This window comes from Castor canadensis, chromosome 1 (genome assembly GCF_047511655.1).
Source record: "Castor canadensis chromosome 1, mCasCan1.hap1v2, whole genome shotgun sequence".
NCBI classification, from domain to species: Eukaryota; Metazoa; Chordata; class Mammalia; order Rodentia; family Castoridae; genus Castor; species Castor canadensis.
Genome location: NC_133386.1, coordinates 65,734,652 through 66,023,009, shown reverse-complemented (window position 1 = coordinate 66,023,009; position 288,358 = coordinate 65,734,652). Strand labels below are relative to the sequence as shown.

At 34.2% G+C, this 288,358-nt stretch overlaps 1 protein-coding gene across 30 annotated transcripts; it reads left to right on the top strand.

Annotated features, from left to right (window-relative positions):
* The first annotated feature begins 49,306 nt into the window (after positions 1-49,306).
* Positions 49,307-270,223, top strand: Fut9 (fucosyltransferase 9). 30 transcript variants are annotated; one of them, XM_074077933.1, is made up of 12 exons: positions 78,329-78,942; positions 81,540-81,600; positions 93,613-95,039; positions 95,724-95,989; positions 97,336-98,862; positions 100,782-100,908; positions 115,966-116,083; positions 124,248-124,337; positions 151,265-151,401; positions 152,158-152,246; positions 195,925-196,010; positions 256,763-270,223. In XM_074077933.1, the coding sequence occupies exons 11-12, from the start codon at positions 195,977-195,979 to the stop codon at positions 257,848-257,850; spliced, it is 1,122 nt and encodes a 373-aa protein (XP_073934034.1). In that variant the 5' UTR covers positions 78,329-78,942; positions 81,540-81,600; positions 93,613-95,039; positions 95,724-95,989; positions 97,336-98,862; positions 100,782-100,908; positions 115,966-116,083; positions 124,248-124,337; positions 151,265-151,401; positions 152,158-152,246; positions 195,925-195,976; the 3' UTR covers positions 257,851-270,223. The 30 variants fall into 30 exon arrangements, 29 of the variants coding, with proteins under 29 accessions (XP_073934073.1, XP_073934066.1, XP_073934051.1 ...); XM_074077918.1 differs by having other exon boundaries at positions 93,613-95,376; XM_074077913.1 differs by lacking the exons at positions 78,329-78,942; positions 81,540-81,600; positions 93,613-95,039 and adding an exon at positions 195,110-195,191 and having other exon boundaries at positions 95,550-95,989.
* Positions 270,224-288,358: the final 18,135 nt, after the last annotated feature.

The window sequence follows — 288,358 nt, the reverse complement described above, 5'->3', positions numbered from 1 at the left end:
CACAAAAATAATAATAAACACATAAACATAGTCTAAATGCTGTCTACTACTTTCAATCTCATATTTTTTTAAATGATCCTTTTTGTCACATTTGTTTCAAATAAATTTTGGCTATAGTTTGCCAATTTTTGTAAATATTACTATTTTTTTTCTCTGTTGGAGAGGACAATGTGTATCCAGAAGATTAGTTTTATGTAGATTGGTGGTTTTCAGTAATAAGACCCTGTCTTCTTATGAAAGTTTGAATAGATTCTAATGTATCAATTCTTTCTCTCATCTCTATTTCTCCTCCAACTCATTCTGTCTTTCTGTGTAGCTCAGGCCTGCCTGAAACCCACTTTATATATGTAGCCCAGGCTAGCCTAAAACTAGTGATCTTCATGCCCCAGCCTCCCAGGTGCTGCAACTGCAAGCCTGTGCCACCACACCTGGCTTAATATGTCTGTAGTTTAAGGTTGAATGCACTGTGATCAAAGCCCATCCTGACTACCAATCAATAACTCCCAAGTTTGTGAGGACAATGTCTTGAATATTTCTACTCTGGAATAATTTTTTTCTTTTCAGGTCATCTCTCATTACATGGATGCTTGTTTTAGTGAGCAGTAATGGAGTTGCTATGTCTTATTATCTGAAAGGAACTTGCCATTTAGTGTACTTCATAAGAAAAACATCTCCAGACAATATGGCAGTAATTGTAATTTTATGAAAGAAAGCAATAAATGACCACCATGCCCATCTGTTCAAAGGAAGCATTTTACTAACAAGGCATAACAGATTAATGTGCACCATATGAAAGAATTTTTGTTTAACTAAATTCAGTAAAACCTGTTTGTGTGGATACATGCAGTAACATATGGTTAGGTGAGATGATATAATTATATACACAGCACTATTATAGATATACTAAATATATTTTAGAAAATACACTACTGGACTTTGTGGTCTAGCAGTGCTGTTAGTGATTTTCTTCTTGATTTAATGCAAACACTCCAAAAATCCAGTCAGCCTTCTGTATTTTTATACTTAATGGCATCATTTCTGTTGAGCTAAAAATGTGGTTCACTAGTTATTGTCATAAACATAGTCTGCTGAGTACAAGGAATTAAAATAATAGGTTGCATTTTTCTATTGTTATACTTTGTGCAACCAAGTGACACTATGAACTTGCATCTAAAATACAAGTTATTGTACATGACAGGCCAAAACATAGGCCGGTTCTGGAGTCTGAGCAAATAGTGTAGACATGGGATAACAGTGGATGGTTCTCTGGATTCCAATGAATGAGGCAACTTTCCAGTACATCTGAGAGAAACTTAGTCCAATTTTATAACAGCAATGTCCTCATCCATCTGTGAGGGTTAGTAGCTTTAAATGAGCGCATTGCAGAGACTGGGGCTTGTTACCCAGTTACTGAATGTCACACACTGCTTTGCCTGTGATAATAAAAGACACCACAGATGGGACTATTGTTTTAGGAGGGATATCAGAGGGGGTATCCTGATGAATTATGTCATAAAAATTTACAATGTCACAGGAAAAAAATGGTTGACTTTCAACAAAGAGCTACTTTGTTGAGGCATTTTGGGTACTTTGAGCCATTTGGGAAGAAAAGAATAAATACGAATTATTCATTAAGGATAGTCTCTAATATGAAATGTAATTACTAGATGGATCATTATATGTATGTGATTCATGAGATCACATACATTTTACTATGTACAGAATAAACTCAATAGTCGTTAGTTGAACAATAAGCAATAATTACAAAATTTGAACTTGGAGTCCTTTCTATTCCTGGAAATCTTCAAACATATTTTCTACTCAAACCTAAAAAAACCCCTGCTATTTGTTTATATCCCCATCTAACATTTAACTTAAAATCAGTCTTAGAAATGAAGAAACTTACCCAATAGCATAACTAACAATTTTGAGCAGAATTCAAATTCAGTCTGTCTAATTTCTAAGCCTTTAGCCAAACTATGAGATTGCAGATATCTCATTGTAAGTGCAATTATTTCCCCCACAATCCAACCTTTCTTAATTCATTCATTTTGAAAATTTATTAACATAGATGTGGAAAAAGTGTTGTGTTAATTTGCAACAAAAATTACCATTTTGACAAAAAGAAGCAAACTACATGGTATTCAACTTCCTTATGTTCTGATTCTCACATTCCTCTCATCCTATATAGACAACCACTATTATGAGCTTGGTATGTTTTTCCTCACCCATAAGAATGTCATTTGTAGAAAAATCAATGGAACTGGAGGTCACCATGTTAAGCAAAATAGTCCAGACTGAAAGAGAAAAGTATTGCATGTTCTGTCTCATATGTAGAATCTAGACCTACAAAGACAAATGATAGGAATATAAAATGGGTAATTTTTGGAAGTAGGAGCCAGTGGGAGTTGGGGTAAGTGAAAAAGGTGGGTTAAGGGAGGGTGAATATTATAGAAATACTTTATAAGCATGTGTGAAAACTTGCAATAATGAAATCTGTTAATACTGTTTTTAAAAGGGGATGAGGATAAGACAGAGTGAGAAAGAGGCAAATTATATGAAAGTGTGGAAATATCAGAATGAAACCCCTTTGCACTGTTAATATATGCAATAAAATACAGTTTTCATTTTAGAAGGAAAATGTCAGAAATTTAAGGCAAATCTACAATTATAGCTGTTGATATATTCATAATTTAGAAAAACAATGACTAATTCCTATAACACATACCTTAAATTTCTGAATAAAATCAAAATGCTAAAGTTCTGTCTTTTATTTTACCTAGGCACAACATGGGTGACCATAATACATTAATACAAACTTGATGTATTATAAAGAAAATGTACTTAACACCAAAGTATTTTAATTTATTATATTTAGTGAGGCTACTTATATACTACAAACAAGGATTTTAGAAAAGCAATCAATTATTTCACATATTCAAGAAGGGTCACTTTTAAATTCGTAAATAATTCAAATCACTAAAACCTCTTAATACTTTTGTTTTGAAACTGTTCAATTTTAAATTGAGAATTAAAATCAGATATACATTGTTCTCATTAATCCAAAAGTTGAACAAATTTTTCTACTTGAGATATGTGAAGTACAAATGTTTACAGAAAACATCTGATGCTCCAGTTGAAAATTTAATAACTTTATATCACACAATAAAAGATAAGATGTAAGATTTAAAATAAATGATCAAATAATTTTCTTCCTTTGAGTTTCTCAAAATATGCGACAGGACTTTAAATAAGATCGGTCAAGCAAAAAATTAAAGATAAAAACAAGCTTCTTAAATTCTAATTCTTCTTCTGCCATGTTGCCTACAGATCTAAAATAAATATCACTAGTAGATTAATTCTCCTTTTAATCTTTCACTTCTCATTTTTAACATCTATAAGTTCATCAACATAAAATTCACATTTCAGTAAAAAGTCAGACATATCATTGAAAGGATTAAAATTTTAGCTAAAATGCTCTCACTTACTACTGTTTTATAAAGTCAAATGATACTGAAATTCTCTCTATCCAAATCTCTTTGTTAAAATTAATTAATTAACCTCTTTGCTTAAAATTAATACATACATTTCAAATAAAGATTAAAAAATGATAAATAATTATAAGGAATTATTATTTTTTTGTAAATCTGGGAAAAAACTAAAAGCAAGAAAAGTGCGTTGGAGCATAGGGTTGTCCTAGTATAAGCCAAAGAAAGTACTGTGTGAGATTAGAACATCTAGCCTGCAAGAAATCAAGTATCCTTCAAAATTAATGAAGCAACATTAATCAACATGCATACCTGTGTAAGAAACTTTCACTTACTTAAGCTGAGACAAGTTGATCACCAAAATATTAACAGCTGTAATGGAATAAAATAATCTTTCAAAATACAGGTCTTCCAGAAGAAATCTTGCAAGCCAAGTATGAGTGGTAAGATATTCAAAGTACTGAAAAGAGATCTGCCAACCAAAAATACTATACTTAGTAGAGCTCTGCCTCAGAAATGTAGGTGAGATAACGACTTCCTGAGATAAATACAAGTTGTAGGAGTTCATCTATATCTACATCTAGAACCCCCAAAAAATGCTTAATGCAATTCTTCAAGTTAAAAGGAAAGGACACTAACTAACTGTATGAAATCATACAGAATTATAAAACTCACTCTAAGGTAAGAATAAATAGTCAAATTCAGAAAAGATTAATAATGTAAAAGTGGAACACAAATCATTTTTAGCAATAGTATAAAAATGAAAAGACAAAAGTATTAAGATAGTTATAGCTACAATAATTTGTCACTGGATACACAATACATAAAAGATGTAAATTATAACTTCAAAATATGAGGAAATTGCATGCAGTTTTTCTATGTAGGCAAACACAACTTGCTATCAGCTTAAAATAGAATATGATAACAAAGTTTTATGTAAGCCTTATGGTAGCATAAAAAATTATAGTATATATGCACAAGATATTAAGAAAAGAATCACTACCAAAATTCATTACATCTCAATGGAAGACACAAGAGAAGAAGAAACAAAGGAACTACAAAACCAAAAACTATAAACAAAATGGCAATACTGAGTTTATACCTATCTATAATTACTTTAAATGAAAATGGATTAAATTCTCCAGTCAAGACAAAGAGTGGATGAATGGATTTTAAAAATAAGCTCGAAATTCATGCTTCAAGCTACTTACCTCAGCTTTAAAGACAAACATAGCTGAAATTGAAAGAATGGAAAAGATATCCCATTCAAGATGGTTACAACAGTAAACATGTGAAGTTGTGTTGATATCAGACAGAACAGCATTTAAGTAAAAACATGTGACACAAAGAAGTCATTATATATTGATAAGAGGGTAAATTAATCAATAAGATATGTCAGTTAAAAATATATATGCACCCAGCACTGGAGCATGTAAATATACAACTATTATAGAACCCCTTGGGGAAAAGATATCAGCTGTAAGATATTGCTGAGGAACATCAGTACTCCACTTTCAACAATGACTATGTGAGTCAGTCAAAAACTGGAAGCAGTGGACTTGAAGAACATTATAAACAAAATGGATTTCGCCAACACATGTATAGCATTCTGCCAAACTTCAGGAGAATATACATTATATTCACGTACACACAATCATATGTCATACCTCAAAACAAACCTTAACAAAACAAATTTAAGAAGAGCAGAATCATATCTGTGTATTCTCAAGTTACAATGGTATGAAACTGGAATGAATAACAGGAAGAAACTTTAAAATTTACAACTGTGTGGAAACTGCAACCAATGGGTCAAAAAAGAAATCAAAAGGTAAATTTTCTTTTTAAATGAAAGCAATCAGAAATGGAAACATAACATACCAAAACTTAAAGGATGCAAAAAATCAGGTCCACTAGAGAGGGGTTTTGGTGATAAGCATTCACATTAATTAAAAAGAAAGATCTCATATAATCAACCTACTTTTACACCTGGCCTGAACAGACTGATAATGAAAAGCAGATTGAGCAGTAATCAATATTATTGTTTATACTCTTTCTTCAACAAAATTAGAGATAAGGGCAAAATAGTTTCTGCCTGGTAGCGAAGGGGTAGAGGAGAGAGGGAGGGGACAGGGGGGCAAAAGAGGGGGAAAGGGGGAAAATGACCCAAACATTGTATGCACATATGAATAAAAGGAAAAAAATTTAAAATAAATGAATAAAAATAGTTATAATAATAAAAAAAATGTCCAGGACCAGATGACTTCACTGGTGAATGAATACTCCCAAGCATTTAAAGAAGAATTAATGCCACTCTTCCCCAAACTCATCCACACACTTCAAAATTCATTTTATAATACCAATCACCCTACTATCAGAGCCGGTTAAAGACAATACAGGAAAAGAAAATCCAGGCTAATATTCCTTATGAAATGAATCTAGATACAAATATTCTAAAAAAATCTGGAAAACCAACTTCAGCAGCATATACAAAGAATCATATACTGTGACTATGATCAAGTAGAATCTATCTCTGGAATACAAACTAAATATATGCAACAGGTAAAAGATGTTCCACCACATTAGCAGAATGAAAAATAAAAATCATAAGACTATCTCAAAAGAGGTAGGAAAAGTATTTGACAATATTTAATATAGTTTCTTGATTTAAAAAAGAAATTTTCAATAAGTTAGGTATAGAAGAAATATAGCTCAACATTTCAAACTCTGTATATGACAGGCCCACAGCTAAGAAACTCAAAAGTGAAAAAGTAAAAGATTTTCTGCTGACATCAAGAAAAATACATGAGTGCTCACTTCCACAATTTCTATGTACCATAGTATTGAAATAACCTAGCCAAAGTAATTAGGTAAGAGAAAGAAAAAAAGGCATCCAAATCATAAAGCATCAAGTAAAATGATCACTGCCTTCAGAAAACATGATCTTAAATATATAAAATCCTACAGACTCTATGGAGAAACCAAGAACTAGTAAGTTGATCAAATTTACAAGATTCAAACATACACAGCACTTTTAAACATTAGTTATGAATAATCTGAAAAAGAAATCAATAAAAAAAATCCTATTTACAATAGCATAAAAAAAATTAAATACTTGGCCAGGTGCCACTGGCTCACACCTGTCATCCTAACTACTTGGGATGCTGAGAACAGGATGATTGTGCTTCCAGGCCAGTAAGTTTGTGAGATCCCTTCTCACTAAGAAACTCTGGGATGGTGAGACACACCTGTCATTCCAACAATGGCAAGAAGCATAAAATAGGAGGATTGCGGTCAAGACAAATCTAGGCAAAAAGCAAGACACTATCTCAAATGTAGCCAGAAAAAAATAGCTGGAGGCTTGGCTCAAGCAGTAGAGCCCCTGCCTAGCAAGTGCAAGGCACTGAATTAAAATGCCAGTACCACCAAAACATTTAAATATTTAGCAATAAATTTAAGCAGGGGTGAAAAATTTCTACAGAAAAAAATATAAAACTAATAAAAGAAACTGAAATAGATATAAATAAATGAAAGATATCCCATGTTCATGGACTAGAAGAATTAATATTGTTAAAATGTCCACACTACAAAGTGATCGAAATGCAATGCAGTCCTTATCAAAAATTCCCTGCATTTTTACAGAAAATTAAAATACTATAAAATTTGCATTGAACCACAGAAGAGCCAAACCAATCATGAGCAAAAGTAACAAAGCAGGAGGCATAACATTATCTGCCTACAAAATACACTACAAGTTGGGTGTGATGAAAAAAGCCCTTAGTTTCAGCACTTGGGAGACTGAGGCAGGATTGTGAGTTCAAGGCCAGGCAAGGATACATAGACTCTTCCTCAAACAAGCAAACAAAAATATCTATTTATGTATATTACAATGTTATAGTAATCAAAACAGTATGGTACTGGCAGAATGGTACATGGAATGGAACAGAATACAGACTTCCCATAATTCCAAATTCAATAAAGGTGCTGAAAACACACAATGTGGAAAAGACAGTTTCTTCAATTCATGTTGTTGGGTATCCAGACGTTGAAGAATAAAACTGGACCTTTAACTCACACCACATTAAAAAATCAATTCAAAATACATTAGAACTCTAGATGGAAGACATGAAACTATAAAACAAGCAGAAGAAAACATAGATACAAGATTTCTTTTTTTTTTTAAACTTTTAAGCATTTAATGAAAATTACAGATTTAATAAAATATCATTTATCTTTTCATATAAAATCATTGTCATACAGAGCACATCTTTATATGTCATATCTTACACAGTTATCTTTTAAGCTATATATTTATATATACCTATGTGTTTATCATTTCTACTTTTGAAAGACATGAGGTATCCTCTGGTCTCAGATTGCTTTTTTTTTTCTTCCCAGTCTGAAGACTTCCTCTAAAATTCTTTGTAAGGCTAACATTCTAGTAGCACATCCTTGTCCTAGCTTACCTGGCAGTGTCTTTAATTTACCTTCATTATCGAAGAATGATTTTGATGTATATAGAATTTACTTTTTAAGTTCTGGAGTTGGAACTTAGGGCCTCATGTTTGCTAGGAAGTTCCTCTACCAATTGATCCACACCTAGAATTTTTAGTTGTCACTTTACCTGTCAGAATTTTGAATGCTTTATCTCTCTGCCCATTTCTAAAAAGTAGTTCGCTGTCAATCTTACTAAGTTCTCTCTCGTACATACTGAGTTGTTTTTTTTCTTGGTCCTTTATCTTTCGGCTGGCCATGGTGGGTGTAAGTTTGGATTCCTTTGAGTATATCCTACTTGCACTCTATCCAGCTTTGTGGAGGTGTAGGATTTTGTTTTTATCAAATTTTGGAGGTTTTCAGCCATTATTTAAAAATTTTTTTCTGCCCTTTTCCTTCTTTTGGGACTCCAATTACATCTATGTTGATACAAGTAATGGTGTCTCACGTGGACTCTGCTGCTGGGTCTACCTAGTGAATATGTATTTTATTTGCTCTCTTTTTCAACTCTAGAATTTGTATTTGGTTTGTTTTTATAATATCACTATTGATAATTCTCTATTTGATGAATCATTATTCTAATTTTCTTTAATTCTCTAAACATGGCTTCCTTTGGTTCTTTGACTATTTTTATAATAATGGATTTAAATACCAGTATTTGTTAAACCAAGTCTGACATGGGTCCTCTGGGAGACAGTTTCTACTGAATCCTTTTTTCTTCCTATGAAGGGCCTGCCATTTCCTGTTCCTGTGTATATCACTTTTTGTTGAGAAGGGTACATGTTAAGTGAGATAATGGGGCAACTCTGGAAACATCTCTCTAGTGCTTATTGCTGATACAGTGTAGCATCTGTGAATTCTTTATAAGTATCGCGCTAACCGATTGCGTCACTGGAGCATGCTTTGCAACTATGAATTCTGATTCTTACTCCTCACTGATGGTGGTTTCTGGTTTTATTTTTTGTTGAGTGATTTTCCTGGACTAATCTGTAGAGAGTCTTCCCTGTAGTGTGCAGCCACTGAAGTCTTTGCCTACCCCTAGTATCCCCCTACCCCTGCTTTTTACTTTTGATCTTGGTTCTGATACAAGATTTCTTGATATGGGTCTCGGAAGAGATTTACTGAACATGACCCTGAAAGTATAGACAACAAAAGGAAGAAAACTAAATTACATTGCAGTAACTAAAAAACTTCTACACAGAAAAAGAGGGAAAAAAAAAAACAGAATCAAGAAATAACCTAAGAAATGAGATATATATGTAAACCATTCACCTTAGAAGGGGTCAACACCAAAAATGTCTAAGGAGATTATACAACCACATAACAGAATAGCAAGAAAATAAATCACTCAGTTTATTTTTTAATTAGATAAGGCTGAGTTCTTTTTATGATATTATTATTATTATTATTCACAGTACTGGTGTTTGAACACAAGGCCTACACCTTGAGCCAATTCATCAGCTCTTTTTTATAATTTTTTTTATTGTTTTGCTGGATAGGGGTACATTGTAGCATTTACAAAGGTTCTTACAATGTATCAAAAGTATCACACTTGAATTCACCCCCTCCACTGCTCTCCTTCATCCCCCCTCCCCTGATTCCTGAAACAGTTTCAACGGGTATCATTTTTGCTTTTACTTACCTGTGTATAAATTATTTGCACCATATTCTTCCTCCTGCCCCCAAAAGATAATAAGGGAAACATGGCGTTTTTGCTACTTTGAGATAAATATAGCTACATAGGAAGATCCTTGTTTTGTTTCCATGCATGTATGTATTAGAACCCCAACTGGGTCATCTCTACCAGTCCTCATAACTCCTCCCTAGTCTCCTTCCCATGGTGGCTTCAGCCACTTAACAGTTCTATATTCATTCCACATTCAAGTTTTTGGTTTTCTTCCCTTGCCCTATCCTTCCCATGCACAGCCTCCCTTTAGTGTGACCCATGTCCCATAATATTGCTGCATTTGTTTTAGGTCTATAATCCACATATGAGGGAGAACATGTGGCTTTTGGCCTCTTGAGCCTACTAACTTCACTTAGGATGATGTTCTCCAGTTCCATCCATTTACCTGTGAATGACAAAATTTTATTCTTCCTTGTGGCTGAGTAAAATTCCATTGTGTATAAATACCACATTTCTTAATCCATTCATCAGTAGTGGCACATCTTGGCTGTTTTCATAACTTGGCTATTGTGAATAGTGCCTTTGTAGTAACCTGACTCACATTCCTTCAGATACAGCCCTAGGAGTGGTATTGCTGGATCATATATCTATTTTTAGTTTTAAAGGAGTCTCCATATTTTTTCCACAGTGGTTGTACTAACTTACATTCTACCAGAAGTGTATGAGGGTTCCTTTTTCCCCACATCTTCAGCAACATTTGTTGTTGGTGGTGTTCTTGATTGTAGCTATTTTAATAGGAATACTGTGGAATCTTAGTGTGGTTTTGATTTGCATTTCTTTTATGCCCAGGAATGGTGACAATCACTTCATGTGTTTTTTATCCATTTGGACTTCTTCCTTTGAAAAAGTCCTGTTCAGTTCAGTTGCCCATTTCTTTACTGGGTCACTGAGTTTTGGGAGTTTAGTTTTTTGAGTTCCCTGTATATTCTGGTTATCAGTCCCTTGTCTAATGTATAGCTAGCAAGGATTTTCTCCCATTCTGTCAGTGATCTCTTCAATTTAGAGATCAACTTTGTTGTTATTGTTGTGAATAAGCTTTTTAATTTCATATAGTCCCATTTGTCAATCTTTTCTCTTAGTTGCTGAGCCACTGGAGTTCTAAAGTCCTTGCCTATGCCAGTTGCTTCCAGTGTATTCCTGGTTTTTCCTATATTAGCTTCAAGGTTTCAGGTCTGATATTAAGGCCCTTAATGCACTTTGAGTTGACCAGCATGGATCTAGTTTCAGTTTTCCACGGGCAGAGATCCAGTTTTCCCAGCAACATTTGTTGAAGAGGCTGTCTTTTCTCTAGGTAAGTTTTTGGCATCTCTGTCAAAAATTAGGTGAGCGTAGCTGCCATAGATTCATATAAGGTATTCTAGTCTGTTCCACGGGACTACATATCTGTTTTTGTGCCGGTACCATGCTGTTTTCATTGCTATGGCTGTGTAGTATTGTTTGAAGACAGGCATTGTGATACCTCCAGCATTGTTTTTTTTGCTCAGTATTGTCTTGGTTATTAGTGGTCATCTGAGTTTCCAAATGAACTTCTGTACTGATTTTTCAATCTCCATGATGAATATCATTGGGATTTTCATGGGAATTGCATTAAACATATAGATTGCTTATAGTAGTATAGCCATTTTTACTATCTTGATTCTGTCAATTCATGAACATGGGAGATCTTTCCACCTTCTGTAGTCTTCTTTGATTTCATTATTCAATGGTTTGCAGTTCTCCTTGTAGAGGTCATTTACATCTTTTTTTAAGTTTATTACTACGTATTTGATAATTTTTTAGGCTATTGTAAATGGAATTGGTTTTCTACATTCTTTTGTAATCTGTTCATTGTTGGTGTATAGAAAAGCTACTGAATTTTGTAAATTGATTTTTTTATCTTGCTACTTTACTGAAGCTGTCTATGGTATCAAGGAGTTTTGGATGGAGATTTTCAGGTCTTTTAGGTATAAATTTATATCATTTATGAAAAGGGATATTTTGACTACTTCTCTTTTATTTCTTCTTCCTGCCTTATTGCTCTGGCTAGGAATTCTAATGCTATAGTGAATAGGAGTAGAGAGTGAGGGCACCCTTGTCTCATTACTGACTTTAGGGGAAATGGTTCCAGTTTTTCCCCATTAAGCATGATGTTGTATATAGGTTTGTCATATATAGCCTTTATTATATTGATGTAAATTATTTCTGTCCCTAGTTTTATCAGAGCTTTTATCATGAAATGATATTGAGTCTTATTGAAGGCTTTTGCTCATAGTAATTCAGTTTAAAATGGATGAAGAACCTGAATTTCTCCAAAGAATTACTTTGAATGACTAATGGGAATTGAAAAAAAAATGCTCAACATCACTAATTTTCAGGAAGATTCAAGTTAAAAATCACAGTGAGAAATCAACTCACACCTGTCAAAATTACTATTGTTAAAAAGACAAAGGATAAATACTTGGCAAAACATATGGAAAAAAGAGAAGCCCTTGTACATTATTGATGGAAACATAAGTTAGTACAGCTATTAGGGGAAACAATATGGAAGTTACTCCAAATATCCAAAGCAGACTGCCACCTTATCTAGCAGTCCCTTGCCTGGGTATATTTCCAAAAGAAATAAAATCACTAAGTCAAAAGAGATATCTTTGCTTCTATGGTCATAGCTACATTATTCAAATACCCAAGTTGTGGTATCAACCTAATCATCCATAAAAGATGAATGGGTTAAAAATTGTTATCTCTCTCTCATTTTCTATCATTTATAATTATAAATACCCAAAGCAATCATGAGCAAAACATATACCTCCATTATACACACAATATAATTTAGCTTTAAAAAAGGAATTTGTCATTTGTGACAACAGTATCAAACCTGAAAGACATTATGCTAAGTGAAGTGCACAGAGAGACAGATATTGTATGAGCTCACTTACATGTGGAATCTAGAAAAGGTGAACTCACTGGAATTGAGAGTAAAATGGTATGTTGCCAGGGACTGTGGACTTGGGGGAAAAGAGTGATTGCTAAAGAATAGAAACTTTTATTCACAAAGAATGAATAAGTTCTGGAGATCTAATGTACATTATAGTGAACACAGTTAATGGAATTATATTGCATTCTTGAAATTTGCCAATAGAGTAGATCTTAAATATTCTCAACACACACACACACACACACACACACACACACACACACACACACATGATTTAATGGATGAGTTAATTTGTGGTAATCATTACACAGTGTAAACAAATATCAAAACATCACATTGTATACCATAAATATGCACATTTTTAATTGTCGGTTATATGTCAACAAAATTTGAAAAATTAAGTTAATGAATGCTGAAAATGGAATATAAAATGTGGGTAAGATTTAAAAAGTTTGTTTATAAAGGAGACCCTAGAGACAGGAAAGTGAAGTTGAAGAGCATAAGAGAAAAACTGAGATTACAAGAAAAGACAGGAGTTGCAGAGCATATTTTTTTATTCTTGAGAATAGATTCTTAGATAGGGGCATTAGTGATTAAGGAAAATGAAAGGAATCTGTAAAAGAAGCTGAGAACAATAGGGAACAGGGGAAAAAAAGGAACTTTCACTCTTTAAAAGAAGTAAAGAAACTTCTTTCAAGGTAAATGGAGAAGAGGCAGAAGATATAGGTCCTGATGCAAGAAGTTTGGTTTAGAGCAAAAGAACCAGAAAGTTACTGCTTGATTGCTTCATTTCTTACTGGTTATTCTCTGAGAGTTGAGAAGTGATTGACTTGGGGCTTTCAGAAATAATATGTTATGAAGTTTTTACCTTAGGAACATTCACTGAGATAATTGTGAGGCAATATTCAGTGCCAAGTGGAAAGCTAGTTAGCCTGGGAAAACCAGTTAATCTGGCTTTGTAATTTGCTAGTTGACATTCCAGGTTATCAACATTTATACTAACAGATGTAAAATCTTGCCAAGATTAAATATCAATACCTGTGCCAATCTGATATGTGTTTTTTTAACTCCTTTTATTCTTAATTACTGGACAAAGTTAACATGTTTATTGTGCTACTATTGTTATATAAATTGGAACAGGGCAAGACTAGAGACAAGGGCATTTGGAAGATTGTTGCTATTGTATCAGTGAATACAGTGATGGTCTTGAAAAAAATTGACTATTAGTATGTTTGTATATATGACTTTTAAGACAGCCTCTCATCAGATTAGGTCATTTGAATCATAACAGTCTGAACCATTTTTCAAGGTTGTTAGATATAGGCACTATGATTAAAAAATAAAAATCAGTGTCACTGAAGTTGTTTTAATATTCCAAAGTGAAGAATCAGAAAAGCATATATAGTTCAGTCAATGAAAAATATGTTTAGAAAAATGTCCAAAACACGTGATGAAGATACAATAATATGACCTCATTCAGGTTTTGAATAAGTATTTGATATAAATTTCCTTACATAAGTTTTTATAAAAGTCAAATTCTGGGAATATATCATAAGAATATAATAATACACAAATATTTAGTGACAAGGATTTGCTACTTTTTATTAACCCAAATGTTTTGAGTAAAATATTCTATACACAAATAAAAGCACAAAAAATGAATCACTACAATTGTTTAAGTCAAGATTTAGGGAAATTTAATAACATGGAAAGATATTTAAAAGTGAAATGAAATAAGTGACATTGAATACATCAAAAATTTAGTATATTTAGTGTGTTCTCACCATGTGAATCAGGAAGACAAAACCAAGAATGACTAACCTTGAGGATGCTAAGATTGAGGGTGATTTTTATTTTATTCATTTATATTTCTAAGGTTTTTTTTTAAGCTTTTATTATTTCATTAGTTTTATATTTGTGGAGATAAGTGTGATAATTTGACATATGTATACATTATATAATGATCAAAATCAGGGTAGTTAACATTTGCATTTCCTTAAACATTGTCTTCAATTTTTGATTTACACAATTATTCAGAGTATAATATTTATACATGTGTATAATGGGTACTGATCAAGGCAGAGTATTAAGCATTTCCTTTGTCTTTTCATTGCTTTGGGTTTTAGTCTTGTAGCTTCTCTCTTTCAGTTGTTCATAAAGCATTTAATAAGCAATTGTGAACTATAGTAATGCACTATTGTGCTGTAGAACATCAGAACTTATTTCAATCTGTGTTTTGATTTCTGTTTTCCAAACTTCCTTTACCCCTACTTCTTCCCACACTTTCCAAATTCTAATAATCACTATTGCATATTCAGATTGACTTTTTCAAAAGAGAGGACATGTATTGTTTGTCTTTCTGGTCTGACTTATTTCATTTAGCATGTATTATTTTCATTTTTTATGGTTGCTTTTTAAAGCCATATGTTAACATAACTACAAATAAAACCAAGCTTTTAATGTTTTGCTTTATTTGGTCTATATCAATGGTTTAGGATAAAGTTAATATAGTAAGAATTATCATTAGCCTTAAAGAAGGACAACTGAAACTTTTGATTCTAAATATATTGTAAGTTCAGATACATTTAACACACACACACACAGGCATATACACACAAACATGAAATTTCTATTATAGGTGCTTGAAAGTTCACTAAGTTGTTTAAGGTATACACACCTAGCATATTCTGCACAGCTTGACTCAGAACTATCATTTTACATCTTAAAAGTTTAAGATAACAATGGAAAATTTTCACAAAGTCTGAGTTATATGCTGTGGGTATCAAATACAATTTTTTTTTGACATCCATTCTTCTTCCAGTTAATCTTTCTTTGGTGCATCCACTCTCTACTGCAGACTGAACAAATTTAAAATTTATTGGTTTGGTGCTTTACTTGAAAGTAAGTGAAATTCAAAATACAGGAAAGAACTTACACCTGTTAATCAGTCTCTTTGACAAAATATAGGTGTGGCATGATTTAAAATACTATTTATTTGATACATAAAAAGATGCTTAATAATAGTATAACTAAAATAGAATTTCAACCCTTTAAAGGGCTTCAAATTATAATATTATTGTTTTAAAATATTGGTAAAATAGCAATTGACAAGATAATTTTTATTGCATATAACATTTTAAGATAATAATTATGAGTTTGTCAGAATAAAAATTAAGACATGTTGGGCATGGTGGTGGGTGCATGCCTGTAATCCTAAGGAAGTTAAATAAGAGGATCATGAGTTAGGGACACCCTGTACCAGGTGAGTTCCAGGCCAAAGTAAACTATATAATAAGATCCCGTGTCTAAACCAACAACAAAATGAAGTTACTCCTGCTAGCCCTTCCAAAGCCAGAGATTTTTAAAAAATGGGTCTGAATGTGTGTGTATTTGGGATAGCAAACTCAATTACAGGTTTCATTCTTAGCAATTAAATCTATTTCCTCATGATGCATCAATTATTAATTATTTTGGTTTTATATTTACAAGGGGTAAAAACATTAAATCTAATGCTGGAGACTAATAAAACTTTGTTCTCAGTTCTTTATTGGAATCTCAATGTAATATGTGAGACTCAAAACTTGTTTAAGGCCCTTTTCAAACTACAGTATGCAGATGATCTTAAATTCTTGGGATCTGCAGAGTACTTGGCTCTTCCACAAAAAGGCATAGATCTCTCAACTAAAGGTAAATTATCTAGCCACATTGTAACTCTGGGGAACTAACTCTTGCCCCTAAGAGGGTGGATCTTCTCAAAATTGGGGCCACTGCTATGATGGTCCCCCATCAAAATTATTTCCCTCTGACCACGGGAAAGCAAATGCAATTTGTTACAGGATAGAGGGCACTCAGGACTGTGGAAACATTCCTCTTACCCCTGAAAGCCTGCAAGTTTATCACAGCTGTAAGATAGAAAAATTGTTTAGGGGAGCCCTAGTTCAAGGAACATCATTTGTTTCCAGTAAAGATAGATGTTTCTTTATATTTGATCATGAGGCTAGTACTGTAACTTTTTACAATAAAACTTTTGCTTATGGACATATTATAACTGTGGTAGGCACTATAAATTACTTTACATTTGCAGGGGAATACTGAGTGACCCCACTGGTAACTAAGTATGACTTGGGGTGTAACATAAATTACTCAATCTGGAGCCCCCTAGCAAAAAATTGTATTAAGATTTTTTTCTAACAACCTACCTCTTAGTAGCATTTACTTAACAGAAAAAACACTGTTCATAGAGAGAACCTGTGATTTGACCATTATCATCTAAAATAGACATTCTAAGATGGCTGTAGAAGCTTTCAATGTACTATACTCTTTCTTTGGATGACAGGTAATTTCACTATGTTAAAATCTATAGACTTTATACATTTCATTAATGTTTTTGTGGTTCTTAAAAAATCCCATAAGCTTTATCCACATAAAATGCATTGTTTTACTTCAAAATGCATTGTTTTCACTAATTTCTCTTTTAGTAAACCAATAATTTGATGTCTCTTGGTCCTGATCCTAACAACCACTCAACTAAATTTTCTTCCAAGTAAATTTCTCTTGTCACCTCCTCAATTTAAGATAGAAAAATGACTTTTTGGTTCCCTTTCTAGATAGGGCCAGCACTCAAACTCAGAGGAAGCAGCTATAGAAGATTGGACTGTTGCTCTACTGTACTCCTTTTAAGATTAAACAGGACTGAAGTGATTTGGAAGGAAATGAGGCAGGAGAGATGAGAAGACAGTGAAATTATATTAGCTTAATAAATATTTAAAGGGCCAGACACTGGCATTAGAATAAGGAAGTAAAGGCTGAAGAGCAAGAGCAGCTAGTCCCCTCTCATCTCCTTTTGGGATGCTAAGTTATAGGAACAGGGACACATAAAGGAGCTACCTGCTTCTGTTTTCCTCTTTGAGGTGTTAACTTACAAGGACCCTTGGATGGATGGAGAATAATCATGTCTAGCAAAGGGAAGTTCTATAGCACATCTATTGTCTCTGTGTTTTGTGTGGGCCAGAATGAACCCTCCCTGTTTTAACAGACATCTCAGTCATCCAGATGCATTATCTTTGAACATATGTATTCCCCCCAGCACTTCAGTATATGACTAAGAGATGAGGGCCATCATTTCCTGCATGGGGAGCAGGAAGTGTTTCTCTGTCGTTTTCTCTTCCCTCCCCCATCTATACTTTATCCTATTGTATTAAAATAAATCCTTGCTAATACTTAAAATAAAAACCTTAATCATTAAGACATTTTTAATGTAAAACAGAAGAGTAACCCTGATATGTGTAAATCAGATATTTCCAAAAAATCATGTTTGAAATTTTCACTTTCTTGAAGTAAATAAATAAATTACATCAGTTTTTGCAATGGAATGGGAATGACTGATGCAAGAACACAATTTTAACTTATTATTAATGGCATATGCAAAATGATCTATTTTTCAAAATGTTTGTGCATACAGGAGGATGTACAGAGACAGGTAGTTATCATATCATCATAAGTAATAGCATCAGTGGTAGCTTTTTTCCTTAGCAATGTACTTTTTAAAAATTATTATTAAAATTCTGTATTCATTTATTCATATGTCCATACATTGTTTGGGTCACTTCTCCCCCCTGCCCCTTGCCCCCTGCCCCCTGTCCTCTCTCTTTCCTCCTCATCCCCCTCACTTCCAAGCAAAACCTGTTCTGCCCTCTTCTCCAATTTTGTTGAAGAGAAGACATAAACAATAAAAAGAAAGATATAGCATTTTTGCTAGCTTGACATAAGGATAGATATACAGAGAGAGATTCCTAGCATTGCTTCTATGCACATGTGTATTACAACCCTAATTGATTCATCTCTACCAGACCTCTTCACTACTTCCTGGTCACCTTCCCATATTGACCTTTGTAGTTTTAAGGTTACTATATGTCAGGATATATTCGTTATATGGGGGATTCACAGTGACAATTCATAGTGACAATATAATGCACTTATATTGTGCATTATTTTCATTGCCTCCATTGTCTCTCCCTCTCAGCACTGCCCCACCCCCACATAAAGCAATTGCAAGAGGTTTTTTTAGTTCTCTTTCATGTAAGTATATGAAGTCCATCAACCATATACCATAATCTGATCTCTTTCCTTCATCTTCCCCCTCCTCCCACTGGTACCCCCCCACACACACTGTGATTATTTTACAGTCCTGGTTTTCATTATTAATATTTGAATTGACATTCAAAGGGGTGTCTCAATGTGTACCCACTATGTGTGTGCTTTACTTTGGTCTGTTTGATCCCTTCAAACACTCTCCCATACCCCTTTATCTCTCACCCCTCATTTTTTAATAGTTGCCAGTATACAACCTTATATCCTCTACCTTCACATCTTCTGGTATGCAATTTTACTGATCCTCTATCATTCTCTTTTCTTTTCACTGTTTCCCCAAGTTCCATAGAGTAGTTCCACTATCACAATCATATTGTATATCTGAGTTTGTATATGATCATGCTTGTTTTTGCATATATGGTTATCTTTGGATCTATCTTCCAAGTATGAGAGAAAACATGTCTTTTTTGTTTCTGATTCTGACTAACTTCAGTTAACATTATGCCCTCCAATTGCATACATTTACCTTCAAACCCCATGTCATTACTCCTTGTAGCTGAGTAATACTCCACTGTGTATATGTACCACAATTTCATGATCCACTCATCAGTTGTAGGGCATCTGGGTTGTTTCCAGAGCCTGGCTATTGTGAATAGTGCTGTGATGAGCATTGCTGTAGAGGCACCTCTACTATATCCTATCTTAATGTTCATTTGTATATATGCCCAGGAGCAGTATCACTGGATCATATGGAAGTTCTATCTCTAGGTTTTTGAGGAATCTCCATACTGATCCCATAGTGGTTATATGTGTGAAGGGGTCCTGTTTTGCCACATCCTCACCAGCATTTGTTGTCATTATTACCCTTGATTATGGCCATTCTAATTGGGGTGAGATGAAATTTAAGTGTTGCTTTAATTTGCATCTCTTTTATAACCAGGGAAGTTGAACACTTTTTCATGTGTTTACTGGCCATTTGTACCTCTTTGGAGAATTCCCTGTTTAATTCATGTGCTCATTTCTTCTTTGAGGTGTTGAGTTCTTTGAGTTCCCTGTAGATTCTGGATATTAGTCCCTTATCAGATGAGTAGATGGCAAAGATTTTCTCCCATTCTGTGAGTGTCTCTTGAGTTTGGTGACTGTTTCCTTTGTTGTGCAGAAACTCTTTAGGTTGATGCAGAAATATTTGTTCATTGTTTCTCTTATATGCTGAGCCTTTTGAATTCTATTTAGGAAGTTTTCCCTACACCTATCTGTTCAGGATAGGTTTCCTGGAGTTGCTTCAATGTTTCAGGCCTTATAATAAGGTCTTTGATCAAGTTTGAGTTGATTTTGGTACAGGGTGAAAGGAAGCTAGTTTCAGTTTTTTACATGTGGATATCCAGTTGCATTTGTTGAACAGGCTGGCTTTTCTCCATTGTGTGTTTTGGGCTCCTTTGTCAAAGACCAGTTGGCTATAGATGTGTGGGTTTCTCTGGATCTTCTATTCTGATCCATTGGTTTCCCTGTCTGTTTTTGTGCCAATACTATGCTGTTTTTATTGTTATGGCTCTGTAGTATAGTTTGAAGTTGGGTATTATGATGCCTCCATCATTGGACTTTTTGTTCAGAATTGGTTGGCTAGTTGAGGTCTTTTGTGTTCCCATATGTATTTCACAATTGTTTTTTTTTTCTATTTTTGTGCAGAATGTCATTGGAATTTTCATAGGAATTGCATTGAACATGTAGATTGCTTTTGGTAGTATGGCCATTTTTGCAATGTTGATTCTACCAATTCACAAGCATGGTAGATCTTTCCATCTTCTGATGTATTCTTTAATCTTTCTATAGTGATTTATAGTTTTCCTTAAAAAGGTCTTTGGTTTCTTTCATTAAATTTATTCCAAAACACTTTATTGGTTTTGAGGCTATTGTAAATGGGATTGTTTCCCTGATTTCTTTCTCAGTCTGTGTGTTGTTGGTATATAGAAAAGCTACTCATTTCTATATCTTAATTTTGTATCCTGCTACTTTGCCAAAAGGGTTCACAATTTCTAGTTGTTTTTTGTAGAGTTTATGGAATCTTTTAGGTATAGGATCATGTCATCTGCAAATAGGGATAGTTTAACTTCTTCCTTCCCTATTTAAATCCCTTTTATTTATTGTTCTTGTCTTATTGCCATAGCTAGGAATTCCAAAACTATATTGAGTAGGAGTGGAGAAAGTGGACTGTCCTGTCTCATTCCTGACTTTAAGGAGAATGGTTTCAGTTGTTCTCCATTTAGAATAATGTTGGCTATAGGTTTGCCATATATAATCTTTATTATGTTGAGGAACATTCCTTCTATTCCTAGTTTCTTCAGAGCTTTTATCATAGAGGGGGTGTTGGATTTTGTCAAAGGCTTTATCTGCATTTATTGAGAGGATCATGTGGTTTTTGTCCTTGCTTCTGTTTATATGCTGTATTATATTTATGGATTTATGGATGTTGTGCCATCCTTCCATCCCTGGAATGAAACTGACTTGGTCATGGTGTATGATCTTTTTGATATGTTGTTGAATTATGTTTTTCAATATATTGTTAAGAATCTTTGTATCTATATTTATTAAAGATATTGGTCTATAATTCTCTTTTTTAATTACATCTTTACTGGGTTTCAGAATGAGTGTAATGCTGGCTTCATAGAATGAGTTTGGTAGCGTTCCTTCCCTTTCTATTTTCTGGAAAAGTTTGAGGAGTATTGGTGTTAGTTCTTATAAGGTTTGGTTTAAAAAAAGGTTTGGTAAAATTAGTCTGTGAATCCATCATGTCCTGGGCTTTGCTTCATAGGGAGACCCTTTATTACTGCTTCAATTTCATTGTGTGTAATAGGACTATTTACAGGTTTAATATCTTCTTAGTTCAAGTTTGTTTGTTTATATGTGTCTAGGAATTCATCCATTTCATTTGGACTTTCCAGTTTAAATATACATGTTTTCAAAGTACTTTATGGATTTTCATTGGTATTTGTGATTATATCCCCTTTTTAATCTCTGATTTTATTAATTTGGGTCTTTTCCCTCCTCCATTTTGTCATGCTTGCTACGGGTTTGTTGATCTTGTTAAACTTTTCAATGAATCAACTTTTTGTTTTATTGATTCTTTGTATTGTTTGTTTGGTTTTGATCTCATTGACCTCAGCTCTGATCTTTATTATTTCTCTCCATCTGCTGGTTTTGGGTTTGGTTTGTTCTAGATTTTCTAGGTGCTTAAGGTACATGATTAGATTGTTCATTTGAGAGGTCTCAGTTTTTTTAATATAGACACTCATAGCTATAAACTTTTCCCTTTGCATGGCCTTTGCTGTGTCCCACAGATTCTGGTAGATTGTATTTTCATTTTTGTTAGATTCTAGGAACATTTTTATTTCTTCCCTTATTACTTCAGTCACCCATTGTTTTTTTTTAGCAGTATGTTGTTCAGTCTCTGTGTGTTTGAATATCTTCTGGTGTTTATTTTGTAGTTGAGGTCTAGTTTTATTCCCTTGTGATCTGATATGATACAGGGAGCTCTTTCAGTTTTCTTGAATTTCTTGAGACTTGCTTTGTGCCCTGTGGTATGATCTATTTTGGAGAAAGTTTTGAGAGCTGCAGAAAAGAATGTGCATTGCCTAGTTGTTGGGTAAAATACTCTGTAGCTATCAACCGTATCTATTTGGTCTAATGTGTAGAGTAGATCTGAAGTTTCTTTGTTGATTTTTTGCATAGATGACCTATCTTTTGGTGACAGTGCAGTATTCAGGTCTTGGACTATCAGTGTTAGCATCTATCTGTGCTCATAGGACCATTAGAGGTTTTTTTTTTTAATTTAAATGGGTGCCCTTGTGTTTAGGACATATATATTAAGGATTGATACTTCTTCTTAATGAATTGTTCCTTTCATTAATATGAAGTAACCTTCATTGTCTCTTCTGATTGATTTTAGTCTGAAGTCAACTTTGTCAGATATGACTATAGCTAAACCTGCCTGTTTATGGGGTCCATTTGCTTGGAAAACTTTTTTCCATCCTTTGACTCTGAGGCAGTGTTTATTTTTTTCAGTGAGATGAGTCTCTGTAAGCAACATATGGTTGGGTTGGGTCTTGTTTAATAACACATTTTGCTATTTTATATCTTTTGATTGGGGCATTGAAGCCATTTACATTCAGTTGCAATATTAAGAGGTGCCTGTTGTTTCCAGTCATTTTTGTTCCCCTGTTGTTTAATTTTACCTATTCCTTGTTCACTGGTCTGCTTTCTCAAAAAGATTTATTCTTTCTTGAGTCTTTCTGTCTCACTCTAGTTTCTTCTTGTACATGTAACAGTCCTTTAAGTATCTTCTGTAGTGCTGGCTTGGAGGTTGCAAATGCCTCTAAAATTTTTCCTTGTTGTGAAAGGTTTTAATTTCTCCTTCAATTATGAAGGTAGTTTTGCTGTTTAGGTTAACAGTTGCTTTATTTCAGGGCCTGAATTATGACCTTCTTACATTTAGCTTGAGTTGAGATATCTACTGTTATTCTAATGGGTTTGCCTTTATATGTGATTTGAGTTTTCCCTTTTGCAGCTTTCAGAATTCTTTCTTTGTTCTGTGTGCTGAGTATTTTGAATATGATATGTCTGGATGTGTGTCTTTTATGGTCCTGATAGTTTGGTGTTCTGTCATTAATCTGTTTGTTTGTATTCCTTTGAGTTCATTTAATTGTTTATTCATATCCTCTTTGAGGTCAAATACTAACTTTTGTGTTTCTTCTTTGGAGGTCATTAATCATTTTTATTATTGTTTTTTGGGAAATCCTTATGTGATAGCTCTTCTTTTATGCAGGTGTTTGGATCCTTAGTGGTGGAACTGGCTTTTGATGGAGAGCAGTTGTCTTGCTGTTTCATTCTGTGTTGAAATTTATGCATCTGGAGTTGTTTTGGATTAGGGTTTTAATCCCCTGTGCCCGTATAGTTGGGGTTTTGAGGGTTTTTTTTCTCCAGCAGTGTTCCTTAGAGAAGGGTATGCTGGATATGTTACCCTTGCAGGATTCTGGTTGTGATGCCAATTCCCTTTCTTTCCCTCAGTGGGGGGTCTGGAATTCCCGCTCTTTGATGGGGGCACAAGGGCTCTCCTGCAGTTATAGTTGGGAGCACTGGGTCTCTGTGCATTGTGGGGTGCAGGCCTCCTAGCACCAGCAGAGTAGTAGATTGCCACTCAGTGAAGGAGCTGTGATTCCAACTCTTGGACAAGAGTCATGTGACTCTACTGCAGGGAAGTGCAGTGTGAAGCACTGGGCTTCTGTACACCTTGGGTGAATAGGGCTCTGGTGCCACCTGCAGAGTAGCAGGTTATAGCTTTCCTCCCCTCATTGGAGAATCTGGCACTCTTGCACTTTGACTGAGGAACAAGGGCTCTCTTACTGTCAGGGACAGTGGGGAGTGCTGGGCCTCCATGTTCAGCAAGAGGGAGGGAAGCCTCTCGGTGCCAGCAAAATAGCAAAACCTAGAGCCTGGGGTTCACTTAGGCATGTGGTGGCAGGCTCCTGCCACTGAGTAGCAAGTTGAGGGTACCTATGGGACAGAAGAGTCAGCAGGCCTGAATCATCTCATCCCCACAAGGCAACAGAGGTCATGGGATCTGCTTGCATTGGGGCATGGGTTTTCAGGAGCCATGGCAGCTGCTGTAGATGTGGCAGAACCAATCCTTTGTGCAGAGGAAGTTCTGAGGCTGGCCTGCTTCCCAACCATGGGCTCCAGAAGAGTAGTGCAGTAGTGCTGCACAGTGAAATGAAGTCTTCTGGTAGCCAGACACCTGTGGTCAATTTCTTGCACAGGCTTCAGGAAGCATAGTTCTGTGGTGCTGCTGCTGGCTCAGGAGAACCAAGCCTTTTGGCTTGTACCTTCTGTTACCTGAGGAGCAGTGGGAGCCCTGGTTCCTGCTTACACAGGGGCAACGGTTTCCCTGGCACTTGAGGGTAAAGGTCATTTTGTAGGGGGGAGCATGGAGCTCTGAGTCCTTGTGTGTGCCGTGAAGTAGAACTTAATTCTGAGCACCAAGTAATGGAGCGTGGTGCTGCCTGGCAACTTCAGGGATGGGTGATCAGGAGTGTCGAGCTGCAAGTTGTGCTTCCCATTCTTCCTGTGGTTAGTGGTTTCTCTATTTGAGGATTCAGAGAGGGCTTTGCTTCTCGCTGGTTATGGGACCCTGTGGGTGCATTGTGGGGTACTCTGATCTTCCTTTTTCAAGGTAGTTAGTCACCACTGAGCTATAAGGATGTCAACAATCCGGTATCTTACCCTCCCTCTATTAGCAATTTACTTTTGAATTATCTTTATATAAACAAATATTATTTTTCCATAAGTTAGTCTCAGAACATGGCAATATCTTCCAGAATACTAGTGTAACTGGATATTTCTTGCAAGCACCATAAAGATTAACTCCCTAAGCAAATAGGATCAAGAGATTTACAACCGGGCTGGAGGTGTGGCTCAAGTGGTAGAGTGCCTGCCTTGCAAGTACGAAGCTGTGAGTTCAAACCCCAGTTCCACCAAAAAAAAAAAAAAAAAAAAAAAAAAAAAAAAGAGAGATTTACAACCAACAATGTTTTATTATTGTCAAATATCTACTTAAAATAAGTTTTATGACTACAGGGGTCATCAAGCATTTATCTTTTTTATTTAGAAAGTCCCTGAAAGAAGCATATATTATTTAGTGTTACTTTGATAAAATAGTCTATGCAATAAGCAAAGAAATGAAAAGTGGCATAAATATTAGAAAGGAAGAGATAAATATCATTACTGCACACATGATTATCTATTTGAAAAGCATTCAAAAAGAAACTGGAAAACTCTTGAAACTAAAAGAGTTCATTTGATGACTAGCTAAAAAAATGGCAATAACTTTTTAAATTAATAGTAAGAAACAAATAGTTGAAATGAATGTCATTGGAAACTATTTTAAATTTACTCACTCAACTCTTTTTCAACAACTCCCAATTTTCCTACCTGTGTGCTACAAAGGTTTAAAATTAATTCTGAAATTCTATGTTCTTATTTAAGATTATGTTATGTGATGTCATTTTCAAAATTCATATGCCTATGCAAGATTTGGATGCAAAGTGAATTCTGTGAGATGCTTCCAACATGAGGGGAGTTCCTATATTCTGGCAAGCATAGAGAAAAAGGCATCTGGTTCTTCTGGAGGAACTAGAGTGCAACTTAGCAATAAGTCTTCCCACCATGTCTGGTGTGGAGAAAGTAGTGCTGATTGAAGGAATGTTTCTAAGAGAACATTCTCAAGTTATGATTGGTCAGTTTTCCTGAGCAGGTAACATCAGAATCTGGTATTCTAGCACTCCCAGAGTCTTAGGCAAATAATGCCTCTCTTGGAGACTATCTAGATTGCAGTTCTTAGGTACCCTTGTAATTGGGTGTAGACCTATTATTTTAATAAGTGCACTGTAAAAATCTTGCATACTTTGTCCAAGATTGGCCCCAAGAAACTGCTGTAAAAAATCATCTGTTCTGTCAAATCCCCACTGGCTAATGGTAATACCCTTGGCTACCTTGGTAACACATGTTGACAAAAGCAAAGTTACATTAGTCTGCCCTGAATGTCTATAGAGAGAAAGCTCAGCTATCAGTCCAAATAGCAGTGATGATTATTAAATGAGAAAGACATAAACTAGTTTTCTCATGTTACTGGAATTTTGGCCTATTACTTCAACGTTAATACAGTGTCCACTTTTCTCATCATTTATTGTGTTCTCTTCTCATCACCTTTTCAAATTAGGATTACTTGTGATGCTATTTGATGCTTTTTACTTACTTTCCAAAAGTCTGCCTTCCTTTAGAGTCTGGAGACAGTTTGTTAAGAGTATCATCTGCAATATAGCTCACAGAAACTATTCACACTTTATAGAGTAATGGTGATAAGTCTGGCTTCAACTCCGATCAGATTTCTAAAAATTATTACTTTTATGTGGATATTCCTATTATTTAATGAGAGAAGACTGAATATTTATTCTTATATTGAAATATTTCACTGATATTTTGATTTGGAATGATTTCTCTTTTCCCATGAATATTCTTTAATTTTTACTGATAAATTAATGTGATTAAAAAAAACCCAAAAGCTTTACTACAGATATCAAAGTCATAATAGATATTTATGCTACCATTCACTTACAATTTTGCATCCAATTAAATCCAATTCAGGCACGGGCAGATATCTTTCATTACCTATTTGGCTTTCATCACTCAGTGAAGTGTGGTCACAGGCTTGTCATGGTCACAAACACAGGTAAAGACAACATGCAACGTGTGGTGGTTAATCTTGTCAACTTGATTCAAGTGAGAAAAGCCTAGAAAATCAGTTAATCACTCCTCTGGATATATATGTGAGGATGGCTCCAACCTAATAAATGGCTTAGTTCACTGATGGATTCAAAATTTGGCCAACAGAAAGTGGTGGAACTGTGCAAGGTGAGGCCTGGTTGGAGGAAGTATGTCACTGGGGAATGTTCATGAGGACCCTAGGTTTCCCTGGTTCACTCTTGTTACTGCTCTACTCTCCTTCCTGTCTTCTCTAACATCCCTGTCCATCATGCCCCCTCCACCACCATGGACTAAAACCTCTCAAACTAAGAGCAAAATAAATCCTTTTTCTCTTAGGGGTTTTTCTGTCAGGAATTTGGTCATGGTGATGAGAATAGCTAAGTAACACATACAGGATGCTCTCCCTTTCTAATGTTCATCTTCAGTTCCCTAGCATACTCCAGAATTAGAAACAGGAGAGCTGCTGCCATACTCCAAAAATTCTTATACATGATACTGAAATAGTGTTCCTTCACACGGAATCCAAATTCACAGCTTTTTTCCCCCACAAGTCTCTATATCATCCAACGTCCATCCCTACAATAGCAGAGATGAATGAGTGTTCTATACGTCCTCAAACAGATGTACTCAACACCCACATTCAGTATTTTAACAACTTGTGCTTTCTAAGCCAGATTTTTCTATCAACAGAAACATAATCTCTTCTGTACTCCTTAAACTGCAAGATCTGTGAAGTTGTTATTTGTTTCTACATTCTCTATTTCTCTTAGCATAGTGGAAGGGTATATAAATCATGTGTGCTTTATTTAGATTAATGTCCAACTTTAGTTAATGTTTATGCGTCTGACTTGCCACTAAAACCCCGTTTCCATGACAATCCCATGTGATAAGTGCCCTTGCTCCACAAACTAAAAGTCGGATGTTGGTGACATAAAATGCTAGAATCTTGAAGGGAATTCAGTAATAGAGTACTTTTTGAAAAAAAATGGGAACATTATTTTGCTCACAAAAATCAAGAGTTTTTAGAGTTAACTATATATCTAACAACAAGATTGACAGGAAATCTAAATAATCTTTCAAATATTATGTCATTGGGAAATACATTCCAAGCTTTAAGCATTTGACTAAGACAATGTTTTTTTTCAGAATAAAAGACATTCTTATAGTAAAAATAACTGACACTTAAATACAATACACTATCAATTCTCTAGAAGTGTATTTCCTGTGTTTCTCTCAATTTACTTGGTATACTGAGACATAAACAATGATAAATCTTTTAAAATTTTTATGAGCCATCTTGTGTAGAAGGTTTTGTATTGTTGTCAGGTATGAATTACATATATGCCACAAATATTTATCTTGTCATAGAAAACTTAAACTTAGGGAGGAGGTTTATAACTTTTCTTGTTTCATGTATTCTCACTGAATTACTGTTTTATGTCTCAAAAGAAACAGTATACAGAGAAGGCAGAGCAACATTAAAATTTCTGTCACAATTCAGAAATGGAGCTAGCAGAGTGGCTCAAGTGGTTGAACACCTGCTTAGCAAGTGTGAGGCCCTGACTTTAAACCCCAGTACCACCAAAATAAAAGTCCAGAAATGGTATTGCATTTCTGGATTTTGTTATCCTATAATTTCTTCTATAGAGTTAAAAGGGGGAGAAAACATTAAAATAAAATATTTTTATTATTTGTCACTAACTTTCACTACAACAGAGGATATAATGTGTACACATTATATGGAAAATTATTATAATCCTCAGTCATGTTAATCTCTGGACATACATTTTGGTCATCTAACCAGATTTACAAGAACCTAATCCTATATTTCTCTTAGGAAAAATGTTTTAGCATTTGCCAAGTAGGTGTTCATGATGACTTTGAAGAACATAAGTACCATGAATAAAAGAATCTATTATACCCATAATTCTATAGGTAACCACCTGTGTGTATATTAAACTACACATGTCCTTAATGATACCTCTAAATCTAAACTATACTTGTGTGTGGATCATTCTGGCCTTGTTCCTTTGTTTTCTATAACTCCCATTTCAACAATTACAAGTCACCACCCTACAGTCATGTTAATTGTTTAATTCTTTTATTATGTTTAGCCATGACATAATTGTTCATTGATACCCCCATAAGAAAAAAACTTTACACAGTACAGTGTTCATCTATAGCTCCTTTTATCTGTGACTAAATACTTCACTCACTTCTAAAGTTATATAGATCTGGACTTTTTCATGTCATCCCCTTCAGCAAGGTTATTTTATACATTTGTAGTACAGTTAGAATTCTCTTGTCATAGTTTGCATTCTTTCTGACAAATATTGGCCTCCTTGGTGAGTTTTTAGTTTACATAAATTAAGGTTCATTCTTTGTCCTATAAAATTCTGTGTATTCTGAAAAATGTAAAATATTATGGACTCCCTGTTATCATATTATTTGAAACAATTTCATCTCCCTAAACCTCCCATACATCAGTCAGTCAGCTCTCACCCACAAACCTCAGGCTACCATTGATTTTTTTTTACTCTATAAGTTTGTCTTTTGCATAATATTATATAATTAGAACCATATCATGAAAATTGGTTTCTTTTACACAGAAATATACATAATTAACTTTCTTCTGTCTTTTTGTGGCTTAATAACTCATGTTTTTTTATCATTGAATATAATCCTTTGTATAAATATAATACTAGTTATCTATTTACTAATAAAGAATATCTTGGTGGCTTCTAGTTTTACCATTTATAAATAGTACTGTTACAAACTATTATATGTAAGGTTTTGTGTGCATGTATTCTTTTAAGTTAATTGGGTAAATACCTAAAAGTTCAATTATTCGATTGTGTGATAAAAGTTTGCTTCATTTTTGTAACTAAATTTTTCTCACTTCTTAAACATGATGTTGTTGATTACCTGTATCAGGCAAAATTTCTTCAATGGGAATTAAGACTACTACATTGACTTTAATCACCTATTTCCAAGGTTACAGAACTTTTGAAAATAATTTTTATTAAAGATATCTGGTAAAATATAACTGATGAACCAGACATGGTGGCATACACCTGTAATACCAGCTACTCAAAGGGTTGCGATCAGGAAGATCATGGGTTGAGTTCAGCCTGAGTAAAAAAGTTACAAAGATCCCCCATCTCAACAAATAAGCTGGAAATAGTGGTACACACCTGTGTTCCCAGCTGTGTGGGAGGCTTTAGGAGAAGAATTACAGTCCAGGCCAGTCTGGCCCAAAACACAAGATCCTACTTAAAAAATAACTAAAAAACAAAAAGGGCTGGGAGAGTGGCTCAAGTGATAGTTTGCCTAGAAAACATGAGACTCTGAGTTCAAACCCCAATAACACCAAAAACCAAATACGGTTAATAAATGCCATGATGATTTTATCCTTGAACCAAAGAAAATTCCACCAAAGTGAACACATAAAGAAAATATGTGTCTACAAAACAACTAGGAAACTGTGAAAAGTTAAAAAGAATACATGTAGGCTAGGGGTGTAGTTTAGTAGTAGAGTGCTTCCCTAGCATGAATAAGGCTCTGAGTTTGATCCTCATCACTGGTTTAAAAAAAAGCTTGCTCTGAAAGCTATTTGTTAAAGACAATACAGTTTAAACCAAATTGTTAAAGAAAAACAAGAGGGTTTACAGACTCATCAAGCTTTTTGACGAATAAAGATTATCTCAATTCAAATTGCAGAGACCTAGAGTTCCAAATAATGATACTTCTTTTAAACAGGGAAGAATAATAAGGGAATACACAAGCATTTGCAAAGACAAAAAAATGTATTTGCATGCCATTTATACCCTACAAAGCTACTATGTTTAAATGAATATACCTGGAAAGAGACATAAGAAGGTTAAGATGGCAAAAACACAGCACCAGGAATGGAAATGCCAAAGGAGCTCAGAAATATGGAAACCAAGGCAGAGCTAATGTAGTAGAAAAAATATTTAAAGAACAAACGAAATATAAAAAGACTGAAATTATTAGTAAAAATGGAACAGTTTCAGAAAAAAGTCATGATAAAATTACTGAACATCAAATATGGGCCTCAGGAGGAGAAGCTAATGAATTTGTTTACAGTTAAGAATGACAACAGTCTAACTGGAAAATGCTTTTATACAAAATAATCAGGTTTCAAATATAGTGATGATGTGACTTCATTGGGAAAATATATATTTCATATAGACATTAAACCAACCTAGACATTAAGAACTCTTTAATGGAGAATTATTTTTATAATGGTTTTAGGGAAAAAGGTATTGATAAATACTAATATTAGAAAGATCACAAACTGATGTGTAACATGTACTAATGTAGGCGTATTTCAGAAATTAGAATCAGTGGATAGTAAGGCGATTTTTTAACAGTACTGGGATTTAAACTCAGGGCCTCACACTTGCTAGGTAGGTGCTCTACCACTTTAGCCACTCTGCCATCCACTTTCTTATAATGTGTTTTTCTAGACAAGAGTCTCCCAAACTATTTGCCTGGGACTTTCTTCAAGCTATGATCCTCCTGATCTCTGCCTCTCAAGTCACTGGAGTTATAGGCATAAGCCAACAACACTGGCAACTTTTTTGCATTTATTTAGACAGTACTCGGGATTAAACCCAGGGCCTCATGTTTCGTAAACAAGCACTCTATCACTTGAGCCACACAGCAGTGCTTTGACTTTTAGTTTGTTTTTCAGATAGGGTCTAGAGCTTTTCTCCAGGCAACCTTCATATCTCTGCTTTCCCTGGTAGCTGAGATTGTAGACATACACCACTGCACCCAATCCTACATTTAAAATATTTTTATTATTCTATAGTAACTGTACAAAGCAATATGTTTCATTATGACATTTTTATACATACATATAATGTACTTTGATCATATTCATCCTATTAGCGTCTTTTCCCTTTCCTCCTCCTTCTCCTTTCCACATTCCACATTCCCAACAGTTCCCCTTTCCTTTTATGTCCTTTTTTTCCTAAATTTGACATTTTTAGAGAAAATATGCAATACCTATCTACGTATTTGTTTAGAAAATAAAAAATATACAAAAAAATACAGACTCAGTAAAAGTATATAAAATAAGCAGTATTAAAAGGAAATAAAGCATAAAATTGCATAGTACATTTTAGGAACTTTTTTGGGGGCAGTACTGTGACTTGAACTCTGGATCTCAAACTTGCTAGGCAGGTACTCTATCATTTGAGCCACTCTGTGAATCCTGCATAATAGATTTGAAACAACACTTACATGCAAAACAAATACATTTATTTGTTATAAATGCCCCCAACAAAAGAAAAGAGATTGCAATACTGTACTTTTAAGTATTCCCAGTGTTATTTAATTTTTAATACAAAAGACTTAACCTAAATGAACATTAATAGGGAACAGATTTAATTTTTTAAAATAATCTGTGGAATTCTGTGCAGCCTTAAAAAATAATATGGACCTGCATTTACTAATCTAACAGATACAGAACGGATGCATAGAACAAACAAGAACATTGTATATAACGTAATCTCGTTTATGAAAGAAGTCAGAGAATGATTTTATGCTCTTCACATAAAACACTGCCTGGGTAGCCTGGACTCCAATTACTTGTTTTATACAAAAACACAGACTTAAAAATGTTTGGAATGCTTACTTTGTTGTGGAAGAAGATAGGTTGCAATGTTAGAATACTGCTTATTGTGCTTAGAATCAGACAGAAATTAGATAAATGATATAAAGCAATGATGCCCTCAGCTTATGATAGTTCAGTACACTGGAAACCCCCTTATCTTCTATTTTGGACATTTGTAGAGACAAAAATTTTGTGCAAAGTCCCCCAAAACACAGCATAGTAGAGCTAGGTGGGAATGGGTTTCAAAGATGTCAGTCATTGCAGCCCCAGGTGTTACCATCACTGTGAGCAAATAGCATTCCATGTTCTGACATGACATAACCTAAACATTTGATGCCTGATATAAGTACTTCTCCAGCCCTTCCCATTCTCAAGACCATTCTCACAATAGACCATAAAATGTTAGAGGAAGTGGGTGGCAGGGCTTCTTTTCCTGGAGCACAATATCTCCCAATTTCCTATTGTACTTTCCCCCTGCTTGCTTTTCACAGGGATCTTATTGTCCTTCTGAATATAGATTTCCTCAGTCATGTCTGTTTACATTTGTTTGTTTTGCTTTTGCTTAGTTAAACCAAGAGTCATCATGACCTACCTCTCTGTGGGAGTAGATAGCAAACAAGTTCATACTTCTGTTCTTTTAAATATATTTATACCTCATTTAAACACCACATAACAAGTTACATATTCACTAGTAACATTTAAGTTTTCTTTATAAGAACTCAGAAAACCAAATTCTCATCAATAATACATCTAATTATATTTCAGAACATTACTTCAAAGTTAATAGTTTCAAATTTTATTGACTCTAATTGCAATTTAAAAGGGTATGATTTTCTAACATTAACACTAATATCTGGGGGTATGCCAAGTGTAGCCCTCAATCCCTCATATACTATATGGGAAACTCATAAATAATCTACCATTGACAATCTGTGGTATAAAATTTCTAATCCCAACAAATTGAGAAAGAATATATGGAAAAAATTCTATTTACATTAGCCTCAAAAAAAAAAATCAAATACCTAGGTGTGGTATTTATACACAATGGAATTTTACTCAGCCATGAAGAAGAATGAAATCTTATCATTCTCAAGCAAATGGATGGAACTGGAGTACATCATTCTAAGTGAGGTTAGCCAGGCTCAGAAAACCAAAAATTGTATGCTCTCTCTCATATGCGCACTTTAGATCTAGGGCAAATGCAGCAATGTTATTTCACTTGGGTCACACACTAAGTGGAGAACACATACAGGAGGAATAGGGACAGGTAGGAAAGCCAAAACTTGAAAGTGTTTGATGTCCCCACTGCAGAGGCGCTAATTCAGTAACCTTAAAGCAACAGAGGTCAATATGGGAAGGTGACCAGGAAGTAGTGAAGAGGTCAGGTAGAAATGAATCGGTTTGGTTTGTAATACACTTGTGCATGGAAGCAAGGCTAGGAATCTCTCTGTATAGCTATCCTTATCTCAACTAGCAAAAACGCTTTGTCTTTCTCATTATTGCTTATGTCTTCTCTTCAACAAAATTGGAGAAAAGGGCAGAATAGATTCTGCCTGGAAGCCAAGGGAGTGGGGGGGCAGGGAAGGAAGTGGGGCGGGGGATGGGGGAGAAATGACCTAAACAATGTATGTACATATGAATATATGAATAAAGAGGAAAAAAAGATTCCTTATCTTGAGAAAAGGTAGAAATATGCATGTTGCAAAATATTATTATTTAAATATTAGTAGAAGTGTAATATAATGCCTAAGTTTTGAATTACATTGATTGCAATAAATAATCACTATATAGGACAGTGTACTTCAACTAAGTACCATTTCATTTAAAGACACCAGGCATTAACTTATTCAAGCAAAACTGAAGCTTATTATGCTTGCTCACCTAAAAAACTTAGGTGCTATCCTCATGAGGTCATGCAGGAAGGTAAAGTCATCTACTGTGTTCCTTTGCCATGATTTTGCCTACATTATCTCACCCCCACAACTTCAGTGCTGTCATCTGAGTTATGGGTAGAAATTAAAAATTTGTGGTGTCATAGTCTTCCCAGGTTACCATAACAGAATTCTCCAGATTGGACAGCAGAAACAATAGAAATTAGTTTTCTTACAGTTCTGAAGACTGGCAGCCTGAGATCAGAGTGTAAACAGGATTGGATTCTGGTAAGGGTTCTGTAGCTGGTTCACAGATAACATCCCTTTAGATGTATTTTCATATGGTGAAGGGAGAGAGAAGTGGGGGAGAGAGCCATTACTCTGGCATCTTTTCTTTTTTTATGATAAATGTGTATTTAACTCCATATATATTATATAATTACATATATAGTGAAAGCATAGAAAACAGAAAAGATATATTTTAACATCACGTTAATGGGATGAGAAAGAATGGGGCTGCCATTTCCTAATGTATACATTTGTTTATTCGAATTTGTTACAATAAATATTTATAACAATTTAAAAGAACTTGTCAGTTTCCTTTTTGCAGTGTTCCTTTATTCACCCCCCAAACTGACATCTCTTCTTATAAGAACATAAATCCAGTCATGAGGGCTCTACTTTCATGACCTCATCTAAAACTGTCTCCTAAGAACTCTTTCTTCAAACAACATCACATTGAGCTTGGAGATTCAATATAACACTTTTCAGTCCATAACATTCTACCAAGTGGCCTCCAAAAGTCCTATCTTTCTTGCGTGCAGAACACATTCATTCCACCCTACTAGTCTCCAAAGTGTGACTCTTTTCAGAATTGACTCCAATCCTAAAACTGAAGTCCAAAAATCGCATTTCAATATCATCTAAATCAGATATGTGTGAGACTCAAGTTATGATTAATAATGAGGCAAACATCTCTCTAGCTGTAAGTCTAGACAAGTTACATGCTTCTAAGGCATAATGATGGGACAGACATAGAATAGACATTCCTAATGAAAAAGGGAAAAGTAAGAATGAGTATCAGGATGATGAATCCCAAGCAAGTTCAAAACCTAGCAAGGGACATGCCACAATATCTTCGGGTATGAGAATAATCCACTTTCTTTGATTCTCTTCCCTCCAGGCTCACTGGGTCCATCCTGCCTTCAAGACCTACTGAGGTTCTGATTTCTAGAGCTCCACTGGAAGGCTGAAGTTATACTTAACAGGTTTTAAAACCTTGGCTCCATCACACCACAGGACAGTCCCACTTCTATGCTATGCAGGGAAATCCTGCCTACCAGGATCTGTTTTCCATGATTTTGTGAGGGTATACATTCCTGGGTTTTCTTTTACCTCATCAAGATTTTTTCTTAACTGTTCTTTTATTTCTTTCCTTTTCTTCTTGTTTGTTTGTTTGTCTTCTTCTCTTCCAGATTTCTAAACATTGGAGTACATATATTCTCTGTTTACTGTCCTCCTAGATGGCCCCTCTCTTAACTTTTATTATCATTCCTGTGTTGATGACTCCTAAATTATATTTCTGTCTCTGACCATTTCTCTGAACTCCAGACTCGTATGATTAGCTGTCAGCATGATATATCCACTTGACCACATACTAGGCATTTCAAAATTATCAAAAATTAAATTTTGACCCACTGCCAATTTCCTATGCCAGTACTTCTCACACTCCATACCTCTATAAATGGTACCTTCATACACTTAGGTTTTATAGTTTGCTCACTTTTTCAATAATTCTACTAATATTTCTAGTAATGGTTCATCATTGCACCCTGTTTAATATATACAAAAAATATTTCAGGTATTATATATAATATATATAATTTATAAATATATAATTATATATAATATAATTTATGAATATATAATTATATATAATATAATTTATGAATATATATAATTATATATTATATAAACATATATATGTTTGGATATATATACGTATATATTTTTTGGATACCTGAATGGTGCCCCTTCTTACCCTCCACTGCTACAGTGCTACATATGCTACATGAAGCTGTGATTGCTATTCACAAGGACTACTCTAACTGGTATTTCTATTTTCATCCTCCTTCCTAAAAGTCTGTTTTCCATATAGCATCTAAAATGAATATAAATCACATTGCATCATCATTCTTCCTTAAATTCTGCTTTGGCATCTCCCATATCAACTAAGATAAAATATAACTATTTATCATGACTTAAAAGACACTCCATGTTTTGGCACTAGTCCAACTCTTCAACCTTATTTTCTACCAAACTGCCTTATATTCATACTGAGCACTCAAACCTACTGTTTATGATCAAGAAGCTCTATTCTGTTTTCTTTTTTGTGTGACTTTAATTTAGCTTTCAAATGAAAATAATTATAAATACTTATGAGGTATAATGTACTGTTTCAATGATGCATAAATTATTTAGTAATAAATGAACATACATAACACATATTTATCATTCAAAATCCTCTCTTCTAGCTATTTTCAAATATTCAGTAACATATTGTTAGCCAGAGTCACCCATTGTGCAAAAGAATACCAGAGCTTATTCTTCCTATCTAACTACAGTTTTGTACCTTTGACCAGTCTTTCTCTATCTCTGCCTTTCCCCTACCTTTCCACTCTTTGGTTACCACATTGTACTTCCTATTTCTGTGAGATCATCTTGTTTAGATTACACACGAGAGCATGTGGCCTTAGTTGAAAATTGTAGTGACCCTATTTTAAACCCTCTCACAGATGCTCCCCCATGATATTTTAACTTTCTAGTTATCCTCTGCCTTGGTTTGTAGTGTTTACCATCTAGCAACAAGGGAGGCATGTTTTCTGGTTTGCTTCTCATAACTGTCATCATTATAGGATTCCACTGTAATTTAAATTCTTTTTAACAAAGGAGTCAAGCTTACGTGCCAATATGGTATAGAAGGGAAGGATAGTAAATTGAGGTGTATTGTAATGAACTCAATCTCTTATACCTCAAAGGCAGAACAAAGCCTCAGTGTATACACAGTGGAAGCTTTTCCACTCTAATATGCTCTTTAGTACAAATGGAAAACAGAAGAATTGCTCCATAATAATTGGTGTCACATAAATGTCACATGGCTTTATTATTTTATTTTATTTTTTGTTTTTACCTTACAGTACTATCTTTAGCAGCATTAAAAAATTAACATATAATAGTTGTACAGGGGGAATACATTGTGATTTACATATGAGTTTACAATACATCTTAATTAGATTCATCCCCTCCATCATTCTCCCTTACTCCTCTGCCTCCTTTCTTAGAACAATTTCAACAGGTTTCATTTTCTATTTTCATACCTGAATATCAAATACATCTGCTATATTTGCCTTCCTTATGCTCTTCTCTCTCCCACTGGTACCTGCTCCAGAAAGGACCTATTTTACCTTTCTGTCCTTCATTTTTGTAAAGTGTATATTAATAGCACACAGGGGTTTGCTTTGGTATTTCAGACATGAACATATCATGCTTTAATCAAACCCCCTCCCCATTACTTACTTTTTCTCTATCACCTCACTCCCATACTATTCAACAGGTTACAGTGCATTGTGCTATATTATCTTCATTGTTTTGTTATTTTATAAATTTTAAAATGCATTTTGAGTCCCATTTATCAAAATTGCTTTTCTCAATTTGGTGCTCTTTCTCACTCTCTTGACTCTTGATTTCACACATGCAAGACCCTCAAAAATGGAAAAGAGATGTTACCTCCAATTGTGCTAAGAAAGAGATAACTCCTTACTTCAACCTTTGAAATAATTTACCTGTAGCCCAGAATCTTCTTTGTGCATTCTAGAAATGTGTGGACTCCAGGTTGAACAAAAAACATCCAATATTTTCTCCCAATAATTTCTTTTACCTTGGGAGGCAATAAGCAATGGTTAGTCGTACGCAGTTTGGAATCAGACAGGAATCCACAGGGCTCAAATCCTGCTGCTCTGCAATTTACTGGCTGTATGAACTTAGTCAAATTATTTAACCTTTCTTTACCTTAGTCCCCTCACCTAAGACGGGCATAATAATAGCACTCACCTCAAGACTTTAATGAAGATTTTGATCAGATAAATAAAATACTTAACAAATTACTAAATTACTAATCTGCACAAAGTACTCAGCTCAGTAAATGTTAGTTTCTGTATTGTAAGGGTTGTATCTTTAAAACAGACCAGGGAACTTCCACCATCACTCCTTTTCCCCATCCCTAGAAAAAAGGAGCCTAACTCCCTGGTTAGGTAGAAGGAAGGGTAGAAAGTACATTACCATGTGTGTAATATTTTTGGTAGAGAGAACAGACACTAGATTTGTACTAAATTACACTAATAAGCCTTTTTTTATTAATGAACCATTTATCTCCTCCCTTTATTTCAATAATTTTGATTACTGCCTTCACTTCCAATTTTGTTCTCACCATCCAAAATATCTGTCCCCTCCCTCAAGTCAGACAGCTATTTCCCCTCCCTAAGGAATATGACAACTCCAATGTTTTCTTAAAAGTCCTGAGCCCTTTTCAGATGACACCTGCACTGCTTCTAGAGACTGTGAACAGCAAGGAGACAGGCAGCTGAATTTCCCTGAGGTCAAATATGGAAGGACTGAGGGATGCAAACCCAATGAAGTTTCTCTTCAGTCACTCGGAAGGGATGTAGGTGGAAATTTTCTAAATTATCTCAATGCAAGTATGACTCAACACTGAGTTTTGTTATATTTCTTAAAAACTAGCCAACCATTCAACACAGGGTACATGTAATTCTTCCTACTACAAACAAAGGGCCCACCAAATTAACCGAACAACTTGCATATTCATTGTCTGGACAAATGATCCCATGAGTCTTTTTCTAATCTGGCCATTTTTTAAAATAATAGCTACAGGTACAATAATTTTATGACAACACACTCTGAAAAATGGCAATTTATCAAATGCAACTTCATTGCACACTGGTAAGGTCTAAAGATGATAGCAAGTAAGGCTTAGTGAAGCACTGATAATAAGAAAGAACATCAGTAAATGGTGAGTTGTTGTTACTGTGTTTTGTTTTTTGGGTCCAACAAATCTGAAGTTGACCAAAGCATTTGTACCAATATGCACCAGGTCGATTACATCCCTACTATGAGAAATCCAACTCTGACAATCAGCCTAAACCATTTTATATCCCCCCCCCCAATCTACTGGGCTCATCTAACTTTGAAGACATTTTTAAATTTGTCAATTTCTGACCTTAGAGGAATATAAAATTCATTCTAGCAGCATCCCACTTTCCCATATCCTATAAATTTTACCTACTCAAAAATTCTCTACTAAGTACAGATTTAAGTTCAACATATCCTTCATTTAATATAGGAGAACTAAAGTACATATTCATGATTTACAAGGTTCTTTGGTGATAATCCAATTTAATTCTATTACACATTACTCAATTTGCACATACTTTTATTTTGTGGTGAGAATATTTCTCTGACTCTGGAGATAAATATTTGTTTAAAATGTCTTTTCTCTGTGAATTTGTCATTTACCTTATCTAAAAAACCAAGTACACGTTTTGGATATAAATTCAAAATTACAGCTAACATGAGGTCATCATCATTACCATCTGCTGCCTCAATCTTCACTTTCACAAATAACATCCTTACAAATAACAATGATAATTTTCTGCAGAATTTCATTCATTCTTGTAAAAAAAGGTAGGTTATTCATAACAAGAAAATTATTTAAGCACAATTTTCATAACCTTAAATGATCTCTAGTCTATAAATTGTTAATTTTTTGCAAAGAATTGTTAAATTAGCTTTATTAATTACACATGTATTCATTGTTCCATTCTACAAATATTTCAAGAACATCTTTCTGTTATTTGTTAATGATGGAGATAATAAAATATGGCAAACAATTGGCTTTTCCTCTGGAGTTCTCACAATCTCATAAAGGAAGCCATTTATTTATAATACAAGAAAGGCAGTGATTAGTAGTAAAATGGAGCTGTGAACAAAGTAATATGGGAACCTAGGGGACTAGGTAACATATAGAGATGCCATTACAGTTGGGAATTTAATTGCTATTATTCACTGTCTTCTTTTAGCGTGTGCACATATTTGAACACACATGTATGATATTATTAGTTGGAAAAAATACATCACTGTTTGTTTGCATACTAAGTACTCCTCTCAAGTGTGAATAAGTACACTCTTTTCTCATTCTCTGTATATCCCATTCTATATAATATCAGACAAGATTCAGGCTTTGATATTTTTATGATGATGTAAGATATGCACAATAGGCAAGAGGTATGTTTCAAGTGATAGAACACCTGTTTTGCAAGCATGAAGCCCTGAGTTCAAACCCTAGTCCTACCAAAAAAGATATGCACAATAAGTAACCAAATGGAATTATAACAATATACTATAACAGATCATTTTAATGCTTGTTATCTAATTTTAATATTTATAACTACAAACATAAAATACTAATAAAGTAGAAATATTTTATGGCTTTTGGTTAGAAACTAAATTTTTTTTCTGATTAGAAGCATGTTATTCCTAAACAAATTTGACTTCAAGAGACAATTACATTGATAGAAATCAGCATATATAATTCACAATATATTAGTATCAATTCATGTTCAAGTAATGTATAATACACTATAGTTGGTAATATTCATTAGAGCCATTCAACAATACATCCCATTCTCGTAGGAAATGGTAGAATTGAACCTTTTTGTGCCCTTAACATTAGGTGTAACCATGTGATTTGGAATATAAAAGTGACCTATGTTACAGCCAGTTTTGGTTACACATGGCTAAACACATGACACTGATGCTAATGCCACTGAAACCTAACAGTGAAAGCACAAATCTCCTCCTCTATTCCTTCCCTACTTTGGTAAAAATGTGGCAAAATAATGAAACCCATAAAGTGATAATGTAAGAATTTTGTATATTACTTTAGAGAACAATTTGACTCTTTTAATAGAAAAATTTATTCCAATAATTCCACATGCAAAAACATATTCCAGAGGGCCTTGTGCTAATACATGCATAAGAAAATACATAACTGTTGCCTAATCAGTTTTAATAATGGCTTATTATAAAGTCTAAATATAGGGACTTTATAGTCTAAATATAGGCATATAGGATGTAGTCTAAATACAGGTAAGGGAGAGTAACAAAGAGTGTTAAACAGACCAAAGTGAAGTGTATTCACAGCTGGGATTCATCGAGAAACCCCTTTGAACATTGACTTTGGAATTTAAAATGAAGGACAGGACTGTAAAATAGTACAGTGTAGAGGGGTACTTGTGGAAAGGGAGGGTTAGATGAAGGAAATGAAGGTGAGAGAATGTGATGAGAGAATATGGCTTCATATACATATATGAAATAGAATGATGAAATCTTTTCCAATTATTTTAAGTGGGCTGGGGAGGGAGTTGCAGGCAGGGGGACAGTGGGAGTAACTAACCAATGTACAATGCAAGGCTATTCAGAATTGATAAATGGCCCCCACCCTGTACAATATACATATGCTAATAAAAATGAAGAAAGAAATCCAAATCAAAAAAAGAATATGGCCAAATGAAATGATTCATATGATAAAAGATTACACATCCATGGGAAGAAATGAAATTTAGATCTGTACAGATCTTTGAGCAAAAACAGTATAGAATTGTGTGTCTAGCACTCTATTATTTATGTAAACTACTCCACATGTAAGAGTGCACTTCATGCTACATATGTCACACACATACAACTGAACTTTATCAGGCATTTTTACATATGAAGAACTGAAGAGGTGAAGAAGTAGGAAGTGCTAGCAACAGCTAATTGAGCTGTATTTTTATACTATACTAAAGAGAGAATAAAAAGAAGACTCAATACTGTGAGGGTATTAGGTCTGCCCAACTTGATCAATAGATTCAATGCAATCCTATTCAAAATAAAAAATAGTTATTGTATAGGGTTGGGAATATAGCTCAGGAGTACAGCCCTTGCTTAGTATGCATGATGTCCTGGGTTTGATGCCCCATAAAAGGCTCAAATATCCAACACAGTATTGAATAAGAACAAAATTACCCAAATTCAAGACTTTTGTGAAACTACAATAGTAAACCCCATGTGGTATTGGTAGGAGGACAGACGAACAACAGATCAATACAACAGAACCGAGTGCCCAGAAATAGAGTAACACAAATGTAATCAACTGATCTTTGACAAAAGGGCAAAGTCAATACAATGGAGAAAAGACTGTTGAACTTTTCAAAAAATTTTGCTTGGACCAAACATTCACATGTGAAAAAAAATGAATCTAGACACAAACCTTATACTCTTCACAAAAAAATAGCTCAAAATGGATTAATAGACCTAAAGGTAAAATGGGAAGTTCTAATAATTGGAGAAGATAGCAAAAGAGAAAATCCAGACAACACTGGGTCTCTTTAATACAACAATGGCATGATCCATGACAGAAATAATTGTTATAATAGACTTCATTAAAATTTGAAACTTCTGCTCTGTCAAAGACAATGTGAAGAGAATTATGAGACAAGTCACAGACTGGCAGTAATATACAGAAAGGACATATCTAACAAAGTACTGTCATCCAAAATACATAAAGAACACTTGAAACTCAACAATAAGAAAATGAAATATTGGATTAGAAAAACCGGGGAAAACCCTACAAATACACTTCACCAAAGGGGATACATATATGACAAATAAGTATATGTGAAGATGCTAAGCATCTTATGTCATTAGAAACTACAAATTAAAACAATAATGAGATACTTCAACCCAACTCTCAGAATGGCCAAAATCCAAAACAGTCACAAAAATGAATGTTGGTGTGGATGTAGAGCAATAACTCTCTCACTGGTGGGACTGCAAAATCATATAGCGAGTTTGAAAGACTTCTTGGCAGTTTTTGCAAAACTAAGCATATTCTTACCATATGATCCAGCAATCACACTCCTTGATATTTACTCAAAGCATAAGTTGAAAACAAACTGCACACAGATGTTTACACCAGCTTTATTCAGAATTGCCAAAACTTGGAAGCAACCTCAATGTCCTACAATAGGTGACTGGCTAATTAAAATATACTCTGTACAGATAATGGAATAACTTTTGGTGCTAAATACAGACAGAGATTCAATTCATTAAAAGACATGGCAGAAACTTAAATGCATATGACTAAGGGAAAGATGTCAATCTGAAAAAGCTCCATACTGTACATACTGTGCAATTCCAACTATAAAACATTTTGGGAAAGACAAAACTATAGACAGTAAAAATATCAAGGTTTGAGAGTTCATTGGGGAAGAGAGAGATAAAAGGATGAAGCACAGAATTTTAGAACAGTGGACCTATTCTGTATAGCACAACAGTAATGGATATATATTATAAATTTTAAAAACCCATAGAAAGTACAACTTAAGTAGTCAACCAGAAGATGAACTATAGACATGAGATGATAGCAATGTGTCATTGTGAGTTCATAGATGACAACAAATGCACCACTCTGGTGGGAGATGTTGATAGTGGATGAAGACAATTGTGCATGTGTGAGGGAGGAGGTATGCAGGAACTATACCTTCTACTCAAATTTGCTATAAACCTAAAACTGCTCAAAAAACAGTCTATTTTAAAAACAGAATGCATTCATTGACATATTCTTCTTATAATTTGAAATTGTTTTTAAATAGGAGGTTGGTTTCAAGTATTCTATCTATTTGCAAATTGATTTTAATTTTTAGCATGATATTAATTAATGTAAATAATAAAAATAACCAAAGACCTAAAATTACAATAATGAAAATAAGCTACAATAGATGAGAATACAATCATAAAAAATTGACACAAGAACTTTATTATTCATGAAAATGAAAATAAGTTTAATTTTATTACCATAAACACAGACATTTTTTAATATCAAATGAATGCTGACAAACACAACAAATAACACGTAAGATGAGCTTGCTTTCTCCAAGAATGCCAGAAATTTCTACAAGGTTTGGTAGGTAATAACTCTTGTAATGGTTGCTTTAAAAATCCCAGAAGGAGGCAACCAATATTTTATTTCCATTTCATAGATAAGAGAAGTGATGAAGTATGCTAATAGACTTTCTGATTTATAAATGTCCTCACATTCTTTATTTTAAAAAGTATATGTTTTGTGATTCCTTAGTAATGTGCAGATAGTAGTGTTCACTTATTACTAATTTAAGTAGAATCTTTGTATCAATGCATGGAAGTGACATTGATATGAAAAGAATATGCAATATTTAATCTCCAGTATCTGTACTTATTTTCTGTTTATGTAGACACTTGTGGATTAAAAGTATTAAGACTCTTACTAACAATGCTGCCTCCTTGAATATTTATAGTTTCTGATTTAGGAATGTTAGTGTTATATAGTCTGGTATATGACTATTCATAATTGTTTTGTCCTTAATAGGAAAATATCTATTACATTTATAATCATAAAATATCTTCTTGTTTAACATGTTTTGTTTTTTTTGCTATCGTGTCTCTAAGATTACAATACTTGATTACATGCTCAAAAGATTCTTTCTTATGCTTAAATCCTGATTACTGGACTAGAATAATCTTGGCTTTGATTCTAGGGCAATTTTCTCTGGTAATCACTGTTTTTTCTTTCAAACTGAAATTTAAAATCTTTCATTTCAAGAATGCTTCTTTCTTTAATAATATAATTAAATACTTCTTATTTGTATGACTTTTTTATTTAGGGTCTCCTATTATGTATCTTTTGAATTGCTTTTGTCTACTTTCTCTGTCTGACATATTCACATCCTGTTTATCTATTTCTTTAATTTCATTTCATTATGCTAGGCTTTCTCATTTATATTCAGTCTTAATTTATGATTATGCTACTTTTTCTTCCACATCTTTCTGATTTTTGCCAATGACATGTCACCATCTCCTATTATCTCATCACCCAAGGTCTTGCATTTATTGCTTGTAGTTTTCATTCTTACAGGAAATTCCTTTGTTTTGCCTTTATGAAAATTTATGCAAAATATTAAGATAATGCTTTCAGTTTCTCCATGGCAACATTGTTATAATATAATTTTTCAACAAATTGTTCACTTCACTGCTTCTCTGCAAATCTTTTTCTTAATTTTTAAAAATTGATAATGTATCCATTTTTTCCAATTACTCAAAATTAGCTGAGATACATTTTTTTTATCATCAAAGAGAGAAAGCAAAGTCTTCTAGAATTTACAAAGTTCTCCACTTTACTGAAGCAATAGGAATAGGTCGCTTTTGCAAATATTCTTCCTCTATCTAACCTTTGTGTATAAGCTTCTGTCATCAGACCTACTCACTCCAATTCCTACACGATTGCTGCAAACAATAAATATAGGCTTCACAAGCCAAGTTGAGCAATTCACTGTTAGCACCTACGTTTTGTGAAATTAACTACAAACAATTCTTCTCCATGCTTGCTTTTTTTTCTTTCCTTGTCTTTTTACAACCATAGCTCAGTTGCAGAACCTGAATCCATTGTGGCTAAGGAAAATAAGTTTTGCACTTCCAAGTGAAATTATTACTTTTTTCAGAAGGGCATTTTTATTGGTATATTCTAACACAAGATATCATGGAGCACAATCTCAGCTCTTGATCCTGCTTTTTCTTGTGAGACTGAGGTTTGATCTCAGTACATTTGCCATCCCATACGTAAGTTTTGAAAACTGCAGATTTTCTATCTCCTGATTTTTCTGAAAAGAGAAATGGCAGGGTATGTTCTCTATTTCTCATTGTTGTTTCGATATATTCGTCAGGAAGCAAAAGGAAACCTCCTAATTTTTGCCAACATCTTCATACTCTCTTTGTCACCACATGTACTCTCTTTTTCACCATGAAGAAGAGCAGACAAAATTTTTCACTGGCCTAGAAAATATCCATTTTTTTCTTATCCTGCAACAAATTTGACTTCTTTTTGTGTGCAAGATGCTTTTGTTAGTGTATATTGAGTATACAAAGGAGTTCCTTGTGATAATTCCATACATGAATATAAGATACTTTGATCAAATTCATTCCTTCAACTGCTCTTTATTGTCCCTCTTAAAGCACTTTTAAGAGTTGTCATTATTCTATTTTTATAGAATGTATATAAATACTTTGATCATAATTATCCCCCCATCATCCTGCCCTTCCCTTCCCACTGTTCCTCTCCTCAAATTGTACCCATTTTACATTCACAGTTTTTTTATTCATTTATTCACATGTGCATACATTGTTTATTAACAACTCTTTTTCCTTTTCTCTTCAATAGCTCACATAGGAGTGGGCTACAGCAGTGGCTATAATCTGTCTTCCTATATCCTTAATCTTTTAATGCCTATAATTGAATTTTTAGGTATTTTCTCTTTGGGGCTGAACTTAATCATCATTACATAGCATTCCTTTTAGTAAAAAATTACTTTTATTGGATCATTGGGCTGTATGCCTTACAAGGACACAGTTAGCAGTTTTCTTCCACTATGGTTTTCCTGGAGCCTAACATGGTACTTGATCATAAGAAGTGCTCAGTAAATGTGTGTTCATTAAAAAGAGGAATGATTTTCCTACACTAACTGCTATCTAGCTCCAGTGCAATATTTGTTCTAAGACCGATTTTGAATCTTTTGATTTCAGAGAATTTCTAAGTGAGATTTTGTTTATACCTAAGTAAATTCAAAGTGTCAGGTTTATGATGAAGATTTTATTTTAAACTTATTTATTTTTCGCTCCCCATGTTGTAATGCATAAAATATACTGTAACACTTACAGAGATGCAAAAAGGGAAAGGAGTCTGAAAGGAGAAAATACTGTAGTAGAGGTGGCAGAAAAGTTTTCATCCAGCTTGAGAATCTAAATTGAAATCCAAATCCACCAGAAGGAGAATTGGAATGCCATTTTAACTTTTATCATCCTGTTCTTGTCTCTGTTGGGACAGATGCTTGTGGAGGTAAACTGGAGTTTGGGGTTAAAATTTTGTGGGTTTTGTTTTGTTTTGTTTTTTGTTTTTGTGCTCTAAATGTCAGCCTTTTTCTTTGCTTGACTCTAAAGTATTAGCTTGTGTTCTTCTCTTTAACATCTCACAGCAATAAAATGAGACTATTCAGACACTGCTATTACAATTTCATAATCAAGTGCAAGAGGAAAATGCTAAAATTTTTCAAAAACAAATTACCTTACTGAGAAAATATCTTAATCCAGTATGAGAAAGTTAGAGATTTAATTAATTCTTATTAACCACTTCCTGACTAAGCAGTTACTGGGCTTTTGTAAAATTTTCTACTAACTCGTAATAAAGACTTAAGAGCACTGAATGAACTGTAGGTCTTCATCAATCATTTTCTTTCTATGGTGTTTGAAAGACCAGCAGTCAATGAATTTGCACGGTGCAACTCTGGACATGTGGAGACGGCAACATATGTCTTTCACATTTGAGGTGAATCAGAAGAGTTAATGACTATTGTTCCCTTAATTAGGAAATGTTTTTACCATTTGGATCATTGGAAGATATGGAATGAAATATTTTCACTAGTGTATATATATATAACTGATATATATATATATATATATATATATATATATATATAACTAATATATATATATATTTAACAGGAAAGGTTCTAGATGGGAATATCCAGACCATCAAATAATACCTTATCACCAAGATTTAACTTTTTGTTTTCTCATGTAGAGGTATATATGAATATCTAGGTTTCTTTAACATTTGGGTAAGGCTTATTGGATTAAAAATGTTTTCCCACACTGCATTTATAATTGAGAGTGCATTTATTTTAATATGCATACACTTGTTACATAAGGCACACTTATGTAAAATAAAATGCCTAAATTATTTCCTCAAGAAACTAAGATTCTTTGGGCTTTTCTAACATTGACTCTTCAGCAACTGAAAGATGACTTCATTTTTAAAAAGCAACACAGACACACAACCAAACCCTCTTTCCATCCAGTGCTCTGAAAAGGAGTAAACTGATCACTTTATGTATTATTTGAGGAGAGTTTTAACAGACTTCTTTTTGCAGTCATATCTTTTTCACACTTAATCTACTTGCTCCCTTCCTATCCCCAACTACCATGTGAAGATTATGAAACAAAATTATGTTTCATGGAAATCAGTCAATCATACCCCAATTGTTTTTATGTTTACTGAATGTGTGGATTCACTCCCTGGATCTTGTGAGTGTATGAGGCACTAAATAGAGTTTCTATTTCCATTAGAAGCTTTGTAGTTTGCGAACCCAGGATTGATTTACAGTCAAATAGAGCAAACAAAAATCCACAATAAGAAACTCGGGCCAACCTCAGGAAAATGCGCGCGTTTGTGTGTGAGTGTGTGTGTGTGTGTGTGTAACTCTGCAATAAAGAAATCGAGAAATATTTCTATTAACCTTGCTACGTAGTATCTGATTTATTTATTATTATTATTATTATTATTTTAGGATATTGGATAGAGGGAGGATTACCAAATTAGAGATAATGGACTGTATGTAGATCTGTTCTTCTCACGTACAACCTTCCTCGATCACCAAGAGTGTTGTCCTTGATTATCTGGTCCAATTATTATTATTATTATTTTCCTTGTTAGCTGGTCAACCCTGGCAGCAAACATCTCCATCCCTGCCCAGGCAGCAGCACCAAGGGGCAAGGGAAGGTTGCCTGCACTGAGCACCCTGCTGGCGCCTTCTGGTCGGACAGCCTCTGCCAAAAAGCGCCCAAGGAAACCAACAGCAACGGGGAGCTACACAGATGTCATGGATGCACATGTATGATCGCAATCTAACCCGAAAGGCTAGAGAGGAAACTGACAGCCTGCGGGTCTCGGTCTGCAAACCACTGCAATGGAGCGGGCGGTGTTGTGTGCGCGCACAGGTGCCACAGGCCGGTGGCCTGGAGAGCTGTCGCGGCTGCCTCCGGAGTTCAGCATTCTCACCAACAAGCTGAAGCCGCAGCTGCGGCCGAGCTTGGGTAACCCCCATCCTGAGCCACATGAGGAAGAGCCCAAGGAAAGGGCGCGAAGGGGGAAGCAGGGTAGGTGGGGGCGGGGAATATCGCATCATCCTTGATTTCTCCTCCCCGAGCTCATCTGGTGGGAACCTTTGCTGGGCTCCTATGCCCCTCCCTGCGTCCTCCCAACTCTGGGTGATCATCTCCCCCTCTCCCCTCGCTCATCTCCTCCCTCCTTTCTTTTCCCTCCCTCCCTACCGCGTGCCTCTTCCCCTCCCCCTCGCCTCCCTGCTTTCCAGCGGCTGTAGCCGTAGCCGCTTCAGCCCAGACGGAGATGGGCAGAGAGCGCGCGAGGAGCAGCAGCTCCAGATCCACCGCTCTCCCCGCCCTCAGCTCCCTGCGCCCCTGCCACCTCTGTAGCCGCCTTGGTGTCCCCCGACTCCAGTCCCGCTGCTAGGACAGCGCCGCCACCGCCACCCGGCCCTGCCTGCCGCCTGCGCCGCGCAGCCCTCGCGCGCGCCTCGGATGGCGCTTTCGCTCTAGGATCGGTGAGTAGCCAGGAGAGCGCAGGGTGTCACGCATCAAAGCTTGCCGCGGAGAGAACATTTAGATGTGAAAGACAGCTCAAAGCACCTGCTGTGATTCTCCAGCGTTCAGACAGAGGGTCTCGGGAGGGTGCAGCTTCGTGGTCCCCTAGGGGATGTTTGGTTTCAACTCCACCTGCTGGCAACCTGAACACTCTCTCTCCCAGTAACCGCTGCCTGCAGCTCCAGGTCCCGCCTCACCTTCAGTCTCTCGGGCTCCCACAATAACAGTAGCGGTGGATGGTCCCGAACCTCACCTCACTCTAAATAGGGTCATCCCTGCTTCGCCGTCCCGGTACCTCCTGCTTTCTGAATTCCCCTCCTGTCATCACGCAATCGCCCCCATGTACCACCCCCACGCGTTCTCGCGCCCACAGGGCTTTCTCCACAAAGTCCTCCCTTAACCCACCTTTCCTCTTTTGCCAAAGCCTGGCTCCAGAGCCCACTGTCCCACCGCCGTATTCCTTCCCGGAACGAATAGTTCTCCCAGTGAATTTTGACCTCATTGCCTCGACACCATGCGTCTTTCTCCAGCTTTTCTGACAGTCACTTCGGGAGATTGACACTGACACGCGGTGATATTGGCTTCTGAATAGTGTGTCTCTCTGCACCTGGGGTATTTAGGGAATGAGCAAGCATGAAAAAAGAAAGACAAAAATAACAAACCTTTTGGGACTAAACTTTTTGTTATTTTGCTTTAAGACACACAGCTATTTACACGGCTTAGATTCCTTGTACTCATTTACAAGGGTCTTAAGGAACGCCCCTATTTTACCTGTTCCTTCTTCCTTTCTGGTTGAGAACCTAAGCACCTGACTGGGCGGCGAAGCTCCTTCAGCAACCGCACTATTAAAAAGCTAAGCAACTCTTAAGGATAAGAAGCTTTTTCTGGAAAAAGAGGGTGACACCAAACTTATACTTTAAAATCTTTGAAATTGCAATAAGCTAAAGCCCTGGTTTTCTTTAGGTTTAGTGGTCAAGGGAAGGATATAGGATTAGAAAACCTTGTACCAGGAAGCTCCTATACTATCTGGGAGTGCTTCCAGTGTTGTTGCACCATCTTATCATCCCCACAGTATTTTTGTAGAAGTTTTCTTTGGGCATAGCCCGTGTTTTCTAAAGCCTGGCTTGGCTTACCGTTTTAGTATTTCTAGTTGGTCTGAAAGAAAATAGGCAGTTGTGTGCAGTGAATAACAGACAAAGGGGGATGAGGGTATCAGTGTGCAAGAGAGGAGACTATATAAATACTGCAATTTGTATTACCCATTCTTCCTGTACTTCAACCTTAAAAACAAAGCAATCCCCTCAACTTATTTTTAAAGAAGTTATGAAAAGATTAATTTCAACATGGTATTTTACTGTATAGAGAGCACTTAGTCATAGGGGTTATGTTCCAAGAATACAGACAAGAGTATTCAGAAATGAATGTGAAAAAATTTAAAAGGTGTCCCTAATTAATTATGTAGTGTGTGAATATAAATTTCTTGGTATTATAAACAATTTCAAGGGATAGGAATTAAATTGCCAATCTTGCTCTTTCAATTGGTGGAGAGAGAACATGTATACTTCCTTATCCTAAATGAGTAAGTCTGCCCGTGTAAGAAATAAGAAGGGAAAGTTGAGCCGTTATGCAAAGAATTTGTGTAGTGAAATTTGCCCTAAAATCTCACTTTTTCCAATGTTGGGAATTTTTATTTTGTTTTGTTTTAACTCAGACATAGCCAAGGTTTTATTTCTCTTTCCTTGTGTAGACATAGGCAGAAATGCAGTGACAAGCAGTGGTTTTAAGTAAATGGGGACAGCTGCATGGAAAGTCTTGGGACAAAGAAGAATGACTTTATTGTTGCTTTTCTCACTTTGGAAATTTTGGTTAATTACATTTAGTGTTTGATTAAGAAGAACATTCAAAACTACCTAATTAAACTTGCAATTTCTACAAATGTTTGCATGTAAGCAAGCCATGTGAGCAGTAAATATGTTAGGAGCTGAATAAAAAGATCATTTTTCCCATAAATATATATACCCTTTAGATAGCATTGTATGTATGTATACTAGGTATACCATGTCTAACAAAGTCTATACTGAAGAAGATACACCCCAGGTGAACAAAAGGAAAGCAAGGAGTAATGCTGACTGATCTATTATTGCACGTAATTGTGTTGATAAGTTCAAATGTATTCTGAACTAATTCTAATTGATGTCAAAATAGTGAAGTGGTCTCAGAATTATCTATGAAAATGCAAATTGATCTGCCAAAAAGTGTAGCAGAAATTTCTGTTAAGAATTCTTGGGGAGCTGGAGCTCAAGATCTCCCTAGATTTAATGTCATTGTCATTAGTAAGGAAACAATTAAGTACAGCACATGGTGAGACAGGTATATCAATATTGGAATGGCACATCTTTAAGTATCATTAAGCTATATGATATAATGTTCATAATTATATACTACCTAGAGGATAGGTCTAAATGAAATGTTTGTCTTGGTAAAGAGAAATTAAAAATTATGGAAAAGATATAAATTATTCCATCAACAAGTTGCCATTAGTTGAATGTTCCCTGTGAAATAATTTTGCCATTGGTGTGTGGTGAAGAGAGAGAGAGAGAGAGAGAGAGAGAGAGTACAAAAAGCTGAGGAAGAAAAAGTGTCAAAAAGGGAGAGATAGAAGGAGAGTATAAAAACATATGAATATTTGGTTAAATTCTTTAATTGAATGAAATTAACTAAATACAAATTCTGTTATCTTGGTATTTGGAATAACAGGTCTTTTCCAACTTGAATTTTAAGAAATAACTCCTTAATTACAGTAATAAAAATGCAATTTTTTTCTTCTAAAGTGGTTCATTGATTTCATTCAGTAAAAATCTGAAAATCAGACAAACTCATAATCTAATTCCCAAATGAAACTCAATATAATTCTAGATATTTAAAAATAAAACTTTAAAAATACAGCATATATACTAATACCTAAAATTATGATAATAAACAGCCAAATATTTTATTGGGTCAAAGAATAAACACATAAAATATTTTAATTGCCTAATGTATACTTCTCATATTACCTTATTTACCTTGGTGGATCTTTATTGAATTTTAAGAATATTTGCATTTTTATTTACAAATTCATTTATAATAATAAAATGCAAACTTTATTAATTGAAAAAGTCCCCAAATTGCACTGGTTAGTATCAAATCATTGCATGAATGCCCATAATGTTTTTCTTTCTATTTTCATTCTATAAAGGAATACTTAGCAAGAGCATTCTCAGAAAACAAGTATTTAAGTTGAATATTTCAAAACTAACAAAATGATTCAACACAAGTTTTACAATAATTCTATCAAAGTGATACTCTCATGAGTCAATCTTAATGTACCATTAAAATTCTTAGAGAAAGAAATATTTAAATTCTGTGATTTTACATGTGACTTACTGCAAAGTACACCTTTATTCATGTAGCTATAAGTGAAATGCTTGACTTTTTTTTTTTTTTACAGCACTGGAGTTTGAAAGGGCCTACACCTTGAGCTACTCCACCAGCCCCTCTTTTTGTGAAGGTTTTTTATCAAGATAGGGTCTTGTGAACTAGGTTGGCTTGGACCTGTGATCCTCCTGATCTCTGCCTTCTGAGTAGCTAGGATGACAGGCGTGAGCCACCCACAGCTTAACATTCTTAATAGAAGGAATCATAGAGGTTAGATATTGATTAGAGAATATGGAGAGCATTTCACTTCTATTATTTTATAATGACTTGCCCAAGGTTCCTGAGCAGTTAATAGAAACAGGATTAGAATCCAGATCTAATCTGGATTCACATTCTATCTTCACATAAAATAAAAACCAGCCCAACTTTATTTTACTTTAGGAAGATAATGGATAAATCACTTTCAGCATTAAAGAAAATGAAAAATGAAACAAACAAAAAGGTCAGCTCTTCTTCAGGGACAATCTCAATGCTTAGCCTGTAATTACCATCATTGAAGTTAACCAGTCTTTCTGCCCATTTGCCCTCCATTTCTAGTAAAAGCTTGGGAAGTATTTTAAAACTTATACCGCAACCAGTCCACCTAAAATGTTTTAATATTTTAAATAACTTTCATTATGCATTGTTCACTAATACAGTATAAGTTTCTTTCATAATAATAAAATTCTGTGGACCCTTTTATTTTAACTTTGTAGTTGATTAAAAAATATTCCTAAAAATGGATGCTGGTTTCAATAAGCAATAGTGGAAGTGAACTTACAGTTTCTATAGTTTCATCTGCATGCTTACCTAATCCTTAGGTCACCACAGAGAAAGTTTATGCATCCCTGTGTTTATTTATTTATTTATATTTTTGTCTCCCATAGTCTATGAATATCTCAGGTAGTCAGGGAAGATAAATTTGTTTCACAAGGTTCCAAGTGTACAGTTGAAAATCCTGGTACTTTTAGGTTTCTCTTCCCTGATGCTAGAGAGATCAATGAAAGTGTGTGACTAAATCAATGAGGAACCTTCATAATTACTGGGTAAAAAGCAAACTTGCTTGCATTCTTGGTGAAGGTAGCTCACCAGTGTCATCTCATGCAGGAAAATTAACATTGTTATGTAGATAGATAACTCCATTCCATTATTGGGACCCATACTGACTTACCTAAATGTGGCTGGGTTGAGGGAAGTTAGAGGAATCTGTGATCTTGGACTACTTGGTGGCTGGCTGAAAAGATGAGGAGAAACCTTCTCTTTAGATTTCCTTTTTGAAGGAATTGGCCTTCTTTCAACCCATTAAGATGCAGATTTGTCTGAAAAGAGAACTACATCTCTAAGGCTTCCATGACCTAATTTCTTTGGAATGCAATTCAGCTTCCATTTGTTGAGGTCTTACTATATGGCAAGAACTGAAGCAATGATTATAGACACATGAATGAATATGATAAAGACTCTAAGCCCAGGGGGCTCATAATTCAACTGGAAAGACACATAACAAATGACAAGGAGCAATGGGACACCTCCTGCCCTTAAACCAGGACAGCCACCATGGTACTGAACAATGGTGTCCTGAGAAAAATTAAAAAGAACACCATGTAGTCAAATCTATCTTTTGTGAAATGGATAGCAGTATGCTATGACTAAGTCTTGACACTAAAATGATCTGTTTCCCCAAAATCATATGTTTCTATCTTCAACAAAGTTTTTTTTGAAAATGTAGAAGCTTACTAATATATGTTTCTACATTCACAATATTTATGTACATTATATATATTATATATTTATTATAGATGATATGTATGCATACTGGTGAACTCAATAGATGATTAAGTCATAATATACTTTATTTTAAAGGAAATGTAACTAATTAAGTACTTTCAACAGAGGTTTGAAATGCCAATTGTCTTTTAAGACAAAATTTTTAAAAAGCATTCCCAGGAGTTTACAGAAAGGGGGAGTCTATAAATAATGTAATTACACTTTCAATAGTTAGACATTTACAAACTACTTAAAATAGATTTAAGCTTTAAAAGGTAATTTAAAACCTCTGTACTTTATTTAATGCAATAATGAAAATTTATTGAATAGTTCCAACTGAATGATAGAAAAGAAATTAAAATAAATATTCATGAAGTAATTTGAATAGATGCGTAAAGCCGCATAACAATGATAAGTATTACATGTGTTCTGAGAACATGATCTGGACCATTATTTTTATAGTCATGAAAAATTTAAAACATCCTAGTTATTAAAAAAAAAAAAAGGCCTATAACAGCTTCTCAAGATGGCTGAATAACGTTACAGGGAAGGCTTATCTTATACATATGAAAAATCTGGTTTATTAATTTTGTTTACCAAGAGAAAGAAAAGGTATTTGATTGTTATATGAGTGAGGAAAATATACATAATTCCTAAGATGTTGACCTTGTTTTATGACTTCTTTGCTATAATCTTTGTATCAAGAAAGTGGCTGAGTTAGATGAACTGATACAATTTGATAGCATCAAGGAATAACAGGGAAAACTTTGATACCAGATGAGACAGGAGATATAGGGCTGGTAGTGATAATGATTTTTTACTACCATGATCTGTATCAAGACTACTGAGCTATTTCAGTACCCAATTCCTGTTGACTTTCAAGAACCATGAAGAGTCTGGGATTTAACTCACCAATATGAATAGGTGATTCTAGTCTTATTTTGAAGGGTTGTATGAAAGTTGCCAATCTTACTTGTCTCATTTGCCCACACCAATAGCCTGGTGGCATGTGTCTATCTCCACTGAAGAGCTAAGCACTAGTTATAGAAATGGGAGTGTAAAAGGTGTTGGAAGGTATTTCACATGAAAAATGAAGAAGCTGGGGCCATCCCCCACTATTTCTAGTAGATTTCTTGCTGAGGTATAGATCAAAGCATGGGTAGAGTTTTTTAGTAAAAAGTGGAAGATCTGGCACAGAGTTAAACATAAACCCTTTGCAACAGTTTAAGAAAGTCACTTTTTCCTATAAAGCTGACATGCCTCTGGACAGCCAGGTGAGTTGCAAGTTTGAACACACTGTGTTCAATTACTAAGTGATGTTTATAGAACCTTTCCTCACCTTGTTGGTTGGTCACTGAGACTGACTTGTCTCACCCCAGAATGAAATAGCTACAAGTTGCAAGGCCATGCATCAAGAGATCAATTTTGACAGGCCCAGTAGCAAAGTACCAGCTGCAACAGAGGTACACCTGGTGGGAATGTTAGGGAGGTGACCTACTCAAATCTTTTTTCTTTTGTGATTTTATTAGTATATAATAGTTGCATAGGAGGATACGTTGTGATATTTACATATGTGCTTATAATATATCTTAGTTAGATTTACCCCCTCCATCATTCTCCCTCTTCCCCTCTCTCCCCCTTCTTAGAACGATTTTGACAGGTTTCATTCTTCTATTTTCATATATGAATACAAAACACTTCCACCTATTTAAATCTTAAAGAGCATCTGTAAGTGAAGGCTGTTCACCTTTTTCAGAGATTCCCATCAGCAACATCATTGATCATAGAGACATAAATCTCACAGGTTGATTAGTTATATGGGGTCTCCGATGTACAGAGAAGGTCACAAATTAATGAGCAGTTTAAAATATAGTATGTTTGTGCCTCACTCAAAGGATACTGACTTTCTGGGTTAGCCAATGTAAAGGTTCAAGTAGAATTTCCAGTTGAGACATATAGCATCTCCAACAGCAAAACATTCCTATAAGGCATTGAGCATCTTTGTTAGTTGATTATAAGAAGAAATTTGTTCATCAGTTTATCAGCCATCCCAGTTGCTAGAAGTATGATAACACCACAGTGCATGTGGATGCTATTGCAATGGAAGTTTCTGACTTGCCCATCAGTACAACATCATCTATATAGTTAAAAGCTCTGTGAAATAATGGAAGGTAAAGGGCTCATACAAACCCCCTACTATTAAAGGCAAATGGTGAAAGAATTTAGAGAAGCATAGGATAACCTGCAAAAATAACTTGGGATATTTATTACAAAATGTATATTGGTGGCCATGAATGTGAGTTGGTCTTTGTTCTTGGGAGTCAGTTACATAGATAAAATGGCAATGGCACAGTCCAAAGTGGCATTCTAGGAGTTTAATCTGCACAATGGATTCAGCTACATGGACAGCTGGGATTATGGAACCAGCAGCTGGATTCATTTGGTGATAACTTATACTAAGCTAATAATTTTCATTCACCTTTTCACTAACCACATGTGGTTGTTGTTCTAAGATATTGCATCTCTTTCTAATCATGTTCTCTTTAAGGCTGTGTAATTAAACCCCATGATTCTCTTTTATCCTCTTGGGATTTTAAATAATTTTTTTTGGACCATCTGGGAAGAAAAAAGGTGAAAGCCTTGGAAGTGATTTGCATGTCCCTTTAGCACTTCTCTACATGTAGCTTTTCCCAAATGTGATATTCTTCTTAGGCAGTTAATGGATAATAAAGAGTAACCATACAGTATGTTAATTTCTACTATGCAACTGATAGAGAAACAGTAATAGCACATTAAATTGACCTGAAGGACTTCATTCACAAGATGATGTTAGCTTTGTTTTCTCACTGTGAACCCTGCTTAAACCCCATTAGCCAAATGTGAGGGTCTTTTTATATAGATAACAGGTGAAAATGTGACCTGGGTGTCAGTATCCAACATGTCCTAAAAGTTCAATTCCTTCACATCTCTGAAATTCTTGAGCATATTTGAATGGGCACATATGTGTTTTGATACCCATGAGAGACAAGTATACCTTGGTCTCTAGTCATGTCTCTCTTTACATCAGTTGAAGTCCCTGTAGAGGGACAGAGAGGAATCAGAGAACAAGGAAGGAGAGAGCTTTCATATGCACTTTCAGTTTCAAGAAATGGGGCAGTGGCTCATGCATAACCAAATTAACTTAAAATATTTTTGGGCCAAGACTCTGGTGTCTGACACCATTATTTTATCCTTGTCAACTCCTTGACTCAAAAACCATATCCCTGTTGCTATGTTTTGCTAGGTTGTAGGATTTGCCACCTTTGACTGATGCAGTCTTGGCTCCCTCAGTGGAGACTTTCTTAAAAGAATCCACCTTCATTGGTAGCATTAGTTTCTTCACTGTCTAGTAATATCTCTTACATTCTCACTGGTTTCAACATCAGTGATGGGAAAGAATTTCGGCACTGTGCTGGTGACATCAATTATTTGCCTAGATTTCTTCAATCTCTATATCATTCTCTGGTGGGTCAACTTCATCAGAATTCTAACTCATTTCAGGGCAGTAAGAGCTCAAATACTAGTCAATGCCTTATTCAAGACTTCCTATAGGAGTTTTCCTATCTATCACAAAAACAAAACAAAAATGTCTGAGTTTTATTGTCACTTCTTAGTTGATTTAAGGCTGCCAACATAGGTGAAATGAGTGAACCAGCCATAAGACAATCTACCACTTGCCATTTTTCTCAATAAGCCATAAATTCCATAAACCTTCTTTTCTCTATTGAACCAGTCAAGATTCTAGTGATTTAGTGGTAAGTTACCATTTCACCCTGTATGGATGTGAAAATCTCTAATTATTATCTGAAAAGGACAGAATCTTCTGTCTACCCAGTACAAACCTTAGCACTAGTTGTTACACTGCTGCAAATCTGAGACTTGGCCTTCAGCTTGGCAAGGAAGTCCTTCCATTTATAGGAGAATTAGCAACAACCAGGGCAACCTTCTAGCATCTGTATTGTCCATATTTCTTATTCACTAACCTAAAATAACATCCTTGATTCTTTGCCACTAACAAGCAAAAACAATATGGAGAGCCCAGTTGCCCATATAATTTGGCTAACATGTTTTATCACTGGTTCCTGTAGACTTCTCTCAAATCCCATGAAAGCACCAGGAAGACCTTCATGCTTCCTATTCCAGAAAGAGATGTCTCTGTAAGCACTTCATCCTCATAACCAATATTTTCAAAATCTCTGAAAGGTCTGTGATGACTCCCTCCTAACAAGTTACCATGAAAATCTTCCACAGTTGAATGAATGCTGATAGAAGACTTTAGAGTCCTAGGTCAAAGAAGAAGAACAACTTATTATTCACAGCAGTAGTGTTTGTAAGGGAATCAGCACTTTGTCCTAGTTCTGTGAGCTCCAGTTTCCAGAGGATATGTATACATTACAAGGAAGGCATCCCAATATAAAAAAGGCAAATCTTTTCTCATGGGCAGTAAGCATGCTTCTCTTTGCTCCAGAAGGAAATGTTATTCCTATCTTCCTAGGTTGTTTGCATTACAAACATCTTTTTTAAAATAGTTAAAAACAAAAGTACTCAAAGAGTCATAAGATGTGCAGAAATGTGAAAAAACACATGGGAAATTGGGTCCCAATGAAGTCAAAAGACTTCAGTAAGTGTTTATATTAGCAGGCTGTTTATCTATGGCTTGCTGTGTTCATCCCTGGCACTTCCTAATGATAAAATGCTTTTATCATGTGATACCTGAGAATGGTGAATCCCCCATTTAGATAGAAGCCAAAAAGGGAAACTTTTAGAACAAATATATTTAAAGTGCAATATCACAGTCTTAGTTATTCCTGCTATATATGCTATAGCATAAAATAGATTAAGTAATTGAGAATTTCTATGTCAGTATGTAAAAAAATTGAACCTAAACCACAGAATAGAAGAAATGCATATTTTGTGTAATTATACTGGATTGTAAATGAAAATCATAAAGCAAAACTAGGTGCTTCCTCCTGTCCTTAATGTTTCCCCAGTACTTTAAATACTTGACATGGTGTCTAAAGTTTTCCAAATAATCAAAGGGAATATGTTCAATGTTGTTTTACCTTGCTTAAGTTTAGACTCTATCTTTGAGATTTATCATAGCTGTCAACCTTCCTAATAAGCATCTCCTGTGCTCTAGGGTAGACATAATGTATCACATTGTGATCTCACAACATCACATTGGCCTTGTATATGTGTTACACACACTCGATTACTCTGATACTGAACCTGGTTGCTTATTATTCTTCATATTCTTAGTGCCTAGCTTTCCAATTGAAGCCTTATAAGTATTCAATAACCCACAAAGATGAAAAGGTGGTAACAATGTCCATTAGTACTAAGCTTACTTTCAGAAAATTATGTCCCATTCAGAATAACTAAATGAAAGATGTTTAGGATAACAAAGCTGGAATAACATGCTAGAGTTTGTAATAACCATTGGTTTAGTTATAATAGTCACTGAAATTTCTAAATTCTGATGCTCATTTGTAGTTTTGTGACACACTCACAGTGATATTTTCAGGTTTTATATTGCTTATATGCTTTTAGAAATTGAGAAAAAAGTCACAAAATTAAATGTAAGACTTTGTCTAATCATCAAAGGATTAGAAGTCAATGATTTATATTATTCAGGATTGACTTTTATTTTCTATCTGAACCCCAAGTTGGAAATTCCAAAGCTTCTGACTGTTCCTTTCTATCAAAGAGAGAAATTGAAGATAAGTCTTACTTCTCTTTTATCTTTTGCCCTGAGACACAGGTTTTTCTTTCTTCATTTCTTTGTCATGGTGGTTTTTTTTTTTCTCTTATGCTTAAATGTCTGGTGTTTATCCCTGACTTTGTAGTTTATCACAACCCCACCTCAGTCATTATCCTTGTCATGAATGCTGCCAACCCTGAAGTCTGGTGCATTTCTTTTTTCCTAGGAAAGCTCATATTTATTTATTTTCTTTTATTCATATGTGCATACAATGTTTGGGTCATTTTTCCCCCTCTACTCTCACCCCTTTTCTTTCCCCCTGTTCCCTCCAGGTCCCTCCCTACTCCACCACCCCACTACCAGGCAGAAACTATTTTGCTCTTATCTCTAATTTTGTTGAAGAGAGAGTATAAGCAATAATAAGAAGGACCAAAGGTTTTTGCTAGTTGAGATAAGGATAGCTATACAGGGAGTCTACTCACATCACTTTCCTGTACATATGTGTTACATTCTAAATTAATTCTTCTCTAACTTTTTCTCTAGTTCCTGGTCCCCTTCTCCTATTGTCATCTGTCACTTTAAAGTTTCTGCATTAGTTCCTTTGCATACAGGACATCAAATGTTATCTTGTTTTTTGGGGGTTCTTGCCTATCCTTGTAGTTCCTTGTGTGCTCTCACCTCATCATGTGATCAAAGTCCAATCTCCTTGTTGTGTTTGCCCTTGACCTAAAATCCGCATATGAAGGAGAGCATACAATTTTTGGTCTTCTGGGCCTGGCTAACCTCACTCAGGATGATGTTCTCCAGTTCCATCCATTTACCTGCAAGTGATAAGATTTCATTCTTCTTCATGGCTGCACAAAATTCCATTGTGTATAAATACCACATTTTCTTGATCCATTCGTCAGTAGTGGGACATCTTGCTGTTTCCATAACTTGGCAATTGTGAATAATGTTGCAATAAACATGGGTGTGCAGGTGCCTCTGGAGGAACCTGTGTCACATTCATTTGGGAATATCCCCAGGAGTGGGATTGCTGGATCATACGGCAGATCTATGTTTAGATTTCTAAGAAGCCTCCAAATATTTTTCCAGAGTGGTTGTACTAGTTTGCATTTCCACCAGCAGTGTAAGAGGGTTCCTATTTCCCCACATCCTTGCCAACACCTGTTGTTTGTGGTGTTGCTAATGATGGCTGTTCTAACAGGGGTGAGGTGGAATCTTAGTGTGGTTTTAATTTGCATTTCCTTTATTGCTGCTAGAGATGGTGAGCATTTTTTCATGTGTTTTTTGGCCACTTGAATTTCTTCTTTTGAGAATGTTCTGTTTAGTTCACTTGTCCCTTTCTTTATTGGTTCATTAATTTTGGGAGAGTTTAGTTTTTTGAGTTCCCTATATATTCTGGTTATCAGTCCTTTGTCTGATGTGTAGCTGGCAAATATTTTCTCCCACTCTGTGGGTGGTCTCTTTAGTTTAGAGACCATTTCTTTTGTTGAGCAGAAGCTTTTTAGTGTTATGAAGTCCCATTTATCTATGCTATCTCTTAGTTGTTGAGATGCTGGGGTTCCATTGAGAAAGTCCTTGACTACACCTATTAGTTCCAAAGTATTTCCTACTCTTTCCCGTACTCTTTAGAGTTTGGGGTTTGATATTAAGGGCCTTGATCCATTTTGAGTTAAAATTGGTATACAGTGATAAACATGGATCTAGTTTCAGTTTTTTGCAGACTACTAACCAGTTTTCCCAGCAGTTTTTGTTAAAGAGGCTATCTTTTCTCCATCAAATATTTTTAGCACCTTTGTCAAAGACAAGTTGGTTATAGTTTTGTGGCTTCATATCTGGGTCCTCTGTTCTGTTCCACTGGTCTTCATGTCTGTTTTTGTGCCAGTACCATGCTGTTTTTATCGCTATTGCTTTGTAATATAGCTTGAAGTCGGGTATTGTGATACCTCCAGCATTGTTCTTTTTGCTGAGTATTTCCATGGCTATTCATGGTCTCTTGTGTTTCCAAATAAATTTAATGGTAGATTTTTCAATCTTTGATGAATGTCATTGGAGTTTTGATGGGAACTGCATTAAACATGTAGATTTCTTTTGGGAGTATAGCCATTTTAACTATATTGATTTTACCAATGCATGAGCATGGGAGATCTCTCCACTTTCTATAGTCTTCCTCAATCTCTTTATTCAGGAGTTTATAGTTTTCCTTGTAGAGGTCATTCACATCCTTTGTTAAGTTTACTCCTAGGTATTTGATTTTTTTAAGGCTATTGTAAATGGAATTATTTTCATATATTCTTTCTCAGTTTGTGCATTATTAGTGTATAGAAATGCTAATGATTTTTCTATGTTGATTTTATATCCTGCTACCTTGCTATAGTTGTTCATGGTGTCTAGGATCTTTTGAGTAGAGTTTTTTGGGTCTTTAAGGTATAGGATCATATCTTCTGCAATAGGGATATTTTGACAGTTTCTTTTCTTATTTATATTCCTTTTATTCCTTCTTCTTGCATAATTGCTCTGGCTAGAAATTCCAGTACTATGTTGAATAGGAGTGGGGATAGTGGGCATCCTTGTCTCATTCCTGATTTTAGAGGGAATGGTTTCACTTTTTCACTATTAAGTACAATGCTGGCTGTAGGTTTGTCATATATAGCTTTTATAATGTTGAGGTACTGTCCTTCTATTCCTAGTTTTCTTAGAGCTTTTATCATAAAATAGTGTTGGATCTTATGAAAGGCTTTCTCTGCATCTATTGAGATGATTAAGTGGTTTTTGTCTTTGTTTCTGTTAATGTGGTGTATTACATTTATTGATTTGAGTATGTTGAACCACCCATGCATTCCTGAAATGAAGCCTACTTGGTTGTGGTGAATGATCTTTTTGATGTGTGGTTGAATTCAGTTTGCCATTATTTTATTGAGGATTTTTGCATCAATGTTCATTAAGGAGATTGGCCTATAGTTCTCCTTTTGGGAGGTGTCTTTGCCTGGTTTTGGGATAAGTGTAATACTGCCTTCATAAAATATTTTAGACAGTTTTCCTTCCCTTTCTATTTCATGGAACAGTTCTTGCGTTTTCTTTTCACAGGTCTTGAGTTGTTTAACTACTACTTTTTCAGTTTTTCCCTTAATTACTATTTCATCTTTGAGTTCTGAGATTCTGTCTTCTGCTTATTCTAGTCTGCTGGATTGGCCTTCCATTTTGTTTTGCATTTCTGGTTTGTTCTTTTTTCTGAGGTTCTGTAACCTGAGTCACTTCCTCTTTAATATTGTCTATTTTTGTCCTGAGTTCATTTATCTCTTTATTTATGGTGTTCTTTGTTTCACTTTCGTGTTTATACAGTGTTTCTATAGTTTCTTTTACTTGCTCTTGTGCTTTCTCAAATTCTCTATTTTTGTTCTCTTGGAATTTCTTGAGTTTCTCCTGTGTATTTTGGTTGACCATTTCCAGTATCATCTCTACAAAATTCTCATTGATTACTTGCAGGATTTCTTCTTTCAGAGGGTTCTTGCGGGCTTCATGGGGTTTTTTTTGGCATAGTTTATCTTCATTTTGTTGGAGTCTGGATCTGGGCATTTGTTTTCTTCATTTCCCTATGTTCCTGTACTGATTTATTATTGGGAAGAAAATGGCTTCCTTATTTTTTCCATCTTCCCATCATTGCCCTTACTACTGTTACTGTCTCTGTGCTGTGTGTAATTCGGTATTGTCTAGCTTGTGATAGTAACAATAATGATATCTAGAATGGAAGGGTGAAAGGAAAGGGAAGCAAAGAAGGTAAAGAAAAGGGAACAACAAAAAAAAAAACAGAGCCAAAGAAATAAACTGGGAGAAATAGTGTACTAATCAACAGTGTGCTAAACAGGCATTAGAGAGACAGAGAGAAGATAAAAAAACATCCCCAAGTTCAAATGCAATAAAGTTTCAGTTTTGGTGTTAGTCCTTCTTCATCCTGTCTTTGTGTTGGTGTTTAAGTAGTAGTTCTGTCATTGTCTTATCAAAGGGAAAAAAAAAAGAGTCTGGAGACAGCTTTGTGGATATCTCTCTGAGGATGCAGCCCACCTGCCAGCTACTGTCAGCCAGCTGCTGCTTCAGGCTTTATTTATTGCAGATCTCAGGAATGAGCTTTACAGTCACCTAGACCTGCAGGCTTTGTTTATTTAGCGTTCTCCTGGATGCATGCCCCTTTTGTTTTCTCCAGTATACAGCCCTACTCACCTGTTGCAATTGCAGTCCTTTTTTTATTTAGAGTTCATGTGGGAAAGTGCTCCTACCCTACTCTCCAGTGGAGAGTGCCACACTTTAGCCATTGTTGGACGCCTTCTCCTCTCCAAGCACACTGGGGGAAGTGGCGCTACACCCACCCACCTTCTCCAGTCAGCTTGTTTATTTACAGTTCATGTGGAGAAGTGTCCCACCCCCCCACCCCCCCACTCCCCCACCCCCCACCCCGCCACCCCCCCACCCCCCACCCCCCAGCTCATGGCAGCCTGCCCTCTCTACTACATGTCTTTTTTCTTTTTCAGATGTTTGTTTATTATTCAGTTTGTTTTTTTCTTTTTTCCCTGGGCCGGGGTCAGTCTGTCCAGGGGGCTATGCAGATTTGTCCCAGGATGTGCCACTTATTTGCTCACCTGGTGATCTCCCAAGGAGGGTAGGAGCTGGCATCTGGCGACACAGGAGCCTTCCTGGTTTTTCTGTTTAACATGGAGTGGGGATGCTTTGCGTGGGTTGGGGGTATGGAGGTGTCAGAGCTTTGCCTGTTCTTGGTGGGTTTTCCTGTCAGGCATATCTCCAGGGTCTCTCTAAGATTTTACTTTAGGAAGCATGCATGCTGCTTTCTCCCTCTAGTTGCCATCTTGGAATCTCCTCTGGTGCATTTCTTCCTTTCTGTTATGTAACTTTCTAATTTCTTCCGTCTCTTATATTACTTGCTCACATTCTAAAAATAATGGAAATGTAAAGAAAAAGCTTGCCTCTATGGGACACACCTTCCTTCTGTGCAGTGAACTTGAAGGGTCAGATGAAATGGTGGACTCTTTGGCTCTTGTTCTCATTTCTTTACTTCAATTCAAAAACTACATTTTTCTGCTTTTGTTCCAGAGCCACTTTGGAAAGTTAAGAATTCCAAATTCTTGGGTACTGATGTTAAAACATTTTTTGCTATTTTTCTTTTAATAAACAGGTCTTTGGTAATTGTTTTGCCTCTACATTGCCTTGTAACAAGTAAATACTTTAGAACTGATGAAACACACACATACATATATACATACATGTATACAAATAGTATTTAGGAAAATAAAAAAGTTGGAGTGAGTCAGTAGAATACAGATAAGTTGTATTGGAATCATGAAAGGTCAGGAAATGACTGGCTTGTTTGGAGTATCATGGTGAGAGTCTCACACAAACAGATGAAAATATGAAGATATTGAACAGTGAGAAAATGTGCAAATTCTGTATAGGATAGAGAAGTCAAATACAGAAGGATGAAAACAAATGTTTACCTCTGTTCTAATAGGACTCCACAGAAACAGTACATTATATAGGGGGGAAAACATAGAACTGTAATCAGATACAGTTGGATTCAAATTCTCACATATATATTTTCTAGCTGAGAAGTCAAATATTTTAGTATCAAGACAGTTATTCCAATTATGCAAAAATTTTGATTTCTACATTCAAAAAGTAGAAATATTATTCTATAAATGCCATGCTTTCTCCATACTTAATAAATTTAAAAGTTATAGTCATTTCATCTTGTAATAAATAAAATGAGTCTGTTTGTGATTAGAAACTTAGCAAGTAATAATGAGACAACTCAGTTAGGTAATTAACAACTCCTAGGCCACTAAGAAAATTTGAACTTTTGGCATTATTATATAGTAATGTGGGAAGAAGCATATAATGAGTACTGAAACTATAATTAGAATAACATTTCCAATGATAAAATTAAGTAGATATTTAGAAAAGTTTTTTATTTTAATTATTATTAGGTCCGTGTGGTATAAAATTTTTCCATAAGCATTAAAATTCATCAATGGGTTTGATGAACAATTTTTGATGAACAAAGATGGGAAGAGTATAAATCCACCCCAAACAAAAATAAAATGCCAAATAAACTGTAACAAACACATAACTTTTATTGAACCCATTAGAAAGCTGAGTTCACAGCATTTACAAAATGTCCTGAATTATGGGAAGGTGTTAAAGCCCTCCATGTAGATGGGGATCCTGTCATATGTGTAAGAGAATAGAGTAGGACTTAGCCATCATACAAGTGATGATTAAAAAAAATTATCATCTAAGTTGTATAGAAAGAAATTAGCTAAAATTTTAACAAATTGCTGAAGTTTGCATATGGGATAGAGTGACAATATAAGACCTTTGGCAACCCCTAACAGAAGAGGAAATTGAACTCACTCACCAGTGTTTTTTTTGTTTGTTTGTTTTTTGGTTTTGTGTGTGTGTGTGTGTGTGTCTGTGTGTGTGTCTGTGTGTGTACTTCTACAAGGTGCTCATAAGAAGTATTAAAAGCAAAGTAAGAGACAGAGGAAGTTTCCCTCAGTAATAAGAGGCAAAGTAGAGGATTTGGTTACAACTGAAAGTAATGCTTGAAATCTCATTTCTCCAAGCTCTCATCCTAAGCACAAGGCAATACTAGAGAAATCTGAGGTTATCAGTAATTGAAAGGTCAACTCCTGGCTAGATTAACACAATGCAGAAAACTAAGGGCCTTAACTAGAAAAGGTTTACCCTATTTCTAGGCATAAGTAATCAACTTAAATCTCAACTATTTTGTACTGGTAAATGTCATTTAGTTAAAACAGTCACAAAGCATACAAAATTTCAAGGAAAAAGCCCAATTGTTAAGTCTAAGAAATAAACCCAGACTCAGAGATGACCTACAAGTTAAGGTTATTAGATAGATTGTTACAACCATGACTAATGCATCAAAGGACCAAACAGAAAGGTGGACAGTATAGGTGAACAAATGGAGAATTTCACCAGGAAAATAGACACAGCAGGAACAATGAAATGAAGAAAACACATGTAAAATGAAATGTTATCACTGATCACAAACTCTCTCAATGTACTTATCAGCAAACCCAACATCTCTGAGAAAAAATAATCAGATTATGGATTTCTTACTATGTTCTATTTATTTCCATTTCTCCTTTTTTCTTCCTTTATGGATTTTGAATTACTTTTGGATTGAATATATTCTAATTCTATTTTAAATCTTACTTCTTTTTTCTAATAGTTGCTTTCTCATTATATTTACAAAACTCTTGATTTGTGATAAATAGGATATTAAAAATAAGCTGCAGCTAGTTTGGGAACTATGCAGATCCTTTGTGCATTCAAACTAATTAACTAAAAAAATAAGAAAAATGTAATAGATCTCTACAAATTTAGGCCTATAGTTTTCCAATTTACAATTCTTTCTTTAGATTATTCTAAATTTCAGATGCCTTTACTAGGACTTCCTGGTTCTAACCTTTTTCAGAACTGATTTCATTGATCTATGCTTTGCCATTATGTTTTCAGTCCATATTGCACCCTCTGGAACATATTGTCCCATTTTCAATGAAGATATTATGAAAATGCAGGTCTCTACAGTATCTGTTTATGACAATTGTCAGGAGAAATTTTTCTGATACTTTGATTTCCAGAGAAATCATACTTACTTCTATACTGATCATATCAAATAGCTAATTTTCCTTTTAATGCCTGATAAGAAGCTCAAAGTCAAAGTTTTGTCCTTAATAATTATAGAGAATCTATGGCATGCATTTTTAAAATTATTTGGGCTAATTTGAAATTCTCTTTCTTAGTTGCATATTTACAATGGTATTGGTCAGTAGTTTTTTTTTTTTTCTCATAATGCAGTTTAAAATTTTAACAAAGCAAGGACACTAGAAAGAAACATGATAGGCAGTAAGGAAGAAAGGAAAAATGGAAGAAAAACACATAACTCAAATACACTTATATATCACATATTAAAATCTGAGTAAGTCTAGAGTAGATATCTTATTTAAATCATACTATTTTAGTCTCATGGAAAGAGTCCTTGAAAAATATAAATTTGGAAATTTTAATATTAAAAGTAAATGTAGTAAGGGAAAATTTAATATAATTGTCTACACATGAAAGGCAGTGTAATTTACCCAGGACTTTTATATTCAGAACTTATTATTATTAACCAGGTTATGAGCACTGGGGTCACTACATTATTATCTCTGTGTACACGTAGTCTCACAATGGTTTGGGTTTCTGCTTTTAGCGAGGCCCTGTCTGTAGGCAGGCTGTGTAACCAGTGAGATAACAGCATCCTACTGGGATAATATGCTTTTATTCCTAATGGCAACCTGAGGAGTAGATGAACAGTATATATTATTAGAGCAATTGTGGAAAAACTTCAGGCCAGATTTGCATCCTGTTCAACTCGGCATGACAATTTTTTGATACCAGAAAGAAGCTTCTATGGTACTAGCCAGGAAAAGAACCCAACCTATTAAGAACAATTACACGTGGTTTTCAGCTCTCTACAATGAGAGTTGAAAATCTGTGTAATTAATTATACCTTATACAGGAGAAAAGAAAAGAAGTTTAAAAGCAAACCACTCTGCTAGTAAAAGTAAGAAAAATATTGAAGACTATTATGTTTTCAGATCCATAACCACTGCTAGGCTTTCTTCTAAGATTTTGAATATATTATGTTGCATTTAACTGAAGAAAAAGTAGTTGCAATACTTCTTAGCTTATGTGACCTTGTGCCTAAGTTTTACCGAGAACTTTTTGATCACTACTTAAAGCTGCTGAACAGTGAATATCTATTGAATAGGAACATTTTTCTGACTGGTGAAACAGAGACTCCTCTAATATGGGGTATAGCAATTCATAGATAGAATAAGTTTACTTTTAAAGGTAAATCACTTCTCATTTAATTGAAAGAGCAGGGACCACCAAACATACTAGTCACAATCAATTCTGCTGCCTGAAAATTGTTCAAACCCACAAAAACTGTTCAAGGTAAATTTTACTTTATCCCAAAATTATTCTCCTGAAGTCCACAAAAAGTTTGCTGATATAAGCCAAATACATAAATAGCATATAGTATATTAAAAAGTTTATTTTTAAATGAAATCATTAAACAGACAAGTTACCTACTTTTTAAAATTTGTCTTTTGATACATCAAAATATAAGCACACATATACACTCAAATATATGCAAGCATATTCATACTATGTACACATAAACAATACATTCCAAATGTAGAACATATCTAAGTATACATACATGCAAATACACAACTACATATGTATATATACATATCTATATAGTTACAATGCACACATCAAAAATATATACAAATAATGGACATGCTTAAGCACCCAACTAACTTATTTAAATGCTGTAAATTTAGAAAAATAACTCATACTTTTACCATAAATTCAAATGTAAAGGTTTTCAACTTAGGAAGGGAAACTATAAGGAGATAGAAAAGATGCACTGAGATGTATAGAGTTAGATATGCAGGGCAATCTGACTTCCATCTATAGCACTTATCTAGTGTTTTCTTCTTATTTCCATTTTCATTCTTGATCCTTATGGATTCTTCTTGACTTTTGGCTTCTTCCTCTAGCATATTATGCCTCTGCATGAAGCTGGGCATGCTCTTACCAACTTGACAAAAAGTAGAAAGAACTACATTAAAATTATAAGAAGTAGAGGAATACAATATCATTATATCTGTTCTTAAAAGATAATTGCATGTGGCATTATGGTTAGGCAATATAAGACCTTACTCACTTAGTCCCTCCCTTACCTAAGAAATGAGATCCGATATCCAATCAAACCTATAGAGAAAAATGACAGAAATAATAAATAAATAATCATCTAAATGGGCTAGAAAGTATAGTTCAGGTAAGGAATAATGCATTTTTCTCACATTATTTTCTTGAATTATGATCTTTATTCAATAAATTTCTTTTAATCTAGTATGTGAACATTTCCATATAAAATAAATGATCTACAAGGGCAAACACAACAAGGGGATTGGACTATGAGCACATGATAAAAGCGAGAGCACACAAGGGAGGGGTGAGGATAGGTAAGACACCTAAAAAACTAGCTAGCATTTGTTGCCCTTAACACAGAGAAACTAAAGCAGATACCTTAAAGCAACTGAGGCCAATAGGAAAAGGGGAACAGGTACTAGAGAAAAGGTTAGATCAAAAAGAATTAACCTAGAAGGTAATACCCATGCACAGGAAATCAATGTGAGTCAATGCCCTGTATAGCTATCCTTATCTCAACCAGCAAAAACCCTTGTTCCTTCCTATTATTGCTTATACTCTCTCTACAACAAAATTAGAAATAAGGGCAAAATAGTTTCTGCTGGGTATTGGGGGAGGAAGAGGGAGGGGGTGGAGTGGGTGGTAAGGGAGGGGGTGGGGGCAGGGGGGAGAAATGAACCAAGCCTTGTATGCACATATGAATAATAAAAGAAAAATGAAAAAAATAAATAAATAAAATAAAATAAATGATCTAGATTAGTAAATGAATCAACTGATATGAACAGAACAAAGTGGTTCATTAGTACTCACTTATTACTATGAGGGCATTTAGTTCTACTATTATTCTCGCACATTAAATTATTTTTCTCTGATCTAAACTTGCCTTTTCAAATAGGTTCAAAGAAAGTAAGCAAAACCCTTAGCTGGAAGTGAGGAAAGAATCTTAAACATGATTTCTTTCCCATTTTTCAACTTTTAAGTTTGTAAAAAAAAATCAATTCTGTAGCAACTGCCTATTACTCACAAACTAAAAGCATGAGATAATTGGATTAGGGCTGGAAGGTATTGGTGGCTTGGACTACAGGGATAATCAAATGACTTAAGGAAGAGAACATGGGCAAATGAGCTTTATTTTTCTAAAATATCTAGTCAGAAAGGAATGAACAACTATCAATTCTACTAACTCACATAAGGTCATAGAGTTATTAAAGATAAATATTTATTTGAAAGGAAGTAATGCAACCAAATTCTCTAATAAGTTATACACTTTCCAGAATCCTATAATTCAGTGCAATACAATTAAGGAGATAAAGAGAGAGAGAGAGAGACAGAATTTATTTATGGAGGATTATTGTGTTACTATTATTGGTATTACAAATAGTAGATTGGCACTTTAAAAACATGTAGCTTTCTCTTCTAGCCTATTTCTTTTCTTGGATCACTGAATGTCACTTGTCATTTATGCATGAATACTCATATACTCATTTACTCTATTCACTTCATCTCCACCTCCCTTATCACTCATAATCTTATCTCCTCTATCTTATTTGGTTTCTTTTTATTCTTTAATCTAAGTATATCCCATGGTTCTAATATATTTAGTTTCTTCAATTTTTAAGAGTTTAGTTTGAAAATATAAGAGCTCACTATTTTGTAGACTGACCTGTCATTTTCTCAAGAGAACTGCAAGTTACTTTAATTATGGGAGATATAGGATAAAAGTTCAAATGAAACATCTGTGAATGAGTACTTACAATTTTAGATTTCTTTTATATATTTTGAGCCAGAACATTTACATTTTAGAACAGAAGTACAATATCCTAATATAAAAAACTTAATTTTCATCATCAAGATGTCTTTTTAAAGTAGTAGTTGCCTTAATTTTAAAAGATTCTTAGCAGATTTTCATACTGCAAGAGTAAAAATTATGAAAATGAAAATATGCCTCTTTAATTTGCTATAATAATTAAATAAAATATAGAGCAATGTTAATCTGATATATTGAATTTATCTATGAATTACATAATTGTTACTGTGCTGTATGATTAAATGTTAAATGGTTCACATAAATGACTGTCAGTAGAATTTCTTAGCCAAACTAAATTGTTATTTTTTTTTCCTTTTTCCTTTTTCTTTCTTTTTTCTTTTTTTTTGGGGGGGCACTGGGGATTGAATGTAGGGCCTTGTGCATGTTAGGCAAATACTTAACCATTGAGCTACATCCCCAGGCCAAAATTTTTATTCCCATTTTGTCAGTATGGCTATTAGTGGTAATAGCTTCCTTTATTTTTTTTCCTTTTTCTTTTATTATTCATATGTGCATACAAGGCTTGGGTCATTTCTCCCCCCTGCCCCCACCCCCTCCCTTACCACCCACTCCGCCCCCTCCCTCTCCCCCCCTCCACAATACCCAGCAGAAACTATTTTGCCCTTATTTCTAATTTTGTTGTAGAGAGAGTATAAGCAATAACAGGAAGGGACAAGGGTTTTTGCTGGTTGAGATAAGGATAGCTATACAGGGCATTGACTCACATTGATTTCCTGTGCATGGATGTTACCTTCTAGATTAATTTTTTTTGATCTAACCTTTTCTCTAGTACCTGTTTCCCTTTTCCTATTGGCCTCAGTTGCTTTTAAGGTATCTGCTTTAGTTTCTTTGCATTAAGGGCAACACATGCTAGCTAGTTTTTTAGGTGTCTTACCTATCCTCACCCCTTCCTTGTGTGCTCTCGCTGTTATCATGTGCTCATAGTCCAATCCCCTTGTTGTGTTTGCCCTTGATCTAATGTCCACATATGAGGGAGAACATATGATTTTTGGTCTTAACAGCATGGTAGTGGCACAAAAACAGACATGAAGACCAGTGGAACAGAATAGAAGACCCAGATATGAAGCCACACAACTATAAGCAACTTATCTTTGACAAAGGAGCTAAAAATATACGATGGAGAAATAGCAGCCTCTTCAACAAAAACTCTGGGAAAACTGGTTAGCAGTCTGCAAAAAACTGAAACTAGATCCATGTATATCACCCTATACCAAGATTAACTCAAAATGCGTCAAGGATCTTAATAGCTTCCTTTAATACGATGCATATTTAATCATGATTATCACAAATTCAAACATAACATATTATAAAGAAATACTCCTTTCTTCCAGAACCTTAATCATTCTTTCACTGGAAGGTTCTTCATTTCATTCACAAAACCTGAGTCCCAGCTTAACCACTCTTGCTGTGGTTTGTCTGCTCTACAATACATTATATACTCCTTTCCACTTTTATATGAAAAGTATTTAAGCCAAACGTTATGGCTGTACTTTAATATACATACAGATTCTCTAAAGATACTGTTAAAATGCATTCTTAGTCACTAAACCTTGGGTGGGACATGGGATTTCTGATAAACTTCCTTGTGAACTTCTGTTCTCTGAACTACACTTTAAGTAGAGAGGGTCTATAAAACTATAAAAATAGAAACACTTTAGTTCAATGGTTCTTAACCAGGAGTTTCTGAATCTCCAGTACTTTATCCAGAGGCTTTGGGATTTCATGAGCCCCAAGAAATAACATGCAAAATTTTATATGCACGTGGATATAAATCTATTTTTCTTTCATAGAGTGAAATTCATAGTTATTATGTTGTGTTAGAGGTTTGTGACTTAAGATAAGTGGCCACTGATTCAATTTATTACATTTTATACATGTGTAAAGTGAATTTCAAGAAGGCTAAATTATCTGCTGGGGTCATACAGTTAGTTACAAAAGCTAGTATTTGCATCTCGGTCTTTGGGGGACTGCTGTAGTAGCATTTAATGTTGCTGGATTGTCTTTAAGTTTTGGTTACAGAAAGGGAAATTTGTTGATGTATTAAGTAAGTGAAATAGTGAAGGAACATATAAACAAGTGAACATAAACACATTCATGCAAATGAGTCCTTTCAGGGAAAAGTATATGAATATTTGGACTAGACTGTATGAGAAACTGATAGTGTCAAGGTGTCAAAGATTTTTAATTGCTGTGATATGGAAGAAGGTGGGGAAAAGCAAACTTTGGAAACAGGAAAATAGAGACAACAAAGACAGTATTTAAAGCTGATTCCTGGAATGAGAGGTATATCTTGGTGGCAGAGCACTTGCTTAGCATGCTCAAGTCTCGGGGGTCAATCCCCAGAATTTCCAAAATATAAAAATAAAAGGATTAACTCCTAAGTTATCTTTATCTATCTGGTTAAAATTGTGCAAAAGCTCAATCATCAGTACCTTGTGTGAAAAAATTCACTGAATGATATAAAAGAAAAAAAAAGTTTATCTACTCTCCAAAGAAATGCATTAACAGACCATACCATGTTTTCATTAGCCACTTATGCCTAATTGTCATGACAAAATGACAACAGTACAGGTTCTTTAAAGAGTTACTTCAATAATGGTTGAGCCTAATGAGACAGTAATTGATTTATAATATCAGTGACCAAACCTGTTAACTGGACTATGATTCCAAAAGTATGAGAAATTTCCAGACAAAGTAGCTTTTTGGAGCTCAACACAGAGACCTGAAACATACACCTAAATGTGTGTTCTCACCAGAGACGTGTCCTGCTTTGAGCAAAGAGCAATATTTCAAAGTATTGTCCATAGATCAATCAACCATAAGTAAGATGTATAAAATGTCAGTAAACACCCTGATGTAAAAGACATGCATAATTTGTAATCTTAAAAAAGTTTTAAATGTATTCTTTACCACTTAATTTCGCATAAATTCACATGGATGAGATGAATTCACATAATCATGAAATCACGACCTGACTAACACTAAAAAGCTACAGACATCTTGGGCTTTTATTAGAATGTCTAGCACATAAGGAAAACCCCAAATTGCTTTTTTAATCCTTTCTCTTTGCCATTATGCACTAAAACTATAAAATAAATTTGACAAAAATGTTGGAGTCTATACAGAAAATAATAAAGAGCTTTCTTACAAGTTCTCTATCATGATTAAAGAATTTAAGTATTTAAAGTATTAAAACAATTTAAGTTCTTAATATTAAACAATTTAAGCATTTAAAGAATTTCAAAGAGATTTAGAATTGCTAAAAATATTCTCTTCCAGAATGGTAGCTGGGGGAATAAAGATGTCCAGTATAATTACTGCCAGCTTCCAGGGATCTATCTAAAATATAGTTCTGCCTGGGTCCTATCAGCTCTTCAGTATCCATCAATGGCTTTCATCTGAACTCAGGATAATGCTTGAACAGGTAGAAATGAGTTTGAAACCTTTCTTGATCTGTTCCTTGTTTATGTCCCATGTCTCATTTCTCACTGGTCCCCAATTCATACTTTAAGTTTTAGTAATACTGAGCCTGAAAGACCTTCATTGCACAATCTGTATGAAATGGGCCTCCCTTTTGGCTTTTGATTTCCTTCTATGTGGAGCATAGAAGGAAGGACAAAATGTCCTACTTAGTTAACTCAGATGTTACCTCTTCCAGGAAACCCTCTCCAAACCACCAAATTAATTCTCATCTCAGTCTTTCAGTATCTCTGCTTTTGAACTTAATGTCTTTCATCTTTGTATGCCATCACTAAGGCCAGTGATGGATAAATAGTAGATGTTCTTGAAATGCTTGTTTAATTAAACTGACCACTATTCAATTATATATGCGATTAGTGGAAAACAAGGCAAGCAGATCTAATTAGTGCCAGTTATGTGAATTGCAGACATGAGACTTAAGAGGGACTTCATGGTCTTCAGAGTATGTTTATAATGATGGCCCATTTCCCCTCCAATGACAACCATGTTCATGTTTATTCCCTACTCTCCATTAATTTATAAAATGCCTGTGTGTCCCTTTATCACTAAGCCTATCACTCTTTCTTAATTTTACACCATGTGCCCTCTAGCTTAGTTTCTTTCATTCAGTTTCTTGAACTTGGCAAGTTTGTTCCCCCTGCAAGTCCTGTCCCTTTCCTAGATTGCTCTTTTTTATCCATGTCTCAGCTCAAGCCTTCCATCCTATCAGCTGCCCAAATCATCTTAAAAGTATCCAAGCACCTGCTCTATCATTCGCTACTCTGCCATCCTGTTTTACTGTTTTCATTACACACCATCTGAAAATTCTTCTTTTTCTCTTATTTCCTGATGGAGAAAATTTCTGTGAGGACAGAAAGTTTTCCCTAGTTTTTCTTTGACATGTCTCTGTCATCTTAAACACCCCAACTTTTAAGCAAGTGGTTAAGAAGTGCTCGTAGACCTAATAGAATAAATATGCTTTTTTTACATATTGAATATTTTAAAATAAAATAGTGTTTCTACTAGAGTTTCTTGGATTAAAACTGTGATAAGACCACACCTCTCAAACTAAATTCAAGTTATTTCTGTATATCTTTATTTCTTTTTCTTTCATGCTTTCTTCTTTCCCTCCTTCTTTCCTTTTAGTATTTATTAAGTTCCTATTACATGATAAGTATCAATAAAACACTTCATACTACATATGTAGAATATGACCTTAAAATACTTTTAATTTCTAACTTGTCCTGGATATTGTATGCTGTCTTCTTATGCAGAGATTATAAATGATTTTGTCCTTGTTATCCCAGTGACTAACAGAGTGCCAGTGTCTAGTTTATTGAATAACCTATCTATTTAAGAACCACTCAGGGCTAGAGATGTAGCTTACCGATAGGACACTGCCTCACATTTGCAAGGTCCCGAATTCAATCCATTTAGACAAACAAACAATATTATTTGAGATATTGAAAAATTTGAGAAACTGATACACATTCATTTTGAGATACTGAAAAACACTGAGGACTTCAGTTAATTCATTAACACAAGAGTGCTGTTATGTGATCTAAAAAGTTCAGCATCTATCTATCTACTAGAATTCCACCACTGAAAAGGCACAGAATGGTACAAAGCCATGCATGTTCTTGGAACTACACATGTTCAATCCTCTCAGAGAATAAAGTTGGAAGTAAAGGAAAAAAGGATGTTGGAGGAAGTAAGGTGATTACTGATAAAGAACAGATCACAAGATAACCTAAAGTGACATGCAAATGAACTTAAAATTTTATCTTGTAGGTGATGAATCCTATTCGTTAGGACGTTGGGAAACAAAGTAGAGAATTAGAAAGAATAAACACGGATACATCAGTCCAAATGAAAGAGATGAGAGTGAGAATTATGCAGAATTAATAGAGGGAAACCTATGAAAAAATGCCTATTTGGGGGCTAATATTATTATAACTTGAGTCAAAAAGTAAGCTAGGATTGTCCACTGGATTTGGTGGGCAACATTCATCAAGATTCTAGAAGGGTAGGAGGCTTATTGGGGTTAATGTGTCAGCAGTTTCTTTGTGCTTAAATTTTCATTTTTTTTAACTATATAAAGTATGTAATGGGAGGGTGGGAGAGGGCCAGGACTTGATTTACCAAAATTCTCATCTTCAGAACCAAAATGTTTTCTTCTTTTCTGTGGCTGCTTGCCCCTTCCCCATAATCAATTGCCCACATTCTTAGTCCTTCTGCTTCTTTCCTTCCTTCATGCCTCTTCAGTATTTCTCTTCTCTAATCCATGTCATCAAACACAACTTTGTAACTATTATTTGAATATCAGTGTTTTCCCATCTGGTAATCACAAACTTCTTGAGGATGAAGTTTCTGTGCACCATGAATCAGCCAACAGAATACCTTGTACACAATAGAAATTTTACTGTAGCGTTCTTTAATTCTTCTCTATTGTGCTTGATAGGCTATAGGTAAATTACATAAAACTCATGGAAGTATGTCAAAATTAGAATAACCATTTATTTTTCCCTGAGTGTAAACAGATGTCTAGCTATATTAAAGTAAGTAATTTTCTGTGTGGATTTCCATTTAAAGCCTTGTTTCTCCACAGCAAAAAAATGGCAACTTCAGAGGGTTTGTTAGTATGGTGTGGGAGAAAATGTACTGAATCAACCTACCCTGCCATTAATAACTGACCCTGAGATGGATTGGAGAGGGGACTCACTTAACCGTCAGGACATTAGTTTTCTTATTCATGTAAGTATGTTTATGAAAGTGCTGGTAGCTCCAAAATTCTCTGATCTATTATTTTGAAACATTATTTGGCATAGTAACCAGTCTATTGACACATTTGTAGTTATCATTTCTACATCCTGCTATTTGTTCTATCCTGAAACGGCTTTTTGAAAAATTTTTTTGGGGATTAATTTTTTCTCTGATAGTATCTTTATTCAGAAATACTAAAGCAAATGACAATTACTATCTGTATAATTCAGAAAAAGAAACATTTTGCTATACATTTCCAGATGATCAAAGCAGAATTTATTTTGTCTCAAATAGACTTTTACTTTGTTATCTCTGCACAGGGAAAAAATGATTACACAATTATATTTGATATTTTCACATTTCTACTCAAAATTAAAAATCATGGGTGTATCAATAAAACACCTAAGGTCTTGCTCCAGAATGCTATTTATTTTCCTTTTTAAAAACTGTATTGTTTAAACATCTGAAGTATTTTTATTCCTAAAACAGAATTTTAATCCTTGCCTGGTATTATTACAGTCATTTTTGAAGTGACTAGCTCTGATTTTACTCCTAGTTATTGGGTTTTAATTGCCATAACACATCTCAAACAAATAGAATTCTTAAAAAAATAAAACAACTCTCAATTCTGTTTTGTTCAAGATTGTAAAAAGAACATAAGAATTATCTTCTTAACCATATTTTGTAACCATGTTACAAAAACATTTTAGAGTTCTCCAGAGCCCTAGGAGTCAAGTACATAAACATTTCCCTGCATCTCTTTATGTATAGCATAGGTATACATATGCATACATTCATGCATATATGCATACACACATACACACATGCATAAATATTTTTTAAACTCAGGAAAAAAAGTACCATTCCAAGTGTTTTGTGATAAATCATGTAGTCAGCCCATTTTTGCTGCTTTTCATTTTTTGTAATACTCAGTTTTTCTTGAAAGTTATCATCAAATTGTACTGTGCTACTTTTTAAAAGCTCTGTGTTTCAAATTACCAACTTATACGTTTTAATAATTTCCAAACTTTATGCACCTGATGTTCAATCCTCCACAACCTGAATTGTAGCCCAGTTTAGTATATCAGAATTGAATGCAAGTTATGCTGCAAGCACCAGGGCCTCCCACAATTGACTATATGGCTGAAAGGGAGTCAAGGCAAATACAGTTATGCCTACAGGACCACTATCATGACTAGCAGTTATGGACATGGGGCACAGCAACAGAAATCCTACCCTTAAATTTAAATGTAGCTATAGGAATACCCTAAAAAATATTAGGAACAATACCTACAACCAATTATTTTCTATTTTACCTAAAATTTTCTTTCTAGACACATGCTAAAATTTTTAATTGCTTTTTAAAAATTGTGTACACTTCCATTTTGTCCATTTATTATTAAGAGTTTAAAACAGGTAGAAAATTTGAATGAATTTTACTATATGCCTACTGCCTACATTTTATAAATAGCATTATATTACATTTGTTTGGTACTTCAATATCCTATTCATTACTGTATATGTGTCAATCATCTTTCTTAATACATAGGAAATTGCAAATTATCAGTACATTTCACCCACACATTTTGGCATGTACATCATAAACTAGAGTTCAACATGATTATGGATTTATTTTCCCTTTGAAGGTGTTTAATGTGTATTAGAAGAGATTCGTTATAGAGATAAACCAAATCTTAGATATCATGGGCCCCAAACCCAACTTTTTTAGTGTTTAGGTATATAATCCTATTGGGTGTAAGCATGTTAATCCATTGGATTTTTAGGTGAATGAGCCAATTTAATTCTTACAACACCTTCATAGGGTAGTTCCTACTATTAGATCCATTTCACAACACGGAAACTAAAACCTAGAATAGATGATTATTAAGATTTAATTTTCTGTGTTTAGAATTTTATAAACATCTATAATAGCAGTTATCAGACAGTCTCTGGATCAAAATGCTTCCTAAGTTTTTATGGGTGTGGTAAAATAAAATGCATTTTAAAAGTGTGTGGTTTTCATAAATGTAAATTTGATCAATTTAAATTGACCCCTTTATTGTTAGGTTATAATTATTACACAATGGTTTGATGGCAAATGATAATGCTTTATTAAATAATATTTAATAACTGAATTCCAATTGTATTTATTTGGTTTTAATAACATATATTAACTGTACAAAGGGGTTTCATAATGATATTTTCATAAATGCATACAATGTACTTTGATTAAATTCACCACTTCTATTATTTTTTGTATCCTCTCATACCTTTTAAAAACAATTTTAACAGATTTCATTATTCTGTTTTCCATACATGCATATTAAATCCTTTGATCATATTCATCCTTTTCTTTCATTGTTTTTGTTTAATTGTATCATTGCTCTTACTGAGACATTATCAATAGTATTTTGTTTGAACATTTTCTGCCTATGATTTATGATGAATATAAATTATTAAATACATCTTATATAAGAAGCTATTTTATTTAATAATGCTGATAAGATGATAATTATTAGCTATCCAGGGGTATAATTGATATGAATGATTACTGTTACTTTAATAATATATTCTTTTCTAACATCCAGAAAGAACACTGCCATAGTGACTTCTTTAATCTTCCAGGACTTAAGTCAGAAAGTCTCCAAGGTATCTGTTCTGACACTTGACTCTCTTACATTCAAGGGATTTTTGTTTAAGGGCATAATATAGAGAAACTGTAAATATATTTTTAAGTGGCAAAACGAAGGGACATTGGTATCTTTAAGATAATACTTTAAAAACCAACACTGCTGCTATCTGTAAATGTGATCAAGAGGTGCCAGTCTATGCAGATTCAGGTTTCAGCCACTTTGAAATAAATGTTGTTGCTTTGCCTGCATTTGGTTTTGTTCACTTTATTGTAATTAGCTCAGGGATACATATTTCAAAAACAATACTTTATTTTGAAAATAGCTGTAATTTTATTTACACATTTATGTGAGTCAAGTGCTGTGGGGAAGAGAGCAGAACAAAGTACTATAAATATTATAATTTACATAATATTTATGCCTGTTCCACATTCAAAAATTAATGCATCTGTATACAAATGAAAGTCTTGATTTGGTCATTTTTTCATTATACAAAATATGCTTCTAAATTAAAAGAGTGATTTCTTGAACAAAGACAGCCTGACCTAAATAATTAAAAACCTAAGTTGATTCCTCTTAGAATTTTCTGAATTTAATCACTTAACATTTGTTGAGTAAGAGATCATCTTTAGTAGACACACTTATGTTTACAGTTGATTAGATTTGAGGAGAAGTATTCCAAAAATCCTTATCTCTTGAAAAGCTCATTCATGCATGGTAAATTAAAATAAAAAGCAAGTACTCAAATGAACAAATTTTATTTTCTAACAGTGGCACTGAATCAAATAAATGACACACTTTCTTATATCATATGATATTTGTGTTGACACAGAATCTCTCAATTTCAAACAATTATTAATTAAAACTTTTGGGCTAGGCACTGGAATCTTGATCAGTGTTTTCTTTTTACTGACTTATACATAGCTAAAATCATATCCAGATCCACAATATTGCTTGTTTTTTATGCTTTAATTTTCTTAATTTAATTTTTTAAATCCTACATTTTTTGATGTGTGTTAATTATACAAAGGGGTTTCATTGTGATTTTATTCTTCATAAAAATATTTTATTTAGAAATACTTTATTTTTAATTACCACATTCAATGAATCACATGAATTTTAAATAATCTTTTATTGTTCTAGGTATGAAAGTACTAGTTAATAATGACAATTATTAACTGTATAAATGAATGTACTATTTAACATTAATTATTGGTATGTACAGTCTTATATGTTCAAACTCTCACATGAACATTGCAGAATGTTTGATATGCATGACTAATCTCACTTGATACACAAAGTTACAGTTTAGAGTCAGCCTAAATTGAGTGACAGTGAACAGCATGAAAATGGGCCAAGCTCATTGGAGGAGAGAATGTTAGATTTCAGGGAGTTAGGCAATGGAAGATGGATCCTTCAATAGGATGAGAGCAACCAAACTGGTCGATCCAACATCATACAGGACAAATCAAGAAGTAAAAAGTGGGAAACAAAGGAAAATCATGCTAGAGTAAAACTGCTGATACAAATGTCAGAACAGGTGCTAAGGAACAAGCAGCAGTCAAACTAAAAGAAAGAAAACAACTATTAGGTAAATTTTGGAGTAAAACTCTAACAACAAGAGCAAGTTGAAAGATGTGGGGCTAAGACGAACTCTCAAACTGTTGGGCAGAGTTTGAATGGACTCTCAGATCCTGGTCCAGCTATCTTTTACTTTAAGTTATTCCATGTGCCATTTACATCCAGTTTTTGACATTATAATTAATATATCCACTTTATCGATTTGTAGTTCATTCTTCCATTATTTTCTTCATTTTTAGCATAATATTAATCTAGACCTGCTCTAAATACTGACTTTGCCTAAATGTCCCAAAGACACAATGAAGCAATTACTATCCCAGAGAGTACATACTATCAGAATTTGCCTAATGAGGCACAAAGAAGAAAAGATTCAAGTGAGGTCCAGGGATACTTCATATGATTGTTTGGTTCCTGGAGGGTACCTGTAGGGTTATAGGAAAAGTGGAGGCTGAAATCCAGCCTGAGATCCACCTACCAAACTATGGAACTTGTTCACTCTGCTGAAGCTATCACTATGCCCCAACAGCTCATAGGAAGCATTCCTTTTGTAGTTTGTTTATTTCTGGGAGGCACCATATTTGTAGTTTGCCTAAAGCATGTAAAATAATATGAGTATTGCAAACTTCTATCTTTCTTCTTCATCTGTTCTTCTCTCTTCCTCCTCCTCCTCCTTCTTCTTCTCCTTTCTTCTTCGTTTTCCTCCATCATTTTCACTTCCTCCTCTTCCTCCTTCTTCTTCTGACATGGTCTTATAATTTAGCATTTGCTGGCCTTCAGTTTTCTAACTTTCTGCCTCAGCTTCATGAGTGCTGTGATTGTAGCCATGTTACCACCACATCTGACTCATGGTGGATTTTGAAAAATGGGAATAAAAAAAAGAAGCCAACAAGAATAGATGTGTGCTGAAACCATTCAAGCTGCTTCTACACTTCACTTTTTGTATGTCACTTTCTTTTCTCAGGCTAAAAATATAACCTGCCCTTGTGGTAGAATGAAACACTATGAACCGTTTTTGGTCTAGACTGCTACCTTATTCTAGAATCATAAATAAATCCAATTAAGATAAAAAACAAGTACATGTCTGTCTCTAGGAAAAGGATGGTAAGTTGAACCTAAAAGAGACCTCTGAAGAGATAACATGTGCCATGGTTTAGGGCTTTCTGGTCTAATTTCTAACTTTCTAAATACATAAATTTGAACTTTCTAAAGAAATGAGGACAATCCATAGATACAGCTTTTTAGAAGCATATATATGACTTATGGTCTTATTTTATATGCAAAAGTATTTGCATACCTTGGTAAGTTTTATAAGTGGTGTTCAAATTTTTTGACTCAGAGTCATAGGAAATCTATATTTATATATATTTTATACTATGACCCAATACATTTGGTCATCCACACATTACACACACTTCTGAAACAAGTATGTTAGAAAAATTATATTCTTAATATCTTCAATGAACTCTGATTTTTCTATTTCATTCTTTTCTGTTTTATTTCATCAAAGAAAATTATTAGTTGGCCATGGTGGTAAACACCTGTAATTCCAGCACTTGGATGGAGACAGGGCTTAGCAAGTTTGAGGCTATCTTGAGCAACATAGTGAGACCCTATTTCCAAAGATCTGTGGGAAATCACTAAATTGATTTCAAGAGCAACAAACTGTTCACAGACCAAAGACTGTAAAACATTAATCTACAACTCCATATAGATGACTGTGTGTAAGGCTTTGAACTTGATGCTCTGAACTCTGAAGCTCTGTCTAGAGATCTCTGCAGGAATGACCCTTTCTTTTCTGCTGTTTCTACTTAAATGTCACCATTTCAGAGAAGGCTGCCCTTGCCACTCAATCTGAAAAAGACCTTCATCCTAACTATTTGAACAATGGTCTTCTTCTTTTATTTGCTTGCTTGTTTTATGCCCTTCTCCCATGAATATACAAGGTCTGTCAGAGGAGGTCTCATCTTCTTCACTGTAGCATCCTCACAGATCCTGGCACTATGAGAAGTGATTAATGAAGAGATATGCTTTGTCAATCACATAAGTGAATCTGCTCTAAAAATTTCAAAACATTCTTTTATAGTGAAAACATTGTGCACCTGGAAACTGTTATAGGCATATCATTTTGATCCTCTATACGTGTATGAGAGGAAAATAGGAATATAAAAGAAAATGTTTATCAAGATAATGAAAATCAGTCATGTATTTTAAGTTTAGAAGACTTAATAATAACATCTCTTCAATGGTGCTTCACTCTCTAGTGACTAGAAATCTTTATCCCTGAAACATTATACTTCCTTTCCTTACCACAATTGAATGAAAAGTCCAAATCCACTTGATCTTTACTTTTTACTGAACAGAGAGAGATGCAAATTTTGCAAGGCCTTATATACTGAGAGCTGTCTTTAAGAATAAGAAATTGCTAATACATATGCTCCCAACAGCACCCAGTAGAAAGGAAAATCTTATAAATGGTAACAACAATAGTTTTAGTTGATTACAGCAGAAACATATCACACATGCAAAGCTTATGAGAGTGTATGATCCTCTCAGGCTACTTTTAGGACTATAAAATGAGTCATACAAATGAGTCCTGAATATTAAAACTTTATTTACCTCACACTCTGTCTGCCTTTGTTTCTAGGAACTTAGTTAGTTAAAACATCTTTATTTCCTTTAGTAAAGTAAAAATGGTATAATTTCCATTTGTTATATTGTAATCACATTTTCTTTTTCTCTCCTTGAGATTACTACTAAATTAGTAAGAACAATGGGTATTTCTCGAGTCTTTCTTCATACCCTGAAAAAGCAAAACTTTGTTTTCATCCCTGAGACAATTATATTCATTATACACATGTTTTGAGATTTCAGTTTCACAAAAGAAATGTATTTCTTATTTACAAGAGGCAGCGGCCTCACTTTCTCTCCCAACCCCAACCTGCTTTCCCTTTTCCAGTCCTCACAACAGTACAAAAGTGAAACAAGGAATATGAAAGAAAATACCAAAGGTACTATGTAAGACAGTATAAGAGGATTTGAGACAGATAGCAAGAATTAAAAAAGATTTCACAAAATATCAAGGGAGTCACTGGATGAAAGATAAAAGATGCATTAGTGTTCTGTTGTAGTTGCAACAAATTACCACAAATTTGGCAGCTTACAACACAAGTGTATTACCTTACAGTTCTGTAAGTAAGAAGTTCCTGTTAAGTCTCACTGGGCTAAATCAAGATGTTTGCAGGACTATCTTTCTGGAAGCTCTGGGGAAGAATCTGTTCCATCATCTTTTACATGTTTTAGAGGCTGCCTGCATTCATTGGTATTCTCCATCCTCAAATTCATAAGGCTACAATTCCCTCACTCATCTTCTGCAATCGTACCATTTTCTGACTACATTAATGGAAGGATCTCCACTTTCAAAGACCAAACTGGGCCCACCAGAAAAAAAATCCAAGATATCAGGATCTTAAGGTCCTTAAAGTAATCATATTTTCAAAGTCTTTTTTTACCATACAAAGTAACAAGTTCATAAGTGTCAGGGATTTCCATTTGGATGTCCTATGGAGGAGATGGGGGATATAGTTCTGCCTACCAAGGTAGATAAGAGAAAGATCAGAGTTTTTGAAAGATAAACTTAGCAAAAATGAGGCAGTAAAACTGGAAAGCCTTAAATGGATGTCACTGTTCTTCAATGGAAGAATTTGTAGTATAAGAAGGTTAGGACATGCAAGACACTTAGAAAAGAATGACAAAGAAAAGTGAAGGACGGGTGACAGGAAATAGCCACTCAATAAACTGGCAAATGGCAGGTCCACTCATGAAGACAGAGGCTAGTAGAGACGATATTGCCATACTGATTTAAGATTCCTAGAATACTTAATGCTACATTCAAGAGGAGATGAGTGTATTTTCATGAAATTAAAGCTCAGAAAGAGGTCTGGACTGGAGGCTTTGGTTAGCATATATTCACTTGTTCATAAAATATTACTGAAGATTTCCTATGTGCCAGTTCTGGGAAATAGGAAGGGGGAACTGGTTACGTACTACTGGAGTTGACCTAGAGTCTGATTTTCCAGGATAGGTGTGGTTCAGAGGAAGTAAAGCCAGGTGTGGGAGAAGAGACCCTGAAGTCATACAGCTGGTATTTGAATATTGATTCTTCTCCCACCTACTTGGATAATCTTCAGCAAACGATTTAATCTTACTGTGCTTCACTTTCCTGCCTGTAAAAGAGACTAAGCTCTTCATAGTTTTATTTTAAGTTAATACATTTAGAATTCATAGAACAGTGCCTAACACAGTAACATTTAAATAAATAATTTCAGCTATGAAAAGACAAGGAGCAGTTATGGAAAGGGAATTATTAAAGTAAGAATTTGTTTGGTCTAAGTTGGAAAGTAATGGCTAGAAGTACAGGGGGACATACAGAAAAGAATTTTTTCAGCAAAGTGGATAGATGTCTTAATACTGTTCTCTGGATTCCCGTGTTCCCAAGCTCTTTTTAGGATTATGCAACCTATAATATTTGGTATCCTTAGATTCCAGTCAAAAAAATATAAGGTACATGCTACTCACTGATCAAAGTCAGTGTTTGAAGTGTAATAAAATTATTTGTGTACATTTTATATATCTAAATCTATAAAGGAATCATGTTTTAGTCCTGTCCTTCTAAAATAACTAATTCTACTGTGTCTCATATGAAGCCATCCTATTTCAAAGTGAGCCATTAAGGTAAACCTTCAGAGAGAGATTTGAAGGGAAGGCAGTAATTTTAACACTTGTCTATTGGGAAACACTAGACATAACTGAGGGAATCTACCAGAATTCCAGTCTGGTGCCAACATTTTCAAGTTCTGACCTTAGAAACACAAGCTGAGCAATAATTTTGATTTTTTTCTTTTCTTTAAAGTGTGTTATTTTGGGTTATGGTTTATTTGTGTATTTCTATGACTTTCATTTTCATAAGAGAGAACCAAAAACTTGGATTACAAGAAGATGGTGGCAAAACAGTAAAATTCTTGATGTACTGGCATGTGAAGTGAGCAGTTACCATGTGTATGTGCCAGGCATTATGCAAAAATGCTACATGTCATGTGCTTCTCATAGTCATTATATAAGGCAGATATTATCTTCATTTTTAAAGTGAGAAACATGACAAATAAAGTACCTTACCTAATAGAAGTTTATCTACCAAGAATTCTGTTGCTGAGGAGCATCTAGAAGGCCCCATGCAAATAGATCTGTAAGGAATGGTGGCCATGCATATTTTATGCATCTTCTGTGCTCACATGCATGCTCCAGTGCCACCCTGGATTCCAAAACCTAGTTGCAAATATAAAGTCATTAAGAATTTCAAGGTGCCAAGAGCAGAGCATTAATACAAGAGTGGGGTCCTTCTGGAAGCAGGTTTCTGTGTGAGTTACTGTAGAAGTCACACATCTATGAAACTATTCCTGAATTTAACCCATCCTAATTTGAGGTAAAAAAAAAATCCATATTTTCAGATTGTAGAAACCCCATTTTTTCTGACAGAAATAGTGTTCTGTTTTTCTGTCATTCTCTAATTAAAAATGCAGCCCATGTTCAGATTTGTAGTTTAATCTTCTGGTCAGGAGCAACTGCTCTATTCATTTTCCAACTCAGTGCTTTTCAAGCTATCTTAATAAGGAGCGGGGTTTTCCCTTCCCAAACCATCACTAACTGATATTTTTTATAAAACATAAAACCTTACATTTAGACCTCTTGCTCATGTTAAGTTCTAAGAAGTATATAAATGCCTCTTCTGTCTTTCTGAACTTACTTCAATGGGACACAGGAATAGTTTTCAGAGCACACTTTAGTAGTACTGAAAAACGGACATCTCATAATTGCATTGTAATTGGAAAGATAATTTTTTTAGATATGTGTTCCCGATAAGGAACTGAGCATAAATATTATGTCAGTTATTTAATTTATTTAGGATAATGGAGAAATACATAACTACCTTGTTACATTTTGCATTTTAATCCTATCAAATAGTATTAAAAGTATTTTTAATAAAATCATTCTTTATAAGATAGATACTGGTAAATGACTAATTTGAATTCCTTTTTAAAAAGCAACAAAATGATAGTAAAATTAGTTAATGGAAAAGTCATGAGTCAGTATTATGTATGCATGAATTTTCCATGGGTTAGAATTCTCATGGGAAACAACAAATGTCCAGACTCATTGAGTGTCTCTGGAAATGGACTGGGGGTTTCCCAGAGCCCTTTGGGAATTGTGCCTGGGTTGGAAATGGTTACTAAAATGAACTGGAAGGCGTGGCCTCTGTTATCATCCTTTCTTCTCTGAGGAGTTCCTGACTGGTTATTCTCTATCCTCTCACCCCTGAGTTTCTTGGAAAATGTGTCACAGCTTTCCAAAGGCTTAGCAATTACCGCTGTTAAGTCAGCTCAATTTCTTTACCTCATCCCTCAACTAGTTAAGACAGAAACAACAAGAAAACTGGACAGCCACCTGTGCTCCCTAACCTGGCCAGGTTGTAGTAGAAAGGATTAAAGATCAGGAAGGAAACTCAGGGTTTTCCAGTGGAAAGAGTCTGATTCACAATGGCCCCAAATGCCAGGTATCTGAAAACTGTTGGGGAGGTGATGCACGATACTTGTTTTCTTAATACTGAAAATATTTCTTGAAAGATTAAGAAAAGCACGTGTCAAATTTTCTTCATGTAAGTGGGATGTAAACAAAGGGATAGAAAGGAAAAATTGGAAAGAAAATATAATATGATAAAAGATTTAAAAATACAGTCTTGAAACAAATCTCATATCTTTAACCCCTGTTTTTTTTCTTTTTACTAATACCAAACAATACCAAAACCTCAGCCATCACTGAAAATATCTGAGAACAAAGGAATTTATAAAATTCTTCTGAAACTAAGTACCAAATAAAATTAATTAGCAAATGTTTTTCCTAGTTCATGGAAGAATATCTACAATGGTACAAAAGATGTCAAATGATATACAAGTTCACATATCCATAAAATAATGTTCATAATTATCGTAGATTTTAGAAGAAGCATTGAAACAAAGCATTTATTTTCACACCATTTGATCATTTCACTTATTTTTCTAGGGTAGAAATGGTACAACTATTGTATCCATAGTACTATTAGAGTTACAAATATATTAAGTGAATGAAGACAACCTTTCTATTCTCTAATGAAAATAGAAGAAGAAAATCCAGAGCCATTATTCAAACTGAAGAATTTAAATTTATGAATAGACATACTTAAGTAATCATTATAACACTATCCAGAATATCACATGTTACATGTTCATTATCAATTTGCAAGGTTCTGTTGGAAAGCTATTCAATATTTGATTGGCTACACCGGTAGCATAATTTGTACATATTCATTTCTAATATTAAATTATGGTTCCATGGAAATTATGAAGCTGTATTATTTGTGAACATAAGATGATATGAGACATAAAATTATTAATTTTATATCTGATAAATAAACCTTATTTCTAATTTTGGAATATTTAACAGTGCATATAAAGCACAGGATATCATAAGATACTGCAATTTGATGTTACTATGTGGAGTTAAGTTATCCAGAAGACTAATTCTTTGGCTATTTCAGGACTGGTTTCACCAAGTGATCATAGTTCTTAAGGCCTTTTTTTGCCTTGAGGTCTCATCTTTATTAGTCAGGAAATATGGACAGAGTCATCCACTCATTCAGTCATGAACCCCTTCTTACTAATCCTTTATTCTGAGTTAGATATTATCCTTAGTGCTGATGGTATAATGTATATGAGACAGATAGAATCTTGGCCCTTATGGGCTATATATACAGTGTAGCTTACCATTTACTATAACCTAAAACCAAGTCTACATGCTAGTGTGTAATGTGAGATAGCTCTATAAAATTAATTAAATTACCCATTCATATATTTGACTTACAATTTCTGAATGATTGTTATGATTCAAGCATTCTACTAGATTTTCAGAATGCAAAGATAAAAGAAAAATCCTTTCATCTTTAAAAGATTTACATTATAAACAAGAACAAAAACAAACAGTACTTGCATAGTCATTGTAAACAAAAGGTGTGCAACACAATACAATGAATAATACAACACAATGTAGAAAATAGATTCAAAGATGAAACAAACCATTGCACCCGGAGTTAGAAGTTTATACAGAAACACTGATGGTGCATGGAAGAATATCTTGTGCACAGTCCCAATGTCCTTGTGTTTCAGTGTTTTGTGTGCTTGAAAGAAGGAAAGGAATAATGCAGTCCGCCTATGATGTAAAAGTGAACATTAAACAAGATAACAGACAGTATTTTTGTAAGTTTGCCTTATACATAGTCCATATTAAGATAATATTAGTTATTATTTTTATTTCTATCCATTTTGATTTTGTATGCCGTTTCCCATTATTAGAGTTATAAGAATTTTTAAATTCCTTTTCCATTGTGTCAGAAATTATGCCCCTTAAATAAAAGTATTACTTTACATTTTCTAATTCTTTCAATTATGTTCTTATATTTAATTTTTTTAATAATTTTTGCTACAGAAAGTTAGTGTGGATACAGGATGAAGAACCATATTATACATAGGAAGCCACTGTTAAAGAATGTTGAATCAGAGACATTGAAAGAGGCAATGACACAGCATAAGCCAGACATATTAAGCAATCTGAGAACGTATCCCAAACTCTAGCTACACTTTTACTTCATGCTATCTACAGGAACACTGGCACTTGAGTACATGCCATTGGACTTTGAATTACAAGTCTTTAGAGAAAAGATAACAAAAATCACATCTATAAGTACAAGTAACTATAGGTAGGAGAAAGCATGGGAAATAACTAAAGCAGTGATATCACCATCCCCACTTTCTGTATATGGACTTGAGGTGACCATATATGAAGTAATAAGATAATTTTCTCAATTTCAAGGGGAATTATTGACTTGAAAGTAGCTTGGTTTTGTTCATGCTTACAGAAAATAATAAGGCATTCTTTCAAGAATTCCTGGCATCCTGTTTGGATATATTCAAGACATTTGATGTGTTTATGCGCTAATAGAAAAGAGCCAGATGTTTCTTTGTTTTTTAAAATAAATTTTATTGTGTATATTTAAGGCATAGAACATGTTATGAGATACATATGTAGAAAATGGTTACTATAGTGAAACAAATTAACATGCCTAACATCTCACATAATTAACCATTTTCTTGATTTTTGCCACTTAGTAACATGGATAAGGTAGCATCAAAAGAAATATGGGGTCTTGTATTTGTCCACTTATGCTGCCATATAGAGTAGATAATTTATAAAGAACAAAATATTATTCCAGTTTCCAAGACTAGGAAGTCCAAGATTTCCTTGTCTGGGAAGATGATCTCTATTTCCAAGATGGAACGTTACTGCTGCATCCTCTGGATGGAAGGGATAGTGTGTCTTCAAATGATGGGAAGCAGATAGGCAAGCTAGCAAGCTAGCCAAATCTTATGCTAGGCCTCTTCTATAAAGCTTTAATCCAATTAACCAGGGAGGAGCCCTCCTGATCTAATAACCTCTTAAAAGCTCCACTCTTTAATACCAGTGTGTTGGCAACACCTAAATTTTGCTGGAGACACACCCCAACCATAGCAGTGCCTTATTCTAAAAGTTTCTGGGTCTCTTCTCTGAAGGACCCTATCCATGTCCCCACTTTAAGCCTGCCCTGTGTAACTTCTGCTGCCCCTTTTCCCTCTTCAATTTCCTTGATCCTTTCCCTTATTTGTTAACTTAAGGTCTCTTTAAGTATCAGTGGAACTTTACTTGTACTGCTGTAATGGAGATTGAGATGGGAAAGGTAAGAGAGGAAAACATACAAGATATCCTCAAAAGCTAACGTATCCTGGCTCAGTTTCTTCATGCTTTAAACCCTCTTTTCTTCATTAATAGAATCAAGACTAAACAAGTAGCCACGATGGCTCAATCTTCTAATAAGAAAGAGAAAGCAAGAAAATTTTCATATTTTTCTAATTGATTTATATACTTCATAAAATGAGAGGAGCTAGTGAATAGTGTGAGTGCTGGAGAAAAAATACAATGTTTGGAGTCTTTTCAGAGGTCTCTGGAATTTTTTGATACTAAATGGTATAATCTAAAACAAAAATTTGAAATAACCCCTTAAGCTATTTATAGATACTAGATAATTTTTGCAAGATTTGTTCTTCCATCTCTCAGACTGTCACTAGTGCTCCATTATCAAATTTTCATTCACACATGTGCCTAAGCCTCAAGCTTTTCCACCCATTTTTAAAATCTGTAAATTTCAGACTTTTAAAGGGAAGTCACACAATCTCATCTGGACTGCCAGTTGATCTTGTTTGATATTCTTAGGTGCCCTTCTTTTTATAAAGGGTCAATAGCAGAAGGACTGTAACTGATCTCCTTATTTCAGAGCTGGAAACGCAAAGCACTTTGTGTTGGGTGAAGTTCTGCTCTGTTATGCTGCTCCTGTTATGCTGCTCCTGTTTGTCAGTAGGTAAAACTTTTCCCATTCCCCAGAAGGCAGTACCTTCTGTGAATAGTTGCTTTAGACAAGCATTCATTGTTCAGAGGGCTTGATTCCTCACTGAGAAAAAGCTACAGCATTATAAAGATGCCAGTTTAATTTTTTTTAGGCTTGAATGTTTTAAAGCTAGAAAGGAACTCTCACTGTTGAGGCAGTCATGAAAGAAAACCTCTTTTCACAACCCCTAGAACAAGTGGATGGAGAGAGTAAGAGTGGAAGTGCAAAGACTGGGAAACTGGCTCTTTTCCAAAAAACAGAAAAAGCCAGTTAGAAGTAATTGAACACTTTGGAAATCCCTTTGAAGACCTAATGCAGTGTAACTTTTTAAAATGAATAAAAGCTAAATGCATCATAATTCCATGTAAGAAAATATAAATGAATGTTTTAAGTAGTAACTGATGAATTTATAAATGTTTAATGTAGTGAGACCAAGCAGTACAACCCTTTGGTAACGTGTGTTAAGCACTAGCAATCTTGTTACTGGAGGAGACAAACTGAAATCTTGGCAAAGTTTTGGCTCTTGTTATTTTGTAACTTGTATGCTTTTTCTTGTTATGGTGTTGATATTATCTGTATTGACTATTTTTACAGTAGAGTTTTGTTCGTTTGAAAACTGAATTTGAATATAGGAGAAATGGTAAAAAGGATTAAATATAAGTACAAAAAAAAATCCCACTCCTTCATATTGTGGCTAATGATACATTAAACAATCTACTGTATAACTTAAGAATAACTCTAATGGCACTAGATCTCCCTTGAAAATGTAAAAATGTAGTTTTGCTCCATTAATAGAACAATATTAGTTTTGCATTTTCTTTTTAAATAAAAAGGCATGAAAATTATTGATATTTGAAAAATTTTAATATAAAAACAAATGTGTAGAAGACAGTGAAGGTCGAGATCTATAATGGAAAAAGCCTTGTGTTTGTGAAGAAGTACAATGTGTTCTCAGATAAATGGGATATAAAATGTTATGCAGTTAGAACATGAGATCATGTGTGTGCAGTCCTTCCCTAAATATTCTAACAGTTTCTTTCTGCCAGTTTTTTTCTATATTTATTTCTCCATCTTGATCGGTGGTAACTCTATTTGCAGGAAGCCAGAGAATAACCTAAGACCAACCACCTGCATGCATGCTTGCATGTGCACCTGCCAGGAGGCTAATACTGTTTTGTTTTGGAGAAATAATTTTACTTTGGAACATGGGTATGCTGCAAATGAATAATAGTTACTAAGAAGACAGAAGAATAACCAATACGATGGGGCTTGACAGAACCCAAAATCAGAAAATTCAACAATACCAGAATCTTAGGGTAGGAAGGGATTTTTAAAATTATCTAAAACAACAGTCCATCTCATTTCCTCATTTATCACTCTGAGGCTTATTTCTGACTGATGATACCTAGGAAGTTGACTAATTTTCTAGTGGTTGTTAGTTTAGTTTGAGAAATGATTTCCCAGTTTGTACTTCAATGTCTCTTCTATACAGAAATATGTTACCTTTTTTCTTTTTTTTTTCAAAGTGTGAATATAAAGCAATGAGGATGACTTTCTTTTCTGAGTCATATCCTGTCTCTGAAAACAGTTACTAAATTGGAGTCTCCAAAATATTCCTTGTCATAGAACCATGGGTGGCGTAGGTTTATCAAGGTGAATGTTCTGAAGTTTTTTGTTGTGTTTTGTTCTGCTTTTTTGACTTTGTAGTGCTGGAAATTGAACCCAGGGCCTTGTGTAAGCTAGCCAAGCATTTTACCAATGAGCTAACAGCCCAAGGCTGAGGCAAATATTCCCAATGATATTTTAGTACTCATTTTATAATTCAATATCTCTATAAACACACATTGAATGTAATTTTAATACTAAAAAAAGTACACAAAGCACATTGTGTCTATTATTTGCATAGAACAATAACCTTATTTCTTTATTAGTAGATTTCATTTTGTGAAAGTAGTGCCTAACAAAATCACATCTTGCTCTCATTAATTATCTCCACACAGGAATGCTCCTGATCTGAATTAAAACTCTCTGTTTGATGTCAAGTTAAAGAAAAAAAATCTCACTTATGGAGGGCCTTCCTTGAAAATAAATTCTTGAATACAATAATTGTGCAATCCCACAATCTTCCACAGAGCATGAACATGTCTTTAAATTCATTTCACGTTCCAAAGACTATGTCAGTGCAACATCTATGGACTAATTTAAATTTCATTATAAAACATACAGCATTTGCAAACACTGAATACAGAAAGATTATTTTGAATTGGTAAGTGCTTTTAACATCACTAACATATTAATATAGTTTTAAAATGATGATTTAACTATTTAAGTAGACTCTTATGCTTATCATTATATTTATATTAAAGGCTATCCAGGACCTAAAACATTCTTAACCTCAACAAAGACTTTACTAGCTAGATATTTGCTTCACTTAAAGGATGAAATTTAATTAATCAAAAAGACCATGTCTAATGTTGAACCAGAGAGATTAAGAAAATAAATAGTGTAATTTTGTTTTGCTTGTTTTTACATAAATGTTATAAGTGGCCAAATACATAGGCCTGTGACTACAGACTAAAATCTATTTTGTGCCTAATATATATAAAAAGTAAAGTTCACCAAAAATCCCATGGGTTTTTATCATGGAGTTATAGAGATAGGAAAGGAAATATAATTTTTATGTAATTTCAAAATTTGCCTATTAAGCTACACAAATAATATTCTATTTTAATGGTATAGTGATGCCCATTCTAAAATGTAGCTCACTCTACTTTCTATCCACCTCTGCTTTCGGGATGAATTTATTTTTTAAATCTCTCAAGATACTTTTTCAGTGCTGTTCTCTCTGAAGATAGGTAAATTCTGATAATCATACCATGTGTTTTACTTTAGAAATCATTATTTCTTCTCAAGATTTTAATTTTCCTACTTTTTCACACTTTCTTAGTTTACAAACACTTTTATTCTTTATGTTGCTCTTTATTTCATATTTGCCTTTACCAAAAAAGCATCAAACTTTTTCTTAGTACCTTAAAATTTTGCATTTTCATGGAATTTTTGTGTTATGTATTTTTCATGATTTTGTTAAACTAAGTTTCCACAGAGATATGTTATTTCCTCTCATACTCTTGTAGCTATAAGCCTGTGTTCTATATTCCTACTCTTCATTCTAGTTGGACTACCTGGACAGCGAATCTACATTGTCAATATTATTTATACAGGAATTCTCTCTTCTCAGTTGCTCATCATCTAATCAAATTTAATCATCAGCAAACTCAGAAATCTCTTAGCCTCCTCTGTTTATTGTATAACACTCCTTTATTGGAGTTTAAAGAGGAAAGGTGAACTGAAGTCACTGGTTTGTTGTTGTTGTTGTTGTTTTCTGAAGTTACTGTTGAGTTACACAAGCACTATTGCATGTATAGTAGCCAGAGATATTATTTCATATTGCTTGATCTACACTTTGGAAGTCACATTGATCTTAATCACTCTCATGGGAGAGCTGAATTAATTAACTTAAAAATTTTAAGTTATAACAATGCAATAATTATAAAAGTATTATGATAATGTTTAAAGTAACTTCAGTTAAATTATCTATTTAATACTGTTAAGGAAGTTGCTAAAGTAGCTGGATCTATGATCCATTCATTGCCTTTGTGGGAAAACAGAAATGTGTATGCTGTTGGGAAGACGGAGAAGGAGAGCAAGTATGAGGTATGATTTCCTTGCAAAAAGATGATGGCTGGACCTCTTGCTGAACAAACTAATATGTAGTAAGAAAAGAGATGTTATTTATGGAATGCTCTTAATAGCAAATTCCTGGTTTAAAATTGCTTCTGCAAATTAACTCTAGTTCTATATAATCATGGAATATTAATATGTAAGTTTGCTGAGTATCTGGGGGTATAAACACAGATATTTAATAAGCTAAATGCCCCACTGTGTGAGACAGCCTAGAGGTAATAATGCATTACAGGATCAAGAATGGATAAAGTTATTGTATCCATCATTATACAAAGTAGGTAACCATCAGTTTTACCTTTGGAGGGAAAATTTGGAAGACTCTTGCATATGACACCCATTCCCTATGTACAAGCAGGTGCACCACAGTACCTCAACTAATTTCATTGAGAATAAGACATAAAAAAGGTAAATATACAGTCAAACTGACAACTCTCAGGAATAAATCTGTACAATTAAACCAAAAAATAAATAATTCTTTGTATTACTTAAACTCACTGGAAAAATTGCAAAATATGACAATGGTATGACTTCAGTTGAATGTTTAAACCTACAAAGTATTGATTATACTATCGGGAATACCACATATCTGGATCCATTTACCACTCATGACACAATCACTTTCAGACTACACAGATTTAAGGTAAAGGATCCAGAAATATTAGTGCTGACACGGAGCAATTACCTCATTTTTGTTAGCTCAGGTCAACTACTAATAGCAAAGTTGCTTGTTCATGCAGGCAGTCTGTGACCGGGAGCACATTCTACATTGCACTTTTTTTGTTATTCTGATATTTCACCTGAAGTATTATAGCTCCATGACAATTATCTATAAGCTGAGTACTGAGACACATCTTTGTGCTGGGAATGAGTGCTTATGTGGAGGTCCTAGAAAGCACAGGACTGCATCATGTAGACAGAGATGCAATTCCCTTGAGCATTAAACATACCACATTGGCAATATCTAACAGGATGTAACTGACATGTGAGTACATAGTAAGGACAACAAAGGAAAATATGGGAAGGCGGATGGCATCATTAGGAAAGCTTAGCAGAATCTTCTTGTTCCCTCTGGGAGATGTTGGCACAAAGCCACAACTTTGAAATAACATTTTTTGGTTCCAAACACACATACTTATCTACACACAAAAAAAAACATTTCAGTAGACTCTTGATGTCCATGGATATATGGATCCAAGGAGACCACCACTGAGAAAACAGCACAAAAGCTCAGTATACATAGATAGCATTTAAACACAACAGAAGGTAACACAAACAGTTGAGTAATTCATGTGCACAAACTTAATTTTTTTGTTTTTAAAATTTAATTTGTTATTTATTATTTATTTATTTAGACCCCACTTGATCAAAACTGCATCCAGTAAATCCACAAATAAGGTGGGCTTACTGTACTATGCATAAAAATAACTAATACACAAAAAAGATTGGATATGTAATTAGTTGACATATGCTTGCTCTTATTTATAACCAAGATCCTTCCCATTTTTAAACTCTCACCCTAATACACAGACACACATACTCTATTCCATGTCCTTCCCACCTCAGTTTGCATTGGATATTCTAAAACTGAATGTCTAGGAATTTCTACTATTGAGAAAGATAGTATAATATGATAGCCAAAACAATGAAAAGGTTACTTTATGAAGCAATATTATTATGCTCATGTTTTTCTCAAAATATTTTCCCAGATCCCAGGGGAAAAAAAAAATATATATATATAATGTTCAGTGAGAAGAATGCCAATGGTTACTCACTCAGTTCCTGGCAACTCACTCAGATCTCTAAGCAACTTGCCATGTGGCTACTCCACCTAATATGTGGGATATAACTAGTGTGTTAATGACCAATTTATTGTTGGATCTCCTTTAGGTATAAGTCTATAAATTTTCCCATGAATTTATATGTAGTTTAAAGAAATTTGAACTTGAAAAAATAGTTAGCATTTGCTGTTTTTCCATATCATTTCCCCTTAACGGATATATATGTAAATAACCTTCACAATACTATTATAGGCTTATTATTTTTAAAATCTTAGCCTAAAAGCCATATGCCTAAAGTACTTTACTTGAAAGTTTGGCATTTTGTGTCACAAATTACACAATTTATAGGAATTCTCAATGAGGAGACTTAACACTTACAAGCTCTAAGATAACAGAAAGGAATAGATTGTTGTCACAAGATAATAGCAGCTGACTCTAAGATAAATGTCAAGGCAAAGTCATTACAAAGTCTAGCCATTTATCAAAAGTAAACAGTGAAGAAGAGTGGAATACATTTATCAAGCAACTGTTCTAGCAAAAAAGTTATTTTTCTCATTCCAGCTAATCTATGATTTAGGTGCTGTCATTTCACCTGCCAGATGTTTATTTAGCTAAATAACTTGGGTCACTGCTGCATTATTTAGAGTTACATACCCTTAATTTTTGAAGAATTATTGTGTTTAACTCAAGAAATAACATAGTAAGAAAATTAATAAGAAACATAACTGATTTGGCTTAGCATTTGTTTCTTCATTCTACTAATATTTTTATGCCATCATCTATTTCTTAAAAGTGACAATATGGTTCACATTAAAATGAATATTTAATAGATAAGTAGGATAGAAATTCAAATAAAAAGCTAAAACTAAGAGGAAATTAACCTCAAAATTATTATACTATAAGCATAATGATTCTAACAAGTATGGGATTGCTCTACATATCTTACTCCTGACAGGTGCAGCCTATTGAGCTACAAATGTGATGTTTTTATTCAAAATAGGCAGATTTATTGTAATTCATAGCCATTTGTACCCATTGTCATTCATAAATTACTATAAAAAAAGTCTACTATGCTTTTAATTTAATATGTTCTTCCACTTTCCAGCCATGATGGTAAATTTGAAATCCATTTAGCTTCTTAAAACTATAGAACCATGGGGGACCTTTCTCAGAGAAAAAGTCCCCAGCACTAAGTAAACTGACAAATTATGTGAAAATATTTGTATGACTCAGGTAAATGCAAGTATATGTATACACTATATACACATTATATATTATGTACACAGACTTCATTTCCATAACTACTTGGATTGGGTATGCCATTACTTGGAGAAAGAACATATTAAACTTTTTTCCTCATCCTACTCCCTAAATATTCAAAGCACCTGAAACAGGTGTATCGTATCTAGAATTTGCCCAGTTCTTGGATCTTATACATTCATCCTCTCTCAGCTGTGGGAGTGGCTGAATGAAACTTATGAATATTATGTGTATTTTCATATACTTTGCTGAGGGGTTTGAATTTTTATCCTGTAGGGAAGAAAAAGTCATGTCAAGATATTAAACAAAAGAATGGAGTCATGACTGACCACATTGGAAGCATCACAGAAACATAAAAAGTCTTTGCACACATTAAGAGCTGGAGATTGCTGAGAACAGGAAGGTTGGTAGAGGTGATAAGAAGGTCATTGATTGTGTGAGAAACTAAACTGACAGTTCTTGAATTATTTAGGGATGTAAGAGGAAGGAATGACTCAAGGATGACTGTTCCTTTTTAGTTTGGAAACAGAATTGTGGATAAAAAAGACTTTGAGGTGCAATTACAAAGCTAGTTTCACCCTTATTTGTTTTATCAGAACATTCTTAGGAATTTTGCTCACATTCTTTCTGCCTTTTTAAAAAATATAAATAATATTTAATATTTAATGTAAATGTAAATAATAATTATTATTACCTTATAGGCTTGTTATGAGTATTAATGAGTTGATATGTGCTCTGTAAATGCTTTTAAAATGGTGCCTAGAATAGAAAATATTGGATAAATGTTCATGTTGTTAGTATTATGATATTACTATTATTATTATTATAAAACATCATTATTATAGTTATCATGATGCCATTAGTTGAAATAAAGAATTCCAACAGGGAAGATGATTTTGAAGAAAATGTAATGAATCTCACTGTGGATTAATCTAACATTTTATTCAAACATTCAGAAAGGAGTGACAAGGAGGTAATTGAAAGTTCAATTCTGGAAAGGTGATATCTACTGCATAAATCTCTAAGTTAATCATTTACATGTCACATTTGAGGCCATGAAATAATTTGAATTGCCCAAGGAGAAATTATAAGAAAATAGAAAAGACAGGAATATGAGAAACAAAACAATTCTCCTAGAAATATCAATATTTAAGTAGCAGATGAAAGACAGTCTATCATAGTAGCCTAAAAATTTTATATATATATATATATATATATATATATGAATACAGAAATATGCATACAATAATCAAAAGAATAAAACTTAATATGAAGAAAGATGAAAACTGCATTAAGTTCTAAAAATATGAGTTTATTAGAATTCAATAAATAATTATTATGAATGCAGTAAACTAATTTGACATTTAGAAATCAATGATAACATAGCAATCAATTTTGATCCTTCTCTAATCACATTGATTAGCATTACAATCAACCAAAAATAAATGATAGACTAAAAAAGGATCTTAAATAATGGTAGGTATCAACTTTAGATTTCATTTGACTAAGTTGTTAATGGAGAAATGATGAAAGCTTGCTTTGGTGAAAAATCTAGTTGTTAATAAAATTTTCTTTATAAGTGAGTTGTAGCTCATATTATTTTGTTCCATATTACTGTTTATATCATTGTGAGAGAATTCAGCCATTTTTGCTCATGGGCTGAGGAAAGAAAACATTTTTTTTTTTTAGAGTATTTATTTATTTTTATTATTTTCCTGGGGGGTACATTGTGACATTTACAAAAGTTCTTACAATTTATCATAGTTAAATTCACCCCTTCATCATCCTCCTTTATCCCCACTCCCCCATTCCTGGAACAGTTTTAACAGGTATCACTTTTCCATTTATATACATGTGTATACATTATTTGGGTTTTTTTTTATCGTTTTGCTGGATGGGGTTACATTGTAGCATTTACAAAAGTTCTTACAATGTATCAAATATATCATACTTGAATTCACCTCCTCCACCACTCTCCTTTATCTCTCCCTGTACACAGTATTTGTACCATATTCACTCTCCTACACTCTTTCCCCACATCCCCCAGCCCCGCCACTGGTACCAACATCCAGAAAGGACCTGTTCTGCTGTCCTGTTCTCTGATTTTGTAAAAAAGAATGACATCTTTTGTTGAAGATAGCTATACATTGGTTTCTTTGTAACATTTCCGTGTATATATGTATTATAACCCGAATTGGTTCATCTCCTCTATTTTTCTCCTTTCTGCTTTAGTCCCCTACTTCTGGTGATTTCAACAGATTTAAAAATTCTGTATTCATTCCTGTATAGGAAGTACACCAATCTATTGTGCTGAGGTTACATTGTGACAGTTACAAAAGTTATTACAATGTATCATAGTTGAATTCACCCTCTCCATGTTCTCCTTAGGACCTGAAGTTTTTACTTCATTTGTGACAGCAACTGAAGTTTTGCCATTTATAGTATATACATATACATATATCTGTTCTATTTTAAAATAAAGGTGGAAAATTCTGGGAGTGTTAAGAGAAAAAGAATCATTGTTTTAATCCTCTTTTGAACTAACTAAATTACAGCAATTGTTTAAATAGCCTTGGGATGAAACCCTCAGTGTCCTGAGTAGTTCTGCAGCTCCTTCCCTGCCCTGGAGCCCTACAGGTGTGAGGCAGCACTGGAATAGACCCTCCCCTGCCTAGGTCGAACTGGCTAACCCAGCATTAAGGTCTGGAGGAAGGAAGTGGACAGTGAGGGACAGAGCCCACATCTATCCCCTCTCAATGACTTCCCCACTGCTGATAAATTATTTTCAAACCTTAAGAAATCCTTTCTCCTCTCTCTCTCTTCCCCCGCCCCCACTTTCTTTCTCCCTCTCTTTTGTGATATTGACTTTTGAACTCAGGGCCTTGGCTTGCTAGGCAGGTGCTCTATGAACCACACCCCTAGCCCTTGTCTGCTTCTGGATAAGTTCTCATAGTTTTGCTGGTCTGGACTGCAATCCTCCCTAGACACATAGCTGAGAGTTAGGTGTTCACTACCCTGTCCACCTTTTCTGATCTTGCTATCTTTTTTCCTAGACTGTTCTTGAACTGTCATCCAACTGATTTCTGTGTCCTAAATACCTGGCATTACAGGTGCGAGCCACCATGCACAGCCTTCTCTCTTGTTTTAACTTTCAGAGTAGGAAAGCAAGTCCCTGGGGACACAGGTCAGGTAAGTTTTAGTTGGTGACCCTTGGGCCACCAGGAGGCAGTGACAGGTACTTTTGCATCTGCAAAAGCCCACAGTGTTCACAAGGAAAAGTATTGTGCCAACAGCACAAAGGAAACAAAGATTGAACCTAGTCTCACAGTACTTATTACTTGAGGATTCACAACTGCCTTCCTGAACCTCTGTGGGTACTGGTGGATTTAGAGACATAATAAACCATTGCCCCATTCCATTCATTCATTTATATTTAAAGAAACCATTCTTATAGAGAGAATCTAAGAAGATTAGCTGAAGACAATAAGTAAAAATTTTTAGTCAAATAATTTGGGCACAAGCAAGTCATAATCTAAAGGTTTCCTTTCACAAGAAATAGCCACTGCAATTATGATGGAAAAACGATTTTATTTACAGTAATAAAATATGATAGCTAAAAATCACCTTAATAAGAAATGAGTGAGACCTGAATTATTTGGCTTGGCTTAGTGGAATGAATGCACAAATGCCTGACTTAAAAAAATATTTTATTAAGTGCTTTATAATTCTTTTCAAAATCTCAGTAGAATAGCTCTGGGAATATAAAATGCTAAAATTCATATAAGTAAGCAACTTGTAGTAAGGTAATTTTTAAGTAAGGTAATTTTTAGAAGAATGAGTAACTAGATAAATTAAACAAATTATTAAAACACATTTTTAAAAACAAAATAATTAAAACTCAAAGACCTATCAGCTCCTATTTACATTGTTGTCATTAAGGCAACCACTGATTGAAGTCAATAATTTTCTTTCTTTCTGATCACATTTTCCTACCTTTAATGAAAATTTTGTTAGACAACAGAGTTATACCATCTGCACAGTAATGATTTTCCAAAAAGAATAATACTAAAACTAAAAAAAAAAGGCACCAAACTGCTGTAGCTTACTTTCTGAAACAGGTTTGATGGCCACTATTTTTTTTTTATTTCTTTTCATTGTACAAGGGTTTGAACTGAGGGCTTTGCACTTAGGAAGCAAGCTCTCTAATGCTTGAGCCATGCCTCTAATCCATTTTGTTCTGGGAATGATTACTTGTAACATCAAAATATTGGGGGCAACAAAAATTCTCCACAAATGAGGAAAGTTAATTATAGCAATCCATATTACATAATACTGTGCATACATTAAAATTATAACATCATTGTATGGGAAATCATTATTACAAATTTTTGAATAAAAATGTGAGCACAATAATATACATGCAGTTTAGTTTAAATAAGAACATATATATGTTTCAATCATTTTTCCCTTGGGATCCGAATCATGCATTGCTTAATTCAGATTAGAGGCACTAATCTAAATAGAAAAAATAAAATGTATGTAATTACAGGCATATTAGATAAACATTAATCTTCTCTCTTACGTTTAGTACATATATTTAATACCACTGCTGTGGCAAAAATAAATACGAAAACTTTCAAAATTATTTGATATATATTAAAACAATGTTGGCTAAGTAATTAATGTATATGCCATTAAGATTCTTTGAAACCTAGTTTTGCACTTTATGAACCAAATGAAAGTAAACAAGAAAATTCAAAGGTAGCAGAAGATTTCCCAGAGTTAGAGCAAATGACAGAATTCTGACAGTAAATGTGCCTCACAGTGGGAAACCGACTGCAGGATGGAATACTGTTCCAAAGGACTGGGCCCTAGTCCAGCACCCTGAAGACAGGAGGTAAAGTGGACTCATATCTGAGAGCAAAATATTTTGATAAGACTTCTTTTAGTTATCTGGCAAGAAATTGGTGTGTTCTGGGAAGGGGTTATCATGGAGCGGATGAGGCTGAAAACACGATGCAAAACTAAGAATTTATATTTTTAAATATTTGTCCAGATGTGATAATTAACTTTCTGCTTCATTTCTTCATTCAAATAAATGATCACCGAGAAAATCATTATGGAAATGAATATTGTCTCATTTATGGCAAGGCCTTTATTTAGGAGATGAAATTTAGGAGTTATTTTGGTGAAGATTACAAAGAGCACTGACTATACACCGAACACCTGGAAGCTATGTCAGTTTAACCATTATTTTGTAGGCAAACTTGAGAACCACTCCCAGTTGTTCTAGACCTCAGTTTCAACTCTAAAACAAGGAGTTTCTTTTAAAATCACCACAAAAGCTCTCTTCCATCTCTAAATTTCTGTGACCACAATTTCAATAATAGCCCTGCACAGGTATAGAAATAAGAATAGTTAATTTCATTTATGATCACTATTTAGCTTAAGTGTGTTGCAAAATATTTTCAATGACTATGTAGTCCTTTCAATGACTTTATGAAATAAGTTCTCTCATCAGCTTCACTTCTTAATGAAAAAAGTTTGGAAATATTAGTTAACTTGAACAAGTCTACATTAGTACATGTGACAGGGTGAAATTCAAACCCAACTGCCTACAAATTCCAAGCCCAGAACCACTGCCTCACACTCTTTATTTCCTGCCTTATTCCTAATCCATATCTTATTTCTAAGTAATCAGAGCATATGGGTGGCTACTTGCAAATGTGTAAACTGCACATTAAGTACCTTAATGAGATAGAAAGTTCTTTTACACCTGTTATTCTCTGTAGCACCAAATACATCATCTAATAAATATGTCTTTGAAGAATACACTGAAAGACAACATTTTTCCTTCTATGTACCCAATTATTGGGACCTTTCAAAAAGTAGTAAGAGGACTGTGTTCAAAATTAATAGTCCATTATGACTGAAAATGCACAATTCATTCTAAGGCTGGCACATACTTTAATATAGTATGTCATATTATTTTTATAGTGTCTTTGTTTTCTGTATATTTTATAAAAAGACCACATTTTTTTCTTTTTAACTAATGAAGCTAACTGGTTAATGCATTAGTGAAAGCTAACATTTTCTGAAGTTATTTTTTAGTATATTTTAATTAAAATATTTTTATGTAAAATGTACAGACATGGCTAACATAAGACTTATGATTACTCTGATTATGAGTAAATCTGGATGAAACATATTTTCAGCAAATTATAACTGTACAGTTATAGAAAGCCTTCTTTGGCAGGCACATGTTAGAGTTGGCATAAGTAGGCAATGATGTTACAAAGGGAAAGTAAGTAGTGACTCTTTTTGCCATTAATAATCTTTCAGCCTCAGTAGAGATCTATACACAATCAGAAAACAAGATGACAAATGGTATATCTTGTAATGTAGGCCTATGGAAGAGCACAGTATTTCTCTTTGGACATGATAAAAGGTACCAATTAGCAGATGTTTCACATAGAAGGTGAGTTTTAAACTGCCCTTTGAGGAAAAATTGAAATGAAGGATGGTAATACTGATGATAAACATGCATGTCAACTAAAGCCTTAAAAGTGTATGAGTGAATAGTATTTGATAGATCTTAAGAAATACAGGTTTGACTATGAAAGTGAGATCATGTTAGAAAAATATCTAACCATTAATTAAAAAATTTGTGCAGCATGACAAGGAAGGCTAGAAAAAAAGAGGTTAGAAAGGACAGTGGGAGGGAACAGAACATTAAAATGCCCTGGTGAAGAAAAGGAGCTAATGAGGTGTCCAGATGGTGCTCTTTCAAGCAGATCCTCCTTTGTGTTGGTTTTGTACCCAGTGCTGCCTCTCTCTAGTAGTGTTACCTTAAACAACCCAGAAGCCATGCTAACTCATTCATTCCCAACAATGGGTCCCCAAAGGTAGTAATGCAGTTCTTCAAAGTAAACAAAAATTCAGATTTCCATCATTACAAAATAACAGTGTACGTTACTCATTTACTGATTTGAATTCTTCAAAATTGAAGATTTCCAGTTAAAACAACAAAAGAATTCTTTTTCAAATTTTTTGTTAGTTTATAATAGTTGTACAAGGGATTTTTTGTGTAATGTTCCTATATATACATATAATGTACCCTAGTTTGGTTCACCCTTCCATTATTCTCCCTTTTCCCTCTCCCCCTTCTTAAAATGACTTTGAAAGTTTTAGTGCTCCATATTCATATATGTATAGAAAGTACATGAATTATATTCATCCACCTTTTTCCTCCACCTTTCACAAATACCCTCCCCTTAAGTCTTGCCAGTGAAAAAAATCCAAACTTTTAGCCCAAATGGTTAGTAGACTTTCTTCTAGTTCTAAAAAACTATTATTCTATTATTTCAGTAAATATTCTCAGTAGTGGTTTTTAACACAAAAGTTAGAATGTACTGTATCCTGAGAATGTATCCTGCTTGGAAGGTGCACATGAGACCTTTGCACAACCAAATATATAATATTTGATGATATCTATTTTCTTTGGTTTATTAAAACAAAACATAGCATTTAAAATTAGCCAATTCTTGGAAGGAAGGCAAATAACACAATGAATGTAAGACTGAATTGTGAGAATGAATTTCCTCAAAAAGCCTAATTTCTTAATATTTACTTAGAAGCCAGATTTTTGTTTAATTGCATTACTCTTGGAAGAAACTAAAATTAGCCTATAGGCATATCATTTTTGTTCTTTATAGAAAGTGTGGTGACAAAAATGCTCTCACTTCCTACTTCATGAGTATTTCCTAAGGATATTCAGAGTGTCTTTGCTTTTGAACATTGAGACTCAAAAACAAAGGCACTTAAAAGCAATGTGGTCATCAACATGATAATTATACTGTAGATGTATTATATATATGTATATGCAATTTTTTGGCATTACTAGGAGTTGAACTGAGGGCTTTATGCTTGCTAGAAAGGCACTTTACTATTTTGAGCCACTCCACTAGTCTTTTTTTGAGTTGGTTATTTTTTGAAACATCTTTTAACATTTTTATTAGCCTATATTAGTTGTACAGGTTATTTCATTGTGACATTTCCATATATGCTTACAACATACCTTGGTTAGGTTCATCCCCATTATCATTCTCCCTCATCCCCCTCCTCCCAACTTAAAATGATGTCTGCAGGTTTCATGGCTCCCCCTCCCCTTCCAACCAATACACACCCCTCCCAAAACGATCTGCATTATATTCATGTCCTTCATTTTTAAAGTAATATTCATTGTTCAAAGGGGGTTGCCATGATATTTCAGCTGTGAATATATTGCACTTTGGTCAGATTACCTCCCTCTATTACTCTCCTTTCACATTCCCCTACATACCTTATTATTTAACAGCTTTTCAATGTGTTTCATAGTGCCATCTTCTGACAAAGATGCAAAGTATTTCTTTTTTTTATTCATTTATTCACATGTGCGTACATTGAGTCATTTCTCCCACCTGTCCCCCTCCCCCACACTTACCCCCCTCCCTCCATTGCTTCTGGGAAGAACATGTTCTGCCCTTATCTCTAATTATGTTGAAGAGAAGGCATAAGCATAATAAGGAAGACAAAGTGTTTTTGCTAGTTGAGTTAAAGATAGCCATACAGAGAGATTCCTAGCATTGCTTTCAAGTACAAGTGTATTACAACCAAAGTTGATTCATCTCTAACTGATCTTTACTGATTACTGGTTACTGATCCCGTCTCATGATAACCTCTGTCGCTTTAAGGTTTCTGTATTAGTTCCTCTGGAGTGGGGACATCAAACACTTTCATGTTTTGGGTTTGCTACCTATTTCCATATCTCTCATATGTGCCCTCCCCTTGTCATGTGATCCAAGTCCAACCACATTGTTGTATTTGCCCTGATCTCAAGTCTGCATATGAGGGAGAATATGATTTTTGGTCTTCTGAGCTGGCTAACCTCGCTCAAGAGTGATGTTCTCCAGTTCCTTCCATTTACTTACAAATGGTAAAATTTCCTTTTTCTTAATGGCTGAGTAAAATTCCATTGTGTATAAGTACCACATTTTCTTGATCCATTGGTCAGTAGTGGGGCATCTTGGTTGTTTCAATAATTTGGTTATTGTGAATAGTGCTGCAATAAACATGGGTGTGCAGGTGCCTCTGGAGTAACCTGTGTTGCATTCCTTTGGGTATATCCCCAGGAATGGGATTGCTGGATCATATGGCCTATCTATGTTTAGATTTTTAAGAAGCCTCCAAATTGTTTTCCAGAGTGGTTGCACCAGCTTGCATTCCCACCAGCAGTGGACTAAGGTTCCTTTTCCCCACATCCTCGCCAACACCTGTTGTTGGTTGGGTTTTTGATGATGGCTATTCTAACAGGGGTGAGGTGGAATCGGATTGTGATTTTGATTTGCATTTCCTTTATGGCTTGAGATGGTGAGCATTTCTTCATTTTTTTTTTTTTTTGCCATTTGAATTTCTTCTTTTGAGAAAGTTCTGTTTAGTTCAGTTTCCCATTTCTTAATTGGTTCATTGATTTTAGGAGAGTTTAGTTTCTTAAGTTCCCTATATATTCTGGTTTTCAGTCCTTTGTCTGATGTATAGCTGGCAAATATTTTCTCCCACTCTGTGGGTGGTCTCTTCAATTTAGAGACCATTTCTTTTTATTTATTTTTTTTAATTTTTATTTTTTTATTATTCATATGTGCATACAATGCTTGGGTCATTTCTCCCCCCTGCCCCCACCCCCTCCCTTACCACCCACTCCACCACCTCCCTCTCCTCCCTCTCCCCCCTACCCCCTCGATACCCGGCAGAAACTATTTTGCCTTTGTCTCTAATTTTGTTAAAGAGAGAGTATAAGCAATAATAGGAAGGAACAAGGGTTTTTGCTAGTTGAGATAGGATACCTATACAGGGAGTTGACTCACATTGATTTCCTGTGCATATGTGTTAACTTCTAGGTTAATTCTTTTTGATCTAACCTTTTCTCTAGTTCCTGGTCCCAGGAGACCATTTCTTTTGTTGTGCAGAAGATTTTTAATTTTATGAAATCCCATTTGTCCATCCCTTCTCTTAGTTGCTGGGCTGCTGGGGTTGTATTGGGAAAGTCCTTGCCTATACCTTTTGCTTCCAGAGTATTCCCTACTCTTTCCTGTACTAACTTCAGAGTTGCAGGTCTGAGATTAAGGTCCTTGATGCATTTTGAGTTGACACTAGTACAGGGTAATAGACATGGATCTAATTTCAGTTTCTTGCAGAAGGGTAACCACTTTTCCCAGCAACATTTGTTGAAGAGGCTGTCTTTTCTCCATTGTATATTTTTGGCACCTTCATCAAAAATAGTTGTGTTGATTCATATCTGGGTCCTCTATTCTGTTCCACTGGTCTTCATGTCTGTTTTTGTGCCAGTACCATGCTGTTTTTATTGCTATTGCTTTGTAATATAGTTTGAAGTCAGGTATTGTGATTCCTCCAGCATTGCTCATTTTGCTGAGTATTGCCTTGGCTATTCATGGTCTCTTGTGTTTCCAAATGAACTTTAGGGTAGATTTTTCAATCTCTGTAATGAAAGTCATTTGGGATTTTGATGGGAATTGCATTAAAATGTAGATTGCTTTTGGTAGTATCACCATTTTTACTATTTTGATTCTACTGATCTATGAGCACGGGAGATCTTTCCATCTTCTGTAGTCTTCCTCTATCTCTTTCTTCATGGGTTTGTAATTCTACTTGTTGAGGTCATTCACATCCTTTGTTAAATTTATTCCTAGGCATTTGATTTTTTCTGAGGCTATTGTGAATAGAATTGTTTCCATATATTTCTTCTCAGTTTGTTTGTTGTTGGTGTATAGAAAAGCTAATGATTTTTGTAAGTTGATTTTGTATCCTGCCACCTTGCTATAGCTGTTTATGGTTTCTAGGAGTTTTTGGGTAGAGTTTTTTGGGTCTTTAAGGTATAGGATCATATCTTCTGCAAATAAGGATATTTTGACAGTTTCTATACCTATTTATATTCCTTTTATTTCTTCTTCTTGCCTAATTGCTCTGGCTAGAAATTCTAGTACTATGTTGAATAGCAGTGGGGATAATGGGTACCCTTGTCTAGTTCCTGATTTTAGGGGAAATCATTTCAGTTTTTCACCATTAAGTATGATGTTGTCTGTAGGTTTGTCATATATAGCCTTCACAATTTTGAGGTACTTTCCTTCTATTCCTAGTTTTCTTAGAGCTTTTATCATGAAGTGGTGTTGGATCTTGTCAAAGGTTTTTTCTGCATCTTTTGAGATGATCAAGTGGTTTTTGTCTTTGCTTGTTTTAATGTGCTGTATTACATTTATAGATTTGCATATGTTGAACCACCCCTGCATCCCTGGGATAAAGCTGCAAAGTATTTCAACATACTCACTTTCTATCATTTTCTTTTCCTTACCTTCAAACAGTCCCTTAAATAGTTATACTATTATAAATATGATTTTTGGTGGAGTTTTTAGAGCCTTTTTGTTTGTTTCATTGAGACTGTGATTTGTATTCAGGGCTTTGCATTTGCAATGCAGGAGCTCTACCACTTGAGCCACACCTCCAATCCAATTACTCTGATTATTTTGGGGTATATGAGCTATTTGTCCAGGCTGGCCTATACCAGTAACCCTCCTGATCTCAGCCTCCCAAGTAGCTATATATAAATATATGTCTGTTCAGTTCATTTGCCCATTTCTTCCTTGGTTCTTTGATTCTTTGGGAGTTTACTTTTGTGTGCCCTATAAATTCTGGATATTAATCCCTTGCCATATGTATAGGTGGCAAAGATTTTCTTGCATTCTGTGGACTGTCTATTCTGTTGGCATTTCCTTTACTGTGCAGAAGAATTTTAGTTTCATGTGGTCCTATTTGTTAATCCTTCCTCTCAATTGCTGAGCTATTGGAGTTCTATTCAGGAAGTGTTTCCTATGCCTATATGGTCCTTGTTTTTCTTATTCTTTTCTGAAGTAGTTTCACATCTTACATTAAGGTCTTTAATCCATTTTGAATTGATTTTGAGAGTTAGAGATCTAGGTTCAGTTGATTTTGAGAAGTGGAGATACAGTTTCAGACTTTTATATGTGCCAATATCCACTTTGCCCACATCAGTTGTTGAAGAGGCTGTCTTTTTTCCACTCTATATTTTTGGCACTGCTGTCAAGAATCAGCTGGCAGTACTGTGTTGGCTTATTTATGAATCTTCTATTCTATTCCACTGGTCTTTGTGTCCATTTTAATACCAGTACCATGCTGTTTTTATTACTGTTGCTCTGTAGTATAGTTTTAAGTCAGACATTGTGAAACCTCCAGCATTGCTTTTTTTTTGTTCAGTACTGCCTTGGCTATTCAAGGATGTTGTGCTTCTACGTGAACTTTAGGATTGATTTTTCTATCACTAAAGAATGCCATTGGAAATTTGAAGGGGATTGCATCGAACATTTTAATTTTTACACTATATCTGTTAATTTAATTTATTTTGCCAATATATGAGCATGGGAGATCATTCTATCTTCTGATGTCTTCTTTAATTTCTTTCTTCAGTGATTTATAGTTTCCATTTCAGAGGTCTTCTACCTCCTTTGTTAAGTTTATTCCTAGGTATTTTACCCTTTCTTTAAGGTTGTTTTAAATGGTTTTGTTTCCCTGATTTCTTTCTCAGCCTTTCTGATTGTTGATATACAGAAAAGCTACTGATTTTTTATATTGATTTTGTATCCTCTTACTTTGGTTAAATTGTTTATATTGTCTAAGAGTTTTTTGGTGGAGCTTTTATAGCCTTTTTGTTTGTTTGATGTTTGTTTCCTTTTGTTGAGACTGCAGTTTGTACTCAGGGCTTTGTGCTTGCAATGCAGGAGCTCTACCACTTGAGCCACACCTCCAATCCAATTGCTCTGATTATTTTGGAGTTGGAGTATCATGAACTATTTGTCCAGGCTGGCCTCCAGTAGTGATCCTCTTAATCTTAGCTTGCAAGTAACTAGGATTACAGGCATGAAACCCTGGCTCCCAACTTTTAGAGAATTTTATTGATAAGATCATACTGTCTGCTTATAAGGAAAGTTTGACTTCTTCCTTCTCTGTTCAAATTCTTTTTTTTTTTAAATTCATTTACTCACATGTGCATACATTGTTTGGGTCATTTCTCCCTCTTGCCCCTGCCCCCACTGTCTTCCCCCTTCCCCCCTCCCTTCCAGGCAGAACCTGTTCTGAACTTTTATCCAGTTACATTGAAGAGTAGAAATAAGCAATAATAAGAAAGACAAAGTATTTTTGCTAGTTGAGATAAGGACAGCTATACAGAGAGATTCCTAGCATTGCTTTCATGTACAAATGTGTTACAACACAGGTTGATTCATCTCTAACTGATCTTTACACTGGTTCCTAATCCCCTTCTTGTGTTGACCTCTGTCGCTTTAAGGTTTCTGTATTAATTCCTCTGGAGTGGGGATATCAAATGCTTTTATGTTTTGGATTTTTTATCTAACTCCATATCTCCCGTATATGTTCTTTCTCCCCTTGCCTTGTAACCCAAGTCCTACAACATTGCTGTATTTGCCCAAGATCTAAAGATCCCATATGAGGAAGAACATATGATTTTTGGTCTTCTAAGTCTGGCTAACCTTGCTCAGAATGATGTTCTCCAGTTCCATCCATTTACTTGCAAATGATAAGATTTCATTTTTCTTCATGGCTGAGTAAAATTCCAGTGTGTATAAATACCACATTTGCTTGATCCATTCATCAGTAGTGGGACATCTTGGTTATTTCCATAACTTGGCTATTGTGAATAGCTCTGCAATAAACATGGGTGTGTAGCTGCCTTTGAAGTAACCTGGGTTGCAGTCCTTTGGGTATATCTCTAGGAGTGGGATTGTTGGATCATATGGCAGGTCTATGTTTAGATTTTTAAGAAGCCTCCAAATTTTTTTCCAGGGTGGTTGCACCAGCTTGCCTTAATTTCTTCCTACTTTCTTATTTCTTTGGCTAGGAATTCCAAAACTATATTAACAGTGGGAAGATAAGACACTCTTGTCTCCTTTTTCACATTAGAGGAAATGGTATCAGTTTTTCCCCATTTAATATGATGTTAGCTATGTGTTGTATATAGCCTTTTTTTGTGTTGAAGTATGTTCTTTTTATTTCTAGTTTCTTCAGAGATTTTACCATAAAAGAATGTTGAATTTTGTCAAAAGTTTTTTTCTCCATCTATTGAGATGATCATAGGGTTTTTGTCTTGCTTTTGTTTAAATGATATATTACATTTATTGATTTGCATATGTTGAACCATCCCTACATCCTTGGAATAAAGCTGACTTAATCGTGGTGTATGATCTTTTTGATGTGTTGTTGAAGTTTGCTAGTATTTTATTGAGAATGTTTACATCTATGATCATTAAAGAGATTGGTCTATAATTCTTTCTTTCTGTCTGGTTGCATCCTTGTCCAATTTTGAAATGAGTGTAATCCTAGTTTCATAAATAAGTTTTGTTGTGTTCCTTTCCTTTCTATTTCATGTATAAGTTTGAGGAGTGTAGGCATTAGTTTTTTAAAGTTCTGATAGAATTCAGCAGTGAATCCACAGGGTCGTGGGCTTTTCTTTGTCGGGAAACTCTTTATTACGCTTCAGTCTCATTGTTTGTGATTATCTAATTAGGTGGTTTATATTGTCTTGGTTCAATTGTCACTGTCCAATTGTATCTCAATTTTTTTTCATTTTTTCTAGATTTGCTAGTTTGCAGTGCAACATTAGGTTGTCTATAGATATCTTTCTGTGTTTTTAATGTAGGCACTCACAGACATTATCTTTCCTTTTAGCACTGACTTTGCTGTATCCTGTAGGTTTTCGTAGGTTGTGTTTTCAATTTAATTAAGAACTTTTTTACTTCTTCCCTCATTTCTTCAATAATCCACTGGTCACTTAACAACATGTTGCTAGTCCACATGTGTTTGAATATTTCCATAGTTTCTTTTATGATGAGTTTTACTTCTATTCCATTGTTATCTGATAGGTTCCATGGAGGTATTTCAATTTTCATATATTTGTAAAAACTTTCTTTGTGTCCAAAAATGTGATATATTTTGAAAAAAGTTCCCTAGGCTGTTGAGAAAAATATGTATTGTGCTATTGCTGGATAAAATACTCTGTAGATATCTTTTAAGTTCACTTGGAATATGGTGTCATTTAATTCTGAGGGCTTCTTTTTGTTGTTTCTGGATTATCTATCTATTGGTGACAATGAGGTATTGAAGTCTCCCACAATCATTGTGTTGGGGTATATCTCTATTTTGAAGTCTTGTACTGTTTACTTAATGAACTTGGGCACACAAAATTAGGCACACATATAGTATCAATTATTATTTCCTCTTGTTGTATTATTCCTTTTATCAGTATGGAGTGATCTTTTTGGTGTTCATTTGGAAATTCTTCTTCCACCTTTTCACCTAAGACAATGTTTGCTTTTTTCAGTGAGATGCATTTCCTGTAGGTATCAAATCATCAGTTCCCCCTTTTTGATCCAGCTCATGTATCAATGTCTTTTGATGGAGGAGTTGAGACCATTAACGTTCAATGTTAATATTGAAAGGTATGTGGTAATTCCTGCCATTTTGTTGCCGTGTATGTGTGCATGTGTGTGTGTTTGTGTGTATATGCATTTGTGTATATGTGTTTGTGTGTGTGTTTGTGTTTATGTGTGTTTGATTCTTTTGTACTCTTCACTTATCTATTCATCTGGTGAGCTTTATTTTTTTCATATTTTCATGACTATGTTTAACTTCATCTACTGTGTGCAACATTCCTTTTAGTATGTTCTGAAGCATTGGTTATGAATTGCTTTACTTTCTGTTTATTGTGGAAGGATTTATTTCTCCTTCAATTATGAGTGATACAGGGATCAAGATTTGAAATTATTTCTGTCATTCACCTATTCCAGTCTTCAGGAAAGGCTTTCAAATAATTATTTACTTGATTTAAGGAGCTTTTTTTTTTCCCAGAGCTTCAATTTGTTTTTCATTTTGTGTGTGTGTGTTTTACGCTCTCTATATCTCTATTGAATTCCCCTCTCATGTCTTCTATTGGCTTCCTTATCTCATTTAGCTGTTCATTTGTATCCTCCTTGAGTTTATTCAGGTGTTTTATCCTCTTTGAGTTCATTTAGTTGTTTCTTTGCATTCTCTTTGAATTTATTTAGCTATTTATTCATATTCTCTTTGATTTCATTGACTTAATTTTCTATGGCTCCTTTCATCTTATTAATCATTGTGTCATCATTCTTTTGATCTCAGAAATTGAGATTTCATCTCCTTCACTATTCATCAGATTCTTTGTTGTGTGATTATTTTTTTTTGACCCTTTGAGAAGCCACATTCCCCTGCCTTTTATATTTCTTCTGCCTCTATTTTAAGATTTGCTCATCTGTAATCAATTAGTGGTTGGGTGTTTTAGGTACCTAAGGTCTTTCCCTTGAATTAATTTCTATGCTCTGGCAAGGCTTGTTATTGAGTAGGTTCTTGCTTTGTTTCTGACCACAACCTGGAGGTAGCAATAAAAAATTTACCAATTCAATACCAAACCAAGTATTTACATGAGCTAGTATATTATTGGTGATATTATTTATATACAGTAGGGAGTAGGAAAAATAAAACAGTTGCATAGATGTTAAAACTTATGTAATAAAAATAATTGGTATGGGGAGGAGATAAGGAAGAAGAGAAAAAGAGGTATGAAGTGTGAGAACTGCAGGCAAAAAGGCCCTTGTGAGTAGAGATACAGTTCAATTGCTGTAGAGAAAGGTATTATTGTGAGGCACTGAAGAAAGATAAAATGGTTAAGAAGTAGAATAAGCCAAGATTTGAATGGTTTTCAGTGAAGAGATAGGAAAAGCAAAGGAAAAAAAGAGAAGAAAACACAATTTTTTTAAAAAGAAAAGTAATAAAATGGAAAACAAATGATAAAGAAGAAAAATGGCAATATAAGGAACATGTAAACTCAAGCTTCATTTTTTTAAGTCAGTATTTATTCCTTATTTAGAAGAAGAGTGGATGTCTCCTGTGCTTTATCAGTACAGTGGATGCTCATCTCCAGGTATATGAGTTAGCCATTATGTGTTGGTTATTGGTTCTCCAAGCACAGCTAGGGTGATAGAAAGGACTCTGCTGCTTTCAGAGTCTGAGTTTTTCTCTGTTCAGGGAATTCAATGGCTGTGCATTTGGGGAGTGAAAGTCCTGTCACTTGTGTATATGCATACATTGCTGGATTGGGCAGTAGGTTAATGGATCTAGCTAGGTGGCTAGCTAGCCTAGATGTCTTCTTTGTTTGGAGATAGAGACCCAGATGCCAAGATCTAGCAGGCTGACCTGCTTGCTCCCCACTTCTCCTTTGGGTAGAGATGCTGGGGGTGAATGGCTTTATCCCTCTCCTGCCAGGAGAGTATGGGTGAGGAGTTCAGATTCATCCTGCTTAGCTACTAGATTTCTTGAGGGTCAAATGGATAATTTCCCACATGCTAAGCTGAACTGTGTGGTATCCCTCAAGCCTGAAAGTATTTGCAGGCTTATCTCTCTGGTATCAAAGGAAATCAGGTCTTCAGTCGGCTACTAACTTGTACTCAGGCAAGGCTTTTAGCCAAGCCATGTCATTGTTTTGGATGCAGAGTGGTCCTTGTTTGCAGAAAGCAGCTCAGTTCCAGACAGAAAAATAATAACAATAAAAACAACTAACAGGTGTGGGCAGAAGAAGGAGCAGGTCTGGGTTCACAGCAATGTGCCTGTGGTGAATTTGTGCTTTTAGAGGCTTAGTTAGAAGTTGATAATTTTAGATTCCTGGTCCCTGAGTACTTCTCTTTCTGGGTTTTTGCTCTTACATTTCTGGAGTACATTCTACATCAATGTTTTGAAAGAATGCATGAAAATACATTTTGAGTTCTTATTTGTATGATACTAATTTTATCCATATTCTAACATCCCACTAAACTTAATAATTTGAAAGTTTGAAGAATTTCCCACTGACAGTCATGTCTTTTGATGTAATCTACCCCACACTCATCTTATACCTTTATTATATAGACATTCGTTTGTGGAGTTCTAAAATTTTAAGGTGATTTCTTTATGAAAGTCATGAATTTTGTATCAATGAATGTTTGAAGTTGTGCCCTTAATTATTTTTGTTTTTTTAAATAATTTTTAAATTATTTCTTCTGTGTTCTATTACTGGAATACTGGTGAAACAGAAAATGGACCTTCACAATTGACCCTAGTTGTTTCATTTTTTTCATTGCAACTTTTCTTTCTTTCATTTTTATTCTATATTCTCTCCATTTTCTTTTCCCAAGTCTTCAACTGAAATTTTAATTATGGCTGTATTTTCAAGACCTTTGTCTTGATCTTTGGCTGCTCTAGCTTTGTATCATTCTGGTTTTGTTTGGAAGCTACTTCTTTTTTTATATGTGTTTTTTCCTTTATTGTTGTGCTGGGTGGGAGTACATTGAGGCACTTACAAAGGTTCTTACAATGTATCAAATATACCATATTTGGATTCACCCCCTCCACCTGCTCGCTCTCCTTTATCCCCCTCCCCTAACTCTAAGATATTCACTGTACTTTTTCTCTCCTGAATTTTTTCATTGTGCTTGTCTTGATACTGTTACATACTAGAGATTTAACCAACTATCTCATGATCTTTATGCATTCACAGTTGACAGTAACATGAAACAAAGTTAATTGAAGCTTTGCATATGGTAGAACTTGGCAGATGTGTTTCATTCACATTGATTAATCACTGAATTGATCTTTTCATTGTTAAACACCAATATTAAGCTTCATTTCTTTGCCCCTACTATCAACTGTTCACTTTCTGAAAAGAAGTCCTCTCAATCTGTTTCCTTCAAGATCTATCCATGTGGCTGGAATTATGGGATTCAAGAGTTCTATCATTCACTGTATTTAGCTCTGATTTACACCTCCTTTCTTCACAATTCTCTTTCTTCTGTTCAGACCACTCTCACTTCTTTGCCCTAATAATAGTTGGCTTATTTTTAAAGGCAGGGAAGGAGGACTAGAAAGGGCCATGCATTGTTTGAACCAAAACAATTTTCAAATCTCCTTCTGAGCTTTACTAGGGTACTGTGTCTTCTTGTAATTCTTCTTCTGTGTAAGATTTTATATGGAGGTTAAAATCAGCTGCTACTCTTCTATTTGCTTCTGGTTCCTCCTAAAATTGTTGAAATCTCAGCTACTGAGATATTTCTGTTTCCCATTCCCCTGGAGTATCTAAAAACTTTCTATTCCTGTAAAGTTACTTTGGTGGGTTTATTGAAAGAAAAGTGCAGAAATCAATCCACCATTTTCATGGAATATTACTTTATTAATTTTCCAAATATTACCATAATCAGTTTGCCTTAAAATATATACAGGTGAAATTCTTCTGAAGACAAATTCTGTTGTTCCACAATCTATTTCTACTACCTCATTCAGAAAAAGAAAATCAGAACTGTAATATTCTGTCCATAACCTATGACAAAGCATTAAGACCTGCATCACAATATGACATTAGCTATGGAGTAAGGTCCATTGTGTGACAATGATGTATCTGAACATTTTACAAAAAACTGCTTGCTAAATTTAATGACCTCTGAGAAAATGAGAGTCCGTTCTGGGTCAAACAAAAATGGGTTCAGCTGAAAAGTAATGGAGAAAATACAGAATCTCACCAAAACAATATCCTTGTCTTTTTCACATGAAAGAATGTATCTGTCAATGTTATTGTTTGTAATTAAGGAAAGTGGAATAAATCGAGGCAATTAATACCAAAAGAAACACAAATCCATACATATTTACAGCTCTGGACTGTTTATGGAATTGTATTTAAACAAGCTATGATGAATAAAATCTTCATTGAGCAAATATTCAACATTTTATTTATACTGGTTACTGTGATCTATTTCTCAGTTGGTCTCACAAATAAAGTTTAATTGTGTTTCTAAGACAAAAGCCAGAAAGAATGACTTAATACGCTTAAAATGGTTATGTGTAAGAGAATATATATCTATAAGTAACACTCTCAGTACATACTAGAATCTAGATGAATTGACCTTAAATAAGAGCAGTGAAGAAATCAATGAAATGAAATTTTCCCATGCATTTTTCAATGCCTAAGGTAATCTAGTGAAAGAATAAAGGACTGAATTGTGCAAAACATATAACAGACATTATCTACATATATATTAAATGTGTGCACATATACTTAGCCGGTTTTAAAAATGAAATTTAAATAAACTATTTCAAATAAAACATTATATTGAGAAAGTTACTACTTAAACATTCCAATAAGTATCAGAAAGGAAATAACGTATATATTCAATCTTTAATAGTAGAAAAACCATGCCTTGACTATATATCTTTTCCTCTTTCAATCCACATTTTTTTATGATGTGGTTACATCCAATTCCATGGTTCGAAATCAATATCATCTACAATATTCTCCCTAATCCTTGGTTCCAGTTACCCATGGTCTTCTACAGGACAGAAACATTAAATAGAAAATTCCAGAAATAAGTTTTAAATTGCATGCTTTTCTAAGTGCTGAGATGTCTTTCTCCATCCTACCCAGGACAAGAAACATCCTTATGGTCAGTGTGTTCAAGCTGTTCACACTGACTTTGTAAACTTCTCTGTTCCCAAAGATCTGGCAGTGTTGCTGCTTGTCCTCAAGCAACCCTCATTTTGTTTAATAATAACCCCAAAAGACAACAGAAGCATTGCTGGCAATTTGGATATGCCAAAGAAAAGTCATAAAGTGAAAAGGTAAAAATCCAATAAGGTATTTTGAGAAAGAGAGTGGGAAAGATAAAACATTCACGTGTTTTATTATAGCATATTTTTGGAGTTGTTCTGCTTTGTTATTAGTCACCACCATTAAACTTTTACCATGCCTAATTTATAAATTATGCTTTAGGAATGTGTTTGTATACAAAGGCCATAATATGTATAGGGTTCTGTCTGTGGTTTCAAGCACTAACGGGACTGTAGAATAAAGGAGGACTACTGTACATGCTCTTGACTTTTAAATTTGCATTACCACCACTGACATGTCTCCTTACCTCAAAACTCATACATCCAACTAGCAACTGAACATCCTCTTGGACATGTCTATTATAATCTCAAAATAACACACCCAGATCAGAAATCATATTTCAATGACAAACATATTCCTTATTTGAATAACCAGCAGCAACATGTATACTGCATTTGTAAGCCAAAATCTAACCATTCCCTTAATGTTTTTGAACTGTTTTTGATTTGCACATAAAATTTGGATCTATTATGAGTTACGATGTGATGTTTTGATTCAGCCATATTTTGGAGGATGATCTGCTCAGGGTAATTAACATATACATTACTTTAAAGTTTTACCATTTCTTTGTAGTGAGTACATGCAAGATCCTCTCAGATTATTCTGAGATATATGATACATTATTATTGATTATACTCATCTGGCTGTCTCATAGAACACCAGAACTTGTTCTATCAAACAGTAACATTGTACTCATTGAACAACTTCTCCTCTTTCTCCCTTCACTTTGCTGTGCTCATTCTCTGGTAACTACTATTCTACTCTCAACTTCAATGAAAACAACTTTTTAGATTCTATATATGTAAGATCATATGGTATTTGTCTTTCTGTGCCTAACTTACCTTACTTTATATAATGTTCTATCAATGTTGCAAACAACAGGATTTCATGATTTTTATGACTGAATGGTATTTCAATATGTTTGTTATTCATTTGAGTATTGATGGACATGTAGGTTGATTCCATATCCTGGTTATTGTGAATAATGCTATAATAAGTATGGGAATTCAGGTATCTTCTCTACATAGTAATTTAATTTCCTTTAGCTATATAACTAGGAGTGATATGGCCAGATCGTATAGCAGTTCTATTTTTAGTTTTGTTTTTCTCCTTTTTTTTTTTTTGAGGAAACTCCATACACTTTTCCATAATGGCAGCACTAATTTATATTCCTATCATAGCATATAAAATTCCCCCTTTTCCACATCCTCACCAGAATTTCCTGCTTTTATCTTTTTTAGAGATAGCCATTCTCACTGGAATGGGGTGGCATTTCATTGCAGTTTTGATTTCCATTTCCCCAGTGGTTAGTAATGTTGAGCATTTTTTCCCTGTAATCTGTAGGCCATTTGTGTATCTTTTTTGGAGAAATGTCTGTTCAGATCTATAGCCCATTTTTATTTGGATTATTTGAGAGTTTGCAATTGAATTTTTTAGTTCTTTATGTATTCTATATGTTAAGCTTTTCAGATTCATAGTAAATATTTAATCCTATCTTGTAGGTTGCTCCCTTTCTCTGTTGACTGTTTTGACTGCTGTGCAGAAGTTTTCTTAATTTGATGTAATTGCACTGAGTTTTGCTTTTTTGTCTGTGTATTTGGGGTCATATCTGAGGGATTCATTCCTAAAGTTACCTTTTCACTCATGTGCACATGCAAGTTTGCATATAGTCTAATCAGGAATAACACCATCACATGTATTAAATCTGTCCATTCTCTCCACCCCACTGTAAACTCCTGGTTAAACTATAGTTTTATATTTATTCTGTGTCAAGATATGTAGAACATCTAATGATGTATATTTATGCAATGTACGTTTAAAGTTTAAAAAACACTGTTCAAAGGCCATTGTATTTCAGACATAGAACAATATCAATATTTTGAGGCCCCTTGAATGCTCTTTTTGATCAAATTGCCCTCTTATTCTTCCAGAGGTTCACGTGCTAATAGTATTCCTTCTTACATCTTTTATTCTATTTAATATAGTATATTATTTTTATGGTTTTTGAACTTTCCCAAAACATAGTTGCATGGTATATATTCTTCTACAGTTTGCTTCTTTCCACATCTTGTTTGTGAGCTGTCTATGCCACTGTTTATTATTGTATACTTCATTACTGCGGCATTATTCATTATCACTAGCATTTTAATTTTGCCTATCTGAGGAGTAAAAGAAGGAATTTCTTCATTATGTTAAATTTGCATTTTCCTGATTAATTATGCAGTTGAGCATCTTTTCTTATATTTAATGTTCATTGTGTTCTGTCTTCTCTGAAATGTGCATGTGGTTATTTTAGCTTCTTTTTTATTAACATATAATTATTTTTGTAGGAATTTTATATTCTCAACATTATTACCTTTTGTCCAATATGCTTTCATAAATATTTTTTTCCAGTTGTCTTTTTACTCTACAGTATATTCTAATAACATATTTAAATTTTTAGTTAAGTAGAGCCTGTCAGTATTTCCCCTTTGTGTTTGGACTTTTTCAGTCCAGAACCTTGAAGCCCAGAGATATTCTTCCATATTTTCATCTTAAACTTGTAAAGTTTCAGTTAAAATTTTTAAATATTTAATAGCCCTTAAAATAAGTTTTGTTAGTGACATATGTAAAGATTTAATTTCCTTTGATTCATATATATATGTATATATTAAATTGTATATATTAAGTGTTTCATCTTAACATTTCCATACATACATATAATGTAGTTTGATAATATTCACTCCTTTCTACTTTCTTATTCCCCTCCTCACTACCTCTCTTCTCTTCCTCCTCTACCTCCCTAGTAGTTCCCCTCTTATTTTCATGTCCTTAGTTCATTTGCTTTAATTTGATTTCAAATAGTTACCCTATCCCAGCACAATTCCTTAAGTAATTTACTCTCTCCTATTGACCAGCAGAGAACAAATCAAGTTTCCATACTTGTGCAGCTGAATTTTTAAATTGCATAAGCTGTTTGCCTATCTCAAACACCATGCTGTCTGAATTATGTAAGTATAACTTTATAATTTGTTTTTGATATTTTATAAAGCAATGTTTCATCACCTGATGTTTCTTGTAGAAAGTCTTATTTATTATCCTTTCTTTATTTTTCTATGCATATTTTAGAATTAGTTTTCAATTTTCTTTAAAATCTCCAATGTAAAAAATATATCAAATTTAGCCACTATATTTTTAAGAAAATTGTATCTTTCCTATATTCAGTCTTCCCATTCAAAAACATGCTATAGTTCTCATCAATGAGATTCTTTTAGTGTATTTTTATACAGCTGTATAATTTTCTCCAAAAATGCTTCAAATATTTTAACCAGTGCATTTATTTGCTGTTTTGATGTGTTTTGTTTCTTTGCTTCTAAATGCTTACTGTTCTTGATTGCATTAACTATGAAGGACTTTTTGTTTGCATAGTCTGCAATGGTATTAGAAATTAAAATTCTTCCAATATTTAGTAAATACAATATTATAGAAGCTTTTACACTTGTTTCTTTGTTACTATTTTGTCTCCCTAGAGTTCATTCTACTCATTATTAACAGTCTGAAATTTTTCTATTTCCTATTTTTTGATGCATTTCTGATCTGTCTTCTATGACCAGAACTTGATTCTTAGAGCAGTAAGTGTAACTTTCCTGATCAACACCCTATTACCAATTTCTAAAACAAACCGGCACTAAAATATTAAATGAATGACTAGATGAGCCATTTATATTGTTACTATTTCAAAATGTGTGGTCCAGACAAATGCTCCTTCCCTCTCAGGAATAGATTGTTTTGGCTATTAATTGCCTAGCATAGTTTAAAATCATGAAACTGCAAACCAATGACTGTGAGTACCACATAAAATGAAAGGAACTGATGACCATTGTTTTTCCTAATCTCTGAATGTGCTAACTTACAAATTGTTATTGAATACAGTGTAGAATAATACTGTTGATCACAGGTCACCCAGCTCCACTTTTCATCCAGTGCATCTTTGAGTGTTCACATGAATTCTACTCAAAACCCTTCAGCAATGGGCAGCATAATCTCTCCTTATATTTCCATTCCATTTTCAAGTGGCTCTAATCATATTTGAGTTCTTCTACTTCTCTTGACTCACCATTCAGTTCTCTGAGCTCTGACACCCAGATCTTCAAGGAAAAATGACAGAAAGAAATTTAACCTCTTTGAGCATAATAGCTCTTCAAATATTTTAAGTAATCTATTAGATGTAATAGATTGTTTTATTTAATCTAAATGACACTTTATGTTCATGCACACATTCTTTTGGTAACTTCTCCTTGGTTTTCTACTATGTGCTAAGCATAACAAAGGTAAGAATTACTAATTTGAGAAAACATATCCTTCACAGTTATTATGTGATAATTCTCAAAACTAAGCAGTAACCTTTCAGAAGATACTTGTCTATTGAACAAGTGGTGGAGATTTTGAGTTTTGTATTCTGGCTGCAATGATGGAGTTGGGACCGCTTCTATATTTAAGAAAAAAGTGCTTAGCAACCATGAAAAATTTAAAAAGAAAACCAAAGTTTAATCAGACTGTTTGCAAGATGCTATCTCTCCATTTCCTTTGAACTGCCGAAATAATTTTGGGATGATTCTCCAAAGAATTTCATGAAGAAGAGAAAAAAAGTTCCTAAATTTCCTGGAAAGACCATCTGGCATATTTTATAAGTGCTATGTATTATTTAAAGCTATAGACTTTGCTCTCTAAGAAGAAGGATTTTTTTATAAAGATCACAAACCAAAATTACTCCAAACTTCACTTTCAATTTTGCTCCTAATCATTCTTATCAATAAAATACAGATATATGCATATATACCTAAACTTTCCAGGTTCATCCCTAAATGTATCATGGTTTGAGCATAGTTGATTTACCTTAGAGTTAAATACTTTTTTTTCAAAATATAGACAAAGCTAACTGAGTAAGAATCAGTGGATGGGACTTTGAACTGCAAGCCACAGAAATGATTATGAAGCCTCAGGTACTGGTAGTTGCATTTCTCAGGAACCATCACACACTGTGGTCAATAAGCTCAGCAAAGTTCTGGTCACTGCTCCCTTGTATCCTTCCATCACTCTAATGCCTGATATACTTCCTTGATGTATGTGTATCCTTTAAAAATATATATGTGTGCCTCATTTTAATTAATTTACATACAGGATGTTATAATACAATAAGTGTTATTTTGTTTACTTTCTTGATTTCCAAATACTATCTAAGTAGTTAAATGAATGTAAACTTTTCCCCAGGTGGCTATTTGAAAGGATTTACTAGACTCCACAGATCATATTCACTTTAAACCTTTACTTAAATGCAACACAAACCATGTAATAAAAGAAACAGAGTTCAATCAAGGATGGAAATTCCCAGAGACATTCCAGATGCAAGGCACATAGTTGGGAGAACTCAAAGGATGTCTTAGTTCATTCCATACTAACAAATCCACCTTAACTATGTAATTTATGAACAATGAAAATTTATTTCTCACAGTCCAGATGATGGGAAATCCAAGATTAAGATTCCAAAAGTTTTAAAGTCTGATGAAGACCCTTTACCTCATAGGTAGTTCCTTCTATCTGTAACACATGTGGGAAAAAATACCTACCTCTCTGTTTTCTTATTTATAAAGACAGTAATTCCATTCCTGAAGGCCCCAGTCATCATTCAAAGTCCCTACCTTTTATTACATTGGGGGTCAGTATTTCTACGTATGAATTTTGAAGTAATGCAATCATTAAAACCATATAAAATTAGTTTCAAGAGAAGTCTTTTTATGTCTCTTTCGTCAAATGAGTAAGACAAATGTATAAAACCCAGGTGGGTGAATTGCAAACATCAGGAAAAAACTGACTCTAGAGTCCTCAATACATAATAAATTCCACTGTTCTTTCTTGGTCAAGAGTCAGACAGAACCCAAAGCACAAGTGCCCCAGAAATAAGGATAGATTTTTTTCATTGCAGTTATAATTTACCTCCATGTTTATATTTATAATATATATTATGTAGAAGAATAGTTCACTGGTGCTTATTGCTTTTTAATAACTCTTGGTTATAGCTACTTACTTTTTAGTTGATCCCCTAGAGATGGATTCTGAGACTGCCTCAGTTTCCAACTAGTACAAACAACACTGTGATGCATATAATCATGAATGTTCTCTTGTGGGCCTATGTGACAGTTTCCTTGGAAACTCAAATGTAGAATTGCTGTGTTATTTATCATCCCCACTGAACTAATTTTGAGAATGAAAAAGGCATTATTAATAATTACCCTGTAAGAACAGCATTTATTCAGGACTTGGACAATCAAGTCATAAGGTCCTCTGAATGATGGATCCCACATATATATTTGATATACAAGATTGTTCTCCACACAGCACAAAGGCACCTGTCTGCACACTTCTTTGCCAACTTTATGTATTTAGATTTCTTTTTTTTTTGCATTTAATCTTTTTTTTATTATTGTTGTGCTATGGGTACATTGTGCCATTTACGAAAGTTCTTATAATATATCAAATATGTCATAGCTGAATTCACCCCTCCATCATTCTAGTTTTTCATTCTGACATGAGCAATCCCATTCAATAGCATGTATTTTCACATTTTTTTCTAGTGATACAGTCTTTTTTTTTTATTCAAATCTTCAGCTCATTTTCCTATTATAAACATGAATTGATGTTCAGCTTTATATATGGCAATTATTTTCCTCTATTTGTCACTTATCCATTAATGTTGTCTTTTACCAGGAATTCTTAATTTCAATACAATGAATCAGTTTTTCCAGTTTTGAGCTGCATTATGTGTAACTTAAGACTTGTATCTCCATCTTAAAGTCACAAAAATATTCTTCTGTTAGCTGTATGGTTTCCCTTTCATAATTAGGAATATAACCTAGCTACACTGTAATTTTATGATTAATATGAAATAGGAACACAGTATTATCACTTTCTCCATGTCCAAATCTCAGACTGACCACAGAGTTCTTCACTTTGTTTATGGCCCTTAACTGCAACAAAGAATTTGTTATTTACCAAGAGCTTTTGCATTTTTGGACTAGTTAGGCTAATTAGTGTTTTCCTCTGCTTGACATTTCTTTTAGTCCTTATACTGAAAGAACAGACTGTAAGCAGTCAGTTATTAAAGACACATGATGCCATCAGGACCCTGCTGTCATGGAGAATAGGTTTTCCAAAATCCAGTAATGTGCAGCCTGCCAGTTTTTGGTTAGCACCTGTGCCTCCAGCATAACTGGCAGAAGGACACATGCCATCTGAACACATGGAGTACTAAAAGAAGACAAAAATTATGCATGTAGGTGAAGAATGGTTCTTAGCTTTTGCTCTTCCTGTGATTCTAGGTTTTTATTTTTTAATCTAAACCTTTGTTCTTAAGATGGAGAGAAAGACACTCTGTAGATAAAAAAGTAAAGGGTTACCTTATTTTATAATTGAATATTTTGTCATCTGTTGTATCTCTCTTATTAGCTTACTAGCTAAAATTCTTTTTTTGTTATTTTAAGATTTATAGTATGTATTTTTAACTTATTGCTGTCAACTTTCAATGATATGAAACATTGTAGCAGTGGACTTCCATTTTCCCATAAACCTTTGTGCTATTGTTGCTGTATATTTGACTCCAACATATGTTATAAATCCACAATCTATTATGGTTTTTATTTGTTTTATTCTAAACAGTAAATTTTCTTGCACAGGTATTGAAATGAAGAGGAAATGCTTTTATATTTAACTACATATTTACCATTTCCAGTGTTCTTTATTCCTAAAGGTAGACTCACACATTTCCACTTGGGATCATTTTTCTTCTGATGATCTTCCTTTAATACATCTTGTGATAGAGACTTCCAGATGCTAGTATCTTTTACCTTTTATGTGTCTGAGAGTCTTTTCTTTTGTTTTGTTTTAATTTCTCAGACATTTTCCCTGACCATAGAATTTTGGTTTTCATACTTTAAACATGTTTCCCGATTGTTGCTTGGTTTCCATTGTGTTGATATTTGTTCTCTCTACATACCTGTTTTTATTTGACTGCTTTTTAAATGTTCTCATTTCATTTTAATCAAGTTAATTATGATATGTTGTGATATGGTTTCCTTAATGTTTCTTATTTATTAGAGTTTGTCAACCTTCTTGGTTCTGTAACTTTACAGCTTTCATCAAATGTAAAAAATTTTCATCATTGTTTACTCAAATTTGCTTCTGTCTTCCTCCTCACTTTCACTCATTTATGGACTTCTAATTACATGTATGATGTGTGGTTCAAAGTTTCCCCAGAGCTATATGATAGCTTGTGCATTGTTTTCTCTTTATGTTCCATGTTAGACAAGTGCTACTGTCATAGCTTCAATTTTACTAGGTTCCTGTGTAGTGTCTGAGATATGGTTAATCTCACTTCATGCATCTTTTATTTTAGAAATTGTAAGTTTATCTGTAGAATTTCATATGACTCTTTAAAAATATCCTCTATAATCTCAGTACTTCTTGACAATATAGACATCTAATTTTTCTGATGTCTTGCATCACTGGTTATTTTTTATTAGAAAGCAAATGTTGTGAATTTTACCTGGTTGGATGCTGGATATTTTTGTACATTTACCATTTTCTAAGCTTTTTCAGGGACAGTAAAATTACTCGTAAACATTCTTCCCTCTCAAGGATTGCCTTTAGATTTTACTAGGTAAGACCACAGCAGACTTTATTCAAGGACTAATTTTGCAACTAATCATTTTCTGAATGTTCTTAATTTCCCATGAAATATGATACTTTTTCATTCCACTACAAATAGTTCCTGGCCAATTGTAGGATTTTTTGATCATTATCTTGCTGACTTTTAGGTGATTCTTTGCTCTACAATGGATAGCTTCTTCATACTCATTTGCTGACTGATACACAACAGAAACCCAAACAGAACTTCATACACATATCCAGAAATTTTCCATGGAGCTTTCTTTGAGATGCTCTCCCATGAGAGCTCTAATCTGTTGGCCTTCCTGAACTCCTAACTCTCAGATCTCCATTTAATCAGTCTCCTTCTAGGTTCACCTTCCCTGTGCTATAGCCTAAAATGTCTCATTTAGCAGTGGTCCTGGGACCTCACGCATCTTATTCCCTACATCCTTCTCTCAGAGATGGCTGTCCTGAGCTACCTGATAGCCAGTCGAAAACTATCATTTGAGTTTTGTTGTCATTGTTTGCATTACAAGCTTAATAGAATTATGTAATGAGATTTTAGAAGGTAAATCTGGTTCATTTTCCTGCATTTTGGCTGTTTTATCAATAGACCCAAAGGCTTATCACAGAAAGTGAGGTAGGTGATCTGAGCTGTCAGCATGTCACTTTTCTATCCATTAATTTCCATAAAACAATGATCTACCAACCTAACAGAGAATCAAAGCTATGAGCAGAGAGGAGGAATCATAACAGTAAGATTCCAACTTTTAAGGGGTGGCATCTAAATTCATCCTAAGTGGCACCACCTTGTCAGTGCAAGGTAATAAAATTTAAAGTAGAAATTTTTGTGTGTACAATGATGAACATTTATTAATCATAGAATAAACCACCCACTGAGAAAATAATCAGAAAGTTGCACATTTCTGAAAAGACAGTGCAAAACATAATTCTATTGCATAGAAAGTTCCACAAAGCCCTAAACACATGAGGAAATATAAACACACCTCTTTACAGAATTTTGAAAAAAAGACAAAAGGTAAAGATAAAGTATGTGAAACACAATTTAAATATTATGGTCTAAGGACATAGAATTTATATCCTTGAATAATGAGTTAATGTTATTTTTAAGTATTTATGGAAGAAATGTACAATTCTCATTGAACTATAAACAAATGTAGGTCAGTAAATTCTAACAAACCTTCATATGCATTTTTTCTGACGACAACCAATATAATTAGAGACACAAATATTATACCTTTGGAAAAAATGTGAAAAGTCAATTACTTCTGAATTAAGGAAAAAGTATATACTTAAAATATTTTGATCTGAATAACTGAATTATTTTTTTAAAAAACTCGGTGTTTCAGTTTAAATGATATTTAGATGGATACCATCCAACCAACACTAGACTATGATTATATTTTAGGAAAAAATCAGAAAAAGTTACTCAATTTCATAGCTGAGAGGAAATAATAAAGTCAGTTTAAGGTGTATAATAAAATAAGTGATAAAATGAAAACAAAAAATCAAATCTTGAAGGTCAGGCATGGTGGTTCATGCCTGCAATCACATCTACTCAGGAGGCAGAGATCAGGAAGATCACCATCCAGACCAGTTCAGGCAAAATGTTAGCAAGACTCCATCTCAGCAAACAAGCTGAGCATGGTTGTTCATGCTTGTTATCCCAGTTAGATGGAAGGCAATATGTAGGAGACTTGTGGTCTGAAGCAGGTCCAAATAAAAGCTGAAAAATAGTAAAAAAAAAAAAAAAAGAGCTGGGAGATTGGCTCAAGCAGTTAGAATGCTGACCTAGTAAGGAAATTTGAACAACAGTAATAATTTAAAAATCACAAAAATATAGCTGTAATAGATAATTTTTAAATTGTAGGTACATTATGAGATGATCAATTTAGGAGAGAAGTTTGGGTAAGATGTAACTTCACCAATTGAAAGACCACCTGACCTAATATATTACTGCTGATATAATGTAATAAGAAATTCACAGCATTATCTCTGTTGTGGCACCATAAATACTGAACTTGAATTTTTAATATTTTACCATGAGAACTCAAACATAGAACTTGGGTCAAAAAATTGACATTTTGAACACAGTATGTAAATTTATTTTGTAAAACAGAGAAGGAAAATCCCAGAAAAGCAACATGATCATTCTAGGTTAAAGAAAACTGAAGAATTTTTCAGCCAGTAGCAATGTATGAATTCTAATTATATCCCAGATCAAAAAAAATATTTTGCTGTACACTAGTATCTCACATCTATAATTCTAGCTACTTGAGAGGCTGAGATCTGGAAGATTGTTGGTCAAGGTTAGCCCAGGCAAATAAGTTTCATAGGATACCATCTCCAAAATAACCAAAACAAAATGGACTGGAGGTGTGGCTCAAGTGGTTGAGTGCCTGCTTTGCAAGCATGAAGCCCTGAGTTTGAGTACCAGTCCCACCAAAATAAATAATTTTTAAACACATTTTAGATATAATTGGAAAAATTCTATGTTTTCCATATTATGTTTGTGATTGTTATTATTTTGGTTTTATAGTCATGTAACAGAATATTCTTTTTCTTTGGATATTCATTTTGAAATATTTAACTGAGAAGTATCATAATATACTGAACATACTTTCTGATAATTAAAGAAAGAGGGAAAGAGAACTTGTATGTATGACATGTTAACAGTTGATGAAGGTAAGTACAGAGTATGCAGATGGTGTTTGTAATAAGGCTTCAATCTTTCTATCAATTTGAAAATATTACAAATAAAATGTTGGTAGAGAGGGGTCTCAGCAAGATCAGATGGTTTTAAAATCAAGTTTTATTAAATCTTTAAGACTTTTTGGTTGAGAAAATATTTTGAGAGATAAAGGTCCCAGCTAATTTTATTACATAAGCATGACCTTCAAATTAAATCAAATCAAGAAAGTTTAAGAAGTTCAAATTTTATTTTGCTATTATAAACATGAATATAGAAATGATATTTGATAAATATTGCCAAATTATAACAAGTGGTGCAATAAAGTATAATATATTTTGGCCAAGTACAGTTTTTCCTAAAGAGGTGATACTTTTTCAACTGTAAAAGTGTGATTGACACATTTATCAAATAAACATTTAGATTAAAATATTGGAGTTGTTTCCAAAATTTTCTTACTATGTAGTATTAGGCAGCAAATAAAATGAATGAGGTAGATCTGTATGCATCTTCATGGTTTTATCTCAGAAACATAATTTGAGTAAACCAATCACAAAATAATTCTTCATATTCAATACCACATATGTGAGATTCCAAACTAAAAAAAACCATATCATGATTTTGAATATATATTCTTAGCAATAATATAAACTCATGAATGTTGAGAGTCTGACTCTTGCTTAAAATAGCTCAGTGACTACCTGTAACTACCAAGATGAATATCTGAATCTTTGCTCTAGACTCTAACGCTATGCAAGACCTGGTTTCTAGAATTGTTACACTTACAGCTTCTGCACTCCAGTCTTACCTGGATTCATTTGTGCATTGAATGTGTCATGCTACAACTCACTATGGAGCTTTTTACTTCAATTCCCTCCTACTAGAATATTCTGGTGTCATTCTCACTATTCCTTCTAAATAAGTTATAATGATCTTTCAGTTCTTCTCCCATTCCTCACATATTCAGGAGATGCAAGGTCAGATTTTCCATTTTACTCATGATTCCTTTCAGGGTACCAGCTCAGTTGTTAGTTTTCACTTATTTATGAGGCCACATAATTAATAGCTTTTCTGCTGTGAGGATTGAATCTTCCCCACATAAATTCAGGAAACACATCTATTGTGCTAATCAGTGTATTTTCAGTACCTAATACAGTCCTTGACACATTAAAGGTATTTATCAAATATTTATTAAATTGGTGACTAAATTTCCAATGCCACTTTCTTTTAGAGGATTATTTTATTATGGTCATGATTCTTTCTGATAATTATTCTACACCCTCATTACCTTTCCTACAAGAATAATACAGTCAGATGCGGTTTGAGTATCACTCCCTAGATGAGAGAAGATGATTGATAGCACCTTCTAGAATCATAGGGATTGAATGGAGCACTGCCAAGAAAAGAGGAAAGCATATGCTAATACTGACAATATATGTAAATATATGTTAAGAAGTTGCAGAGAAGAGCTAATAAATTAAGTTGCATTATGAAGTAGTATATTTAACAAAAAGATCTTTCAAATACTAGGATTGAGGTATGTCTTTTTCCATGCATTTATGATTTCTGATTATAGAATCATCACTTTTCCTAAGGAAAGAGTATAATGGCTTCAAAGTGAGTAAATAAGGATATAAAAAAATGATTTTTAGAAAACATTTTAGCAGCTGTTTAATACATTGTGAAAAAAACATATTGCGGGTTCTTTTTTAAACCATTCAATTTAACAACTATTTGTCGACCATCATGTGAGAATAAGATATAGGGGTGTGTGCTGGGAAGCACAAGATTAACAAGAAATAAACTCTGCTTGCAGAGAGTTTTCCAACCAGAGGCAAGAGTCTTGCCAACATAACTATAGTGTGAGATAGAGGGTAATAACTACTTTAATTTCCATGACTTGTGCCTATACAATTCTACCAGGGCTTTACTCTCATTGTCTTCTGCTATGTGACCATTCCTCAAAGGCAGGTATACATTATCATCCCAGTATTTACAAATGAATAGATTAACAGACAGAGGAATTAAGCAATTTACCTAAATTTACACAATTGCAGAGCCCAAGCTAAAATCCAGTTCTGTTTGACTCCCAAGTCCTGGTTTGGAGCACTGTAAGCCAAATATATGAAAGTTTTGGTGGAGCTCGTGAATGAGTCAGAAAAGTATGTCTTTCTTCTCTAAACCATTGTTTACTCAAATGTGATGGTGCACTGTGAAAAAGTTCAAGATCAGAGAAATTTTGGACATGCTGTTGTCATATATTCAAAAAGCTCTGAGAAAGATTTTAGTGAAGAAGAAGATTTTCCACTTCTTAACTCAGCACTTCCTGAGTGGCATTTAAGCAGAGAATTTTTTTTTTTTTTTATGTAACATATTCTGGGAAACTGTTCCAGGCAATAGGGAGGTATAATTTTTTTTTCTTTCTTTCTTGTTTTTCCTTCTAATGTGGATCGGAGTTTCAGGAAGACAATTCAGATTGCCTTCCATGCTTTTTCTCACCCCATCCTTATGCCCAGGTTGTCCTCTTTGCCAGGAACACCAGGTGCTTTCTGTGATATATAATGAATTATTACTTATATACAAGTTCAAATGCCACCTTATCTGGGAAGTCTCCTTCAACCTTTCACCCACACACATACACCTGCACACATGCAAACAAAAGCACATACATACAAAATAATCCCCACATTATTAAGTAATAAAATAATACTAATGGCACTCACTTTTAATGAGCATTTACTGTTTAGACCTGTTTGATACTTTGTAAGTCTAATTTAATGCTTACAATGATTATTTCTTTTTATTACCTGTATGTTTTCCTCATGGTAACATACTATCTCTCTGATCCTCCTTGCAGAAAACTCCTCTAAACAGATAGCTACACTACCTAATTGACTCCCTTATTCAAATCTCTCTCTTGAACAGATCCCAGCCAGTCACGCCACCACTCACTAAAGTTGTTCTGGTCTCAGTCCTCATTTTCCTTGAATTATCAGCAGCATTTGAAAGAAGTTGATTCATCCTTAGAAACTCAAACCATTTTCAGGAAACAACACATTTCTGGTTTTTATTACACATCACCAGGAGCTCCATTTTTGTCTACTTAGCTGCTTCTTTTCATTGCTGCAGCCTCTAAATGTTGGGCTGCCCTAGTCTTTTTTTGATCATCCCATTCACGATTTCATGTTGACCACTGTGGCTAATTGCACTGACCCTTGCACTCGACTGTGTGACTTTGAATATCAGATTAACTACTTAAAGGGACAACCTGGGGCTACTGATCTGTTTCTACCAATCTCTACCTCAGTTTCCTCATCTGTAAAATGCATACAGCATCTATGCATAGAACTATTGGAACATTAAACGAGTTAATATTTATAAAAAAGCAAGGCATAATGTCTGGCACTAAATGTGTTTGTTAATGTATTATCTGTATCCTAATGACTTCTACAGTCTGTTTAGCCTGGCTTTCTGCCATGATCTTGTGTATCATATATCCAACTACCTACACAATGTCTGTACTTCAAAGTCTAATGTACATCACAAATTTATTATGTGCAAAATGGAAATTCTTTATAATCAAATCAAGTGAGCTTAGTCAATGGCAATACATCCCTTAGCAAAGGCTGAGATAGTTGAAGGCATCTTTGACTCCTCTCTCTCACAGCATTCATCGAATCTAAATTTTTCTGCCTGCAAGTTATCCAGAATCTTATTCTTTTTTATGTTAACCATTCTAATTCTTGTTTCAAGATATCAGGATCCTTAACCTCAATTATTTTATTAGCTTTCTTGCTCCACTGAGGACCATATTAACATAAAAGACTAATTATTTAAAAATATAAATCAGATCTTATCTCTCCTCTACTGATAAATTTCTGTGATTTCTTATCTCAGTGATTAATAGCTTGGGTTCTTACAATGGATTGCAAGAATTTACCTAATCATGGTTGATAAGAATGTAAATTAGATCAGTCACTATTTGAAAGAGCATGGAAGTTTCTCGAAAAACTACAAATAGAACTACCTTATCATTCAGTTATCCCAGATCTGGTTATATATCTGAAGGAAATGAAATCGGCACATAAAAAGGAAAACTGTGTGCCCATGTTTATTGTAGCACTATTCATAATAGATAAGTTATAGAATCAGATTAAGCACCTGACAACAGATGAATAAAGAAAATATGGCATATATATATACATTTTTCAAAAGGAAAAATAAAATCCTGTCATTTGCAGGACAATGGTTGGAACTGAAAGACATCATGTTTAGCAAAATAAACCAAAGAATGACAAATACCTCATGTGTTTTCTCATATGATTAAAGCACAATATATGCATGTGGGGAAATGTCATAGTAAAATCTATTAATATGTACAATTACTATGCATTAATAACTGTAATAAAAATAAAGGTAACATTTATTTTTAGGAGAAAATTATGTCCATATAAAGAGACAGAGATGCACAAAATTATGCATACAATTTTAGAAAAGTAACAAAACTTCCAAGTTAACCAACTCTGCACTGGAATGAAAGGAACTCCGGGCCGGGCTTTTGTCATTTCCCTACATTTGTCTGACACATTGGTACTTTAATGAAAGAAAAAAAAAATGACTTCAGATTGAATAACTAGTTATCTTAGATGCTTCTTACTATCTTGTAGATCTTCTCTTTATCTCTCATTTTTTCAATTCTTAATTATAAAGTACAGTTTTCAAAACCTATAACTTCCAGATTACCTCCCCTTCTCATATTCAATATTCTTAATTTAGAATAGAGAAAGTCATACTACTGCCTTTTCCTGCCTTACCCTACTAGACAATGTATAACTCTTGTTATAGTTTAAGATTTTATTATGTTTTATGCAACTTTTCCAACCCTGATCCACAAAGATCTTTCACTTGGCTAAAACCCTAGGTTCGTTTTACCCAAAATATTACTATTTACCTGAAAAAGAATTACCTGACTTTCTCTACTCAATGAGTTTTTAAATCTAACTGTATTCCATTGTCAGTTGCAACTCTGTTAGAAGTTGGCAAGGATCTTTGAAAATTATATTACGTAGTAGTCAGAGCTTCCCAATTACAGCTATCCCAAAATTATTATTAAATAATATGTCTTATAATATGATCAAATAGTTTATTTAAAAAGTGACACAAAGAAAGTTTTATTAATAGAAATCAGACACTTCCTATGGTTTAACAGTGAACTATTAGCCAGTTTTGTTTGGTGGCAAAGGTCTACCAGCTCAAGATTCAACAAACTACTTAGATATCATAGCCATATGCATGCATCTTACCTACAAGAATATCTAAGGAATTATTTCTAATTCCTTGTGAAATCCAGATGATTGAAATGAGGCATCACATCTGTTGTAAAATGTTTTCTCTGAGTTCAATTTTATACATCTCCACAAAATTCTGTGCCAACAGTTATCATAGTCCTTACCACAGTATACCTTGATGTCTCTGCCAGCACTGTGAAATTTTTTGTAAAATGAGTCTATGTTTCCTTTATCTCTGTACCAGAACTCTGGGCATATTAGTCATTCAATAAATATTTATAAAGTTAGTGGGTAAATAAAACAGAGGTGCTTATATTTTACCTTAGGAGTTCTTTATAAAGTTTGTGGTATTCTTTAGACTTATTGTAGGAAGCAAATCACTAAAAATGACTCATAATAAGTTGGGGGAATAGAGGAGTCAGTGCAGCTCTTAAAACATGCTATTTTAGCTCCATGCACATATGGAGTGTGTGATTTGGTTTTGTAACCAAAAAGATAATTTCATCCTTCTAACTAAAACTGTGCCTGTTATTGTGGCTATTTCTCCTTTCTTCCTTTTACATTGTATCTTTAGATTTCACTTTAAAATGTCAGAAACAGAATCTCATTAACACTCCTTAGAGAAAACAATTGCCTCATCCTTGGAGTGCCTCCTTTAGAATCATATGAAAATGATAAAGTGAAACAAAAATCACAGTGTTCCTGAATATTTATGCACTCAGGTATGCAAAATTTAAAATGAATTTTATGCTCCTTGCATGATACTTATAAAGATATTACTATATTTGGAGCATAAAGTGTCATTATATTTTGTCTTTCCTTTGATGACCAAATACAAATTTCTTTTTCTCTAAAGTCAAATTCCTACAAAGAGAGGTGCATCAATAGATACCCATTTTCTCTGCACATAGGTTGAGTAATTAGTTTTTACCGCAAGCTAAAAACTTCAATGGAAGGAGAACAAAATGACCTTGTACATTATGTCCAATCTTTATTAATTGAACTCTAAGCTAGCCCTTGAGATTTTTATGCAGTCTACAACAGAAAGGTCAATGGGATACCGATAAATCCTCTTGAGTTTGTTTGTTTGAAAATGCTAAAGTTGAGTGAAAAATGATTCAATTTGCTTGTAATCCAATACCAAAGGAGAAAAGTTACTATCTTCTTTCTGATCCATTTAGATTTACATGGAAAATAACATTTCCAAGGAAAATTAGGAGATCCTAGAGTTTGAGCATGGTTCTTTTTTTTTTTTCTTTTACCATGAAACATCTCAAGAATTTATTACTGTGAATTAGGGAAACTAATAATATTGTATTTAAAAGTTCCATGATGAAGGTGCTGCTTTAGGATACAACATAAATAATATAGTACATGGTCTAACAAAAACCTAATAGCATAATGGGGAGGCATAACACTGACAACACAGTCATTATAGTAAAGCTAAAGTAGAGGAAATACTTTGATAGCAATATGAAATAAATTGTGCGAGCATAAAGGACTCAAAAATGAAATGTTATGAAGAGGTAAAGATTTGAGTTCTATACTTGAAGGTTAGCACAATTTCACAAGTTTTAAAGGAAATATTAAGCAGAGACATAAATATGGGTAAGAGCTTTAGAGAAAGATAAATATATGAAATGATTTGGAAATGGGGTATAGACCTGTGTAACAGATTGTGAGGAATGACGTAAAGATAAGGGTTAATTTTTAAGACCATCCTTTCTTTTCCATTTTAAGCTGTTGAGATTTTAGCTTCCAGGGAATGAGGAAATACTAAACAATTGAAACTTTGGAATGGTTTGAGCTAAATCTGAATATCTGTGTTTTAGGAAGTATCATTAGTGATGACACAGAAGATGTAAAAACTGCAGTTGTCCACACATACACAAGTGTATGTCTTGTAAAAGGTCTTCAAAAGTAAATTTAGAGAAAATTTTATGGAAATAAACATGTACATTCCATTGCATGTCCATTTGTATTACTAATGAGATTCTAGTTTCTCTCCTTGGAGAGAAGAGAAGGTCCTTGTTTTTCTACATTCTCCTTTTTTCCTAATCAATGTCACCAGGAACTCATGTGTCTTTCTAGCCTATGATGAATAAACAAAGTTTGTCTTTGAAGATATATTTGACTAATAAATTGCTATTTCATTTCATTTTGTATCATGTATAGATATATTTATGTATCTGTATATATAATAGTTAAAGTATCAAAAGGTAATTTATGAGTTTTCCCATGACATTGTAAAACTTTCCTAATTTGTGATTTCAATTGATGCAAAAAAAGCTTCCTAGTGTGAGTTCCTGAATTCAAATCCCACTAGTTCAAAAAAAGAAAAGATGATCCTGAGATTTTGACTAAGTGAGAAGAAAGATCATGAAAGAATGAAAACTCAAAGAACTTTAGTTTTTCTTTTACCTTAAAAAGATCATTGCTGCTATTATAAAACAGAATGTAAGACAGTTGTTTAACATCTTTTACCTGAACTCAAAATGTAATTTAAAGACATTTGATAATGTAAGCTCCTTCTTTCACACAGTAATTTGGGTATACTTGGATGACTTATGTGGACTTGGGAAAAAGAGGAAAAATAAAATATTTCTAAATGGTTGCTGTGGGTATAAAATAAAAAAAATTTTTAAAAGCTTCCTAATGTCAATTCTGTACATAGAAGTGGGTAATAGTTTTCTTGCAGGGATGATCATTTATTTCTTAAAAATCATGTGTTCTGAGACCTGGATTTTCAAAAGATGATGTGCATCATAACCATATTCATTGAAATAATAAAGTAAGAATACATATCAAGAACTTTGCACATAAATAAAGCACTAATTCTAACTTAGTTTAAAAAAAACCTGATTACTAGGCCATAGCTATTCATTAAACAGAATAAGAAAATAAGATGTTTTATTTATTATTAAAATAATTTCCTGATGCCTACTTCTCTTTTTCTTTTATTCATATCCTAAGATCTGTCATTGTTGAATAGCTTTGTTGGCTAATCAGATTTTTTGTGGTCAAGTGCTTCTCTTCAAGAAGTGGTATTTATTAAGAAAATGTGGTATCTATACACAATGGAATTTTATGCAGCCATGAAGAAGAATGAAATGTTATCATTCGCTGGTAAATGGATGGAATTGGAGAATATCATTCTGAGTGAGGTTAGCCTGGCTCAAAAAACCAAAAATCGTATGTTCTCCCTCATATGTGGACATTAGATCAAGGGCAAACACAACAAGGGGATTGGACTATGAGCACATGATAAAAGCGAGAGCACACAAGGGAGGGGTGAGGATAGGTAAGACACCTAAAAAACTAGCTAGCATTTGTTGCCCTTAACGCAGAGAAACTAAAGCAGATACCTTAAAGCAACTGAGGCCAATAGGAAAAGGGGAACAGGTACTAGAGAAAAGGTTAGATCAAAAAGAATTAACCTAGAAGGTAACACCCACGCACAGGAAATCAATGTGAGTCAATGCCCTGTATAGCTATCCTTATCTCAACCAGCAAAAACCCTTGTTCCTTCCTATTATTGCTTATACTCTCTCTACAACAAAATTAGAAATAAGGGCAAAATAGTTTCTGCTGGGTATTGAGGGGGGGGAGAGGGAGGGGGCGGAGTGGGTGGTAAGGGAGGGGGTGGGGGCAGGGGGGAGAAATGAACCAAGCCTTGTATGCACATATGAATAATAAAAGAAAAATGGAAAAAAAAAGAAATAAAGATAGAAGACCACCTATGGGCTCTTGGTAAAATCTAAAATACAACCTAAAGTTAATGTGCTTCTATGTTATAAAGGTTCTAAGATGAAAGATGAGAGTAAACCTACTTTTTTTAGGTTAGCGTTTTGTCTGAATATTAAACATGTGTGCTCATGTAAGGAGATACTCATGAGTCAAGAACTTTTATATAAACCAATATTTATTTTTTTCTACTTTCCAAATAAAATATGGTAAAGGAAGAATGAAAAAAAAAGTGGTATTTAAATTCTTTCTCTCAAAGCTGCCCTAGATAGGCCATGAGTCCACTTTTGACACTTTATTATAATACAGTCATCTTTAACTTAGAGCAGTTTTAAGTATTTAACTTGACTTATAATTGCATATGATCACTGAATTTAAACTATAGGCCAATTCATCTTAGTCTATAGATAGAATTGGACCTGATACCCAGAAAAAATAACCTTCAGGAATTGTGTTTCCCCAGTGAACCAAACTTAGAAAGAAATATCTTCCCACTATACCAAAGTAAATATTTAAGCTTAGATTCTTCTCATGCATCCAGCTGTATAGAATGTTTGACTAGCCACATAAGCCAGCAGGCAGACATATTGAAATGGAAAAGCAGTTTGAGAACTGACAAGTCTACAGTGATGAAAACCACAAGGCCAAGGAAACAGCAGGCAGAACCTAGATTCTTTCTTGCTGCCCATAGGAAAGTGACAAGAAGAGATGTGTAGGTTACCAACGTTCAGATCTACATGATCAGCTGAATCAGTGAACAAAGTATGACCTAAATGTTTGAATGAGAGTAGGGAAAGAGGCCAGAACATTTCAAACATATTATCATTAGCATTATTTGCAATTATTTCATGTTCAGTAATGACAGATTATCTATCTATCATCTATCTCTCTATCTCTCTATCTACCTTTTTATCTGTCTATCTATCTATCTGTATGTATGTATGCATATGTACAGAGATAGAAGTATTTCTTATACAAGTCCTTTCTTCCTCTTTGTCAGGTTCCACCTCCCAGGTGAACAGAATTTTCATGCCGCCTTCTTGTTATGCAAGAACTTAACACTACATCATCCCATTTTTACTTCCTTATCCAAATCCAAATTAAATCTATGGAACATGCATAATTTCCTAATAATGTCATAATAAATTACCACAAAACTGGGTGGATTGAAACAAATTTATTCTTTCACAAATCTGCAGGCCAAAAGCCTAAAAGGAAAATGTCATTTAGAACTCCCATCAAGGACTCCAATAAAAATTCCTCCTTGCCTCCTCAACTTCTGGGAGTTGCCAGCAATTCTTGACATCACTTCATCTGCAACATAACTCCAGTCTTTCTGTCTTCACATGGATTTCCCAATGGTTGTCTCTGGGTCTCCCTACCCTTTTCTTTCTTTCTTTCTTTCTTTTTCTTTCTTCTTTCTTCCTTCCTTCCTTCCTTCCTCCTTTCCTTTCTTTCTTTCATCTTATTTATTTATTAAGATTTTTTTTGAGACAAGGTCTAGCTGTATAACCCAGGCTGTCTTCCAACTCATGACCCTCCTTCCTTTGCCTGCCAAGTTTCTGAGACTACAGGTGTAATCCCAGAAACCACACCTAGCCTCCCTCTGTCTTTATAATAACATCAGACATTGCATTTGGGGCCCTTCCAAATATAGTGTGACATCATCATCCCCCCCAGCCTTATTTAGGTATCTTTAGTAAATAAAAAAATTTATATATTTAAGATATATCATCTGATTTTTTAATATATGTATACATTATGAGATGATTACCATAATCAAGCTAATTAACATATCCATCTTAATTGGATTATATCGCAAAGACCCTTTTTCTAAATATTCCCATTCACAGGATCTGTAGTGTAAAACATCAGCATATCTTTTGTAGGGGACATACTTCTATCCACATGAGGGGGCTAATCACAGGAGGCATTTAGAAGGAAAACTATATCCTATAAAATCAATTCATATCAAAGTGAGAATAACTCTGGTGTCATTTACATTTCTAAAGAAGTTTGTGATACAAATGTACCAAATAATTAATGCACTGGTAGAGATCAAAGCATTCTTGGTATCTACTTTCAGCAGAAAAATTCCAACTATCTTCAGGAAAACAAAAGCTGAGTTTATACCTTCCAACTCACTCACCAGAGTGGATCAACTACAAAATGAAAAGGAGCTATTTATACAGAAAACTTATTTTTAAAAGAAATATTTAGGTCTTTATTGTATTTTAGTTTATTCTTTGCTTTTGACAAATACTTATGTGTACTTGTGGGATACAAGCTCTTTTGATCTATACATGCATTATAGAAAGATTCAGTCAAGGTGATCATAGTATGGTACTGTTATTTAGGCAATTCAAATACTGAAATTCAAGGTTTTAAAAGATTTAAAAGCAGATAAATATGTTTGAAAAACAAATTGCTTTTCTTCCATGCAATAAGTTGGAAGAATACAGCTTTGTGGTAATATTGTACCATATTCTAAAGAATAAAAACTGTATTTTATCTTTTTTAAATAACTTACTTGTAAATCACATATTGTCAACACAAAGCTCAAACCATTGCAGTTATGCAGACATTGTAGTAAAGTTGAAATGGACTATTCTTTCTCACAGCATTCAGTATTTAAGAAGCAGAATTTAATAAAACAATTATAGTTTTTTTAAAAAGCTTTTATCAGTGTAAACATAACTTGAGAAGAGAAGAAATATATTGTGCCAAATTAAATCATCAAATAGTGGCATAAAAATTACCCAATTAATGTTTTTGTTAAGATCATTATTTCTTTTTGTTAATGACAGAAATATACTATGATGAATTTTATTTATTCATTTATTTATTTATTCTGGGAATTGAATCCAAGGCCTCATTCCTAATAAGCATATGCTCTACCACTGATGAGCGGTCCTCTCAGCAACTAGATTTTATTATTTTTCTTATTGATTTCCCAAGAGATTTTGATCTGAATGAAAAGGCTACAACTTGAGTTTTAATTCTAATTTCTATTGAAACATCAACTTTTATGTACTTTACTAAGAAAATAATTATTTAATAATGAAATAAATTTCTAAGTGCCTTATATTCATCTATTGACCTAACTACAATTTTCATAGCATGATCCCCAATTATCTACAACAAATTCCTTTGGTAGGCAGAGAATATGATTATGTAAGGAAATGCAGGATCCTACATCTCACCAATTTTTCAGCATTTCTAGAAATATGCTGTAAAAATCTATGTTTTTCTTAAGCCCCTCAGATAAGTGATATGCTACTAAAGTTTGAGAAACAAGTATGAAAGGTGAGAAACCAGTGGATCTTACTCCTGTCAACATTTTTGATCTCTAGGCTCTGCCTTTCACTGGATGAGCATGTTCGGGACTGTCAGTTTTTAGAATAAGTTTTCCAAGAGTCAGGAGAGAAGAGAAAGCTTGGAGCACCTCCACTGGCTCCAGAGTTCTGGCAGCCTGTTCAAGGGCAACAAGCAGCATGTGTGTATCATACTTTAACTTCAGTTAGCACAAAAGAAATAGTCACATATTTACCTTCCCTCCCTCCCTTTCTCCTTTCCTTCTTCCCTCCCTTCCTTCATCTTCTCACTGCTTTCTCTACTTGTCATTAGAAGAATGAGGAGAGAGAATGATTTCTTATCATACTTATCTGTCTCAGTCTCATTGAACACTCTTAAAAATAGATGTTTAAAAACTGAAATATCCAAACGTTGTTATTATTACTATTGCCATATACAAAAAATAAAAATAAAGAAAGAGGTGTTGCCAGCTATCTGTCCCTGGGACAGACTCCTGGTCTCAGGAGGTATCTGTCTCTGGGAGTGACTGATGTTGTATACAAGTGCAATGCAATCTTTACCTTAATCTACTGTCTATTACATTTTCAGTTCTTTCTTCTAGAGGGGATCTTAACATGTAAGGTCAGGAATCTAAGCACCACCTACACAAGAAGTGTGGAACCATCATGGGTGGGGCCACTACAGCTCAACCTGACCCTCTTTCTGTCCATCAGAAGTTCCTGGAGTCCACCAACAGGTCTCTCTCTCCAAAACCTGGTGCATCAGAAGTTCTGGGATATCATTCATTGGATTAATTATCCTAAGAGCCCCTCATACCTACAGAAATGAAGAGATAGAGCGCTTAGACTTTAATTCAACTGAAAGACACACAAACACACACACATACACACATGCACAAATCAAGCAATGTTTACACCCGTATCAGTGAAATTTAAAAATAAAAATATTCATTATGAGCTAAATCAGAATTTACTAAACTATAGCTCATTATTGACAGCACCTCCCACACTGCAACAACAGAATGGAGAAGGTACGACAGAAATTAAATAATCTATGCTATCCCATAGAACAACATTAACTGCCTCTTGATCTGCTATACCTCAAATGTTTACCATCTGCTTTTAGTGTACAAGTTTGCTAACTTCTGATCTAAAGATCTAAGTGAAAATATTTATGATTTATTTTCTCCCACATTTGAGGGCAAAGTATTCATCAATTCTATTCCATAAAATGTCCATATACATTAAAATATACACATTATATTTTCTTACTAACTACAAATTAAAGCAGGATAACTGCTTTAGTTCCAATAACCAGAGCAGTCCCTATCACAGTAAGGATTTGCTAAATGTTTTGGTTAAATAAATGAGTCTCTAACATGTGTATACATTCTGCAATTTATTTACAATATATCATTATTTTTACTACATTTCAATTCCTCAGATCTTTGTGTAAAACAGATGTTCCAAAGAATGTAGAATGTGTCCAGTACTGCTTCAAGACTTGGGTGGGAGAAGCTTAAGTTTCCTTTGGTAGAGAGGGGGTTCTACAGGTTTTAAAAGCACAAAACAACCCTCTCTTTCCCAAAAATGAAATGAGAAATGTTTTGATGATAAAATACATGTGTATGATTAAACAAATTAATTTCAAACTTTTATTATGACAATTGCTAACCCGTATCCCAAGCATTAGTGTGTTTTAAGTCCTGAAGGCATTAATGTCTGATAATAGCACTAAATGTCATTAATTTCTCCTCTCATACAGCAACTCAGGAAACAGAAGGGTCTGCATCATCCAGGCTTAGATTTCTTCAGGAGTCACAATCCCTGTTCTCTCTGAGTCACAGGGATGTTCACTGTAGTCACTTTAACTATAAGGGTCAGTCCAAACCATCTAAGCCTACTAAGCAAGGGGGAAGGGAAGAAGAAGAAAGCCCAACCAGTGAAGGACTCCAGGTAATGAATATGAGCAGAAACTATAGAAGCTAGCAAAGCTAGCTTAGATTTTTATCTATGCAGATACCATAGATTTTTCTTATAGCCACTCTTTCTGTGGTGTTGCTATTTGTTTGTACAGGTACTGCCAAGATATGTGAGATAATCTTTAAACCATCTAGCTCAGAATATGTCCCAAAGAAAACTGTTGAAGAAACATTCAATAGTTCCCTCCTTTCTCCCCCTTTCCTTCTCACCTGGCATTGTGCTGTTAGGTCTAGGTTATTATTTGAATTCTTACTTAATATAAAGGGAAAGCAAACATTTTTGTATTATAAAGGAATTTTTTTCTTTTGCATGTACATTATACAAGAGGATTCCTTTAGGGCATGTTATGTTGACCACATGAGGCAGATATGTGAGATGAAGAGTGGAACTCTGGAGTCAACTTTTCTGGGTTCCAGTCCAACTGCACCACTTACAACTTGGATAACCTTAAACAAAATACTCAACCTCTGCATGTACTTCTCACAACTAAATGGGAATAAAGTTGGTCATAGGTTTATTTGTAGGATTCAACGAGAACACACACACACACACACACACACACACACACACACATTCCTTAATTCCAATAACCAGACTTTCTCAGGTAGTATTGTTTTTGTTCATGCTCTAAGCATGATCAGGAACCCTCCAATGTCTAGGTCCCTGCCTGCTTACCTTCCTTCCCTCTTGCACTTCCTTTGTTACACTTCTATCACTCTGCTCCACTAAACTGAAATTACTTTTTAGTCCAAAACTGTATTATTCCCGTATGCTTATCTAAGTTCATGCTATACTGCCTAGTTTTCATTTGGCATTTGCCTTGCACAGTGTATTTTCTACTAAACTCATACCAAGTAACATGGAATCCTGCTACATTTGTGACCCCAGCCAAACATTTTGTACAAAGTTCTTTTCTCTTTCTCCACCACCTCCCTTAGACTGTGAACCTTTCAAGGGCAGGGGAAATGTGTTAGAAAACTTTACAGGCATAATACCTAGCAGCCTGTTATTATTACATAGATGGCATTACAAAATGTCTGTTGAATTAAATAGGACTCAAAGCCTCTGTCTAGTAATTCTGAAGTAATAAAATGCTTTTTAAAGGACAACCACAGGAATTGACTCTGTGACCTTTTCTGGCGGAAACTCTCATTTTCTACTGTAAAAAGCATAAAGTAATTGTCACTATTTGTTCAAAATTCAATGTCCTTTAATCAAATATGGTGAATCAAGCTAAAGAAATTGTTTCTATTAATGGAATGAAGTTTTGAATATATCTAAGATGCATCTAACAGCATCATTCAATGTCCTCTAATGTTTTCTTCTTTATAAGTAATGCTCCATTTTGCTATTTCCCTATTCTTTGAATGTATACATCAATAATCCTTTACACTATCTTTGATCAACACTAATTGAAAAAAAATATGTAAAACTAACATGTTTCCATATTTTTCTCCTTTAGTAAATTTTGCCAAAATCTACTGATTTTGCATAAATACTTGCATAATTACCTAATATCTATTATTCAAATTAACTTCTCTGCAGACAAAAATACATTAAAATGTACTCACTTGCATCTATGAATTGGCAAAATTAATGAATCTTATTTATACTTTATTTAAATAAATCCGAAAATCCAAATGCTTTTGTCTATTCCCATTGCCATCAAATGGAACCAAAACCAACACCTCTCAAGTATTTCAATTAACTTGGAGTGGCTATGGCTCCCAGTCTTGCCCCTCTACCGTCTGCAGAACATTTGAAGTAATCTTCAATCAGATCATGTTTTAATTTGTTTTGTTTGTTTGTTTTTGTCATTTTTAAGTCTCAACTCCTTACAATGGTCTTCAAGGCCTAACATGACCTGGTATTGCCTGTCTTTATAGCCCCACTTATTGTGCCCTGTGTCATTATGACTACAAGTGCACTGGATTTTTTTCTTATTTTTCATCATTGTTTCTCTGCTGGACCTTTTTACCTAGTGTCCACTCTCTGTAATGCTATTTATTGAACATAGGGCCCAGTCTTCATCTTCAGCTAGAAACCAGCCTCCCTGACTACTACCCTTGAGTAGACCTAGCTCCTCCAGTCAGTTCTTTCTCAGCTCTATTTCTTCCTAATGGACTTGCTATCCATTCTGCATTGGATCTTGGTAATCTGACCCCTCAGAGTCTCTCTTACTTACCTCTTCTGACACCTGATTAAAGATGTGAATCTCATAAGCCAATGCAACTGAACCATTTTGATCTTAGATGGCTCATTTTAACCCTTCAGCTCATTATCCATCCTGCATTATGGCCAAGGAATATGAGATTGCAAAGTGAGTATGACAAGGCAGGGGACACTCTTGACAAATGCAGGGTCTTTGCAACTTAACAGAGGATTCCTTATCACATTACTCTCTTCCTAATATTGTAGCCAAGCCTGAACATCTCTTAACCTAACTAGGAATCTCTAAAACCACACCTGCTCCTTGAGACTTGGCCTCAAGAACCTTGGAGGAGAAAGCAACAGCTGTGGCAACACTTTTCATATACCACTGTGAACTTTCTACTCCTGACATTTCTCAAATTACCTTTTCTACATGATATAAAGCTCCTTATAAAAAATTTCATGCAAATACAGTCATTTCTGTTTGCTGACAAGCATGAAGATGAAAAGTAAAAACATTTAATGAATTACCCTTATGTTTCATTTTTAACTAACTGAGGCTCTGGATCTAGGCAAATCACCTAAGTAGTTGTCTAATCTCTCAAGCCTGGTCTTGATATTATAAGAAGGAACTGCAGAAATTTAGAAATCCTTTCTATCTCAAGACTATTTGACTTTAAACGTGCATTTGAGTTATGCGCAAAATGACGGAAATTGAGTGTCTTGTCCCACCTGTTCCCATGGCTGGCCGATGCCTTGACCAACACAGGAAGAAAGGCAAGTGGGAAGGCAAAAGAGAAAAAAAAAATGTATCATCATTATTTAATAGATTTACATACAAATGTAGGGAATGGAGGATAAAGATTTTTTTCTCTCCATATAACAGAAAAAGAATATAAGCAGCAATAATTATTTTCAAATAAAACATTATCAACAAAAATAATAATAATATCTATTGAGTATTATTTTGTTCGACATGGTGAAATGTAACCATTTTTGGGAAACACAAACACATCCATTAAATCTATTTTTCAGAATAGATAAAAGAACTCAGGCTACTTGCTGGAGCTCATTATTTGCTCTCATTCTAGAAAAAATTCTAAAATGTTTCATTTTTCTAACTTTCCACTCAGGATCATCCTGTAAGCATCAAGTCAAGTGTTAGATGGTAAAAACAGGTACAATGATAGACAGAAAAGCTTTTGATGCTGAAACAGAAAATGAAAGAAAAAATATAAACAACAAAATTGCACAGATGCTTAAATATTGTATCAGTATGGAGCCAGTGGATGCAGGTGTTAATACCCTTGTCTATTTTTATTAAGTTATTAAATGTTTTGATCTTTTATGTCAAGAACTAAACAATACACTACATACTTTAATATGCAAAGGATTATGTTTGTGGTTGTACTCAATAGTTCTCTGCAAAATATATACACAGTTTCAGCAAAGAAATTTGACTACCTGTGAAACATTTCATTCTTTTCCTTATTTGGGACCTTAACAATTTTGAAAGTAGATATCAAGATGGATGGTCTTAAAAACAATGCTCATTAAGCCATGTGCAAATAAAGACTAATCAGAAAGAGGTAGTATTTTGAAGTTAGGTCAGAATTTGTCCACCAGCCACAATATTCTCTGTTTTCTGCATGTCAATATTGATATCCTTGAATTACCAAAACCCGGAAAAATGAGGAAAATAAAACCTACTTCACAGTTTTGCCTTGATGCTTAAATGACATTAGAATCCTAATGAAAGCAAGAAATAGATGTTACAAAATATAAACAAAGTTTACATCTTTTTGCCTTTTTTGAGAAAAGGATAATTAAGTTAGATTAATTTTAATGACAAGACAGACCTATTTTTCCATACATATATTTTTAAAATGTGTTTGAATCCAATAACAAAGTGTGTTGTTGTGGATAAAAGTGCTAAATAGAGTGGAAGTTTAAATTATTTCCCTAGTTAGCACAATCCAAAGTATATATATGGAACTCAACAAGGAAATCAGACTGAATTTAATTTTAAAATCTGTTTATTTCAGGGAGAAAAAAATCCAATTGTTTTGGAGGCCATAAAAGTGGGTAAAATCAGGACTGATTGAAACTTCAATATACCAAAAACATATTTTTGACAGGGAATGAATTCATATGACACAGTTTTAGGGAGCATCATCTTAAGGTGAAAACTGAATTTATTCTTTATTTTACTATATGCTATTCCATAATTTAAAGATGTTTGTTTCAGTCTGGTGTGATGAATGCTACTATGTCAGTTTATCATTTTTAATAATATCTAATTCTCATTCATTATACAATAGATAATTTAAGAAAATTTGAAAACACTTGCCTTCATTTGTACTAATGACAAATAACATTTGTACTGGCTGACAAATAACAACATGAAAATGAAAGACAGATAAAAATCTTTGTTTTGCTAAAGTTCCATATAATTATAAATAACTTTGTTTTGTTTTGCTATATTTTATACTATACATGAAAAATATAAAACTAGAGCATGAAATGTGTTCAATTATCATGATATAGTCTGTTACTTAGAGTTTCAATTAGAACTTCATTTCTTTTTCTGTTTGTTTTGTGTTTTAAGATGGGGTATAATTACTGGCCCAGGCTAGCCTCAGTATTATAGTCCTCCTGCTTCCACTTCCCAAAAGCAGTAATTACACATGTTCACCATCATTCCTGGCTGTATACTTTTATAATATGTCCCTTTTCATATAATCTAATGATCCCATGATTCAATAGTATTTTCTTAAAACTTAAAAGAAATCCTGAATTGATAAAAGTAAAGGAGACAATACAATAAAAAATCTAGGTTTGTAAGATGTATGATTTCTTTCAGTTTTTTTAACTTGGTTACATATATAGTTCACATACTGTTTAGCTAACGTGCTTGTTTATTTCTCTTTTTCAACAGGTTTAGAATGTAATAACTCAAGGACTTGATAAAATAGTGGAGTAGTTTAACAACTGTCTATGTGCTTCCCATGATATGTTCCCTATAATGTAAGTATACATTTACTTTCTCAAGCCAACCCTACTGAGGAGAAAAAAGTGTCTTCAATTAGAACTTGCACATAGCTTAGATCATGTCCAAAAATTATAAACTGAAACTTGTCCAAGATATAGAATTAATTTGGAAGATTATCTGACCTAAACAGATGTTTTGTAAATTTAGTCTTAAGTGTATAAAAGTTAAAGCTTAAATATTATCTATCATTGTAGAATATACTAATTATATTTTTTAAATGTTATATAACATTTAAGGTTCTTAAGATTTCTATAATATTCTTTAGTTTTCTAGGAAGAAATCAAATGAAATATTGGGCACACAAAGTTTTGTGTCACAATGTTCAAATTTCTTGAACTGTGTTTTAAAAATCTAATCTGTACCATCATTTTAAATTTAGTTCAGTTTCTTTCTATCTCTTGAAAATGAGTTTTAACTTAGGCTCTAAAATACTTATGTCATTAAGTCATTTGTATGTATGTGTATATTTTTTAACAAGGGAGATTTTAAAAAGGAGGAGAAAAATGGTATTTTCAGAGATATGAAACTCTTACTGTTCCTTTCACATTCCTAGAAGGTAAAGAAGGAAATTTAAGACTGAGATTATGTCTTGTTTTTAGTTAAGAAGTTGGGTGATGATAAATAATGATAATGTACTCTATATTTCAATTAAACTGAAGAAAGGATTTTCAATGTTTTATTCATAATGAAATCATAAGTATTTGAGAATATATATATGCTTACCTTGGTTTGAACATTAAATATGCTATCAAAACCTGATGCCAAATAAATAAATATGTCCCATTTTAATGTGTCAATTAGAAAATAAAATGAGTACATTTTAAAGTAAATAAACAAGAAAAAAGAAATACTAAGCAGCAAGTACCAACTCATAGGAATGGGAAAGAAAGGAGGCAGCCCAGCCTCTTTCCCTCAGAAAAAGTAAACCATGAACTGGAGCCCTTCAGTTATCGTAATCTATAATTTATGGCATGTTTGGAGGATCAGAGGAAACTATTCTTAAACACCTGTTACCAACAGACCTAGAATCCACACTCCAGCCTTATTCTTCATTCCCCTTTCTTCTTGAAGCTTCTTTCTACAGACACAAAAGCTCTTACCCATGTCTTGGAATATAATGAGCCTTGTTCCTTTCTCAGGAACACCTTACAGGAAGATGTAAGGCACCTTATTACAGAGGGTTGGTGGTGGTGGTGGTGGATAGGCTTATTGACATGACATTTCAGAACACTGAATGCATTTTAGTATGAAATGTGATTTAACATACATTGTTATGAGGCTGTAAAGGAGTATTTGCTAATAAAAGTATAATGCAGAGTTCAGAATGTAGCTCAGTGGTGGGGGCACAGGCCTATCACCCATGAAGCCCTGAGTTCTATCCTCAGTGTCACACACACACACACACACACACACACACACACACAAATAATGTGAACCATGCATGTAATTTAAATTTTTCTTGTGACCACATTTAGAAAAAGTAAAAAGAGGCAAGTGAAATAGATTTTAATAGTGAATTTTATTTAACCCCATCTTTGAAACCCAGTGTGAATTTATAGCATGTCAATTCAGATGCTAAATTTTTGGATATAGTTTACCTGTAGTTGGATATAGCAAAATTTATAGTTGAGTAAGTAAATTTATGAACCCAAGTTGCCTTACATGTACTTAAAAGTTTTCCAAAAACCAAATCAAGTCTAAGATTTTTAATTTAATGAAATTTCTTCAATCATGCTTGCCACATTGCAGATGGTCAGCACTAACGTGACAGTGGCTACGATGAGGGGCTACCCCGTCCCAGCAGGCTCTGGCTATGATGCCACTACTATGCAACCAAATGCATTTTGAAGGTCGACTTCAGAACATATCAAAGGATCAGATAATTTTGAAATTTCAGTGAGGAAAAGAACAACATTAAATCATAAATCTCTGACTTAAAGTGAGCTTCCACAGAACCACAGTTTTATGAGAAATTATGGACTAAAAGTATAGAAGGTGTAGACTTCCAAGAAGTTTTGGCCTTCCAAGCTATAATATATTTTATAATTTAGGGGTTTTTTTTAATTTGCTTCAGTGTATGTGCTCCTCTGTAATTTATGGAATTTGCTGATCATAGCCCTCTCTGCTACAATGAGTGAATCCAAAGTTTAAATATAAAATGGAAAGTTAAAAATTTCTCCATGAAAGACACTCACAAAAGTACAAAAATATAAGCTAGTCTTATAAACAATATACCTGATAAATGAAATGTACCCACAATATATAAAAAATTCTTAATAATAACATAAAATGTGCAACTTAAAATGTGTAAAACTTAAAAACATGTAAAATATCTAACATCACTAAAGATGTATGGATGGCTAGTAAGTACACAAGAAAATCCTTGACATCATTAGTCATTAGATAAATTGAAAACTAAATATGACACCTTTAATCATATATTGAAATGGATAAAAATTTTAAAATTCTGAAAAGACTAAATGTTAATAAGCATGCAGAGCCATAAAGGCTCTCCTTTGTTGCTGATGGGAATTCAAAATGTTATTGACACTTTGAAAAACTATGTACAAGTTTCTTACAAAGTTAAATACAAATGCTCCTTGATTTACAATGGAATTACATCCCAAAAATCTCAGTGTAAGTTGAAAATGTCATAATTTGAATTTAATTCAATATACCTATCCTAGTGAGCATCATAACAGCCCAGAGTCATTGGAGTAATATATCGCTAAATCAGGAAAAGTCAAAATTCACATTTTGAAGTATAGTCTCTACAAAAAAATCTATGACTTTTGCACCATTGTAAAGTTGGAAAAATCATGTATGGATTAATTGTAAGTTTAGAATCTTTCATATATAGTCATAATATAATCCAGTGATTCCATTCCTAGGTATTTATCCAAATAAATGGAAAACTTATTTTCACTAAATCTTACATGTGACTGTTTATAGCAGCTTTAAGCTTAATAGCCAAAACATGAAAATAATCTAGAAGTGGTCTTCATCCTAGTATGATGGTGCATCGCTATAATCCCAGTATTCTGAAGGTTGAGGAATGAAGGATCATGAGTTCAAGGCCAGTCTGGGCTATATAGTGAGACCCTATCTCAAAAACCAAACACCAAAAGTTGTCTTCAACTTGTGAATGGATGAACAAAGTGGTATATATCTACAAAGGAATACTACTCAGTTATAGAAAGTTTTAGTTGACTTTGATTTACGTTAAATTTAAAAGATAATAAGTATTAAAGTAAGAATTAGCTTCAAGACATGTTGGTTAAAGAAGTTGCTTTGGAAAATAATTCATTAAAAAGAAGGAATTCACATGTTTAAACTTTGTTTAGGTTATATACATATGCATATGGTTGAGAAGGTGCAATGCAACATTTCAGCCCTCAAATGTAAATAATGTTTGTGAGAAATTAAAATTACCAAATTCTATCCAAGAAAGTAAACAATGTAAAAATTTTTCCAGCTATGTGATGAATACTTATATCCTCATACCTTGTGCCTTAACATAAAACTATATGATCTTAGGTCACATCTGATAACACAAGGTTCCCTAAAATAAAAAGTAAGCAATAGAATACACACAAAATGAAAATGTCCATAAATTACTCTTACCTAATTATAAGTTATTTAGGATAATAGAACTCAGTGAAAAAAAGCAAAGCATGGCAAAACTAACCAAACAATGCAAGCATGTCTATATTAATCTTAAAGTAAAAACAAATATTGCCCAAACTGCAAAGTATATTATAGGGTTTAACTCACTAAGGATAAGCAATCTTTAATGCATAAGCCCTTAACAATAGAGCTTCAAATGCTTCAGGAAAAACTGAGGAGAAGAGAACTGAGTCCACCTCTTTCAATAAGCAGGGGAATAAGTACTCAGAAAAATCACAGCTTACAGAAAACCTAATACTATCAATAACAAAGACTAAACTTTTAACATCCATACCATGGATGAATCTTAATGCATTTTTAGCAGATAAGTGGTTACCTTGGTTAGAAATATTGGAAAATTGACTACAAAGTGACTACAGAAGAAAATTATGTGGGAAATGGATTTGTTCTGTATAATACTGCACTGCTGGACAAATTACTGCACTTGTCAAAACACACAAGTATACAGCACAAAATGGGACTCATACAGAATACAAGTTAAAAAAAAAATAGAATGAGCTATCCCAAAATGGAATGGAGGCAGTAACAAAGTAATCTAATCAAATTATAAAGGTAAGATAATTTCACTGAAGGCTGGGGGAAAAAGGAGCTAGTTTAAGTTATTTTGGAAAACAAAATTTCAGCAGAACAAAACCTGAAAAGAAAAAGGCTAACTACAAAAAGAACAGTATACAGACTGTAATTTAGTTGATTTAAATCTTAAAGGAGTACAGGTTAGCAATTCTGAAACTACTTTTCTGTATACAGAGTGAAATGCATAATGAAATAAAGTGTTGATAGTGGGAACAATGTTCCTCATTGCAAAAGAAGAAATGACATATAAGCAAGACAGTCAAAACAACCTTGTGCTAGATTAAAGAGGTAGATACCACCATGAACATTTTTTTTATTTATAAAGAACAGAAATTTATTTCTCAGAGTTCTGTAAACTGAAAAGTCCAAGGGCATAGTCCTCACATCTGTTTTTAAACTGTTCTTATCATTTTTGCATTTACTTGCATGTGTATACATTATTTGGTTCACCTCCCCCACCCTTCACGCCTCCAGGTAGAACCTGCCCTGCCCTTGTTCTCTGATATTGTAGAAGAAAAAACATAAACGATAATAAGAAAAACATGGAATTTTTGCTAGTTTGAGAAAAAGATACATATAGGGAGATTACTTGTATATTATATTATATATATTACAACCCAAATTGGTTCATCTCTTCCAGACCTCTTCACTACTTCCTAATCTCCTTCCCGTAGTGGTCTCAGCCAGTTTAAGATTGCTATATTCATTCCTATACATTGAGCACATCAACCACATTCAAGCTTTTGGTTTACTTCACTTGCCCTATCTCTTCTGTGCATGGTCTCCCCTTAGTGTATGATCTGTGTCTACTAATATTACTGCATTTGTTTTAGGTCTATAATTTGTATATGAGGGAGAACATGTGATTTTTGACCTTCGAGCCTAATTTCACTTAAGTTGATGTTCTCCAATTTCATCCATTTAACTGCGAATGACAAAATTTCATGCTTCTTTGTAGATGAATAAAATTCCATTGTGTATAAGTACCACATTTTCTTAATCCATTGTCAGTAGTGGAGCATCTTGGCTGTTTCCATAGCTTGGCTATTGTGAATAGCACTGCAATAAAGATGGATGTACAGGTGCATTTGTAATAACCTGACTCACATTCCTTTGCATATATCCCTAGGTCTGGTATGGCTGGATCATATTGCAGATCAATTATTAGTTTTTAATAAGCCTCCAGATTGTTTTCTGTAGTGGTTGTACTAGTTTACATTCCCACCAGCAATGTATAAGGGTTTCTTTTTCCCTGCATCCTTCCCAACAGTGTTCTTGATGTTAGCTATTCTAACAAGAGTGAGGTGGAATTTAGTGTAGTTTTGATTTGCATTTCTTTATGGCCAGGAATGGAGAGCATTTTTTCATGGGTTTTTTAACCAAATGGACCTCTTCCTTTGAAGAGTCCTTTGAACTCTTTAATTCAGTTGTCCATTTATTTAGTGGTCATTTATTTTTGAAGAGTCTAGTTTTTTGAGCTCCTTGCGTATTGTGGTTGTCAGTCCCTTGTCTGATGTATAGGTAACAAAGATTTTTTCCCATTCTCTGAATGGCCTCTTCAATTTATAGACCACTTCTTTTCTTGTGTAAAGCTATTTAATTTCATGTACTCCCATATGTCAAGCCTTTCTCTTAGTTGCTGAGCCGCTTGAGTTCTACTGAGGAAATCCTTGTCTATATGTACTGTTTCCAGTGTGTTCCCTGCTCTTTCCTGTACTACCTTCAAGGTTTCAGGTATGATTTTCAGGCCCTTAATGCACGTTGAGTTGATACTAGAACAGGGTGACCAGCATGGATCTAGTTTCAGTTTTGTTTCGGCAGATAACCACTTTTCCCAGCAACATTGGTTGAAGAGGCTGTCTTTTCTCCATTATACGTTTTTGGCAGCTTTACAGAAGATTAGGTGAGCATAGCTGCATGGATTCATATCTGGATCCTCTATTCTGTTCCACTGGTCTTCATATCTGTTTTGGTGCCAGTATCATGCTGCTTTCATTGCTATGGCTCTGTAGTAGAGTTTGAAGTCAGGTGTTGTGATACCTCTGGTATTACTCTTTTTCCTCAGTATTGCTTTGGCTTATAGCGGTCTTTTGTGTTTCCCAAAGAACTTTAAGGTTGATTTTTCAATCTCTGTGATGAATGTCATTGGAATTTTGATGGGAATTGCATTAAGCATTTAGATTTCTTTTGGTAGTATACCCTTTTTTCCTATGTTGATTCTGCCAATCCGTATGGGAGATTTTTTCACCATCTGTATTCTTCTTTGAACTCTTTCTTCAGTGGTTTGTAGTTCTCCTTCTAGAGGTCATTTACATTCTTTGTTTATTCCTAAGAATTTGATTTTTTGAGGCTATTATAAATGGAATTGTGTTCTTAAATTCTTTCTCAATCTGTATAGAAAGACTACTGATTTTTGTAAGTTGATTTTGTATCCTGATATTTTTCTGAAGCTGTTTATGGTGTCCAGGAGTTTTGGGGTGGAGTTTTTCAAGTCTTTAAGGTATCTGTGAGTAGGGATAGTTTGACTACTTCTTTATCTATTTGTATTCCTTTTAATTCTTCTTCTTGCCTTATTGCTCTGGCTAGGTATTCCAGGTCTGTGTTGAATAGGAGTGGGGAGAGTGGGCACCCTTGTATCATTCCTGACTTTAGGGGAAATAATTTCAGATTTTCCCCATTAAGTATGCTGTTGGTTATAGGCTTGTCATATATAGCCTTTATAATGTTGAAGTACATCCTTTCTATTCCTAGTGTCCTCAGAGCTTTTATCATGAAATGGTGTTGTGTCTTATCAAGGGTTTTTCTGCATCTATTGAGATGATCAAGTGGTTTTTGTCTTGGCTTCTGTTAATGTACTGTGTTACATTTAATGATTTGCGTGTATTGTACCATCCCTGCATCCCTGGGATGAAGCCGACTTCTGATGTGTTGTTGGATTTAGTTTGCCATAATTTTATTGAGGATTTTTGTATCATTGTTCATTAAGGAGATTGGCTTGTTGCTCTCCCTTTTGGATGTTTCCTTGTCCAGTTTTGGGATAAGTGGTATACTGGCTTCATAGAATGGGTTAGGTGGTGTTACTTCCCTTTCTATTTCATGCAGAAATTTATGAAGTATTGGTATTAGTTCTTCTTTAAAGGTCTGGCAGAATTCAGTGGAGAATCCGTCAAGTCCTGGATATTTTTTATTTGGGAGACTATTGCAGTTTCAATTCATTAAGTGTTGTAGATCTATTTAAGGTGGTTAATATCTTCTTGGTTCAGTTTTGAATGGTCATAAGCATCTAGATATTTGTCTATTTCCTCATGACTTTCCAATTTATTTGAATGTAGTTTCTCAAAGTAGTCTTTGCTAACTCCCTGGATTTCCTTGGTGTTTGTTGTAATCTCCCCTTTTTCATTTTTGATTTTATTATTTTATTTTTGGTCTTATTTATTGGTCTTTTTTCCTCCTCATTTGTTCAGATTTCCCAGGGGTTTGTTAATCTTTGTTATTGTCTCAAAGAACCAACATTTTTTTGTTGTTGATTGGTTGTATGTTTTGGTTTATTTTTGGGGGGAGGGATCTCTCATTAATTTCAGCACTTATTTTTATTGTTTTTCAACTTCTGCTTGTTTTTGGTTTAGTTTGTTCTTATTTTTCTAGAAGTTTGAGATGTAGCATTAGATCACTTATTTGAGATCTTTCTGTCCTTTTAACATATGCACTCATGGCTGTAAACTTAACTCTTAGGACTGCCTTTGCTGTGTCCCATAGGTTCTGATAGGTTATATTTGGATTTTCATTAAATTCAGGGCTTGCTTTGTGTCCTAAAATATGGCCTATTTTGGAGAACATTCCATAGGCTGCTGAGAAAAATGTACATTGTGTTGTTGCATGAAATATTCTGTAGACATCAGATAGATCCATTTGATATATGGTTTCATTTAGGTCTAGAATTTCTTTGTTGAATTTTTGTCTGGATGACCTATCTATTGGTGATAGAGAGGTATTAAAGTCTCCCACTTCCAATGTGTTGGTGACCATGTGTGCTTTTATGTCCTTTTGTGTATGCTTGATGAAATTTGGTGCTCTGATATTGGGTTGATGATTGCTATTTCCTTTGGATATATTGCCCCGTTTGTTAGTATGAAGTGACCTTTTTCATCTCGTTTGACTAATGTAACAAGTCTTCTTTATCTGATACAAGTATTGCTACTCCTGCCTCTTTTCAGGGGCCCATTAACTTGGTAAATCTTCTTCCTTTCACCATAAGCCAGTGTTTAGTGCTATCAATAAGGTGGTCTCTTTTAAACAACAGATTATTGGATCTTCCTTTTTAATCTAGTTTGCCAAATGGTGTCTTTTGATGGTGGAGTTGAGTCCATTGACATTCAGTGTTAATCAATATTAACACTGGTATGTGGTGATTCCTGCCATTTAATTGTTTAAGGATTTGAGTGCATGCAGCCATATCAATGCTACTCTCTGATTACTTGTCTGGTCTTCTCTTATGGTTTAACACTCCCTCTTCTCTCATGGTTTTGTTCATTTTCATATTCTGTATGCAGAATTCCTTCTAAAATCTTCTGCAGTGGTGGCTTTGTGGCCATATATTGTTTTAGCTTCTGTTTATCATGGAAGACTTTTATTCTTCTGTCAACTTTGAATGATAGTTTTGCTGGGTAGAATATCCAATGGCTAAAATTATTTTCTTTTAGTGCCTTAAATACTTCACTCATGACTTTCTTGCCTTTAAGGTTTCTGTTGAGACATCTGCTATTATTTTTATGGGTTTATCTTCATAAGTTATTGTTTTTTCTCTCTTTCAGCCTTCAATATTCTTTCTTTGCTCTCTATGCTAGTTGTTTTAATGATGATATGCCATGGAGCGGTTCTTTGTTGATCAAGTCTGTTTAGTGTTCTGGAGGTTTCCTATACCTGAATGCAAATCTTTCTTGAGATTTGGGATATTTTCTGTTATTATTTTATTGAATATATTACATATACTTTTGGCTAGCACCTCTTCTCCTTTTTCAATGCCTATGATTCTCAGGTTTGGTCTTTTGATGGAGTTGCTACGTTCTTGCATATTCCTTTCACAACTCTTGAGTTGTTTGACTAAGAGTGCTCCTGCTTTTGATTTAGCATCCATTTTCTCTTCAAGCTTTGACATTCTGTTTTCCACTGTTGAAGTTGGCTGCAGTGGCCTTCCACTAGGTTTTTTGTTTGACTAAGGGACTTTTTATTTCCAGGATTTCTGTTTGATTCTTCTTTCTGAGGTTTTCCATATCTTTGTTCAACTCTTCTTTTATATCTTGTGTTGTCTTCTTTCATAAATCTCTTTTTTATTTTTTTCTTTGTTTAACTTTGGTGTTTTATGAAGTCCTGAGTTCATTTAATTGTTTCAGTGTCTTCTCAAGTTTCTTTTGTGGTGTCTTGAAATTTCTTTAGTGCATTTTGTACTTTCTGGTTAACCATGTCTTGTAGCTTCTTCATGAGTTTCTCAGTGATCTCTTTCATGATTTCCTCATGGGCTTATAAGTGACATTTACCATTTTTCTGTTGGGTTCAAGAGTTGGGTATCCATTTTCTTCATTTCCCACTAAACCTTCTATTAAATTGTTGTTGGGTTTTTTGAGGAGTGTAGTTTCCTTCCCTTCTTCTCTCCATCACTCCAATTGGTGCTTTGCAACTTTGTTCTTGATTGGCTAGTTGGTGGTTTTAATTGCCTGTTTTCTTTCCCTTGATTTAATTTTTGTGTTGTGACTGACTTGGTTTTTGGATTGGTTGATGTATTATTTCTGTCCCTGGCCTGCAGGGGTAAGTTAGTTAGCAATAACAAATTCACAGGATCAATGCCGGACCAGTTATTTTATAATTTTGGTGATAATATCTATAAACAGTGGTATTTGGGGTGATAATGGTTGCTTGGCTAGAGACATAAACTTGGGTAATTGTTAAAAGTGGTGCTAAAAGGAGGGGCAGAAAAGAGGTTGGGTAGGTGGGTGGGGGAGGTTGTCTGGGAGCTGCTAGGTTTTGTGGCCCTTGTGTGTGTTTGGGTATATTTCCACTGTTGTAGTAGAGGGTGCTTGTGTCATGGATTGCAGAGGGCTGGGGGTGTGTATGGTTGTTACAGAAGGCTAGTCAGCAGGTGGTGAATGTGTAGGAGGGAGGAGTAATGTGGTGACAGGTTGGGGAAGACAAGGAGGAGGAAGAGGAGACAAGGAGAGAAGAGGCAGAAAGAAGGTGCAGAAAGAGTTGGGGGAAGAACAATGGATTGTAGCACAAGATAGGTAGAGAAAGTGAAGGAGGTAAGAATAGAGATAAGAAAATAGTAAAGATAAAATTAATAGTACAAAAAAAAAACCCGGGTGCAACAACAAAAAGTTCAGTCTGCTCCACAAAATTTCTGGACTTATTCCTTTGGTGTCCATTCCTGGTATTGGCACTTCTTATTCGGGCTATGTGAAGAAGGGTGCTGCCCTCTTGTTGGACAGCTAAAGAGGGAGGTGGCTGGAGGGTTTTTTTTCTGTTTTTGTTGCTCTTATGGGTCATCTGTTACAAGCAGGAGGTCTGACATGGTCTACCAGATGTCTGGCTTGTGAGCAGTATTTGGTTTCTTCTGTTCACAGGACAGGTTGCAATTGGGACCTGAGGTAGCTCACTACCAGTTTGTGCAAGGTGGTTGATCTGTTGTTGTTTTCACCAGGTGGCAGCTGCATTGCCCTACCTTTGCAACTCTGTTTGGTCCACTCCTCCCCCAACAAGGGAGTTCAGTTTTGAGTACCACCTTCAGTCCTACAGTACTAGCTTAGTGATCCTCCATGCCCCCACTTTGGGAGGTTGTCTTGTTGCCCTACCCCTGCTCTCAGCCTTTGCTCCTTGCCCCACCTTCCCTCACTGAAAATTCAGCTCCTTGCCCCACCCCGGTCTCTGAGGTTGGTTCAGCACTCCATCCCATCCCCACTGACCCTGGTAGATTACATTTTATGCTTCTCAATTTTGTTTGGAGGGGTTCAATCTGCCCAGGGTCTGCACTGGATTATGTTCCAGGGATCAGGGCGGGTTGTAGGGAAGTTATACATGGCATGTTTGCTCACCTGTTAGGTCTGCAGATTTACACAGACAGCTTTGACACTGGCTGGCAGGGAGTAATGGCATGCAACTTTTCTAAAGGCAGACACTTACTGGAACTGTGATCAACCCAGCCAGGAGTAGGTAGTCTTTCCACTGGCTAGGGGTCCAAAATGTCGCAGGGTCCAGTTCTGTTTGGCACTCTATCTTCTGCTTTTTGAAATAAAGAGAGAAAAATAAAAAGAAAGAAAGTGATTAACAGCTAGGGGGCTTTTTCTCAGGGCAGAGCTGCCCTATTAGCTGTGCCATGCTGGGATTTTCCCAGCTGTTGGGTGCAATTAAAATCTGTTTTAAGGGTCAGTCCTTGAATTTTATGTCCACCTAACATGTTGGCAGTTATTTTGGCTCCAAACAATCAGAATTGTAGCTCGCATGTCTTCTAGTGATTTCTGAAGTCATGGAGCTCAGGAATTCTGATTCCTTATCCTATCTGCCATCTTGGATCTCCCTCACATGAACTTATTTTTACTTTTTGTTTATTTTGATTTTTTTAAATATTTTTATTAGCATTTGATAGTTGTACAGAGGGTTCTGTTGTGACATTCCTTGTATACATATATTGTACCTCAGTTTGGTTCATCCCTTCCATCAGTCTTCCTGTTTTCCCACTCCCCTTCTTGAAATGACTTTAATAGGTTTCAATCTCCATATCCATACATGTATAGAAAATACATTAAACTTTTTCACTCTCCTTTAACTTCTTCATTTACTCTCCCCCTCCTGCTATAAGCCTCTCCTTAACATGACCTGTTTTATACTCCTGTTCTTCATTGCTTAAGTGTCTGTTCATTGTTCAGTGGAGTTTTGCCTTGGTATTTTACCTGTAAATGCGTTGTACTTTCATCAGTCAAACATGCTCCATTACTTTTGCTTATCCTTCCCTCCCAACCTTTTATTGAACAACAGTTGTTAGTGTATTTCCTTATATGTTATTCCTATACATTTGTGATGTGTTTTAATATTATTCACTCTATCATTTTTGTCTTCTTTTCCTCCTCTCTTAGTTTGGAAACATGTTCTACATATATGTAATGTATATTTTTATATATAATATGTATAAGTGTATATGGTAATGCTTGTATTTGCATTTGGGTCTATCTTCCAAATATGAGAGAAAATGTGACCTATTTCTTTCTAAGCCTGACTCACTTCACTTAGCATGATGTTCTTTAGTTCCATTCATTTACTTGTGAACATTTCATTTTTCTTATGGCTGAATAATATTTTATTACATATATGTACCACATTTTCTTAATCCATTTGTTAGTTTTACAGCATCTGGGCTGTTTCCATAGCTTAGCTATTGTGAATAATGCTGAAATAAAGATAGTTATGCAAGTATCTTTATTGTAACATGACTTACATGCCTTTGGATATATGCCTAAGATTTGACTATTTGGATCATATACTATTTCTATTTTTAGCTTACTGAGGGACCTCCATATTGTTTTCCATCATGGTATACTAATTTACATTCCCAACAACAATGTGTAAGGGTTCCATTTTCCCTGCATCCTTGCCAACATTTACTGCTCCTTGTGTTCTTGATGACAGCAATTTTAACAGGAGTGAGGTGGAATGTTAATGTGGCTTTAATTTGCATTTCCTTTATGACTATGGATGATGAGCATTTCTTCATGTGTTTTTTTTGCCATTTGTACATTTTCTTTTGAAAGATTTCTGTGCAGTACATTTGCTTATTTCTTCATTGGATCATTGATTCTTTGGGAGTTTGGTTTTTTGAGCTCCCTGTAAATTCTGATTAATGTTAATAATCCCTGTTCAGATGTATAGCTGACAAAAGTTTTCTCACATTCTGTGGACTCCCTTTTCAGACGTTGTAAAGAATGTCTTTACAGCTTCTTTGCTGTAAAGAAGCTTTTTAGTTCCATGTAGTCCATTTGTCAATGCTGAGTCATTGGAGTTGTATTTAGGAAGTTTTTGCCTGTGCTTACATGTTCCAGCATATTCCCAACTCTTTCCTGCACTAGTTTTAAAGTTTCAGGCCTTATATTAAGGTCTTTGATCCATTTTGAATGGATATTTGCACATGGGGAAAGACATGGGTATAGCTTAAGTCTTCTACATGCGGATATCCAGTTTTCCAAGCAGTTTTTAGTGAAGAGGCTGTCTTTTCTCTTGGACACCTTTGTCAAAAATCAGATGGCTGTAGCTGCATGGATTAATGTCTGGATCTTCTATTCTGTTCCATTGGTTTTCATGTCTGTTTTTGTACCAGTAACATGCTGTTTCTATTGCTGTAGCTCTGTAGTATAGTTAGAAGTCAGATATTTTGATACATACAGCATTGTTCTTTTTGCTCATTTTGTATTTGCTTTTTTTGTATTACCTTGAGTATTTACAGTTTTTTGTGCTTCCATATGAACTTTAGGTTCGATTTTTCAATCTCTACAATGAATGTCATTGGAATTTTTATGGGAATTGCATTGAATGTTTAGATTGCTTTTAGTAGTATAGTCATTTTCATGATATTAATTCTGCCAGTTCATGAGCATGAGAGATCTTTCCATATTCTGATATCTTCTTTTATTTCTTTCTTTAGAGCTTATAGTTTTCATTACAGAGGTCTTTCACTTCCTTTGTTAAATTTATGCCTGAATATGCTTTGAAACTATTGTAAATGAAATTATTTTCCTAAATTCCTTCTCAGTCTGTTCTTGTTGCTATCTAGAAAGGGTACTGATTTTTATATATTGGTTTTGTATCCTATTACTTTGCTGAAGATGTCTATGATGTCTAAGAGTTTTTGGTGGAGTTTTTAGGCTCTTTTAGACATAAGATCATGTCATTGTTATTTTGATACACCTTATTCAGATATTTGGGAGACTGAGGCAGGATGATCACTAGAGTCCAGGAGCTGAGGGTCAGAAAAGAAGAAATTCAAGTGGCCAAAAAAATGCATAATTGCATCAAAACATATTAAAACTTATAATGTACTTTGAATGAAGTTTCAACTCTCCCTCTTCAAGGTTAAAGAAAGTCCCTATTTGCATTAACTTTGTTTTAAATAGTCAAGATAGACTAAATCAAACAGAACTTTAAAATTTTACTTCTATGTGTAGTTCATAGTAATATGCCTTTTAAGAAAACAATTATAAAAAGTAAAATACTAGATGTTAAGTGAACTAAGTCAGACACAGAAAGTCAAGTACTGCCTGTTCATCACATGTGGATGCTTTTGAAAAAGTCTATCTGGAAGTGGAATAGAGATTAGAGATTGGAACAGGTTGAGGAGGAGCAATAGAAGGAAGCTCGGTAATACCAATCAAAAACTCAAAACCCAAAACATGAAAGCGTTTGATGTCCCCACTCTGGAGAAACTAATACAGAAACCTTAAAGCAACAGAGGTCAGCATGAGAAGGGGATCAGGAACCAGTGTAAAGACCATTTAAAGATGAAACAACTTGGGTTGTAACACATTTGTACATGAAAGCAATGCTAGGAATAGCTATCCTTAACTCAACTAGCAAAAACGCTTTGTCTTCCTTATGCTTATGTCTTCTCTTCAACAAAATTATAGATAAGGGCAGAGCAGGTTCTGCCTGGAAGAGAGGGGGATTGGGGGCAGAGGGTGGGGTAGGGGTGCAGCGGGGAGAAATGACCCAAAAAATGTAAGCACATGTGAATAAATGAATAATTTTTAAAAATGTAGGAATGGGCACATTTGGAGAATGTGACATACTAGTTCTTGGATTCTAATGGAAAAAGTATAATTAATTTTAGACTTGTGAGTTTAAGTTGAGAAGTATAGATTAACTTAGATCAAGTGATTTTATTCCTTATCAAATTGATTACATCTCTGGAGGATATTAATAAATTAAATTATGGATCTTCTTTTAAAAAAACAAACAGAAGTAGTTCTAGTATTCTACAGTATAGTGGAGTGATTGCAGTTCATAATAACTTATTATTTATTTTATGAATAATTAGGAAAATAATGGTAAAATGAGAGCATTAAATATCCTGATTTGATCACTATGTATTGTATTAATGAATTGGAAAAAATCATTCTGTATTGAATAAATATCTATAATTATTACATGTTAATGAAAATAACTTTTGAAAATATTTGAGAAGGAAATATATACTGTCCTGATTTGATCACCACATACTGTATACAAGTATCAAATTATAATATATCCTATAAATATGTGTCATTAAATAAAAAACATTTGATCAAGTGATTAAAATACTAGTAGATAGATTCTTCATATGTAATATCTTTTTTGTTTCTCTACAAGCACATTTTGCCATTTTTTTCTATTTACTGAAAGTTCTATTGTTCTTATGGCAGTGTTATTCATTGATCAAAAGTTAATATTTACAAAAGTACTTCACATATGTTTGCATTTTTAATAACATACTAATTATCCACAATGATATTTCAGTTTTAATCCTCTGCAGGCTGTTTGCATCTACACTCTTTGACAGTACTATTTGCATGTCACAGACACAGGAACATGAAAATCATTTTGATTGCTTTAGCTTTCCTTATATAAATAGCTACATGTTTGAAATCAACCAGTAGTAGCAGTAATATATAGAGTCAGGATAAAAACTTGTCCACTTTGTATGACACAATAATAGTATCTATTTTTAAAGTACTGTTTTTTAAAATTAAAAATTCTCACTTGATGGACTAGCAGTATGGCTCAAGCAGCAGAAGACCTGCTGTGCAAACAGAAAGCCCTGAGTTCAAAACCCAGCCTAACTAAAAGATGAAAGAAAGAAAGAAAGGAAGGAAGGAAGGAAGGAAGGAAGGAAGGAAGGAAGGAAGGAAGGAAGGAAGGAAGGAAGAAAGGAAGGAAGGAAGGAAGGAAGGAAGGAAGGAAGGAAGGAAGGAAGGAAGGAAGGAAGGAAAGAAGGAAGGAAGAAAGAAAGGAGAAAGAGAGGAAGAAAGAAAATCCTTTCCTAAAATATCTGTATCCAGTTAAACTTCCAAGTACTAGCTAGGCCTCCAGATTAGAAATCATTCTTTCTAGTTTATTGCATTGTGTTAGACACAAAGATGTTTTCACTTTAGAGAAATCTAGTAACATATATGAGAACAAAAATAAAATCCTAAAATGAGAAGTGATTTATTATGAAATCATTTGCCTTACAAAAGTATTTACCATGTTTTTTCTTAGATAGAAGTATTCCCTGGTGCAATTTTGTTACATTTATACATATTTTAGCACAAATAGATTCATTTTATGAATCAAAGCATTCCTACCCTTGAAGTTTGTGATCTATTATCTGCACCACTGTGCCCAACTGCTACAATTCTTCTAATTTAAGAGTGACCTCATAATCCACACATAGTTTTCACACAGAGAAAATGTATAGCATACTCTCACTTATCAATAAAAGAGCCTTTCTTCCTACTGCTTTCCAATCACAGTGGCAACTTCTAGGGGAGTTTATTAGGTGATTTGAAAATACTTTATTAGGCTCTTTGAAATGCTTCTTGAATGTGAAAGAATTGTAAACAACAAAGATACACCAATCAAAAACTATGTTCCATATCTTCAAGTTAGAGTATGGTTGTTACAGTAGTATAGCTGCTACAAAATTAGTCAGGCCCATCCTGTATTTAAATTTCATTTGATATCTGCTAATTTGTATAAATATTCTTTGAAAAAATTATCTCCAAATCTTCCTACCTCCCTACCATATTTGAATGTTTACAGCATCACTATTTACTTTTTCTTATCTAAACCCCTGCTTATTTCATTTTATTTGTTTTGGTTTCATTGATCAAGTTCCTTGTTATTACTGTTGTTCCTGGTGTTGCTGTTGTTATGTTATTATGCCTGTCTCTTTTGTTCTAGGCCTTCCTACTTTACAGGTTGACAAATAAAAGCTACTTAAAAATATTTGTGGTATTGAATTTTTAAAGTGCATGGAGCACATTTTTCAGTTAAGTATTCTTAAGAGATTAGGTAAACTCAGAAGTAGCCTGAAAGGGACTGCATGTGAAAGGAGAGCCAGGGTCCGGAGTTTGTGATGAGCATTCTTTATGCAGCAGAACATAATCCTTGGCAAGAAGTAGATGGAGATGTGCATGGATGCATGATGCCCAGGTAGGATAGAATGGATAGAAAATGGATAGAATGGATAGAAAAAGAGATAACTTGTTCTTACACCCTTCACATATTTTCTATACCATGAGCAACTTTTTGAATGGCCTGCTAATTAACATTTGTTCTTTTTAAAATTACTTTTATACTGGGGGTGCATTGTGACATTTACAAAAGTTTATAAATATATCATAGTTGCATTCACTCCTTTCCATCATTCTCCTTTCATGAACAATGTTTTTATCCACATAGGAAGCTTATTTAAAGGAATTGAGGAACAAAGTTCATCATACCGAATCCCATAGAACTTAGATAATTTTGGAAGCAATTGATATTATGATATTTTTACCCTTTATCTCCAGGAGAACTTGCTGCCTATTTTTCTTACAAATAAAAAGATGCCATTTTACCTTCACCTTGAGAGTAGGAATAAATCAATAACTATGGAAGACTGCTTACCATAATGGCTACTTTGTATTCTTTTGATACATTCTTATTTTGTTTATGTGGATACAAGAAGCTCAAAGCTATGCTTCAAATTATATGCTTGCAGGAAAGAATTAGTAAATAAAATGCCCAGAAAAATCTAAATTTATTTTCAAATTGGTCTTAAAATTTTATTTTTAGAGATAATGGTTTTCCTGAAACTACACTATAAAGAGATAAGAAAACACAGTGATCTATCCCTCCTAAGGAAAACACTGTAAGGTTAATATTTATGCTGATAGGTACTTAGAATAAGTGGTGGCAGATAAAAATATCCTAAACTGTATTTAAAACCATGGTTTTTATTAAAACCATATATATTAGTCTTATGGGTTTTGTGGCTATCTTGATAAGAGTAATTATCCTGTAAGTTTTTGACTTTTAGTTTCAGTCATTTTCTGCAATCTTTTAGTTCCCTTTTATTTTATCTCTTTCTTCCAAAAATACTCTTCACTTTCACTTTTTATGTCTTACCATTCTTTTTAATTTATATTAGTTTTGCACTCAAAACATAGTAAGTTAATAATTTAAAATTTATGACTTTAAATCCTTGTCATTTCACCCTTCTCTCCACATGAATTCAGAGTTTTCCCATTCTTATGTTTGGAATACTGTAATTTATTTTGAAGTAAGTCTTTACATGGCTATATGCTAAAACTAGCATATCTCCAGTTGGTTCCATGGAAGCACAATGCCAAGATCTATTTATGCTCACAGCCTAGGTTGAAGATGGAAGGAGCTGCCTTCTCACTAAATAAAGGCAGGAGAAATTATCACTCCAAAGATGAAAGATGTGCTAGGCAACGAGAAGAGTTTTAGGAAAGTGATGCTTTCTGTTCAATATTAACTTGTGTGCTTTGATGTGATATGAAGCCTCTCCACCTAAAACTTTAGAATAAAGTTTTAGAATAAGGTTTCTTGCTAACCTTAAAATATATTTTACGTGAATTTTCTGAGGAAATTTAAAAGACAGTTTCAAGGATGGGTTCCGTATCTAAATCAAAGCAATCATATTGAAGGGAGCATTTATGATAATTATGACATGAACGGAATTTCAAAATTCTCAGGATAGGAATCCAAAGCCCTAACTAATCAGAGGTTTTTTATGATCCCTGGTGTGGGGCATGGTGACACCTAACTGTAATACCAGCACTAGGGAGGCTGAAGCATGAGCATCAGAGTTAGAGACCAGCTTTGTCTGTGTAGTGAGACCCTGTCTCAAAAAATAAAAAAAAGTATTTATGATCAGTGGAATTCTCAGAAATCTTATGAGACATTGGAAATTTTATAGAATATTGGATGATTGGATAGAATTCTCAAATGCAGAGAGTACAATTTATTTCTGTTTATCTTGCTAGTATAAAAACATTAGAGCAATATTTTAAAACTCAACAAAAATATTTCCAGCCAGGTGCTGGTGGCTCATGTCTGTAATCTTAGGTATCTGGGAGGCTAAGACTCGGAGGATTTTAGTTCAAGGCCAGCCCAGGGAAATACTTTGCAAGACCCCATCTCCAAAATAGGCAAAACAAAATGAACTGAAAGTGCAGCTAAAGCCTAAAGTGGTAGAGCACCCTCTTTGCTAGCACAAAGCCCTGAATCCAAACCCCACTCCCACCCCCCAAAAATTGTATGTGTGTGTATGTATTGCCAATCAGAAATTAGTCACCCCAGAAGTTGAGTTCCCAATGTTTTATTTCTAATCTATATGCAATCATAATTATAATCTTGTACTTCATACCATCATGAACACTTTAGCATATTCATTATTTTATAGGTGTCCTTAGGAATGTTTGACTTTTTTATGGTAGATATTTGAATGTTCCTGGGCATTCATACATGTAAATAAAACTTCAATTTAAATATTTATCCAATTCTTCCTGATTATTTGGGCTCATTTTATTTTTCAGAGATAGTAGGGTTTGGAGCACTCTTTGGACCTAAGGGTTAGTACTACACATTTGTGGCTGTGCAAGTCTTAAAGTTTCTGAGATTTTCTTTCCTTTTTTTTTTAAATTAAGATACATTAGTTATGGAGGGGAAGGAGGATTCAGAATGACAATTCCAATTAGGCTTATATTGTACATTAGTTACCTTGCCTCCCTCCCTGCCCCATTTAAAGCAATTGCAAGAGACATCTTTGTTCTATTTCACATAGGTTAATGAAGTCCATCAACCATAAACCCTCACCTTAATCTCTTTCATTCACAGTCCCCCTTCCACTAGTATCCCCACATTCACACTGCACCTATTTTATAGTCCTGTCTTTCACTATTAATATTTAAGTTGATGTTCTAAGGGGTTTCTCAATGTATCCCCACTGCGCATATACTTTACTTTGGTCCATTCAACCCTTCCCATTACTCTCCTTTACCTCCTTTACCTCCTGTCTCCCATTTTTCAACAGCTTTAAATACACGTCTTTATATCCTCTACCTTCACAGATATTGTGTTTTATGATATTATTAATTTGTTCTCATCCAACAAAAAACAGACATAGAAATGAGGCTTATATTATAGATTTATGAGGATCAAAAGCAAAAATGCATAACAAAGATTATGCAGGTTTCCTATTTGTACAAATTTCTAGACATTTTTCTAGGCAAAAACATATATGAGATTCTTTTCAAGACTGCACAAACTATTAACTGCCAGCATAATCAATGATCAAAAAGTTGATAAGTAACTTCAATTTCTTAAGCAGACCAACATAATGCTGAATTTGTTGGTTACTTAAGGGCAAAATATACTGGTCAAGCACAGGTTATCAGCGAAATGAACACTGCTGATATTTTACAAGGTCCTGGGGAAGAACAAAATTCAGTCATTGATGGACTTTGAGAGTAATAAGTCTATTGATGCCATTTGTGGAAATATGGTTTATCACATGTCATAGATTGATTAACTTTCAGAAGTGAGTTCTTTGAAGTGAGTCTTTCTGATCCACTGATTTGTTGAAGTTGACTTGCAGATTCGTATTTACTGAAGTGCACTGCCATTCATTCTTTAAATTTATGTGAAATTCATTCTGATGGTTTCTAGAACTGTCATTGATTAAGTGGTTTCAAAACCACTTCTGGTGACTTACTAGAAAAATCAATCATTTGCTTGAAGTATAGGAACATTTTATACTCAAGCTATATTTGAAACAATCATACAAGAGACGATCATGGGAGAAATAATGCAGAATGCCAAGAAAGAATCTGTAATAGGGACTGAAAATTGCTGGGAGTTTTCTTTTAATGCAGTCTTGTATCAGTAAAATGATATGGAAAATTAGTACTCATAAAAAATAGAAGTAGAAGTAAACAGCACATTTTATGGAAGCTAATAAAATTGTGAAAGGAAACTTAAATTTTACTTCACAATTACATTTGTGAAGTCATACATGCATAAATATACATATATGTACATATACATGGGGGGGTGTCAGGGTCTTGCTGCGTAGTCTAAACTGGCCCCAAACTCAACGTCCTTCTGACAAGCTTTGATTACAAGCATGTCCTGTGATGTACAGCTGCTGTAATCATAAATGTTACCTTTTATTCAACTTTTTAATAAATAAGGCTGATTTCCTCTAAGGTAATGTAATACATCATTTGATGACCTTTGTTTTTTGGATTTGATCTTTCCACCATCTCTTTCTCCAAATACTTCGTGTTCTTGCTTGTATCTATTCTAGAATGACTTCCAGTCTCCTCCTAGAGTGTGCCCCTGACAGTTCCAAAATCCTCTCCTGGCTCTCATCTCCCTGAATTTTCTTTTCTCTATAACCAATTATTTTAAGATCTTCCTCTTTTTGTTTTAAAATTGTATTCAATTTCTGAAATATTGGCTTAGCTTGTTCTACTTCTATACTTATATTCTTCCACCATGCAAAAAATAACTCTCTTATTCTGGCTAAATTTTCCAGAAAGGTCTATTCATATTATTTTTGAGAAATATTTTAGTAATATAGATCCAGGTCAACTTACATCAGGTGATGTGCCTCTTTTCTTCTATAAGTCTTCCACAACCCATTGTAGCACCATCAATAGTTGATTTATTCAAGTCTGATTTCTTGAAAAGAATTGAATAGTGTGATTAGACAGAAAAAGTAGCTCCCATTTCTTCCATTTCCTGACTGATAAAACCTTCCATGAGGTCTTACCTTCTGAGTCTCACCTCAATCTGTAAAATGAAAATTCTGTTAAAAGGATGGCTTCAGTGATGTAATGAAATTATGTATAAAAAAACACAGAACACATTCTTTTTACCCAAGAGGAACCACAAAAAATGATAAATATTCTTTCTGTTTTTTTCTTATTTTCTCTTACCACATTACATAACTAAAGGACCTAAGACACTCAATGTCAAGTGTTCAATTTCTTTGACACTTTGTTATGCAAGTCAGTTTGTCTAATTTTGTTCATTTAAGGATAATAATTCCTTTACTATCGTAACCTCATTGTGAGAATGACAAATTGAAATGTGATAATGATTACAAAGTAGTTAATAATTGTTATACTAACAAGAACTATTATCATTTTTTAAAAGTTGGCATTGTCTATGCGCAAGGTGCTATGCTGGCACTTAATGTATGTGAGCTCAACTTTTATATTTACCTACCAGGGAGTTAATATTTATTCCTAATATTTAAGTGAGAGAACTATAACTAGAGTCAAGGACACATATCTAAGAGTGTGGGCAGCTCTGACTTTATCCTCACTCTCCACCTTCACATTCAGAGCTCTAAGCAAGTACTAATGATCACCGTTGCACTCAGTTCCTTTTCACTGATGATGACCCATTGTCATCACGTGAAATACATTCCATCTCAACTCAGCTCCTTTTCTGAGTGGTTTCTAACAACCATTTAGATCTATGTCCTGCTTTCATTCACTTGAGACTACAGATGCTTGTTTCCTGTATCAATTCATATTTCTCCTGTAACATAACTGTCACATTTTCAAGTTAAACAACAACAACACACACACCCATAGCAATGAATCTTTTGCCTCTCACTCTGCTGTTAGCATTAACATAACTTTCTCTCCTTCTGTCTCCAGCAGTGCTTAAGACCTCTCAGGTCTCTCCCAGGAACACAGAACATGTTACAACTGCTCCCTAGCTTTGAAATGTTAATCTTTACTTCCCCAAAATTATGCAGCTTTAAAAGCACTCAGTCAACCATGCAGAAAATTATCTATAACATCTTTACACTAGTAAGTAGATTTAGCATGTACTTTTGTTTTGTTTTGCTTTGTTTCATTTGAAAAAGGGTCTTGTTATATAGCCCAAGCTGGTCTGGATCTCATTCTGTAGCCTAGGCTTGCCTCTAACTTGACATCCTTCTGCCTCAGCCTCCCAAATGCTGGGATTATAGACATGTACTCTCATGCCCATTTAGGATATATTTTAAATTATTGATTACATGAAATGGAAAGCAAAAATTCTCTGCCTTTGTTTCCCACAAAGAAATTGAGTAAAATATACATACCTATATATATGCATATATAGATATATTTGAATATAATGCACATATATATGAAAATTCAAACTGCATTTTACTTCATGTAATTTTCTATTACAAGCATATGTAATTTATCTATATAAATTTTATGAAGGTGGAGACATCATCATTTCATATTCATTAATTTTCCTATAGGAATTGGAGCATGTTCAGGCGGTGACTGAGAAATATGAACTGGTGATTAAAAGGAAATGAAAACCCACCTGCAATGTGAAATAATGGACCAGAGAATTTAAATCTAAGGTCAAGGCTATTAACCTAAATAATAAGTCATTATAAACTAATTTTGTGAAGAGTTTCAGCTTATAATTTGGACAACAGAGTATAAATTTCTCCTGCTAGAAACTATTTTTTCTTTAAATAATTGTAGCAAGCTTAAAAGAAACTTGAAGCCAATATATTTAAAAAGGACTTCAACAACATAATTTTATGAGAAAAAATTCAGGATAACAACAAGATGCAATAAACAAAATTAACTTTTTAAATTTAAAAGCTTGGAAATGATATTTGCAAAAAATAAATCAGACAAAGGTTAATTTTGTAATATATAGCTTCTAATTAATTACAAAAAGATTAGCAGACCAATAAAAAGAGACAAATAAAACATAATTAATTATCTCTCAGGGAAAATAAAAATGTTCCATAAATATAAGAAATAATGCCCAACCTTATCAAATAAAAAGGAAAATGCAATTTTTATGCTTTATGGCATACTTTTCAGTAGTATTACTTTAAATATTTCATAATATCTGTTGTTATTAAGAGGTGATGAAAATTTGATTGGGGTGGAAACATGAGTCTTTTTAGAAATCATCATGGTGATATTTTAAATATTTAAAGAACATGTGATTTCAGGAATTCTACTTGTGGTAGCTTATGAATCTAAAACACTTGTACTTACCACCAAGAAGCCTGAACAAAGATATTTATCGCAAATTTATTGTGACAAAGTTATTAAAATAATGCTAATGCCAATCCATAGGACAAGAGTACACTACATAATTGTATTTTTTTACCAGTCAATACTATACACCTATTAAAAATAATTTGGGAAATATGTAAATCAGAATAAATATCAAAGTTGAATTATTCAGTATGAAAAGAAGTCTCGAAATAAAATAGACAAGTCATAGATATCTTAAAATCATATGAATACGTGTATGTCTATAAATATGTCGGAAACAAATGTGTATCACTGAAAAATCTTTAAAAGAATATATGACAGTGGCGCCAGTGGCTCACACTTGTAAACCTAGCTACTCAGGAGGCAGAGATCAGGAAGATCATGGTTCAAAGCCAGCTGTGGCAAATGGTTTGCAAGACCCTGTCTCAAAAAAACTCATTACAAAAACGGGCTGGTGGTGTGTCTGTAGGTATTATTTTAAAAAAAAAAATGTCAAATGGAGACCTCTTGGGGAGAAAAATGGGTAGAAAAAAAGAGTGGAAAAAATTAAATCAGATGTTGTTTGCATCATATATTCCTTGAGATTATTTTAATTTTAGTAATAAAATATATTAGTATTTTGTATTTTACTTTACAGTTTTTATAAATAAGACAAAGATAAATCCATGCGATGCATAAATACTTCAGAGAAAATTTGCTGCTAAATTTATCAGTCAATAAATTTATCAGTGTTTTCAAGAGTTAATATTTCTGGTTAAAAAGGAAGATCCAACAATTTGTTCCTTACAGGAGACCCATCTCACCAACAGAAATAAGCATAGGCTTAAGATGAAAGGTTGGAAAAAGATTTACCAAGCCAATGTCCCCCAAAAACAGGCAGGAGTAGCAATACTTATCTCTGACAAAGTAGACCTCAAACTTACATTGATCAAATGAAATAAAGAAGGACATTCCATACTAATAAAAGGGGAAATAGACCAAAAGGAAATAATAATCATCAACCTGTAAGCACCCAATGTCAACGCACCCAATTTCATCAAACATACTCTGAAAGACCTAAAAACATATATTAACTCCAAAACAGTGGTCATGGGAGACTTTAACACCCCATTATCATCAATAGATAGGTCATCCAAACAAAAAATCAATAAAGAAATCCAAGATCTAAAATATACAATAGATCAAATGGACCTAGTTGATGTCTACAGAACATTTCATCCAACTTCTACACAACATACATTCTTCTCAGCAGCCCATGGAACCTTCTCCAAAATAGATCATATCCTACGGCACAATGCAATAAAACTAGAACTCAGCAACAAAAGTAAAGAAAAAAAACATGCAAACAGCTGAAAACTAAATAACTCATTACTTAATGAACAATGGATCATCGGCGAAATAAAATTAAAAGGTTCCTGGAAGTCAATGAATATGAAAACACAACTTACCAGAACCTATGGGACACAGCAAAGGCAGTCCTGACAGGAAAGTTTATATCCATGAGTGCATATATTAAAAAGACTGAAAGATCCCAAATCAATGACCTAATGATACATCTCAAACTCCTAGAAAAACAAGAACAAGCAAATCCCAAAACAAATAGAAGGAGAGAAATAAAAATAAGAGCTGAAATCAACGAAATAGAAACGAAAAAAACCATACAAAGAATTAATGAAACAAAAAGTTGGTTCTTGGAAAAACTAAACAAGACCAACAGACCCCTGGCAAGCCTGACTAAAATGAAGAGAGAAAAAACCCAAATTAGTAGTATCAAAAATGCAAAAGGGGAGATAATAACAAACACCATGGAAGTCCAGGAAATCATCAGAGACTACTTTGAGAAACTATATTCAAATAAATTTGAAAATCTTAAAGAAATGGACAGATTTCTAGATACATATGAGCATCCAAAACTGAACCAAGAGAAAATTAATCACCTGAATAGACCTATAAGACAAAATGAAATTGAAGCAGCAATCAAGAGTCTCCCCAAAAAGAAAAGTGCAGGACCTGATGGATTCTCTGCTGAATTCTATCAGACCTTTAAAGAAGAACTGATACCAACCCTCCTTAAACTGTTCCACGAAATAGAAAGGGAAGGAAAACTGCCAAACACATTTTATTTAGCCAGTATTACACTTATCCCAAAACCAGGCAAAGACACCTCCAAAAAGGAGAACTATAGGCCAATCTCCTTAATGAACATTGATGCAAAAATCCTCAACAAAATAATGGCAAACCAAATTCAACAACACATCAAAAAGATTATTCACCACGACCAAGTAGGCTTCATCCCAGGGATGCAGGGATGGTTCAACATATGAAAATCAATAAACATAATAAACCATATTAACAGAAGCAAAGACAAAAACCACTTAATCATCTCAATAGATGCAGAAAAAACCTTTGATAAGATCCAACACCATTTCATGATAAAAGCTCTAAGAAAACTAGGAATAGAAGGAAAGTACCTCAACATTATAAAAGCTATATATGACAAACGTACAGCCAGCATTATACTTAACGGAGAAAAACTGAAACCATTCCCTCTAAAATCAGGAACCAGACAAGGATGCCCACTATCTCCACTCTTATTCAACATAGTACTGGAATTCCTAGCCAGACCAATTAGGCAACAAGAAGGAATAAAAGGAATACAAATAGGTGAAGAAACTGTCAAAATATCCCTATTTACAGATGACATGATCCTATACCTTAAAAACCCAAAAAACTCAACTCAGAAGCTTCTAGACATCACCAATAGCTATAGCAAGGTAGCAGGATATAAAATCAACATAGAAAAATCATTAGCATTTCTATACACTAACAATGAGCAAACTGAAAAAGAATGTATGAAAATAATTCCATTTACAATAGCCTCAAAAAAAATCAAATACCTAGGTGTAAACCTAACAAAAGATGTGAAAGACCTCTACAAGGAAAACTATACACTTCTGAAGAAAGAGATTGAGGAAGACTATAGAAAGTGGAGAGATCTCCCATGCTCATGGATTGGTAGAATCAACATAGTAAAAATGTCAATACTCCCAAAAGTAATCTACATGTTTAATGCAATTCCCATCAAAATTCCAATGACATTCATTAAAGAGATTGAAAAATCTACTGTTAAATTTATATGGAAACAAAAGAGGCCACGAATAGCCAAGGCAATACTCAGTCAAAAGAACAATGCAGGAGGTATCACAATAACTGACTTCAAACTATATTACAAAGCAATAACAATAAAAACAGCATGGTACTGGCACAAAAACAGACATGAAGACCAGTGGAACAGAATAGAGGATCCAGATATGAAGCCACACAACTATAAGCAACTTATCTTTGACAAAGGAGCTAAAAATATACGATGGAGAAATAGCAGCCTCTTCAACAAAAACTGCTGGGAAAACTGGTTAGCAGTCTACAAAAAACTGAAACTAGATCCATGTATATCACCCTATACCAAATTAACTCAAAATGGATCAAGGATCTTAACATCAGACCCCAAACTTTAAAGTTGATACAGGAAAGAGTAGGAAATACTCTGGAGTTAGTAGGTATAGGCAAGAACTTTCTCAAAGAAACCCCAGCAGCACAGCAACTAAGAGATAGCATAGATAAATGGGACCTCATAAAACTAAAAAGCTTCTGTTCATCAAAAGAAATGGTCTCTAAACTGAAGAGAACACCCACAGAGTGGGAGAAAATATTTGCCAGCTACACATCAGACAAAGGACTGATAACCAGAATATATAGGGAACTTAAAAAACTAAATTCTCCCAAAACTAATGAACCAATAAAGAAATGGGCAAGTGAACTAAACAGAACTTTCTCAAAAGAAGAAATTCAAATGGCCAAAAAACACATGAAAAAATGCTCACCATCTCTAGCAATAAAGGAAATGCAAATTAAAACGACACTAAGATTCCACCTCACCCCTGTTAGAATAGCCATCATCAACAACACCACCAACAACAGGTGTTGGCGAGGATGCGGGGGAAAAGGAACCCTCTTACACTGTTGGTGGGAATGTCAACTAGTACAGCCACTCTGGAAAAAAATTTGGAGGCTACTTAAAAAGCTGGACATCGATCTACCATTTGATCCAGCAATACCACTCTTGGGGATATACCCAAAAGACTGTGACACAGGTAACTCCAGAGGCTCCTGCACACCCATGTTTATTGCGGCACTATTCACAATAGCCAAGTTATGGAAACAGCCAAGATGCCCCACCACTGACGAATGGAGTAAGAAAATGTGGTATCTATACACAATGGAATTTTATGCAGCCATGAAGAAGAATGAAATGTTATCATTTGCTGGTAAATGGATGGAATTGGAGAATATCATTCTGAGTGAGGTTAGCCTGTCCCAAAAAACCAAAAATCATATGTTCTCTCTCATATGTGGACATTAGATTAAGGGCAAACACAACAAGGGGATTGGACTTTGAGCACATGATAAAAGCGAGAGCACACAAGGGAGGGGTGAGGATAGGTAAGACACCTAAAAAATTAGCTAGCATTTGTTGCCCTTAATGCAGAGAAACTAAAGCAGATACCTTAAAAGCAACTGAGGCCAATAGGAAAAGGGGACCATGAACTAGAGAAAAGGTTAGATCAAGAAGAATTAACCTAGAAGGTAACACCCACGCACAGGAAATCAATATGAGTCAATGCCCTGTATAGCTATCCTTATCTCAACTAGCAAAAACCCTTGTTCCTTCCTATTATTGCTTATACTCTCTCTTCAACAAAATTAGAGATAAGGGCAAAATAGTTTATGCTGGGTATTGAAGGGTGAGGGGAAGAGGGAGGGGGCGGAGTAGGTGGTAAGGGAGGGGGTGGTGGCAGGGGAGAGAAATGACCCAAGCCTTGTATGTGCATATGAATAATAAACAATAAAAAAAGAGTTAATATTTCTGAATATTTCCCTTTTTTATAGTTAATCATTTAAAAGTTAACAAACAATTGGCAGCTATTAAGACTTTAATTTTTTACCATAATTTTAGGGATTATCTTTGCCTAGACATAAATATTTTATCTGAATTTTCCTCAATTGGAAAAAAATCAAGACCTCAATTAACCGCAGACTATGGAAGTCAGAGAAGTGGTAAGAAAATACTTCAGCAAGGTTTGTGGAAGTCCAATTTTAATATTTGCATGTGAAAATAATTTTGACAAGAAAATAGTAAGTAAAATTTTATTGTCCTTGCCATAACAGATATTCTTGTTATATATATTTATTAATATTGCAAGAGACTACACTATCTGCATATGGCTATAACATTTGTATTAAATAGGATAGAAGAATGTGATTGAAATGCAAAGCCACTCAGGGTTTTGGGTCCAGGGTGTTACATGGATTAATGTTTTAGATTATTGTAGCTATGAGTGAAAGTGGGAGAATGGGAAAACAGGAATGAGACTGGAGGCTAGCTCATAAATCCAGGAAAGAGTTCATGGTTGTGACAGACAGTCCCTACCCATGACCTTTAATAATTCTTGGCTCCTGGTGTTTAAAGCAGTATTTGATCCCCATCACAATCACCTTGGGTGTTGGACCAGTAACTCTATTAATCTATAGAACAAGGAAAATGAGTCAGTTAGACAACAAAGGCATCAAATATTCATTACTACAGTTATAAAAGACTCTATCCTGCTAGCAGAGCCACTTGGAGAGATTTACTCTTATAGCGTTTGAAGAAATGAGCTGCTATGAAGTGGCCATATTGGAGAAGCCCTTATAGGAGCCCTCATGTTGCTAACAACCCAAGGGCATTAGAAGGAAATCTTTCCCCAGACCAACTTCACATGAGACTGCCACTGCCAAAGCCAGTGCCTGAACTGGAGTCTAGAGAAAGGAAACTGAAGCAGACAACCAGTAAAGTTGGGTTCTGACCTACAAAACTGTAAGGTAATAAATGCATGTTGCTTCAAAATAATAATAATAAAAAAGAATGATGAGACTTTACTGACACTTTAGTTAACAAATAGCTCCTTTCCATAGAATAGCCAGCAGAATGTAATGGAAAGAAAAAAGTCCATGTAAGAGAGGGAAGAGGCTAAAAATCAAATGATTTTTTACTTTGCTGTAAGGCATTTTAGGTCATAATGATTCATGGTTACTGAGACAGTGTATGTGATAGTAGACGCCCATTCTTCAAAAAGTTACAAAGAAATAAAACATGAATTATTGCACAGACATCATCAATGGTAGCTTTTTAAGCACCTGTGTTTGAAACAAATGCATATTGACAATGATTTTTTATTTACCCAAATTAAAAAAACAGAAATGGTTAATATAAATAAATAAACAGATAAGGAGGAAGAACAGTGAAACCTGGTGTGAACACTGTTGTCTCTGCATTAACACCATTAACACTCCTTCCCACCATTCACTGTGAGTGCCTCAGTAACACAATAGCTGGTTCTCTGTGAACTGCTTGAAGCATCAAACACACACCTATCTTTTGCGAAACTACTTCTCAAAAAGACAGATATGGAGATCTCCTGGTTCTTGGACATTAAAGTAATGCTGTAGAGTCATGGGAATTAATGCACCTGTGTGAAACTTTCAAACATTTCAGTTGTCACTATTATGAATGTCCAACCTGCTTTCACATAGTCTTTACAATGGAAACAAAAATAATTTTCCTGTAGGGCAACACCCTAAAATATTTTTTCTTCTACAGAATTTTAATTAGACTAATATATATATATATATGCATATTTTCAAAGTTAGTGTGAGAATAGCAAAGGTGTTCATTATCTTTCTGAGTCATCTAATTCCATCTCTTATTTAGTATCAGAGGGAGCCCTTGCAACTTTGCTGCTCTTCTCATTGTGACAGTGCCATTATTGGATGCTACTCTACAACCATTTACTATTTTAGAAAAAATTTCATAAGTTAATAAATAATTTAAACTTATTATTTTAGGAATTCTTCAAAATTTAACTTTCCTCTGATTTTTTGAAGAATTAGTACAGAATGGTGGGTATTCCTCTTTGTAAAGCCAGGGGAATACCGGTATCTCCTTTAGTGTCTTGGTGTGAGAATTCCATGGGATACTGCTTGATAGTGCAAGCACTAGCCCCTATAGCTTGCACAGAGTCCTTGATAGGAGCTGCTAGCGTTACTTTTCATCCTATGAGTTCCTATACTCTTTTATTCTAAAATGTCATCACAGTTTATTTTTAAAACTTATATTTTATAACATACTCTTGTATAAAAATAGCGAAAGATTAATTGAATATATCATGAACCTTTAGCTCTCCATGATTGTACAAACACCACTTGGAATACTGGCTTGATTTTCCCACTTTTCAACTTCTTCTTTCTCTCCCTTTCCATACCTGTATTTTAATTGTCTGCTACTGCTAATAAGTAAAGATACTCACCCTACAAGTATGATGTTACACACTTCCCACCACCACCACATAACCCTCTGTTTAAAATCATTGTTGAGATTAATCATAATCATTGAACCATAAAGGGGAATTCGGACATTTGCTCCAAATTTCTTTCTCTGAGAACGTCCTATGAAGACAGTTTATTCTCATTCTACTGCTTTTAGACTTGGAGAGGAGATTTTTGATTGTTTAGTAACCTCAGGGTGCCTTGGGAATCACAGTTTCCACACATTCATTCACTGATTCCTCAGGGAGTCACTCTCACAATCCTCCAAAGAAATCAAGGTTGAGAAAAGGTTTACTATTACTTGCAGATAATAAAGAAACCAAAAGAAATCATCTTTCTCCTTAATCCTTCTATGCAGAAAATTTCTTGCTTGTTCACAAATAAGTTATCCATTTTTTGACTACATGAAGATGGATTAGGGAAGGGAGGTGATTGAAAAATGTAGTGAATTGCCTAAAACATGTCAGTAAATTATATGAATTATTCTTTTACTATCAGCACAGTCCTATAAAGAAGGTTGTGTAGTCTTCATCTCTCATATGAACAAGTCTCTGAAGTTAGAGATTTGCTCATGTCTCTACCTAAAATCCAGAAGATGCAAGTAGAACCATCCACCAGTTCAATTTTTCTTCAGCCACCCTACAAAATCCCCACATTTTCCACAATACATTGGTTTTTCCTCCTTACATTTATATTGATTTTGGAACAAGTAAGAAAGTCTTTTTTATGTTATTTGCTAAATGGATTTCTATGAATGCTAACATTTTATGTAATATAAAATACAATTACTTCTTATTGAAAAGATTTCTTAATTTAAAAAAATGTTTATACACAAAAACATAAAAATAGGCCAGGCATCTTGGCACACCACATAACCCCAACACCTAGTAGGCAGAGGCAAGGGAATTGAGAGTTTGAGTTGAGCCAGGGCTACATAAGAGGACTCTGTCTTTAAGATAACTGAGGGTTGGGGACGCTGTTCAGTGATTGTAATCTTGCCTAGCTCATGCAAGGTCATAGGTTTGATTCTCAACATTGCAAAAAATCAAAAGAAAACATAAAATTTTGTACATTAATGCAGTATGAAGAATATTTCAATAGTCAACATCATTCCAGAAAATTGAGTGGTTAAAAAGAAGTTGCAAGAACTTATATTTCTGCCATTCCTTTCCTAACATACATTTAAAATGAGGAAAATGTTAGTTCTTTTACCCCAAAACAGAAGACACCCTCTTTGATTTCAGAGGCAGTTTACAGCCTACTGTGTAAGTGTGCATTCCACACCAGAAGCATGTTTCCTATCTGCAGACCTGTCAATTACATTGCAAAAAAATGGAAAAGGTGGGAGAATACTATCTGCATTTTTCTTCAAAATACAGCTGAAAATTGTCCCTGAACTGGCAGTTAATAGGGATAGGTGAGAGTTTGGGGCCTTCTGCAATACTAGGCTGAACACCACCACCAGTCATTTACACTTATTCAATTTTATTTTGTTTGTACGTTTTGATGATTTGAACATATTCATTTCTTCTATGAGAAAGTATTTTATATTGAGATACTTTAATAGAATTTGTATTAAGTTGCAAAAGGTATAATATGTCAATTCCCATAAGCTCTCACAAAAATTTTAGACACATAATTGCCCTAAGAAAATCTGTTTTCAGACTCCTAAAATTCAAGTCAAATATACAGAAAAGCATATTATTCTGTTTAGTTCAGAGCATTTTTTTCTTTTCATTAAAATTATAGCGCTAGAGAAGTTATGGACTATGTGTTTATGCATGTGTCTGTGTATACATACTGGGTAATGACAAAAATGCATTTCTTAATATGGGTCATAGTCAAAAACCTTACATTCTATTGCCAAGGAACAATAGCACAAAGAGGGAGCACTGCTAATTAACTTTTCTGTTATCCAGAAAACAAACCTTTGCATTTCTGTGGTGGTTTATTCAAGTAACTGAAAGCAGCTAGGAGTAGAGCACAAAAATGCAGCAAATCCTAGTAAAGGATGTTTGCTTGGCAACATTGAAAACACTTTAGTAGTTAATGGTTGATTGTTTTGTTTGTTTTGATAATACTAACATATTGGACTAGGACCATTACTCAAGTGGTAAAGTGCCTTCCTCACACGTGCAAGCAAGTGCAAGGCTCTGATTTCAAACTGCAATATGAAAATATATATATATATATATATATATATATATATATATGTATGTATGTATATTGACTGCAAAACAATACCCCATATCTTAAGATTCACTTAATAAATGTTGGGTTCAAGCAAGCTCTACAACTTGCTGTTGAGGAATCCTGGACAAACTATTTACCACACTAGGCTGCATATCTTCACCTGTAAAATGAGGATGAAATTACCTCTAGCTCCTTGGCAGTTAATAGAATTAAGATGCACAATTCATACATTGGACTTAATATCTCACATGTAATGAATTTTCAGTAACTACTAACAATTGACTAGGAAACTCTACTGAAGGAACTACAGCATACTAATTTACATATGGACTATAATTGTTTTGTTTCATTTTATCTGTTTTTGTATACTTGCACAGCTTCTACATTGCTAAAATTATTTTCAAACTCAGTAATCACTCAAATAAAAGGCAAAATGTGCTTTCTGATCAGTGAAATATTATTTGTTTGTAAGGTTCTATGGTTTTTCTGACTACTGGATAGAGGTAGTTTCACTGTATTTAACATTTGACTATAAAATATTAATAAAAGAAGAAAATAAGTACAATTTGAAAGCATGATTTTAGGCAGATGTGTTTCTGACTCCCCAGTTGTGAAACCCAGAAAGTAAAACATTGACAAGTGTATCAGACATGAATTCAAGTGAGTTAAAATGGAAAAATAAAGAAGAGAGATGGGAACAGATAAAAAAGTCATTTTTAAAATAAGATATTTTTTGATTATTCATACATTGTCCTTATAAAAATATAGTTAATACAAAAAGATTAAAAGTAAGTATTTTGGTGTATAGGTTTTAAAGGTACTTTCTTCTGTATATATCACCATCTTAATGGTTTATAACTTTCTTTTTGCCATTACTATATTTTGCATGTTTTAGTGACAACACATATAAATAAACAGTACTGTTTTTAAGAGCTCTATAGTATTGATTTTTAAGAAAATAATTTTTGGATATTATTTATTCAAAACTGTTACTTAATCTAATATTTAGAGATTGCATACAATACTTTCAAACTTCTGCAAAAGTCTCGGTATCCTTTTAAAAAACAGAGCAATTTAAGACTAATAAAACTGAATAATTTGTCAAAAAGTTCACAGAAAGCTGGAATTATAATAGGACCAACTGATCTAAAGACCTTGTATGTGACCATTACACTATGCTACCTCTTTCCTGGAGTATACACATTTTAATTTTTATTGGTGCTTATTAGTTTGTTTTATAAAGTATTTTTGGTGAATAATCTAAATTCTATTTTGTAAACCAACTAAAAATCATTTATCTCTGGTCTGCAGTACATTGTCTATTATGTAGGCTGAATGACACATTCAAATTTCATAGCATTTTCCTTTTTCTATTTTTTCTTTTATTCATATGTGCATAAAATGCATAAAATAAGGGGTCATTTCTTCCCCCTTACCCCCCCAACTCCTCCCCCTGACCCTCTTGCTACCAGACAGAAACTATTTTGTCCTTATCTCTAATTTTGTTGAAAAGAGAGTATAAGCAATAATTGGAAGGATCAAGTGTTTTTGCTATTTGAGATAAGGATAGCTATACAGGGAGTTGACTCGCATTGATTTCCTGTGCATGTGTGTTACCTTCTAAGTTAATTCTTCTTGAACTAACCTTTTCTCTAATTCCTGGTCCCCTTCTCCTATTGGCCTCTGTTGCTTTAAAGTATCTGCTTTAGTTTCTTTGTATTGAGTGGGGAATCTTGGCTGTTTCCATAACTTGGCTACTGTGAATAGTGCTGCAATAAACATGGGTGTGCAGGTGCCTCTAGAGTAACCTGAGTCACATTCTTTTGGGTATATCCCCGAGAGTGGGATTGCTGGATCATATGGTAGATCTATGCTTAGATTTTTAAGAAGCCTCCAAATGTTTTTCCAAAGTGGTTGTACTAGTTTGCATTTCCACCAGCAGTGTAAGAGGGTTCCTTTTTCCCCACATCCTTGCCAACACCTGTTGGTGGTGGTGTTGCTAATGATGGCTATTCTAACAGTAGTGAGGTGGAATCTTAGTGTGGTTTTAATTTGCATTTCCTTTATTGCTAGAGATGGTGAGCATTTTTTCATGTGTTTTTTGGCCATTTGAATTTCTTCTTTTGAGAAAGTTCTGTTTAGTTCATTTGTCCATTTCTTTATTGGTTCATTAATTTTGGGAGAATTTAGTTTTTTAAGTTCCCTATATATTCTGGTTATTAGTCCTTTGTCTGATGAGTAGCTGGCAAATATTTTCTCCCACTCTGTGGGTGATCGCTTCAGTTTAGAGGCCATTTCTTTTGTTGAGCAGAAGCTTTTAAGTTTTCTGAAGTACCATTTATCTATGCTATCTCTTAGTTGCTGAGCTGCTGGGGTTCCATTGAGAAAGTCCTTGCCTGTACCTATTAGTTCCAAAGTATTTCCTACTCTTTCCTGTTCTAACTTTAGACTTTGGGATCTGTTATTAAGATCCTTGATACATTTTGAGTTAATAATGTTATAGGATGATAAACATGTATCTAATTTCAGATTTTGCAGACTGCTAACCAGTGTTCCCAGCAGTTGTTGTTGAAGAGGCTGCTATTTCTCCATCGTATATTTTTAGCTCCTTTGTCAAAGATAAGTGGTTATAGTTGTGTGGCTTCATATCTGGGTCCTCTATTCTGTTCCACTGGTCTTCATGTCTGTTTTTTTCCAGTATCATACTGTTTTTATTGCTATTGCTTTGTAATATAGCAATAATAATATAGTTTGAAGTCAGGTATTGTGATACTTCGAGCATTGTTCTTTTTGCTGAGTGTTGCCTTGGTTATTCATGGCCTCTTGTGTTTCCATATAAATTTAATGGTAGATTTTTCAACCTCTTTGATGAATGTCATTGGCATTTTAATGGGGATTGCATTAAATATGTAGATTGCTTTTGGGAGTATAGACATTTTTACTATGTTGATTCTACCAATCCATGAGCATGGGAGATCTCTCCACTTTCTATAGTCTTCCTCAATCTCTTTCTTCAGAATTTTGTAGTTTTCCTTGTAGAGGTCATTCACATCCTTTGTTAAATTTACACCTAGGTATTTGATTTTTTTTGAGGATATTGCAAATGGAATTATTTTCATATATTCTTTCTCAGTGTGTGCATTATTAGTGTATAGAAATGCTAAGGATTTTTCTGTGTTGATTTTATATCCTGCTACCTTGCTATAGCTGTTGGTGGTGTCTAGGAGCTTTTAAGTAGAGTTTTTTGGGTCTTTAAGGTATAGGATCATATCATCTGTAAATAGGGATATTTTGACAGTTTCTTCACCTATTTGTATTCCTTTTATTCCTCTTCTTGCATAATTGCTCTGGCTAGGAATTTCAGTACTATGTGGAATAGGAGTGGAGATAGTGGGCATCCTTGTCTTGTTCCTGATTTTAAAGGGAATGGTTTCAGTATTTCACCATTAAGTATAATGCTGGGTATAGGTTTATCATATATAGCTTTTATAATGTTGAGGTACTTTCCTTCTATTCCTAGTTTTCTTAATGCTTTTATCATGAAATGGTGTTGGGTCTTATCAAAGGCTTTTTCTGCATCTATTGAGATGATCAAGTGGTTTTTGTCTTTGCTTCCTTTAATGTGGTATATTACACTTATTGATTTTCATATGTTGAACCACCCCTACATTCCTGGAATGAAGCCTATTTTGTCGTGGTGAATGATCTTTTTGATGTGTTGTTGAATTCGGTTTGCCATTATTTTGTTGAAGATTTTTGCATCAATGTTCATTAAGGAGATTGGCCTACAGTTCTCCTTTTTGGAGGTGTCTTTGCCTGGTTTTGGGATAAGTGTAATACTGGCTTCATAAAATGTGTTACGCAGTTTTCCTTCCCTCTCTATTTCATGGAACAGTTTAAGGAGGGTTGGTATTAGTTCTTCTTTAAAGGTCTCACAGATTCAGAAGAGAATCCATCAGGTCCTGGACTTTTCTTTTTTGGGAGACTCTTGATTTCTGCTTCAATTTCATTTTGTGTTATAGATTTATTCAGGTGATTAATGTCCTCTTGGTTCAGTTTTAGCTGATCGTAAGTATCTAGAAATCTGTCCATTTCTTTAAGATTTTCAAATTTATTTGAATATAGGTTCTCAAAGTAGTCTCTGATGATTTCCTGGACTTTCATGGTGTTTGTTGTTATCTCCCCTTTTGCATTTCTGATTTTACTGATTTGGGTTTTTGCTCTCCTTATTTTAGTCAGGTTTGCAAAGGGTCTATCGATGTTGTTTATTTTTTCCAAGAACCAACTTTGTGTTTCATTAATTCTTTGTACAATTTTTTTGGTTTCTATCTCATTGATTTCAGCTCTTATTTTTATTATTTCTCTCCTTCTATTTGTTTTGGGATTTGCTTGTTCTTGTTTTTCTAGGAGTTTGAGATGTATCACTAGGCCATTGATTTGAGATCTTTCAGTCTTTTTAGTATATGCAGTCATGGCTATAAAGTTTCCTCTCGGGACTGCCTTTGCTGTGTCCCATAGGTTCTGGTAGGTTGAGTTTTCATTTTCATTGACTTCCAGGAACCTTTTAATTTCCTCTTTTATTTCATCAGTGACCCATTGTTTATTAAGCACTGGGTTATTTAGTTTCCAGCTGTTTGCATGTTTTTTGTCTTTATTTTTGTTGTTGAGTTCTAGTTTTATTGCATTGTGATTGGATAGAATGCATGGTATAATTTCTATTTTCTTATATTTGCTGAGGCTTGCTTTGTGCCCTAGGATATGATCTATTTTGGAGAAGGTTCCGTGACCTGCTGAGAAGAATGTATATTGTGTAGAAGTTGGATGAAATGTTCTGTAGACATCAACTAGGTCCATATGATCTATGGTATGTTTTAGATCTATGATTTCTTTATTGATTTTTTTGTTTGGATGACCTATCTATTGATGATAGCGGGGTGTTAAAGTCTCCCACGACCACTGTGTTGGAGTTAACATATGCTTTTAGGTCCTTCAGGGTATGTTTGATGAAATTGGGTGCATTGACATTGGTGCATATAGGTTGATAATTGTTATTTTCTTTTAGTCTATTTTCCCTTTTATTAGTATGGCATGTCCTTTTTTACCTCATTTGATCAATGTAGGTTTGAAGTTTACTTTGTTCGAGATAAGTATCACTTCTCCTGCCTGTTTTTGGGGCCATTGGCTTGGTAAATCTTCTTCCAGTCTTTCATCCTAAGCCTCTGCTCATTTCTTTTGGTGAGATGGGTCTCCTGTAAGCAACAAATTGTTGGAGCTTCCTTTTTAATCCAGTTTGTCAAATTGTGCCTTTTGATGGGGGAATTAAGTCTGTTAACATTAAGAGTTAGTATTGATAGGTGTGTGGTGATTATTGTCATTTAGTTGTCTTAGTTGTTTGAAGGTTTGATTTTGTGTAGCTAAACCTATGTTACTCTCTACTTTGTTGATTTTTCTTTTCCTGTGGTTTGGTACTGCCTGCCCTTTCATGGTTATGTTGGGTTTCACATTCTGTGTGCAGAATCCCTTGAAGAATCCTTTGCAGTGGTGGCTTTGTGGTCATATATTGTTTTAGTTTCTGCTTATCATGGAAGACTTTTATTGCTCCATCTATTTTGAATGATAGTTTTGCTGGGTAGAGTATCCTAGGTATGAGGTTATTTTCATTCAGTGCCAGGAAGACTTCACCCCAAGCTCTCTTGCTTTTAATGTTTCTGTTGAAAAGTCTGCTGTGATTTTGATGGGTTTACCTTTGTATGTTATTTGTTTTTTCTCTCTTACAGCCTTCAATATTCTTTCTCTAGTCTCTGTACTTGTTGTTTTAATGATAATATGTTGTGGGGTATTCTAGTTTGGTCAGGTCTGTTTGGAGTTCTGGAGTCTTCCTGTACCTGTATGGGCATAGTTTTCTCTGGATTTGGGAAATTTTATGTAATTATTTTGTTGAATGTATTATGCATTCCTTTTGCTTGCACCTCTTCTCCTTCTTCAATGCCCATGATTCTCAGGTTTGGTCTTTTGATGGAGTTGGTGAGTTCTTCCATTTTCTTTTCACAGGTCTTGAGTTGTTTAACTAATAGTTCTTTGGTTTTTCCTTTAATTACCATTTGATCTTCAATTTCTGAGATTCTGTCTTCTGCTTGTTCTAGTCTGCTGGATTGGCCTTCCATTCTGTTTTGCATCTGTTTCATTCTTTTTTCTGAGGTTTTCCATATCCTGAGTCACTTCCTTTTTAATATTGTCTATTTTCATCCTGAGTTCATTTATCTCTTTATCATGTTCTTTGTTTCACTTTGGTGTTTATACAATGCTCTAGGGTTTCTTTTATTTGCTCTTGTGCTTTCTCAAATTCTCTATTTTTGTTGTCTTGGAATTTCTTGAGTGTGTCCTGTACATTTTGGTTGACCATATCCAGTATCATCTCTATAAAATTCTCATTGATTACTTGCAGGATTTCTTCTTTCAGAGTGTTCTTATGAGCTTCATTGGGTTTTTTGGCATAGTTTACCTTGTTTTGTTAGAGTCTGGATCTGGGTATCTGATTTCTTCATTTCCCTCTGGTTCTTGTACTAATTTATTATTGGAGGGAAAATGGTTTCCCTCTTTTTTCTGTCTTCCCATCATTGCCCTTGGTATTGTTGCTGTCCCTGTACTGTGTGTAATTCAATATTGTTTAGCTTGTAATAATAACAATGACAATATCTAGAATGGAAGAGTGAGAGGAGAGGGAAAGCAAAGAAGGTAAAGAGAAAGGGAAACAAAACAAAACAAACAAAGAAAAAAAACCAAACAATCAAATAAAAAAAGAGCCAAAGAAATAAACAGAGAGAGATAGTGTACTAATCAATGGTAAGCTAAACAGGCATTAGAGAGACAGAAAGAGGATAATAATAAAAAAATTTTTTAAAGGAAAAGAAAAAGAAAAAAATCCCCAAGTTCAAATGCAATACAGTTACAGTTAGTCCTTCATTATCCAGTGTTGTTGTCTTATCAAAGGAAGAGAAAAAAAAGGGAGTCTGGAGACAGCTTTGTGAATGTCTATCTGAGGTTGTGTCTCACCTGCCTCTTACTGTCAGCCATCTGCTGCTGCAGGCTTTGTTTATTTAGAGTTCTCCTGGATGCATGCCCCTTTTGTGTTCTCCAGTATACAGCCCTACCAGCCTTTTGCAATTGCAGTCTTTTTTTTTTATTTAGAGTTCACATGGGGATATGCTCCCCCCACTCTCTGGTGGAGTGTGCCACACTTTAGCCACTGGTGGAAGCCTTCCCCTCTCCAGCACACTGGGGGAGGTGGTGCCACTCCTGCCTTCTCTGGCCAGCTTGTTTATTTACATTCATATGGGGAGTGCCCCTCCCCCACTCTCCAGTGCAGTGTGCCACACTTCAGCTCCTATTACAAGTCTTTCCCTCTCCAAGCACACTGGGGAAGATGGGGCTTCTCCAGCCGGCTTGTTTATCTACAGTTCCATGATGGAGTGCCCTTTCCCCACTCTCTGGAGCTCAAGGCACCCCGCCCTCTTTGCTACCTTTTTTTTTTCAGTGCTTGTTTATTATTCAGTTTGGTTTTTTCTCTTTTTTTTTCCCTGGGTGGGGGTCAATCTTTCCAGGGGGCTGTGCTGATCTGGCCCAGGGTTGTCTGTGGGAGTACCGCATGCCGCTTAGCCCCCCAGTGGTCTGCTTCTCCCAAGCAGGTTAGGCACTGGCATCTGGCGGCAGGGGAGCCCTCCTGTTTTCTCTGTTTAACATGGGGTGGGGATGCTCTGCATGGGCTGAGGGTGTGGAGGTGTTGGAGGTTTGCCTCTTCTTGGTGGTTTTTCCTGCAAGGTGTATCTCCAGCATCTCTCCAAAATTTTACTTTAGGAAGCACGATTTCTGCTTTTTCCCTCTAGTTGCCATCTTGGAATCTATCATCATAGCATTTTTAAAAAGGTGCAAGCCATTCTATTGCTGAGACAACCTGTTACAAAATCAAAGAATAATATGCTGCTTGAAAAGAAAGCTTAACAAGACATCAGATGACTTCATTGAATGTTACATAATATGAATGCCAGACGATGGATAAGAAAATATCTTTGGGTATTCTGGCTGATAGTTTTCTATAAATAATACAAAACCCTAAGTGTATATACTATATTCAAGCATGTATACACATATATTGTAGGGACAATTTGTTCAATAGAAATTCATGCTAGTAGAGCTGTTTCAGTGGTTGCTGTTTATTATTCTTTTGAAAAATACTGTAGTCTTGAACAATATTCAATTGGGATTAGAAATGAATAAATGCCAGTTATTGTGCCCCAGGGAAGGGTGTTAATAAGGGAACGTCAGAGGTTATACATTAATGCCACTACTCAGATTGCTTGAAGCTAGAGACACCAGTTGCCAGCCAATGTAATTAATTCTAACCATTTTTCAACATTAAAAGAAATAATGACCACTGGGATGTAAAAAGATAATGAACACTAAGCATTCTGACAAGGATATGCACAGCAAATTAAAACTCTGCTTTTCTCTTCTGTTTAAAGGAAAGGTATCGAGAAGTTGGTATTTAGTGGATATAAAGTTTCAGTTATGCAGAATGGAGATTCTCTCCAGTACTACTGTACAGAATTGCACCTATAGTTAACAATGCTATAATGTGCCTTTAAATTTTTAAGAGGGTAGAACTTATCATGTCTTCTTATAGAAATTTTTAAAAGTCTAGGGAGTAGTGAAGAGGTGTGGTAGAGATGAAACAATTTGGGTTGTAATACACATATGCATGGAAACAACAGAAGGAATCTCCCTGTATAGCTGTCTTCATCTCAAACTAGCAAAAACGTCACATTTTTCTTATTATGTTTTATGTTTTTTCTTCAATAAAATAGAAGAACAAGAGGGCAGAACAGGTTCTGTCCAGAGGTGGCAGTTTGTGGGAGGAGAGAGGTGGCCCAAATAATGTATACACATGTAAGTAAATGTAAAAATAATAAAATAAATTTTTAAAGAAACAGAATGAATAAAAGGAAAAGTACATTTGAACTGAGAAATTGGAAAACAAGCATTTTTCCCAAGACCAATAGCATCATTTATGTAATTTCAAGTGGCTCTCAAGCAGAGCACCTTAGTGTAATATTCTGTAGGTTGTGCACCTTGGACCTCCTGCTCATTGCCAGAAGTGATTTTTCTGAGTTGAAAGTAATAGAATTGCTTAAGAAAATATTGCAAAAGACTTGATGACTTGCAGATTGGCTTTTTCAATAGTTGATGATTTTCTGTGTCTCTCACTTGCCTAAGAAATATATTGATGAGTTACTACTAGGCACATGTAAAATTATATCCATATGCTACATTAGATCATAAAGCAATGTGTTATCAGAGTGGAATACCAGCAAGGAATAATTAAGAAAGTCATTGATACTGACTTCCTACTATATACAAAGGCTAAAGCACTCAAACTTATAGCTGTGCATATGATATATTTAGAATATGTGATGTATAGTAGGAAATATCTTAGTAAAGCTTGTTACAAATATTGACAAATATAAGTGAAATTTTTTATTTAATTTTACTAAGAAATGAAATTCATTAAGCTTATTTATTTTGAGTCAGATATAAACATCATCTTTCTTAGAGTTATGAAATGATTTTGTTATGTTTATTACAATTTATGTTTATATTTTAATGTTTCTAAAATTGACAGTCTTCTTGAATACTGAATATTCATTAAGTGATCTGCAAATGTTAAACAATTGATGTCGTGTAAGGAATATCTTCACCACAACACTGGTATGTTATCCTAATGTTTTGTTATGTTCAGAAGAGAATAAATTTTACTCCAAGGAAATGCAGATAATCACTTATGTATAGCAGTGTTCTGTGTATGGGATACTAGGGGCATTGTGGGATTCAAAAAAGAAAGAAAAGAGAAATAATTCCAATGTTACTTTCAAATCAAAGGCCATTCTCAAATGCATTTCACAAGGAATCAACTTAATATGATTTTTAATATCATTTATGAATGTAAAATTTTAATATGATTTAAAAATCAGTCTTGGTCTTTATAACACACAGAAATCATCCTTAAAAATAGAATAGGACATAAGAAAATGGAAACTTTAAGACCAAGTTTGTAAATCTTTGACATTTACTTTTTCTCCTGTAATATATTCATGAACTCAAAATTTAGATTCATGGTCATCTGAGATTGATCTGCAAATATTTACCAAGAATTTATTAATTCAAAGCATATTAGGTATTGTAAGGCAGGAAACCTCGAGACATCTTTCTTCAAAGAGTTGAAGAAAAGTTTTAATTTTTTTCTCTCTTACATAAAAATACTAAATGCTTTTATTCCACATATGCTTTTCTTTGGGAGGGTACAGTGACCTTTAAATATTCTGTGGTAGTTGTCAAACAAACTACTTATCAGGGGACATATTTTTTAGACAATTGTGTTCCTTAGCAAAAACAAATCTAGAAGCTTTTCCATTCCTGAACTTCCCAGCAATACCTTTTCTACTCAAAACATGACAGGATTATAATATCATTCTCCAATAACTGATTTTTTTGAAGGAATGATTAAATCAAGGACTATAACAGGGAATACACAAGATGATCCTGATGGAAGTCATTTGCCAGAACATAATGAATGCTCAAAAAAGTAAAAGAATCACAGACTATCGAAAGAAAAAAGGGTCATGTAAAATAATTCCTAATGGCCAATTTTGAGTAACATACAATAAAGTGATTTGATTAAAAAAATTTCATTCAATGAATTAGGAACACATGGTATTTATATACAATGGAATTTGATTCAGCCATAAAGAAGAATGAAATTTTGTCATATGCAGGTAAGTGGATGGACCTGGAGAATATCATCTTATGTAAAGTTAGTCAAGGTTAGGAAGCCAAAAGCCATGTGTTTCCTCTCATATGTGGACTATAAACTGAATATAATACAAATGATACTATGAAAAACAGGTTACACTCAGGGAAGTTCACATACAAGAGAGGTTAGATAAAAGAAGAAAGTTAAAAAGGTGAATAGGGTTGATGTACTTGCTATACAAGAATGAATATAGAATTTTTAAACCTGGTGAAATCACCATGAGAAGGGTACTAAGGTAGAAAGGAGAAAAAAATGGAAAGGATGAACCAATTTGGGCTATAACACATATATACATGGAAATGTCCCAATGAAACACCCTGTATAGCTATCTTGAACAAAGAAAGATGTCATTTTTATTTTTACAAAAACAGAGAACAGGAAGGCAAAACAGGTCCTTTATGGAAAGTAAGTATCAGTGGGAGGGGAGAGGATATTAGGAAAAGTGTAGTAGGGTGAATATAGTGGAAATACTATGCACACATGTGCGCAAATGGAAAAATGAGGCCTGTTGAATTGGGGGAAGGGGAGACAAAAGAGAATGATGGACGAGGTGAATTCAACTATGATATATTGTAAAAATTTTTATAAATGCCACAATGCATCCCCAGTACAACAATAATAAAGATAAATTTTAAAAATTCCATCCAAAGTATGAAATGAATCCATGAATATATACTTAGATGTATAAATGATTAGATAGATAAGGGATATTCCACACAAAATTCTCAATGTGTAGATACTTTTTACGCATGAGTTGCACACAAAGACCTCCTCCCACATAGAAATGGAGAAAAAGAGGAACTTTATAGGGAAGAAATTTCATAAGCACTGCTTCAGCTAGAGGATAAAGATTACCACTGACACTTGTAAGTCATATATCCTTGGTATGATGTGAAGTGAATGGTACCTTACTACTCTGGTCTTTCTCCCAAAATTCATAACCTCAGTCTAACCAAAAAAATAATCCAAATTGAGGAATGTCCTGCAAAATATTTGACCAGTGATCTTCAATAATCCCAAGGTCATTAAAAACAAGGAAAGTTGACAAACCACCCAATAAAGAGGAGCCTAAAATGACATGACTAACTTCAATGTGCTATCATCAATGGAATCGTGGGACAGAAAATGGTAATAAGTAAAAACAAAAAATCTAAAACAAATGTGTTCATTAATACTGGTTCATTAGTTATGATAAACAAAGAATACCAAGGTAAGATGTTAATAATAGGAGGTACTAACTAGATTTGGGATACACCAAATCTCTTTTCTCTCTTTGCCACTTTATGTAAATCCAAAACTATTCTGAAATTAAGAATTTAAAGGGATACCTGAGGCTGAGGCTGTAATTTTAAAGGAACCCATAAACCATCCTGCTGATGACTGAGAAAAGAATTAGTCTGCTGCTTAAAACTGTTCATATGTTGAACTGCTGCATTGTTCTCTCAAGTTCATAGTTTTTATAGATATTCTATAATATGTTTGTTCACATTTTTGTTGCATCTTTCGATGAAGCTACGGAGAAGCACAGATGTCAGTTTTAAGTTAGTCATGTCCCTTCTTGATTAAAAATAAGACAGCAATGGTTTTCTACTACAAAACTAGGGAAAATGACAGAGTTGCTTAAAAGCCTTTATTTAGACGAATCAGCCAGAATGATCTTAATGAAAGTGGAGGGCAAGTTTTGCTTGATTTCTACTCTTTGCTCTTATGTATTTCTATTTTTTCTTTGTTACATTATAAAAAGAGAACTGAACACTGACAAAGAAAAATGAGTGCTTCCAAGAAAAATGCAACAAAGCTCAAACACTTTAAACATTCTTTTTTTAAAAATAAAAAGAAGAAACACTTTAATTTTACAAAGAAAGTAAAATTTAAAATGGTACTTGAGAGAAAGAGCAAGAGAGTGAGCACTCAAGAATGAGAGAGAAAAGAGGAGAGAGAGAGAGAGAGACGTATTAGCACAGGTGATTAGTAACAAGGTTGAAGACATATACAGTATGAAAGTATATGGTTGTATGATCTGTCAGCCATTCAGAAGCTGTGGAGGCAGCAGCCACCACTAATTTGGCTTTACTTTGAAGACATTCTTTCACCCTTTTCCTATCTCTTATGTCACTTGTCAATGTAACATAGGGCATATTTAATATCTGCAAACAAAATCAATTAATCAAGAAAATCTACCTTTTTGGTAGCATGTGTTACTTTTCTAAGTAGAAATTTTCCTTGAGGAATACTTCAACTTAGTTTGTATCCTTCAGATAAAAATCTCAAACAAAATTTGTCACAAGAATTGGATACCAGTAAGTCAGAGGACACACCTTTGAAAATAATTCTCAACTATTTTCAGTATGCCTTCAATGCAGAAAATGTAAATCCTGGTTTCATCTGCATGTTTAAAAAAATTACATTGACATTTCATGTTAGATGAGTTAGCTATATCCATCACCAACAATATTCATATTCTTCCATTTTTATGATCAAATAGCTAAAGAATGCTAATAATTTATACACCTAAAATCTTGACAATAATGCACATACATTTGAATGACAAAATGTCTTTTTTGTTCTATATTAACCTTAGAATTGGATAATAATCAGAGCCAAACACTTCAATTTCTTGGTAATAAGGAGTTTTTATAGAACATATATTTTTGCTAAATTTAAGCAGATATGAATTTATTTTCATTTATTTTATTAGAATTTATGAGCTTGTTGAAATTATCTCAAAGGCATTATATTTGTATCAGTTTATATATAACGCAGTATGGAAACTATTTTTTACTAATCAGTTTCTTCTGAAAAGTATTATTACTATTGGTTTTCACACTTTTCTTTTGTTCTGTTTTGTTTTATGAGACAGGGTTTTGCTATGTAGCCCAGGCTGGTCTTGAACTCATTAACGTATCCCAGGCTGGCCTCAGACTCTCAATTCTGTCCCACATTCCCATGTGTTGGAATTATAGGTCATGATCACCTTGCCCAGCTTATTAAGATTAATCTTGATAACAAAATCTAGACAAACATGTATGTTATAATGTAATTTTTCTTAATATTGGGATACTACTAGTTATAAGAGATTTTTTTTATCAACACTTCTATGAAAAAGGAAAAGCCATTCCATGATCACATAAGTTTCAGAAATGATGCTAGTCATGTCTCCTCTTTCTTTTCTTTAGCAAACAAAATGTTCTGGAAAGTCTTACAGAAATTATATCTTCCAAAAATATTTTGAGAACAGTTGGAGAAAGTTTGCAGAAGCAAATAGCATACAAGTTATAAATGATATTCTATGCCTTGCTGAAAAGTTTGATACTTTTCCAAATTTCCTTTTAGAATGACTACTTGGTTAGCAGTGTAAAGGCTATAATTGGAAATTTATTTAAGGATCTTTTTAGTAATCTAAACAAACACATACACAATAACAAAAAAAAAAAAACCCTGAGCAAAATTAGCTATAATCATATTGAAGACAGATAAAAATGTACTAGAGAAAGATGTCAGAATCTGAAGATTTGCTGTATGCTAGGGGATTAGAATTTTGAAATAAATTTGTAGTTTAGACATTAAGTGGATGTTGGGACAACTCACTCAGAGCAGGCACATTAAAGGAAAGATCAGAAAATGGCAGGATAAAAACAGAAAATCTGTTTTCATGTAAGTAAGGACAAGGAAGATATTATCAACGTATATTTGAATAGAGAACCATAGAATTCCAGAAGAAGACCTAGGTTAAAGATCTATGCTAGCAAATAGGTGGTGGCTAATCATAGGAATGGATGAAGTCACTCAGAGGCACCAGTTAAGATTAAAAAATGTAGCAACAAACAACAAATAAATGCTGTATTACTGAGAGGACTCCGTTGGTAGAGTGACATCAGAGTGCTGGGTTACAGATGCTAAGTGTGGCGAGTGTGTCAATGTTACAAGAAACATAAAGTAGGACATATACGAAGCAATGGATTTCATAATGATCAGTTGTTAATGACTGTGACCAGCATAATTTTAAGGAAATGGTGAAGCAAAATCCAGATAAAGAGGTTAGGTGAGAGGTTTGGAAATGAAGACAGCAAATATGAGGAATTATTTCCAGAAACTTTACTTTGATGGGAGGAAGAATGACAAGAAAGTAAGTACCAGATACATAAGTAGAGAATATTATTTTGTTCTTCTTTTATTTGTATTTAAGATGGGAGAGGGACTGGGCATGGTGGTGAACATCTATGATTCCAGCCAAATAGGAGGCATAGGTAAGAGGATGGCAGTCCAAGACACACCTGTGCAAAAATGTGAGATCCTGTATTAAAAATAAGTAAGGCAAAAAGGGGATAAGTGGGTGGATCAAATGGTAGGCTGATTGCCTGGCAAGCACAAGGCCCTAAAATCAAACTGTAGTACTGTGTAGAAAAAAAAAAAAGATAAGAGAGGTCTGATAAAGAAGAGATACACTGAGGCCAAGAGATGATAGGTTAATTTTCAGTTCATCTTCTTTTTTGTTTGTGTGTTTGGAGTTTTTCATTTGTTCATTTTTTGTTTGTTTGGGCTTTTGTTTTTTGTTGATTCTCTTGATTCTTTTGCTTCAGGCCTCATAGTGCTTGGATTGTATGTGTGTGCCATCATGCCTGGCAAATTTAGATGTTTTGAATCAGAAAGGGATGAAATCTGTAAGGATTCACCTTTCATGATGACTAAAAGAAAATGGTAATGATAAAAATGTATGTAGAAAAAATTAGTATATTTAAATATAGAACATTGAGGAATTTCTCATCTGTTAGATTTTATATTCTTTTTTAAATAGGAGGCAAATTCTTCTTTTGAAAATGAAAAGAAGCTTAAATCATCAAGACTATAGGAAGTAATCAGTGTTCTGAGAAATAAATGAGTGACTTACGGACCCACTATGGAGCCTACAGAGTACCCAAATGGGATGGGCACAATGAATTTGTATTGATACCATGCCATTTGGTTGCATTACTTTTTTCTATAAAGAATCAGCTGTCTGAGTGCAAGAAATGAGAAAAATGGTTGCTTGATCCAGGTCAACATGTAAATTGTTGGGGTTGTCAGTGAAGTTTAATTTACATAAGAGAATGAATTGAGATAGGGGAAAGACTATCAAAATAATTAGGTTTACAGCTCAAGTAAATTCAGTAACACATGCATTGGCTGAAAGGTACTGAAAGTGACAGTATAAGAAGTTGTAGGATATTTGTATATAAAGTTCAGAAGTGGAGTAACAGATTATGGTGTTTGCCATGAGAATGAATGGCTCAAGGAAGATGCAGATGACAGTCATTGGAGCTGGAGTGGTTTAGCAGCAGAGTGGCCATAATGTTGGAATGTTCTATGAATACTGTGGATGTCCTTCATTAGAGAAAAATTAGCTTCAAGAGAAAAGTTGAGAGTCAGATGCCAAAGAATTCAGAAATTGTTGAAAACATGTACGAAGCAGGAAGGCAAATAGTAAAGAAGAAAAAAAAGATAGCAAGTAATCCACCCAGATTGCAAGAGCATCAAAAAAAAAGGGTGATATTACCCAAGGTTACAGAATAAATGATAACGTATTGGGGGAGAAAGACTATGAAGCAGGCAATGATATAGGAGAATAAGGAGCCTAAAGAAAAAATCAGTAGGTTAAGACAATAAAGCAGAAGGTTGAAAGACTCAAAGAATCAGGGATTTGGGTCACAAGAAAGGAAAGCAGATAAGCAGGGCAATGTCAAGGTGAAGGAAAGGAGAGGTACATTTTCAGAGGCTTGCATTGTGTATAGTGAGCTAGGACGGTGGGAATGCAAAGCATGATAAATTAACTCATGCCAAGATTTCAAAGAGAACTCAAGAATTATGTAACAGGCTAAAAACCCAGGAGTTGGGGGAGATGTGGAGAGAATTTAACAGCGAAGGTGTAGTCTTTGCTAAGACCTAACATATTGATATACCACTACTTCTCCAGAATCTAGTTGTCATCTCTAAGACACTGCTCGCCATGACTTGAATCATTTTTTTAAGTCACAATCCCATGCTTCTTGTCTGCTGCTCCCGTAATTCTAATATTATCCCTCTTCCACCTCACATATCAGCTCTCCACGGAAATTAATTACTCCAAACACAACTAAATAATATATGCATATTATATATGCATATTTGTGAAGTGATACTTTAATAGTAGTATCAGAGGGAAGAACAATAATTTACACACTTCTATATTTTGCTCCTAAACTTGCCTAAGAAATTAAAATCCCTCTTAAAAACTAGGAATTTATGAAATGGAGAGGATATAAGAAGATGGCAAAGAAAATTAATCCATTAAAATATTCTAGTTCTAGACAAAAGGTTAGTTTGAGAAAAACTAATTTAGAAGGTAACACACATGTACAGGAAAGCAATGCGAATCAACGCCCTGTATAGCTATCCTTATCTCAACCAGCAAAATCCCTTGGTCCTTCCTATTATTGCTTATACTCTCTCTACAACAAAATTAGAAATAAGGGCAAAATAGTTTCTGCTGGGTAGTGAGGGGGTGGGTGTGAGAGGGAGAGGGTGGAGGGTAAAGGATGAGGCGGGGGGAAGGGGGGAGAAATGACCTATTGTATGCACATATGAATAAAAGAAAAAATAATAATAAAATAAAAATAAAATGTTGAAAAAAAATTCTAGTTTTAAGATATGTTTCTAGGTCCTAAATCCATCAATGTAGTTTTTTCTTGTATTAACAAATGATACTAAAGGCAAGGTTAATCTGCACTTGTAGAGATTATCTTCCTTCTCACAATAAATACAAAAGTAAAGCAAGTTCCAGTTATGAATAAAGACAACGGCCAGAAAAGAGCTAGGCTATATCAGTGTCAAATGTACAATAGTAATCTGAGAGACAAAGCTGGCTGCACCTGGCAAAAAGCGAACAAGAGACCCAAGATCAGAAGATCTGTAAGGAAAAATTATGTAAATTAAAAAAGAGTTGCAGTAGGAACCATTTCAAGGTATATCTTGAATGAACATAGCAAAACTAAATGAACCTTATCCTAGGCCAGAAGATTTTCACTCTGTTTGGTGTATGCCTAAATACCACCTGAGTCATTCATTTTTTCAGTTTCTAAGTCTATTATGGAGTCAATATTGCAGGTTGTTGAGAAAATGTTACAAAAGGAGTAGTTAATAGAAGAATCGTGATATATTGTTGATGCATCCTCAAAAATCTCACTAAAATACTCATGCTATGTGTAGGGAGTGTTGTTTAGACATTAGCTTTCTAATAATATATATTGTGTTAATATTGGTTTAGTTTTATCATTATTATTTTATCCCCCCAAAAAATAGTATAGCTAACCAGATATGATGAGACATCCCTGTAATCCCAGCACAAGGAAGGTAGTGACAGAAGGATCAAGAGTTTGAGGTAGTCTGGTCTACACAGAAAGTTCAAGGACATCCTGGAAGACTCCACAGGGAGACCTTATCTCCAAAGGAAAAAAGCATAGCTTTATGGACCATATATATGACTTTCAAATTTTTATCATAATGATAAAATTAACATCACAGTTTTATGACTTAAAAATATTTTCATATTGCATAGATATCATGTGATCTTTACAAACACCTGTGATTTTGAGAAGGCAAATAATTTATCTGATTCAGAGAGACAGAAAAATGGCATCTTAGTGAATTTAGTTACTATGATCTGAATGTTGATGCCCCTACTCAGATTCATGTGTTGAAAAGCTAATCACCAATGTGATTGTTTTAGGCAATGCCTTTGGGAGGAAATCAGATTGGGAGGGCAGGACCCTCACAAATCCCATTAGTACCCTTAAAAGGTAATTCTTGCCTTGAGTGTTTTCTGGGCCAAAGAATGAAAGTATCCATGCAAGCTAATATTTGCCAAATGAATTTCAATCATTAAGGTAGTAACAGTAGAAAGATGGTGCAGGCATCAAGCACAGAGTGTTCAGGAAAGGTCTAAGGGTTTAGGAATGTTTCCTGGAGTGTGGCATTCCATATAGAAAGAGAAGTATGAGCTGAGGCAATGATACAGGAACTCCTTAGGGTGTTTAGAGGGTGACAGGCCTGACAGTAAGGATGATAAGACATTAATGGTTAGAGTAGAAGATAAGGTTGCTTCCTTCTTCCTTCCCTCCCTCTCCTCCATTTCTTTCTTCCTTCCTTCTTCCTTTCTTCCCACTTTTCTTTGCTCCATTTTTTAATCTTTCCCTTTTACTCCTTCCTCTTTCTTTATCTTCTTCCCCTCCTCCCTTTCTTTTTTCTTCTCTCTTCTTTTTGAATTTTCTCAATTTCTCAGTAACCAACCCTCAGGCATACTATATTTCCAGAATACATGTTTGAAGCACTGAGCAATTATTAGCTATTATGCCATCAGTATTTGTCCAACACAGTTATTTTAAAAGAAAATGGTATGAACTTGATAGGTGAATTGAAATTTTAGAGCAGGCAGCCTCCTTATGTCCTTTTGCACAAAGCAGGAATACACTGCCCTGTTAAAAGCTAGAAAGGGACCACATGATAGAGGAAAGAGAAAATAAATCATTTAAATAACTTAAGCAGATTTACCCTTTCTTTTTCACACCAACTATCTGCTTTATTTTTCATCACTTGAAGATAGGTAACTCTTGCTATGCACCTGACTCAGAAAGCCCCAACTCAGACAGTAAAGAGGTGTTTCATGTTAAAGTAAACTGTACTGCTAAATCTGTATGCTTGTTCTCTCCCAACTGCGTTTCCTGTTCACCTCTCTCTTGCTTAGTACTCTCACCTAGATACATTTTCTCAACATGGAGGCTTCAAGCAGCACATTCACATGTGCACACACAGCAGTGGGAATCTGTTTATTACTTCATCTGTGACTCTTGCTTTTGCGAAAAGTTAGTTTATAAATCCTCTTTCTCCCTTCCTGATTTTTTTCCAATTAGTTGAGCGAATGATAGTATTTGTTTATAGCTTCCAGGGTTGCCTATAAAGAACACCAGTTATTCATTTAGGAAAATTGCTTGATCAATGCTACATAGGGTTATTATATCATTTTCTGCTGATAGGAGGAAAGGGTGACAGGCCAGATTGAAACAACTGGAAAAACAGATTGCTGAATTAGAAGTGAAGATATAATTAGATGTACCCTCCAACAATTGGTTAGAATTGGAAGCATTTAAGTTGTGTACATCAAATATTGCCTGGAAACTCCATCACATCCTTATTTTATGCTAAATAGATTTTTATGGAAGGATAATAAAGGAGGAAATCTGCTTGCTAATTTGATTAAAAACATGATGAATCGCTGTTATTTCAGCTATTAAGATTCCAAATAGGAGGAGGAAAATTAGAAGAGAAAAGTAGAAATTAATTTCATATTTAAGATCTATTATCAAACACTGCATATTTTAAAAATGTAGTTATTTATAACAATTGAAGATGCATTTTCATAATTAGTCTCAAAACAAGAATAGATACATTTCTAGTTTCTCTGTAAATTGAAAACAATCTAAAGGAAAAAGAGCACTGTGTCATAAGTATTTATGAGAGAGAAGGTAGTTTATTAGTAATATAAGCTCATTTTATAGAAAATAGACTGAGAATTCTACTTGCTAAAAGTCAGCCCAGGGTCCCATGACAGAAAGACTGTATAGATTCACTGCTTATACTACTTAATGTCTTTATCATAGTGTAGTCACTAGTAGACACAACTTTTGCCTGTATATTCATTAGACAGCATTTATTAAGCACCTACTACGTGTCGGGCAGCATTTCTGTAAGGGGCAAAGGACACAGCATAGAACCCAGGAGACAAAATGTACTACCATCAAAGATCCTGCATTTTATCAGATAATGGACATAGTACATGGTAGATAATTATAATATCTAGTGTAATGGATGCTAGAGAAGATAAATTTGAAGAAAATATGAAGTGTGGGTTGATTTCAATTTTATGAAGAGTGGTCAAAGAAGGCCTCATTGAGGAGACCTTTGAGTGAGGATTTGAATGACGTGAGCAGGGAGCTGACCTTGTGGAATCTGAGGAAAGTCTCTGGGCAGATGTGCAAAGGTCCTGAGGAAGACATGTTTGTAGTTTGTTGAGGCAATAGTCAGAAAGCTGGAGATAATACCATAAATCTAAAAGGCAGCAGAGATGGGAGTGGAGGGAAGCTTGCATGTCACAAGTCACAAGGTCCCAGAAAGCTTTTTGACTTCTAATCAAAATAAGAAAGGAAGTACAAGCCGGTTTTGAGCAGAAAAGAAATGATCTGTCCTATTTCTTTAGATGTGAACTTATAAATGGCAGCAGCTGCGCTGATCCATGCAGCATTGTACAATTTCCTAAGTGGACTAATGCAATATTTCTTATACAGGATTTATAAGTATTTTTAAATCATAATTCCAAAGATAACTCTAACTTCCTTTTTTGTTAATATTTATTTCTCCACTTTGTTATTTGGTACACAATCAACACTACAAAGTATTTATTAATGATGCTAGTTCATTTCCCATGTCAAATCTAAAATACTACTCTAACTTAAACATAGATGTAGCAAATTTTCAAACAGCAAAAGAAAACATGAAAGATTATGTCTTTATAGTCCAGTTTAAATTCCTGTATTTCCTAAGAATTGACCAACTTGGCATGAGTTAAAATTCTTTTCATGCATCATGCATATGATAAATGTTCTTTGCTTCTCTTCTGTTAAAATCATACTTAAAGAGGAATAAATTAATTCTGAGCTGTCACTTTCACAGAAATAAGCCAAAGGGCTATTGCTAATTTCTATTTTATGTACCTTCTCATTTTTTCCATGTTACTATAAAACAGCATTATTTCTTTGTAAAAGTTTTGCTTTATTGTACGATGGTAAAATGAATTTCAGATTTATTTCAAAGGATACATTAGGAGCCAGCTAAACATCCTCATGGGTCTGCTCCAACCAGTTTTTATTGCTGCTCACTGATAAGTACAACTCAACAACATTAAATATGGAACTGAAAATTTTCTATCTCTGAATAGCTGTAATTTAATCAAGCTTGCTTTATCTCCCTTATTATTTCATAATGAAATATAAAATATCTTACAAGCAAATGTCTCTCTTCCAGAAATTAAATAGAATTCACAGGCCAAGGAGTAACAATCAGCGCAAACACAATTACCTTCTCACATACAAAATAAAACAACTCTAACCTTTTTCTTTAATCCAATATCAGAGCACCACAATTGTTTTTCCCAACTATATTATCCTCATGATGAGGAACTATGGCACATAAAAATACTAAAGCCATCAATGTTTTTCCTGAGAAAAACTAAGCCTCAGAAAACATAATTATAGATCTTAAACCTAAAAAACAGATGTAAGCCTTGTCATATATCTAGAAGCAGTCTGAACATTTAGCATTAGTAACACCCCAGTGGAGATTTCTTCATTCTCCATCCTTCCTGTGCTAATTGACATGATGAAGACCCTAGGAAGTTAGTCAAGCAATCATTTCATACTAAGTCCTGCAGAATCATTTGATGATGACTGGCCAGGATGGACTCAGGCTTGCATAAGTAATACACAGGCATTCTTTGAAGATATCACATCCATGCTGGTGAAAGATGTTCAACAAATGAGATGTAGTTAATATTTTAGAAAAAAAAGGTTAATTTAATAAAGGTAAAAGAACCACTGCACCTGGGGTAAAGATCATTGAAGGAAAAATTAGCTTTAGCGAGAACTACAAAGAGAAAACCTTAAAAGAAACATTTGTATGGAAAAAAAAGCTGGAGAGCCCATGTGCAATTAATTAAAGGCCAGTCTTCATTTCAAACCAGCTCTGATACCAAGTTTCTCACAAAACTGATAATAACTAGAATATTTTCTACTGTTTATTGCAGTAAACTAATCACACTAAGCTAGGAATGTAAAATTTTACATAGGTTTCAGTTACAGTAAATGATTAAATGACCTTGAGCAATCAAATTAATTATTTAAGATCTCAGATTCTTACCTAAAGCATGGAAAATTAGCTCTGGATAGGCTACCACATGCCATTTTATTGAAAAAAACATTTGATTTTAAGAGATCCAAAGAGTCCTGGATAATTTAGTGGCTAGAAGCCAGAAACATTCATCACCAAAACCAGTTAAAACAAATAAAAAAATTATCAGTACCTTCTGCTAAGGTGGATGATTAAAATGAATGGATAATCTGTAGTGCATCAAAACAGACCCAAACTGCTGGCTTTTTCAAGTTTTAATTTTGCTTCAATGAGAATTACATGGCAGAATGATTTGAGCTTTGGAAATATGTCACTAGACTATTTATGCCTGGGTTCTCTATTCTTACCTTGCTGTTAGGAAAATAGTTAAATATTCTAAAACCTGGATTAGCCTTGGGAAAGCTCAGATTATAGTAATTTTGTATTGCCTGGGGAATATATTCTTAATAAGATTTTTAAAAATTAAAATATATAAAATAAATAAATATAAAATACATACAAATATAAAAATTTATTATTACACTTATTCTATAATAATTATTTAATAAATGAAAATTTAAACAAATGTATAGAGTTTATTCTGAGTCTGTAAGTGCACACAAATTCCAATAAAGTGTTCCTTAACTGTTTTTATATTATGGAGTTTAAAACTTGGGCTGTTAGATTTCGAACTTGAAAGAACAGACTGCTTTCATCACATAACTCCCTAACATCATCTTACAGAGTCAATACTCCACGCATTTTTGTTAAATTAAATTCAATTTTCCTATCATCAGAGGGCATTTGTTTTAATGAGGATCATCATTACTAATTTCAATGACATGCAGCTGCATTTAAGGCTGGCAAAAATGGCTCTACCAGAAACCACAATGAAACATTTCAGGGACAAAATGAAAATATTGACTTAATATTCATTCCATCATTCCTTTTAGTTCCAAATGGGTGAATACTTTTAATACTTGAAACAAGTATTTTTACATGTAACCTTTCTGAAATGCTCTCATTTTACTATAGCACAGAAATTAAACTGCTTCAAATCAAGTACATCCAGAAAAAAATACAGCTATGAGTTCTACCCAAAGCAAGTATAAAATTGCCTGTATTTTTAATAATTATGTTTTGAGCAAAAGATAAATTCTGCCCATATGGATCTGAGTTCTCTTAGGAGGGATAAGACATGTCCAAAAGTAACAATACAAAAAGAGAAAATGATCTAAACTGGAAACTTTCAGATAAACACCATGAAATTCAGGAATGAGTAATTCCAAGTGGAACAATGAAGGATCAGGAAAGTCATTATAATGAATTTGGAATTTTTCATAAGCCTGTACTGTAAAATGTGGAAATTAAGAGGAGAGAATGATGGCTCCTGCATTTCATGTAGAGTGAAGAGTATGTGGAAACAGTAGGAGGTGAGGGAGACCTGAGGCAATTACCAAAAGAATGACTGATTTACCTATAACTCTCCTATGTAGAAAGAACAGTGAGCAATAAGGCTTAGGTGCGAACAGGTTTGGATGCCTGACCTGGCCATTAAACTCAGGTTTGGTCAGGCATCAAGGGTTTTCAGAAAGAAATGACAGAACAAGAGCTGTGCTCTAGGATATTTATTTTGGCAGCCATGGATTGAAAGAGGTGTTGCTGACTCCATAGCTCCTTAAAGAAGAGAGAAGTCACAATACTAGTAATGAACTCACATGACACTGACCGGCCTGCCTCTTTCCAGAATATTCTCCATCTGTGATCAGCCAAAACCTCTCTACATGTGAGCTATGTGAAATTAGCCTGGGTAGAGATAATTTTAATAAAAGCCACATAGACTTCCCTAGGATTGGTGGTGGGGCAAAGGAATACCCTTTAACACTCTTGGTTTGTTTCTCTATTAGGTTTTGAGGTTTTATAATCTCCAGTGTCTAATTCATCTTGAAATCTGGGTTATGCCAATAATATCAGCTTTTTTTTTCTTTTGGTACTGGGCTTTGAACTCAGGGACTCATACTTATTAGGCAAGTGCTCTACCATTAAAGCCACAACTCCCAGTCCTTTTGGCTTTCATTGATTTTTCAGTTAAGGTCTCACTTTTGCCCACGGCTGGCCTGAAACCATAATCCTCCTATCTGTACCTCCCACAGTAGCTGGGATTGTAGGCATGAGCCACTATTCCCCACTCTAATATCAGCTTTCTAATTATCTTATCAATATGGCTACAGAAAGGAAAAGTATGATTCAACAATTTAGGTTTGCAGATCAAAACTAAAATGCTAATTGATAGTTTGGAAATATGATTTTCAAAGTTACAGCAAGAAAATGCTTTAACATAAAGTCATCTTAAAGGCTAAAATAAAATTTAAATTTAGGTCACAAAGCAAAGTGAGGGAGGTCCCTCTTGAGGCTTAAATGCCTGGATTAAACTTGATAGTGTTGTTATCCTTAGGTCTACTTCAAGATGAGTCTCATTCCATGGGCCAGGCCATTGTAATTATACATAACGGATTTTTTTTCCAAGGACATTCCAATGTCTAAAGTAGATAATCTCATTTAACCAAAAGAAAGAAAATCTGTCAAAGAGAATAGAAGAAATAATACCTGCCTTTGTTTTCTTTGCTGCCTAAGATGAAGTGGAATTGTCTGTTTTCAGACCAACTACAGACAGACTTGTAGGAGACCAGTTTTCCTAAAAGATTTTATCAGGTAGAGATGTCAGTCCTGTCTTCCTGTTGCTTGAGGACATTGCCAGTGGCCTCAGAGAACAGTCATATTCCAGATCACTTGGAAAGAATCATTTCCCAATGTTGTGCAGAGCAAAACTCCCCTAAATTCTCAAGAGACTGAAGACTACGAGCAAAGCTTTATTATATAGAGATTCGCTGTCCTCATCTCTCATAAGCTTTGAGTTCCACCTAGGTTAGTTTAGACCTAAGGAATATTTCACTCTTTTTCTTTCTCCAGGAAGCAGCCATCCAGTATGAAAGGAGTTACATAATAAAGACATAACTGTGAGCTTTGAAACTATTTTAAACCAACAGAACCTGCTTCTTTTCATAAAACAATCTTTCAAGGTCCAAAATTTGGGACAGAAAACAATGGCAATCTTAAAGACATATAAGCAAGGGCTTTAGAGAGGTGAAGTTGAAAGGCATTCAAAAAAGAATCACAGGACACAGTGACTGACAGTTCCACTTGAATTCCAGAATGAGTGAAAAAAATAGATACATTTAGTAACATTGAAACTGTTCCAATCATTACATAGGGAGAGATCAGCATTACATTTTGAGAAACCACAGGGAAGACGCCTGTCATTTAAAGTCCAGTCCTACCCAAGTTCTATCTTTGGTCCCTGGCTTTTCTAATGGGTCTTTTCCTCTTTCAGTCTCATATATTACCCATTTACATACTGGTGACTCAAGCTGATAAATTCCAGCCAAGATATCCCTGATGTTCAGATTCAAATAAACACATAGATATGTGTCCTTCCCACAGGCATCTAGTGCCCAGCCAGGCTTCTAGGTACTCTATACCCTCTTGTAGTACTCCCTGAATTGAATTCTAAGTGCTCCTGTCACTGTCTATCTCTTCCACTGACCGAAAAGCCCTGGAAGGCATTGTCTGCTTTGCTCATCTTTGGAGTCTTAACTCCTGATATATAGCAGCTTTTGAATAAGTATTTCTTGAATAAATGAATCAACAGAATGAGATTTATAAAATTCTGGACAATTATACTTTCATAAACTGTTCTTCTTAAGCAATCTGCTGTCTAACCACTGCCATTTAAGATGAAAGGACTGCATAAGGTCTTATCTAAGTGCCTGTGTACTTAAGGTGACAGCACACTTTCACTATGTGTAGTCATTTTGCATAATGGTTTGCTATATCACTATGCAGAATTTGAATATTCTGCTGAGTATAAGTAATTCAATATTACTGACCACTTAGTTGATAAGAGTTGTAAGATGAAGAATTATTGCTTTTCAGGAGAAAGTTGCTAAAAAAAAAATTACATGCACATTCGAAGCGATACCTGAAAAGCATAACGTAAAATGTGTTTTTATTCCCACATGGACAGTTCAGTGGAAGCTGAGCTTTGCCTCACAGAGGATGTACAAAACTTTTAGGTATGACAGAGAAGCAATTAGTTCTTATTAGTTCATTAGAAAAGGGAATGGAGTACCTTCATGTTCTTCCTAACAAGTAGGTTCTTAACTGGGGTACATGCAAATATGTATTCAGATGTTATAGGTAATTGGCAGAATAAACACTTGAGAGTCTAAATTCAATAATGATAGATATGAATGGTTTGGGAAGAGCACGGAGTCAGACTATCTGGGACTTCCTTCCATCTCACTAGGAATATACGCTCCCCTCTCATACGGGCTGTTTCATTTATCCCTGCTCTCTGTTAGTTGAAATCACAAAAGGATATTAGGCATTGACTGATGTCATCCATTGATCTATAAGTGAAAAACTCTATATATTGGAAAAACTGATATAGTATAATTTTTTAAGTATGTGCTATTCCCCTTGGGTAGACAAGGGAAAAAAAGTTATGAATATTTTATAATTCTCTTCCCAAGCCTGAAAAAATACACTGAAAAGTTAGAGACATCAGACAGAATTTAGCTAAAAAATATAGTCATGTGATTTCTGCCACAAAGTTCTGTGCATTGTGATAATGACCATTATATCTCAAATCCTTGGCTCAGACAATACAAAAACAGTAATTCATTAAATGAGAATATAGGATGTACTGCCTACCTTCTAAGGTCTCTCTTTTATCCCCAGGCCTTGATCTTAGTTCTCTAGTTTCCTTAGTTTTCAGTTATGAATTCTAGAATCACTGCTGTCATTTTTAAAATGTCTTTATTTCAATATGCCATTTGTAATTTCCTGCCTCTTTCAGAACTATTTCTCTTGCTAAGTAATGGCCAGTAGCCAACCTCAACATGAAAAGAGAAAATGATTAATTTCTGAATTCACCTGGTGGGGGTGCTGCTTTTGTTCTAGACTGATCAGACTGTATATTGCTGTCACATTAACCCCATTTCAGCACTAGTTTTCAATTTGAGTGAGGACAGAAAGTGAAACAGATGCTTTCAACCAAAGGTTAACCTTGTTTGACACAACATTTGCTTCCATATAATGATAATGGTACTTTATATGACTCTCTAAATCAGAACTCAAAGTGGTTTATAGTAATACTCATTATGCTTCTTAGAGTTGGATATTAGCAAAGATGAAAGAAATATAAGTACACAGAATAGTGACATCATTTTCCCACCTAGTGATCACTGTTACTTCTTAGTGTCAGTTCTTCTGATTTGCATTGTGTAAAAAAAGTCACAATTATTTGGTCAATTTTGATTTTTAAAAACTATGCTTTTCCAACAATAATAAAAAGCAATAAATGATACTTAATTTCTTAGTACTTATCAATTGGAAATTATAAGGTATATTAGTAAACATGATTTTGGTTATAAATTATATAATCCACATCTTCAACTCTTTAAAAGAAAAAGGAAATTTATTAGCTTTTGTAATTTGAGAGTCCCGCTAGTGATGGACTTTGGGTGTACTCTGGTTAAATATTACTCAACTTTCTTTACATTCTATTAGCTCTTTTTTATTCAATGAAACGCTTCATTCTCTGTCAACTTTTTTAATAGTTCCAAGTGTAGCTACAACATTTTCAATCAAGAAAAAAAGAAGTACTCTTTTCCAATAGTCAAAAGTTCTGGACTTCACGCTGCTTAAGTCAAATTATTAAATGTGTGCAGTTCTGAGTCCATTGATATAACTGGAAAACACTATGTGTAATTGGAAGATAAGAATAGGCATTGGACTAGGCCTCATAGAAATTCTGCCATGAGATGGGATCAGTCCTTAAAGTTCTTGCTGGTATGCAATAGGGGAGAGACACAGTACATGATAAATGGGCAATGATAGTCCCTATAGTTACCCAAACTTCCTTAACATTTCAGTAGACTCTCTTAAATTACAAAAGTATTCTCTCTATTGTATAGAAAAATGACCCAAAATTGGCAGAAAAAAGGAACTCTCTATTCCTTAGCAGATCAGGTTCATGTCCCAATACCACTTTTTTTTTTGATGCTTTTAGGAAGTTCATGAGGACTTCAAAGTCTCACTTTTTGAATCTAGAAAGTTACTCATTAGACGTTATGTGAAGAAAAACAAGACAGGCTCAAATGATTTATTCTGAAAGGTCTTTCATTTCTTTTTTGGAAGGATGGTATTATGAGCTGAATTTTATCTCTCCTACCCCCATTCATATGCTGTAGTCCCAATCTCTAGTATGCTACCCTACTTAGGGAGAAGGTCTTTAAAGAGATGATTACCTTCAAATTAGGTCTTTAGTATGGGGCCCTAATCTAATTTGGTTGGTATCCTTGTATGAAAAGGAAGGGATACAAGGGGTGAAAGTGCCCAAAAGAATGAACATGTGATGAGATCACAGAGAACAATCACTTGCAAACCCAGAAAAGAGGCCTCAGAGGAAATCAACCCTGTTTGCACTTTGATCTTTGGCTACCAGCCTCTAGAACTTGGATAAAATAAATTTCTGTCTCTGGTATTTTATTATGGCACCCTTTGAAAACTAATACAGCCTATCTGAATAGTGAGACAAATTAATTTCTGGTTTCATGTCTTAACATGCCAGTGTTAGGTACATTCTAACACAAGACTTTCTCCTATAGCTGGTTACATGTTTTGTTTAGCTGTTAATTTTTCAGTCTTCAAAACCAAGCTGTCTCTTCCAGCCTTTTAATTTAGGATGTTGTGATTACAGTGAGAAAAACTGATTTCTCAGAAGGAAATAATCATTTTGCTAGTGTTCAAAGAATACGTCTCATACTAAATGAGGTTGATGCATTTCTCATCACCAATGAATTACATAATGCAACTAAAATGTTTTTAAACTTTTTTACACCGTTCTAAGTCTGGTAACTTTCTTTCCAATCTACAAACACTGAGCATCAGACCTGTGAGCTTGCAAAGTTATCTCAATGATCACTTGCTAATATTTTTGTTGTTGTTGATTAGCTCACCTTTCCCCGGGGCCTTGGGAACATTGTTATCTCTTTCTTTTCATTTCATCCCATTAAAAACCCATTTCTTATAAAGAATAAAAATGAAATCTCTTTTCTAGAGTGTTCCTGAGATTTGAGTCTTGGAGGTGTAATTTATGACTGCCTATAACTAAAGAACCAAAGTATGTTGCCATTAAGTAAAATAATAGCCAGGAAATGCCGGTTGAAAATGTTCTTTGTTCCCTCTGTTCCCATTAAATATGGTTTGGTTCTTTGTTAGAGAAAGGAGAAAGAAATAAAAGGCACAGCTTTTGACTGACCTTTGTCCCCAAAGGATCTGAGTAAGCAATAGAGAAAAACATGATGTGATCACGACTGGCTAAAAAGGCAGATCTGCTTTCCTCTGGGATTTCTGTTACATGTTCTTTGATGCTATACAGTATTAGCAATATCCGTACCCCAATTTGTTCTTGTATTTGTGAAATGAGTGTGATAATTCTCCTGTCTACTACATCTCAGAAATCTATCACCAAAACTACTGAAAATATTCCAGAGCTTTGAGTCCCTCAGAATATGTTAAATAAAAATTAAATAAGGCAAGTTATAAAGATGTTTGGATCTGTAATCCTTCTATTCTGGTGAATGTCTTTTGTTTTTCCTTTAGAAGAGCATATGTAATAAAACACCTTGAGGAATATACATGGAGTCAAAGTGAAAAATACTCTAAGATTTTGAGATCTTTATAAAGAAAATTAAGAATAAAATTTATTAGGAAAAACAATGCAGAAGGAATTAAACATTTATACCTCAGAAATGACAAGATGGACTGTAAAGTTAATTAAACTAATGGTTTCAAAATCTCTTGTAATCCATTTTTATGGAAATGTTTTCAAAAGCAGGAAATAAGTCCTTAGTGAGAATTACTCAGTCCTACAATCTTAATTTGAATCAATAACATGTTAATATGGTGCAACCTGCCTTGAATTTTTTTCTCTGTTCTTATTTCAATAACCACTTGTCTTCAAATCTACTACTGTCTTCTTTTTAAAGAAAGGCTCTTTAGAAAAATATAGAGTTTTTTGTATAGCAGTATGATCCAAATGCAAGAAATATATTTATAACAAATATTGTTTCTGTAGCTATTTATTTTTCTAACTCTAAAATTTCATTGGTATCAATTAGAATTTCGACTCATTAAGTATCATTAACAGAACAAACATTATTAGAAAACAACTAGATATGTCTTCAACAATGATGATTTTTAAATAGTTTTGCAATCTGCTATAGTGAAGAAAATATAATTAGTGGTTAACCATGCTCTTTACCTAAACTTTATATTTTGTAAGAAAATGCTATTTTTTATTAATTGGTTAATTAATTAGTCAGACACTCACTGATCCTCCCTCCCCTTTCTTTTGCTTGTGCTAGAGGTAAACACAGGCTTATGTTTACTAGTCAGGTGCTCTAGTCCAGCTTTTTCCTTCGAGATGGGGATCATACTAACTTGATTTAGCATTGAAACACAATCCTCCTGATTTCAGCCTCTCAAGCTAGCATTATACAGGTGAGGCACCCGTACCCAACTCCATTTCTGTCATAGATTTTCAAACTGCAATGACAGCTTAATGAATGACCTTTAATCATCGTATCAAAACAGACAAGATGCAGATAAGGATTTCCTCCATTGTGTAGGCATATATTACATTGTACAATGCAAGGTAATCTCCCTATCATAATATATATATATATATATATATATATATATATATACACACACATGTCTTAAGAGACAAGAACTTACTTAGACTGAGCATTGGATAAAAATCAGAGAAGTACAGAAGCGTGAAAATGTTTTTTAGTTACATAGAATTAAAAGATACTTTTAGATTTTCATCCATACAGACTTCCTGACTGAGCTCTTAAAAATACTGTCACGCCCTATGTTTCCAACTTAAAAGATGCCTCAAAGCTTAAAATGGCCACTAATTTAATTTCTGGCATGCCAAGTTAAAATTGGGGGTTCTGAAGTCTATATCAGTGATGGAATTGTGCCTCAAATGAAATATTGGGAGTAAAGGAATTTTGAATGCATTCTAGGTTATGCAATCCCTTGAGCAACAACTTATCTGTGCTGAAGAAAAATAATGCAGTAAATGCTGCCTTGGCTTGCAGAATGAATAGCTTTAGTTTCCATCACTGACTGTGTTTCTATTTGTATAACAAAGACTTTCTTTACCTGATTTGTGTAACAGTCACTAGGATCAATCCAGTAAAAATCAGAGATCTATATACTTGTAATAGTGTGTATGGGAGCTTTACTAAAACTATAAAAAAATTATATACTTTCAAAACATTACTTGATACTAATACATAGTGATAAAAAATTTAGTCCTAGTTGATGATTCACTGAATTGTCCCAAATCAGTCAAAAGCTGTAAAAAGGACAAGCTAATAATAAAAATAGATTTTTATATAATTTTGATATCATAGGTAGCTAGTTTTTAGTTGTCTATGGAAATATACTTTAGTGATAGCACAAAAATATAAAAATGCAAATCTATCAATAAATGCATTTTGATTAAAAATTATCTTTGCCATGGCAAAACTACTATATTTTGAATTTTTCTCTATAGCACTTATAGTTTACTTGAAATAATAATAGTAGTAGAAATAATAGTAATAATAATAATGAGAAATGGCTGATGAGAGAGAGAGAATTAGATGTGTGACAGAAAGAGTGAAAGACTCAATATTCTGTGCCTAAGTTATAATTATGAAAGGTAAATTATAATCATTGGATAACCTCTATCCACTTCTATAGAGTAAATTGATAGGAATATATTCTTAGTAGAGAAAATCAAATTAAAAATTTTTTTTTGTACCATCAGAGTAGAAACAATAATGAGAATAAGACCAAGTTCAAGCAAAAGGTTTTATAACTAGAGATTTGCTGTGTTCTGAATGTTGATATCCTAAAATGTATATATTGAAACCTAATCCTGAATGTGATAGTATTAATAAGGGGAGCCTTTAGGAGGTAATGAGGATCATGAGATCAGAGTGCTTGTGAATGGGATTAATGCCCTTATGAAAGAAACCAAAGAGACTCACTGGCCTTTGGTCTATGGAAAGACAAAACTAAATGGCACCCTCCATGAGAAACAAGCCATCTCCCAACTTGACAATTCCTTCATCACAGACTTCTTAGTCTCTGGAACTGTGGGAAATAAATGTTTGTTGTTTATAAGCCACCCAGTCTGTGATATTTTATTATAGTGACCTTAATGGACAGAGACAGAAATATAGATGCAAATACATTACATTTGGCTTCTTTGGAAAGAATACTAAATTGATTTAATATTAGAAATGCTGGCCTGACTGTGAACTTGAACACTTACAGATCATACTAATGTTTTGGGGATCTACAATACAGCCTCATACTTTTAACTACACTATAAACTCATTTTCTGTTCAACAAAAACCGCTTTGTGTAGATTTTTTTAATAAGAAGTAATTATAATTTCTTTGCTAATAATATGTGAATGTGAAATATTTCTAAGAAAGTACAACCACTCCACTCTTCCTTTTATCATCAGATATGAAGGAAAGTCATTCACCATTCCAAGAATTTATGCCAATGAACTTTTATTTCCTTACTCAGACTGCTCTAAATGCAGTTTGCTTTTGATCACATCAAGTGAGTTGTTAATTTCAGACAGTATGTTTTCACTTTTAGAATGTACATTTGGTTCATTTTCCTACAATCTACTTGGTGAAATTCTGCATCTTTTTTCTTATCCATTTTTTTTAAATCATAAGAGTTATAATTCATTTGATATCCTAAGAGATCACAAGATTCTCCAGGCATTTTCTAATACTTGACTTCAAAGAATCCCAGGTTCAAGCAACATTTTAAGACAGTGACTTAATGTTCTAAATTTTTGCATGTTATATTTGTAATGATTTACATTTCTCATAAAATCTCTTTTGTATTAGCACCATATATTCTCAGTAACAGCCTGATCCACAGGCTTAATAAGGAAGAGATACAGCAAGGTAATGAAATATCACAGGAACTTATAGTGCTCCCTCCAGGCATGCTTTTCAGCCTATTCAGCAAAGGAGCTAAATTTTGTGAATAACCTGCCTTTTCAAACTGTAAAAAAGAGAATTCTACTGGCAGAATTTTTTATTTGGGGCACAACTAACTGGCAATACCAGTTATAAAACATTGTCTTTATCTTTCAAAGTATTTTCTTATATCCACTACACCTCAGGTAAAATAAGCCAAAAATTCAGGGTGATAAAATATTTTCCATCCATAGGTGTTTCTTTGATGGCAAACAGCAGTGTTAGCATGTTAAAGAATCAACTGGTTCTCCTTCTTCTTAAACTTTCAGTTGATTCACAAATCTTTGCTAAGGTAGAATGTTTCAAGATATTTTTTCCAGATTTTATTCTTTGGCATTATACTACTATTCATAGGATTTGTATTCAAAAATGAGTTTTGTCTAAGAAACCCTAATATAATTCTGTAGTGTCATGATTTGCTGAAAGTGTCATAGCAGGTGTATATTATAATCTATTGGAACTCTGAAAATACAGACACCATTAAGACCTACCAGAATAGTCTCATGGTTTAGTCAAAATGATTTATTTATTAAAATCTTTGACAAAAATTATGATAACATGCTGAATACTAGAGTATCTTTTGATCTATTCGCTTGGGTAAAAATTCAAAACTTAGTCCTTTCTGGAAAGTCATCTGGGCTGTGTTGCATGTACTGCATCAGCTAGGTTGTGGTACAGGTAACACTGGCTACTGAGTGTTGGAAGTGTAGGATCAGCATCCCTGGGCCTGCATTACAGTGATGTATAAGCCTGGGATGTCACAAAAGCATGATCTTTCCTGAAGGCAGTAATGATCCCTGAGACAAGTCAAGTAATAGGGTTTAGTTTGCTTACTTCACCAAATATTTCCAAGACCCTTTAGAATTTTGAGTCTAAGAGTCTGCAGTTCGCTGGAGTATACTTACTGGGGTCTTCATAGAAGTCTGCTCTACTGCAAAACTTTTCTAGTTTTCTCATGTCTCCTCCCAGCTCTTTTCTTCACTGTGTGCTGCTTATTCTACCTGTAGTTGTATGTGTAATCAAAGGTAAAATACCACATTTTTTATGACTCCATTCTCTTTTGGTTCTTCACATTGCAGAGCTTCACATTTCAGTCAGAATCAGTCACTTTTTATTTGGGAAATTGTCCATTGATATCACATCATGATGCTATTTAGGCTATCCACTATCTACTTTCTAAATTTTTTGGTTATATGAACAATTACATGAATAATATCTTGTATACTGATAACTGGTTTTTTTCACTCCCTTAACCCCCTGAGTCTCTTCTCTCACTCTAGTGCCACTTGGAAATCATCTGAAATTTACATCTGAGTCATTATCACATAAAAGATTTATAGTTTGAGTACAAAGAATATAGTCATTGAGTTTCATTGTGTTAGTCAGATTTTGATTGCTATGACAAAATAATGGAGGAAAACAGTTTAAAGGAGGAAATATTTATTTTGGCTCACAGTTCAGTGTTTTCAGTCCATGTTCAGATGGCTCCATGGCTGTGGGTCAGTGGTAAGGCAGAATGCATGGCAGTAGGAGCATTTGGCAGAGGATTCTTATCTTGTAACCAGGAAGAAAAGAAAAGGAGAAAGGGGCTGGGAATAAGATATACCCCCTCCAGGCCAGGTCCCCACTATCCTACTTCCTCCAAGTAAGTCCACCTTTGAGTTTCATCCACCTCTGAATACTGTCATCAAGTCATTTCTATCAGTAGATTAATTTATTGATTAGGTCAGATACCTCATAATCCAATCACTTCCTAATAGCACCATCACCTGGAGTCCAACCTGAGAGCCTTTGGGAGACATTTCACATCCAAACCACAACAGTAATCCCTAAGTATTTATGCTAAATTAGGTCCAGAACCATCTCAGATACCAACATTCATAGATGCTCAAATCCTTTAGATAAAATGGCTTTGTACTTGCATATAACTTGCATATATTTCTCTTTATATTTTAAATCATCTCTAGATTATTCATAATACCTAATACATTGTAAACACTATGTAAATGGTTGTTGTACTATATTGGTTAGAGAATAATGACAAGAAACAAAAGCCATACATGTTCAGTACAGACAATTTTTCCCAAGTGCTTTCTATTCCTGGTTGGTTGACTCCACAGTGTAGAAAATGAGAATGTCAAGGACTGATTACATGCAAATTCTGTGCATAATCTGCTATAGGCACAACTATAGCTGGTGGAAGGAAGACACTTTTAGGAGTATGGGAGGATGTCTCCCCTACCTCTGCCTAGTGAATGCTGGGATGCACCACCACACCTATCTCTCAATTTAGGAAATTTCTAATGATACTTCATATTCATTGACTCTTTCCTTACTAATGTCCATTCTTTTTGTTGTTGTTGCTGTTGTGCTGGGAGGGGGTACATTGTGGCATTTACAAAAGTTCTCACAATGTATCAAATACATCATACTTGAATTCACCCCTTCCACTGCTCTCCATTATGCTCCCCTCCCCTGTTCCTGGAATGCTAATGTCCATTCTACTTGTGAGTCCATCAAAGGCATTTTTCATTTTTATTATAGTGTTTTTGATCTTCAAGTTTCCTACTTTTCTTTCTCTTTTAAATTTGATTACTTTATTGAATAACTACAGAACAGAGTTTGGATATTTTTAACACATATTAAATACCTAAATATATATGCATTTATTATATCATTTCTTCTTGATCTTTATTAGAACTTTCATTTTTTACCTTGTTTCCTATTTTTCTTATAATAAATTTTTCTTAAAGTCCTTAATGTATTAATAATTAGCAATTGTTATTTTAAATTCTTTGTCTGATAATCAAAAATCTGTGTTATGTTTGAATTTGGTTCTGATGAATGCTTTTTCTCTTCAGAAAGTGGGTATTTTTTAATTCCCTTCCAGAATAAGGTATAATTTTTTGTTGAATGCCAGAAAGAGTGCATTTTCTAACAGAAACTGAAGAAAATAAGCCTGTATTGTGTAATTTTACATTAACATGTCTAGGAATTGGACTATGTTATGACTGCTACAGCTGTGTGTGCCAGAGAATCTCATCAACTACTGTCCTCATTTGTTCTTCACTATGGTTCCTTTTAAGATACAGCCTGAATTTCAAAGCTGGAGCCCTGCTGGAATGGTATTAAGATATGCGTGGCAGGAAAGTTTTCAATATCAGATTAAATTTCAGCCTTTTTATAGGTTAAGTCCCGAGGCTATGACCTTTACAGATGCCTTTAGCCTTTTTTTAATTCTTCTTATCTCATTTAGGAGGATTAGAAGCAGTTGGAGTTTGAGAATGTCCTACTTTCTAGGTCGGATAAGGCTCTAACACCATCTATCCTTTGGATCAATTTTATAGAAATTGATCAAGGTATATTATATAATGGTTATTTTCTCCTTCCCCTCCCAAAACCAAGAGGTGACCATGAGTCTTCACTGTGGTGATATTGTAGAGTTTCTGGTAATAAAACTGAAGAAACTGTGGGAGTACTGCAAGACCAGTTCTCACAAGTTTCTCATTCTCATGCTAGTCTGCACTCAGCTTCACCAATTCATCAAAATTAACAGTTAAATATTCCTGCAAGCTATGACTTCAGCACCAGCCCTCTGTGTATAGAGATCTTGACTTCATTTCTCAAGACTTGTCTATCTCTCTAGATTTCAGGATAGTGGTTTGCCCTATGAATTCAGTACTCTAATGGGTCAAGGAAAGTCACTGAGGGCTAGTGATGTCCTTCAGTAGTAGAGCACTTGTCTCAGACATAAGGTCTTGGCTTAGATCTCAGCACTGTGAGAAAAAAAATCACTGATTTCAACTTGTTTAGTTTTCTCTGGTTTTGAACATGAGTGACAACTCTGAAACCAGAATTCCCATGCATGGCTATTACAATTTAAATAAAACTAAACAAAGTTAAATAAAGTTTAAATTTCTGTTTTTCAGAGTCATTTTACCTATATTTCAAGTGTCTACGAAAGTGTCAAGGAAAGAACCAGGTCTTGGGACAAGTTCCATAAGCATCACCAACAAGGCTATGTCTACTGGACCTATGAACCAGGGGGGAGTTTTTATAAGAAAAATTTGGAGAAGGAAAGCAGAAATTGTTTATATTGAGCCTACATTGGCTATATATAAGCAATGGAGAGAATTAGAATAGAAGGAAAGACCATAAGGAGAATTCCTTGTGGTTTTGTATTGGATATGGCTGATAGTGTGGAATCTTTTTGTAAGCAGGAGGTGATGGCGGATGGTGGTTATCACCTGGAATTTTGAGTCAAGTTTTCAACATAAATTCAGGAATGTCGAACAGTCTTCTGTTGATTTCATCCTGTAGTGGTTGATTTAATAACATCCATTATATTTTGTCCCCATCCATCCTCAAGCACTTGTAAATTTTTCTCTTATAGGAATATTTCCATCATCATAAAAGCTACTATTATTCAGAGCTTGGCTAAAGAAACCTTCTAAAGAAATCTATGAGGCAAATGAAATATCATGACAAAATAGGTCAGTATAAAGTAATTTAGGATAGAGTTGCAAATTTTTGTTTCAGTTCACCTTGAACAGTCACTAGATGATGAAAGAAAAATTCAGAATAGAGGTAAACTGGAGTTGACCCATAATTATCTGCAATAATAAAGATGAAAAGTAACCTACTTAATTCTAACAGTGGGACTAAGATCAAAAGTCTGAATGCAGACCTAGATATACAGTGACCAGAAAGAAGATCCACTCTGATTCAAAGACGTTCATAGTTCCATAGCATAATTAAAGCTAAACTTGTACTTTCTGAACATGGATTTATAACTGTCTTTATATTGCTTTGTGTATTTTATCTATCTGAACTTTTAACTACCTACTAAATTTTAGTTTTCAGTTGTTATTTTGAGTGTGTAAAAAAATATTCCTCAGAATATACGATGAGTCAATTCATGAATGATCTAAAAACTAATTTTTAAAACATCCACTCCAAAATTTTAAAAAAAGTAAAAGAGAGAGAAAGTAAGAGGGAAAGCGCACAGTTCTCTTGCTTCTGAAACAATGAAAAAAACAAAGAAAATGAGATACTCTATCCTTTTCATTTTAAAGACTATCATATAAATGACAGGTTTAATGGCTCAAACCTTTAAAGTAATCATACTACTAGAATATGGAAGTATGATAATGTAACAATGGACTAGAGGAGCAGAGTAATGTTAGCATATTTGTACATCCTCTGTTGTTAAAAATTATTATAGAACTTAAGATATAGCAACTGAAAATTTACTGTTTGTTTTCTTCTGGATAATGTTACATTTGACTTTTAAAACTTCTGTCATGGTTGCTCTGAGTCCTTTGTAGAAACCACAAGCATTCACTTTTAATAATCCTTTTTTAATTGAAGGTTAAAACTAAAGGTTTATTGCTTTGATTATTTCTTGTTTTAATTTTATCAGGAAACAAAAGCATTAACACAAGAATGGCATTGGCTGAAAAAAATAAAATATTTTCTGTACTATTGATTTTTTTAAGTGTGATGTCTATGCTAGTAACAGGTACCTGATAAATAAATGTCACAGTATACATTACATTAGTTTAGTGACTTTTGCTCTCTGCCTAAATGCTTCTATTGCTGAGCCCCCTTGAAAACATAAAATTGTTATTTTAAGTTTACAAAAGGAAATATAATTAAGAAGAATTCAAAGATTCTATCTGGAGCTCAAAGTTATTAGATGTGAGCCTTAATCCCCAATAAACAACTATGAATCCTAAGATTTTGAGATAATAATACAAAAGATCAGGAAAATTCTTAAATCAAAAATGTAAATCACCCTGGTAGCAAATATATGTAGCTGTCAGTAATGGCCAGGAATGTACAGAAGGAAAAGTAACTTCCTAAGATTATAAGCATTGCAATAGGGCAGAAGTATGGAAATTGTAAACATAGCTAGTGGTTACTTAGCATTTATAATTTTCTAGGTACCATAGTAATTACTCATTCGGCAAATATCTACACGTGCTTACCATCTGCTAGGCACTGTTCTGGACATGTGGGGCAAAACAGAACAAATTCCTGTCCTCTTTGTATTTTTATACTAGTAAGCAAAATGCAGTAAATAATACTATAACAGTAAAGCAAATTATCAAAATTACTAAGGAACATAAAAAGAATAAACTAAGGGATCTGGAGAGTACCAAGAAGTTGAGATTGGTAGCAATTTGAAATAAGTGAGCTTCATTTAAATAAACACTAAAGGAAAGCAAGGAATTTAGTCATGGAGGTGAGAATAAGACTTCTCCAGACAGAGAGAATAGCTGGTGCAAAGGATGAGAGTGGTGCTACTATACCTGATCTCTCTCTGTCTCTCTGCTTCTCTCTCTCTCTCATAAAGCCAACAGGATTTCCTGGTGAATTGGATATTTGTGCGAGAGAAATAATGGAATCCCACATATATCCCAATATTGTTGCTTGAGCAACTGAAAAGTGGAGGTTGCCATCAAGTAAGATAGAAGCAAGGAGGAAAGCAAATTTGGTGGATGAAGATTTCGCATACTTTTCACCTCAAAGAGAAATTTATATTTAATGATTTTTTTTCATTCAGTGCTTTTTTTATTCCTTCCAAAGGAACTTGAGATTATGAGACAGCTAAATGAAAAGAGATCAAGTAGACATCTTGATATAGAAGTTCAGAAATGATCTGGTCTGGAGACACACATTTTGTAACTCTGTGCATGGAGTACTAAGCTCTGGGACCTATGAACCTTGAGTGTTTAAGGAGAATGGGGTGACCCAAAAATGAACAAAGAGGAGTAACCGGTAAAGAAAGGAAAATTAAGAGCATGCGGTTTCCTGACCCAAGAGAGAATGTTTACGCAGGAGGGAAAGAAACAGCTATATCAAATACCACTTTATGTAAAGTAAGAGTAAGAAGAAGATGGAGAATAGATCATTGAATTCAGCAAATGGGAGAAGCATCAAGTAAAAGTGCCTTATTGAAGTATATTTAATAGGAATAGAAGCAGAAAAGGTAAAGGAACTGGACTCATAGCAAACTAGTTCATAGGGGGTTTGTTGTTCATAGAGTTTTTCTGCAAGGTGAAATGCAGAAAAATGAGTCAGCTGGCAAGCTGCAGGGCAGTAGAGTCAACCAAGGGTTATCTGATTGCTTCTTTTAAGATGGGAGATTTCTTTGTATTGCAATGAGACTCTCCAGATAGTGAACAACTAATCTGCTGAGGGATAGTTTAATATTTCTTATGGGAATTCTAAAGAATATGTAGCAAATACACTCATTTCAATTTTAATTTCAAATTTCCTTGTGCTGAGGGTTTCAGTTGCAAATTCATCTGAAGTTATATATAGCAAAATAATATCTTTAGCATGGAAGATAGGGTTACTTGTGCAAATAAAGTACATATCACAGATATGGACACATAGTAAGTAGGAATGAATGCTAACCACAGTTATATGACAAATGGAACTAATTGTGGCTCTTAGAATGTCAAAATTTCTTTTTAATTTTTTGCTAGGTTTGTGGGAGGTAAGTTTACTGTCAATTCTGCTTTGTTTTTGTATTTTGTTCTCAGGGCTTTTGTTTCTGTTCAAAAGTAGAATTAGACTTTTATCTCAGGACGAATTTTAGTTTTTGAAAACTGTACAATCATTTTATATTTAGACTCTCTAAAAAAAAAAAAAAGATGAATGAAGAAAGGGGATTTGGGGGAGAGACCATCAGTGGGAGGAGGAAGTCCAAATGGAGAAGGTGATGAGAGTAGGTGAATAGGAGTGAAGTATTTTCCATGAATGTATGAAAATAGAACAATGAAACCAATTAAAGTTGACTTTAAAAGGGAAGTAAGAAAGAGTGTTAAAGGGGTTGAATTTTTTATCAAAATACATTATATGCATGTATGGATATATCATAATAAAACCCCTTTGTACAACTGATATACAATAATAAACAAAATTCATAAAAATAAATAAAGACAGCCTGCTTCTCTCTTTATAATTCTTTCAATTGAAGAACTTTTCTAAATTGTACAGATTTTGTAAATAAGACTCCCCCATATTCAAATGTCTTTTTAAAAATACTTTGTGTTTCCTAATTTTTTTATACTCTTTAAAATTGTTCATGATTTTATCTAATTTGGGGAAATTCAATCAATATTTTTATTGTATTGAGAAAGGAAAATTAATTTTATCAGAGTTGAGTAAGAGATTAGTTTCTGTCAACCAAATAAATTTGGAAAACTTTAGTGAGTTATTTTTTTCATCAGCCTGTGAAAAGGCTATTTACTTCCACATGTTGATTGTAAAGTAAGTAATCCTGACTTAATGAAATAAAACCAACCCTGAAAACAAATAGGACTCATTTGCAGTTCAAAGTAAATTAGATACTGAAAAATAGGTACATTTTTTGTATGTTTAGAAATGTCTAATGGAATTACAAATATCATATTTCAGAGAAAAAAAGGTACATGCATAATAGTATAACAAGAAGCTGAGACTCACTTTGTATTTGAAGCTTCTCTTATTCATAAATCAGTGATGTGCAATCATGTGGGAAAACTGAGTTTATACCCAAATCTCACAGGGCACTAAAGGCCCTGTTTGGGGTATGGTATGGGGCAGGGAGGATATAAGGAAAGAGTAAAGAAGAGTGAATATGTTGGGAATATTATGTACTCATCTATAAAAATGGAAAAATGAGACTGCAGAAATTGTTCTAAGAAGAGGAGCAGAGGGTATAAAGGAGAATGACGGAAGGGTGAATTCAACTGAGATATAGTGTAAGCACTTTTGTAAATGTCACAATGTATCCCAGTACAACAATAATACACTATTAAAAATAAAATTAAATAAAAACAATCTTATACTGATTAATCACACTCAATTAAATAAATTCAGCCACTTCACTATTATTTAACATACTTTTGTCACTGTTTTTAAATATGCTTTAATTATCCTGAGACTTCCTCTTTTCTTTTTATAAAAATCCTTTGAATATAAAAAATCTGATATTACAATTCCATGGCCAAGTGGAAAGTACTAGTGGATCTTCAACAGGCTTTAAAATCTGCATTTTGTCAATACAATTTGTCCAAAAAGATTGACACTATGAAAGACAAAATAAATCAAGAGACACATTCCTCATTTTAGAAGAGAACTACATTTTCAGAATATAAGAAAGCCATGTATAAAACAATTATTTACTCTACAATTAGGTGTGAAGCTGCCTAGTAACAATGAAATATTTTTTAAAACTTGAAAAGGAAAAATTTTTAATAGGCTTTAGTCAAAATGGATGACCTTATGGATTTGGGGAAGGACTCAGAAAATGGGAAGTTGGATTTGGATTGGTGGAATGTGGCAAGAAATGCATTCTTGTGAAGAATAATAGAGAGTCACACAGGTGTACAATACTCTGTCCCATCACAAGGACATGTTCCCACTTCCTTCAGTTTCTCTGTGCCTCTTTTTCTTAGATGTTTAAGAAAATGGCTCCTGCTTGTCATTTAAGTCTTCTAAATATCCTTATATCATCTTATTTATGTTATGAACGGTCATTCTCTAACATCATGCCTTATTTTATTTACTTCAAAGTATTTGACTTAACTAATAATGTCTTATGTGCTTATCTTTTTTTTATATTGCCTGCTAACTTCTACTAAGAGATTAGCTACATGAGAAATGGGAATTGGTCCATTTTCTTTACATTCCATTTCAAAATTAACATGGACAGTGTTCAGCATGAAGTTAGCAAATAATTATTTATTGAATAAATTGATGAATCCACTATATATAAGCTTATACATGACCTTGACTCTTCCTTGGTGTAAGATGGAATTTAAGCATGTTCTTCTCACAGTTCAATAGAGGTTTCCTTGATGCAAACTCTTGCTTCATTTAAAGTCCATTCAAAAGAAACCAAATGATGAATAATTTATAAAACAAAATATTCTTACATTTATCTTATAAATTATGAATTTGGCAAGATGGAACACCTGGTCTTTTATATGTATGATATAATTTAATATGAATTATGGACACATAAAAGAAAAATTCTACAAATTTCATTTTGTTTTTCTCTATTTCCATCTTTCATATGATGTACTATCTTGTTTAGCATTGACTGGTAAGAGGTTTGAGTTTTTAAATAAATGTTATAGGCATATTATTAAAATTTTCATTTTAAGAAAACTTTTGCATAACAAAGTCAATAATTTGTGCAGAATGTTGTTTAGTTTTCTTTTAAAATTGGGAATTTTTATTCTGTGAGTTTAAGATTTAAAAATACAAGAAATTTTATTGGGACTTTTTAAAATAAGGAATTTCTCCCACTAGTTAAGACAGGAAAGATAGAATCCTATACACGTAATCTCCACTCACATTTATATTCACAGACCACTCCATGTCCTGCCTTAAAAATCAAAAGCTACACATTGTAGATTAAAGTAACGGATATGTGATTAAGTAAGTGCAAACTCTTCTCACTCTTTTAAAACAACTCAGAATTAATGTCCTAACAATCACAGCTTTGTATTTAAAGGGCAGCATATTACTATAAAGGGATGTTAAAGAAACTTAGATTACTGTTAAAGAAACTTAGATTACTATTAAAGAAAGGATAGCTGAGGGCTGTTAATAACTGTTTTCAGCATATTAAAATCTCTTTATTAAGGCTGGCCAGATGTTTTTCATCTACGTGGAGACAGAATAAAAATAAATGGTTGCAAATTACAACAAAAAAGATGTAAATCATATCTTAAAAACATCTCCACTGACAAAGCTATTGAAATGGAACTCATTCACCAGATAAGTATAGAATTATTTGGAGGCAGAGGATTAAAGAAATTGTGTATGCCAGGATTTATCTCCTGGTAGAAATAAACACAGAGATCTGCAAATAAAACAGTCTGACCACTACCACAATAACAAGATACACATATTGTGGTCTTTCTTCTCCCCCTCCATTATTGTACTTTTATTTGGGACCTAAAAAAAAATGCTAAGGTGAACACAAGAAGTGTACCTAGGATACAAAGTTTGAGGAAGATGTAATAAATAAGGGAAGATAAGAATTCACAGTTAAAAAGTGATCTGTAAATCATAGGCAACCCAAGGAGTTTTTAAATACATCCCTGCTCCAAAGTCTGAAGCAAATGACCTACAAACAATCCAAACAAAAGCTCTTTGAAATTTAATACAAACCATTTGCATATTTGCATATTTTTCATGATCATATTCTAAAGCATTCATCTATTCCAATAGGGTAGTTGACTCCATTAGATTTCAGCATTTCAGACTAAATATTACTGAGGATAAATTGTGTTGCTATGGCAATCACAAGTTTGCCTAACAATAAGGAGTTAGATTGGGGACTTTACTGAAATGGGACTGCAAAAAATGTCCTTGTCTGTTCCAGGGACTATTTAAAACTAAAGGAATGCCCTTATGGCTCTCAATTCCCAGACACTACAGTGTAGGAGATAAATCTTGGACCTCATCAAAGAGAAAGAAACAATGTCTCTCTAAGGCCATGGCCCCAGCTCCTGTTTCTCCTTCCTAGCTAGTGCATTCAGCTCTGCCTTTATTGAGCAAAGGCATGAAATGGTGTTTTCATTTCCTCTCTGCCCCATTTCCACCTTTTGTCTCAACTAAGTACATCCTCAATACTCTATTGTCTGCTAAGCAATGTGTGAGAAATATTGTCTCTTTGAGAGAAGCAGAGAAAACTTCATAGTCTAGATGCTGAATATATGAATTCAGTCATCAAATACTGTAACTAGTCCATTACTAGTTGTGATAGTTATTAATGTACAAATGTCATGGCACCTGGGTTAGTATAGATTTTTATTGGCATGTAAATACAAAATGTAGAGTTTGTTGTATTAAACTACTGTGACCTTGTACTTGAGTAGCCAATTGTCAAGAATAACAAATAAATAAATGAGCATTATGTTTTAAAATATCTCTACCCGATGCTTTAAACCCAGTGTCACAAACTTTTTCTTATAGAGGGCCAGAGAATAAATATTACTTGCAGGACATTTGGTCTGTGATGGTTAATTTTAGTTATCAACTTGATGAGATGAGAGATACTCAAATACGTAGCAAAGCGTTACCTTTGGATATGTGCATAAGGGTGTTTCACTCAACAGGAGTGGGTACCAGTCAATCTGCTAGGGACTCAGAAAAAAAAAAGGGAAAGGGAAAGGAGATTGCCTTCTTCATCTATTCTGGAGCTGTATCATCCATCTTATTCTACACTTAGACATCAGAAATCTAAATCATCTGGCTTTTAGACTCTAAAACTTGTATTCATGGCCACACCAAGTTTTGAGGTCTTCAGCCATGAACAGAGTTATGCCATTGGCTTCCCTTCTTCTCCTTGAACTTGAAATGATCCCTGCTATCAGATTTTCTGGTTCTCTAGCTTGCAATAGAATATTTTGGGACTTCTCAGCCTCTCTAATCATATTAGCTCATTTCCTTAATATCCCTTCATTCATAGATAGATAGATGATAGATAGATAGACAGATGATAGATAGATAGATAGATTTCCTATTTGTATTTGTTCTACTTCTCTGTAGAATCTTCGCTAGTACACAGCTTCTGCTGCAACTCCTCAATTCTGTCATTGTGGACAAAAAAGAAAAAGAAGAAAAGGAAAAGAATGTCATGATGTAAAAGGGAGACTTTTGGAGGGGCGAGCAGTGGGAAGGCAAAAGGAAAGGGTGCCAAGACAATCCTCCTGGCTGATTTGATATTCAGCAAGATTTTTCACTTTCAGGCCTTTGTTTGAGTTTTTTAAATTTTATTCATTTATTCACATGTGCATACATTGTTTGGGTCATTTCTCCCTGCCCCCCCATCCCTTGCCCCTACCATCTCCCCTCCTCATCCCTCTAGAATAGAGTATAACCTGTTCTATGCTTTTCTTCAGTTACATTGAAGAGTAGAAATAAGCAATAATTAGAAAGACATAGCATTTTTGCTAGTTGAGTTAAGGACAGGTATACAAACAGATTCCTAGCATTGCTTTCATGTACAAATGTGTTACACCCCAGGTTGATTCATCCACCTGATGTACTGAATTTGGATTTTTCATTCTGAATTTTTAATATCACAAATGTATTTCCTCATTTTACGAAGATAGGAGATATCATGTTATGGAGACAGATTCTAAAATGTATGGTGTGTAGGTCTACTGTGTCAACAAATGTGTAATATTAGCAATAACTTAACTATTAGTAATAACTATTCAAAGCACTATTAAACTATATTATAAGACTATAAGATTAAATAATTATAAATATACTTTCCAATGAAAAATTATTTATTGATTATTTTCTATTGCTATTAATAAAAATACTCATACGTATCTTCATTTTTAGTAAACATAAGACTTGAAAATGCTTCCATTGTCAACTACTGGAAAATCACTTATTAAAGAAAAGCTAGGTTTAGGCTTTGAGTAATACCATCATTTTTAGAATTATTTATGGATCTCAGTTCTTCACTTGATTTACCATTTAATTGAAGTATAAATGAAAGAAATATGAACTATAATAGGATGTCTTGTATGCCTATCAGTGTACTACATATACTATTAAATATAACAGACACACTAGGAAAGCATCAATCTCACTGATACGTGTGATTTGGCTTTTGAACTGTGCCTGTATTTGCTTTACATAAACATCTGTCCTTAGCAATTCATAAAATCACATGGTGAGAAAGTTATGTCTTCTTGTTTTAAGTATTTTGTGTATATTTTTATTTTCTTCCTTGATTGTTGTGTCAATTAGGAGTACATTGTCGCATTTACACATATATTTGATACACAATGTATCAAATATATCATACATGAATATATCAAATATACATGAATTCACCTCTCTATCATTGTCCTGGAGTGGTTTCAACAGGTTATCATTTTTGCATTTACTGACATGGGTATACATTTTATCGCACCGTATTCACCCTCCTACCCCTTTTCCCCAACACCTCCCTCCTCCCAGTGGTGCCATCCCTCACCCTTGGGCAGGATTTGTTTGCCTTCCTGTTCTCCGATATTGTAAGAGAAAAAAAGAAAAGATAAAACGAAAAACATGACATTTTAGCTTCACATAGAGATAGCTAAACAGGGAGTTTCTTTGTGATATTTCCATGTATATATGTATTATAACCCCAATCAGTTTATCTCCTCTAAGTTTCTTCATTCTACCCTAGTCCCTTTCTTATGGTAGTTTCAGTCAGTTTCAAATTTCTATATTCATTCTTGTATATTGAGTATATCAACCTTATTCAAGTTCTTAGTTTCCCTATCCCTTCTGTGTTTAACCTCCACTTAGTGTGAACAGTGTTTCAAAATATTGCTACATTTGTGTTAGATCCCTATTCCACAAATGAGAGAGAACATGCGCCTTGAACACTTAAGAAGATGTTCTCCAGTTCCATCCATTTACTATGAATGACAAAATTTCATTCTTCTTTGTGGCTGAATAAAATTCCATTGCATATAAATACATTTTCTTAATCAGTTCATCAGTAGTAGGGCATCTAGGCTGTTTCCATAGCTTAGCTATTACGAATAGTGCTGCAATAAACATGAGTAGGTGCTTTTGTTATAAGCTGACACAATCCTTCAGGTATTTCCCTAGGAGTGCAATTGCTATTTTTAGTTTTTTAAAGAGCCTCCATACCATTTTCCAAAGTAGTTGTACTAGCTTACATTCCCACCAGCATTGTATTATTTAACAAAATATTCCTTCATAGTTTCTCTTGCTTTAAGACATCTAAAGGTCATGGGTCTTATTTCATACAACAGGTAGCAGAAACATCGCTCTCTCAGTTAAAGAAAATGATGACAGTAGAAAATTTCCAGATATTGACAGTTTGGTAATTGTCACTCTAAATTGCACATGACCACAGAATATCTATTCTTCATTACAAAAATAAAAGAAAGGAAAAAAATGCTCTAAGATTAGAATACTTACTTGAATTTTCATTCAGTCACTTATTAAACAGATATTTATTTGATAGACATTTACTCTGTGTACCAGAAATTCTGCTAGTTACAGAGAACATAAAGTTGCAGTAAACTTGTTTCATGCTTCCTGGAGTTTACGTTCTAATAAAAGAGGCTCACAGGGAAAATAATAAAGTGCCATATCAGCAGGATGCACAGCAACTTTGGGAACACAGAAGAGGAACATCTTATTGACATAGACTCTTTAAAAGATAACTGTTATTCAACAGAATTTGTATTTTTACTGTTTAAGTTGTACTTATGAGTTCTTCTGAGGAGTTTCCTTACATTAAATGTATTATCCATTCATAGCACTATGTTGCAAATGTATGAACTTATGATATTTAATGAATAGTTTTATATGTAAAGCTTTGGGGAAGTTAGTTTGCTCGTTGAAAGAGAAAAAAATGGAATTTCAGTACCTAAAGAACAATGAAATTTAAGGAAGTATAATTGAGTAAAAAATTACTCCCAAAGAAAACACCTCAAAAAATATGTTTTCACAAATTGAAGGTCAAACAGGAAAAGCACATCAGAGAAAATTAGTTTCTTAATCTCGTGAAGCCAGATTTGCCTAAAGAGCATACAGCTTATGACAAAATAATTATCCAGTAATTACTCTAAAAGATGGAATAAAATCAAATTAAAGTGGAGCAAATTGCCTTTCGCATTTTGGCCAATGACAAGTAGTGACATATTCATGCAGCAAAATAGTACTTTCTTTCTGAGAAAAGTGACTTGTCCTGCTTGATAATTAAGTGACTAAGTTATCTTATGTAAAATACTTGCAGCTCTGTCTGTCAGAGCAAGTGTAGTTTTTTTCATTGCTATTGCTATATGTACAATTTTATACAGAATAATGGAAAACTTATGTGGCCAAAACCATATGCAGGTCTGGATAGAACTTATTAGAGTTCATATTTACTGAGTGTGGGCTGCATGCCAGGGACTGTCCAGGTAATTTATGTGTATCAATTCATTTTACTTGCAAAAGTCTGCAAGTAGTTGTTCTCATATGATTTTTTTTTTATTGTGCTGAGCGGGAGTACATTGTGGTATTTGCAAATGTTCTTACAACAGATCAAATATATCATACTTGACTTCTCATATTTTAGGTGAACAGTTGAGAGATAGAGAGGCTAAGGATTTAATTCTATTGGATCTGAACCCCTTCTTACAACTTCCTTTAACTTTAATTACTTCCTTAGAGGACCAACCCTCAAATACAATCATACTAAGAGTTAAAGTTTCAACATATGAATTTGAAGTGACAATAATTCTGTCCCCCACAGGAAGTAATGCTACAACTGATTTATTTAAGAAAAAGCAGAATTAGACCCAGAGGACGTGGCACAAAAACAAAATCAGAGATCAACCTTGTTGCTTTTACTGTTACTTTTTAAATACTATATACAATTGAAATATAAATATATTTGAAAATCTCGATGCCATTGATAATTCTGAGAAAAGACAACTTATCAAAATTAACTTAAGAAATGGAAAAAATCAGATATAAAGATAGAAGGTTGGAAATGTTATCAAATAACTAGAGAAGGTGGAAATCAAAGCCAACTGTTTTCAAATTCTAGAGGGAAATTCATCTGTATGCTGCAAAAGTTTCTCAGTAATTCTATTTAATACATAAACAAATATTAATAACAACATTAGTCTTTATTTTGTACTTACAATTTGCTAGGACAATTGCAATGTTTGCATTATTTCATCTAACTCTTTATGAAGATACTCTAGCACATATACAAAATCTTAAGAAGGTCCCTCTAGCAACTATATAAAATACCTAAAAAAATCAGCACTAATTTGCACAGAAAAGTTATGCCCATTCTTTAAGAAATATCTAAATGAGGAAGTCTCTTTTTATTTATTTTTTTACTGGAGTACATTGTAACATTTACAAAAGTTCTTGCAATATACTAGAGTTGAATTCAACCCCTCCATCATTTCCCTTTGTTCCTCCTCCCCCCACTCCTGGAGTAGTTTCTACAGGTCTCATTTTTCCATTTATATACATATGTACACAGTATTTCTACCATATTCACCCTCCTATGCCCTTTCCTTATCTCTTCTCCCCTCCCACAGGTACCAACCTCCCAGAGAGAACCTATTTTGCCTTCCTATCCTCTGGTTTTTTTTTTAAGATCTTTTCATTTATTTAAGATAGCTATATATAGTGTTTCATTTTAACATTTCCATGTATATATGTATTAAATCTGAATTGGTTCATCACCTCAATTTTTTTCCTTTCTACCCTATATTCCCCCTCTTATGATTATTTCAATGGGTTTAAAAATTCTATATTCACTCTTGTAAAGGAAGTACATGCACCATATTCACCTTCTAAACTTCCTTCTTTCACCCCTCTTTCATATGTGACCCCCCCAAGTTGACTTCTTTTTCATAAATTGCTTGTATTTGTGTTGGGTCTATATTCTACATATGAGGAAATCTCTCTGTATAATAATGCATCAAAGATACAACAAGGAAAACCAAAGGGTTCTCTTAAAAATGATTAATTAAATTAAATTTTAAAAATAGAAATATTAATTGGACTAATGTTTAGTTGTGAGATGCTCTAAGTAAAAATACAGAAAAACAAAGAAGAAGTGATATATTAGACTACATAAGACATAATAAATTTTGTATACTGAAAACACCAAAATGAAAGGGATTTTAGCAAAGCTTTAAAATAAATAGAAAATTGAAGGAAGAGTTTCATTGATAAATTTAATGGATAAAAATTGGAAACTATCTGGAAAATTGACAATGGCCAATTCTTTCATAAATAAATATAAATAGCCAATAAATATATGCATACTTCATTAACAACCAAAGTGAATTAAACAGAAATTAATACATCATTTATCTCTTATCAAATGCAAAAAAGGCACATACATCTTAAAAGATGATGCTCAATAAATTTAAATTCTAGTACAAAAGCTCTTTTTTAAAATTTCTATGTGAGTTCTTATGTCTTTCTTTAGGATATATATCATTAAATTTTTCATCTAGTTCTCCCCCATATATGAATCCAAAGAATATAATAAGAAATATAGTAACATATTTTGTATAAATCACATTTTAAAATAGCACTTATATTATGAAACATAATATCTATGATTATTTATCAATGGTTAAATGAGTTTCAATACATTCATACAGTAAAAGATTATCCACTCATTTAAAAAGTCAAACATGTTCATGGTGACTTGCACAAATATTCATTGCTTAATGTTAGCTTAAAAAAGCAGAAAAAATATATCTGTTGGTTCTTAGTATTGTTTTGAAAAATAACATATACATTTGGCAACTGAAAACAGCTAATGGTCACATTAATGAAACAAATTGACACAAAAAATACTAAATATTGTGATTATTTCTGTGAGTACAGATTGCTTTCACTTATTTATGTTAAGCTAATACAAAATTTCAGAATACCATATCTGAGCCACTTCAATCAGAGACTGTATTCAATCAGCAAGCTTTACTAATATGTTCAGGTACAATCCATGAAGAGGCAGAAAGGCTCTGAAACAATCTGGTAGTGGAGGTTTAGTCCCTGTTCCTGAATGAGAAGTCCCCAAGGTTACCTCACACACTAGAGAGATCTAAGTTTTACACATCTCCATTTTATAATAAAAGTAGTTAGATTGCTTATGTGACATTCTTTAGGAAATCATGCCTCATAAATCTACCAAAGTTTAGGTTTGTTTACAGTTAGCAATCTTAGACCACAAATTTCTTCCTTAAAGTATTTCATAGATAAGAATTCTCATTCCAACAAATTTTACTAGTTTGTTTGCCTGGAAATCAAGCTATTATGATTGCAAGGAGATTAGACCATGTCACCAACCTTCCTTCCATGTTCCCTGGGTCCTTCTTCCTGGTTATCAATCAGGAGGAATTATAGAGGAGCTACTTTAACTCCTTCCTCAACATCACTTTTACAATCATTGTTTTTTTTTAAGAAAGAGAATGAAAGGGAAAAAAAAGTAGCACTCAAGCTGCAATGTTTGCTATGAATTGGAGGAAAGTATGATCAGCATCAGTTATAAGACTTAGTAATTCATTATGGGGTAATTCAGGAAATAAACTGAAATAGGATACAGGCCTAAATTGGATAGAGAAAGGAAGTGAGATTTAATATATGTGGCTGTATTTCAAAGGACTAAACAGAGTAATTATCCAGATGTAGGGTTAAAAGTGTTGGAGAAATAACATTTCCAATTGGAGCTGTCAGCAGGTATCTGACCGTTTATGAACACACAAAACAGGATCAGAGTTTGGCAGTATGGAGGTTCTTTAATACAAGATAAAAGAACTGAGACTTTATTTAAATTGTGATAGAAAACAACAGAAACAGGAATTAAAGATATATGGAATATGAAGGCTAATTGATGATGGGATGTCACTTTAGTCATTTAGATTCCAGAATTTAATGAAGGAAATCAGCCTTATATTTGAAGACAGATGTCATTTCATTGTACTAGAAAGAAGGAAACAAAAAGTTTTCTCTCCTGGTGTATTTTCTTTCTGGGGACTTCAGAAAGAGTCTGGGACTCCCAGACAAGTTTGGGATCCACATGAAACTCTCCTGGTCTTTCACACCAAAACTAAGGGACACACTGAAAAAGAGAAATTCCTAATAAGAGCACTTAAGGACAAAGCCATCCTGATATGGTAGTTAAAAGTATTTGATCTCATACAGTAGTCTAATGAGATTCAGGATATTTTATTTTTTTTTTTTTGTTTTTGTTTTTGTTTTTTCATTTTTCTTTTATTATTCATATGTGCATACAAGGCTTGGTTCATTTCTCCCCCCTGCCCCCACCCCCTCCCTTGCCACCCACTCCACCCCCTCCCGCTCCCCCCCTCAATACCCAGCAGAAACTATTTTGCCCTTATCTCTAATTTTGTTGTTGAGAGAGTATAAGCAATAATAGGAAGGAACAAGGGGTTTTGCTGGTTGAGATAAGGATAGCTATACAGGGCATTGACTCACATTGATTTCCTGTGCGTGGGTGTTACCTTCTAGGTTAATTCTTTTTGATCTAACCTTTTCTCTAGTTCCTGGTCCCCTTTTCCTATTGGCCTCAGTTGCCTTAAGGTATCTGCTTTAGTTTCTCTGCATTAAGGGCAACAAATGCTAGCTAGTTTTTTAGGTGTCTTACCTATCCTCACCCCTCCCTTGTGTGCTCTCGCTTTTATCATGTGCTCATAGTCCAATCCCCTTGTTGTGTTTGCCCTTGATCTAATGTCCACATATGAGGGAGAACATACGATTTTTGGTCTTTTGAGCCAGGCTAACCTCACTCAGAATGATGTTCTCCAATTCCATCCATTTACCAGCGAATGATAACATTTCGTTCTTCTTCATGGCTGCATAAAATTCCATTGTGTATAGATACCACATTTTCTTAATCCATTCGTCAGTGCTGGGACATCTTGGCTGTTTCCATAACTTGGCTATTGTGAATAGTGCCGCAATAAACATGGATGTGCAGGTGCCTCTGGAGTAACAGTCTTTTGGGTATATCCCCAAGAGTGGTATTGCTGGATCAAATGGTAGATCGATGTCCAGCTTTTTAAGTAGCCTCCAAATTTTTTTCCAGAGTGGTTGTACTAGTCTACATTCCCACCAACAGTGTAAAAGGGTTCCTTTTTCCCCGCATCCTCGCCAACACCTGTTGTTGGTGGTGTTGCTGATGATGGCTATTCTAACAGGGGTGAGGTGGAATCTTAGTGTGGTTTTAATTTGCATTTCCTTTATTACTAGAGATGGTGAGCATTTTTTCATGTGTTTTCTGGCCATTTGAATTTCTTCTTTTGAGAAAGTTCTGTTTAGTTCACATGCCCATTTCTTTATTGGTTCATTAGTTTTGGGAGAATTTAGTTTTTTAAGTTCCCTGTATATTCTGGTTATCAGTCCTTTGTCTGATGTATAATTGGCAAATATTTTCTCCCACTCTGTGGGTGTTCTCTTCAGTTTAGAGACCATTTCTTTTGATGAACAGAAGCTTTTTAGTTTTATGAGGTCCCATTTATCTATGCTATCTCTTAGTTGCTGTGCTGCTGGGGTTTCATTGAGAAAGTTTTTACCTATACCTACTAACTCCAGAGTATTTCCTACTCTTTCTTGTATCAACTTAAGAGTTTGGGGTCTGATATTAAGATCCTTGATCCATTTTGAGTTAATCTTGGTATAGGGTGATATACATGGATCTAGTTTCAGTTTTTTGCAGACTGCTAACCAGTTTTCCCAGCAGTTTTTGTTGAAGAGGCTGCTATTTCTCCATCGTATATTTTTAGCTCCTTTGCCAAAGATAAGTTGCTTATAGTTGTGTGGCTTCATATCTGGATCCTCTATTCTGTTCCACTGGTCTTCATGTCTGTTTTTGTGCCAGTACCATGCTGTTTTTATTGTTATTGCTTTGTAATATAGTTTGAAGTCAGGTATTGTGATACCTCCTGCATTGTTCTTTTGACTGAGTATTGCCTTGGCTATTCGTGGCCTCTTGTGTTTCCATATAAATTTCACAGTAGATTTTTCAATCTCTTTAATGAATGTCATTGGAATTTTGATGGGAATTGCATTAAACATGTAGATTACTTTGGGGAGTATCGACATTTTTACTATGTTGATTCTACCAATCCATGAGCATGGGAGATCTCTCCACTTTCTATAGTCTTCCTCAATCTCTTTCTTCAGAAGTGTATAGTTTTCCTTGTAGAGGTCTTTCACATCTTTTGTTAGGTTTACACCTAGGTATTTGATTTTTTTTGAGGCTATTGTAAATGGAATTGTTTTCATACATTCTTTTTCCGTTTGCTCATTGTTAGTGTATAGAAATGCTAATGATTTTTCTATGTTGATTTTATATCCTGCTACTTTGCTATAGCTATTGATGATGTCTAGAAGCTTCTGAGTAGAGTTTTTTGGGTCTTTAAGGTATAGGATCATGTCATCTGCAAATAGGGATATTTTGACAGTTTCTTTACCTATTTGTATTCCTTTTATTCCTTCTTCTTGCCTAATTGCTCTGGCTAGGAATTCCAGTACTATGTTGAATAGGAGTGGAGATAGTGGGCATCCTTGTCTGGTTCCTGATTTTAGAGGGAATGGTTTTAATTTTTCTCCGTTAAGTATAATGCTGGCTGTAGGTTTGTCATATATAGCTTTTATAATGTTGAGGAACTTTCCTTCTATTCCTAGTTTTCTTAGAGCTTTTATCATGAAATGATGTTGGATCTTATCAAAGGCTTTTTCTGCATCTATTGAGATGATCAAGTGGTTTTTGTCTTTGCTTCTGTTAATGTGGTTTATTACGTTTATTGATTTTCGTATGTTGAACCACCCCTGCATCCCTGGGATGAAGCCTACCTGGTCGTGGTGGATAATCTTTTTGATGTGTTGCTGAATTCGATTTACCATTATTTTGTTGAGGATTTTTGCATCAATGTTCATTAAGGAGATTGGCCTATAGTTCTCCTTTTTGGAGGTGTCTTTGCCTGGTTTTGGGATAAGTGTAATAGTGGCTTCATAAAATGTGTTTGGCAGTTTTCCTTCCCTTTCTATTTCATGGAACAGTTTAAGGAGGGTTGGTATCAGTTCTTCTTTAAAGGTCTGATAGAATTCAGCAGAGAATCCATCAGGTCCTGGACTTTTCTTTTTGGGGAGACTCTTGATTGCTGCTTCAATTTCATTTTGTGTTATAGGTCTATTCAGGTGATTAATTTCCTCTTGGTTCAGTTTTGGATGATCATATGTATCTAGAAATCTGTCCATTTCTTTTAGATTTTCAAATTTATTTGAATATAGGTTCTCAAAGTAGTCTCTGATGATTTCCTGGACTTCCATGGTGTTTGTTGTTATCTCCCCTTTTGCATTCCTGATTCTACTAATTTGGGTTTTTTCTCTCCTCATTTTAGTCAGGTTTGCCAGGGGTCTATCGATCTTGTTTATTTTTTCAAAGAACCAACTTTTTGTTTCATTAATTCTTTGTATGGTTTTTTTGGTTTCTATTTCGTTGATTTCAGCTCTTATTTTTATTATTTCTCTCCTTCTATTTGTTTTGGGATTTGCTTGTTCTTGTTTTTCTAGGAGTTTGAGATGTATCATTAGGTCATTGATTTGGGATCTTTCAATCTTTTTAATATATGCACTCATGGCTATAAACTTTCCTCTCAAGACTGCCTTAGCTGTGTCCCATAGGTTCCGGTAGGTTGTGTTTTCATTTTCATTGACTTCTAGGAACTTTTTAATTTCCTCTTTTATTGCATCGATGATCCATTCTTCATCAAGTAATGAGTTATTTAGTTTCCAGCTGTTTGCATGTTTTTTGTCTTTACTTTTGTTGTTGAGTTCTACTTTTACTGCATTGTGGTCAGATAGTATGCACGGTATTATTTCTATTTTCTTATATTTGCTGAGGCTTGCTTTGTGCCCTAGGATATGATCTATTTTGGAGAAGGTTCCATGGGCTGCTGAGAAGAATGTATATTGTGTAGAGGTTGGATGAAATGTTCTATAGACATCTACTAGGTCCACTTGATCTATTGCATATTTTAGATCTTGGATTTCTTTATTGAGTTTTTGTTTGGATGACCTATCTATTGATGATAATGGAGTGTTAAAGTCTCCCACAACCACTGTGTTGGCGTTTATATATGCTTTTAGGTCTTTTAGGGTATGTTTGATGAAATTGGGTGCGTTGACATTGGGTGCGTACAGATTGATGATTATTATTTCCTTTTGGTCTATTTCCCCTTTTATTAGTATGGAATGTCCTTCTTTGTCTCGTTTGATCAATGTAGGTTTGAAGTCTACTTTGTCAGAGATAAGTATTGCTACTCCTGCTTGTTTTCGGGGGCCATTAGCTTGGTAAATCTTCTTCCAGCCTTTCATCCTAAGCATATGCTTATTTCTGTCGGTGAGATGAGTCTCCTGTAAGCAACAAATTGTTGGATCTTCTTTTTTAATCCATTTTGTCAAACGGTGTCTTTTGATGGGTGAATTAAGTCCATTAACATTAAGTGTTAGTACTGATAGGTATGTGGTGATTCCTGCCATTTAGTTATCTTAGTTGTTTGAAGGTTTGATTGTGTGTACCTAACTTGATGTTACTCTCTACTGTCTTGCTTTTTCTTATCCTGTGGTTTGGTGCTGCCTGCCTTTTCATGGTTAAGTTGGGTGTCACTTTCTGTGTGCAGGATCCCTTGCAGAATCTTTTGTAATGGTGGCTTTGTGGTCACATATTGTTTTAGTTTCTGCTTATCATGGAAGACTTTTATTGCTCCATCTATTTTGAATGATAGCTTTGCTGGGTAGAGTATCCTGGGGTTGAAGTTATTTTCATTCAGTTCCCGGAAGATCTCACCCCACGCTCTTCTTGCTTTTAATGTTTCTGTTGAGAAGTCTGCTGTGATTTTGATGGTTTTACCTTTGTATGTTACTTGTTTTTTCTCTCTTGTAGCCTTCAATATTCTTTCCTTAGTTTCTGAACTTGTTGTTTTAATGATGATATGTCGTGGAGTAGTTCTATTTTGATCTGGTCTGTTTGGTGTCCTGGAGGCCTCTTGCATTTGTATGGGAATATCTTTCTCTAGATTTGGGAAATTTTCCGTTATTATTTTGTTGAATATATTACGCATTCCCTTCGCTTGCACCTCTTCTCCTTCTTCGATGCCCATGATTCTCAAGTTTGGTCTTTTGATGGAGTCGGTGAGTTCTTGCATTTTCTTTTCACAGGTCTTGAGTTGTTTAATTAATAGTTCTTCAGTTTTTCCTTTAATTACCATTTCATCTTCAAGTTCTGAGATTCTGTCTTCTGTTTGTTCTATTCTGCTGGATTGGCCTTCCGTTTTGTTTTGCAGTTCTGTTTCGTTCTTTTTTCTGAGGTTTTCCATATCCTGGCTGTTTTCTTCTTTATTGTTGTCTATTTTTGTCCTGAGTTCATTTATCCATTTATTCATTGTGTTCTCTCTTTCACTTTGGTGTTTATACAGTGCTTCTATGGTTTCCTTTATTTCTTCTTTTGCTTTTTCAAATTCTCTATTTTTATTGTCTTGGAATTTCTTGAGTGTCTCCTGTACATTTTGGTTGACCCTATCCAGTATCATCTCTATAAAATTCTCATTGAGTACTTGTAGTATGTCTTCTTTTAAATTATTCTTGTAGGCTTCATTGGGTCCTTTGGCATAGTTTATCTTCATTTTGTTGGAGTCTGGCTCTGAGTTTCTGTTCTCTTCATTCCCCTCTGGTTCCTGTACTAATTTTTTGCTGTGGGGAAACTGGTTTCCTTGTTTTTTCTGTCTTCCTGTCATTGTCCTTGGTGTTGTTACTGTCCCTGTACTGTGTGTAATTAAGTATTTTCTAGCTTGTAATAATAACAATGGTAATATTGAGAATGGAAAAGTGAGCTGAGATGGAAAGCAAGAAGTTAAAGAAAAGGGGAAAACAAATATACAGACAAGAGGGAGAAAGCAGAACAAGGTATCAGACAAGAGAGTTTCAAAGGTATAAACAGGGAGTGTTAGTGTACTAATCGACAGTAAGCTGAACAGACAATAGAGAGACAGAGAGAGGATTGAAAATCAAAGATAAAAAAAATAAAAAAGTATATGAAAGTAATATCTATTTATAAAAATGAATTAAAATAAAATGGAAAATAGGAAATTAAAAAAAAAAAAACCAAAAAACTTCCAAGTTTATATGCAATGCAATTTCAGTCTTAATAATTTGGATGTCCGTCTCAATCTCCAGTCCTGGAGTTCGTGCCTCAGATGTTGTTCTGTAGTTGTCTCATCAAAGGGGATGCATAAAGTAGAACAAAACTACACTCACACATACACAGAAGAAAAAATAAAAAAAAAAGCCCCACCAAGTGTCCCCAGTTCAAATGCAATACAGTTTCAGTAAGTTTTTCGGCTTGCAGGTGTAATTCGGTTGTTCTCTCATCAAAGGTAGGGAGAAAAAGAAAAAAAAGCGTCTGGAGGCAGTTCTGAGAGTGGTATCTGCAACTGTGGCTTGCCTGCCTGCTGCTCTCAGCCTGTAGCTGGCGGCGTTATTTATGCAGATCTCTGGGGTGAGCTAGCACTCACCTGGTCCCACAGGCTTTGTTTGCTCAGAGTTCTCCTGTGCGGGGGAGGGGGGCCTCTGCTACAGGCTTTTCCCTTTCCAAGCACTGGGAAAGGCGACACTGCCTGCGTGTTTATTTACAGTTCACGTGGGAAGTGGGTCTTCCCTCCTCTCACAAGCGTCCCGCTCCTGGTTGCTGGGCTCGCCCTGCTCCCGCCAGAGCCTCTCCGGCCCGCCCGGCTCGTTTATTTACAGTCCCGGGAAGGAGTCCCTTCCCCCAATCTTCAGCACTCAGGGCGCCCCACCCTCTTTCCAGCGTGTCTTAACTGTTCTTATTGCTTAGTACTCAGTTTCTCTTTTTTTTCCCGGGTGGAGGTCAGTCTGTCCAGGGGGCTATGCTGCTCTGGCCCAGGCTTGTCTGTGGGGGAACCGCGGTACCGCGAAGCTCACCTGGTCCGCGTCTTCCCAAGCCGTATGGGCGCCGGCCACTGGCGGCCCCGGGGGCCTCCTCGGTTCTCCGTTTAACGTGAAGTGGAGATTCTCTGCGCCGGCTGGAGATGTGGAGGATTCAAAGTTATGCCTTTTCTTGGTGATTATGCCTGCAAAGTGTGTCTCCAGCGTCTCTCCAAGATTTCACTATAGGAGGCTCGCTTTCTGCTTCCTCCCTCTAGCCGCCATCTTGGAATTCTTCAGGATATTTTAAATATAGAAAATTATATAGGAGGATTTCTTTTTCCTATTTTAAGTAATGATTAAAGTCAATACTCCTAAATCCTTTTAAATATTAACTGATGATATTTCATGAAAAACTCTGAGCTATACCTGAACTTTTTACTTAAATGTGTTCTTTTCTCTATGCCTATTGTTTATAGACAGCTTGGCTCTTTTGAGATTAGTTGATTTTCAAAGCTGACTCAACCAAGCAGCACATAAAGATTCATCAAAACACAACTATCACAGAGGCCAGGGATTAGCAATTGCATATTTGTCTTTAACCCCTGTTGTTCCTTGCATTGCTTTATAAACACCACTGTAATAAACAAAGCTAGGCTCTGTTCTTGCTCTAATTCACCTTTCTACACTTTATTGCAGGGAGGAAAAATATCCAAAACTACTAGTACTCTGCGCCCACTATTTCTAGCCACTGGTTTCCAGAATGAGAGCAGAGGGAAGTGTTGGTGAATCCATCTGTTCTAATAAACATTGTTACAGAATACTACATGTCATAAAATAAGTGTTCATTCATATAATTCTTAACACCTTTGTACTTGTAAACTAGAATCTCAATTCTCAGAATATACTCTTAGAGGAACATATTCTGGTATTCATTTGAACTACCTGTACTGACCTTAGGAAAACAAATGCTCATCAGTTTCCTCATCTGCAAACCATGATTTTGATTATAGTAAATATTTCATCAGGTTGTTGTAAGATTTAAAGGAATAAGCATTAGTGAGATGTATAGAATTATTCTTGGCACATTGGAGGAGATAAATACTTATTTGCTAAATGAGCAAAAAGAAATACATTTTCCCTGAATATTAAATGATAAGATCTATATAGAAATTTTAACCTGGTGCCTTGGATGATGTGAATGCTAAATAAGCATTCTTTTGGTCACACATAAAACATGTATTGAGAGCATGAATATGTTAGCTATAACTTAGGCACAACAGATGGAAATCTGAGTAAAAATACCTGGTCTCTGCCTCATGAGCCTAGTTATAATTGAACAGGGGCATCAACATTAGTCAAATACTCACAAAAATCTAGGTAAACTTGCTACCATGGCAAATGTTGTTCACAAAATTACTCATGATACTGTGAGCATGTGCTCCAGGGCTTTGATTTACTGTGTTAGGGGGAGGATATCAGGAAGCCTTCAATGAGCAGTTGCCAGGATTGCTGTGAGCTGATGAGTGACAAGGAATAAAGCAGCAAAGAGAAGAGGGAAGCACCAGCAAGATGATCAGGTCAAGAGAGACTAACATGGACATGCAGGGAATACAAAAGCAGCAAGAATGTGACTAGAGACACAGGCAGTATCCCTTATCCAGGACTGCTTACACCACATAAGACAATTTTCAGTTTTATCTCAAAAGCCTTTGGAATTCATTGAAAGGCCTTAAACAAAAGGGTAATATGTGACCTGTGGTTTGTGATGTTACTTTACTGCAGGATTCCTGAACTTAGTGTTCATCAGAACTGCTAGGAGGGCTCTTTAAAACAGATTGCTATGTGTCACCCTCAAGTTTCTGATTTCACATGCATGGATAAGAGGGTGGGAGAATTTGCATTTCTAACTAGATCTAAGGTGATGCTAGAAGGGTGGAATAGGGAGTGATTACTTCCCTGACTATCATAAAGGGTCATGACTAACAAGAAAAAAGAATTTAAAAATCATTTCATCATAGTCTTACATGACACAGCAGTCTTTTAGAATGATGACCCAGAGATCCCAGTAGAACTGTTCCTGGACAGGATTTGGTCCCGGGTTGGGTCTAGATATAAAAGACAAGGAAATATCAAGGAGAATGAACTAGGTTAATTGATCTACCTTGTCATGTGGAAGGAATAAATTTTCATCTGTCAAATCAGAAGAAATAAGCCAACTATTATGTTCACACCTGTAATCCCAGCTACATGGGAGGCAGAGGTAGGAGGATCATAGTCTGAGACAGGCCTTGGGCCAAAGCAAGACCCTACCTGAAAAATAAACTAAAGGGGCTGATGGTGCGAATTCAAGCACCAATACCACACCAAAAAAAAAAAAATCCAAAAAACAAAACAAAACAAAAAAACCAAAGGAATAATAGTACTACAGCACAACGAGTTTTGTTTCTGTTTTTATTTGTGTGAGTGTGTGTATTCTTAACTTTCCCCTGATTTGTATTGGCTGACTACTATGGACTAAAACCTGATAGTAATCACAGAAAATCCTGGTACTGAAAGCCAAGTTCCAAAAGACTGCTGGCAGGAGAGGCACCACAAATCATGTTCTAGGAAAATGGTGTGAAGGCCCTGCTCCAGCACTCTGTGTCAGCCACTATCAGAGGGTGGAGCTCCAGATCAGATCCGATTGCTCTGGCTACCACTGAAGCTGCTAAATAGAGCTTCTACAGTGAATAAGAACAGTGATTAAGAGCTAGCAATTGAGAGCAGAGAGAGCAGATGAAAGATCCAGTTAATCCCTAAATTGAAAAGAAACCTTCAAAGAGAATGTAAAGGGGCTTGTAATACAGAAAGCATGGCAGTTAGGAGCTCTCTCACCAGTAGAAACAAATATCTGAGAAAAATATGAAAGAGAAAAAAAAGGTATTCATTAGGCAGTCTAAAGATGAAACCACTAAAGAAACAAGTCAGGGAGTTGTTGGTATGTGCTAGAGAAGTTCTGAGCAGATTCAGGAAAAGCATTGGTGACCCTCACTGGCAACTTCCCCAGGGTGTGAGTAAGCAAAACAAAGGCTTACCCCTAGAAATACCAGAGATTATATTTAAGGATCTTTGAGAGAAGTTCACAAACACAAGTGTGATAACATTCCAGGGATCAGCCAGTGCCTTCTTGCCAAAAAGTAAATGGCATCTCTCCCAAGGCATGAGGCATTTGGCTCAGAAGCTAAGGGGAGAATTGTGGGAACTGAGAGCAGAATGTCCATGAGAAAGGCTCAATAGAATTTGAGGTTCCAAGGGTATCTTTGACAGTGAGGTGATAAGTATGTAAAGTATGACGGTACAAGACAGAACACAATTTGACTATATAATAGTGAAAGGACAAAGCTTTTGTTTCTAATCTTGTTGTTATACTTAGCATAAAAATTATAGGGAGGAGTAAAAGCAAAATAAAACAATACAAAAACAACCAAAAAAGAAAAAACACCATAAGAAATTTAAATCATGAATATTTGGTATATTGTTCAGAAGACTTTGGATAATCCCAAACTAATATGATGATGATACTATTAAATAATGATTATGTGAAGAAGAAGTTATCTTCTGAATCTGCTTAAATGAATCACTAATTGCCCAACTTAGGTAATACCACCAAATACCAAAACTCTGAATAAGGTCAGTGTAGTGGTTTACATAAAGTAAAATGATTTGATTGCTGATTTGAGAATATATGCTGTATAGTTTTTTAAATCCATATAATTATGAATATTTTGAAGAGTTTGCATTGTATATTTTGGATCTTGAAGGGGAGAAAAGAGGAAGGGGGAATATCAACTGGGACTGGTTATGATGGAATTTATATTTGTTTAGGTTCACTTTTTCCAACCATAGCTAATGTAAGAAAAATGAAATTATTAGAAGTTTAAGATAGTTTTTGGAATTGAGAATATTCCTACAGAACCAAGCCCAGAAAAATGGGATCCAGAGAAACTTCATGGAACCTGGTCACAGACTTTACATATTACTTTCTAAGAAGCCCTATTGTGAATAATTAGCTCCAATGTTTTTGCACTTGATTCTCTGCTCATGTTTCAGAAACTCAAAAAATGTTTGAGTGTCTTGATTCCCCAAGAGATAATGATAATCCAACAAGAATCTAGGGGAGTCAAACAGAGGCATTTGAAGCAAACAAATATGTTCTACATAATACTTTAAGAAAAATGTAATGTTTATACAGTAGCTTTTTAAAAGGCAGCTTCCATATACTATTAAAAAACTCTTTATATTCACTAGGAATTTTTCTAATATATTTTACCTATACATTATCAATAATAAATTATATGTTTAACTTACAGGATATTTTCTTATCTAAATGTGTGGTTAGAAATGACAATAATTTGCACAGAATTCAGAAGTCAGAAGAGGTTTATTATCTGAAAGTTTCTCCTAAGAGTTATTTCAGTGGACCAATTTGGGTTATAATACATATATACACAGAAATGTCACAAGGAAACTCCCTGTGTAGCTATCTTAGACAAACAAAAATATCACCTCTTTTTCTTTTACAAAATCGAATAGGAAGGTGGAACAGGTCTGTCTGTGGGGAAAGGGGTTGGTTCCAGTGGGAGGGGGAAGGAGGTGGGCAAAGGGTGAAAGAGGATGAATATGGTAAAAATACTGTGTACACATGTATGTAAATTGAAAAATGATACCTGTTAAAATTATTCCAGGAATGGGGGGAGGGAGGATAAAGGAGAATGGTAGAGGGGATGAATTCAAGTATGATATGTTTGATATGTTGTAAGAACTTTTGTAAATGTCACAAAGTACCCCCACCCAGCACAACAATTAAAAAAGTTGTCTCAGGAATGATCATGTTCCCACACAAAAAACAAGTGCTATCAATACAACAGAAATATCTTGACTCTATAACCCCTAATGACATAGGGGAACTCTCCTTTAACTTCTCATCACTGTTTGTATGAGATAGAGGAGATGGCTTGAAAAACAACAGTAGCTACCACCTAGGGATAATGCCCCTAGTGACAAACTACAAGCTCAAAAGTCTGGTTCTATCTTACAGCTTTAGGCAAGTATTGAATTCTATTTTGTAGTATACTCCTTTTTCTTTCTATTTAAAATAAGGATTAATTTCTCTCTTCCCCCACCATATATACACACAAAAAAAGACCTACTTAGAGTAGCATTATCACTCTTTGAAGAAGCCTCCTATTCTTCTTAGGTTTCACATTTCTCTCCCCAGTACCTTGATGTGCATCTATGGCTTAGAAATCATAACTCCAAAGTTTTTGTGTCTTAAGCTCCCTCCCCTTCTTTAACATTCTTGAAGAATGGAGTTAATCTCTCAATGGAAAACTGAATCATTCCCATCACAAGTCTTATCAAGCACTTGGTATTTATACTGAAGATTCTATTATTTTTAAAGCTAAAGTCTTTATATTCTCCTACAGTACTTAAAACCATTAAAATAATAGAAAAGAGTTAATTATCTTCTTCAATGTTACAATTTGTTTTATGCTATATATGCTTTGCTGGCTCTGGTGAGAACTTATGGAAGCACTGCTAAAAATGCTTTAAGAATAAATTGGACTGATAAATAGTGAAGACATGCCAGGCAGCCAACTGAATTTTAGTTGAAAAAGTGAAAGGGTTCCTGTCAAAGGCATGTCAATTTACCACCAGGAGGCAAACTTTTCTGACAGTTTCTATATATAGCAGGGGCCACTGACTAACTGCCCCTATGGTTTGGTAATTGACCCTGACAGTAGTGAAATATTGGCGGTAGAGGGTGTAAAGAGAGCAAACAAGTAATACAAAATATCCAGGAAGCAGGAAATTTGTAGCGTACAAAGTAGAAGGAATGTTGCTTTCTGCCTAGTGACCAAATCTTCTTCATTTGGCTAAAGGTGGAGGAGGGGGCAGGGTGGAGAAATGACCCAAACAATGTATCCACAGGTGAATAAATGAACAAAAAAATTTTAAAAATTAAAAAAAGAGTTATGAGACTAAACTATACTAGATCTCAACTTTGAAACATGAAAAAGAGACACACTAGGAGATTTTTCTCCTCTAGTGGTAGAAATACTTGCATATCAATTGCGAAGGCAATTATTCTATACAGGGATATATGCACCAAGAAAGCAACTAAATACATATTCATCCACTCATACTTGGTTTGTATTTTTGTATTTACAGTTACTGAGTACAGTATCTTGCATAGCTGAGACTCAGTAACTCACCCACTCATTCATACAAGTAGAGCATTTACTAAGCATCTATTATACTCTGGTGATAATGATATATCAGTGAAGAAAACAAAGCCCCTCTTGAAGCTCACATTCTGGTACCACAAAGATTGTATTTTTTGGCTGAAACCTGCAGAATTAGTGATCATAAAACATAGTCATAACTTGCCAGGAAGATGGAATCAGATGGCCTTGAGTTTGAAAATACACTGTACCACTTACAAGCTGTGTGACCTTGGGCAAGTTGCTTGACCATTTTGTGTTCAGTTTGTTTTTTAATTAAGTGGGAATATAATGAGTTAATAGATATGCTTGTATGTGCATATGTGAGTAAATTTAAGTGTTTAGATAAGTGTTTGGCAATAATAAGCACCGGGTAGGCATCGTGTATTGTTTTTGCTAATCTAAGTTTAACTCATGGGTAAATAGTCCTCAATAACAGAGTAAAAGGTAGAGACCAGAAAAATCAAGTCAATAAAATTTGAGGAGCAAACAGAAATGGATTATTGATGTTTGTATTTGTCCAAAGAAGGTTGCAGAAGGCAAGAGAAAGCATGACTCAGTGGTTAAGCAAGTTACTTATATCTCTGGCACTCAATTTCCCCATCTGTGAAGAAGGGGTGGTAAAACACCTTTTTCATAACAGCTCTATGAGGATTAAAAGAAATGATGTGTATAGAATCATTTTGGTACAAGATCTGGCTGAAAGCAAGCACTTATTAAATGGTGGCTATTATAATTGTAACTTGATTATATTGAAATGACATAATTTATTAGATTTTTAAAGGTTGAAATTTTAAAATAATTTAGCATAGCTTTTACTAAGTTTCTTCCAGCTCTTTCATGTATACAGTTATAATAAAATGCTAATTTAAACCATATTATTATTCAGATAGGTTTTGTTATTGCATTTTAAGTGGAAAAAGACTTAAGGAAACTTTCACAGTGCATTTCTATAGACCATGAAATATTGGTGTTGCAGGAAGAAAATACCGCAATACTTAGTCAAATCATGCATATTGAAAGTTAATGTTGTTCCAGTGAAAAAGAAATTCATCCATAAATTTTCACATTCTGTAAATCCTGAGGATTAGAAAGTATTGAGAGGTTGCCCAACTATTAAATTTATAGCATAGGATCAAATGTCACTGAACTTCCATAACCCTACCTGCAATTGCATCCTGTTACATTTTCAAATATCTTTTTTTGCTAGATTTTAGAATTTTTGTATCTGTATTTATAAGAAAATTTGACTTTTTAAAAACCTAATGTATATTATTTTGGTAGCAATATTATAATTGGCTTTATAAAATAAGTTAATCTTTCTTCCTTATTTTTTTGTTTTCCAAAATGATTGTTTTTTAAAAGAGGGGTAATAATCCTTATTCACAGAATTATTGACGTCACTCCCTGCAGAACCATCTAGGACTAGTGTTGGTTTTTAGTTGCCTTTTTATGAGTTCCATTTCTTTATCATTTTTTAATTTAAATTGCTTTTTTCTTGTGCCAGTATTGGTATTTTTTTATTGCTGAAAAAAAACAACCATTTATTTATCAGGTCTTTCAAATTTATGGAATAAAATTAGTCAAAATAATCATTTCAGTCAGGCACGGTGGCACATGCCTGCAATCCCAGATCCTCAGAAGGTGGAGTTCAAGTGGATTGCTGTTCAAGGCCAGCCAAATCTCAACAAGTTATCAAAGCACAGTGGTACATGTATGTAATCCCAGCCACTCAAAAGGCATAGGTAGGAGAATTGCAGTCCAAGGTCAACTTGTACAAAAATGCAAGACCCTATTTAACAAATAACTGAAGCAAAAAGAGCTAGGGGAGTGACTCAAGTGGTAGAGTGCCTGCCTAGGAAGTGTGAGGTCCTGAGTTCAAATCACAGTATTGCCAATTTGAATTTGTGCTAAACCAACAATTATTTATCCTTTTGATATTTAACTTGAATTTCTTCTTTTCTCTCTTCATTACTCTTGAGGTCTTTGTTGATACTCTCATAGATTGTGATGTTATTATCTCAAAATTTTGCTCTCAAATTCAGTAATTTCTATCCTCTTAATTTCCTTTCTTCATTTTTCCTTAGCTTTATACCATTGTTCTTTGTCTAACTTCTTGAGTTGATTAGTTAACTAACTGCCTGAAAACTATGCAAACCTGTGAATTTCCATCTAAGTACTATCTAATCACAAACGGTAAAGTTTGACATGTAGTTTCTTCAATTTCACTTTATTCTAAATAATTGAGTTTCTTTTTAATCCCTTCCTGATTTCCTCTGCAGTCTCAGGGTTAACTAACTGTTCCTAGACATACTTAAAAGATGATAGACTGATAGATAGATAGATAGATGATAGATAGATAGATAGATAGATGATAGATAGACAATTGATACATAGCTACAGACACAAATTTTTGTTGTTGCTGACTACTTTATTATTGACTGCTGGACACTAGCTTTGACAGTAAGTTACAGTCTTTGTTTATAATAATTGTGTAGGAGGAGTGTTCTAGAATGCAATGCCCATATTTTTGAATTCATAAAATTAAGTTTTACTACTTAGAAAATACCATATGCTTTTAAAAACTATGTAGCAAAAACTATGACTTTTAAATAATTTTAGGTAATTAAATGAAGTTCAAATCCTCTCCTTTTGTGAACATTAGACATCTAATATTCTATAATAGTTTTGATCAAGATTTCAAAATATTTTAATGAATCTGAAAGTGATAGACCATATTGCTTAGATAGGAAAAATATTAATTTCAGAAAACCAGTAAGAATTTGATTAAGAAACAGCTTTGGAAATAATTACATATTATATCTTTGTGTTCATGATCACAAAGAGGAATGAGTGTCAAAACTTTGAGGACACTCAGAAAACCAAAGCCTTGGCTGATCTCTATAGCCACAATCTGCTAAAATTCACAAGATCAAAATTGTTCTCCAGAAAACACACCTTTTTTTACTTTTTAGAATCCATTGTTTTTAATCTTTATGATACAAATATTTTATCACAAAGGAAAACTTTTTATTGCCACATGAATTCTAATGCCACCAAGGCATTTGAATATTACACACATTTCCACTGACAGATTATTAAAACAAACAAAATTATAAAGAAAAGCATGTAAATAAAAATTTTAAAAATGATGACCTTAATTTTATCAGTTTGCATCACTGTTCTTCCTTGAAGAAAAGAAGATATCGCGTCAAGCATTGCCATTTACTGTCACATGTCTATACTGATATACTTGTAAAAACAAGCTTATACCAACAAACAAAATAATAACCTTTCTCATTTGAAAAGTTTAGCTTTCTACTGAATTCCATTTGAACTATAAGGTTTTGTTTTCCCAACTCTGGTAGGGTATCAAAATACTAATAAATTTAGTCATGGCTTTAGTGATTACAGTCTATGCTGTGTCAGTTACAATAAGCAAATTAAAACACAGGTATGGATGGCATTGAAGAATAATGTAATTTGATTTGAAGATGTGTCAATATATTTAGATCAAACTCTGACTCATTATTTTTAAGGAACAGTTTCTGGGAACTTTCTGTTTAGAAGTACTTTCTTACATGAAAGCTCTATTTTTCTCAAGGGTTTGTTAAGTTAACACTGGAAGCAAATGCAGTTGATTTTGTGATTAAGCGGATTTTAGAATGACCCACTTTTTCTCATTAACTGCAGTATTGATGATTTTCTCTTTATCCCTATTCTTACTTTCCACTATCTTTCTCTGTTCCATAGAAAAAATTATGACATCAACATCCAAAGGAATTCTCCGCCCATTTTTAATTGTCTGCATTATCCTGGGCTGCTTCATGGCATGTCTGCTTATTTATATCAAGCCCACCAATAGCTGGATCTTCAGCCCAATGGAGTCTGCCAGCTCAGTACTGAAAATGAAAAATTTCTTTTCCACAAAAACTGATTATTTTAATGAAACTACTATTCTGGTGTGGGTGTGGCCATTTGGGCAGACCTTTGACCTTACATCCTGCCAAGCAATGTTCAACATCCAAGGATGTCATCTCACAACAGACCGGTCACTGTACAACAAATCTCACGCGGTCCTGATACATCACCGAGATATCAGTTGGGATCTCACTAATTTACCCCAGCAGGCCAGGCCACCCTTCCAGAAATGGATTTGGATGAATTTGGAATCACCAACTCATACTCCCCAGAAGAGTGGCATTGAGCATTTGTTCAATCTGACTCTAACTTACCGCCGCGATTCGGATATCCAGGTGCCTTATGGCTTCTTGACGGTGAGCACAAACCCCTTCGTGTTTGAAGTGCCAAGCAAAGAGAAGTTGGTGTGCTGGGTTGTAAGTAACTGGAACCCTGAACATGCCAGAGTCAAGTATTACAATGAGCTAAGCAAGAGTATTGAAATCCATACCTATGGGCAAGCATTCGGAGAATATGTGAATGACAAAAATTTGATTCCTACCATATCTACTTGCAAATTTTATCTTTCTTTTGAAAACTCAATCCACAAAGATTACATCACAGAAAAGCTTTACAATGCTTTTTTGGCTGGGTCAGTACCTGTTGTTTTGGGACCATCTAGGGAAAACTATGAGAATTATATTCCAGCAGATTCATTCATTCATGTGGAAGATTATAACTCTCCCAGTGAACTAGCAAAATATCTGAAGGAAGTTGACAAAAACAATAAATTATACCTTAGTTACTTTAACTGGAGGAAGGATTTCACTGTCAATCTTCCACGATTTTGGGAATCACATGCATGCTTGGCTTGTGATCATGTAAAAAGGCATCAGGAATATAAATCTGTTGGTAATTTAGAGAAATGGTTTTGGAATTAAATCTTTCATCATTTAGTAAAATATTTTGCTGAAATATCATCCAAGTTTTGAAGATAAGAAGAGAAACAGCATTTTGCTTTTGTGTCACAATTTATTTTTGGGTAACATGTATATTTTGATGGAAATTTTTAAGAGTTCAGCATTAGCAATCATTCCATGTGGTTTTAAATTATCCTGTATATACCTAATTATGTGTACTGAAAAGTAATTTATTCTTCACTATCATTTTGTACACATTCTTTTACACATTTGTGTAGTTGCCTGTAATGTAAATTTGATGCTACACATCAGCTCTTTAATCTACTTGAAAAATGAAATGTACATCTTAAAATACAAAAGATTTTTACAAAATATTATAATCCTTAGTTCCAAGTTTGCAAAATGTTAACAAGGGAAGAATGTAATAGAATTGAATTCTAACCTTTTTGACTTCAACAAAATGTGTAATTGTTTGACCTATTTTTAACTGTTTACCACATTTGTGATGGGAGAATTATTCAAGTAGTGCATAAGAAAGATATGAAGCAGAACTGTTCTATTCAGGAAGCAATCAGACTTCACATTTGTTTTCATTAAGTTGACTTGCAAAGACAGCCACTTATCCTCAAGATGTTAAGTTAAAGTATTCAAGAACTTTTAAATATCAATTTGTTCTGATTCTCAGCACCTGGGAAATAATGCTAGTAACACTTAAGAAAACATAACCTAGTTCATGTCCCAATCCTGATAATACTCACTGTTATAACAAAATAAGTAATTTCCTCAAATTGCAAAGAAAAAAGATATCTACAAATGCAAATGATGCTTACATACTGTACCATTGATATAATTTTAATTGTTCATCAATTTGAAATACTTTTTCTGAGACCCAGTATTTAAAGGAGTTTCATTTTACCATGTGGGCAATTAAATAGATATGACTTTTGCAAGGTCCTTTAGGGACCGAAAATAAAATTATCATCAACATGTTAAATATGTTGTTAAAATAAAGTGGAGATTGATAAGAAACACACAATGCTAACAAAGAATAGGACCTCAATGCATATTTGTTGAATAATAAAATGAATAGCATTGAAAAGTCATGCATGAATTTTTGATTTTTCAAAGTGACAGTTCTAGCCTAGAGGTACTAGTTGGACATGATGTTTCATATTCCACTTTAAAAATTCTTAATACATGCTGCATATTACTAGGATCTTCGGGGCTTTGAAAAATCAAAGTAAATTTATTATTCTAATGAATTTTGGGCAATTTATCCCAGAACTCTCTGCTGCCTATAGCATTTCTCTTTCACAGAAGGAGAGAGCTGGATATAAGGAGATATAGTGGGTGAGAAAAGCCAGATGCTAAAGATTCTTTAAGGTAAATATTCTCAAAAAGAAACTCTAATACATTTATTCCACTCTGTCAAAAAAAAAAAAAAACTTCATCAAAAGAGTTAGTATGTTCTAAATGGCATACATTTGGATCTATTTGTGACTTATTCTGACAGTCTTATTTTATGTTTGCATTAGCAGAACTCAAACCACCCATCTTCTATGCCAGATAGAAGTTAGAGAGAAAAAAAATTTAAATTCCATAAGAAGGAAGCATTCCAGAAATTAAACAGCTTTGTAGGAAAATGAGATCTCCTTAGCACTGGATGTAGTTCAGAAAAGGAAGAGTCCTGCATTGAACAGAGAATTGTTTGATCCCCAGAGTCATTTCTCTAACTGTGACTGAACAAGTTAGGTGTTTATGTTAGACCCTAACCACTACAGAGATGAAGCTGAAAAACACACTATCATTGTCTTAATGGAGCTTAAATTAAACACAGAGAAAGGAAATCTTCCTTTCCGTTTCATCCTGACTTCATGTTTATGCACATACTCTCAATGGAAATTGTATGAGTCATCATGGTTTTAATGGAAAAGAAAGGGATAGCAAATTTCCCCAATTGTTTAGCTACTTAACATATATCTGAGCTGTAAACTTTGCGTACTCATTCGATCCAACATAGTTTTGCTCTATGTTGTCTCTTCTGTTCACATATTATTTCTATGTTCCATCAAGAAATAGTATGTCTACGTAGATGCCATCCTAGAAAAGTAAAGGTCTCAACTCAAATTTATTTTATTGTTAATTTAGTCAAATTTATACATTTATGTTTGTCATTTTTGATCTATAAAAAGTAAGCACCTAAGTTTACTTGGGTTTGGGAAGTAACTAGGTTTAGAAAGTAACTAAGTTTAGAAAGTAACTGATTTTTCTGAAAGCTGAAAAGCATTCAATGTCATTCCAATCTACCCTTACTAAGGTGGATGCTAATAATTTCAAAAAATTTAAAAGAGTCAAAGAGAGTTGCATCTACTGCTAACTATGAATTTGGGTTCTTTTTTTTTTTTTTTCCCTTGGACTGTGGCTGTATATTGAAAACCCACTACCAAGACCCAGAATAATAAGTTTTCTGAATTTGTGTCAACTGAACACTTCAGAACTGATATGTGAGTTTTAGGGCTAGAAGTAATCAGCAATATTTATAAGCCAGTCTTTTCTTCCCATTTATGAGTTAACTAGATTCAGAGATACTATTTATTTAAGATATTCACACACAGACATGCGAACTCCACAGCCAGTGACAATAGTTAAGATGAGAATCTGAGGGTCCCATCTCTCTTAATGTTGTGTGTGTTTTCATCAAATTTCCACATTTGTTATAGCAGAATGCTTCTTTCCTATAAATGTGAATGTCTTACCGGCATTATTTAGGATGTCAGTGAACTTTGACTTTTGAAGCTATACTGTAAACAAAACATCAAACTTGTCAGCCTTCCTTCTGGTTTCAATATTTTAGTTCAGCTTTAGCAGAAAGAAATGAGTTTTCACTATGTTTAAGTGAAATGTAACCATTGAAAAATTATATGGTTCTCAGCCATTCCCTTAATAAATCCTGTGGATCACAATTCTTTGTAAGGATATCTTTGAAAGATATATTGATTCAACAAATTGAGCTTGCTGCTGATTATAAAAACAAATCATTATGCCTGAGGATAAATTGCAGCTATAAAAAGAAAACAGACCAATTCCATGCTTTCTTTCAAAATATCAAAAAGCTATTACCATCAATGTTCTGAATATTTAAATATTTATTATTGTAAGAATATATATACTAATTATTATAAGCCTTACTAATAAGAATACGTACTGAATTTACCATGTCTTGCTGTATTATCCTGTGAAAAACTATGACAGTCACATATTTTATGACAATCATTAATTTGACAAAATGAAGTGAAAAGAGAAAAAAATTATCTTAGTAGGACACCAGTATAAGCTTACATATTTTATATTTATTATTAAACTTCTATAATGTATAGAAATGTTTTCCATTGTGGGGGCTTAGACAGTTCAGAACTTTGACTTGTAAAGGGACAGAATATTTAGGATTTATTTTCTGAGCCTTTACATTGGGAATTGGGAAACTATATGACTGACTTTTTGCTTTCCTACTATCAAATTAGATCCCATGAGTCTTAAGGTAATCATTTGCAAAGTGTTTTTATACACATTAAAATTCCACAGAAAAGTTTTAGCTCCTTATGGAATGACTTTGTGCTTTGAGTTCTTTTGAACTCTGGTCTCATTTAGGAGAACCTCTTAAATATAACATGTTTTGGAGCCTAAAGGATAACCACAGTGTTTAATACAGAGGAGGAGCTCAACAAGTACTTGTTGGATGAATAAATTAATGCCATTACTGGACATGAAAAAAATTTAAATGCAATGTCAATAGCAACTTATTGGTACTAATTGGAGATAATACCACATATCAATTTTGTCAGTTTGCTGCCTGGAAGAAAATAAAAAGCATTATAAGTCTTCCTGTCTTGTTGCATTCTAAAGCCCCAAAAGAAGTAACATTGCGGGAAACATTAAATAGGATTTAGAACTTATTAACTGTCTATTCAAACATAACTGTTTCTAATAGAAAAGAAAATTAATATTAAAAGAGAATATGAAATGCAAGCACTGTGAAGGAGGGATATTTACTGCCCAACTATGCAGGGAGAGAAATATAATTTTCTCCTTCCCTAACTCCCTGACTTCATTCCATTGTATTGCCAATGTATTGTAGACATGAGTTAATTAAAGATTTTTTTTCTAGTTGTCTCTCATCCAGAGATTTTGTATTATATTAAAAATGAGTAAGCTACGCTTCTATCCAAAGTCATTCTCAGCAATTCACATTAAATTCATCCATACTCATAAAAATTTTATAAAAACAGTTAACAGAACCTAAATTAGAGATATCCAGACAATCCAGAAACATGAATAATGCTACCAAATTGTAGTTTTGAGAAATCCACTTAACCTCTCTAGACCATTTTCTTTGTAAGATTTTTTTCTAGCACTACTGTTCTCTAAGATCTAAAATATGCACAAATTTGAAATTGAAATTTCCCTGCCAGTATCAAAATATTTTTCTTTTGAAGGGGTACTGGAGTTTGAACTCAGGGCCTACACCTTGAGCAGTGCCACCAGCACTTTCTTGTGATGGGTTTTTTTGAAATAGGGTCTCATGAACTATTCGCCTTGGCTGGCTTTGAACCTTGATCCTCCTGATCTCTGCCTTTTGAGTAGCTAGGATTACAGGTGCCCAGCAATAAAAATGCTTTTCAAGTAAATATTGCAAGGAGATATCCCTCTTGTTTTTCTGTATAAACATTTAAAACATAAAACTGATTACTTGAATATGTGGAAACGGTATAACTTTGGTTCTTCATTGGGGTTTGGGCAAATGCTCAATTAACCAAACTTCCTCCTTTATTTCTCCTCATCTTACTTGCCTACAGATCTTTTTTTTAATTATTCATTTATTCACATGTGCATATATTGTTTGGGTCATTTCTCCCAGATGCCCCCCTTCTCTACTCTCTCCTCCCTCCCCCCCCTCACTTCCAGACAGATCCTGTTCTGCCCTTATCACTAATTTTTTTGAAGAAAAGACATAAGCATAATAAGGAAGACAAAGCGTTTTTGCTAGTTGAGTTAAGGAGAGCTATACAGAAATATCCCTAGCATTGCTTTCGTGTACACATGTGTTACAACCCATGTTGATTCTATCTCTAACTGATCTTTACACTGGTTACTGATCCCCTTCTCATGTTAACATAAATTAGAGATACCCAGACAATCCAGAAACATGAATAATGCTACCAAATTGTAGTTTTGAGAAATCCACTTAACCTCTCTAGACCATTTTCTTTGTAAGGTCCCCTTCTCATGTTAACCTCTGTCACTTTAAGGTTTCTGTATTAGTTCCTCTGGAGTGGGGAGATCAAACGCTTTTATGTTTTGGGTTTTCTACCAATTCCTATATCTCCCGTATGTGCTCTCCCATTATCATGTGATCCAAGCCCAACCACATTGCTGCATTTGCCCTAGATCTAAAGTCCACATATGAGGGAGAACATACGATTTTTGGTCTTTTGGGCCAGGCTAACCTCGCTCACAATGATGTTCTCCAATTCCATCCATTTACCTGAAAATGATAAGATTTCATTCTTCTTCATGGCTGCATAAAATTCCATTGTGTATAGATACCACATTTTCTTAATCCATTCGTCAATAGTGGGACATCTTGGTTGTTTCCATAACTTGGCTATTGTGAATAGCACTGAAATAAACATGAGTGTGCAGGTGCCTCTGGAGCAACCCCTACAGATCTTTTGTAACTCGCTCATCACTGTAAAGTTAATTGCCTGCCCAAAAGCAACCATATATTGAACATTATTTTTAAAAACTTTGGATTTTTCTGACTACGCCAATTCTTATTATAATACCTAAAAATATTTATGGATACAAAAAATCCAAGAAAGGCAGTGGAAACCCATTAGGCAATCCTCTGTTAATAGTCATGTAACATAATTTGACTAAGCCTGATTGAATAGGAAATTTAGTATTCCTTAACCATGGTTAATTGATATATGTTCATGCATTTGATTTACTTCAAAAACATTTTGATTTCAAAAGAACCTCTCTAACACCAGTACCTTTTTGTCAGTGTTATTCAAAACATGGTTTCTACGTCACCTTATCTAGAGTCAACAAGGGTATTTAGTGACAACCCAGATTTGTGGGCTCTGCCCCCATACAATTGGAATCTCCTCAACTAAATAAAAAATAACAAAGGAAAATAAAACATACTTTTAATGCTTTTCCTAAGTTATCCAGTACCTGCTATAGTTGCTGAAGCATCCTATTATTGCCAGTGATTCTCAAACAAGCATGTATCTTGAGCACTTCCTAGATCAGCTGCATAAGAGTCATTTGACAGATTGTCAGTAATACACAACCTTCAGATTCTCTGGATCTGTAATGAAACCTCAAATGTGTATTTTAAAAATCTCTCCATATAGTTCTGATGTGCTGTCAGTTTGAAGTCTCCATCCTCTCTATTTAGGAGAAAGTATGCTATAAACTCAAGTGATAGAAGGTATAGGGTGTTGCTTTCTTTAGTTCACCTGAAATCTTCTTAAATACACCAGTACAATATTCTTTTATTTCAAGTCCCAAAGCATTCTTTATGTCTATAATTTCATGCATGATCATGGAACGCGTCAACTAATTTTGTGTTTTGAGGCAGGTTATTTACAGATTCTGGCCATTCCTTCAAGTTAGGATAGGAGTAGTTCTCAAGCCTTGATTCATATTAGAATCATCTGAAATGTCTTTCAAATTGCCAGAATTCAAGCACTACTTCCAGAGATCTGATCCAACTGGTTTGATGACAGACCCCAGATGGTAGACAGTCTCTATATGCAATACTAACATGGAGTTACCTCTGGGAGCCACCTGTCTACACATGGGCAGTTCTCAGCCTGGAAAAATATCTCTCATTCTCTTTTTAGGTTTCCAACTTGCAGCACAAATACCTGGACTAAACAATTACTAGGATCTTTAACAGGCACCAAATCTTATGCTTCTGTATGCTCTGTGGACTGCTTTCCAATGTACATGTTTAAGAGACTGCTGTTCTGGGTTCCACAATCCTTATTTGCGATTAAGATGTGGCAATGAATTATAGCATATGGATATTCAGTGACCAAAAGTTTAGCAGTGTGCAAGTTAATTGACTTCTCTCCTCAGATTTTTCACCTGTAAAGTGGAGGTAGCATATTCTCAATGTTTTTGTATGTGTGCATGCTTGTGTGTGTGTGTGTGTGTGTGTGTGTGTGTGTGTACAGATGAACTTACCTTCAAGAGATTAGATAATAAGTTTTCAATTTCTCTGTGTGTGTATGTGTGTTTCTGGGGATCAAACCCATGGCCTGTGCATGCTAGGCAAGTACTCTACTACTGAGCTACACCTTCAACTGTATTATCATTTATCTTAATAAAATATAATTGTGAGGTATCCACAACTATATCCATAATTTCAGCTTTAAACCCCGAAGATATTCTGTGGCAGCTTATTAGAATCACCGGAAAAAATTTAAAAGGTGAAGGAATAATCTTCAGGAGAAGCGAAACAAATAAGTGTAGTGTGGAAGCATGCATTCATGCCTTCTGTAATTACTAAGTAATGGAAGGGGAGTGGGGAACTGGCAGCAGTAGTGAATAGGCTTTGTTTGCATTACTAAATATATACACCATTTCTTAAAATAATTGGAACTCAAGCAGTCCTAACTTTCCCTCACTCTTAGGAACAATCAGTAAATTAAAAGTCAATTTAGCTTATTATCAGTTGGAATAGGTCTAGTCCCAGGATGGAATAGTAGGAAGATTCTCACAGATCATCTTCTTAGGAGGAAATAAGCCTTAGAATTATTCAACAACACATAACCAAGTTACCATTTACTTTTCCTAAATCTAAAAGAAGAAGCCAAAATAGCTTTTATATGTTAGGTTATAAATTCAACAAACTGTAATGTATTTGCTTAGTGGTACAAAATTAAAAACATTTAGCTTGGCTGTAACTAAATTCCTCTAATTGCTAATTGCATAATAAATAGGGCTTTGACAGGAATAATTTAAACTGTTCATGTGCACCATTTTTAAGTTAAATAGGGATAAAACAAAAAGGTAGACTTAAGGAAAATTTTTGTGTGTGAAAAAAAATGAATGGCATTCAAAATAGTATTTTTAAGTCATTCCTAATTGTATTCCTTTACAGGATACTAAAAGTGTTTATTATTTCAATTTCAACACTAGGAAACTTTAAAACTGAATGTTTTTTGGAGTTCTCTAGCAACATAATAATTTTGAAATATTTGTGTGTATAAAGTATGTTAAATAAGAGCATTTTGAAATTTCATTGTGAAAAACAAATACAAACTTTATTGAGAAATGTTAAAGGTGATTTCTAGAGCGTGGAACTGTAAAACTGTTAGCAAGGTAGCTTTGGTACCGTGGTAACTGTGGCAAATTTAGTACACATGACTGTATCCCATTGTGACTAATGAAGGTACAAGAGAGCTTTTTAAAAAGCAAGCTTGGCAAACAGTATCCAAAGACTCATTCGACAACCTAGGACTACTCATTATGTAAGAAATATGTGCCAGAGTTACAATAGGGCATTGCCACTCTCACACTGGCCTCGTTAGTCACCTGCAATCCCGTGGGTGAGACAATAATGAAGATGCCATCCTTATTCAAGGTGAGATTGCCAGAGGAGAGCTTGAGAGAGTGTAATGAGACCAGGGCTTCTCACACACGGTTTTCCTCTGCAAGAGCCCCTGAGCAAACCAGTCATACCCAATTGTCTATATAAAACTGGAAGCAGTTTACCTCTTAACAGACTCATCATGAGTTTTTCATGTTATTTAAAATAATTGATTTGGGACCTGGCTGAGTAACTCAAGTGATAGAGCACCTGCCTAGCAAGCATGAGACCCTGAGTTCAAACCCAGTAACACCAAAAAATAAATAAAATACTAAAATAATTGATCAAAGGACAAAGATTATCATACTTGAGACCAGGAGTTTACTTAGTGAAAAGGGGGAGGGAAACCTTTCAGCTTACAGATGCTCTACATTCAAATCAAAGAAAATTAACAAGCAAAATGCCAAAAAAAAAAAATGGAGATAGGGAAAAAAGTAGCGAAAATGATACTTTCGTATCCTTAGATAAAAATTAAAATATTTAGAGCTATTGTCATGATGACATCATTCAAAACTAATGTTTATTCATATGGCTTTTTCCCCACTTCTGTATCTTTACCCTTCTCTTTCTCTCTTAAAACTGGATTTGGTAGTAATCAGGAATAATAGGGTAATTGTGAAAGTACACAAAATAATGTTTCTATAAAGTCCCAAGGAATTAAATCATATATGAGACAAAGGTAATAAATAATATTTGCATGCAGAAATATAACCGTTCAAAATTTTGGAGTGAAATTATTGATATTAATTATTTTCACTGTAATAATGTGGTTTATTCTGAATCTAAAACAGCATGTGAATGTATACATTTTCAACAGAAAAATGTAAAGAGCTAAAAAGTTCAGACCTAGATTCAGGTTCTCAGAGATGCAAGAAAGAGAAAAGTGCCACCAAGAAAGAAGAAAAAGTTTAGTAAACTAAGGATAAGAGCCCAAATTCTAGCTTTCAGCATCTAAAGTATTATTTACTAGCATTTCTGAGCCATAGATTTCTCATCTGTTAACTAGGGGAATGGACTGTACATCACGTTAGAAACTGTTCCTAAATCTTGATTTTTTATTAGAAATTCTGGTTTAATTATATGAACTTTATATAGTCTTCTAGCCTTTTCCTTCTTCTTGCTCCCTTCCATGTGGCTATGCCACTGTTCTAAGAGCAATGTGGCAGGAGGAGGAAGAACTTTGTAGATAAATTTTTGTTCTGGGGATCAAACCCAGAGCCTCAAACATGCTGGATAATTGCTCTACCACTGGGCTACAGCCCCAGCCCCAACAAGAGTTTCTTATAGAGCTCTTATTAAAGAATTGCTAAAGATGAAAGCTGCAGCTCATTTCTACACAGGAAGAGTGGAGACTTTGCATGCTTCCTCTTGCTCTTATTCCTTTAGGAATGCACATATAGGCGGTATGCCAATATCTTTTTCAGTAGTTACAGTGTTACTTTGAGTAAAAGGACTTATGATCACACTGAAGCAAAATGTGCCAATTCTACCTTATATGTGAATTGTAAGAGTCACTAATCCTTAAGTTCTTTAGATGGCAAATGTATGTTTTATTAATGTAATGTGTTTTTGCACTGTAGTATTGCCATATTTAAGCAAATTAAAAATACCCTGAGACCTAATGCCAAATGTACAGTTGATAGGTTCATGTTATTTCTGATAAGGATTTGATTGCATTATGCTAATAGTTGTTTAATGCCATTAATTTTCTGTGAATGTATTATTGTGATGCAGACCAATAGAGTTGTTGTAAGTATACTAATTACTCATCTGAATTTTTATAGATAAAATCACACATTGATCAGAAATCACTTTTCTACTTATTTTTTTGTAGAGTATTTTTCCACACTTGAAAAAACATGATTATTTTATATCAAACATCAGCTTTTCTTTAAAATCTTATTTTAGTAGCCAATGCATGTTTGAAACAAGATGTTAAATGTTATATGACAATATTAAGGTTATGTTTATATTGAGTGAAAAATGCATGTACTTGGTGAACCATGCAGCTTTGGGAGGGGGGGATTTACACTGCCAGCTCACACACAGGCTTTGTCTCAATCTGTGTGCATGATTCACATCCTTTCAAGAATCCTTTTTAACATTTGGTAAAGTGAAAAAATGTTACTCTTAGCACTAATGAGCCAATAGACAATACTTTGCTTTTTCTCCAACTTTGCAGTACATTGTTTTCCCAGGAAATTTATTCTTGGAATTGTTGGCAATAAAATACAATAAATAAAGCAATTTGTTGGCAAATGATGCAATTTACTCTAAAGCAACTTAATGTAATAAAGCACGAAGATGTGAAAAAAATCATCTTAATTAGTTCCCTTCTATGAACACAATACTCTGGCAGCTTTTTCTATAATTGAGAATAGTTCATCTTTTTTCTGAAAACACTGCCAAAATTAGTACTACTGCCAGTGGGGAGAAACACTTGAAGTCAGATCTGCACAACACTCACTTGAGCAATAAATAACATAGATCATCCACGCAGTAAAAACCGCCAATCAGTGTAACTGACAGGTGAAAATGAAGGTGGACCTAGCCTTTTTTTTCCAATAACTTAGGTAATTTTCAAAATGTTTAAGTAATGTGAATTTTTGACTATAGAGACATGCCTTTATATGTTGATAATTTAAAATAACAAAAATCATTCCATTTAGTGAAGGTTATTTGGAATATTTTTAAGGCTGTTTTTTGTTGTTGTTCATTTGTTTTCTTGTTCTGTTTCAGAAAATGTATTTGCATTTTTGAAAGGACTTAATTCTAAACAGGTAATATGTGTAGACCAACCACCCACCCTTTCCTCAAATTAAATTAGTCAGTTATATGTCAAATGTTAGAACATAGCTCTTGGTAACTTTAAACACCAATATAAGCACTTACACTGTTGGAAAGTAATTTCATTGCTGTTATTAAAGCAGTGAGAGCCCTATTTATGCATTTATTTATCTATTTATTTATTTACAGAAGATTGGTTCATTTGAGTTTGATTTTAACAGTTTCAGTGAAGTTATTATAATGGTAAGAAAAGTTGATTGTAGCTACTATTCCAAGTGAAAATCTTCTAACTGAATCCTGCTGAATCCTGGAAGTAAAGTATTAATTCAAGTAATGAGCAGCCAGTCCTAACAATGTAAAAGCCAACTACACCACCCAAGATTTTGTATGTGTGTGACATTCAGCAAACATTGATCTGGGCTCTTTGATATCATATGGTTCCCTTCATTGATTCAACTTGTAAATAACATAACACTTTATGGCAGCTAAGCAAATATTTTAATAAGCCATGAAAGGCAAGGTGCCACAGGAAATCTGTATGTCCAGCTATTTGGAGAACTTATAGTTTCTACAAATTAAACTGGAGTTGACATTTGAAATTTCCTTCCTTGAAAAACGCCATTGCAATGTATAGTCCTGCTCATTGATATTTTCTGGGTTTAAAAATATAATGTGACTGCTATCATTTTGTGAAATTATGTTTAGAATTAACAGTGACTTCAGCAGTCTGTGCTAAGATTCCAAGGAACAAATAAATGTATAAGGAATTTGAGCCTATATGTGTAAGATGAAATCTCTTCAGTCACATTTCCTAAATTCAGTGAAAGTACCTCACTGGTTTAGCACTGGAATTATTCCTTGGATGTGTAAATAACAGTGTTATATTATGGCCTAATGAATTCCTGTAATGTGAATATTTAAAATAAAAGAATTAAATGTAAAGGTACTATGGTCGGTGCTGATTATTTATAATTCTTACATTCAACATTATTCACTCAAGAAGACTCATTTTCAATTACACACAAATCTGGATTCCCTGAATTAAAACTTTTAAACTAAATAATATATTTCCCATTCACTATACATTCACTATAAATACTAGTGTACAAATAGATTCACTAATAACTGGAATTGTGGGTATGGGGAGTAAAAGAATCTGTTCATTCTACTTTGATCTTAGCGTTGTAGATGTATTACACTGTTTTCTCAATTCTCTGGTACTCTGCATATTCTCCTGAATCTTCTTATTCAGGGTTGCAGAATCAACAATAGGTAAGACACTGTGTATACATCCTTTGTGGACATTTCCCTTCTGTCATTTATCTCTATCTTCCTAATACCTACTTTAATTTAACTTCCTACAGACCCACTGACATACATAGACCAGTGAGTGGGGATTTCAACACCTAATTCCCCCTTATCCTCATCCATTAATGGTATTGTTATAAATTACATTGCCTAAGTCAAAGACTTAGAAATCATCCTTGATTTTCCTCATTCTTTTTCTCACATTGAATTGGCCATAAAATATCTCATAAATATGTTACTTTCCTTCTGATTCACAGGCCATTGCCCAATTAAGTCATAGTACCTTTAACATTATTTACCTGCATCAAAGTAATAACTTCTTAAAGTCTTAAGTACCTATACTTGACAGTACCACCATTAAGAAAAAGAGTAAAGGTGGTAGGGATAGAAAACCCAGGTACAGTATTGACTAACCAGTAATTTTTCCAAAAAGTCACATACTTATTATGATCTTTCACTGGTTCCTCATTGTTAGTACATAATTTTCTCATTTGGTAGCAGATCATACACTTTTCTTTAATATTTGACATACATGACTTCTACCTATTTTTTTTATGATACTGGGGTTTGAATTCAAGTCCTTGTGCTTGTTAAGCAGGCCCTTTACCACTTGAACCACATCCCTAGTCCTTTTCTGCTTTAGTTATTTTTTCAGGTAGGGTCTCATGTTTTTGCCTGGGATGAATCACCATCCTTCTTCGTATGCCTCCAGCATAGATGGGATGACAGGTATACACTACCACACCAGGCTTCTGGTTAAGGTGAGATCTCACAAACTTTTTACCCAGGCTGGCCTCAAACTGTAATACCACCTCCAGGGTAGCTGGTATTAGAGTGAGCCATGACATCCAGTTGACCACACTTTCTAAATATTTCTTTGTTCTTCATTTACTTTTGCCCATTTTATTTTCTTCTTGTGACTCTTCCCATATCATCCATACTCAAGCAGCCTTTGTACTTTGTAAAGTACAGCATCCTCAATATTACAATGAAGGTTAACATGTTGTATGACACAAAATATATTCCAGAAATAAAACATATTTTGGAGGTGTTCAAAAAACAAGAAATTGGATAAGGTGATTAGCATTTTCATGAAAGAAGTGAATTTTGCAAGGGGGGAGACTACTAGAGAGATGGAAAGGGAAGGAAAAACTGGGAGGAGTGAATGGGTAATATGATCAAAAGTACATTGTTCGCATGTATGGAAATGTCATCATGACACCCTGTACCATATACAATTAATATATGCCAATAAAAAAGTGCGATTTAAAACAGTACTTGAAGAAATAATTTAGTTAGAAAAATAGAAAGGATAAGTGGATAGACCTTTCTTTCATTGGGGATATTAGCAAAGTCTTGGAACCAACATAGATTTCATAAAATCAGCTGATTTTAGTGGTATAGTCATGAAAGGTAGGCATTAGAACGTCAAACAAAAGGTCAGCATATAGGGAGTCTGACACACAAATTTGTAAATGAAGAATTGATGCATTGATTTGAATTAAATTACCTTGATTTGGCTTCTACTGCAGCATTACATAAAGTCATTAAAAATTTAATAGATATGTACAAAGTCATCACAAAACTCAATATTACACAGGTATGTTTAAAAATGTAACCAACATTATAAGGTCCGATGTGGTGGCTCAAAGGGGCAGAGTTCTGGGATTGAACTGTTCATTAAAATTTCAGATCTCCAAATTCTAACTGTGCAGCCTTGAGGAAGTTCTTTCACATTTCTTCATCTCAATCTCTTTGTATAAAAGTCAGGAATAATGACAATATCTTCATTATAGGATTATTCTAAAGATTAAATGAGTTAGGCTGGGAATGCAGCTCAGTGGTAAATTGCTTGGATAGCACGTGGGAGACCTTGAATTCTATCCCCAGCCTCCCAACATGCAAAGAGTAAATGAGTAAATACAGATAAAAGATTTACAACAGTACCTGACACAGTAATTATTCAGTAACTTAGCTGTCATTTAAAAAGAAATGCAAATATTTTCCCAAATGCAAACATTTTCTTTGATTCGTCTGGTCACTATTAAACCATCTTCTAAAAATACATGGTTTTATTAAAAACTTAGAATTCCAATTACTTCTCTGTTCTTGGCTAGACAAAGGTGGTTTTAATCACAGAGAAGAGTCCAAGAACTTAACTGGATAAACCTAGAGAAAGGAAGGATATTAAATTTTGATAACATACAAACTGAAACAACAACCAAAAAACTGCATACACAGCAGATACTGCCTTGGAAACTATACTAAAGCAAGCAGGTAATAGTGTTAACTCAGAATTTATCAGATGGCAAACATGTCTGATAACATTTTTGGTTGTAGACCAAACTTAGAGAAAACTACAACTCTTTTTCAGGTAAGTCATGAAATTTTGCCCACCTTATCTTTTATTTCCCCTCTATCTTACACTATAAAAAAGCCCAATTCCTAAAGTCAACAGTATATAAATCCCAACTACACACACAGTCTGGTAAAAGAAAGCAAATAGTCTTTTCTTGGAGGTTCAGTTTTTCTTTGAGATTGCCAGATCCTGTCATAATAATGTTCAATGTTGATCCCAAAAATCTAGAAGCAGATCTAAAACTAATTTTAATTATTCAAATCATAAGTACTTCAAATATAAATACACTTATCTAATCTATGACTTTAGAAACATAAGAAAACATTGTATGGCCATTTAGCCATCTACTGAAGTGGCCAACATATTTGTTTTAGCAAATGATCATATTTACAAATGATCATTCAGAATGAGCACTGTATCAAATGGTGTCCCTTAAAACTATTTCCCATGTTAGGCTATTATTAAACACTCATTCTTTGTGTTACTCATTGAATAAAAGAAATGGGTCAGTCAGTGTTCAGAAACATTTAAAAATGATTCACAAAATATTCCTTTTTCAGAGGGTCATAAGACACAATCAAATATTAAAGTCCCTGAGATATCCTTCAATAAAGAATTAGTCTACTTTTATTTAACACAAAACTTTAAAATACATTTTATTATAGAAACTCCATTTTTCTATTATCCTGATTAACATTCTAGAAAAAATAATATTTCAACTACCATTCTTTTAACTTACCTGCTCTAACCCCAGTTGCTTTTTGCTCTAATTTAATTTGCATTTAATACCATAAGGCATTTGATTTTGGCTGGCCCTTTACAATGCCTGTCTTTTCTATTGGATTGTGATTCACTTGCATTTGGTCTAGATTCAAGGAGTTGGAGTGACTCTAGGTTAATATTTTATGCCCATCCCAGAAATCAACATACCTCTCAAGAGAAAACTCTAGCAGCCTATATAGTTAGGGCATCCATCTGTTTTGGGATTTCTAGTCTAGACACTCAATTCAGATGAGACTAGAATCTTAATAATGGCTCCATTAGTTATTTGTGTAAACACCTGAGCTCACCCAGTTTCCTTATCAGACTATGTAGAACAATGTTTTCCTAGTACATTATATGAAATGAACAAGAAAATTAAATGTCCACCTTATATCTTGGGATTTGTGAATGTTGGAAAAAATATGCCTACCTTGAATTCAGTAAAAAAATAAAAAATAATATGTACAGCAGCAATGAATCTATTAAACAAAGCTGTCCTCTGTCTTTTTCCCTGCCTCCAATCATCTCCAGCTTCAATTGTCTTTCAGATGTGTTTCACTATAGTGAAACAAAGACAACTGGGAGAATCTGCAAACTAGAGTTAATTCTACCAACCAAAACATGTCAAGAACTGAGAAGTAGATCCATATTTTAGATGCTAAAAAAAAAAGTGTATTCTAGAAAGTTAAGCATTATCAGATTTCTACAGCTTAGATAACAGGCAAAAAAAATGATATTTCAGGGACAAGGAAGTGGTTAGAATAAAACAGAACAGAAGCAAATATATCTATATTTGTGAAAGTCACAATCCAAACAGGAAGACAGAACATGACATAGAAAGCAAGGCAGATGTTAGGAAGAAAAAAGTGAGGTGGCTGAAATCCCAGTGACCCGAGAGAAGGCTGATGAAGAGCTGACCTGGATTCTACAGAGACCAAGAAGGACTTAAAGATGTCATGGACTCAGGAGAGGACTGGGTTGGACTGAAAGAAGAACTAGAAGCTGAATGAACACAATGGAGTCCAAAGGTGAGAGTGGCAGAACTCTGTGGTCTATCTGTCTTCTACTTGGACAAGCTTCTAAGCTAGCATGATATTCTAGAAGTCTCTACACAGTAGAAAGAGTCCAGGAACTGTGAATTCCAACATCTCTTATCTTGTCAGTCTGGCCAAGCACAGTAATTTACATTTCCTGGTTGTAAAAATGCTTAAAGGTCCAGGAATGGACTCCAGTGATCTAAAGCGACAGACATTTGTTGGAGTGGTTTATGGAAGTACATAGACAACTCACTTCAGATGAAATCTTTCTCTAAGAAATGCAGCTATGTACTTATGGAGAAGGATTTGCTCTGCTGGAGTTACATTTTTACCTGAGTAGCTATGTAATAGATATACTTAAAAATGTTTAACAATAGTAAAATAATCAGCAATGTTTACCAAGTATTTCTCTTAAAAACTTGAAATATAATTTTTAATCTCTGTACTAAATAAACTTTAGGATATGTACTTTAGAAATATATTTCTCTTCAAACTAAGCAAGAAAAATTAAGAACATGATTATTTTTCTCATAAACAGCTTCAATATAATAGCCATTTTAATGTAACATCTCTCCAAACTATGTTTTTACAATGTGTATGTCTATGTGTATGTGTGAGTGTCTGTGTCAGTTTAAAAACAAAATGATACAGGATATTGCTAATTTCCTAATTCAGCCCTTAAAATTTGTATTTCCACATTTAAATTATGAGAATTTCTTTGTAACTTACTAGGTAGTCATCCAAATCTATTTTCTAAAGTGGTCAATCGGCAAACATCCTATCTTTAGTCAATCCAGAAATTAAAATGTTAACATTCTTCTCATCTGGTATTTTAGAAAACTATGAAAACCATCATGTAGATTTTTCACTGAATTAAGTCAAAATAAGGCATTTTTCCAGAAGTCTGAAATATGCAATTCTCCAATTTGGGACCCTGCACTCTCAATAATTACTTAGCAATAGAATTATGCAGATGAGAGCCTTTATTCCATCTAAATAGTAAGAGTAGACATTGACTTTTTATTGCAATAATTTCACCTGTACTTTTCAGAAAACTTTATACAGCTTTTCCCAGTTAATCAACTATCACTTTCTAAATTTTAGGTGACTTCATAAATAACACTCTTCAGTTAATTTCATGGCAAAGTAATTTCTAGTTTGAGCTCAATTCACATAATTTTCTTATAGAGTACTAACATTTCAATCAGCTAAAATTTTCTGAAGAAATCCTTATAAACCATATCATTAACTTATTTATTAATAAAATTTTATGCAAAAATATAAACTCACCATTTCAGAAATAGAATAAGCAAGCAAATTAATAATCTTTATGGCATTAGTTTTCCTATTAAAACTCTTTTCTGATTTCTACTTTTAAACATGGCATATAAGTATGTCAGTCATGTTTCTAAGACTCTACATAAAGTGTAAGATAGTTTTACAGCTAATCACCATTTGTCCAGCCCAGTTAAAGTAAACCCTAAGGTCATACTGATTTACTGATCTCTACTTCTGAAATTTGAGAGGAACTTGAGTCTTTACCAAGCTTTTTTTGGGGGAGAATTAAATTTGTGATTGAGCTATTTCTGGAAAAACTAATGAATTAATAATAAGATAAATCATTATGAGCTAAGCCAAAAAGAGAACTTAATGAAACTATTCTTGAATGACTTAGAGAACTCAAGGTAAGGCATCAGGCTGCTTGAGAGTTCTGGACGAGAAACAGCTCTGCAGAGCTCAGGGTGTGGGTGTGAATATCAGCACAAGTCTTTTTTTTTTAGAGGAATGACAGTGGCCTTTATTATTATTATTATTTCCTCGTTTTTATCACAGAATTGCATCTTGTACTTACTCAAAACAGGAAATGTAGACCACACATTACCGAGCTCCATGTCTAAGTTACATTCTCCAGGAAAAGCAATAGCTAGCACGTGGTTAGCATGCCAACAAGGTCAATTTTGAAAAACATTGCCTTTTATTACTTATTATAATTTTGATCTTCTTTTATCCTTATCACAGAGCAAAAGCAGTACATTTCCATGGCAGAACATTTAGAAATCAGATATACCAAAAAGAGAAAATTAAACTGCCTTGTAACCTCATATTCTAGCGATAACCACTTCTCTAATATTATGTGCTGTGTTTTTTAAATGTCTTAATCTTACCCTACATAGGTATTTCTGTATTTTTCTTTTCTTTTTTTTTCATTTTTCTTTTATTATTCATATGTGCATACAAGGCTTGGTTCATTTCTTCCCCCTGCCCCCACCCCCTCCCTTACCACCCACTCCGCCCCTTCCCTCTCCCCCACCAATACCCAGCAGAAACTATTTTGCCCTTATTTCTAATTTTGTTGTAGAGAGAGTATAAGCAATAATAGGAAGGAACAAGGGTTTTTGCTGGTTGAGATAAGGATAGCTATACAGGGCATTGATTCACATTGATTTCCTGTGCGTGGGTGTTACCTTCTAGGTTAATTCTTTTTGATCTAACCTTTTCTCTAGTACCTGTTCCCCTTTTCCTATTGGCCTCAGTTGCTTTAAGGTATCTGCTTTAGTTTCTCTGTGTTAAGGGCAACAAATGCTAGCTAGTTTTTTAGGTGTCTTACCTATCCTCACCCCTCCCTTGTGTGCTCTCACTTTTATCATGTGCTCATAGTCCAATCCCCTTGTTGTGTTTGCCCTTGATCTAATGTCCACATATGAGGGAGAACATACGATTTTTGGTTTTTTGAGCCAGGCTAACCTCACTCAGAATGATGTTCTCCAATTCCATCCATTTACCAGCAAATGATAACATTTCGTTCTTCTTCATGGCTGCATAAAATTCCATTGTCAGCACAAGTCTTGATGTGTGACGCATAAAATTCCATTGTCAGCACAAGTCTTGATGTGTGACTCTGTGTGTTTGTGCACTCGTGTATATGTATGTATGGCTTTATTGGAAGGGGTGTCATTTTCTGTTTCTTGGTTTCATTCTTTATTCTTTCATCTGGATATATAAGAGTATTGTGGTTTTCAGTATATCAGGTTACAAAGACCAAGATAGCAATCACTTGATCCTGAATTAACAACTTGGATCCTGCCACATACAGACATTACCTATTTCCTACTTAGGTCATCTATCCTTCCTGCAGGTGAGTACGCAGAGATAAGATGTATTTGATCTGGACAGACTTTCCTGTAATGTCTACTGGATCAAAATCTCTGGAACAGTCCTCTCAAAGTTAGCATCCTACACCGACCCCCATAGTTCTCATTCCAAAATAAATTTTGTGGTCAAATATAAATAATTACAATGGTAAACACACACTGAGGAATTTTAATAAGACCTGATATACTTTGCATGTATTTTTTCACTTAATTATTACAATACTCTACAGTCTACCATTACCTCCAGTTTTCCCTAATCAAAAACAGGAAAATTGTCCAAGTTTACAAAGTTAGAAAATGGTAGAAATGGAATTTGAAAGCAGACCATGTGCCTTTAAGTCCTCAGTTCTCAAACACTAAATGCTACTGTTTGGAAGTATTGTGTTAAATGAGACTGAACCAATGATTGATTAACTTTTGCTACAGGATTTCCTACAACTGTTAATATATTACCGTGATTTACAAACTTTTAAGAGAATATACCATAAACTTCCCCAAAACAGTATGTTTCATTTTCATGGACTACATAGTGATACTAGTGATCATTCTTAGAGAAATGCTGCTATAACTTGCTTTTCCTTATGAGTTTATAAAATAATACAAGAAAAACAATTGAGTCATAATGAAACCAAAAGTTAGGTGTATTTATTCTGGTTGTCATGGTATGGTTGCTACTTCCAAAACTCATATTGAAACTTAATCACCAAACTCACATATTTAGAGGTGGGACCTGTGGGAGACATTTGGGATTAGATAAACCTGTCAGGGTGGTGCCCTCATGATGGGCCTGCTAACTTGTCATGGTAACTTGACAATGTTGTGAAGCAGCAAGACTCTCATTAGATGACTGGATGCCAGCACCATGTGCTTAGACTTCAAACCTCCTGAATCATAAGCTAATACAACCTCTATTGTTTAATAAATTACCCAGTTCTGATACTTGGTTGTAGCAACAGAAAATGGACTAAAACACTGGTTTCATTTCAGCTGGTTATATAATTCTCTTCATACCGACTTTAAAAGCAATGTATATGTCAACATGGGCAGGTAAAATCAAATTTTGTGCATGTACCAAATTTCTTAAACTATTTAGAATCAAATTCATGTAAGATTAAGAAAGCCCACAGAAAGGAGGTGGCATTTGAACAAGACAGGCATTTGGTTAAGAAAAGGGTAAATACTAAGAGAAGAGTACGTCAAGACTTAAGAATGGAGATGAAGCACAGTCTCATGGTGGCCTTGTGTCTGTGAAAGGAGGAAGGTCGATGGAAGGCAGAAGATCCCCTAAGGCAGACCTTATCAAATATACAGTGCAGTGTGACAGTTACAAGCAGGAGCTGCAAAGCCTGGAAAATATCCCCCTCTTCCAGCAACTGTAATTCTCAACCAAAGGTGACTTTGTTCTTTAGAAATCAGTTGGTAAATGCTGGAGACATTTTTAGTTGTCATAGTTGCTTAGTGAAGTATTAAATATTAAAATAATTTAAAAGATCTAAAGTAACACTACATTTAATATTTAAGACAAACATTATTGTTACAACACACTGCTTATTAACAGTTAAAAGGGAAAAATACAAGTTTTGTTTCTGAAGATTATGGACTAAATATTCTAGAAAAACTTTTCTGAGCATAGTTTAAAAGCTGGATGAACTGTAACACTCATCTTTTGAAAATCATTAAATGATTGAGCTGTAAAGAGTTAAAAAGCTAAGCTACTAGGAAGGATATGATTTGAACATGACAGTTGTGAAAATTTTGCTCTGAGGAATTATCCAATTATAAATTGGTCACTGCAAAAGACTGAGCTGCCTTTTACTTTCTGCATTTTTATATCATCAGAAGTCTGTTTTTTTTTTTTTTTTTGGCAGCACTGGGGTTTGAACTCAGGGCCTCATACTTGCTGCACAGGCACACTTACCACTTGAGCCACTCCATCAGCTCTCATCAGAAATCTTGTGTGACAAAAATCAACTTCCAAGATGAATCAACAGGGTAATCCTGCTATACTTCACTTTCCAAAAAGTGAAGTATAGGATTGGGTATGAATACCAAAAGTCACATCCCCACATTGGGAGGATAAAAGATCTGTCCATGCACACAGACTGCAGCCAGATCATCTGAGCAGACCATTAGAAATCACTCCAAAAGCCAGGTTTCACAACATGCTTCCCAATGGTGAACTCAAGAGACTCAGCAGAAGCAGTAAAAATCTTCTTAAAAGGAAGGTAAGTCATCCTGAGCTGCCCTTTTTTCTATAATCTTCTTTATAAAATGTTGATTACACAAAAATAAATAGAGTAGTTATGAATTTAAAGCAAGCAAAACCACTTCTGTAAAGCAAATAGAAACAATACAAAAGACCCCTGAGCAGAGAAGACAGACTTGCTAATCTGCAGAGGTAAAGACTGTCAGCCATATTTGCAAAGAAGAGAACCAAATAATAGCAGAATCAAACCATTCCCAAGTAATGAAACTGTGTCCAAAACAAAAATCAAGAAAATATTAAAATCGGAACTGTTTGGAGAGGGGTCCTGAAACAGGGAGAAAATAAAAGGAGAGGGTGATTGGGGGAAAATATTATCAAAGTACTTTATATGAAAGTAGAATAATGAAACCCATTAAAGTTGTAAAAGAAAGGGGGAAGAGGGATTAGAAAAAGTAACAGAGTGGGTGAATTTTTTTCTCTTCTTTATTAGTATATATAAATTGTACAAAGATATTTTATTGCAGTATTTCTATTCACATATATATTACACTTTGATCAAATTCAAGAGGCGGTGAATTTTGTCAAAGCATGCATGAACATTTCACAATGACACCCCTTCATATAATTAACATATACTAATATATTTATAGTGATAAAATATCTATTTTCTAACAGGATAAAATATACCATGTCTGCCTTAAAGTCAAAAGTTAAATCCAATTGAAGCAGAAGAAAGTAAATAATAAAGATGAGAATAGATATGAAAGAAAGGAAAAGAAAAAGTGTAATTTATTGAAGAAATCAGTGATAGCAGACTGATTCTTGGAGATGATTAATATAGTTGATAAAACTCTAGATGCATAAATCATAAAAAGAAGAAACATAAATTACTAATATCAGAAATGAGAGAAGCTGTATACTACAGATTTTAGTGATTTCAAAAGGCTGATGAGGAGATATTGTGAGCCACTTCAAGCCAGAAAGTGGCTAACTGGCAAACTCTATACAACCTCTTTCATAAACTGAAGATCTGTTCATTGTCCTGATTGCAATGATGGTTTCATAAATACATATGTTATTCAAATTTATGAAATTGTACACAAAATACATGTCGATTATTCTTCAATCATCTGTAGAAAGATGTTTAAAATTATATTCCCAGTAAATAAGCAATAGACAATTTCCATAGAAAAATGTCTAACATTCAGTAGTAAAATGAAACCAAATGAATATTGAAATATTATTTTGTACCTCCCATCAATTTTGAAAATAAAACATGAAATAAATGCTGACAAAATCGTAGTGAGACTACTATATTTTCACACTGCTCATGAAATTACAAACTTTTACACCCATATAGAAAATAATATATATGGATGCCTGTGTATATGCATGTATACAATACCTGTTATATACATATATATCAGTTGCCATAAATAGCATAATGATTCTTTTTCCAAAAAAAATTACTTTTGTTGTATGCTTTAGGAAAATGACTTGACAGTTAAGAAAGAACTATCTTGATCAGATGTTTACTTCATTATGCACAACAGAAAAGATAAGTCATCCAAATATTAAATATGAGAGATTTTATAAACCAAGTTGCTAAGACATTATGAAAATCTTTGTAAGTTAAAAAATAAGTAAATGATAGAAAGTGAAAACACAAGTGTCAATATTATGTCTTTTTAATAGTTACAACTATTTTTAAATGTATATTTATGAAACAAAGCCTACATGCAGTATGTCAAAATAAAAATAGTTTCATTATAGTAGTGACAATATTGGTGATTGTAAACATTTTACATGCTTAAGTAGAAAAAAACAGCACTCCACTTGTTCTTAATGTTTCTTAAAATTTTCCTAAATGTTTCTGAAGTCATAGAACAGTGTATATCCAGTGCAGAACACAGCCTCACTAAAACGACACCTCATGTCAGCTGAGCTAACTGTCCATGAATTTGAATGCAACAGAGAGACTCTGACTGAGGAAGTTTCTGTTGTAAAGGCTGAATTCTGTATTGCACACTAAAAATAATAAGACATGAGAAAACTACCAAAGACATTAAGAATACAGGTAAAATGTTTGCACAGATATTCACAGAAATTTGCATCTTGCATTTTGTCAGTTGATGCTTCTTGTAAGACCTTCAGTACATTTGCTACCAATAGAAGCCTGTGTTATTAAAAGCAAAACTAAGTGTCAAGATGTATTCTCTTTTTCTCTCTCTGAAAGAAATATCTTCAAATCTTCTTCATCTGCACTCATAGCAGCTTCACCAAATAGTTTAAGTTTGGAGAAAATTTAGGTATTCTAGAAACCACAAAACATCTACTACCTCTTTATATTACTAAAAATTTCTCTTTTCCATGTGAAAGTTTCTTTCTGCATGCTTCAAAACATCTTTTCATACCAGGAAAAATCACTAAAAAACTGACTCTACTTGCCCATTTAATAAAATTTCTCTATTTTCTCATCACCTATAGCCTAATTTTACCTTACAGAAATCCATAGTCAAGTCAATTCAGCTATTCTATTAGGTAATTTATCTCAAAACTTTTTGTCAAAATGTACTATAGGTCCATGGTTCCTTTTGTAGGCTTCACACATATTTTTTAAATCTTCCCATTAGTAACTAAGGACTAACCTAATAGGATGACTATGAGAACCAAACAGGAACATATGTCTATAGTATTTAGCATAGTAAATATATATCATCATCATGAACTTCTGCAAAGGAAAGATGGATTTCTATATAAACCAAACTCTTAATGTACCTATCTGTTTTAAGCACTACCATGTTGTGTATGACATCATGATGGAAAATGTATCATAAAAAATTGAGTCATCAATATTATTAAATTTTTCTTTGTGAGAAATATGATATTTAATCTAAAACCCTTTTTTCAGTATTAGAAAAGTTGACTTTTGGTGGTGACAAGTCTGAACTAGTATGAACATTAAGTGCTTCTATATTATTTCCTAACAAAAAGTTATTATTCAAAAATTATAATGAGCTAAAACTAACCTAAAAATATAAAAAGAAAACCAACTTGGAACACATTGGTCAGTTCTATTCAGTCTACATGACAATGCAATCTAGGGAAATTCTTGGCATACTTTGAGGTCAAATCTACTACACTAAGTAAATTACAAAAGTAGTTGTGGAGCAAATGCATAAACAAAGATGAAAGTGAATAACTAATATAAAATACCAAATCATTACATAAGACAATAGGTTCATTGAAATAGGTTCATAGTTTCACAAGTCAGAAATAATCTCATCATCATCTAGTACAATTATTTTTTATTTTATAAATAAATTGGATTTCTAAGGAGTCAAATGATTTCCTCAAGGTTACATAGCTTATGGTTGGAATAATCAATGACTATCATAATTCCTGGTTCGTTGCCCACTTACCTTCAATATCAACATTGTACATCACATCAAATAAAAGACAGCACAAGAAGCCAGGTGTGATGGCACATGCCTAGGACTTGGGAAGTATCTGGATTTGGAGGCCAGCTTGGGCTACATAGTGAAACCCTGCCTCAAAAAAAACAAGAAGAAACATAAACTAAACCAACATACATCTCATAATCAAGGTTGAAATGTTATCTATAAACTAAACCATAAAAGATACTTCAAAATAGTTTTTTTTATCTTTTCTAATTATTAAAGAAACAATTATATTTATATGCTTCCAGTGACAAAATGAAATATATTTTATTTTACATATTGACCACCATTATTCTTCTTGCCCTATCAAGCTGACTTTCAGTCAAAATTCTCATGTGAATGTAGCTATAATGGAAAAAATAACACTTCAATAATTTTTAAAAATTTGCCACTTCAATCAAAAGAATGAATTAATTTATCCATCCATCTTCCAACTTTGGCCTTTAATCAGCATTAGGTCTTACATTTGCATTTTACATGGAAGTATGTATCAAACTGCATACTTGTTTGATTAGGAAGAATTCATTTTAGTCTTTGCTGCAAAAACATCGTTAGTAGAAACTAAAAAATAGAGTGATAAACCCTAGGCATTAATCCAACTATCTTCTTTTAGATCCAGAAGAGATAATAGAGTTTACTGAGTTTCAATATCTCAATTAATTAAGAAAGAAACTATAACCCAGAAATTATTCACAGCTCTAGGACTATTATTGATAGAACAGAAATACAATTTCTATGTCATGCTTATCCCTTCCAAGGGTGATGCAATATATTTTAACATGCATCTAAAAATTTAAAACCCTATGTTCTCCAGTTGATAACTATGTAACTACAAATCCTAAATGATTTTATTGATAAAATTTTCAAATAGAAAATATTTTAATGCACTTCAGAAAGTACAATAAATAAAACAGTATCTTAAGCATTTGTAGCTATCTCAGCTTCCCATTTTAAGCTACATTTACTGAATATGCAACATGTGACATCCTAGAAGAAAGAAACAGACAGTGATGATAAAAAAAAAATAAGAGGATAAGTGTAAGTAAATCTTTAGAAGAAACTTCATAACTAAAAACAGAAGTGCCATTTTTGAGAAGGAATAAATATATCATGAAAGTGGATGAGTGGTTATAACAGATTAAAGGGAAACTCAAGGAACATAATTTACTAGGAACAAAGTAACAAAGGCAGGCTTAGCCACAGACAGAGGAAGAAGCTTATCCATGCATATAATTAGCCTGGAGGTTCTGCTGGGAACAAGAAATGAGGATTAAAAAGACATCTTTAGTAAGAGATAGTCACTTTTTACTCGGACAACAGATGACAAAATCAGCAAGCATGGAGCTTACCACAAACCTAAACCTCCCAGAAAAACAGGTAGAACAAAATGAGAATCAAGTCCTTTACAAATGTCTCAGGTTAAGATCTCATACACAAATAAATAGGAAGATTGAGCAAGCAAGGGAGGGGCATGGGAAGACAGACACATGCACACATTCACTTTCCTAACATGGCCTTTTTCTTAGAGCTCCTAATGATTATCATCCACCTTCGAATCCAGACCCTTTCCCATTCCATTGCAGGCCAATCCTTCATGAATTAGTAGTTCATGATTCTAAAAATCTGTCCACGTTCCAACACACTAGTTCAAACCTATCAGTGTCACAGCATTAAAAGAAGTGAAACAGTGGATTTTACTAATGAGCTAGAATGAAGGAATAATATCAAATGCACACTGACACCCATTTGCACACCATGGTCTCCTTTCTTAAATTTAAATCATAATTCAAAGATTACTGAATTTGGAATAATTGAAAAAGAATTAAAGTTCTTGGTTAGTGTGTTATTTTGCACCAATTTTAATCATTTTCCTAGAGTTAATAAACATGCATTTAATAAAGTTGTTTCATTGATATTATGGCAAATTATAATTCACATAGTTACATATTGTCTTCATATGTAGGTCATAGAATTAAACAACCCAAACAGGCCCACATTCTGGAGTCATATATTGTTCTAGAAGAATAGAGAGCAAACTTTCTTGGCTCCAGGTGTTCAACAATACACATCATAAGAAAAGTAGCTGTCATGGTCTTTCCTTAACTATCACTAGAAGTTCAGTCTTCTCATTTACTAGAAATATTAAAACTAACTCTGGAGAGTAAGTGAGACAAAACTCATTTTCAGATGAAGAAATCAAGCCTCTAATTGGAGGATCTTTGTGAACTCCACAAATCAACAACAAAAAAGAGATTAAAAGCAGTCTCTTAATTTCTGCGTAGAGCTGAGGATAATACTAAAACACAACACCTCATTCAGTGACTCTCATCATTCGGTGGTGTGGTTGAGCCTGTCTGTTCACTTGTGATCTGGTAACCTTGAGGTTTTACACCACTTAAGTTTTATTACTTGGAAATTACATCTAATTTATCGTCACAAATAAATTGGAATCAAATAAATCTAATGTAAATCAGTAATCAGGTGGCTTTAAGACTGCCTTTTAATTAGATCGGTGGTAATTGCTCAACAAATATATCACTGTGCAATCAAATTAATGTATATAATAAATTCTAAAGTGGCTCCTCTGCCATTGGGAGACTGCAAGGCCTGCTGCATACCAAGTAGTTTCAAATGTGCTCTCTGGTCTGAGGCTTTCCTGTTTCGTGTCTTTTCTTTAGAAGGGAGTTGGTAACTTACTTGGGTCCCAGGCATGTCCCCCTTTTTGCATGGGTGATCCACAGCCATAACATGGTCAAAAATATCCCATGTACCTTTTAAGTTATGCCTCTGCTCGTAACATCTTGTCTAGCCCACAAACCTGTGTGCTGTTAAAACTTCTCATGGGCCTACTTAAAACCTGTTTCAAAGAGCTTCTTTGTCAGCCAAAGCAGTGCACTTAACAGAGATGCTGATAGAAGTCAGGAGGAGAAAATGAACCAATACTTCTTTCTTATACACAAGATTCCATATGGAGACAAAAGCTGCCAGTGTACAAATCATTCCTGAGCACATGAAGCTTCACAAACCTGAATAAAGCTGTCTTATACGGAGAAGGAACAATCTATCTTCAGCTCTCAAACGTTTTTGTAATCTGCCTTCTCAGAGGCATCCTAAGTGAAATGAAGCTAATACTTACATCTTTCACCATAAATTAATAACTCAGTTCTTTTCTTCAAATGCTCTTTACTCCAAAAATGTTTAGGATATCATAATCTGCCAATGACTAAAGTGTCTTAGTTGTTGGTTCAACTGGCAGGTTAAACAAACCATATTGCTGTGATGCATTCTCTTTAGTTATCCTGATAAAAATGGTACAGGCTACATTAAATTTTAGTGAGTATTAGAAGATTCTACTTCATTTTAACATAGAATGGAGATTTTGTACTAGAGAATATTATTTATTTAAAGTCTGATATAGTATTACAATTTTCATTATTTCCTAGATTTAAAACTATAATTTATTGTATAAATATCACATTGTACACTATCATAGGCTTTTTATTTGTGTTCTGTTACTGAGTATTAAAAATTTTAAAAAAAAGAAACTGGGGTTTCAACAAAGGGCTTCATGCTGGCTAGGCAGGCCCTTTACCACTTGAGCCACACCTTCACCCCTTTTTGCTGTGATTATTTGCAGACAAGATCTTACTTTTTCCCCAGGCCTACCTGAACCATAGTCCTCGTGTTGTAAGCTTTCCTCCATTACTGGGAAAACAGGCATGTGACACTACCCCCAGCACTTTTCATTGAGATGGGTTCTTGCAAATTTTTGCTTGGGGTGGCCTTGAACTATTATTCTCCTGATCTCAGCTTCTCAAGTAGCTAAGATTACAGGTGTGGGCCACCAGAGTCCAGCTTGTTTTTGTCTTAGAGACAAGGTCTCACTATTTTTCCCATTCTGGTCTTAAAGTCCTGGGCTAAAACAATCATCCACCTCAGCCTCCTGATTTACTGGGATTACAGACATTCACAACTGTGCCTGGCAGCACTTATACGAATAGGCGTGTTGTTCAGATTTAAAAACTGAGGTATTAACTTGTCTAGCAATACCCGGCTAGTTAACTGACAGAGCAGAACCCAGGTTTTTCTGATTCCAAAGACAATATTCTATCTACTCATCAATGTTTAAGTTCCTTCTCCCCACATGAGTTTTTGAGTGTGTTATATCAGAACCAAATGACTGTGCTTTTGCACGTGATTTAGTCATACATTCAACAAGTATTTTCTGAGCTACCTCATGTATAGGCAAGAATAAACTGATGCCATGATGGAATAGACAACAGACCTGATTCTTAACCTCAGAGTTTACAAGCCCAGAATGCCCATCTGTGACAAGTAGATAGATATGTGAAATGTCCAAATAGCAGTAGGATAAAAGACATTATCAAAGAATGGAAAAAGGCCCAGTGACAAAGGCTAGGCTGGGACAAGGTAAGATTGAGTGAAAGCACTTGTGTGGACAAATAGGTAGACAGGTATAAAGAAACTGCCATAGGGAGCAAACTGTCCTGCTAGGAATCCAAAACTGTCAGGATTGTAGCACCAACCTGCACAACTAACCCTTATAACAGTCTTCAGAAGAATGAATTATTAGCCTCATTTCATCCAAGTAGAGCTGAAATTAGGTGTCTACCAGGCACACAGCCAGGATGAAGAAGGGTTGAGAGTTTAATTCAGAGCCGCCTCATTTGAAAATTGGCAAATTTTCTCCACACTGCTGCCCTGCCTTGGGATTTGCTAGCTCAGCATACTGCTTGAGAAAAATGCTCATAGGTGACCATCAACTAAAACT

What these genes read in the sequence shown, in the direction of transcription:
- Fut9 (XM_074077965.1), top strand. Translation starts at nt 195,977, where the DNA reads ATGTCGTGTAAGGAATATCTTCACCACAACACTG. An exon ending in ATATCTTCACCACAACACTG is followed by an intron (nt 196,011 to 256,762) that starts GTATGTTATCCT and finishes TCTGTTCCATAG; the next exon opens with AAAAAATTATGACATCAACA.